General features: G+C 37.5%; 13 protein-coding genes, 1 long non-coding RNA gene and 2 pseudogenes across 20 annotated transcripts in view; 10 read left to right on the plus strand and 6 right to left on the minus strand.

Moving 5' to 3' along the window:
• The window catches only part of LOC136267911 (uncharacterized), a 103016-nt gene extending 59752 nt beyond the window's left edge, over positions 1-43264 (minus strand). For 2 of the 3 annotated variants that reach the window (XM_066063117.1, XM_066063097.1), the window contains exons 1-4: positions 43053-43264; positions 33978-34078; positions 14999-15295; positions 5129-5838 (exon numbers count right to left, since the gene is read on the minus strand). In XM_066063117.1, the coding sequence (XP_065919189.1) occupies positions 5129-5838; positions 14999-15295; positions 33978-34020 (1050 nt within the window). In that variant the 5' untranslated portion in view covers positions 34021-34078; positions 43053-43264. The remainder of the gene's footprint in view (positions 1-5128; positions 5839-14998; positions 15296-33977; positions 34079-43052) is intronic. The other variant, XM_066063107.1, reaches the window with a different exon arrangement.
• A 22247-nt stretch (positions 43265-65511) lies between these two features.
• On the plus strand, positions 65512-73038 carry LOC136267921 (neogenin-like). Its single transcript, XM_066063126.1, has 14 exons — positions 65512-65681; positions 65861-66148; positions 66275-66538; positions 67023-67304; positions 67460-67750; positions 68644-68949; positions 69001-69144; positions 69249-69407; positions 69464-69751; positions 69971-69976; positions 70280-70399; positions 71080-71137; positions 71852-72194; positions 72851-73038. Exons 1-14 carry the CDS (start codon positions 65612-65614, stop codon positions 72926-72928), a joined length of 2697 nt encoding a protein of 898 aa, XP_065919198.1. The 5' UTR covers positions 65512-65611; the 3' UTR covers positions 72929-73038.
• Positions 73039-88487: 15449 nt separating this feature from the next.
• On the minus strand, positions 88488-89718 carry LOC136268033 (large ribosomal subunit protein mL37-like). Its single transcript, XM_066063269.1, has one exon. The coding sequence runs from the start codon at positions 89659-89661 to the stop codon at positions 88630-88632; it is 1032 nt and encodes a 343-aa protein (XP_065919341.1). The 5' UTR covers positions 89662-89718; the 3' UTR covers positions 88488-88629.
• A 55-nt stretch (positions 89719-89773) lies between these two features.
• On the plus strand, positions 89774-128044 carry LOC136267932 (uncharacterized). Its single transcript, XM_066063138.1, has 29 exons — positions 89774-90624; positions 100183-100334; positions 101360-101466; positions 102967-103060; positions 103537-103737; positions 103861-103964; positions 104111-104196; positions 105855-105937; positions 106189-106254; positions 106318-106432; positions 106859-106918; positions 106995-107147; positions 107460-107513; positions 108496-108585; positions 109178-109505; positions 109994-111241; positions 112526-112679; positions 112784-112862; positions 112931-113005; positions 113637-114494; positions 115085-115235; positions 115436-115486; positions 116598-116693; positions 116784-116859; positions 116913-116991; positions 120352-121422; positions 123358-123429; positions 124070-124115; positions 127786-128044. The coding sequence occupies exons 1-29, from the start codon at positions 89935-89937 to the stop codon at positions 127854-127856; spliced, it is 6510 nt and encodes a 2169-aa protein (XP_065919210.1). The 5' UTR covers positions 89774-89934; the 3' UTR covers positions 127857-128044.
• Positions 128045-130990: 2946 nt separating this feature from the next.
• On the plus strand, positions 130991-140768 carry LOC136247300 (uncharacterized). Its single transcript, XM_066038913.1, has 6 exons — positions 130991-131559; positions 131667-131714; positions 131798-133835; positions 137387-137718; positions 137800-137853; positions 138577-140768. The coding sequence occupies exons 1-6, from the start codon at positions 131247-131249 to the stop codon at positions 140616-140618; spliced, it is 4827 nt and encodes a 1608-aa protein (XP_065894985.1). The 5' UTR covers positions 130991-131246; the 3' UTR covers positions 140619-140768.
• Positions 140769-155476: 14708 nt separating this feature from the next.
• LOC136267976 (tripartite motif-containing protein 2-like) lies at positions 155477-159980 on the plus strand. Of its 3 annotated transcripts, none has more exons than XM_066063215.1 (6): positions 155477-156019; positions 157352-157893; positions 158224-159251; positions 159299-159417; positions 159471-159545; positions 159596-159980. In XM_066063215.1, exons 1-3 carry the CDS (start codon positions 155507-155509, stop codon positions 159077-159079), a joined length of 1911 nt encoding a protein of 636 aa, XP_065919287.1. In that variant the 5' UTR covers positions 155477-155506; the 3' UTR covers positions 159080-159251; positions 159299-159417; positions 159471-159545; positions 159596-159980. The 3 variants fall into 3 exon arrangements, with proteins under 3 accessions (XP_065919287.1, XP_065919279.1, XP_065919275.1); XM_066063207.1 differs by having other exon boundaries at positions 159474-159545; positions 159596-159979; XM_066063203.1 differs by having other exon boundaries at positions 159299-159391; positions 159446-159545; positions 159596-159979.
• LOC136268019 (TNF receptor-associated factor 4-like) lies at positions 159847-171802 on the minus strand. Its single transcript, XM_066063250.1, has 3 exons — positions 171609-171802; positions 163035-164676; positions 159847-160373 (listed from the first exon to the last, which is right to left on the minus strand). The coding sequence occupies exons 2-3, from the start codon at positions 164667-164669 to the stop codon at positions 160290-160292; spliced, it is 1719 nt and encodes a 572-aa protein (XP_065919322.1). The 5' UTR covers positions 164670-164676; positions 171609-171802; the 3' UTR covers positions 159847-160289.
• A 240-nt stretch (positions 171803-172042) lies between these two features.
• Positions 172043-175593, plus strand: LOC136247303 (peroxidasin-like; annotated as a pseudogene).
• Positions 175594-176987: 1394 nt separating this feature from the next.
• Positions 176988-180548, minus strand: LOC136268026 (uncharacterized). The gene is made up of 4 exons (XM_066063258.1): positions 180441-180548; positions 178421-179177; positions 177855-177995; positions 176988-177439 (listed from the first exon to the last, which is right to left on the minus strand). Exons 1-4 carry the CDS (start codon positions 180443-180445, stop codon positions 177209-177211), a joined length of 1134 nt encoding a protein of 377 aa, XP_065919330.1. The 5' UTR covers positions 180446-180548; the 3' UTR covers positions 176988-177208.
• Positions 180549-184504: 3956 nt separating this feature from the next.
• On the plus strand, positions 184505-190973 carry LOC136267960 (peroxidasin-like). Of its 2 annotated transcripts, none has more exons than XM_066063183.1 (3): positions 184505-184662; positions 188638-188839; positions 188894-190973. In XM_066063183.1, the coding sequence occupies exons 2-3, from the start codon at positions 188692-188694 to the stop codon at positions 190729-190731; spliced, it is 1986 nt and encodes a 661-aa protein (XP_065919255.1). In that variant the 5' UTR covers positions 184505-184662; positions 188638-188691; the 3' UTR covers positions 190732-190973. The 2 variants fall into 2 exon arrangements, with proteins under 2 accessions (XP_065919255.1, XP_065919263.1); XM_066063191.1 differs by lacking the exon at positions 184505-184662 and adding an exon at positions 184734-185103.
• Positions 190974-197928: 6955 nt separating this feature from the next.
• Positions 197929-200189, plus strand: LOC136267954 (peroxidasin-like). The gene is made up of 2 exons (XM_066063171.1): positions 197929-198085; positions 198151-200189. Exons 1-2 carry the CDS (start codon positions 197944-197946, stop codon positions 200049-200051), a joined length of 2043 nt encoding a protein of 680 aa, XP_065919243.1. The 5' UTR covers positions 197929-197943; the 3' UTR covers positions 200052-200189.
• A 5518-nt stretch (positions 200190-205707) lies between these two features.
• On the minus strand, positions 205708-207777 carry LOC136268106 (peroxidasin-like; annotated as a pseudogene).
• Positions 207778-215042: 7265 nt separating this feature from the next.
• On the minus strand, positions 215043-218114 carry LOC136267936 (myeloperoxidase-like). Its single transcript, XM_066063149.1, has 3 exons — positions 217733-218114; positions 217348-217377; positions 215043-217187 (listed from the first exon to the last, which is right to left on the minus strand). The coding sequence occupies exons 1-3, from the start codon at positions 218097-218099 to the stop codon at positions 215209-215211; spliced, it is 2376 nt and encodes a 791-aa protein (XP_065919221.1). The 5' UTR covers positions 218100-218114; the 3' UTR covers positions 215043-215208.
• A 122-nt stretch (positions 218115-218236) lies between these two features.
• LOC136268131 (uncharacterized) lies at positions 218237-235770 on the plus strand. The gene is made up of 4 exons (XR_010706883.1): positions 218237-218299; positions 222527-222594; positions 233872-234004; positions 234082-235770. It is a non-coding gene; the product is annotated as an uncharacterized lncRNA (long non-coding RNA).
• Positions 235771-255727: 19957 nt separating this feature from the next.
• LOC136268009 (glutamate--cysteine ligase catalytic subunit-like) lies at positions 255728-262834 on the plus strand. Its single transcript, XM_066063238.1, has 17 exons — positions 255728-255940; positions 258169-258281; positions 258331-258380; positions 259457-259595; positions 260226-260339; positions 260399-260457; positions 260526-260662; positions 260711-260785; positions 260832-260948; positions 261003-261141; positions 261187-261299; positions 261574-261666; positions 261719-261823; positions 261879-261960; positions 262014-262117; positions 262303-262420; positions 262478-262834. Exons 1-17 carry the CDS (start codon positions 255791-255793, stop codon positions 262666-262668), a joined length of 1899 nt encoding a protein of 632 aa, XP_065919310.1. The 5' UTR covers positions 255728-255790; the 3' UTR covers positions 262669-262834.
• Positions 262835-266701: 3867 nt separating this feature from the next.
• On the plus strand, positions 266702-267917 carry LOC136268081 (uncharacterized). 2 transcript variants are annotated; one of them, XM_066063314.1, is made up of 4 exons: positions 266702-266888; positions 267369-267474; positions 267535-267608; positions 267665-267917. In XM_066063314.1, the coding sequence occupies exons 1-4, from the start codon at positions 266718-266720 to the stop codon at positions 267800-267802; spliced, it is 489 nt and encodes a 162-aa protein (XP_065919386.1). In that variant the 5' UTR covers positions 266702-266717; the 3' UTR covers positions 267803-267917. The 2 variants fall into 2 exon arrangements, with proteins under 2 accessions (XP_065919386.1, XP_065919392.1); XM_066063320.1 differs by having other exon boundaries at positions 267652-267683.
• The last annotated feature ends 3691 nt before the right edge of the window (positions 267918-271608 follow it).

Consider the following 271608-nt stretch of genomic DNA (forward strand, 5'->3'; position numbering starts at 1 on the left):
AATTTGGAGACATTTCCGCATAAAATGCATTTTCTGCCTGTAGTTATTTTATATACTGTTTTTAGATTATAGGTATGGCTCTCTGCAGCATGTACTAATGGAAAGGTTTGGGTGAGTACAGACAACCAAGTACATGATGCACCCCTCACAATTGCATGCATGATGAAATAATAATGTGTAAACTGGAAAATTTTGAAATTTGAATGATACGAATTAAATCTGAGAGCATTTTCAATGGAAATTGTGTACCTGAATTAAGTATACTGGTACAGTAATAACTACACAAGTAGATGAATCGAGCCTTTTAAGCAGACTAATGCACTTCATTGTATGTATAGGCGCTGGCAGATTTGGAAAAATTCCATAACAGAACCAACTTTTATGAATGTTCTATTAGGTGACTGTTCTATTAGAGTATCTCAATCTTGTATACCTCCAATGCTGATCCTGGTCCTTGTTGCATAACCTTTAGTATAAATCCACTGATAATGCCTTGGAAAGATGTTTATAAAGTGGGTACGTATTTGTATTATTAGTGATCATACAATTATGCTAAGACAAAATTTCATTACAATCCTCAGCATATTGATCAAGTAAAGCCTAAAAGTAAAGGGAGGGGGGACTTCAGCCCTTGAAGCTCCCCCCCCCCCCCCCCTACCCTGGATCCACTCCTACTGTAAGTGTTTTAAAACTAGGTATATGTGTCACTATACATCAGCAATGAAAGTGCATAGCATAGGAACCTTTGCTTGCAATTGTGTTGGCTATAAATTATGCCCAAGTTCATTTCTTTTTGTTGACAGTAAGGTAAACATCATTTAGAAACTGAAACTGCATGTGTACACTACCTTTAATGTAGGTATATTGTATATACAATTGCCTTAGCTTGTATGCAGTTTAACTAATTAGCCCTGTATGCTCATTGTTTCACTATATGTACCTTAAAATTGGCATAAGGATCATGTACAGTACTGCCCAAGCGCAACGTCGCACTCGCTCGCACACGCAATTTTGCTCGAGGTTTTATAAACTGATAAGTAAGGGGCGTGGCAACTGTTTTGCTCACGATCTTTGTGAACGAAACAGCTGCCATATTGTCTTGCAAGCGAAACAGTTGTCACGCCCCTCAATTAGCAATTTTTTAATCTCGAGCAAAGTTGCATGTGCAAGCAAGTACGACGCTGTGCTTGGGCGGTACTGTACTTTAAAACACTATCGACATACGTGCTACAGAGCAAATATAGGACACTGATATTTATGTTTGGTCTAATTGAACTACATTCCTGTCAAAACCAAACATTGGTGTTTTGCATCATTAATTTCAGCAAGATGGCATAAGGAAACCTCATGCTCTTTAAAAAAGTGACATCACCATGCACACTACATAGCTACTTGAGCAGTCCTGGTGTTTAATGCTTGGTCCCTGTTCCCGGCATTAGAATTTTTAATGTGGAGATGGTCCTGCATGTAGGGCAGGTACCAATGCTAGTACATCATAAATAAAAGCTTGGAAGCAATGAGTACTAATATTATCCAATACCAGCAAGCATTCTAGGTATTTATTTTTTAGCCAGGTTTTTACCACATATTTGTGTAGCTTTGTTGCTTAATGGTTAGTTGACAAACTAACAGTATGTACGTAAAATAATTATACAGAATCGTTAATTCATTATCTTACTTCTAGCCATTAGCTCCATGTCAAGTTCATAAACTGCCTTCACAATCACTCATTACATGTTTTACTGCTATTAATAAGAAATATAAGGAAAAATTAAGAATTTTAAATTCGATCAGGGATCATATAAATAAAAAGTAGGGAAACATTAGAGGAACCTACACCTCCATACACATACTAGTGGAAATTTAATCCCTGATTCAGTCTATACCCCTAATCAAACTTAAAATTCTTATTATTTCCTTAAACTTGTTTGTTTACTTTTGCAACATTATTATGACTGGTGAACCCATGCATACCGCATTACAAGAAAGGATGGCACCAGAAGTACTGTTTTTGACTGAACGCACACCCCACCTATCAATTACTGACTCGAATGTGAAGTGGACACTATGCTTCGCTTTCAGCTTTGCTTTCAACTATGTACTGTATGCTACGTAGCTATGTACGCTACGTATCACAGCGTTACAAATGAAGAACAGTAGGAGAAATGCATCTGCAATCAATCCAGTCACCACGAAAAATACAGATGATTCCTATTTACAAAAGCCATCATGCTACCGTGAATCAACACCTTAGCAGCCGTCAGTAAAAAGAAATGGGACACAAAGGAGGACAAAGGTAAGTCCACAATGCATGCATCAGATTGAAGCAATGTGGAACAGTGAAAAATTCAAGCCCATAGCATTAGCTGTTATAGAGATAGTGTGCACTTGTCTGAAGGCATCAATAAAAAATTCTATTAAACAACAAAAATTTTTGTAGCAATCTATTGGAAGCATTTAGGGTCATATTGAAGGCACTTTCAGGAGTTATACTTAACCAATTCTTTCAAGGTGCCAGGATGGTATTGTGAAGCCGGTTTATGGGTGATATTTTTGGCCAGAGAAACCCAAACCTCCATGATCCCTATATGGACGGTACTACCGTACTGTACGATGATTGCAATGTTTACATTTAAGCATGTCTGACCAAAATGGACCTTGTTCAGACATACTGTAATGCTATCAATACCAACATACCTGAAGGATATAGTTCACTTCTTTGCCTTATCATCTGTAATAGTAATTATAGCCACTACCAAAAGAGTTTGATTGCAATTGTATTATGTTGGGAATGACATCTAATGTGTACATGCTTGTATCAGTTTCTGTATTCTAAATGCTTGATGACAGAAAGGCTAATGTTAGATACCCGTTGAGCCATTATAATTAAATCCTTAATACAACAGTCATGTATGATAATATTATTCTAATAGAACAGTCACACATTTATAGCTGTAGGTAAAAACTAAACAAACTAGTGTATAAAAAAATTATTAATGAATGAAGTAGGGATCCGAGCAATAAAATTTGTGACTGGATTTTGGAAAAACGATCCAAATCGCACATTAGAAGTTTCAAGATAAACGGTTTTAAACAATTAAGCCAGCATAACTCCGCAAGGATAGCAAGCACGCATATGACATTTACACAAAAGATGCATCAATCTATTACCTTTCAGGCCGCTTCCAGTAATTGTAGCTGCTTGTAGAGTTTCCTGCCAAATAAGATAGAAACTCTGAGCAGTTGGACAAGCGAAGTAGTATCACGAGTGCTCTCAAAGGGGTGGAGGATGGGGGTGGCAGGGTGGGCAAGGGTTAGACCTCAAAATGGAGGCAGACCACAATTGGAGTCCAGAGACGAGATTACAGGGCTGTGCTGGCTCCTTAGTGGCTGATATGTAGCAAAATCCACAGGAAAATGTCTGGCCAACATTATCAGGCTGTCCACCAGTAAACCACTGGTTCTTGCCAAGCCAGGTCCTTCACAAGGCCTAAAACCGTCATTCGAGCTCTACACACCACCCAGAAAAGACGTCTGTTGAAACCAGCCTCGAGCAGTTTGAGTGGTACCGAGTGTCAAAACTACTAGTACAGTAGTGTAGGGCTAAAACGAATATACCGAATATTCGAATTCGTATTCGATTCGACTTCGTTCGAAGGAATTATTGAATTCGAAACATCGAAATTACAGTAAAGATGGCAGACACTAGTAATGAGGAATCTTTGTCAGTCTCTACAACTTCAACAACATCAGACACTGGACTAGAGATGTACCGATAATCGGATTGGTGATCGCGAGGGTGATCAGATTGGTTGCCGATATGCCTTCCATATTCAGTAATAATGGGCACAAACGCTCTATGAATCGATTAGTTTGCATGGCCAGCTATGAAAAGCCTTTTTTCTCACTACAAACAAACAGAAAGCCTCTCTACACTATTCTATAAAACGCTAAGTTACGAGAAGCCATATGACGACGTGTGTGAGTACTGCTATTAGTGTTAAAATATTCTTACCCAGAACAGTAGTTGTTAGCTGCACTTTAAGAATAAAAAACTGCACTACAGGAAAACTAAAGTGATCACCTGTGTATAACAGCCATCTTGGTAACTAATCAAAACACGGAGTAATCCGGACAAAGGAGCATGTATTAAAATATTTGCGGTGCCTAATTGTCTGGGTTGTGTAATAGAGGCCATACCACCATAGGTAGTTGTGCAATATAGTAAAGTTACATCACCTCTCTTTTCTTAATGCTACAAATCATTAGAATATACATCATGCAGTAGCTACACCTGTAGTTCTATTTGATTTACGAATATACAATAATTTAATCGGTATATAATCAGTATCAGCTCTTTTAGGTACAAATTAATCAGATATCAATACAACTGAAAAATCCTTATCGGTACACCTCTAGTAGCTACATCATCAGACACTTTCACTTCATTTCAAAAGCTGCCTACTGTATCAAATTTTAATGATGTTTTACAATTGAATACAAATAATAAGAAATAACACATGTACACTGCATGTATAAGAGCATTACACTATATATAGAATATTCTATTATTCGTTCTTAACTAAAAATATTCGTTCTCTTTCATTTAGAATATTCGTTTTAGCCCTACAGTAGTGTAGCTATCCACTGGAGGTATTAGTTTGATTTTGCCTGATGAGCGATTTGGATCAGTTTTGTAATATCTGGTCACATTTAGTGAAAAAGAGATGAATGATTTCATTATGTCATAGCTCAGTGGGAAATTCCCAACTTTGGCATTGAATAAACTAATAATCGTTATACATAACATGCCAAATGTAGGGATTTTCCCATCAAGCTATGCTGTAATACCATCATTTATTTCTTGTTTCACTACTTTTTATCACTGATTCCTACTTCATTTTTAACTTAATTTTTTAATATACTAGTCCTAATAATATAGTATGGGTTTCTAATATGGTTTAATTTTTCCAAGTGTGAGATTTTTCTATGTATATTCAATTAAGCTTTAACTCAAATATTAGACTTTTCTATAAATGCGCCTCATTCATGTAATTACATCCCTAGTATGATACCATTTATTAGGTTGATGATACTTTTAAAGTATAGCACATCATGCCATCCTTACCTCTTTGGTTTGTGCAGACATTGCTAGTTTGGTATCATCAACAATTATACACTTGATTTTATGGTTTGCAAATTCCAAAGCATCTTGAGGTGTTATGTGACATTTTAACAAATGACACTTCACTGCATTAGAAATTTGATACACAATAGCAACACAACCCTCTTGAGTACCACGAAATATGATTGTTCCTTTCTTGAGATTAAAACGTTCATATATGATTCTCTGTACATTTTCTTTAGTTGTCAGTGTACATTTTCCACCAACATATTTAATTAAAAGTTTGTGAGTTCCTGGCATGAAGTTTTTGGGAACATTCAGCTCTCCATCTTCAGACAACAAATTAAGGTGATTGAAGATAGAAGAATGTAACTCTTCAGAAAAATCATCCAGCAGTTTAATACTTTCTTTGCAGTCAGTGGACTCAACAAATGCAAGCAATAAGTGGTAATCATACATACTACAGTATCTATTAATATTGAAAAATAGGTCATTAGTATCAATTATTTCAGTAAAGGCTCTGTCAGTTGAAAAGACCGTTTCTTTATCTTCATCAGCAGCACATAATCTGACAATAAGTTTTTTGATGTCATATTTCTTTTCTTCAATCATACTTTGTACTTGTTGCAAAATTCTAACATATTTGCTACGTAAATCAACAATTATTCGAGCATTCAACTGCTTTTCAACCAATTCATCTTGTTTATCAGCACCTGAAACAAGAGAGACTAACAAGTGCACATTATACTGTAGTACAATACCACTAGTGTTTATATGTGACTGAATTTGACAAAACAAGGCTTCGACGCACAAAGCTTTATTAGGAGATATGGCGATTTTAAGGAATCATTGTGTAATAACTTCCCAGTGCCTACAGCTGTGCAAACAAAATTTGCACCAATTGTTCATCTGTTCACTAGCTATCACTGAGTGGGTGTATACATTTCTGATACCCAAAATTTGCCCTGTTTTGAGCAGCTTTTTTCGAGCGGGTAATAATATCACAGGCGGTACTAATAGGGTGGGAGGGTGGGGGTGAACGGTGGTCTTAATATACAGGTATAAAATGAAGTAAGAAGACGATTGGAATCCAGAGGCCAAGTTTGGGCTCTCCATGGCCCTCCATGGCACTCAGATTACTCCAAATTGACTGAGAACACTATTGGCAAGCTCTCTGTGAAGTCCCAGCTCACTACACACCATTATCACAGAGCCATGGCCATTTAATGGTGCCAATCTCACACTCGTGGCTTTGACAGGGTCGGAAGAAAGCTGCTACAGAAACCAGACTTGTCAGTGCTGAAGGAAGTACAGTGTGAAATATGATAGTGTATTAGACCAGCAATCCATTTCTGGTAAAATCGTAAGTTTGATTTTGTGTGTGTGGAAGCCTTGTTATGTGAAATCCGGTCACATATTACTGTTATTATATCAAAAGTAGCTAAAGCAACAGTTTTCAAATGAGGATTTACAAATATGTTGCACACAGTTCTAAGAATGGAGGACTAACAATTAAGTGCTACAATTTAATTTACGATTTATAATACTTTGACAATCCTATACTTGCCAATAATTGCACTTTTATTTAACACAACAAATTTGATTCTAGAATAAAATACTCTCCAGATCAAGGACACAATCAAAAACCTAATAGGGTAAGGTCCCAAAAGGTTAAACACTACAAAATTATGTAGCCAAATATGTAAGAATCCCACATGTTTGCACATATTTCGAATTTCTTCGTGTAAATAACCAAAGGAATAGTCAACCAAAGTTTCAGCCCCAGAAGCCAAAAGCTTTTGTAGCTACAGCACTAAAAAGTGGTAACAACAGAAATATCGATTTGTACTGTGACAACACGAAAAATCAGCTTCAGGATTTAAATGATCATAACTTACAAATGCAGTCATCTACAGAGGTGTAACTTACTCCATGAACAGGCAGATCCATTGCTGGATAAGTTATGTCTTCCAAATTCTTCCTATGACCAGGGTAAAGGCAAAAACTGGACAAAAAATGAGAGTACTATATAGTAAAAAACTTTGGCGGTAAAAAGTTTGGCGAAAACCCACTATTGCAAGACTGACGGAAAAACTTTGGTAAATAGGGCTACACCTGAAAATTTTTAGCTACCACATACTGTACCCTTCAAATGCAACATCACTACACATGAGTGTGAGTGATTAAACAATTAACCAATTAAGGGGCATAGAAGCCATTTCGATTGTGAGTCCTATCTTTCACATTTAGGGATAATGACTCACGATAGAAATGGCTGCAACACCCCTTAATTAGCAAGTCTTTTAATTGCTTGCACTTGCACATAGCAACGTTGCATTCAAGTTGTAGCTACCGTAGAAGTGGAAACATCATTTGCTGGGGTTCTAGAAATGTCGAGAGCAATGTTTGGATTTTTCTGAACTCTTAACCTCACAGATATCGAAGGGAACACTTGGAAATACCCACGATATCCGTCACGATACTTCAATACCCATCCTTTCAACATGGCTAATCTGCTCATGTGATTGCTAAAAATAATTGGCGGATAACCTTTGGCGATTGTAATGCTATTCTTTGGCTATTGTAATGCTATTCACCAAAGTTTTTTACTGCTAAAGTTTTTTACTATACAGTATACCACTCTTTTTAACTCGAGGCAGACAAACGCTCATATCTTTTGTCTCCTTGGGAGCACTGACAAGAAAAATAGATTCTCGAACTCCTCTTGCTTTAGTGAACACGATGCTACCACATTTTTGCAGTAAGCACATTCATTCTTTGTAAAACCTGTGCACAAAAATTCACTTCATTGCAAGACAAAATTAATGGGTTAAAATAAAAGTTAGGGTGCACAATCCAAAAAAATATTAATTTTACTTTCACGAAAGTACTCCTCAACTATTTCAACCACTAGGGTAAGCCAATGTCAATGGCGGATCCAGGATGGCATTAGGGGCAAATGCCTCCCCTCACCTTGTGGAGGAGCCAGCCATACTTCTGATTAAAATACTAGACTTTATGTTAGGCCAAGATCAGTTTAGCTATAAAACTCAAGAAAATATGTACATTTTACTACAAACAAGTACACAATCGAATTTTCAACTAGAGTTGGGACCATAGCACATCGATAAAAAGTACTGAAACAAGCTGGAATAGTGCATGATATTAAATCACCGTAAAACAATAAGAAGTATTATATCCCTACTGTGCTCAAGATACCATAATGGGAATGCACAGTAGAGATATAACACTTCTTATTGTTTTACTGTGATTTAATATCATGCACTACTCCAGCTTGTTTCAGTACTTTTTATCGATGTGCTATGGTGGTCGCTACTCTAGTTGAAAATTCCAAATTTTTTGTGTACTTGTTTGTTAACTTTTTTGTTAATTGGTGCCATGTGCCCCTGCTATATCAGTAATCGTCTGAACCATTACGCTTTGTTGTCACCTATGTTCAACCCATTACACAACATTTCGAATCTAGAACTGTTTGAAAAGTACCTCTGCAATCCATGCAGACCACATCAAAAGAAAATGCTGTATGCCCAACTATCAAGACACTCGGTAGTGTGTCATGTGGCCAAGAAAGCCGGCGCGCCACACCGTGAGTATATTTACAGGAAAAAACAAAACGCGGTATTCACACATACATAGCTCCATGCTCCCTTCTCAAATTGGTACCAGTTTTATACTGCAAATGCCCTCCACCTTCAGGACCCCACATACCAAATTTGAGCAAGATTGTTTAATGCAATCGTGAAATATAAGCCTTCAAAATTCAGCTTAATTTCTTTGTTTTGTTTTTTTCTTCGTTTAGGGGGCTCGGGGGACTTAGATTTTTCTTTTCGCACACTTTACAAAAACCATTAAAAAATGCAAACGTGTACCTCAATTGTCTTGAGCTTTGGTGCACTTTAAGAATGTATTGCGGCACAATCACGTACCAAGTTTGATGCAAATCTGATTAATATTCATAGAGCTACGGACAATTATTTACATTAAAACAGGACAACTTGTTGTCATGCCTATAGGATAAACCACTTATGGGAATAACTTAAAAATCAGTATGCATGTAGGTTAACCATCATAGCTCAAACCTTTTGTGGTTTAAAAGTAATCGCATTGACAGCTACAGAGTTACAAGGCAAAAACCAAACAACTGTAAGTCACGGGGTCAAAACACTCTAATAGAACAGTCACCACGGGGTAAAAAAGGTGCATTAAAACTGTCGAAAAAAAATTACTTACCAGCATTCGAACCAGAGACCTCCATACTGGACACCCAAACCCTTAACCACTGAGCTGCTGCTATCACAGTTGATCACCTCACTTTATTTCTACTACATAAAGGAAAATTCTAGTTAAATCTACTCAATAATCAATTTTCATAGATCTTTACCAATGGATAATCTAGATTGTTCTAGAACATTCTACAAAAATTTTGAAAGTGCCGTATCGTGCAGCCAAGTATAGCCAGTGTGGGCAGGCGCGACATACTCATTTTACGGAACCAGAAAACACCGTTTTCATGCATCCTTCACAGGGGAGACCAGGTCTTCGATATGCAACAGCTAATAATGGGGATGGAACTCATTTAGATGTTTATACTTCAGGATTCTGGGGAGGTAAGCAAACATCTGAAGGCATTCTTTAATGTCAAAGTTAAGGCTATTGCACCTTCATATCGTGGTACCCAAGTACCGTATTTCTATAATTATAAACTGTTAAAAATATTTCGTCAAAGCTAGCATCAGACGAAAATTAATTACGCGAAAAATTTTTGCCAACGTAATATTGGAGACGTTGAATGAATTCGGTTAACTGCTTTCTGGTCACCTGGATTGAAGCTTAGCCGTTGGAATTTCAATAGTATATCTTTGTTGCAGTATATTAATAAAACAAGAATGGCCTCGGAGAGAGCTGTCCTCATATATTTCGCCGCCAGTGATAGCGTTAGCAATGATGCCATGCCATGATAGACATCTACTAGTACAGGACACATTAAATAAAGTACATATACAAATATGATTATAGCTACAGCAATTCCACTCCAGTCCACTGCTTGAGTTCGTGACGGACAATTCTGGCTCGATCTGGGGTGCAGCCTCCATGGAACAGAGATGCCACACTTAAAGTTTCACTCAGCTTGTCATTCTACTTCTCCTATATACAAAAAGGACAGTACAATTTTAACGAATTAATATAATAAAGCTACATAATTCATTGTTAAAAAATTTTCGTCGCTTGAGGACACAGTTGAAAAGTTTTTAACACGAAAATTTAACTGGTGAAAATTTCTCGCAGCTTATATTTATAGAAATACGGTATCCTCACCATAGTTTATCAACGTTTTGCCGGAACGTGAAAAGCAACAGAAGTATGAACAATGAAATTGAGATGGGTTTTTACCCCACTTGTATTTTCAACATTAAGGGGTGGTATGGGTCGTGCTGCTCAGTGTTGTATTTTACAGAAGACTTGCTCTCCTTGTCTCTCTTCAGAAGGAGTAGTTTTATATAGTTCTGTGATGTCAGGATGGTGGCAAAAGGTGCTGGTAACCCTGGGAATAATAAAAAATCTAAATGATATGTATCCATAGCTCCAAAGTGCTAGAATGGTATAATTAACCAATTCTGCAGTGGAAGCTTTCTCAGGGTAGGGCATCTCCCATTCTTAGTTGAGTCAGACCTGCCCAGCCATCATTGGGGTATACGCACCTTCAAAATTCATCTTATTTCAGCCATGCAGTCTTTGATGATTCCTGTAGAAAAGGGAAAACAGTTTAAATAAATTATCAAGGTCAGCTATAGGCTGGCTTTGGAACTTGCAATTACAAAAAGAAGTGATATCCACACAAAAATAGCCAAGCTGTGAAAAAAGGTGCGACCTTAAAAAGCCTGGGTGAAAAAAGTGGTGAAATCAAAGGTGGCAGCCAGCAAATGGCTGCAATGATGTTAATACTAATAAATTTTAACAATGCACAGCCATTATTAAAATTTATTAGTGCTAACATCATCGCAGCCATTGTAGACCGCCACCTTTGATTTTACAACTTTTTTCACCCAGGCTTTTTAAGGCCGCACCTTTTTTCACAGCTTGGCTGTTTTTGTGTAGATATCAATAATCGTCTGAAAAGTAAAGTATCATTACACTCCGTTGTCAGCTATGTTCAACCCATTACACAGCAGTACGAATCAACAACTGTTGGAAAGCACCTCTGCAATCAAAGTAGCCACTATTAAAAAATACAGACGATTACCGTATGAAGGGAAGCCATCATGTGCTATCACCAAATTGACACTTTTCGCTGTCAGCAAAGATGAATGGAACACAAAGGAGGACACTGGTAAATTCATGAAGAGTGCATTGTACGTACTGCGGTATGTCAAAAGGCACCTCTCAGACCAAAACGACATCAAACAGTGAAAAATCAAGCCCATAGCCTTAGCCGTTATCGAGTTACGCTTGTCTGAAGGAATCATTCAGTCAGTCAGTTACTCATTCAGTAGAAAATTCCATTAAATAATTCTATTTAAATTCTGTAGCAACTTATTGAAAGCATTTCGGGTCGATCTGAAAGCTTGTTTGGGCTTAGTTTTACCTAACCAATACTGCCTCATCGTCATCAGCGAAAATTGAGCCTGGTTTTTGGGTGATTTTTTCGTGGGCCACGCCTACTCTTTTGTGGTCCCTACTATACAGTACTATTGTACTGTACGATTCACGTGAAACCAAAGCAAATCAATGTCAAACTAGCTGTGAAAAGTGGTAATTATTGAGCATCTTCGTACATACTAAGCGCCTCTAAAAATAATTCTCACATTGCTGTTGTTTAAGACATTCAGAGCCTTTTAACAGCTTTTAATACTTCACAACCATCTGCAAAGACCAAAATGGCAGAAATTAACAGTGGGACACTACTATATAAGAGGTTATTGTTAACTGCTTCAAAAATGCAGCAACTAACAAGAGAATCTGGATTTCCCCAACTACCTACAACTTAGCCTGTTTGTGCCCCTCCCCTTTCCAGTTCCTGGATTCATCCCTGAATGCAATACTTAGCATACATGTAATAGTTGTAACACACCCATGAGGTTTGTATCTGATTTGTAAACACAACACCCGAGGATCACAGGCCTGAGGGTGGAGTTGTTTACAAATCAGATACAAACCAAATGGGTGTGTTATAACTGATTTGTTGTATGGGGCGTGCACAGATCAAAGGCGCCCATTTATACCACAGAAGGAACAAGAAAGCAAGGCTAATTTTGGCTACCACCGCGTACAAGGACTCACTAATTACTGTCTTGATGGTTAGTGAATTCATTGTTAACTAGTTTATTCATTGGTAGTGCGTTTGTCATGCACGAGCACGAGGTGTCATCATTGATGCCAATCACTCCAGCCATTGTACCATAGATAGTATTTCAGTATAACTGCTATACAAATAATTTATTGATGCTCTCCCTACTGTCTAGTACTACAATTCCAAAACCAAGCATCACAATAGGCTGAAACTTTGTTGATGATTCCTTGCACACTGTAGATGACGATAATATAAAAAGGAATTCAAACATTGTGCAAACTGGGTAGGGTTTTGCTGAGACAGTCACATATGTATTCAGTCTTATTATTAATAGTCACACAAATTGTAATACTCTAATAATGTAGTCAGAATAACGGTAAAATGAAATACTTTAATATTACAAAATTTAATAGCATTGATTCTAGGGCTGTTGCAGTCCCCCAAAAATCTCAGTTGTTCCCCTAAAATTGTAAGTGACAACTACTGTACATATATATACTCTGTACTTGGGTTAAGCTTATACAATAGTACATAAAACTGTCAAAAATTCCCTAGACTCAATCTCAGACAATGTAACACTTCAAGTTAAATTTGCTTTAAAACTGCACACACAACCTTATAAAATTTCTGAGGGAATATATACAACCATCATGAAAACTGTATATTAGGGATCATGGAGATTTGGGTTTTCCTAGCCAAAAAATTCACCCAAAAACCAGCTTCACAACTCCATCCTGGCACCTTGGCAGTATTGGTTAGGTATAACCAAGCCCAAAAGTGACTTCAGTACGATCCTAAAAGCTTCCAATCAATTGTTGCAAAATAATTATTCAATGGAATTTTCTACTGCCTGCTTGCCCGCAACTCACCCACCTGCCCGCCTGTGCCCACTCGCTTACCCACCCACTTACCCGCCCGCTTACCCACCCGCCTACCTGCCTCAGGCAAGCGTAACCCGATAGCAGCTAAGGCTATGTGCCTGATTTTTTCACTGTTCGATGTTACTTCGTCCCGAGACATGTCTTTTGGCATACCGCAGTACGTACTATGGCCGCATCATAGACTTACCTTTGTCCTCCTTTGTGTCCCATTTCTTTTTGCTGACAGCCCAAGGTGTCCATTCATGGTAGTGCAATGCATGGCTTCCCTACAGTGCAGTACATTTGTAAACGGGAATCTCTCATATTTTCCATGGTGACTGGACTGATTGCAGAGAGGATTCGAACACTGTTTTTCATTTGTAATGCTGTGTAATGGGCTGAACATAGCTGAAAGCGAAGGGTAAAGGCCACAACACTTTCGAGGCAGTAATAGCTAGTCGGGGGCATGCAAATCGTTGTATTTTCGTGGTGACTGCATTGTTGCAGAGGCACTTCTTCTACTATTTTTCGTCAGTAGCGCTGTATAACAGGCTGAACATTTCTGAAAGCAAAGCATAATGGCCACTGTACTTTCGAAGCAGTTTTTGATAGCTGGGGTGTGCGTTTAAACGAAAACATTACTTCTGAGTTCTGGCGTCATTCTTTCTTTTGATGCGGTATGTGTGGGTTCACCAGTCATAATAATGTTACAAAAAAGTAAACAAACAAGTTAAAGGAAAAATTAGGAATTTTAAAGTTCAATTAGGAATCATAGAAAAAAAAGTGGGGAAACAAGGGAGGTCGCCTACACCTACAGATATACTAGTGAACATTTAATCCCTAATTCAGTCTTGTTCTTGTAATAATCTGAATATCAAGAAGTAAATTCACTGGCTTTTACTTGTACAACTTCACTGTAGTACAAACCATATACAGCATTATGATATCTTAACTTTAAATAAAGGCCATTTTGTCAGCACGCAGTTGGTCATGTGGTAGTCACATGATATTATTTCAGTTTATTGTTTATACTTGAACACATGATATAATGGCATTGTACTGTAGATTCTGTTGAGTCTATCTCTGGGGCTAATAATCCTGGTCTATAGCTCCTTAATGTGAGCTGGCTCACTGGAGCTGAGAAACTTCCAAGACCAGTTAACACTGAACTGTGACACCACTTTCACAAACAATGTGCATTATTAAGTATAGCACTTGTCTAGTTAGTCATTGTCAATATTTGTGAGTTCCGGTATCATTAGTAGACTATACATACAGCAGCCTTATGCTTAACTGTGTAGCTAGTAGACAAGTTAGATTACTTTAATTTATTATGGAAAAGCAATATATTAGAATAAATCATTACTTTAGTAATGCACTACTTTTATTGCCGTTACATGTCCCCTGGGCACAACCAGCTGGAGCTGTCTGCCCAGTATAATAATAAAATAAAATTACATATTACCCATTACTTTAAATGCAACACTTTATATACTTTTAAAAGTACAGTAACAGTATTGCAATAAGCATTACCTTTTTAACCCATTACCCCATCTTTGTTTACAATAGACTACATATGTCACTCGTGACTACATGAAATGTACGTTATGTGCATGAAATGTATGTTATGTTCATGAGACCAAAACGCACGAAGATGTTGTAGTAGCAATCACACAACTTAACATTGCATATAATATACCATACCATTTTCAATTCTAAGATTAGTTTTGATGTATTCTGCAGTAGTATTCAAATTATTATTCTTCAATGCTGTTATCAGTTGGTTCCAATTGGCCTTTCTTTGCTCAGCAATCCACTTTTCAAACATCTTAATACAGCATTCATTTACAGTGTGAAAGTCAGACTTTATCTCATTCAGTATGCGCACACTAGTAGAATCATTCAACAATTCAAAACCAATGTCCTGCCACTTTGTAACAAATTCTGTATTATCTTGTCTCATGACACATTTCAATTGAGGTAATGTCGGAGGTTCATCCACTAAATGTGAACAAAGAAAAAGAATTATAAACATTAAAAGGAGATTAAGGCTGAACAAGTAATGAATTCTTATGTAATCAAATGGTACAGTAGTACCGTTTAAGTAGAGATCGCCCCAAAACGTTCACACGCCACCCAACATTCTGCCTCTGAAAATCATCCTAGAGAAATCTTATGTGACAAAAATCACCTTTACAGAATAATACTAGTCCATATAATCTAAACCAAAACAGCCAAGCTGTAAAAAAAGAGTGCAGCCCCCAAGGTGAAAGAAGATGTGAAATCCAAGGTGGCGGCCAAGAAATGGCTGTGATGGTAGGTTAATGGCAAAAAAATTAATTACGACAATTCAGGTGAATTTGTGTAGCCTCCTCCACTAGGATTCGGCACCAAATTCACCTGAATTATTGTAATTAAAATTTTTGCCATTAACCTACCATCACAGCCATTTCTTGGCCGCCACCTTGGATTTCACATCTTTTTTCACCTTGGGGGCCGCACTCTTTTTTTACAGCTTCGCTGTTTTGGTTTAGATATAACATCTTTTTGCATTGCAAACCACAAAGCTGGCCATATGGCTTTGAATCTTCTTTTTAACTTGTAAGGAGTTGTAGAAGAAAGGAAGTAATTGTGTGTATAGTTTTTGTCTGATGAAATATTTGTATATTTAACATTGAATGATGATTATCACATACTGTAGTTAATAATGTGACTTCTTACATAACTGAACTGTAGCTGAAACTCTTATTGTTTGTAGCTGAACTCTTTTCAGGGTGATTTGTTTCTAGCTGAACTCTCTACAGGATGAATTGTTTCTAGCTGAACTCTCTACAGGGTGATTTGTTTGCAGCTGAACTCTCTACATGGTGATTTCTTTGTAGCTGAACTCTCTACAAGGTGACTTGTTCAAGCTGAACTCTCTACAGGGTGGCTGAATTCTCTACAGGGTGATTTGTTTGCAACTAAACTCTCTACAAGATGATTTGTTTCTAGCTGATCTCTCTATAGCGTAACTTGATTGTAGCTGAACTCGGTTTCTTTGTAGCTGATCTCTCTACAGGGTGACTTGTTTCTAGCTGATATCTCTACAGGATGACTTGTTTCTAGCTGATCTCTGGATGACTTGTTTCTAGCTGATCTCTCAACACAGTGACTTGTTTCTAGCTGAACTCTCTATAGGGTTTTCTGTTTGCAATTGAACTCTCTTCAGGATGGTTTCTTTGTAGCTGATCTCTCTACAGGATGACTTGTTTCTAGCTGATCTCTCTACACGGTGACTTGTTTCTAGCTGAACTCTCTATAGGGTTATCTGTTTGTAATTTAACTCTCTACAGGATGGTTTCGTTGTAGCTGCTCTTTCTACGGGGTGACTTGTTTCTAGCTGATCTCTCTACAGGGTGAACTTGTTTCTGGCTGAACTCTCTACAGATGATTTTTTTGCAGCTGAACTCTCTACATGGTGGTTTCTGTGTAGCTGAACTCTCTGCAAGGTGATTTCTTCTAGCTGATCTCTCTACAGGGTGATCCGTAGCTGAACTTTCTACAGAGTGATTTGTTTGCAGCTGAACTCTTTATATGATGGATTCTTTGTATGTACAAGGTTACTTCTTCTAGCTGATCTCTCTATAGGGTAACTTGTTTCTAGCTGAACTATCTACAGGGTGATTTATTTGTAGTTGAACTCTCTACAAGGTGATCCTTCTAGCTGATCTCTCTACAGGATGACTTTTTCTAGCTGAACTCTATACAGGGTGATCTGTTCATAGCTGCACTCTCTACAGGGTGATATGTTTGCAGCTGAACTCTCTACATGGTGGTTTCTTTGTAACTAAAATTTCTATAAGGTGATGTCTTGTACCTGATCTCTCTACTGGATGACTAATTGTTTCTAGCTGATCTCTCTATAGAGTTATAACTTTCTCTGTAGAGTTATAACATGTTTGTATAGCTGAACTCTTTACAGAGTGGTTTCTTTGATTGGTTGCTGAACTCTCCAGCTACACGGTGACTTGCTTGTACTACAGAGTGACTTGTTTGTAGCTAAAGTCTCTACAGAGTGACTTACTTGTAGCTGAACATTGCTTAAAGTAACTTGTTTATAGCTGATCTAGATGAACTCTCTACTGGGTAGCTTTTTTTGTAGCTGAACCCTTTACGCAGTGACTTGTTTGTAGCTGAATTCTCTACAGAGTGACTTGTTGTAGCTGAACTCTCTACAAGGTGACTTGTTTATAGCTGAATTCTCTTCAGTGTGACTTACAATGTTCTGAATCTCTACAGCAACATATTTGCAGCTGAACTCTCTACAGGGTGACTTGCTTGTAGCTGAATTGTCTATAAGATTAACTATTTGGAGCTGAACTCCCTACAGAATAACTTGCAAAAAATAGAATTCTATAAAGGAGTAAGTTATAAACGTAGCTGAATGCTCTATTAGGGTGACTGTTCTATTAGAGTATCTCGATCTCGCATATGCTACACGTAGTTTGCTTTGGAATCATAACTCAGTGGTTTGTAATCCGATTCTTGTGTACTACTACACAGACTTTCTATGATAATTATTCCAGCTACACACCAATTTTTCAGCTCACTGTTCTAAGCGGTTTGCCTGGTAGGCGTGAAAACTAATAGTTTTTTATTCATAAAAATCGATCACGTAATTGTGACACAGGTTGGATTTTGTGTTATATCTCGATGGCCTTTAACCAGATTCCTTACAAACCACAAAAAGGCACTCCTACGATAGTTACTCCATCTACATAGCACTTTTCAGCTCATTCCTTCAAGCGGTTTATCCTGTGGGCATGACAGATCTTCGATTTTATTTTACGCAAATAATCGGTCATAACTTCGTGAATATTCCTCAGATTCCTACCAAACTTGGTACTGAGATTCGCCTTAATGAGCCCTTTAAGTGTGCTAAATTTCAGCCCGATTGGAGCACGCATTCGTGTTTTATGGCGGATTTTGCAAAGTGTGCGAAAAGAAGAAGACAAAAATGAAGAAAAAAACCCTAACTTTGGCCGCTCGTATCTCGGAAATGGCTGGAGTGAGTTTCTTCAAATTTGGAATGTGGACTCCCCTACCTAGCCGGCACTTCTGTAGCAACTTTGGTTTCAATCGGATAAGGAATTACGGAGCTACAAAGGTATGAAAATTGTGTTTACTTTCTTCCTGTAAATATACTCACGGTGTGGCGCGCCGGCTTCTTGAGCCGCACGACACACTACCATGTGTCTTGATACAGCATTAAATGTAACAAAACACAGGCAGCTGGATATAGAATTTTTTTAAATCACCAAAACTCAAAGTTTAGTCTCACTGCCTGTCTGACCACAGTCGCAAGGCTAGAGGCCAAACAAAGCAGGCAAAGGCCACCATTTTAGTTTACGCCACAATAACAAACTCGCCAGTGGGATGTGCCTTTTGGGGTTCCAACAAGTGGAGGCCCTCTGCGCCTTGTCTTCTCTTGATCTTTAATCAGGCTGCTTGTCTTCTTCTTCATCGAATGAAACCATATCAAGGCATTAATTTTGCGTATCAACACTTTCTTTCAGCAGCATGACCGGATCTGCGAAAACCTGACACAATCGTGCAAACCTAAATTTACAGTATAGGTATAAAGCATTGAATACAATGGATGAAATTCTTGTGTATTATTGAAAAATTCCGTAAATTTTGTGAACACTTCTTTATTAGTGAAGAAAGGGCGTAACAATAAAACCTTGGATACTACCTTATTCGCCTGCTAAAGAGGAGTTGGATAATCTTTGTTTCATTGCAGTAGACCCAAGGATACGGAAGTTATGAGCGTTTGTTTACGTCACTTCAAAGCTATCGTACGCAATCAATTTTTCTTCACGAATTTCACCTTTGTCTGCAGTAAAGAAGAGTGACTAAAGGAAACACTGACCCAGTAAATGATTCCCATGTTCATGGTGAACATGATGGTGAAAAGTATAGCTCCGTACCTCAATTCATTGGTAAGTTACAACCGTTTTTGTAGGCGCCTGTAATTTATTTTCCCTATACTTGCTGTACAAATCGATTTTTCTGTTGTTGCTACTTTGTAGGGCTGTAACTCCTAAAGCTATTGGTATATGAGGCTGAAACTTTGCCAGAGGGTACACTTGGCTAAGTAGATTTTAAATATTTAAGGAACAGGAATTTGAAAAATATGCGATTGTGTCAGGCCAGTTTTCACAGATCCAGTCACTCAGTCTTAGATGCCACAAAATTATTTTAGAGCTGAATTTCAGAAGCACCTTAGTCCCAGTGCTACTATTAGACTTAGAGGTATGCTAGTTGTCTGCAGTAGATATCTGCAACTTCACGATTGGGATCCCGTTTGCAATAGGTTTGTGACCCCACCCATCAAATAAATATCTAGATGGACTAATAGCTCTAGAGTATGGATACCACACCTCTTGACATTCTAGCTATTTACTTAACAGTAAAAAAAATGACTTCACCCCTTATTGGTCTAGCTAGCTGCACACCTCTTGGTTGACTCAAGATACTCTATTACAACAGTCACTCTAATATAACAGCCACGTATGATATTCTAATAGAGCAGTCACAAGTTACACTGTAGCTAGCTGCACTACAACAAAACACTAAACAAATTTGTGCTTTTTAAAATTGTTAATTTAAAAATGAAATAGGGATCTATGCAATAAAAAGTAGTGAAACAAGAGATGAATGATGGTATTCAGTGGTGGATCTAGGATTTTTAAAAGAGGGTTTCTGAAAATTGGTATAGCTAAATAAGGCATCTGATGTCAATTCTCAGGAAAATTTTGAGATTTTAAAAGCTCTGAGATCAGATTTTTAGTTAGCAATTACAAATTCAATGCTATCAACTGTATATAGTAACTAAATACTATAGCTAACTATAGGGCAAATATGGTGACTACGAGCTGTAGCTTTGATTGCTCTATTAGAGTAGTTACTTGACTGCTCTATCAGAGTATCTCGATCGTTTTTAATGCAGTGGGAGATGAAAAGTGAAATGTTGCTGAGAGTTTAATAGCTATAAATGGTGTCAGTTAAGTGCAACTGTGTGCATGCTACTGGTATATAGTTGTTTGCTATGACAAATTGTTAGTACAACAATGTTTATGCATTGAAAATGCCACTAAGCAAAAATTTAAAAGGGGGTTTCTGTCGAAACCCCAGAAACCCCTTTGGATCCGCCACTGGTATTACAGTATAGCTATGTGAGAAAATCCCTACTTTTGCAATGCACAAAATAATTGTTATAGCCAATGTGCCAAAGCAGGGACTTTCCTACTGAGCTATGCTGTAATACCATCATCCATCTCTTGTTTCATGTACTGTTTTAGTAGGGATCACATCAAAAGTGACGGGCACCGCCAAAATTGCCGCCTTTAAAAGTCATCCTTGAAACATCTTATGTGACGAAAACCACCTTTATGGAATAATACTAATCCATTTAACTTGAAATACAGTATTAAAAACAAGAACACGCTTTCATGCAGCAGGATATAGAAGTTCTTAAAAATCACCAAAATTTGGTCTGCCTCACTCACCCACTCACTCACTCACTCACTCACTCACTCACTGACCATGGTCACAAGCCTAGAGACCAAACAAAGCAGCACACAGCCACCAAATAACAAACTCACTGGTGGAATGCGCCTTTGGGGGTTCCTCCGTCTGTGCCTTGTCTTTCCTTTTAGCTTCATCAGGTTGGTTGTCTTCTTCTTTAAGCATCGAAACCATATCGAAGCATTAATTTTCCACTTTCCCTGAGCAGCATAGTCTATTTAGATATCACAAAATTGTTGCAGAAGGCGCTTACGCTGCTGAAAGAGGTACTGGACACCCAGTCATAAAGCTAAACATGGTCTAGTGTTGCTGATACAGCAACTAAGTTGTCACTTCGACTTTTGCCAATGCCTGGACTGCGATTGACGAAGGATTTGTTATAGACGGACTAATACTCGACAATTTGTTCCTTCAAACACACTGACTCAGCCACTTGCCAGACGAGATCTGGCTACTAAATCCTTAAGTGGATAGTTTGGCTGACGAGAAGATTTTATTACTTCATCCTGGTACTCAAGACAAAAAGGGCCTGTTCATTTGAACAACTTCCAACCCAGGTGAATAGAACGACCATCCTTCAGACTGAAGGCCTACTCTGATACTATACTAACTACTCGTACTAAGACAGGTCATAGATCTGAGCGCCAATACTACTATGATCAGAAGCAAGTTATGCATGGTACTACAGGCCTATGTACTTCCAATTGTGGCACAGCACGTACTTTAATAAGCCATTCAGGAACTTGATAGCAATAATGTAGTATGTTCACGTTGAGCTGAATCCTCAAAAACATTTAATAACTCATGGATGCAATTACACGCGATCTTGAAATTTGGCTCATTTGTTGTACTGCTTGACCCGCTAAAAATATTTCAAAATATTTTTGTCCAAATGTTTGACATAATATTTACGGCCAACCAAAATTTTTGCAATACATTTCCTATGGGGAAGCCATATAAGTACAGTGTCCATTACAGCCCTTTCCCGAACTTGTAATGGAGCCAAACCGTACGTGTCCGCTGTTGACACCTTTGCTGTTACCAATAATCATCTGGTTGGCTGAAATGTTAATTCTGTTGAGAAAAAACCCACTTTTAATTTTTAGCTGTTTTTCAGGATTCAGCTCAACATGAACATACAGTGAAACCTCACTTAGTGGCCACCTCTTTAATAAGACCACCCCGTTATATTGGCCACCTATAGTAGATCCCAAACATAGCTAAGCAATACTTTATGACCTCATTAATAAAGCCACCTCGTTATTCAGGCCACATTTTTTGGTCCCAGAGCTGGCCCGATTAATGAGGTTTCACTGTACTACTATAGTTTAGGCCACTCCAAGAAAATTCATTGTTTCCCATTTAATTGATCTCAAAACTGCATGCAGGTGGGCGGTTCGTTATTCATTCTTTATTATACTGTAGCTGTGCTGCTAGAAATAGTGCTTGTGTACAAGTGCTACACATTCACGTGATCAATAATAAATAGTATATCAAAAATTTTTGAATTTAAAAATGAAGTAGGGATCTTTACTACAAAAGCCACTGAACCAAGGATTGCTAAGCTACAATTGTGACATTAAATCACAATTAAATAGTGCAACCACTGATCCCTACTGTGGTGAGGTGTCAACATCTACATCTTAGTTTCATTATGACACCTCACCACAGTAGGGATCAGTGGTTGTATTGTTTGATTGTGATTTGATGTCATGATTGTAACTTAACAATCCTTGGTTCAGTGGATTTTGCAGCATAGATCCCTACTTCATTTTTAAATTTCAAAATTTTTGATATACTAGTTTTCATTACACCACACAGCAATCAAGCATTGTTAGCAGTACTGTATAGGCTCTTAGCTATGAATCTTGGGGCAATGTTATTTTGTTGTGTGTTCACAGTATCACAACCAGGCGGACAAAGCGCTTCATCTCGAATCACACTTTCTACTATATTGTATCGCCTTTGTTGCAATGTTAGACAACCCAGGGGCTATTCTAAGCTAGCTCACCTGGCTTACAATCATCATATTAGGGAAGATATACAAAGACTGCCACTTTAATGGCACATAGGCTTTGAACTTTAAAATGCGCTCCAGTGTGGGAAATTTGATCAAGCACTGAAAAGCTCCAACTGTTGGCACCTGATAAAAAAAAACCAAAGCTCCATGTTAAATCCCTTCTTATACCCATGCTATGTGGTGGGATATATGTGGGGATATGATCCAGCAAGTTATCCCCACGGTGGGTAATTTGACTTTCTAGCAGGTCAAATCCCTACTATATCTCCACCCTCCCTGTACTGGGGTGGGAGGGGCTTAACAATGATAGGTGCATAAACCTGAACGACTTCATGTATAAACAATTTAAACAATTCACGACACATTGCCCTTTTAAGATAATAGCGATGGCATAAGGCAGCAGTTATTTCCATATGAATATAATTTGCAGTTGTATGGATTTAATTTGCTAGATAAGCCACTACTTGACCCATAATGATGTACACATCAATTAACTCTCAATACAATTAATTGTGATTTATGAGAAAACCGTTTTAAAACTTTTAATAGAGTAGTCATGCATTTTCAAGTAATTTGGTATTGATATATATATATCTAATCAAAAAAAGGTGCGGCCCCCAAAAAGGCCATGGTGAAAAAAGATGTGAAATCCAAGGTGGCGGCCAAGAAATGGCTGTGATGGTAGGTTAATGGAAAAAAGTTTAATTACGACAATTCAGGTGAATTTGCGTTGCCTCCTCCACTAGGATTCGGCACCAAATCCACCTGAATTGTCGTAATTAAATTTTTTGCCATTAACCTACCATCACAGCCATTTCTTGGCTGCCACCTTGGATTTCACATCTTTTTTCACCATGGCTTTTTTGGGGGCCGCACCTTTTTTTACAGTTTGGCTGTTTTTGATTAGATATCACTTCTTTTTGTATTTGTATATTGCAAAGCCGGCCTATGGCTAGCTTTGGGGCTTTTTTAACCCATCTGTTTTTTTATTTACCACAGGAAGAAGAAAAGAACTTAAAGATGATTTTTAATACTTCAACTATTTTTGATTCTATTACATAGTAATTATAAAAATTATATACATATATTTAATAAATGCCAATTATTCCCCACAGGATAATTTCTTTGCACCTGATCTCTCTACTGGGTGACTTGAAATGTACAGGATGGTTTCTTTGTAGCTGACCTCTCTACAAGGTGACTTGTTTCTAGTTCATCTCTCTATAAAGTGGTTTGTTTGTAGCTGAACTCTCTGCAAGGTAATTTGATTGTAGCCGAGTTTTCTACATGCTTCTTTGTAGCTAATCTCAATATAGGGTAACTTGTTTGTAGCTGAACTTTCTACAGAGTGGGTTCTTTGGAGCTGAACTCTCTACAAGGTGACTTGTTTTAGCTTATCTCTCTACAAGATGACTTCCTCTAGCTGATCTCTCTACAATGTGACTTGTATCTAGCTGAACTATCTACAGGATGATCTGTTTGTAACTGAAATCTCTACAGGGTGACTTGTTTCTAGCTGATCTCTCTATAGAGTAACATGTTTCTAGCTGAACTCTCTACAGAGTGTGTTCTTTGTAGCTGAACTCTCTACAAGGTGACTTCTTCTAGCTGATCTCTCTAGAGGGTGACCTGATCTCTCTGTACGGTGACTTTTATCTAGCTGAACACTCTACAGGGTGATTTGTTTGTAGCTGAACTCTCTACGATAGTTTCTTTGTAGCTGAACTCTCTACAAGGTGACTTGCTTCTAGCTGATCTCTCTAGACGGTGACTTCTTCTAGCTGATCTCTCTACAGGGTGACTTGTATAGCTGAACTATCTATAGGTGATCTGTTCATAGATGAACTCTCTACAGGGTGATTTGTTTGTAGCTGAACTCTCTACAGGATAGTTTCTTTGTAGCTGAACTCTCTACAAAGTGACTTGCTTCTAGCTGATCTCTCTAGACGGTGACTTCTTCTAGCTGATCTCTCTACAGGGTGACTTGTATAGCTGAACTATCTACAGGGTGATCTATTCATAGCTGAACTCTCTACAGGTGATTTGTTTGTAGCTGAACTCTCTACAGGATGGTATCTTTGTAGCTGGTCTCTACAAGGTGACTTCTGCTACTACAGGGTGACTTGTATCTATAGCTGAACTATCTACAGGATGATCTGTTTGTAGCTGAAATCAGCGTTGAAACTGGGTCAGGTCATCCGGGTCACATTTTCTCCGGGTCATCCGGGTCTGACCCGGATTGGATCACGTGAGAAACGAAATTGTTCGTTTGACGATGTGGAAACTTATAAACGCTATAGCGTAGCTCTTTCGTGAGCCACGCCCACATATCGCATTACCAACATACGTAAGGGTAGTTATTGTCAGTAGGTGAAGACCTTTTCTTTTTTTTTTGGTCTTCAACCTACAGCTAGGCTGAAGTTGCAATATTTACTCAACACGAATCGAACGCTCAAAATGTAGACTCGTTTGCTCGCTCGAGACTAGCCGAAACACATCTCGGCTTTAATTAATCCGGGTCAATCCGGGTCACATCGGGTCAAATCCGGGTAAGTGGGTCAAATCCGGGTAAGTGGGTCATCCGGGTCAGCAGTAGTGACCCGGTTTCAACGTTGGCTGAAATCTCTACAGAGTGATTTGTTTGTAGCTGAATTCTCTACAGGATGACTTGTTTCTAGCTGATCTGTCTATAGGGTCACTTGTTTCTAGCTGAACTCTCTGTTCTTTGTAGCTGAACTCTCTACAAGGTGACTTCTTCTAGCTGACCTCTCTATAGGGTGACCTGATCTCTCTGCAGGGTGACTTTTATCTTGCTGAGCTCTCTACAGGGTGATTTGTTTGTATCAAAACTATCTACAGGGTGATTTTTTTATACCTGAACTTTCCACAGGGTGATTTGGTTGTAGCTGGTGGTAAATTCATTAATAGGGGTGTCTCTTGTTGGAGGCCAAGAAATCCTTTGTAAAGTTGGTGGATCCAGAATTGAGTGAATTGCCTGCTGCTCAGTTTGACTCCTTGTTGCCATAGGAACAAAAGTGCTTTGAAAATGATCAGTGGAAGGATTGCCATCATGTTGCACAGGGTCCTGCTCTTGATTTGACGGTGCAGTTACAAAATGATTACTGATGTCGCTGTCATCTAATAACTGCAATAGTATGTGATGATCAATGGTGACATCGGAGTAATACATATTGTGCTCAATCAGCCAAAGCAGTGCCCTAAGGATAACTGATCGACAGATTTTGAAGTCCCTGTGAGAGGTAGCTGATCCCTCTCTCCTGACAATAACAAGATCTAGGGTAGCTGGACATCTTGGCAAGCTGTTGATAAAGGATGTGACCACTATAACCATATTGACCATAGGGAAGACGACACACTGACATGATTGGCAGAACCCGTGAAATCAGCATTTCTTCACCCTGAGATAGCTCCTACGTATGGAGTAAAACAAAATGTGCATATTATATATGACATACATGGACACCATTAAACTGCTGCTTATTGTGATTCTATAAAACAGTGATGTGTGCCATGTAAGGTATAATATGACTCCACACAATATATATGACTAAACAATTTTAAACTTACAGTGAGCTCAGGTGGGATTGGTCCAGGGTCCATATTGTTGGCAGCAGAGTACAGCTTGGGTAGGAAAAAAATCATTATGGCAGCAATTGCATGCACCTGCATAATCATTGGTGCTAAAATCATGACGCTCTAAACATATGGAATATAGTTGGCTCTGCAATGTGGCTAGCTTTCCATGAAATTCTTGCTGCATTCTCCTTATAACATCGTGGTCATCAATAGAAAGATTAATATTAGAGCTGTTACCATTTCGTGAAGTAGAAATGTAGCTTGTTGTCTTTCTCTACGAGTTTGATTCACAACATGTCTGTCTTCGGTGGTTAAGCTTGCACGCCTATTTCTGTCATATGCATTCCGTCTAGCCCGCCTGTCAGTGTGATAAGGTTCTATTAGTACTACAAGTACAGCTAGTTAGCTCAGTACCTGGTCTCTCTTTCTTCAGGCGTTTCTCGTAGTCTGTCGCGCTTTCTCCTTCTAGCCAACCTTTTTTCTCGTTCAGCCATCAAACCACGTACTAAGCCATGTGGAGTAAAAGTACACCGCTCATGAAATTTTCGTGAAGCAGCATGGAGCAACCCGTTTTCTTTCAGTATATTTTCGTGAACGCGGCGTACGTACCATTCACTAACAGTGTGGGGCAATCCGTTTTCGTTCGGTAAATTTTCGTGAACGTGACGTACGTACCATTCACTAACAGTGTGGGGCAGTCCGTTTTCGTTCGGTAAATTTCCATGAACGCGACGTACGTACCATTCCTTGACTATACTAAGGCTCACTCAAGCTCACCACAAACAGGATTTCAACAATACAGGTAAGTACTGTATCAAGACACACAATAGTGTGACATGCGGCCCAAGAAGCCGGCACGCCACACCATGGGTATATTGACAGGAAGAAAGAAAACGTCATTTTCACACCTTTGTATCTCGGTGCAACCTTATCCATTTGGAACCACATTTGCTGCAGACTTGCCCGCCAGCTAGGGGAGTCCACATTCCAAATTTGAAAGAAATCGCTCAATCCATTTCCGAGATACGAGCAGCCACAAGTTTTGGATTTTTTATTTTATTTTTTTTTTCTTATTCTCGTGTTTTCGCACACTTGCAAAAATTGCTATAAACGCGTTCTCCGATCGCCTTGAAATTTGGCACACAGAAAGGGAGTCCAAAGGTGAATCATAGTATCACATTTGGTGTAAATCGGATGAACGGTTAAGGATTTATAATCAATTATTCTCGTAAAACAAGATCGATTTGTTGTCACGCCTACAGGGTAAACCGCTCCATGAAATAAGTTGAAATTCGTTTTGTGGATATAGATAAACCATTGTAGGAGTGCCTTTTGGTGGTTTGAAAGCAATCGAAATAAAGATCATGGAGATAAGACACAAAACTGAAGGTGTGTAACAATTGCGCGTCGAGATTCCGTGAATAAAAATAACAATAATTTTCACGCCTACCAGGCAAACCGCTTAGAGCAGTGAGCTGAAAATGGGTATATAGCTGGAATAGTCATCGTAGACAGTACTTGCAGTAGTACAGAACAATCGGTTTACAAACCACTGACTTATAATTCCAAAGTCAACTCCGTGTAGCAAATGCGAGATCAAGATACTCTAATAGAACAGTCACCCTAATAGAGCATTCACCTAGTTCATGACTTACTCCATTATAGATTTCTATTACATTGCAAGTTATGCTGTAGGGAGTTCAGCAGCAACCAGTTAATATTGTAGACAGTTTAGCTACAAGCAAGTCACCCTGTAGAGAGTTCAGCAACAAATATATCACTGTATAATATTGCACACTGAAGAGAGTTCACTATCAACAAGTTATGCACCCTGTAGAGAGTTCAGCTACAAACAATTCACTCTGTAGAAATCCTGCTACAAACAAGTCTTCCTACAGAGAGTTTAACAACCAAAATCCACCATGTAAAGAGTTCAGCTTTACTAACAAGTTACTCTGTAGAGAGATGAAGTCACCTTGTAGAGAGTTCAGCTATAAAGAAACCACCATGTAGAGAGTTCACCTGCAAACAGATCACCTGTAGAAAGTTCAGCTAGAAACAAATCACCTTGTAGAGAGATCAGCTAGAAGAGATCACCTTGTAGAGAGTTCAACTATAAACAAGTCACCCTGTAGAGAGATCAGCTACAAAGAAACCATCCTGTAGAGAGTTCAGCTACGTACAAACAAGTTACCCTATAGAGAGATCAGCTAGAAACGAATGGTCTTATAGATACTGTAGTTCAGCTACAAACAAATCACCCTGTAGAGAGTTCAATTACAAACAGATAACCCTATAGAGAGTTCAGCTAGAAATAAGTCACCCTGTAGAGAGATCAGCCAGAAACAAGTCATCCAGAGATCAGCTAGAAACAAGCCACCCTGTAGAGAGATCAGCTAGAAGAAATTACCTTGTAGAGAGTTCAGCTACAAAGAAACCATCATGTAGAGAGTTCAGCTGCAAACAAATCACCCTGTAGAGAGTTCAGCTATGAACATATCACAATGTAGAGTTCAGCTACAAACAAGTCACCCTGCAGAGAGATCAGCTAGAAATAAGTCATCCTGTAGAGAGTTCAGCTACAAAGAAACTATCATATAGAGAGTTCAGCTGCAAACAAATCACCCTGTAGAGAATTCAGCTATGAACAGATCACCTTGTTGAGAGTTCAGCTACAAACAATTCACCCTGTAGAGAGATTAGCTAGAGTAAGTTACCTTGTAGAGAGTTCAGCTACAAAGAAACTATCATATAGAGAGTTCAGCTGCAAACAAATCACCCTGTAGATAGTTCAGCTACGAACAGATCACCTTGTTGAGAGTTCAGCTACAAACAATTCACCCTGTAGAGAGATTAGCTAGAATAAGTTACCTTGTAGAGATTTCATCTACAAAGAAACCATTATGTAGAGAGTTCAGCTGAAAACAAATCATCCTGTAGAGAATTCAGCTACGAAAAGATCACCGTGTAGAGATAAGCAGTCACCTTGTAGAGAGTTCAGCTACAAAGAAACCACCATGTAGAGAGTTCAGCTGCAAACAAATCACCCTGTAGAAAATTCAGCTACAAATAAATCATCCTGTAGAAAGATCAGCTAGAAGAAGTTACCTTGTAGAAAGATCAGCTACAAAGAAAACCATCATGTAGAAAGTTCGACTACAAACAAGTCACCCTGTAGAGAGATCAGCTAAAAGAAGTTACCTTGTAGAGAGTTCAGCTACAAAGAAACCACCATGTAGAGAGTTCAGCTACAAACAAATCACCCTGTAGAAAGATCAGCTAGAAGAAGTTACCTTGTAGAGAGTTCAGCTACAAAGAAACCATCATGTAGAAAGTTCAATTACAAACAAGTCACCCTGTAGAGAGATGAGCTAGAAGAAGTTACCTTGCAGAGAGTTCAGCTACAAAGAAACCATCATGTAGAGAGCTCAGCTGCAAACAAATCACCCTGTAGAGAGTTCAGCTACAAAAGATCGCCGTGTAAAGAGTTCAACTAGAAGAAGTCACCTTGTAGAGAGTTCAGTTGCAAACAAATCACCCTGTAGGGAATTCAGCTACAAACAAATCACCCTGTAGAGAGATCAGCTACAAACAAGTCACCCTGTAGAGATATCAGCTAGATACAAGTTACCCTATAGGGATCAGCTACAAACAAATCACCCTGTAGAAATATGTGTTGGAAACAAATCACCATGTAGAGAATTCAGCTAGAAACAAGTCACTCTGAAAAGAGTTCAGCTACAAACAATGGGAGTTTCAGCTACAGTTCAGTTATGTATAAGAAGTCACCTTATTACCTACAATATGTGACTATCTTTCATTGTTAAACATACAAATATTTTTAATCAGACAAAAAGCTGTACACAAAATTTCTTCCTTTGTTCAACAATTCCTGCAGAAAAGAAAGAAAAAAAAAAACAAGTTAGAAGGAAGCACCAAAGCCAGATAATGGCCGGCTTTGTGGCTTGCAATACAAAAAGAAGTGATATCTAAACCAAAACAGCCAAGCCGTAAAAAAAGAGTGCGGCCTCCAAAAAGGCCAGGATGAAAAAAGGTGTGAAATCCAAGGTGGCGGCCAAGAAATGGCTGTGATGGTAGGTTAATGGCAAAAATTTTAATTACGACAATTCAGATGAATTTGGTGCCAAATCCTAGTGGAGGAGGCAACGCAGATTCACCTGAATTGTCGTAATTAAATTTTTGTCATTAACCTACCATCACAGCCATTTCTTGGCCGCCACCTTGGATTTTATATCTTTTTTCATCCTGGCCTTTTTGGGGGCCGCACTCTTTTTTACAGCTTGGCTGTTTTGGTTTAGATTGTATATTGCCTTTAAAAATATTGCTGTATTGCAATATTTTGGATTAGGACTTTAAACTACTAAAGTGATGTTACACTTATGAAAATAACTCATGGCTATAAGCTGGGATACAACAGACAGCATCAGTACCATGAGGTGCACACCCACAAAGAGATATCAAATACAGTAGACTTTGTAACACAATACAAGTAGATAGAATTCTAGGGATACAGGAATAGGACAGGAATGAAAAGCAGGAATGAGGAAGAGCAATGGAAAATGTCTGATAAAGGTCACCGTGTCAATACAGGTTGGATTTTGCAGCACTGATGAATCCTTCCACTACAACATTCAAAATATCTAGCAATCACTTGTATTAAAATACTGTAATAGAGCAGTCAAGAATGTTTGGTTAACTATCTCCTGTACAATCTCACTAAGGACCTACACTGAAAGCCTGTGAATTGATAGACTATAGCTGGAATAGATTATGTATATAGACTAGCTCACTCATCAACACTGAAAGTTAGCTATTCGCTTGAACCAAGGATTCAACTATTATAACAAAACATGAAGAGGTTCAAATTTTTTTTTCCTTACTTTGGCCCCTTTTCTGTTACACCTTATCAGTCAGCAAGTCAAGTCACTAGGTCTAAGTCCTTGAAATTAGGTTAGGTAATCCTAAGGCTGCAGCACATGTTGCTGTCAGACCTTCAATGCTGGTCACTGTAGAGTAAGGCTGAAACGAATAGTACGAATATTCGTTATTCGTTTGTTAAGAAATATTCGTATTCGTTAAGAAATATTCGTTATTCGTTAAATATTCGTTAATCAGATAATGTACACATTTAACCTTGAAAACATGTTGACAACTGAAAACTGTCATTCAAAAATATAATTTTTCATCTTAATAATACATGTAAAGGACTTTTCTTTTTTAACATTTAAAGTTTTAGTAGTAATCAAAGTGATTTTGTCCCTTTCAAGCACCCAATTATACAGAAAATTCTTAAAGAATAATTTGTTAATTCGTTCGTTAATTTGAAGAATATTCGAATACCTAACATTTAATATTCATTTCACCCCTACTGTAAAGCACTAATAATAGTTAACTGACAGTGCTGATTACAAGCTTTGTAAACTGCTTCTGCTGCTTCCGGTTAAGACGTTATATGCAGCAATTGCTTCTCAATCCATGACTGTTTATATTGTCCTTAGTCTCCCCATTGAAGCCACCTCAGCTTGAAACATACTGCAGCTGTTACATACCCCATGATGTTTCCATCATGTGAATTATATCTTGAGGTCACAGGTACAAGTTCCCTCTACTATATGCAGGTACTGTCAGTTTATTAGACTGTTTTGTAAACCTCTTCATGTCCAATGGTAAAATCTTTCAATATGATTATGGTTTTAAGAAGTAGCTAGTTTTCAGTATTGATGATTTAGCTAGTCTATATACGTACCTAATCTATGACAGTTATAGCCCATCAATTCACAGACCTTCAATGTAGGTCCCTGGTGGCATAGTTAATAAAACATTCTTGACTGCTTTATTAGAATACTACAGGTGACTGCTCTATTAGAGTGTTTCAATTGTTTTACGACCATTTTAGTGGAGAAAGATTCAACAATGTGCAAAAATGCTGTAAAATCCAACCTGTATATTGGCACAATTACCTTTATCAGTCATTTTCCATTGGTCCTTACTATTACCACTTTCCTAGAATTCTTACCTATGATCCCACTTAAATTTAAAATTCGTAAATTTTCCTTGTACTTATTTGTTTACTTCTTGTAACATGTGTAGTTATAGCTACCAATTACGGAAAAGTGAAGTGGCGATTTTACTATATTTTCAGCCATGTTTTCCCCATCATACAGCAATATAATCAAAGAAAAGTACAATAAGTTCCTCTGCAATCGATCCTATCACTACTGAAAATCAGAATGATAATGGAATAGTCAGCACATGTCTAAAATCTGAGACACACTACCAGTGAATCAACACCTACATGGTAGTGAGGAAAGACATGGGACAAGGTAAGTCCATGATGCATGCATTACAGCTGCTGTTATAGGTGAAAAGATATGTCTCATAGTTAGTTGGTTAGTTAGTTAGTTAGTTAGTTAGTTAGTTAGTTATTTAGTTAGTTAGTTAGTTAGTTAGTTAGTTAGTTAGTTAGTTAGTTAGTTAGTTAGTTAGTAAAAAACTCTGTTAAATACATATGAATAATAAAAACTTGTGGAAGTGTTTAGAGTTGCTCTGAAGGAATTTTTGAGCTTCATTACGTCTGGTGAAATTTGTGGCAGAAAAGTGCAAATGTGACTGGATTTTGGAAAAATGATCCAAATTGCACATTAGGAGTTTCGAGATAAACGGTTTTAAAGAATTCAAGCCAGCATAACTCTCCAAGAATAGCAAGTACACGTATGAAGTTTACACTAAAGATGCATCGATCTGATACCTGTCAGACCACTTCCAGTACTTGTAGCTGCTCGTAGAGTTTCCTACCAAATAAGATAGAAACTCTGAGCAGTTGGACGAGCGAAGTAGTATCACAAGTGCTCACAAAGGGGTGGAGGGTGGGGGGTGGGCAAGGGTTAGACCTCAAAATGGAGGCAGACCACGATTGGAGTCCAGATACGAGATCACAGGGCTGTGCTGGCTCCTTAGTGGTTGATATGTAGCAAAATTCACAGAAACAACGTCTGCCCAACATTATCAGGCTGTCCACCAGTAAACCACTGATTCTTGCCAAGCCAGGTCCTTCACAAGGCCTAAAACCGCCATTCGAGTTCTACACACACCCCAGAAAAGATGTCTGTTGAAACCAGCCTCGAGTAGTTTGAGTGGTGCTGAGTTTCAAAACTACTAGTAGGATAGTGTAGCTATCCACTGGAGGTGTTAGTTTGATTTTGCCTCATGTGCAATTTGGATCGGTTCTGTAAAATCTGGTCACAAATCTTTATCATCCAGTACTACTATACTATATAATAATGAATTCAAGTTTGCTTAACTTGGTAAATAAGCAGACTGAGTATCTGGCTGTTCAAGACTATTACAGGCTTTTGCACATCTATACAGAAGTCTGATCTCAGAAAGCAAAAAAGTTTAATATGTTCAATGCATTTGCCACACACATACATTCATATGACTAGTACATAAAGTTACAAAATGTTATTTCCTCACAAATAAAGTTGTCTTCAGATGATACAGCCTCTGTTTTAGCCATCACATTGGAAAATAATGTTCCAATTCTGCACAGGATATACACAACTTTAGTGATGAATCTGAATTTTTAAAAAGTTTAAAACACCAGCATCAATGTAATATAATCATACAGTATATTATACATAAAGCTACATGTAGCAAAATAAGTTCCCTTTGATATCACACCTTTTTAAAACTAGATTGCTTTTTGATGGTCACACCTTTTTTTCATAGCATAACTGTTTTTGTTTGGAGTAGATATCACTTGTTTTTATTAAATACAGTGGAACCTGTCTATAATGGTCACCTTGGGACCAGATATATCTGGCCTTTATATACAGGTGGCTGTTATAGAGAAAACCTGTATAAGGTGGTCTGCAGCATTTTAGTGGCTATGACCGTAATTATTATTAAGAGGCTCGCGCCAACCGCAATACAGTAATAATTTTATCATAGATCCTTTACACAGAAAGGGCAAGGTGAGCTTGTTATGAATGTTGGTTATAGCTATTGAATACGTTTAAGCAATGAAGCCTGATAGTTTGTATAGCATTTAGTGAAAGCCAGGAAGTGTGATCATTCATTGAAACGGTGCCGTGGTGTCAGACTATTGGCTTAACAAGCCACCATAAAAGGAAGCGACCGCTATATGAAGGATGAAGTTATGTACACAGTGATTCATAGGCGAATTCTTGGTTGGCCGTTATACGCATTAGACAGGTGACCGCTTAATGCAGACCACAATACATACATTTGTATGGGAAAATATTGGGACCTCGTAACTGTGGCCGTTATAAAAAGGTGACCGCTTAATCCAGGGGACCGTAACACAGGTTCCACTGTATAACACATACATCGAAAATTTTAGGTATACATATATAATACAACCAGTGGCTGCACTCGTATTGGCTTGGGTGATTGATCGCCCTGTACAGGCTATCAGCCTAATAAGTGTTACGTATTACGTAGCTGCATTCGGGCTTTGCCTGATATGTATGCCCGACTGCCTGAGGGTATACATATCAGTCAAAGCCTTCATGCCCGTGTTACAACTATTACATGTAACATTTTCACACTTCAGATCAAAGGAGCTGCCAGAGCTACATTTCGTATGTAGCCCAGCTAGCTGGGCTACATACGAAATGTAGACCGTGCTACAACTGGGCAGTGATTATATAGACATTGACGCTGAAATCAATTGCGGGGATCGATTAATACTCACGTGATTTGGATGCACAACTTGAATTTCGCCATGAAAACCACACAGACGGAGAGCGTTTTGTTAACCTCGCCACCCTATAAGTTGTAAAACGTTGGTCTAAGGTGAGAACTAGTGCTATAGCCTACTCATTTGATCGTTTCCACACATTTTCGAATACGGACGCATCCCCATCACGAAGCTACCACTCTGCACGGAGTAACCACTCTACAAGCAAGCTCACCTGTCTAGGCCTTTAGCGAACTGCGTAGTTTTCCCATAAACGATTCAATAGCACTGATTAAAACATTAAACTCGTGTAACGGAAATTCTCCGTGATATCTCTAGGATATGTCCGTTTATCATAACCGAATGTAACCAGAACATACTAGCTGCTGACCCATAATCAAAAACTTTAGGTATGCATATATAATACATCCAGTGGCTGCACTCATATTGGCTTGGGTGATTGATTGCCCTGTACAGGCTATCAGCCTAATAAGTGTTACATATTAGCTGTAACATGGGCAGTCAGGCATACATATCAGGTAAAGCCCTCATGCCCATGTTACAACTATTACATGTATACTAGCCATCACATGCCCTGCATGTAGGGAAGGTGTAAGTGCTATACATGCCATGTAATACTGAGTGTGTGTAGTACACATAGATGTCACATGTACATTGGATATTCAGTTTTCACAATACATGTACTGTATGTAACAACAAAAATATGTTAATTGGAAACTAAATATCAAACATCTTGCTAAAATGTATCATATCTACTACTTGTACAAAATGCATCACTATAGTAATGAAACAATATGACAACACAATAGTATCCTACATGTCACTGGCGACCTTCCTAAATGTATTGTATCCATTCAGTATACTTAACAGGTTCACACTCCTTTTCCAATACTTATACCCTATTTCCCTCCGAAATACCAAACTTAAATCAGGAGTTTATTCAACATTATCGACTGTATGTAAAAAAATATGACATTGAGAAAAAGATTACATTGAGATTTTAAGAAGCAGCTATATAGCTGAGTCAATCTCACAAAAGAAAGAAAGGTTGTATATATTAAAAAGCACAGAGTCACAAAATATTGCATAAAAAGATGTCCTACATGTACAACCAGATCTGGAAAAACCCAACATACAATAATTGCACATTTGAAAACTTGGCATATGCCTGGTTTCCTAAAATTGGTTTAGTAAAAGCATGCATAAGTGAAAAAACAAGTTTTAAGCTTCTGAAAAAGCACTGATCAAACAGTACAGTAGTACTGTTCAAGTATAGTAGGTATTGCCCAAAAAAAGTGACATGCGCCACCTAAAATGCCTCCTTTATCACTCGTCCTAGAGACATCTTACGTGATGAAAATAATCTTTAAGGAAAAATATTAGTCCATCTACAGCATTAAAAACAAGAAAACGCTAACAGGTAACCGGATGTAGAATTCAAAAAAATTCCCACGGTCTAAGCCTGCCTGCCTTGTCTGCCTGTTAAGGCATGCGTTCAGATGAAAACATTAAGTCTGGCACCATTCTTTCTTTAGATGCATTATGTGCAGGTTTACCATTTGTGATTATGCTACAAACAAGGAAAATTTTTAAAGTTTGATTAGGGATCATAGAACTAAAAAGTAAAGAAACAAGGAAGGTCACCTACACCTGCAATTATACAGTCATGGGTTATAGCTAGGAATTAAAGGTCCACTAGTATATCTGCAGGTATAGGCAACTTTCCTTGTTTCTTTACTTTATTTCTAGATCCCCAATCAAACTTAAAATTCCTAATTTTTCCTTGTGCTTGTGTATGTATGTACGTACAGTATGCATGTCTGTTTTGAACCTTTGCTTTTATTGTGTGTTATTGTTGCTAGCGTAACTCATCAGTTATTGACCACCACCTACTATCAACCAGTAGACTACACCAATTATCGATCAGTAGTATCCACATAATCATGTGATTTTATGGTCACGCAAGCTAAGAGATTGTTAAATCTTCTCTCTTTTCTATATATTCAACGTTGAACCATATGGTTGAATGTTCTTACAATGTTATAAAGATCAACTGTGAAAAGGTATAATGTGTACTGGAGTAACAAGCAAATGGCCCATGCCAGTGGCCTGAAATGTGACAATCTTTATGAGATCAGCTGTTGAATGAGATGGGAAGAATGAAGTGGAAGGACATACAGTCCTATATTATACAGTATTTCTCAATGGTTGAAACACGGGCAAAACCTCATTCGAGATTAGCTACCTGATGCCTGAGGAAGATGAAATCTCAAGATAAAAGGATTGGCCAAGGCTTGCAAGATTGAAACAAGAAGTTAGAAAAGTATGACAACTATCAAAAGAGGGATAGTGAATGACCATGTTAGAAGTTATAGGTATGCATTTTGTATGAGTAGCTATTTATAACTAGCCAACTATCGGCTAAACTTCTGTACAAGCTCCCAATAATGATAGCTTTTCGAAAAGCTTGTTGGCCCCAAGAAGCAATATTTGATGGAAGTATAGCAGTTTCTTTGGCTGTACATGTTGACACTATCAATTTCAAGGGCTGTGGTCACAATGTTGGCATCATAGGTAATTACTTATAATTCCTGTTCTGCTCTTATGAAAATAGTTCTGCCAATGAAACTAAATCTTCTGGGATGTCAGTGTTTGCTGTTCTTGTAGTGTATGCAGAAATCATTCTGCATACATCATAATGTTTTATGTTTTGGAGACAACTATAGAAGAGGAAAGAGAGAAAAACAAGCAAGAAGAAAAGTGAAGAGATGATGAGAGAAAGAAGAGATGTCAAAAAAAGAGGAAGAGTAAAGCAGACAGCAAAGAAGAATTATACAGATCTGCAAACAAGCCACAAAAGATTCCACTGCAGTGGTAGCTACCTTGTAAGTGGTATCTGACGAAGGAGCTGACATTGATAATGAATATGATTGCTAAACAAGCAGACATGTAACAATGATTAATTTGCCGCCAGTGTCCGCCATATCCTTTGGACTGTACAGTAGCTACCAATGATGTCTCGAACGAAGGGAGCTAGAGGGCTCCATGAACTACTGAGAACTCATGAATACTCAACTAGCTACATAAATGCGTACAAGTTGATTATGGCCTACATGTACATGTATGAATATGAACATGACCAAGATCTGCGAGAGCCCAACTACTGTATGAGCATACATGCAAACCTAAGTTATACATACATAATTTGTACCATCCAAAGTAAGAGGAATTTGAAATCAATATTCATTTCAGTGCTTTAAGGAGATAAATGATTTGACATCTAGTTATGTTGTAGTTGACATACTCATTCTTTCCCAGTTTTCTCCTTATCATTAATGGATTAAATATTCATTTATGAAGGATATATTTTTAGTTGTGACCATATTAAGCATCTAGCTATAGTGTATATTCCTCTACAAATTCAATCTATCTATTGTTACCACTATGTACTACTATGGTTTCTGCTCTGCTAGGGTTAAAACATCAGTTGAAATTCCTTCAGCTTTCTACATAACTACATAGATGAAAGGAATATAAAAGGTGTTTGAAAAAGCATGTGAACATGCAAAGTAGTAACAACAGAATGATCAATTTGTACAGCAAATAATTATTGAGATATATATAGATGCTTTTACAACTTACCAATGTAATGCAGTGGCGGATCTAGGAGTTTATATAGAATGTATATGTGACTGGGTCTGGGAAAACCGCGGTCTTATCGCCCTTGTCAGCAGATTCGATTTTTCACCAAGAACACAAAGCTACATAATAGATTGCCTAATTTCACAAACAAAATCAGCTAGACTAGTACTTGAGTGGCCTGCTTTTGCTGGCTGCTTTACCCGAGCCCAGTGGTGATCCGTACGTGTGGTGTGGGGCCTTAATGGAGCTTTGTTCATGCTTGTATGTGGCTGTACAGCTCTGTGGTGTTGAATAAAGACCTCTGTTGTAAATTTCTTTACATTTTAACCAGTTTTGAGTCCTGGATGGCCCATAACGTGGCCTAATTCATCTCTATTCCTTCCTTTTCAATCTTTTAAAACAGCCTATTTCCATCCTTCCAGGCCCCCACCACCCATCCCTTTGGAGCTCACCTGATACAGTCAACCTCGGTTTAAAACTATCTAAGATGGTGGGAAACTCAGCTATTGGCTATTTGTACAGTAGATGCTCTGGAATTGGGTGAAATTTGGTTCATATAGCTTCAACCATTGGCGAGCTACAACACACTAAATACTTAAAACCGGCATTTATCGATACTTCCAAATAGATGATAAGCCCAGACCGGGTCACATAATTATACAGATGTTTTGTGAGTGTTTTTCTTTATTCTTACTTTTTTTTTAATCTACCATATGAAAATTTGCCCATTAATACACAAGTGGAGGTTCTTAACCACTGGGTGGATTTGTTATTCCTCTTGAAACCACAAGTGAGTGTGTATTCACATGTGTAACACAACTCACCAGTTATTGACCACCTAAGGTTTAACACGCCATAAATCAGGCATCCAACATCGTAGAACGGTGAAATTTTTGACAAAGTTATGTGTATTATCTCCCAGCACTCACAACAAAAACTGATCCCACAATCAAAAGTATATGATAATGGTGACGATTATAGTGAACAGCAACCATCTTTCTAATATTGACTTATGCCAATTGGCTATTATTGACCAATTCCAAGAAATGGGCATTACTTGCTATGAATTTGCACAAGTAATAAAACTATACAAACAACCTAACCACTAGCATGACAAGGGACTACACCTAAAAATGAATCAATTTAAACAAACTGTTCAAGAGATATGCACACATTTAATTTTTACACACATTCAAAAGGGGGTTTCCAGTTTAGAAGGATGACATATCCACTGCATAAAAGACGGAAGGATGCTACAGTTGGGGGTGCCCAAAATTTATGGTGGTAGTAGTAGGTGTGCAAAGCAAAGCACACCAAGCATGCATCCCCCAACTGTAGCATCCTTCCGTCTCCTATGCAGTGGATATGTCATCCTTCTAAACTGTTAATTCTAGGATAGTCTAGGGGCATGCCCCCTCCAGGAAAATTTTGAAAATTAGGAGTCAGGAGATTGAATTTTCGGTGGTTTTAGCTGTTAATCAAATACTATTACTTTTAATAATTTTTAATTTAATACAAGCTTGATTGTTGTATTAGAGTGACTGCTCTATTGGGGTGACTGCTCTATTAGAGTACTTCGATCGTGATTGACAAGTTTCAGAAGTACACGTGACGACTATTGTGCAATACAGCTTTGAGTTGGAGGTGCTCAGCACCAAATAGTTGGGGGTGCTCCACAGTACCCACTCTTCCACCGCCTATGTATTGAGTGTGCGAAGAAGCACATTCACTGTGTGCATGTGCTAGGGGGGGGGGGTCCCCCAGGAAAGTTTTGAAAATTAGATGCTCTGAGACTGCATTTGGCAACAATTTTAGTGTGAAAATTAAGTCTATTAACGGAGTGTTGAGCACACACATCGCTTATCATAGGCGCACGCCACAATAATTAGTTAAAATACTCAACTGTTGGATAATCATATTTCAAAGGGGGTTTCCGTGAAAATCTTGAAACTCCCCTAAATCTGCCACTGTAATGACATAAATGCTAAGTTGAAATTTATACCATTATACTTGCCATGAGCAGGTGAATTCATTGCTTAGTAAATTTAATTTTCCCTGTACGTATTTCATTTCATTAGACAAAATGGCATGCTAAATTTCCAATGTGATATAAGCGAACACCCATATATTACAATTCCTTTGGTGTACTGTAACAAAGGAGAGATTTTCAAACTCCTCTTGAGTAGCAAATAGGATGATATCTAAGTTTTTGCTGTTAGAACCTGTCACCACCAAGAATGAAACTTTTCAAAACATTTACAAAATATTATTCTTTACACTGTAACTAATTGGTATATCATATAGCTGCAGCTCCTGTCATGTTTGCTCTGGGAAAGCACATGTTAAACAATTTGAATTTTGGTCTTCTGTGCTCACTCCCCAGCGCCTAAGTAATATCATTCCATACTAGATCCCACTGATACACAGGATACGTATCTACGTGCAAGCTAGCAGTCAAACTATCCATTGTAAAGCTTACATAGTGCAAACTCACAATAGTCATCATACGTACATCTATTACTGACAAAATAGTTTTAAGGAATTACTACAACCGATTTTCCCCAGGTAACAATTTCACTGAAAATAGCATTTGTTTGAGCCAAAAAAGTTGCATTTTCTTTTACTTTACTTCCTTTAGATTGGATATAGCTGAACAGCCAAAGAATGGGCCACAATCGAGGGATCCAACACATTGTGTGTAAGATTCCAAATCTCACCAATTTTTTGCAAAGATTCCAGATTCCAAGCCAAGATTCCAGATTCAAAATTTCAAAATTTACATAGCTGGCTACACATATGTGACCCAGTCTGACAAAACTGGGCTTATCGCCTATTTAAAAGTATCGAGAAATGCCGGTTTTAAGTATTTAGTGTGTCGTAGCTCGCCAATGGTTGAAGCTATGTGTACCAAATTTTCACACGTTTTACACCAATTCCTTACCTTCCAGAGCATCCACTGTGCAAGTAGCCAACAACTAAGTTTCCTGCCATTTTAGATAGTTTTTAAACCAAGATTGACTGTATCAGGCGAGCTGCAAATTGGGTGGGAGGTGGGGGCCCTGGAAGGCGGGCAAGATGGTGTTCAAAAATTGAAAAGGAAGACCAAGGGATGAATTAGGCCAAGTTTTGAGCCATTGAGATCTCAAAACTGGCTAAAATGAAAGGAAATTCACAGCAGAGGTAGTTATTCAACACCACAGAGCTGTGCAGCCACATACAGTCATTCCCAGACTGACCACAGCTCCATTAAGGCCCCACACCACACATACGGATCGCCACTGGGCTCGGGAAAAGCAGCCAGCAAAACCAGACCACTCAAGTCTAGCTGATTTTAAATGTGGAATTAGACAGTTTATTCATGTAGCTGTGTGTCCTGGGTGAAAAATCGCATCTGCTGACATGGGCGATAAGACCGGTTTTCTCAGACTGGGTTACATATATTAACGCTTTTCATGTACTTGACTGGCTTCCAAGCTAATTGGATCACTGACGAAGCCAGAAATGAAAGTTAAGCTGTGTTATTGCCGGGTGCCTGTACAAACATGTCGAGACACGTGTTCACAAGACTACAATGACTGCAAGACAGCACACAAGATAAAATACAGTAACATTATAATTTACAAGAAATATACAGAAAAAATCGGACTTAAGAACATTCGTTGAGATTCCATTTTACCAGAGATTCCAGATTCTATTTTGGGATTCCAAGTGATTTGAGTTGGGCCAGTTCCAGTTGGTGTTGGACTCCCCGGCCATAATCTGAAAAGAAAGGCCCAGGCTTAGTTGAAAACTGAATGGAAAGAAAGTGTCAAACCACCATATTTTCCCAACCTTGCCAAAGGAAGGCTATAAATAGATTAAAGCTTAAAGCATCAGCATCAATTCCCCCTGACTCGTATCAACATAGAAAACCAAGTACATACACAGACCATATTAAATCACACATCACCTGGCCAAGATTCCTGTGCTTACTAGGAATCTCCTAGAGACCTGAAACTTCTAAGTTATCCCATAGATAATATATACGTCCGGGGGTATTATATTATTATCTACGGTTATCCCAAGTGAGTGGGGGTGATTAAACTAGCTACATATTTCGTGTAGTCTAGCCATTTAAATAGCTTAGTACGACCTATACACCTCAGCTGATTATCACACAACTTGTGACAAAGATAAAAACGTACCTTTATTGAATTGGCTACGCCCTTTAGCCAGTAGCTTCTAGCTTGTGTGGTTGAAAACACTAGAGGTACTCAACTGTGCGCGGATTCGAAATCTTACTTCAGTCTACAAATTCACTCTTGACACTCGAACATGAACAAAATAGTCGGCTACGTACGCCCACTTTTCATACTGATTGTGGGTTAATATAGCACTAGTCTGAGCTCGAGTCTGAGTGTCTAAGTATTTTAGAATTAACGGAGTAAAGAGTACAAGTGTAAATCTTACGAATTCTGGGTTGACAAAAGTCCGAGGAAAGATCGATAGACTCGACGATTCAAGCGAGGATTCAAGTTACGGTAATTTATTTGCTGAAAACAGATCCAGATGCATGGTGTTTTACTACCCTTGATGAGTTGGTGAGTAATACAACTGATCACATGAAGAGGGCCGGCCTGTAGCGGACCATAGCGGACCGAGTTGCATCATAGATAATATATCTAATCCAAAACAGCCAAGCTGTAAAAAAAGTGTGCGGCCCTGAGAAAGGCTATGGTGAAAAAAGATGTGAAATCCAAGGTGGCGGCCAAGAAATGGCTGTGATGGTAGGTTAATGGTAAAAATTTTAATAACGACAATTCAGGTGAATTTTGTGCCAAGACTAAGCGGCACCAAATTCACCTGAATTGTTGTTATTAAAATTTTTACCATTAACCTACCATCACAGCCATTTCTTGGCCGCCACCTTGGATTTCACATCTTTTTTCACCATAGCTTTTCTCAGGGCCGCACACTTTTTTTACAGCTTGGCTGTTTTGGATTAGATTTCACTTCTTTTTGTATTTGTATACCCCAAAGCAGGCCTATGACTGGCTTTAGGACTTTTTAACCTGTCATTTTTTCTTTACTACAGGAAGAAGAAAAGATGAAGCAGGGTGATTTCTTTGTAGCTGACCTCTCTGCAAGGTTATCCTTCTAGCTGATCTCTCTACCGGATGACTTGTTTGTAGCTGAACTCTCTACAGGGTGATTTGTTTGTAGCCGAACTCTCTACAAGGTAACTTCTTCTAGCTGATCTTTCTACAGGGTGATTTGTTTGTAGCCGAATTCTCTACAGGGCGATTTGTTTGCAGCTAAACTGCTGAACTCTCTACAATGTAACTTCTTCTAGTTGAACTCTCTACGGGTGGCTTGTTTCTAGCTGATCTCTCTACAGGGCGACCTGTTTCTAGCTGAACTCTCTACAAGGTAACTTCTTCTAGCTGATCTTTCTACAGGGTGATTTGTTTGTAGCTGAATTCTCTACAGGGCAATTTGTTTGCAGCTGAACTCTCTATACATGGTAGTTTCTTTGTAGCTGAACTCTCTACAATGTGACTTCTTCTAGCTGAACTCTCTACAGGGTGATTTGTTTGTAGGTGAATTCTCTACAGGGCAATTTTTTTGCAGCTGAACTCTCTACATGGTAGTTTCTTTGTAGCTGAACTCTCTACAATGTAACTTCTTCTAGCTGAACTCTCTACAGGGTGACTTGTTTCTAGCTGAACTCTCTACAGGGCAATTTGTTTGCAGCTGAACTCTCTACATGGTAGTTTCTTTGTAGCTGAACTCTCTACAATGTAACTTCTTCTAGCTGAACTCTCTACAGGGTGACTTGTTTCTATCTGATCTCTCTACAGTGTAACTTGTTTCTAGCTGAACTCTCTACAGGGTGATTTGTTTGTAGCTGAATGCTCTACAAGGTAACTTCTTCTAGCTGATCTTTCTACAGGGTGATTTGTTTGTAGCTGAATTCTCTACAGGGCAATTTGTTTGCAGCTGAACTCTCTACATGGTAGTTTCTTTGTAGCTGAACTCTCTACAATGTAACTTCTTCTAGCTGAACTTTCTACAGGGTGACTTGTTTGTAGCTGAACCCTCTACAGGGTGATTTGTTTGTAGCTGAACTCTCTACAAGGTAACTTCCCCTAGCTGATCTTTCTACAGGGTGATTTGTTAGTAGCTGAATTCTCTACAGGGCAATTTTTTTGCAGCTGAACTCACTACATGGTAGTTTCTTTGTAGCTGAACTCTCTACAATGTGACTTCTTCTAGCTGAACTCTCTACAGGGTGAATTGTTTCTAGCTGATCTCTCTACAGTGTAACTTGTTTCTAGCTGAACTCTCTACAGGGTGATTTGTTTGTAGCTGAATTCTCTACAAGGTAACTTCTTCTAGCTGATCTTTCTACAGGGTGATTTGTTTGTAGCTGAATTCTCTACAGGGCAATTTGTTTGCAGCTGAACTCTCTACATGGTAGTTTCTTTGTAGCTGAACTCTCTACAATGTAACTTCTTCTAGCTGAACTCTCTACAGGGTGACTTGTTTCTAGCTGAACTCTCTACAGGGCAATTTGTTTGCAGCTGAACTCTCTACATGGTAGTTTCTTTGTAGCTGAACTCTCTACAATGTAACTTCTTCTAGCTGAACTCTCTACAGGGTGACTTGTTTCTATCTGATCTCTCTACAGTGTAACTTGTTTCTAGCTGAACTCTCTACAGGGTGATTTGTTTGTAGCTGAATGCTCTACAAGGTAACTTCTTCTAGCTGATCTTTCTACAGGGTGATTTGTTTGTAGCTGAATTCTCTACAGGGCAATTTGTTTGCAGCTGAACTCTCTACATGGTAGTTTCTTTGTAGCTGAACTCTCTACAATGTAACTTCTTCTAGCTGAACTCTCTACAGGGTGACTTGTTTCTAGCTGAACTCTCTACAGGGCAATTTGTTTGCAGCTGAACTCTCTACATGGTAGTTTCTTTGTAGCTGAACTCTCTACAATGTAACTTCTTCTAGCTGAACTCTCTACAGGGTGACTTGTTTCTAGCTGAACTCTCTACAGGGCAATTTGTTTGCAGCTGAACTCTCTACATGGTAGTTTCTTTGTAGCTGAACTCTCTACAATGTAACTTCTTCTAGCTGAACTCTCTACAGGTGACTTGTTTCTAGCTGATCTCTCTACAGGGTGACTTGTTTCTAGCTGAGCTCTCTACAGGGTGATTTGTTTGTAGCTGAACTCTCTACATGGTAGTTTCTTTGTAGCTGAACTCTCTACTAAGTGACTTCTTCTAGCTGATCTATCTACAGGATGACTTGTTTCTCTCTACAGTGTGATCTGTTCATAGCGGAACTTTCTACTGGGTGATTTGTTTGCAGCTAAACTCTTTGCACGATTGTTTCTTTGTAACTGAACTCTCTACAAGGTAACTTCTTCTAGCTGATCTCTCTACAGGGAAATTTGTTTGTAGCTGAATTCTCTACAGGGTGATTTATTTGAGCTGAACTCTCTATTAGGTATCTTCTTCTAGCTGATCTGACTACAGGGTGACTTGTTTGTAGCTGAATTCCCTACAGAATAACTTGCAATGTAATATAACTGAGTAAATTATAAATGCAGCTGAATGCTTTATTAGGGTGACTGTTCTATTAGAGTATCTCGATCTCGCATTTGCTGCACGTAGTTGCCTTTCGAATCATAACTCAGTGATTTGTAATCCGATTCTTCTGTACTACTGCAAGAACTTTCTATGATGATTATTCCAGCTACATACTGATTTTTAGCTCGTTGCTCTAAGCGGTTTGCCTGGTAGACACGAAAACTAATAGTTTTTTTTATTCATAAAAATCGATCGCGTAATTTTGACACAGGTTGGGTTTTGTGTCATATCTCCATGGTCTTTATCCCGATTCCTTTCAAACCACAAAAAGGCACTCCTACGATGGTTGCTCCATCTACATATCAATTTTCAACTGATTCCTCCAAGGGGTTTACCCTGTAGGCGTGACAGACCTTCGACCTTACTTTACGCAAATAATCGGTCATAACTCCGTGGATGTTCATCGGATTCCTACCAAAGTTGGTACGGAGATCTGCCTTAATGAGCCCTTTAAATGTGCCAAATTTCAGCCCAATCCGAGCACGCATTCGTGTTTTATGGCGAATTTTGCGAAGTGTGCGAAATGAAGAAGATGAAGAAGAAGAAGAAAAAAACGAAGAAATTAAAACGAAACTTTGTTCGCTCGTATCTCGGAAATGGCTGGAACGATTTTCTTCAAATTTGGTATGTAGACTCCCCTAACTGGGCCGCACGTCTCTAGCAAATTTGGTTCCAATTGGATAAGGGATCACAGAGCTACATAGGTGTGAAAATTGCGTTTTCTTTCTTCCTGTTAATATACTCACGGTGTGGCGCGCCGGCTTCTTGGGCCGCACGACACACTATCGTGTGTCTTGATACCACGTACCTGGGTACGTAGTATATTTGTATTTTAAGGATAAAGGCTTGTGCTTGTATATCCATAAACAAATTATGTACTTAGCTATTCTAATTACTATACAAAATCAAATAAGCAATTACTGTAGTGTCTGTCCAGCAGTGTTTTAAAATCATTGACAGAGGGAGAATCAACAATAGATTGGGGTAATGAATTCCAGTCATTGATTACTCTGTTACTATAAAAATTAGATCTTGTATACGAATTAGTGTGATGTTTGAATAATTTCCTTGTGTGACCTCTTGTTACAGTAGAAGTGGATGGGGTAAATCAATGATTTTCTATATCATAACTGCCTTTGAGAATTTGGTACAAATAGATCAAATCACCCCTTCGTCTACGGTGTTGTAAAGATGGTATGTTTAGTTGTCTTCATCTGTCGTAGTATGATAAATGGTTGATAGATGGAATCATTCTGGATGCTTTACGCTCTATTCTTTCAAGTTTTTGAATGTACCTTTATAGGGACATCAAATTAGGGACATCGAACATTAGGGACATCGAAGGTGCGGGGACAATCCGTGATATAATATAATATAACTCAAAAACCTGCCACGATTTTTCCTCACAATGACATGACAGTATTGGTTGGGTAAAACCAAGCCCAAAAGTGTCTTCAGACCGACCCGAAACGTTTCCGTCAAGTTGCTACAGAATTTTTTTTTTTAATTTAGTCAATGGAATTTTCTACTGCCTGCCTGCCTGCCTGCCTGCCTGCCTGCCTGCCTGCCTGCCTGCCTGCCTGCCTGCCTGCCTGCCTGCCTGCCTGCCTGCCTGCCTGCCTGCCTGCCTGCCTGCCTGCCTGCCTGCCTGCCTGCCTGCCTGCCTGCCTGCCTGCCTGCCTGACGCCTTCACGTAGCGGAAAACTGACTACAGCTACAGCCCTAATTCTTTCACAGAAACGTTTCTAGATCGCTTAAGAAAAAACCCTTGGTATATTGATAAACATACAATGCTTGCGCTATTGTCTTACCTTTTATCCTTCTTTACCATGGCCATCAGTCAAGGTTCTACCGCTGAGTGTTAATAGACTACAGTACGGCTTCCATACCAGTGTATATTGCATAAAACTATTCGAATACACGTGGTCACCGGTTGTACCAAAAAACACACGTACGTCAGACTCGCTGTTGATGTCGGTCAGAGAGAGCAACTCACGGCGAACTATATAGCAATGTGTAAGTCAATAAATATAGTTTATTTAGTAACAATGTTAAACCAAGTCGGGTCATCCAGGTCCTGCTTTACAGATTATTCGGGTCTGACCCCACGTACTAAATTAAATGTGGACGTGTTACCACACGTCATAGCGTAGCTCTGCTTCTTTCGTGAGCCACGCCCACTTACGTAAATTACAGTCTGTAGACATATGGTAGCCACGTCCATTCATCAGTGTGTAGGTATGCACAAATCCACGCCCACTTACATAAATTACTGTCTGTAGACATGGTAGCCACGCCCATGTAGATATGCACGAATCCACCTCCATTATTGTCTGCAGGCTTATGTAGAGCCACACCCACTGATCAGTTGTTATTGTATGAGTCATAATCTAGTATAATAGTGCTGTGAGTAACTCAGCAGATATTTAGTGGTCATGAGCTTGCAAAAAAACTTCACAAACAAGTATGTGTAGCACAGTGGGGATATTCACTTCTTATTGTTTTACGGTATTTGGACATTACGTACTATTCTAATCCAGCTTGTTTCAGTACTTTTTATTGCAGCATTATACACTGTCCCTAATCTAATTTAAAATTCCAATTTTTTTCTTATACTTGTATATCATCTATGGTTGCATTCGAGGTTGCATTGCACCATCGGCACATTCAACTGTTTATTTGTAGTGTCTACTGTTTCCAGATTAAACTTGCTAGCCGACAGTTTGTTGTAAGAGAAGGCGAATGGAGTAACGCTTTTGTTCGGTATTCCATTCTCCCAAATACTATATGAACTCTTGATAGTGGTGTGAACTCTTGATAGTGGTGTGAACTCTTGATAGTGGTGTGAACTCTTGATAGTGGTGTGAACTCTTGATAGTGGTGTGAACTCTTGATAGTGGTGTGAACTCTTGATAGTGATGTGTAGCTTATGATCATGATTGTAATAATTGAAAGGCAGCAAAATGCTGATTACATCCAATGAAAAACAAAATATAAAAATGGTTGGGGGTATTTACAGATAACTAGCTCGAGTGTGTGCGTTTATTACAAAGTCTTTGTCATAGCATAAGGAGCTATGACAATGTGTGTGAGCATGAGAATATCTATATGCAAGGGGTTGGTACTCCAATATACTCTGTACTCCAACTTTCATCCTCGGTCAAAGTTGAAAAATAAGCCTTGACTTGTGCTAAAATCCATGCATGACTCCAATTCTTGTCGAGATTCTTGTGTATTTTTATGGATAATTTTAGTTGTAATTAGTATCTAATCCAAAACAGCCGAGCTGTAAAAAAAAACAGTGCGGCCCTCAAAATGGCTATGGTGAAAAAAGATGTGAAATCCAAGGTGGCGGCCAAGAAATGGCTGTGATGGTAGGTTAATGGTAAAAATTTTAATAACGACAATTCAGGTGAATTTTTGTGCCACTTGGTCTTGGCAAAAAATTCACCTAAATTGCCGTTATTAAAATTTTTACCATTAACCTACCATCACAGCCATTTCTTGGCCGCCACCTTGGATTTCACATCTTTTTTCACCATAGCCTTTTTGAGGGCCGCACTGTTTTTTTACAGCTTGGCTGTTTTGGATTAGATTTCATTTCTTTTTGTATTTGTATACATAGGCCGGCTTTGGGACTTTTTTAACCTGTTCTTTTTTTCTTTACTACAGGAAGAAGAAAAGATGAAGCAGATGTACTTTAAATATTTCTGATTTTATCAGTAAATGTACAAATTATATATATAATACATAATATTTATTACAGAAGTCTCCATGGTGGTTTCTTTGTAACTGAACACTCTACAAGGTGACTTCTTCTTGCTGCCCTCTCTACAGGGTGAATTGTTAGTAGCTGAACAATCTACAAGGTAACTTCTTCTAGCTGATCTCTCTACAGGGTGATTTGTTTGTAGCTGAACTACACTGTATCTACAAGGTAACTTCTTCTAGCTGATCTCTCTACAGGGTGATTTGTTTGTAGCTGAATTCTGTGCAGGTGATTTGTTTGCAGCTGAGCTCTTTACAGAATGGTTTCTTTGTAGCTGAACTCTCTACAAGGTAACTTCTTCTAACTGATCTTTCTACAGGGCAATTTGTTTGTGGCTGAATTTTCTACAGGGTGATTTCTTTGAAGCTGAACTCTCTACTTGGTGGTTTCTTTGTAACGAACTCTCTACAAGGTAATTTCTTCTAGCTAATCTCTCTACAGGGTGATCTGTTTGTAGCTGAACTCTCTACAGGTGATTTCTTTGTAGCTGAACTCTCTACATGATGGTTTCTTTGTAGCTGAACTCTCCACAAGGTAACTTCTTCTAGCTGATCTTTCTACAGGGAGATTTGTTTGTAGCTGAACTCTCTACAGGTGATTTGTTTGCAGCTGAACTCTCTACATGATGGTTCTTTGTAGCTGAACTCTCTACAAGGTGACTTCTTCTAGCTGATCTTTCTACAGGGTGATTTCTTTGTAGCTGAATTCTCTACAAGGAAACTTCTTCTAGCTGATTTCTCTACAGGGAGATTTGTTTGTAGCTGAACTCTCTACAGGTGATTTGTTTGCAGCTGAACTCTCTACATGATGGTTTCTTTGTAGCTGAACTCTCTACAAGGTAATTTCTTTTAGCTGATGTCTCTACAACGTCACTAGTTTGTAGCTGAACTCTCTACATGATGATTTCTTTGTAACTGAACTCTCTGCAAGGTGACTCCTTCTAGCTGATCTTTCTACAGGGTGATTTGTTTGTAGCTGAACCCTCTACAAGGAAACTTCTTCTAGCTGATCTCTCTAGGGAGATTTGTTTGTAGCTGAACTCTCTACAGGTGATTTGTTTGCAGCTGAACTCTCTACATGATGGTTTCTTTGTAACTGAACTCTCCACAAGGTAACTTCTTCTAGCTGATCTTTCTACAGTGTGATTTTTTTGTAGCTGAACTCTCTACAAGGAAACTTCTTCTAGCTGATCTCTCTACAGGGAGATTTATTTGTATCTGAACTCTCTACAGGTGTTTTGTTTGCAGCTGAACTCTCTACATGATGGTTTCTTTGTAGCTGAACTCTCTACAAGGTCATTTCTTCTAGCTGATCTCTCTACAGGGAGATTCCTTGCAGCTGAACTCTCTACATGATAGTTTCTCTGTAGCTGAACTCTCTATAAGGTAACTTCTTTTAGCTGATGTCTCTATAAAGTCATTAGTTTGTAGCTGAACTTTCTACATGATAGTTTCTTTGTAACTGAACTCTCTGCAAGGTGACTTCTTCTAGCTGATCTCTCTACAGGAAGATTTTGTTTGTAGCTGAACTCTCTACAGGTGATTTGTTTGCAGCTGAACTCTCTACATGATGGTTTCTTTGTAGCTGAACTCTCTACAAGGTAATTTCTTCTAGCTGATCTCTCTACAGGGAGATTTTCTTGCAGCTGAACTCTCTACATGATAGTTTCTCTGTAGCTGAACTTTCTATAAGGTAACTCTTTTAGCTGATGTCTCTATAAGGTCACTAGTTTGTAGCTGAACTTTCTACATGATACTTCCTTTGTAACTGAACTCTCTGCAAGGTGAATTCTTCTAGCTGATCTCTCTACAGGGAGATTTGTTTGTAGCTGAACTCTCTACAGGTGATTTGTTTGCAGCTGAACTCTCTACATGATGGTTTCTTTGTAACTGAACTCTCTACAATTTGACTCCTTCTAGCTGATCTTTCTACAGGGTGATTTGTTTGTAGCTGAACTCTCTACATGATGATTTCTTTGTAACTGAACTCTCTACAAGGTGACTCCTTCAAGCTGATCTTTCTACAGGGTGATTTGTTTGTAGCTGAACCCTCTACAAGGAAACTTCTTCTAGCTGATCTCTCTACAGGGAGATTTGTTTGTAGCTGAACTCTCTACAGGTGATTTGTTTGCAGCTGAACTCTCTACATGGTGGTTTCTTTGTAGCTGAACTCTCTACAAGGTAATTTCTTTTAGCTGATGTCTCTACAAGGTCACTAGTTTGTAGCTGAATTCTCTACATGATGGTTTCTTTGTAACTGAACTCTCTACAAGGTGACTCCTTCTAGCTGATCTTTCTACAGGGTGATTTGTTTGTAGCTGAACTCTCTACAAGGAAACTTCATCTAGCTGATCTCTCTACAGGGAGATTTGCTTGTAGCTGAACTCTCTACATGTGATTTGTTTGCAGCTGAACTCTCTACATGATAGTTTCTCTGTAGCTGAACTCTCTATAAGGTAACTTCTTTTAGCTGATGTCTCTACAACGTCACTAGTTTGTAGCTGAACTTTCTACATGATGGTTTCTTTGTAACTGAACTCTCTGCAAGGTGACTTCTTCTGGCTGATCTCTCTACAGGGAGATTTGTTTGTAGCTGAACTTTCTACAGGTGATTTGTTTGCAGCTAAACTCTCTACATGATGGTTTCTTTGTAGCTGAACTCTCTACAAGGTAACTTCTTCTATTAGGGCGATTTGTTTGTAGTTGAACTCTCTACATGGTAGTTTCTTTGTAGCTGAACTCTACAAGGTGATTTCTTCTAGCTGAACTATCCGTTTCCATAGTTGCATGAACTCCGTATAAGGTAAATTTTTCTAGCTGATCTCTCTACAGGGTGAATTGTTTGTAGCTGACTCTCTACAGGGTGATTTGTTTCTAGCTGATCTCTATACAGGTTACTTGTTTCTAGCTGATCTCTTGAATTCTCTTCAGGGTGACTGCTCTATTAGTATGACTGCTCTATTAGAGTATCTCGATCTCGCACTTGCTGCACCAAGTTGGATTTCGTGTTATAACTCCGTGGCTTTAAGTCTGATTCTTCTACACCATTGAAGAGCCTTTCTAAGATGTTACTCCTTCTATACAGCGATTTTCAAAGCATTCCCCCTAGCAGTTTATCTGGTAGGCGTGGCAAGTGGTCGTTTTTTAATCTCGATTGCGTAATTATTACACACTGTTGGTTTTTTCGTTGTATCTTCCTGATTTGTAGCTCAATTTCTTTCAAACCGCAAAAGGTTTGAGGTTCAATAGTTAACCTATTCACACACCTATTTTCAGCTTCTTCCCAAACGCTGTAGGCGTGACAACATATTGGTGTTATTTTTCGTGAATAATCGATCATAACTCTTTTCCTGTTTATCGTATCCTAGCCAAAGTTGGTACAAAGATGCGCCTTTATATCCCCCTTCTGTGTTCCAAATTTCAAGGCAATCGAATATAGCGTTCGCGTTTTATAGCAGTTTTTCTAAGTGTGCGAAAAGAGGAAGAAAAATAAGAAGAAAAAAAAATGAAGAAACTAAGCCAATTTGTGAAGTCGCATATCTCGGGAACGCTTGCAGCGATTTCGCTCTAATTTGGAATGTGGAGTACTGAAGGTGGAGGGAGTGTTCACAGCAAAAATCGTCCTGTTTCATCAAGGCAGCACAGAGCTACGGAGGTGCGAAAATTTCATTTTCTTTCTTCCTGTCAATATACTCACTGGTGTTACGCGTCGGCTTCTTGGGCCGCACGACACACTACCGTGTGTCTTGATCAATTGTGGTATACACTTCAGAAACAAAGCTTGCCTACTGCAAGTTTCTTGCTTGACTTTTGTTTTGATTGAGGATGAAGATCTGGGTACAGATAGGATTAGAGTACCACCCCTTTGCTATGGTTTGAGTAAACTACATATACTATTGAGCAAGACGTCCTGTGAGTTAAGTCCATCATGAGAGAAAAAAAATTCATCAAAATGCATAAGTGACCGTAATCAAAATATTCGAAACAGAATATTTGACTCGCATGATGTTAAGTAATTGATGAAATGATTATGCAGAGATTTTATCATATTATAGTATTTCAAATTTCGAAATCTCTACAAGCTGTACGAGATTTCAAGAGAGTTGTGAACCCTCGATGTGTCACTGAGGGTTCAGATTAAATATAACAATAATATTATTAATACCTACAATACCAACAATAGTTGCAGTTCCCTGCAGTTCCCTCTTTGTCTCTTGCTAATGAAGCTTTTTACGGACTTGGCGTTTGAGTGGCCACTGGCCACAGATTTTTGGGTGAATTTCTTGGCAGGACCGTTGAAATCCAGGACTATGTTCTCCAGAAGGTTCATCATTGGTGTGCTCACATTAGGGTCCTGGCTGCTGTATCTGTGTCTCAGCCTCAGGCTTCTTTTATCGCTCTGACACGATCTCTACAATCTGAATGGATGTTTCTTATGAGAGTAATTCCTGACTGTAGTCCTATTTTGGCTGAGCTTGAACACTGTCTCTTTTCCTGTTTTTTACCAGCATGATTTGGAGTTGAAGTATCTGTTGCTGAAAGGCAGTTATTTACTCTGCCGGTCCATATGGGTGGACTTGATCTTTCTAATCCGGTAGCTGTTTCCAATCATTATTTCGAGTCATCTGTAAGTTCATCCGCTCTTCTTGGTGAGTCTATACTGGGTGCTGCCACTTTTGAATTAGGAGCTTATTTTGATTCAGTTCAGTCCTCAAAGTCTATGTTTGGTAAATTAAAGTCAGACTATTTTTCTGGAGTTTTTAACAGTTTGATTGGGAACTTCACTGCAGCACAACAGCGTGTTATCTTGAGGGCTAGAGAATGTGCCTCTTCTTGGTTGTCAGTTCTTCCTTTACGGAGTCATCATTTTGGTTTGTCTGCACAGGAATTTAGGGATACACTTGCTTTGCGTTATAGAAAGCCGTTGGTAAATTTACCACCAGTTTGTGATGGTTGTGGCTCTCTTTTTAGTGTGGAACATGCCTTAGATTGTCGTGTAGGTGGCTCGGTTTGTCAGAGGCATAATGAGATGCGTGATGCAATTTGTGATCTAGCTTCATTGGCTTGGGGACAGATTCAAAAGGAGCCTGTGGTTTGCGAAGAAAAAATGGATGATCCATCTTCTGAGACCCTGATTGCTGATGTAAGAATTCGTGGTGTTTGGCAGTCTCACGTTGATGCTTTGTTTGATGTTCGGGTTGTTGACACAGATGCTCCTTCATATCAATCTAGTTCACCTCAGGCTGTCCTTCGTACTGCTGAAGTTGAGAAAAGGAGGAAGTATGGTGCTACTTGTCCGGCACGTCGTGCCAGTTTCACGCTTCTGTGCTTTTCTGTAAATGGTTTATTTGGCTCAGAGGCTGATTATGTTTTGCGCAGGCTTGCAGACTCTCTATCAGTTAAATGGGAAAAGAATTATAGTGTTGTGATGGGATATGTGAGGGCGCGATTATCATTTGCAATTTTTCGAGCAGCCTTATTATGTGTTCGTGGATCACGGACGAAATGGAGATCACTAAGTTTGGCAGATGGAGCGGCTATTGATGAGACATCTTATTGACAGTTGTGACAGATATATTCTTTTTGTTTAATTGTCATATTTACTGTTGTTTCATTGTGCGCATGCTTTAATGTGTTTTTATAATATAATGATTAATAACAACAATAATAGATTAGCCTCTGTTAACAAATAACCTTCATATTGGTTGTGGGCTTATATTTAATGCTCAAAAGATTGTACTTTGTCATGGTAACCACCCCATACAGTAGTGAAAGGTAAACACATTCATAATGTAGTATGCCAACTCAAAGTCTGGACCTGAAACGAGGCCATGCCTAAAGTGATGGGAATGATGTCACCGTTGTGAATCCTTATATGTAGTTACATATCCATTTCATGTCACCAAAAATAAAATCTGCAAATGCACTTATATCATACACTACGATAGTAGTGTATAGTAGGGACCACAAAAGAGTAGGCATGGCCCACGAAATAATATCACCCGAAAAACAGCCTCAATTTTCCCAGATGACAATGAGGCAGTATTGGTTAGGTAAAACTAAGCCCAAAATTGCTTTCAGATCGACCCGAAACGCTTTCAACAAGTTGCTACAGAATTTTAAAACAATTTTATTCAACAGAATTTTCAGCTGACTGACTGACTGCCTGATGCCTTCAGACAAGTGTAACTCAATAACGGCTAACGTTACGGGCTTGATTTTTTCACTGTTCAACGTCGCTTCGGCCTGACAGGTGCCTTTTGGCATACCGCAGTACGTACAATGCATTCTTTATGGACTACCAGTGTCCTCCTTTGTGTCCCATTCATCTTTGCTGACATCGAAAAGTGTCGATTTGGCATTAGCTCATGATGGCTTCTCTTCGTAACGGAAACAAGAGTGGAAATCGTCCGTATTTGTCATAGTGGTTATTTTGATAGCAGAGGTGCTTTTCAAACAGTTCTTGATTCGTACTGGTGTGTAACAGGTGGAATATAGCCGACAACGAAGCGTAATGGATACTTCACTTTTCAGACGATAATTGACATAACCGGGGCGTGCGTGGCACCATCTCTTTCAGTATGTGTGGATTGCAGAGGTGCTTTTCGAACAGTTCTTGATTCGAAATGCTGCGTAACAGGTTGAACAAAGCTGACAACGAAGCGTAATGGATACTTCACTTTTCAGATGATAATTGGGGCGCACGGTGGCATTTCAGATGCAGAACGCGTGGGTTCACCAGTCATAATAATTATTTACAAAAAAAGGTAACAAACAAGTACACAGAAAAATTTGGAATTTTCAACTAGAGTAGGTACCATAGCACATCGATAAAAAGTAATGAAACACAGCTGCAGTAGTCCATGATATAAATCACAGTAAAACAATAAGAAGTGTTATATCCCTACTGTGCTCAAGATACCATAATGGAAATGCACAGTAGGGATATAACATTTCTTATTGTTCTACTGTGATTTATATCATGGACTACTGCAACTTGTTTCAGTACTTTTTATCGATGTGCTATGGTCCTACTCTAGTTGAAAATTCCAAATTTTCTGTGTACTTGTATATATATATATAATTTGCTATAGAGTATATGAGCAACTGTACATGTATAAATATGTTGACGACATCTATCCATCCAAGTACATATGACACTTGTTTGTGTGATATCTGTAAAGTAAACAGATAACTTGTGTGTCATTGTTCCATACGTAGATGTGTAGAGCTTGACCACTGTGTTACTGACCATGTGCACGGTAGGTACATATGTTAAGTTTAATACGTATCACAGACATGTGTCTGAACTATACGAAAATATACTTTAAAACAAAAAAATATTAAAGACATTTTTTGCACAAAAATTAAGCAAATCATGTAATTTGGGACTGATGGTTTCAACAGCCCACCCATCAACAACACTTTATGCTATATTGGGAAGTAAATTCCAATGTGCGTACACGTGTGTGTGTGCATAATTATGTAAAAGTCTTGTAGTTAAATGGTTATAGCAATGACACGTATGTCACTGGTTTTGCAAAAATAAGGTCTCTAATTTTATGAATTTGGAATGCGATAACTTGAGTGTTCAAGCAAGTAACACATAGAGCTTAAATTTTCTATACCTGTTAAAATGTGGTGGTGCTTGCTACTGACCATTTCTAGGCTAAACCTTTTTCCATTCTGAAGTTATGAATCGTCACAATTAGTGAAATGGATATGTGTAACTTCCGAGAAAGTTTTCTTAGTGTAGCTAGCTAGCTCATTGGATATTGCTAGACACTTTAGACATGATTCAAACATTCTTTGGTGCAGTTTATGGTTGTGTATAGATTCAAATTTTTCCCTAATAAATTGCTAATGAAAATAGCTGACAAGGGAAGCATGAAAGACTGGATGGGTTCGAACCCCTCAACATTTAGAGAACAATATACTCTAACAGTGGCGTAGCTACCATTGAGGCAACTGAGGCAGCTGCCTCGGTAAAAAATGCTCAACGATTCAGGCTGAGCAGCCTGAGTTTTCAGTGGCATCCCCCTTGGGCATCCTTGATTTTCTGCTCAAACGTTTACTGCTACTAAGACAGCATTACTGTACCACACATAATAGAATCTATATGGCTGTAGTACTAAGCAGGGCCGGAGCCCATGGTGATAAAGTCCGGCATTGGCTGGATCACTTTTCAGCAACTTGATTTTGTATCAAAAAGATCGAAATACTCTAATAGAGCAGTCATTGTATTGTACTCTAATAGAGCATACAGTACAGATTATAGCCATTATTCTCATTACACTGGTTGGTCTAAATCATTTACATTTATGTTAATTGTCTTTAAATTACTTTTCAAAAGTTCCAAGAGTCGACTGCATGTCATTGCATTGAGCTACTGAATTGATCACATCATGCATTAACAGTTACAATCAAAAAATAGCTTCCACATGCCATTTCAAAGTATATATTTTCAAACTTTTCCTTGAGGGTTCATGCCCTTATACTCCTAGCTTGACATGCAGCTGAATATCAGATAATCTCCAACTTAAATATCACATCAGATCAATAAAAGTATAGTGTGCATGACTATGACCTCTGTTGCAGTCCATGGATGGCCTGACCTCTAAAAATATCTCCAGAGTAAGTAAGCTTTTTGTGCTGAGTGGAATTAAACTAGTCTAATAATTGAAGCATGGTATACTGTAGCATTAACTAAGCTGGAGCATTACGTATGACATGTAGAAAATGCTCAGAGCTGAAACAGTTTCTTCGATCCAACCAGTCAACCTGCAAATGCCAAACTTGAAAGTGTTCGTGAATCAGTTGAGTCAGACCCTCTTAATTAGGTCAATGTATAAACTTTGCCTCGGTAAAAATTTTTTTCCTGACTACGCCACTGCTCTAATAGAGCAGTTAGTCAAGAGTAGAATTATAAAACCTTGTTTTTAACTTTATCACTTTTAACAACTGAAATAGTAAAAATATGCATTCTAAAGAGAGTTACTGACTCTATTTCCACCCTAATAGCTAGAAATTACAGTGTGGAGATGAGAGATCACACACTTGCTCATCACATACCAGCAGTGCCCACAATGGATATTACATGTTTGCACTTTAGCAAAAATACAGTATAACAGTATTTGCACAGAAACTACTGTTTCTGTTTTCTGGCTAAATATACACTTTCAAAACTTTCAGTCTCGGAAGGTTAATATTTCATAATATTGACTGACTGACTGACTGACTGACTGACTGACTGACTGACTGACTGACTGACTGACTGACTGACTGACTGGCTGACTGACTACTGACTGACTGACTGACTGACTGATGCCTTCAGATAAGCATAACTCGATAATGGCTAAGGTTACAGGCTTGATTTTTTCACTGTTCGACATTGCTTCATCCCAAGACGTTTTTGGCTTACCACAGTGTGTACAATGCACACATCATGGACTTCCTTTGTCCTCCTTTGTGTCCCATTTCTTTTTGCTGACAGCCCAAAGTATCAATTCGCAGTAGCACTATGGCTTCCTTATGTTTGTAAATAGGAATCATCCGTATTTTCCATGTTGACTGTAGAGGTGTTTCTCCTGCTGTTCTTCATTTGTAATGCTATGAAATGGGCTGAACATAGCTAAAAGTGAAATGTAATGCATGGCCACTTCCTAGTCTGTAATTGATAATTGAGGCACACAAATCATCCATATTTTCGTGGTGACTGGATTGATTGCAGAGGAGCTGCTCCTTCGTCTGAACATAGCTGAAAGTGAAGCATAATGGCCACTTAATTCATTTTTGAGTCAGCTGGAGCACACATTCAGACGAAATCATTACTCTAGTGCTCTCCTTTCTTCTGATACAGTATGCGCTGGTCACCAGTCATAATTGTCTGACTCATTAATTAATGTTACAAAAACAGCAAACAAACAAGTATAAGGAAATATTAGGAATTTTAAATTTGATTAAGGATCAGAGAGAAAAAAAAGTAAGGAAACAAGGGATCCCTTGTTGCCTATACACCTAGGCCTGCAGATATACTAGTGAACATTTGATCCCTATTTACTCTCAGGGCACCGATGGTTACTGTGCAGCTATGCAAATTTTCAACTGCTGTGTACTTCATTCATAGATTATAAACAAGTGCCGTTAGGCTTCTTTTGATGAGGTTAACAAATGAAACGTGTGGATTGTTCTGCAAGCGCTTTATTTAAACGTTATGGCAATATTTATTGTTTGGCTTGGCCTTCCTTACTTCTTGATGAACTCACGATGTGCAAAAGTGATAGCAATAAATTCTTTTCAACCACAGTAGTGTATTACATGTGATACTCCACTGGTTCAGACAAAGGATCAACAGTATCAACAAAACCAGGGACGAGATTTCAAAATCTTAAAGATTTCAAGTGTGATTTCAAGATTTCCATAAGATATTATCTAGTGGAGATCAAGTTTCTAGCAATCTACAGGCCAGGCTTCTTACAAGTTCTTTGGATTTAGACTAGAAACTTCTTGGCTCTTTATAGTAACCAAAACCTGTATGACTAGTGTAACGATCCAGGCAAGCTCGTCCTGCTAGTTAACCCTGCTGTTTCAAGCATCAATGACATCAGTGGAGTAACCACCACTACTATAGAATCTGATACACCTGATAACACAGAAAGAATTATATATTGAACAACAGCTTATCCTCTATACAAACAACAAGCTTGGCTGTAAAAGAAGGTGCATTCAAGAATGTAAAAGTAACAAAGGTCTGATAGAGGGGCATGCACCACACCCCAAGGAAAATTTAACATTCTGAGATTGAATTTGGTGGAAATTTTGATAAATGTTTTATTGATTGTTCAACACAAAAGTATAAACTACAAGTAAAAGGAAAAATTAGGAATTTTAATAGGCATCATAGAAAAAAAGTAAGGAAACAAGGGATGGGAAGGTCGCCTATACCTGCAAATATACTAGCAGTCTATTCAGTCCAGACTGAAGGAAGCACTATTGTGCAAAACCCTCGGGGAAATTGAACAAACATATGGATGTACTATTTCCAGATCTGTACTGAGTGCCAGGTGACAACATATGGATCAGCTTTGCTGCTTTGCCCCTTTTTTTATAGCAGGCTGCTCCACAATTATCACCTTGATTAGCAGTTAGCACTGTACAGCAGTGAGCTAAACAACAACCAGGTATAAAAATGCAATTTGTACCTATCTATTGAACAACTTACAGTTACTGTACCATAATCAACCATATATTATATGCTTGGGTCATTAACAACATTATAAATCATGGAAATCATCACTATTTAACACATTTGTGACTAGGCCTGCAAGTGGGCACATGATGTTTGCCTACTTTTTCAAATTTCAATCACTCGTAACATTTTATACTATGATGCTATGGCAATGCACGTTTGAGCTTTCAGTGAACAGTTAATTGGCTTTATGATGCAATTTACAGAATGAGAATATTCTTTTCCAGTACTGAGATATGACCTGTAGTGTGTTGGGGTGTAGTTTGTGCCCACATGCCCTGTTTTCCCAGGCTGGGTCACATTTAATGAAGGCAACTCAAGCATCAGGACACACAATAATGTGTTGTGCGACCAGTTGGAAAGCCAATGCATCCAGGTGTGCCATAGACAGGTACACATTACAGGAACCAACTTAAATGTGACTTTTACACATATGTAGGTGAAATATAATTAGCCCATTTTTTCTGCATACATGTGGTACCTTCCTCAAGGTGGGAAATCTTTCATGCCAATATTACAGCGGTATAAAAGATGCGATAACTATCAATAAGTGGTAGCCAAGAAATGGTTGCAATAATATTACTGAAATGCTTCCAAAAAGTTGCTACGATATTTTAAATTAAAATTGTTTAATGGAATCTCTGCTGCCTGACTGACTGACTATAATGCCTTCAGGCAAGTGTAACTTGATAATGGCTAATGATACGAGCTTGATTTTTTGACATTGCTTCAGCCAGAAAGGTGCCTTTTGGCACACCGCAGTACGTACAATGCACGTACCATAGACATACCTTTGTCCTCCTTTGTGTCCCATTTCTTTTAAAGATGTTGATTTGCAGTAGTAAGTAGAAATTGTCTGTGGAGACTAGATTGATTTCATCATTTGTAACACTGTGTAACGGGCTGACCATAGTTGAAAGCGAAGTGTAATGGCTACTTCATGTTCAAGTCAGTAATTGATAGTTGGGGTGCATGTTCAAGTGAAACATTAACTCTGTTGCCATTCTTTCTTTTGATGCTGTATGCACCAGTTCACCAGTCATAATAATGTTACCAAAAAGTAAACAAACAAGTATAATAAGGAAGTAGGGAATTTTAAGTTTGATGCCATAGGAAAAAAAGTAGAGAAACAAGGGAGGTCGCCGACACCTGCAGATACATTTAATCTCTAATTCAGTCATGGATATACTTTTTCTACTGTATGATCCCTATAATCAAACGTAAAAATCCCTTTTTTTTTCCCTTATACTTGTACTAATGACCTGCAAGAGTGACACATTGATATATCCATTGTCAAATAGCATATTATGTAGAGGCATCACTGATGCTTAAATGACTTGTTATCTGATCAAACAAAGTCCCTTTGTTGGTATATATGATACTGTGTGCCAAGTACACTTTTCAATGATGCTATAGCATCAAACAAATGATCATCATACCATTTTGAAAACTAAACCTGCTTCGGATAAAGAGTATAGTTATTCTTTAATTTTTCTATCTAGCTAGCTGTATAAAATAACTATATGTATAGCTAAGTTCTTTCTGTGTAGTAACTGTAATTAATAAAATAATATAAGTACTACAAAATAACAAAGTTTATAAAGTTTGTAGAATTATACATATGTTATAATTCAGCATTTTCAGTAATTGTTTCACTTTTACAATTATCAAAAACAGTTATATAGGCAAACTTCGATTTCCTTCAGTAAGTCAAACTTTCCCTGTATGCACCCTATACTGGTGCACATGCTTGTAGCCAAAAAGTTATGCTAAAGTTGTGATACAATAAACAGGCAAGGTGAACATCTAGTATGCTGCCCCAATTTATTGTTTAGCTTTTGATGTTATATTCAAAATGTCTACACATGTTCAAGAGAGCCATCAACATGACATATTCATACCATGTTAAGAGGTAATAAACTACACCATTCCATGAATTTATGTTTACAGATCATGCATAAACCAGAATGATTCTGAGATAATATTTGTAATTGTGATATGGAATCACGTGTGGCTGAAATGACACGTGTACAGCAGGGCAGCAAGTAATAATAAGTACACATACATACAAGCTGTATATGAATGCACTCAACATACTGTATTTGTGCAGCAAAATTGTATGCATGAAGACTACACAGGTTTCTAATAATATTATGATGTGTATGATTTTCGGGTGATTTAATAGAAACTCTCTATGTGTATATACATATGCCACATGATCTGTATATAGGATATGTATGCTGTGGTTTACATAAATAAGTCCTACAGGGATATCACATTACAAGTGCTTATATGTAATAAATCTACCAATATGTAAGTGTTGGAGAAGATAATCAAAACCCGAGTGTCAGTAAGGCAGTGCTCATGCATCAGGTTGGGGTATGAATATAACATTTGCTAAGTTGTTATGTGATACAGGAACGAAGAAAACAACACTGTACACTGTTGCGTAGATTTTGCCATATTATGGTCTTCTCAAAATGCTCAAGAAATACTAGGAACTGATCGGAACTGCTATATATAGCCATATGCAGGTGTCAATTATTAAATACACATATAAAGGTATTGGCACAAAAATATGTATGCGTGTTGTTATGTTTGGTATAGGCTAAATGTTATGTAATAATTTTATGCGTGGTATTGATCAACTTGCAAGAAGTAAACTTTGTGTTTTGCGATGTAAAATACGTACAATATTGATAACGTACGTGTATATCAGGATCTTAGTTTATAGAGCCAATAGTGAGGTGGTCCCATTAATTCTTATTATGGAAGTACATGACTAAATGCTAGCTCAGTAGGGATCTACTGTATGAGAGGGCAATAGCTACATATAAGATCCAGTAGAGTAAGGTTCAGTAGAGTAAGGTTCAGTAGAGTAAATACATGCAAGGAATGAGAATCTTGACAAAAAGATAACTTTTGAATGAAGCAAATCCCAGATGAAGTGATTACTTGATTGTATATACACTTTACTATGTACTAGAGGTACCACCATAATAAAGTGATCAACCAGGTGCCAGTCTTCTAAATGAACTTACTGTTTTGACTAAAATACAATGTACATGGCTGTGGTGTCTTCAGCACTTTCATCAGCATAACTATCTATGCATTCTATGTTTGAACACTGATATAATTATCACAACTGCCAGTGAGGCTTTTGCTTTCCTAAAGTTCAGTACCCTTCCCTTGGTGTAGAGTCAAGAGTGTGTACTATCGCTCAGACTAAATGACATGCATTTATAGAAAATTATAGCTAATTTTGGAGTGCGTATAAAGCAGTGGCGGAGGAAGTAGTTGATATGAGGGGGGGGGGGGGGGGCTGACCAGGGGCGGAAATGAACTGAGGCACTACATTGTCTCTGGTTTGGTAAGGTGAGACCCAAAAAAAAAGAGAAAGGTCACAGCCAGCTGACAATAGCTGCCCACCTTACCAGCTACACATTTATAGCTGATAAACTACATAAAAATCCTTTCATAGCTCACTACGCACTGCTCTAATACTGTGACTGCTCTATTAGAGTATCTCGATCTTTATCATGGTTTTCAGCCCCACTCCAAGAAGGATAATTTCGGCGTGATATCTTCTGAGGGGGGGGGGGGGGGGGGGTCTCCCCCCTCTCCTTTCCGCCGACCATGGAAAGACGAATCTCACGTGATTGACCGAATGACGTCATTATGAGTGTGCATGTGAAAGCGATCGAAATCCGAATCGTTGTCACCTCGTCCATAGATTGTATAGCTATACAATCTATACCTCGTCACTCATCCTCTCTAATTTTTTTTTTTTTTAGAAGTTCTACGTATACCACTGGAACGTTGTTTTAGTGGCCTGTTTGAGGCAAAACAGTGTGGTGATGTCATCAGGTATTTCAGGTGGAGGTCGCCAAGTTTACCTAAACAGTTGCCACAGAAATGTATTAAAGGTGGAAAAACAAATTCACAGGTTATTGTTGAAGCCTTTGGAATGTAAGTATGCAAGCCATACAATGCCATTTATCACCGGCTTTATTCCTATACTCGCGTGTGCCCGTGGCTTGCCTTATTTTTCCAAGTCCCTTATCTAGGAGTTGTTGTGTCAGTACTGTGGACGATGTCTTCGCTTTATAGATTTTCTCTCATTGTAAGCGTCCTGTATCTACTGCAACCATCACTTCAATCCAGTAAGTGTTAGCTAATTAGCTACATACGTGTAGAAAAGCCGATGCCTTAATGAGCTAGGACTCGTAGTACTAATATTGACCCCAATAGTTTACTGACATACATTATTATAGCCAACACACTTTTAGTAACTAGCTATAGCCTATAGCTACTGTATAAAAAACCATTCATTGCTTTCCAGATATCACTATTGACCTAAGAATAGAGTCAGGACAAATCAATGTTGGAGGACTAGCCAAATTTACTTGTAATGTTACTGGAGCAGAAGTGGCCAGTTTCATGTGGAAGTATAATGGTGTTGTCATATCATCTGATGATACTACAATCATCTCACCTGCCAGAAATGGAAATGTTGGAGAACTCACCATTCATGATATACCTCTAGAGAAGGCTGGAAATTATACTTGTATTCCTACAATTGATGGAGCTGTCACTTCTGTTAAAAAATCAGTTGTGCTGACTTTAGTAGGTGAGAAAGACAATATGCATGATGATAAGAAACTACGTCTAAATACTTACTAAATACCTATTAATAAATTTTTCACGTATCTATATGGTAGCTATTATCTGCAATGACTGTATCTTATTCTTTTAGCCCCACCAACTATTTTAGCAGAACCTTCTCAATATGCAGTCCTTCAAAATAATGTCGAAATAAATTGTACATTCACTGGTAAAGGAGTGTCTATGCTCTGGATGAAAGATGGAATGTCAATCACATCTAACGAACGTTACGATACTTCAATTCTAGGATTCTTGAAATTTGAAAATGCTAATTTGAGTGATACTGGCAACTACACCTGTAGGGCCAGCAACAATGTCGGTTCTGACTCCAAGACTATATTGTTTACTGTTTTGAGTGAGTTGAAACAATAACTAACAAGTCTGTTTGTTATTCTTCCTTCAAACATGGTTAACTCTTGTAGTAGAAAATTTTATGATCTAACAGGCTTGTTTCAGTGATTACATTTATAACTATGCACATATAATTACTATTTAATAAGATTCTAAATAGTATCTACATATTGGTGACCAATACACTGTTAAGCATGCAGTAGGTATGAGGATGTTTTGGTCTCCTACATTCTGTTAAAGATATGAATTTTAAAATACATCATGTGGCTAATGCTTAATGATTTTCATTGAAGTACAAGAATATCTAATTCTTTCATGGTCTATTTATGGTCCTGTTACATGGCTAGTCTGATTGAGTAGTACCAGTCCTTGGTCTGCTAATTGGTAATGTGATAGTATCACTGTACCTATAATGATAGTTGAGAATTTCTCAATATCTCAGTTTAAAGCAATATTTACTTTGTTTATCCTTTTCTTCTTTTTGTTAGCCTTTCCCAAGTTCACAGTCCGTCCGGCTACTACGACAAATGTTAGATCACAGGGGCAAACCATTCTAACCTGTAAGGCAATGGGCATTAATACTCCTACTATATCCTGGAGAGTGGGGGGAGTAGATGTGGAGAGCTTGAACAGCTCACGACTGGCTTCTTATGAGAATGGTTCTCTAGTCATCAACGACACCAAGTTTGAGGATAATTCCAAGTCATACTCTTGTATGGCTACCAATCGGGCAGATAGTATGATCAGTACAACTAACCTTAACGTCACCGGTAAGTTATTAGTTGCTAAATTAAACACATACACATTCAAATGTGGTACATGGTACACATATTAATGATCATATTATATTCTGAATTCCAATCTAATTGCAATAGTATTACACTTTTAATGTGGCAGTTATGATATTCTTATCTCAATTTTGTAGGATTTCCTGAGTTTACAATGCCCCCACAAAACACAACGGTAGCTATTGGAAGGAGTGTAGAAATAGTTTGTGCCTATGAGGCCATTCCTCTTGGAGAACGCCAATGGACAAAGATCGACCACAACGGAATGCCAACAAAGATTGACTCAACCTATTCAGACAGATACCAAATAGCTGATAATGGTAGCTTGATGATCAGCATGACTTCTGATGAGGACAATGGACAATTCTCTTGCACTGTTTTAAACGCACTTGGAAATGTTTCTGAAGTCATCCAATTAACTGTTATCAGTAAGTACCATAACAAATCAACATGTATCTAAGCATTATGCATTGAACTTTACTTTGAATAACTTCAAATGGTAGAAGTGATGATTGCATGGTTCATTTATCACAGTGACCAATAATAAACAGAATGTTTAACTTCGCATTTGAACCTACTCATTGTTTTATTTGAGTCATTAAACATGTTTACCACCACATAGACCCACTGTCTAGCTACTTAGTGTCCCCAAAGTTGCAACAGGACTAAAACATGGTGGAGGGGTATGGACAAGTTGAGTGTGTGATTATTTGATCATCTCATTACTATCCATGATCTAAAACTATACCTGTTTATCCTAATGGTTACTATACATTACATCAGAATACTAGACCTAATGAGACCACATGCCCTTAATAGCCAATCTAATGGGAACTCTAGTCTGTGGTGAATTTTGGCATTTAACCATAATTGTTCAGCATATAGACAGTAAATTCTATACTGAGTGACTACTGATATACATGTACCTTCCTGCATATCAGTATAATGCTCTAGTTTTAAAGAAAATAATAATTCTTATGTGAAATACTGAAGATGGTGGTTTTTATGGCAGGCTAATAAATAAATAACTGTTTCAATTGTGTATAGTTTCTAACTTGTTTTATTGTACATGGTACTTGAACAAGATGTGTCTATATTACCTGTACACAAGATGACATTATTGGTACTAATGCATGCACAATTTCCTAGTAGATAAATAAAGTGTTTGCGGAAACTACTTACATGATATGGTCAGTTATGGAAGGGCTCTTCTTCATGTAAATAAAAGCAACACAATGCGGATATATAGAGAGTGTGTAATGTGCCACCCTTATGATAAGGGTATACCTCAACACTTAACTGATACTGTATGTGTTAACAGGTCCTCCAAATGCTCCTGAAGAATTTGAGGGTACAAGATCAGCGGGCCAGCGTACATTTACAGTAGTGTGGCAGAAACCAACCATAGCTGATGCTACACATCCAGTTGATAAATATATTATTACCATAGTACGTACTTCATCAGAGCCACAGGAAGAGCGGACAATAAATGTACCCAACAATCAGACAAGATTCTCATTTACAGACTTACTCCCTGGTAATGACTATACAGTTTCTGCAGCTGCCTATAATGAAGCTGGGTCCAGTAAATCTACTCAAAGTGTAAAATTCAGTACCATACCCACAGGTACAATAAACATAACGTGTCTTATATATTTCATGACATCTTTTACAATAGTTCCATCACTCAGTTCCCTTGTTGCCTCTGAGTCTGAGAACATTGCTGCTGTGGAATTTAAATGGAGCCTTGACTATGATGGGGGCCATGAGATCACTAGCTTTTCAATTGAGTACAGTGTAGTAAATAGTGATCCTCCTGAAAGTAAGACATTTCTTATTTGCATTAAATTAACTTCCCATGTTTGTGTAATGTATGTACATTTGCAATAAAATGTTGTTTTGATTGCTATGTATAATTGTTTGTAGTATGGACTAGTCTGAATGCTCCAGGATTAGATGTGACTGCAGGAAGATACACTCCCTTAATCCTACCACCAAAAGAAGAATATGAATTTCGAGTCATTGTTGAGAATATGCTAGGAAGAGGTGTTTTCAAATTTCCAGGAACTTTTACAGTACGAGAAGGTAGCTCTACTTTATTGTCCTGTAAAGACTGTTATTGTAACTTCTTGTTTCTGTAGCTGTTCCAGGCCAGCCAAGCAAGCCTGTATCATCTGAAATCACAACTGGCTCTATCACAGTGAGTCTCATGTTTGAGTTCTTAGGTACAGGAGGAATCAAACAATTCAGAGTTAACATTACTGGAGATGGTAAAGAGACGAGAACAATTACTGCCACAGCTTATTCAAGCACTGTTTTGTTAACAATTGATGGACTAGAAAGTGATTCAACATATTCATTTACTGTAGCCGCAGAGAACGACATTGGTGTGGGGCCATACAGCGAAATGTCAGATGCTATCACAACAGGTAAAACACCATTAGAGAAAAACTTTAATTTATTACTCCTACCTCACTAAGTATGCATGTCTGTGGTCATACAAGACATTATAGTAACTTTAGCCACCTGTAGTAACGCACCCTATAGCAATGTTTGCATTACAGGTTACAAGGATATGTATGTTTGTGATAACTTTGTCTTTTCCCTTTTTATCTGATATGCTGATCTCTTTGCGGATGTACCAACAGAAAAAAGTGAGCAATTGTCAATGTAGTACATAAACTATACCATCCTACTACTGACAAATGAAACACAATACAACTAGTTTGTAATATAACAGTTTAGTTAAATCATAAGCCAGCCAAGTCACCCAATACTGCACATGTGGAAAGACTAGTCTCAAACTGAAAACAAGTTGATACCATTGAGAACCACCAGCAAATAAATTCATTGTCAACTACATGTACTATAAGTGTTATTAGTCTGTTGCATACCTTATTAGGGCAAACACAGTGTGGTATATCTAGGGACAACTAATGTTAAAATGTTTTCTGCAGATCTGACTGTTTACTACATCATTGCTGGAGTAGTGGGAGGACTTGTCATCGTTGCTGTCATTGTTGTGGCTACCTTGTTCATCTGCTACTTGTGTAACAAGAAAAGAATGACAAAGCATCGTAAGTATATTATTGTGAAATTGTGAAACGTGACTTTGTTCTGCTATAATGGTGATAGTAGGAATTCATGAGACATTAATAGATCAGTGAAGGAAAGTGACCAATCAATTGAATAAACAATGAATTTATTAATGGCTTTACAAAAAAAGAACGTTCCCATCGATTGACCAACTTAACTTTCCCACAATAGATTAGGTACATGCCGTCAAGAGTTTGTCTTTGTCTATCAACCAAGTGTACTATTTAAATATGTGTGAGAGACCAGATTATATTTTTATCATTTGTCAACGACGCATACAGAAATTTAATTACCAAGCCATATTGGTAGTAACAACTATGTGCTTCCTGCTATCTTCTACAAGAGAGCTGGGTTTTAGTTAGCACAGTACATAAATAACTGTGATCAAATGACATTGCAATAGCCAATGCATATGTAAGAATAAAACATTTACCAGCTACACAGGCAGCAGAATCTATTTTGTATAGCCCATTTCATGTGCTAGTGCAAATTGTACGTAACTTTACATCCCGGCCCCTGTCCACAAAGACCACAAAGCCAGACCTGATCCTGTATTAAAGGTCAGATGTATTTCGTTACTCCAGAGGGTATTGAAGGTATTACTGTATAGTTTGTTTGGTCAAGCAACTGTGATATTAATGACAATGTCTTGTTCATGCAGAAATCAGCAACTCTGTGATTTCCATTGAAAGAAAAGAAATTCAAGTGATGGACACAGAGTAAGTTACAAATTTTTAACAAAGTGTTTATATTTGTGATCGCAATGGTTCACTTTTTCTCTGTATGTACAATGCATGCATCATGAACTTACCTGTGTCCTTTGTGTCCCATTTCTCTTCGCTGGCAGCTCAAGGTATTGATTTGCTGTAGCACATGATGGCTTCCCAACATTTGTAATGGAAATCATCCGAGTTTTCCATAGTGACCAGATTGATTGCAGAGGTGCTTCTAATTGTGCTTTTTGTTTGTAACCCTAAGTAAAGGGCTGGACATAGCTGAAAACGAAGCGTATTGGCTAGTTCGTTTTTTCAGTGATTGATAGTTGGAGCACACATTCAGATGAAAGCAATAAGCCTGGCACCATTCTTTCAATATACATTGATTCACCAGTCATAATAGTGTTGCAAAGAAAATAAACAAACAAGTACAAGAAACTTTAATTATGGATTTTAGAAAAGTAGGGAGGTCACCTACACGTGAAGATATACTAGTGAACATTTAATCCATAATTCAGTCTATATGAAGTAAAACTTATTAGGGATTAAATGTCCACTAGTGTACAGTATCTTCAGGTGTAGACGACCTCCCTTGTTTACTTCTACGACCTCCAGCTACATACAATTCCTCATTTTACCTTGTATTTGTACAACAGTATAAGTGTAGCTACTAAATCTAATGATGTATGCTTATAATATCATTGTTTATACTAACAGTGAAATGGACTTTGTCAGCCGTTATGAGAGACATTTGCCACATCATTTCAACAGTGGTTCAGATATCTTACCACCTAACAACCCAGTGGAGAGATCACTTAGTTTACAGGCCAAAAATACACATACTGCATCAACAATCAGCTATTCATCATCTAATCATCCAAACCGATCTGCTAGTCTATCACAACCCTGCAGGTCAAATGGATTTGTACCTATGCCAATGGCTCATAATCAAATGTTCAGTAGTGCAACAGTAATCAGCTACGGGTCAGGTAGTCATGTTGGCAGTTATACTAAACACTGGTCTCCCTCATCTGAGTCAATTCCAGCCTCTACATCAAGAGTAAGTTGATTGCAGTGACTTAGTGTAACTATATTTGGTGTTTGTGTGTCTGTAAGTACGTGTGCAAAGGTGTGGCATGTGTATGCTTTGTGTGAATATTTGTGTCTATGTGTGCATGTGAGCGTGTTTACATGTGTGCCTTCATGTGAGCTCTGTATCAAAAGGGTGTATTTCCATTAATGGATTACACAACTATAGCCTAATTTCTTTGTTGCACATACAGAGCTACATGCAGTTATTATTCATTTAAAAACCATTGAGTGTGAACACTGGGGGTTGTAGCAATATTAATGATCCCCATATCTGATTACATTTGATTACATAACTATATGTCGCATGATCACTTGAAAGTTTATACCTCTTCGCCTCATTAAAGCCATGTTTAAGCACTATACCCTCCAACCACATTATGTGTGTGCGTGTATCAGTTCCCCAATAAATGCACACTGCATCTGCTACTAATCAATACACTGTATACATTATCAATTAGATTATGTAGTAGTAAAGACACTGCATGTTTATACGTATATCACAACTGTACGATGTGCTACTCATCAATTAGATAGGTCATACTATACTGAGATAATCTTTATTATATTATTTGTGATTTGTGAAGAAATGCATTATATTAATAATCTTTCTTTTGTATCTTGTAGGAGAGACGGAGCCCCAGTAGTAACTACAATTCAGATACCTTAGGAAGCAGAATTACAAACTTGGCAACGGATGTCTAACATTTCTACAAAGCGTCTACATAACATATTACAATCATATTAATTCACTTATACATGTATTTGTATGTGTAACTTCTTTGGTGTACACATAATTTTTAATGGACTCAAAATCAATAGCCAACAGTTGTTGCACTTGTATGCATGAGTAGTAAATTGTGTACAATATGTGATTAAGACCAACGCCTCAGTGTAAACATATTGTACAGTTTTTTTATTGTACGTATGCATAGTTTATCAATCAATGGGTATTATGTTGTTGTTATTGTTGTAGAACTAGGCTTTTTCTGAAGTTCTAGTTAATGCCAGTTAGTGACATCAGTGCAGCAAAATATTTCAAGGTGTTAAATACGTGGTGGGAAGTTTGGTACTGTACAAAATTCTTCAATTAAAAAAGTATGGCCATTATAGTGATAAATGTATGAGAGCAGTAGTTGAGAATTCATTATACCATTAGCCCATAATGGTGTCATTATATCAATACATTTTCCTGGATAACTACCAGTAAATATTCATGGTGGTAGGTACATAATTCCACAGTGTGTTTGAATTGTGCGTGAGATCACTAGTGAGAATATATAATTAAATTTTATTCATTGTACCATTAACTTGTAATGGTGTCAATATGCATTTAGATCATTTTTCCTGGTTAACAGTAAATATTCATAGAGGTAGCTATATAGCAAGCATATAGATGGATTCATGCCTACCAAGTAAGGTTATCCAGCAAAGCTATCCTATAGAAATCACAAGAGATTGTTTCTACAGGTATGAGGCTAGTCAATGATTATCTCATGACAATATTACCATTTATATCACACAATATACATATACTGTCAGTACTTCACCATATCACATGTGTAAGTTACAACCATTTAAGTAAATACTTATAAGTACTGCAAATTATATGCAAGGGCAGCAGAGTATATAATTAATAGCTAAACTTTATGTCTATGAATGTAGTAATGTATCTGATGACAATTAAATGGTATGTTATAACTGTATATATAGTAACTACAGCTGTACATTAATTTTGGTTTAAATTACACATATGGCAAGCTATACAAGATAGCTGAGTAGAAGGGCATCCATCTACATAATAACTGACTGTAGTCTATAACTAGGGTATGGTCTCAGTGATTATATAGCTAAATGGGAAGTGGTCATGATGTGCTTTGTTTGCGATCTTATACTATACTGTCTTGAGATGGTCACTATAATGAGATGGTCTGAGTGTGCTTTAGCTGTATTGAGACCTATTTGACAAGATCACTTTAATGAGGTGGTCTTATATTAAGATTATAGAGTCCACCTTAGCTACATTTGGGAACTACTTGACATGATCATAAGGTGGTCTTATTAATGAGGACATGCATAAAGTCCACATTAGCTATGTTTGAGACCTACATACTTGGTCATTAAAATGAGGTGGCAGGGCCGCCCACAGGGGGGGACAACTGGGGCATTTTGCCCCGGGCCCCAGCCTGAAAGGGGCCCCAGGAGGCCCCATGAAGGGCCCCCTGAATACCTGTTTAAAAGATCGATATACTCTAATAGAGCAGTCAGATCTAAATACTCTAATAGAGCAGTCACAGTATTCTTCAGGGAGCAGTGTAGCAAGCTTATAGATAAGGAGATACGGTTGGTGATGGGTAGTTATTGTCATTTCCAGCAGGTTGTGACCTTTTTTTTTTTTTGGTCTTCACCTTACAACTTGGTCAAGGGCCCCACTTTAACTCTTTGCCCTGGGCCCCTTAATTTCTCTGGGCGGCCCTGTGAGGTGGTCTAATATTATGGTCATAAAGTCCACCTTAGCTATGTTTGGGAACTACTTGACATGATCATGAGTAGTCTTATTAATGAGGTGGTCTTATTAATAAGGTGGTCTGATTGATATGGTCATGGAGTCACGAGGTGTCTACTAAGTGAGGTTTCATGGTAGACATACTATTATACTCAAATGAAAGATGAAAGGTATATATATATCAGCCATTGATGGAAAATTTGTGCATCTGCTTTGTTTGACAGGCATCACTTTTTTTCACAGTGTATTGGGGGAAACTGATCATTTGGTCTCACTCAGACAAGTAAGTATGTGAAAAAAAAGTACTTTGAAAAAGTAATAATATGTTGGAGCTCGCAGTAGCAGAGGTAAATAAGTCTATACCTCCACTGTAAAAACAGATGTGCATCAACTGTGTGGCCAACTGTGAGTGCACACCTGGTTTAGTAACATTTGCTTGAGATATAATTATGGGTTGCTCTAACTCCAGACAGTGTAATTATAACTTTTACCACCTTAACTATAACACTTTAAGCTAATAGATGGAGGCTAGAATTAAATTCTCCTATTTATGATTGTAAATTAATCCTGGTGGAATTGATGACATGATGTGCACGTGGTTGTAGCCTCTAGAAACTGTATTTCCTGACCCATATATGCTCCCAGGGATTCTCAAGCCCTTCACAAATGCTTCATGTATATACAGTATACAACCACATTACTCTCGCATTCTGTATCCCGGCATTTAGACATTTGTTCAATAACTTATAGAATTTTGTGCTATATACTTCAATTCAAATCACGGACACACAAACATGATCAAGGTGATCATGTCCATCTGTGTAGTTCTTGAAGGTGCACTGTAGAAGTTTCTGTCACCCCTAATAGTTTATTATTACAGTTTTCCAAATTGCTCACCTTCATGGGTGTATATGTGATTTATTGTGTATGTGTGTGTGTGTGTGTGTGTGTGTGTGTGTGTGTGTGTGTGTGTGTGTGTGTGCATGTGCGTATATACATGCGTGCGTGTTTGCATGTGTGCATGCGTGTGTGCATGCGTGTATGTACAAGTGTGTACATGTGTGTGTGTGTGTGTGTGAGGTATATAGCATAGTCATTTACTAGAGCATCGGCCTAGTAAATCGAAAGGTTCCAGGTTCGATGCCTGCTTCTGTGTTGTTTACTTGGTTACGCACATTGTTCCAGTCTACCCAGCTGTTTAAATGCATGAGGACCAGGTGACATGGTATCAACTTGGAAAGCAGCCCACCCAGTTGTACGTCAATAGGAAAGCAAATCCCAACTGTTCATGTCTCACATAGTGGCCGGGTGATGGTCGCGGTGGTTCACCTGTGAGGCATAATACAGCCTCCTGTGGGTTATAGTCCTGCCCTAGGAGCACTGACTCATATTTATTATATGAGTTTCACATTGTAAAATAAATTATTGTTCGACTAGAATATTGAGCACGTATATATGAGTTCTTCCTCTGCATATAACATACCAAACAGCTCTATCCCACATACAGGTTTTCAATACTAGCTAAATAGTAAAAAGCTTGTAATGGTACATTTAACTGTGCTTTAAAGTATGCAAGAATTATAGTTAAAAACTTCGTTGCAACTTTAGCATCAAGCTGCAGCAAAATACTATAACATTATATTTAGACACATCATTGTGTAATGCTTTCATAAAAGCACCATGCAATGAGGAGTACGTACTAGTTGTATTTTATGTATTGGTGCAAAGAGTTTTCACCCTGATATAATGGGCTAGGGGTCACACATTCATGTTTGGCAGAGTATTGCATAAAAATAAAGACATTCACTTCCATACAGTTCACTCATGATCACTTCATGCACTTTATTACTAGAAGATTAAGCAGAGCCTGATAAAATCCTTTGGACAATCCAGTTTAGTTGGCTATTTTATTAAGAGTTTAAGATCTACAGATTGTAGCTACATACAGTACCTCTTATTACACTTCTACTTGCTCTTTGGCATTTTTGCTAATATGCTTATGGATACCATTACAACTGCTGAGAAAATCGAGGGAATGTCCTCTAAAAATCTGCATGCTGTTTTAGAGTTTGGCAATGTCAGGATGTTAAAGGGTTAATAACAGGGGCGGTGGAGGAGGCCAAAGAGTGAGGGGGCCCAGGGGCGGATCTAGGATTTATAAAAGGGGGGGGCTAACTCAAGGTACTAATCTCTTGGGTAAAGGTGTGTGAAGCACACTTCCCAGCATGCAAAGCATGCGGGGTCTGGGGGCATGCCCCCCCAGGAAAAATTTGAAAAATAGATGCTAAAATACTGCAATTTGGAGACATTTCCACATAAAATTCATACCTGTAGATACTTTATATACTGCCTTTAGATTATAAGTATGGCTCTCTGAAACATTTTGCTAATGGAAAAGTTTGGGTAGGTACAGACAACTAAGTACATGATGCACCCCTCTCACAATTGCACAACACTGAATAGGTGCATGTTAGAATAAGAATGTTGAAAGTGGAAAATTTTGAAATTTGAACAACACAAGATTGAATCTGAGAGCATTTTCAATGGATATTGTGTACCTGAATTAAGTATTGCCATACATATTAACTACACAAGTAGATGAATGAAGCCCTTTAAACAGACCAATACACTTCATTGTATGTATAGGTGCAGGCAGATTTGAAAAATTCCATAACAGAACCAACTACATGTTTCCAGTGAATGTTCTATTAATACAGTAGTTAGCTGACTGCTCTATTAGAGTATCTCGATCTTGTACACCTCCAATGCTGATCCGGGTCCTTGTTGCATAAACTTTAGCATAAATCCACTGATAATACCTTGGAAAGATGTTTATAAGGTGGTTTTATGAGTATTTGTATTATTAGTGATCATACAATTATGCTAAGACAAAATTTCATTATAATACTCAGCATATTGATCAAGTGAAGGGGGGGACTTCAGCCCCCAAAGTCCCCCCCCTGGATCCGCCCCTGGGGCCAGACCAGCTATAAGTTAAAGACCAAAAGAAAAAAAAAAGGTCACAACTTGCTGACAATAACTGCTCTCCACCAATTACATCTCCTTATTTATAACTACACATACGTAGCTAAGTAATTTGCTACACTGCTTCTCTGAATACTGGCACTGCTCTATTAGAGTATCCAGATCCTGACTGTTCTATTAGAGTATCTCGATCTTTCTTGCAAACAGTGTCCCAAAAAAATGGGGGGTCATGGCCCCCCTGGCCCCCCGTCACCACCGCCTATGGTTAATAATAATGTGGTCTTCAAAACTGCACATACTGTACAATGGCCATCTTACAGACTCTCACTGGTCTCAATGACTGCACTGAAATTACACATGATGACATTTAATACCACACCAGTAATAATCATTAATTGTAGATCTGCTATGCCACTACAGTAGCTACCAGTCTGTCTACAAATTAATTGGGGAGTAGCCGCTGTAAATGAATTTAAAATGCTGGTGTACAGACTTCACAGTAGCTAATTGTTTACATACTAAATTTTATTTACATGTGCGTAACGTAATGGATGACAGGTGCAAGCCCAGTTGTTGTTGTTTTTGTTGCTTCTGTAAGAAACTTGCTCTAGCCTACTAGTGGTAAATGGGGACCAGTTGACCTGGTGAAGCAGCCCACCCATAAATAGTCTCGCGTGGCCAGACCGCTTTTTTCCGTGTATTGGGTGGGGAAAAAACCCTAACCCTTTTTTCCCCACCCAATACACTGAAAATAGCGCCGGGTCTGGCCACGCGAGACTAACCCATCAATGGGTACCTTGTACTACTAACCAAGCAAATGCCAAATGTTCATGTCTCACATAATGCGTAAAAGTTGAAGTGATAAGATAAATATATCTAATCCAAAACAGCCAAGCTGTAAAAAAGTGTGCATGCGGCCCTCAAAAAGGCTATGGTGAAAAAAGATGTGAAATCCAAGGTGGCGGCCAAGAAATGGCTGTGATGGTAGGTTAATGGTAAAAATTTTAATAACAATTCAAGTGAATTACTGTGCCGCTTGGTCTTGACACAAAATTCACCTGAATTGTCGTTATTAAATTTTTTACCATTAACCTACCATCACAGCCATTTCTTGGCCGCCACCTTGGATTTCACATCATTTTTCACCATAGCCTTTTTGAGGGCCGCACACTTTTTTACAGCTTGGCTGTTTTGGATTAGATTTCACTTCTTTTTGTATTTGTATGCCCCAAAGCCGGCCTATGGCCAGCTTTGGGGCTTTTCAAACCTATTTTTTTCTTTTCTACAGGAAGAAGAAAAGATGAAGCAGATGCATACTTTAAATATTTCTGATTTTATCAATAAATGTACAAATTATATAATATAATACATATATTTATTACAGAAATCTACATGGTGATTTCTTTGTAACTGAACACTCTACAACGTGACTTCTTCTAGCTGCTCTCTCTACAAGGTGAATTGCTTGTAGCTGAACAATCTACAAGGTAACTTCTTCTAGCTGATCTCTCTACAGGATCACTTGTTTGTAGCTGAATTCTGTACAGGTGATTTGTTTGCAGCTGAACTCTCTACATGATGGTTTCTTTGTAGCTGAACTCTCTACAAAGTAAATTCTTCTAGGTGATCTCTCTACAGGGCGATTTGTTTGCATCTGAATTTTTTACATAGTGATTTGTTTGCAGCTGAACTCTCTACATGGTGGTTTCTTTGTAGCTGAACTCTCTACAAGGTGACTTCTTCTAGCTGATCTTTCTACAGGGTGATTTGTTTGTAGCTGAACTATCTACAAGGTAACTTCTTCTAGTTGATCTCTCTACAGGGTGATTTGTTTGTAGCTGAATTCTTTACAGGGTGATTTGTATGCAGCTGAACTCTCTACATGGTGTAGCTGAACTCTCTACAAGGTGACTTCTTCTCTCTACAGGTGATTTGTTTGTAGCTGAACTCTCCACAAGGTCATTTCTTCTAGTTGATCTCTGTACAGGGTGAATTGTTTGTAGCTGAACTCTCTACAGGTGATTTGTTCGTGGCTACACTCTCTACATGATGGTTTCTTTGTAGCTGAACTCTCTACAAAGTAAATTCTTCTAGGTGATCTCTCTACAGGGCGATTTGTTTGTATCTGAATTTTTTACATGGTGATTTGTTTGCAGCTGAACTCTCTACATGGTGGTTTCTTTGTAGCTGAACTCTCTACAAGGTAACTTCTTCTAGCTGATCTTTCTACAGGGTGATTTGTTTGTAGCTGAACTATCTACAAGGTAACTTCTTCTAGCTGATCTCTCTACAGGGTGATTTGTTTGTAGCTGAACTATCTACAAGGTAACTTCTTCTAGCTGATCTCTCTACAGGGTGATTAGTTTGTAGCTGAATTCTGTATGGGTGATTTGTTTGCAGCTGAGCGCTTTACAGAATGGTTTCTTTGTAGCTGAATTTTCTACAAGGTAACTGCTTCCAGCTGATGTCTCTACAGTGTCACTAGTTTGTAGCTGAATTCTCTACATGGTGATTTCTTTGTAACTGAACTCTCTACAAGTTAACTTCGTTTAGCTGATCTTTCTACAGGGTGATTTGTTTGTAGCTGAACTTTCTACAAGAAAACTTCTTCTAACTGACCTCTGAACAGGGTGAATTGTTTGTAGCTGAACTATCTACAAGGTAACTTCTACTAGCTGATGTCTCTACTGACAAGGTGTAGCTGAACTCTCTACATGGTGGTTTCTTTGTAACTGAACTCTCTACAAGGTAACTTCTTCTATCTGATCTTTCTACAGGGTGATTTGTTTGCAGCTGAACTCTCTACATGGCGATCTCTTTGTAGCTGAACTCTCTACAAGGTAACTTCTTCTAGCTGATCTTTCTACAGGGTGATTTGTTTGTAGCTGAACTACCTACAAGGTAGCTTCTTCTACCTGATCTTTCTACAGGGTGATTGTTTGTAGCTGAACTATCTACAAGGTAACTTCTTCTACCTGATCTTTCTACATGGTGATTTGTTTGTAGCTGAACTCTCTACAAGAAAACTTCTTCTAACTAATCTCTGAACAGGGTGAATTGTTTGTAGCTTAACTCTCTACAAGGTCAACAGTTTGTAGCTGAATTCTCCACATGGTGGTTTCTTTGTAACTGAACTCTCTACAAGGTAATTCTTCTAGCTGATCTCTCTACAGGGTGATTTGTTTGTAGCTGAATTCTGTACAGGTGATTTGTTTGCAGCTGAGCTCTTTACAGAATGGTTTCTTTGTAGCTGAATTCTCTACAAGGTGACTTCTTCTAACTTATTTTTCTACAGGGCAATTTGTCTGTGGCTGAATTTTCTACAGGGTGATTTCTTTGCAGCTGAACTCTCTACATGGTAGTTTTGTTGTAGCTGAACTCTCTACAAGGTAACTTCTTCTAGCTGATCTTTTTACAGGGCATATTTGTTTGGAGCTGAGTTCTCTACAGGGTGATTTGTTTGCAGCTGAACTGGGAGTTTCATTGTAACTGAACTCTCTATAATGTGACTTCTTCTAGCTGAACTCTCTACAGGGTGACTTGTTTCTAGCTGATCTCTCTACAAGGTGACTTGTTTCTAGCTGAACTCTCGATTTGTTTGCAGCTGAACTCTGGTTTCTTTGTAGCTGAACTCTCTACAAGGTAACTTCTTCTAGCTGATCTTTTTACAGGGCATATTTGTTTGTAGCTGAGTTCCCTACAGGGTGATTTGTTTGCAGCTGAACTCTCTACATGGGAGTTTCATTGTAACTGAACTCTCTACAATGTGACTTCTTCTAGCTGAACTCTCTACAGGGTGACTTGTTTCTAGCTGATCTCTCTACAGGGTGACTTGTTTCTAGCTGAACTCTCTACAGGTGATTTGTTTGCAGCTGAACTCTGGTTTCTTTGTAGCTGAACTCTCTACAAGGTAACTTCTTCTAGCTGATCTTTCTACAGGGTGATTTGTTTGTAGCTGAATTCTCTACAGGGTGATTTATTTGCAGCTGAACTCTCTACAAGGTGATTTCTTCTAGCTGAACTCTCTACAGAGTGATTGATTTTTTTTTTGCAGCTGAACTCTCTACATGGTGGTAGCTTTGTAGCTGAACTCTCTAAAAGGTGACTTATTCTAGCTGAACTCTCTACAGGGTGATCTTTTCATAGCTGAACTCTCTACAGGATGATTTGTTTGCAGCTGAACTCTCTACATGATGATTTCATTGTAGCTGAACTCTCTACAGGGTGATTTGTTTGTAGCTGAACTCCCTACAAGGTAACTTCTTCTAGCTGATCTATCTACAGGGCAATTTGTTTGTAGCTGAGTTCTCTACAGGGTGTTTGTTTGCAGCTGAACTCTCTACATGGTAGTTTCTTTGTAGCTGAACTCTCTACAATGTGACTTCTTCTAGCTGAACTCTCTACAGGGTGACTTTTTTCTAGCTGATCTCTCTACAGGGTGACTTGTTTCTAGCTGAACTCTCTACAGGTGATTTGTTTGCAGCTGAACTCTCTACATGGTGGTTTCTTTGTAGCTGAACTCTCTACAAGGTAACTTCTTCTAGCTGATCTTTCTACAGGGTGATTTGTTTGTAGCTGAATTCTCTACAGGGTGATTTATTTGCAGCTGAACTCTCTACAAGGTGACTTTTTCTAGCTGAACTCTCTACAGAGTGATTGATTTTTTTGCAGCTGAACTCTCTACATTGTGGTTTCTTTGTAATTGAACTCTCTACAGTGTGATTTGTTTGTAGCTGAACTCTCTACAGGGTGATCTGTTCGTAGCTGAACTCCCTACAAGGTAACTCCTTCTAGCTGATCTTTCTACAGGGCGATTTGTTTGTAGCTGAGTTCTCTACAGGGTGATTTGTTTGCAGCTGAACTCTCTACATGGTAGTTTCTTTGTAGCTGAACTCTCTACAATGTGACTTCTTCTAGCTGAACTCTCTACAGGGTGACTTGTTTCTAGCTGATCTCTCTACAGGGTGACTTGTTTCTAGCTGAACTCTCTACAGGGGATTTGTTTGCAGCTGAACTCTCTACAAGGTAACTTCTTCTACCTGATCTTTCTACAGGGTGATTTGTTTGTAGCTGAATTCTCTACAGGGTGACTTGTTTCTAGCTGATCTCTGTACAGGGTGACTTGTTCCTGCTGAACTCTCTACAGGTGATTTGTTTGCAGCTGAACTCTCGTACATGGTGGTTTCTTTGTAGCTGAACTCTCTACAAGGTTACTTGATCTCTCTACAACATGACTTGTTTCTAACTGAACTCTCTACAGTGTGATCTGTTCATAGCGGAACTTTCTACTGGGTGATTTGTTTGTAGCTGAACACTTTGGATGATTGTTTCTTTGTAACTGAACTCTCTACAAGGTAACTTCTTCTAGCTGATCTCTTTACAGGGCAATTTGTTTGAGCTGAACTCTCTACATAATGGTTTCTTTGTAGCTGAACTCTCTATTAGGTACCTTCTTCTGGCTGATCTGACTACAGGGTGACTTGTTTGTAACTGAATTCCCTACAGAATAATTTGCAATGTAATATATTTGAGTAAATTATAAATGCAGCTGAATGCTTTATTAGGGTGACTGTTCTATTAGAGTATCTCGATCTCGCATTTGCTACACGTAGTTTCCTTTCGAACCATAACTCAGTGGTTTGTAATCCAATTCTTCTGTACTACTGCAAGGACTTTCTATGATGATTATTCCAGCTACATACTGATTTTCAGCTCATTGCTCTAAGCGGTTTGCCTGATAGACACGAAAACTAATAGTTTTTTATCCATAAAAATCGATCGCGTAACGCGTAATTTTGACACAGGTCGGGTTTTGTGTCATATCTCCGTGGTCTTTATCCCGATTCCTTTCATACCACAAAAAGACACTCCTACAATGGTTGCTCCATCTACATAGCAATTTTCAACTGATTCCTCAAAGGCGTTTACCCTGTAGGCGTGACAGACCTTCGACCTTATTTTACGCAAATAATCGGTCATAACTCCGTGAATGTTCATCGGATTCCAACCAAAGTTGGTACACAGATCCACCTTAATGAGCCCTTTAAGTGTGCCAAATTTCAGCCCAATCCGAGCACGCATTCGTGTTTTATGGCGGATTTTGCGAAGTGTGCGAAATGAAGAAGTAGAAGAAAAAAACGAAGAAATTAAAATGAAATGTTGTTCACTCGTATCTCGGAAATGGCTGGAGCGATTTTCTTCAAATTTGGTGTGTAGACTCCCCTTACTGGCCGGCACCTCTCTAGCAAATTTGGTTCCAATCGGGTGAGGGATCACAGAGCTACATAGGTGTGAAAATTGCGTTTTCTTTCTTCCTGTTAATATACTCACGGGTGGCACGCCGGCTTCTTGGGCCGCACGACACACTACCGTGTGTCTTGATATCAGCAGATTCCATATTGGTATGGTACAATTAAATCATTACATTGTGGCTTTGTATTGGTCTAGCCAGATACAAAGTTTGCTAATACTGATACTCAAAAAATCTGTGACAAGAAATTTGCACAACTCTATAATCATCAGCCATCCACTCATAACACACAAAGTAGCTGTATCAGCACACTAGTAGCTGTTTGTAGCCATGTACATAGGTTAGGTATAATAGTCAATATGTATAATATATGCATGTCTGCATCAGTTCCAGTATATACAATGTACCATAGGCGGCGGAAAGGGGGGGGGGGGGGGGGGGGGCTAGGGGGCTAAAGCCCCCCCCCCCCCCCCCCCCCCCCTCGGTCTGCTGAGGGGGGGCCCCCTCAGAATGATATCACACCGAAATTATCTTTCTTGGAGTCGGGCTGAAAACCCGTGATAAAGATCGAGATACTCTAATAGAGCAGTCACTCTAATAAAGTAGTCAGTGTGTAGCGAGCTATGAAAGGATTTTTATGTAGTTTATCAGCTAGAAATGGTAGCTGGTGAGGTGGAAAGCTCTTGTCAGTTGGTTGCGACCAAACTATAGAAATAAGTCTGGGTGTCAGCCCAGCCCCCCCTCATATGAACTACTTCCTCCGCCACTGCAATGTACCATCAATATGATGTTCTTGTAATGCAGCTTAGTATAGAGAGTAGTAGCTGCACCTGGCTGAATACATGCATGTATTATTATTGTATCTGCATGACTGCTTTATTATAGTGTAATTCAATAACCTTTTTAAATTAGTTGTAATGTGACATACAGCTAATTACATATGCCTGTTGTTTGAAAGTTTCTAGAAAAAGAAGATTCTAAGTAGTGATCACATTAGATCTAAACTTGGTGACAGATTACTATTGTATTGTATCACATGCACACAAACATACAAACACATGTGCACACAAACACACACACACTCTCACACACACACTCACACACTCACACTCACACACAAACAACACGCACTACATCACCCACAGCACACACTAACATACATACCTAGCACATACAATACAGTATACACATAACACACAAATCGTAGTATTAAAATTATTATTACCATACAGAGATTGCATGATGTATGTTAAAAATATGTTCGCTGTAGATTTTGCCCAAAATTGTCCACTATACCTGTTAACTTGTGCAGCTTTGTTATTTAAAAGGCTTCACAAGCCTGCATAGTAGAAGCTTTGATATCTGTACAACCAACCATCTGGTGATTGGGAATTTGCAATGCTGAAATGGTCCATGGAAATGATGTAGAAAACCAATATCTCAATGTACTCTAATAGAACAATCATCTATCACCCTCAATTTAGACTAAAATGCTGGTTTCACTGCAAAAATTTAAACAAGTACTACATATTTCAGATGAAAGGACACTCACGAGAAATTGATAATTACACAAATTATAAATTTACTCATATGAAAGCCTAGTGATTTAGTGTACAGTGCATGTGTAGCCAATACCACTGTATTTGTATACAAGAGTCCCAGCCATTAATGTTGTCCTGTAAACCTACAGTACCAGTATTCTATAATTTTCAACAGGTACAGTATGCAAAATAGTCTTTCCCACTAGGGAGGGACCTGCGAGAATGTGAGACAGGGACTAGATCATGATGCTAAAAAACTAAGTGTGAAATCAGAATTATGGCATAATTCCTTTGAACTCTTGTTCAAACTTAGCACAGTTGATGGTAGGTCTTGTATTATCAACATCTAGCAGTATGATACAATGAGAAATGTTAATAAATGTGCTTCCTTAGATCTGAGGTTGTGGGATGCCTCCCCTCATCCATCCTTTCCTCTTCCTTGACAATATTCGCACCTCGCACTCAATGGGTAAAAAGGTTATATAGCATTTCACACTTTAAAAGCACAAATTGTACACTATGTATGAAGGAATCAGGGAAAATGTTTTTATGTCAAAATTAAGATACTCTAATAGAGCAGTCACTACTCTAATAGAACAGATATAACAATGCTGCCTTATTTTACCAAACAGGTAGTATCTCAGAAAGCAATTTTTCATGTTTTTCAATTACGCTTAGTTGAATAACTGTCAAAAAATACTCAGTTTCAAGTACAGAGGGTCTGATGAAAGCTATCCAAATAGCTATTGAGGTTTAGACTGTTCATTTATCAGCTATACCAACCAAAGTTATGAGAGAAATATAGTGAAATAAAACATATTTACCCTCCCTTAGGCCTCCTGTGCCTCTCAAACAATTAATGTCTCCTAGATCCACCGATGCATTCATTACAAGAAAGACAGAACAGAAGTTTGTGTTTAACAGAATGAGCGAGCTTCATGGTGTTTAAATAGCATATAGGTCAAATCCATCATAACAATGTGACATCTACATGCTCTGTTCAAATGTAGCATGCAGCATAATTTATGTCTATAATTATGATGCTTTTATCAAAATATTATATTTATGCTGCAGTTAAAAGCCTCTTATACTATGCATGTTGTAAGCTGCATGTGATCACTATTCCATGTACATTATAATAAGAATTGTGATGATTATGAGAATTAGTCTAGAAGTCTGTTATCAAATGAATTCCAACAATTGGCACTTTTAAATTATATTTTACAAACACTACTAACAACAGTACTTCTGCAGTTGTAACTACAAGTGCCGTGTCTGAATCTTCTTCTACAAGTGCAACTCCTCTCAGTGGAATAATGGAGATCTGTATCAACACATCAAATAGATCCTGTGAAGACATGTTCTCTGATTTACCAGTGTATGCCACTTATTTGAAGATTTTGTCATTAATGATAGTATCACCATTCATCATCATCCTCCTCAGTGATCATTCATGTTATATGGAAGAATGAACAACTGCATAAAAAGTATTACCTCTTTGTTGCCAACTTATTGCTCAGTGACATAGTTTCTACTGGGAGATATGGTCTTGAAATATTACTAATGGTGCTCTACTTGTTTGATATACCAGTAGATAGGAAGGCTTTTAGTGTCTTCTTTATTATCCTTACAATTCCAAGACAGGCAACATGTTCGATATTTGTTCTTCTGGCTATTGATCGCTTTATCAGTGTCAATTATCCGTATCGTTACAGAAACATCATGACAACTAGAGTAGCCTGCATGCTTCTTGTTGCTTTGTGGCTGATAACGGCTGCCTATGTTATCACTGTGGGATTCATGTCACCTCTGTCACTTGTAAGACCATTTGGAATTTTTGTCACAACCATTAACCCACTGTTATCTGCTGTATTCATATTCCCAATGGTTGCCTCAATATTAGTAGTGCTGTTAACTAATGCTTACCTATACTACACCACTGTACAGTCAAATAAGAAGTTGCAACAGAGGCTGAAGTTAGATGGTGATGCATATGAAATCAGCAGAATACGAAGACTGCTACACAACCTTAGAATGCAAGCCAAGCCCACTCTATCTCTTCTGATTCTGGGAGGCATCGATTGTGTTATAAACATCTTACGATCTGTTACCATAATTTTGATAACAGCGTATATTCCATCTGCTATAATAAGTACACGTGCGTACATTTTTCAGGTACTTTCTCCCTTAGAATGGTGTCGGCTGATATCTCATTCCTTTGTGTACGGTGTGTACATGAAGGACATTAGAATGCAGCTAAGAAAGTATCCATTTTATCAAAGATTACAAAGAATGTTTACATCAAAGCATGGCAAAGTCACTGTGCTACGTCCAGAGTAGACAGTGATGAAAATGAAACATTTGATTGTGGCGTAACAATTAACATACTTAATACCCTTGCACAATGTAATTTGTTGTATGTACTGTTTGCACACTATTTGCACAAAACACACATGCATTATAACTGTGGAGTGGTTGCTTTATTAGGGTACACAGATAGCCTGTCATGAATAATTAATTATGGGCTTTACTCAAACTACTGGAGACTTGGTATTTGGTTCATGCAAAGTACTAAATTGACGAAAACGTACATGCATAGCTATTGCCATGATCAGTTGTGAAAATCCAGTTCTTCTGTTTATCTGTAGAAATCTCCAGCTTAAACTTGCAGCTGCTAAAGGCCAGCTTTGGTGCTTGTATATACAAAATTAATACAAAAGGAAATTATATCTAATCCAAAAGGGACGTGGCCTTTAGAAATTGACTAGTGTGAAAAAATGATATCAAAGGTAGCAGCCAAGAAATGACTGCAATGACATTATGATTATCCTGTCAATTGATTTGTCACATCACAAATTAAATGACATGCCACCTTTGACATCACATCTTTTCATACCTGTCAATTTTGAAAGGCCATGCCTTTTTCACAGCTTAGCTGTTTTGGATTAGATAGACAGCTACCTGAAATCTGAAGTGTTCTGATGAAATACAGATCATTAAGATCATGAGATGTTAAGATGCATGATTTAACCTTCCCCATTGTACAACATAGTAGTTTTTATTAGAACGCACTATAATTGCTTACTAGTAAAATGTCTCCTATACAAACCAACTAATACATACATCATTCTGGTTTGGCAAACAATTGTGCCATAAATAGTTTTACAGGCTTTTCCTTCATATTAGTCAGAGACTTAGTATCTGTTTTTTTGTCACTCAAAATCTTTTTGTACATCCACCCAGGGCTGTCTATGTAGACAAGATTTTTGATGCCATCATCATTCTCTAGATCAAGGGTGTTCAACTGATACCAAATAAAATGGAATCGTTTGCCACAAGCGATTATCGCCTGTGCTGGTACCGGTGTTTCCAGGATATCACCAAATCTTTTACCCTGTCTCTCAGTTAAATCTGTGACTAGGTGAGTAAAGAGATACAGCAAAGCCTTTTGGATTATTTGTTCTGCAGGCCAGCTATACAGGTCCACTAAGACCATCGTGTGCAAGTGAGGAAACGGAGGTGACCCTGTAAAACCTGATAAGTAGGTTTGTGGCAATGCTTCTTCAGTTTCTGCCAAGTCAAAAAATGGTGGGTTAGGATGCATCGACTCCAGCTGAACTTTGGCACTCTCTTCTACTGTTGAGTGATCAAAAATTCTAGAAAGAGGCTTCTTCGACATTAGAAAACTGGCCTGCTTGCCATGAACAGTGACCTTAGAGCCATATCGCTCCCAGGTAGACGTTATGAATGGTTTATCACCAATAAAAAGCTCAGATAGATGAGGATACTGCTTAGAATAAGCACAACTAACTACCCTGAGAAAGTTCTGCATTAAGGCGAACCGATATTGGGGAGGCGTTTTGCGTTTCTTCCTTTTTCCAATCCTTGTTATAACAAACTCGCCTTGTGCTTCAAACCCTTTAGCTTCTAGTACGGCTTTTTCAAATGGTGCAACCATATCTTGTGCATCTATTGATTCTAGCAATCTTTCCACAGAAGGTGGTCTGTTTTCTACCCTCTGGGTCTTGGTCAAAAGGTACGCTTGTTTGTCTGCGTACAAAGTCTTTATATACCTATGGTAGACGTAGGATACTTCTTCCTGAACAGCGCAGTAGTTTCGCGCAAGCTTTAACGACTGCTCCATTCTTGTAAGCATCTTTATTACTGATCCTCACCACCTCGAGGATAACAACTTATGCGCGCGTGTTAGAAAAATGCGCTTCTGATTGAACTTAATTTATTTTTAATGTGCGTTTGCAATAGTTCAAATTACGAAATTTAATGTACAATCCGTATTTGTCCCGGAAGTGTATCCTCATTGTCAAAGAAGTGCTCTAGTTGGGCGAATATCACGCTATCTTTTCGTTTGGTGAATAAGCCTTCTCACCCAATAGATGTCTGGACACTTAGGAGTCCGAACGGCATAGCAATGGATGAGGGTGTTCCAAATAAAGCGCGTATGACACCGAGTATGCCTCCGCGAAATATCAGACGCGCTGGATGCGAGAACTACTTTCCTGCTGTCCCAGACGACGTAAGCCTAGATGAAATGTTGAGCTTGGCGTGCAGGCAAGGAAAGCAAGACATCGTTGAATTATTGCTAGAGAGTGGAGCGAATGTGAACCACCGTAACAAGGCGGGAAACACTCCACTACTTGAAGCATGTAGCCAGGGACATGTGAATGCCGCGCGAATGTTACTGGACCGCGGAGCAGACCTGGACACACCAACAGAAACAACCTTGGACAGTGCCCTGACATGGGCTTGTACCCTTGGTAACGAGAAAGTTGTAGAACTATTGTTGTCTTGGAATACAAATGTTGAACACAGAACTAAGGATGGTTGTACTGCACTGATGTTTGCGTCATTAGCAGGTCACATTGAAGTGGCCAGAATGCTGCTGGACCACAGAGCGGAAATTAATGTTGAATCGGATAGTAACAAGGATAGCCCATTGACGTTTGCATGTTGGAAGGGACACCAGGATGTTGTTGAATTGTTGTTAGAACGGAAGGCAAATATTGAACATCGTACAAAAGAAGGATTTACACCGCTGATGTTTGCTGCTTTAGGAGGACACAAGGAGGTAGCATTTTCTCTACTCAAACATGGAGCCTTGGTACGTGTATGTGTGAGTGTGTATTTGTGACTATAGTGATATCAATAAACCCTGCACTTGGTGATTTTAGTTCTAACGTATTATTTCCTGATCTGCATACAGCATGTTCCATCATCTTTTTCCTCACCCTGACTTAACATGTTGAGGTCAAACAGATGTTATGCACTGTGTACAGAGAAGCTGTTAGCTCCAATGAGATAACAAATATGTGTTGATACTGTTTATAGTACTTGTTACCACTATGTTTCTTGGAAGAAACATTGTTTTTGGAAGCTTGTACTTGGGAGGTGACCAGAACAGAAAGGACATAGGTTGCAAGCTACTATCATTATAGTGTTTCAGTGAGTCTCAATGCAAACCTGGCAAGCACTGGGGCTCAGTAGATATCTAGATCATGTTTCATGTACACTTTGAGGAAATGTACCTTATTTTATAAGAGCCCTTGTGAAGTACATAAAGCAGTGATTTCTCGAATTCACCAAGGGGCTCTTACAAAAGCAAAATACATATCCTTGAAGCATGCATGAAGTATTCACTGAGCTCCATTGACAACCATGCATTGAGACTCGTGTGAAATACAACTGTATGGAATGGAAATATCCAATTGCAGCATGTAATGCAGAATACATGGCCTACATAACTCTTCTAGGAGAGGACAGTGGTTAGTTTGACCTCTCAAGATGTCTTTATTATGTGGGTCCCACTTTATATAGCACCTGGTTAAGCAGTCACTGTGTAACATCAAGCCTTTGAGTTGGATGACCATGTCTCAGTAATTTTATGCTTTTGAAATTTATAGGATTGAGGGGCTAATTAATCTTTTATTACTGACTTGTGGCTGAGTTCTGTACTTATATAAAATTAACATTACTAAATACACAAAATATTGTAAATATCCTGTCAATGTTTTTATTAATTATACTGTTTCCTTGATTTTTTGCTGTCATTAAGATCATGGCTAGTTGATTTTTTGTTTCCTGTTTTTTTTTTTAAGTTAAAATTAATATGGTTAGAACCTGATTACGAAAGGATTCTATTGGTCAGAATGCTATTTGTGTAGTAATCATCTTTCAGTAATAAGATCACCTTGTCTGAGTAGCCACGTCAAGTAGCCTCAACACGTAGCTAATTTAAGGTGTACTCCATTGCCTCCTTAATAAGACCACCTTATTATAGCGACCATGTTAACCCAACTTACTTTACTGCCACATTAATAAGACCACCTCTTTTCTTAAGGCCATTTAAATTTTTTTAAATCCAAATTAACAGTGGCTGAGGTCTAGCAATACAATCACTTGGAAAGGTTCCACTATATATTACTGATGGCATGATGGTATACGTAATAGTTGTAACATGGGCATGAGGGCTTTGCCTGATATGTATGTCCAACTGCCCGAGGGCAGAGGGCATACATATCAGGCGAAGCCCGAATGCCCCATGTTACAGCTAATATGTAAAACATATCAGGCTGATAGCCTGTACAGGGTGATCAATCACCCAAGCCAATACGAGTGCAGCCACTGGATATATTATATATGCATACCTAAAATTTTCGATTATGGGTCAGCAGCTAGTATGTTCTGGTTACATTCAGTTACGATGAACGGACATACCCTAGAAATATCATGGAGAATTTCATTTACATGCGTTTAATGTTTTAATCAGTGCTATTGAATTGTTTATGGAAAAGTACGGAGTTCACTAAAGGCCTAGATAGGTAAGCTTGCTTGCATCGTAATTATCAATCCCCACAATCGATCTCGGCTTCAACGTCTATATAATCACTGCCCAGTTGTAGCCCGGCTACATGTATGTAGCCCGGGCGGCTCCTATGATCTGAGGTGTGAAAGCATTACTTGTATCCTTAGATATTACCTTGGAGTTTGAGTCGGTGTCTTATAGGGAGTGGAGCCATTTAAACTTAATTAGGAACCATGATGTATATAGCACAGTATAGGATAACAGATATTGTGTATTTTGTGTAACAGAATACTTCTAGAATTGCGTTATACTTTATTTGTTGACTAGCAGCCAGCCAGTGATCAAGACATTGAGTTTATGGACATTTGAAGTACCTATGTGTGCGTGCGTGTGTCCCTATGCATGTCTTTTCATTGGACATTATTGTTTCGTCCACTATCAGAGATAGAATGAAACCTCACTGATAGGGCCACATATGGTACCAAACAATATGGCCTCAGTCCTGATTAATGAGGTCATGAAGTACACTACAACTTAATTTTGTTACCTGCTTGACACTGACGGTCATCATGGTCTTGTTAACAGGGTATCCTAATATTGAGTGTTAACTGTATTACAATTTAATCCTTGTTTTTCCTATTTGATATTCTAGATGTTGTATTGGGTACATAATTATTACGGCCTCATTACACGAAGGATTTTTAGCCATGTGTACTATCATGATCATGACATGTGATATATTGCTATAGAAATTCCATGACATGGTTTGTCAGAACCCAGTTTATGTCATGACATAGAAATTGCTGCTAATTTGACTACACTTTCCTCTAACAAGGTATAATACAGTTAAATATTTGAAACAAAAGTCTCCCATAAATTTAGTTTGATACACCCCCTGTAAATGATTCACATTTGTACTGTTCATCTTATACTTTCATAAGGGCAATTGTGTTTCACTGTGGTTTTGTTGTGTAAACAATATCATGACACAAATGATATAAGTCCTTGTTTCCCGTCATAGTCAGACAAAAAATACCATACAGGCGGGCGGCTATTATTTATTTTATTGATTAAAATTATTATTTAATATATATCAAGGGAGCCCATTCATTCCAAATTGCCTTTTCTCTTAAATTCAGGAGAACTAGATTCAAGGTTAGTTGTAATTTGAAAGATTTTACTAGATTCAAACCTCTAGAAGGTTAGATTTAAGTGTCGCAGTGTTTCCTTAGTAGCTAAAAAGGCATTATTTTACGTATAGAGCTCAGTGCTGGGTTTGCCATGCTTGTGGTGACATGAGCTAGCCTAGTTAGTACTGTACTTACTAGCCTGACTCTGTACCATCAACTTCAACAGTACTAGTATGAATTTTCCGAATGTACATATTAAGAATTTCTAAATATTTGCAACACGTTTGTAAAGCACAAAGCATAAAACGTGATCCTCTACGTCACTTCCCAACTTTTACCAGCGTGACTGGTGTATGTCTCAACCAAATTGCCACACATTTTACATGCATTTGAAATTTCGCATGATTGATGTTCACATGTATGCATTGTGAGCTGATGTCACATCACACGTATGCATAAGCATTGCATGGATATCATAATTATAGCCAGCTGGTGTTCCATTAAATCCTATGGATTATACGTATACTGGATCAGATACGTATATTTTGTTATAGAATGTATACCCTTATAAAAAGTTGACTTTTGAGGTCACAATCTGCTCTTCTAAAGTTCTGGTAACAGAAATGCTACTGTTAATTTCCGTACATGACGTGGACTCAGATGTATACTCTTTCTTGGTTGACTCACGATCAGGTTTTGCCCTGCTGTTAAATTTTGGTTAAATGTTGGTAGTTGGTGACTCAATTCATTTAAATCCTCCTCACCAGTTGTAATATTGTATGTTTTACCAAGAGTTAATTAACTCTTTTAATTTTACATTCCTACTAAATGTCATATCATCCACTCCGTTATGTATAGTAAGAGTGCCTGGAGCCTATACATTATTGAAAAGGAAATAACACATTATTGTGCTATGATAGGCAATTATAATAGAACTTTAATGTGGTCCACTTTCATGTTCCAAAATAATACTATGTAGACCAAATGGTTTCAACTCTGTCCCCAGAAGCAGTTAGTTTTAGTTTTAATCCTTTTGTAGTTTATATAGCTAATTACCCTTTCCTGTTGGCTAATTTCATGTTTATTATGTGCTGTTGTGTTACAAGATGTAGTGGTCACTATGGCAACCAGTTAACTAGTAGTGTTTCATGTTATGTCTTGTAGAGTGGTGACCTAAGATTTGTAGTCATCTCACAGTTTAACCTTTAAAAGTGCATAAACCACTATAAAGGCAAAAAAAAAAAGGAAGAAAACTAGCACATATGGAAATACATGATGTTTACGTAATGACTGTATTGGCTACAAAAGGATTACACCCTGTATATACTCACAAGTATTAATAGTAAAGCAATTAGTACTGTTTCTCTACTTTTTTTCATGGTCTTCTCGCCTGAAAATCTCTCCTTGATCAATCCAGTAGCTTATTTGTAGGCCCCGCTTGTGAAGATGATAACAAGGTGACTGATCTTGATTGTTTAGTGAAAGCAAGAGTTCATAATATATATATATATTTAGGAGAGTATCCAACGACTGTATTACCCCTTCAAAACACACTGCATAATAATTGTGCAACATTGTGTAACATATCTGAATATTTTAGTATAATTTCAGTAAACTCTAACACATGGCTTCGCCATGAAAGACTTGTTGATAAGCGTTGATATACCAAAGGGAAGACCTGCAAGCACTTCAAGGCCCTTGTAGCTCTTGAAGCAAGTTAGCACCTTTGGTGATGATGACTATTGCGTAACATTATTACGCAGTGCATTTTGAAAGGGCAATACAGCGTTGGATACTCTCCTAAATATATATATTATTATGTACTCTTGGTGAAAGTGATGCTGTTTGAGCAGTGCCTAGATTGATAATAAACTTTCCACATGACTAAAATCTGCAGAGTTCTCACAAATCTCAAGGATTCCTTCCTTGAAGGAATGTCATAAGTGGTGAAACTTGTATACCAATTTGTTCTTTATGGTGTTAGCATTTGGAAAACCTGAATTGCAAGTCCGTGTGACCTTCAGTATACGATTTATCAATTGATGAATGTCAGTAACTACTATAGTGACTTACGTGGATACGGTGCAGGCATTTCGTAAAGGTTTAGGTTTAACTGGTTCAATAGGAATTTTAGGAATCGTGGAAGGTACTGATGGAAGGGAGGCCACCTGCACTTACAGCTAGTACTAGTGTACATTTAATTCCTGCTTCAGTCATATGTGTAGCTTTGCAGTTGTATAGCCATAAATGAAGTAGGAATTTAATATCCACTAGTATAGGTGACTCCCCTTGTTTCATTACTTTTTCATTTCTATAATCCCTATTCAAGTTTCAAATTTCTGTTTGATTTATATGTTTTACCTTCAGGCAATCGGCTTCTTCCTTGCCCAGAGGAACACCTCACAAATGCTTATACACATAACATAAGTATGTAACTGAAACAACACATTTATTACGACAACATTCACTAATAAGCCCTTGTAAAAGACAATCTGCATGTCTCAATTTGCCCAATCATCAAAAATTTACTTATTTCCATTCATGTTTCTGCCCATTCTACAGCATTGCAAACAAAGAGTAGTGAAAGAAGTACCTCTGCAATCGTTCCATTCTTTTGGGAGACATGGTGCAAATATTATAGTCAGCCATAAAGCATGAATTGACAGATTTTAGAAGGAAATGGAAGGACAAACCATAATGCACACATGTGGTGGGTGAAAAAGCACGTGTGGGGCTCAAGCAACTTCAAACGGTAGAAATCAAGCCCACATAGTGTTAACCATAGTCAAGCTGAATAATAATAGTCAATGTATTCTGCAGGTACTCATCCGAAGTACTTCATGCTGCTCTAAACATACTGTACATATAAAGTGAGACTTGTGTTTTTGGTTGATAGTTTTATGGCAGAAGACACAAACCCTATGTTATGTGTATGGAAAACATAGCACGAGGAAGATGTCGAGAGGCTAATACAGCACAAGGCCAAGCTGAGTACTGTATTTGCCTAAAGACATCCCCTCAAGTGCTACATTTTTTTGTATACACAAACATAGGTAGTACTTTAAGTGATAATTATATTGTACTCCCTGGTATTCTTTCTCAGAGCAGTCATCTCGTGTGCCCAAACTGCTTCAATTTTCGGTGATCGGACTGTCAGTAAGTGTTTATGTGATCTATTTCTAGTCATAGAACCAACTGGTAGGATTAGTCTGACTAGTATTAGTGATTTACAACCCCACGTACATGATCAATCATGCTGTCTGAGTGGGGTTGTATTCGTAACATTCCTTACGTAGCTGTTCTACAAAGCTGTACTGTATTTGCCTGAGGGTACAAGTGGACTGTATTTGCCCAATTATCCCATAACTGTACTGTATTTTCACAATTATGTTAGTAATACTTTATGACTCATACAGTACAGTTATTTAGCCATTTGGTACTGTATGGAAAATACAGTATGCGGTGGCACTTTGATCCTCCCATGCAACGTACTATATCAGTGCTACAGTACTGTATGATAAACAGCCTGTCAAATGCTGTAACTATAAGTAGTACTGTTTCTAGTTCTACTACACACAAGGACATAGCTTACTAGAATTCTGTACAGTATATTTCAAGGAGGTTTAGTCTCACTTATCAATAGTTTTTTTAATCTAGTTTACCAACTATGTAGGAGGTGATAATTATAGGAGACTAGGTCAAATACGTACCTTTAACATGTTTGATTTGGCCTTCTTTTCCCTTAGCCAATTTTAATCACTAAATTTCTGAGCTTTTCCTGACTTCTTATCAGTACTCTTGAACTAGTGAAACAGTAAGATGGTGTGTTGGAAAGGTCACCAACCATTTGTTATAAAGGTGGCACATACCATTTGCTTAATACACTTGTATATTTGTAGTCTATTGCTACATATCATGATAAGGTGGTTTTGTAGTTGTCAATAATTCCCTGCTTTATGTAACCACTACCTGTGTTAAAGAACAATTGTACTGTATTTCCTTGTATAAAGGCCCGGGCTTTTATTTCCTTACCAGCATTTTTGACTCGGCCTGTAAGTGAATTAGGGCCTTTGTTTGAGACCGGGGATTTATTTTGGATTGGTCTGACCGCCGCCCAGCATTTAATTGGTGGTAGAATGGGATTACTGTAATGGTAGGCGTAGAAAACAGTGATACAGCGTGTTGACCATGTAGTCAAGACTTTAAAAGGTTGGAAAATAGTTGTATCATACATATCTGCGTGCACGTGGACTTGCGCGGACTACTCACATGATTACTCGTAGTGCCTTCATTCCTCAAAAGGCTCTAAACTCAAGTATGAAGAAACAGCAGCAACAAGGGAAACAAATGAAGCCATTAACAGTAGACTCAAGTAATAGCCCGGGCCTCTATTTGAGACCAGGAAAACAGCGAACCTTTGTATTGAATCCTCAACAGGGTTGGTTCTCAATTATAAGAGTTTAATGTGTCTGATTTTTAATTGGTTCGTCTTCGGTAATCAATTAGTGATGTTGTTATGTGTGAAAATTTTTTTAAGTGAAACAAAGAAAAAGAGGAGAGCAATGGCAAACTGTAGAACCTCCAGTTTAGTGTGTCGGCATTATGTTAGTGTTCCCATCTGTACCAATACCAGTGAAGTCTGCCTTGTACCAGCCAGAAACTTTGTTTTGATTCCACAGATATAAATAAGGTAATGTGATATTAACTCCATCTGGAGGTTTTTATCTTAGGTTAGTAACCTCATTACACCTCCAGACTTCAAAGGAAATTATGTGTTTACTTTTTTATAAACTTTGTAGCTCAAAGCACTCTATAGTATCAAAGCAGCAAGTTACAACTCCAGGTAGCTACCTCTGTGTGGCAGTGTAATTTATTCCTGTACTTGTGTGGGTGGGTTATTGAACAATTAGAATTTCTTGGAATTTGTGGGAAATTCTTTGGTGTGTTGCATCCTGTGTTGTTACCATGACGATCATGTGACTGTCAAACCACCAGTTGTATCCTGTTATTACATGGTGTGTACCATTATGATTGTGTGTGCGTGCGTGCGTGCGTGCGTGCGTGCGTGCGTGCGTGCGTGCGTGCGTGCGTGTGTGTTTGTGTATGTGTGTGTCTGCGTGCATGTGTGTGATGCACACTGTGGCTATTGAAATTTCGCTGTTTGGTTACTGCACAAATGTAGTTGGACAGTGATATTCAAGGGCAGAAAGTATGGGGGGGCTTGTAGAGAAGTGGCATTGATGGCTGTTACATAGATGTGATCTCTGTGACTTTATTTATTGCACTTTGAAGGACGTTCATAACTGTATTGTTGGTCTGTCACCTTGTAGATACTTGCAGTACATGCATATGTACACACACACACACACACACACACACACACACACACACACACACACACACACACACACACGCACACACACACGCATAGTTGTTCCAAGCTTAAAACTGAAGTAATCATTTTCAGAATATCCATATTTGTGTATGTGAGTAGTACTGCATGCAGTTCAGCTAATATGTGTACTTAACAATCAGATATCTAAGGCTTCTTATCTTTTGGATCTCCTTTGAAAAGTAATTCTTCATCTTTTCTGGACACTCAGAACACTGGTATAAAATACACTTAACCTTAAGGCCACAACCTACATAAACCTTTTTTGATGTAGTCATTTGTAGTGCTGTGTGATAATCGTGAATAATCAATTATTGTGAAAAGTCATTATCGTTATTGCAAAAAAATTTCATTTTCTCATTATCGTGATAGTAGGACATTTCCAGATACTTCTGTAAATTACATGTGGCCAACCTGAAATGAGAAAATTTACAATTCCAGGTATAATTCTAACTAATACTTTTAATTTTTTTGTCAAGATACTGGTTTCCAGATATAGCTATAAAACAAACACAACATTACTGCGTAATGAGTGACACAGTGATAATTTAATGGAGACATTTACTGTATCTAATTATAGCATGTACAAGTTGAGCTGGTTCCTGAATAATTAAAAGTTGATAGGGTAAACATTTCGGCCAACCAGATGATAACATAGGTGGCTCCATTACAAGTTCAGGAAAGACACTGCATTTTATGGCTTCCTCATAGGAAATGTATGGTGAAAATTTTGATTGGCCATAATATTTATGTCAGACATTTGAACAGAAATATTTTAGTGGGTCAAGTAGTACTACAAGTGTGCCAAATTTCAAGATTGTGTGTAATTCCATCCGTGAGTTGTTGAGGATCCAGCTCAACGCTTACATACTACAGTATTTGTAGTTAAGTATCATGGTAATTGTGATAATAAGGTACATTATCGCAATATTATAATTTTCATTATCGCACACCCCTAGTCATTTGTACTGTGTATAGTACTGTGTAGCCAGACATTGTTTTTTTCCTTTTTGTGTTCAGGCAGGGTAAAGGGTTTGTTATTGACTGTTGTTTCAGTCTGAGTCATCGGTATCTGGGATGCTGAATTGGCTACAAGGCTAACATAACAAAGTGCATATAACACGAGGTCTCAGGCTTGCAGATCATAGCTTCATTTGTATGACATAAATAGCACCTGTTGTACTAGTGCCTATAACTAATCATGGTGGATGCTCTGAATGAAGCAGTTATCAAAGTTGACCAAAGGGGAGAGAAAAAAGAATGCTGGTCATGCTAGACTAACATGTATCATGTTGTGTTTATTATGCTATATGAGCTGTCACTACACTTGTACAGGTGAACACTCCCAGTGGTAGTAACAATGATATACCATTGACGTCAGCTTGTTGGAAGGGACACTGTAGTGTAGTGAAGTTGTTACTGGAACATCAGTCTAATATTGAGCATCGTACCAAGGATGGGTGTACACCATTGATGTTAGCAGCAAGGTATGTGTGTGTGTGTGTCTGTCTGTCTGTCTGTCTTACCTCAAGGGTAGTTTTGTGTTTGTAATAATGATGGATTGTCAGGAATATTGGACAACTGTACTTAGTGTTAAGAAATTTTGTACATTTTGCAAAGGGGTTGGTCACACATCATCAAAAATGTCGTGATCTCAAAACACATCATGTATTGTAACAGTAGATTCAGCCACCCAACACAATCCATGCCTTCTTACGTACCTTGTACAGGTGTATCTTAGTGGGGGTACCCCCCCCCCCCCCCCCCCCCCCCCCCCCTGCTGAAAACACAATCCAAAACAATTTAACACTGTTTGCAGCATCAATATACGTGAACACTATTTTGAAAATCTGGCATTATTTGGTGCCAGCGTCGGATCTTACCAGGTTTCAGTGTTTTTGGTTGTGAGATTTCACATGCCAAAACCATTGTAGTTTTGGCACGTGTAACCATCCTCCTGTGTAAAATGTAAGCTTGTTTGTTTGCCCACACATTGCGATAGAGCTTTACCCATAAAGTATAGGAGATCTGTGTTAGTTAAAACTCAATCCCACAATGTAATGTGTTGAATTACGGTATAAATACAAGTAGTTCTTAATGGTTAGGTTGGAATTTGTTCTAGACTTAAATCAATGGAATTTTACTAATTTTTGGACAATTTTTATCTTATTAATGATAAGAATTGCACAGTTGTGTGTGCATGAACAAGCACATATATGGGTAGGACATACATATGCATGCACGCGCTGTATGTATATGTCAGTATATACATATAAGTATGTGTACTAGTGTATGTATATGTCAAATTTCCATGTCTCACGTAACACATGAGGTTAATGTGTGCACGCACTTTTACTTGTGAGGTACAGTCTTATGTGGAGCACCAGAACTGCCCCCAGGAGGATTTTCCTATAGTATTTGAGTAGTGCATGGGTGTCCTAATGTTTCCACTGAGTAGGCACTATATAATGTATTTCACCCTGTGTTCATTACCTCATCATTGTTGTTATAGGGAAGGTCATTTGAGAGTGGCCAAACTAATACTGGAGAACAATGCTGAAGTCAACGTCCCCTCAGGCAGTGAAAGTAACATCCCTCTCACTCTGGCTTGTTGGAAAGGTATGTATGTATGTTGTATCAGTTGCCTTGTTGTGTGGGGCTAGGTACATACGCACTACTTTGGTCAAGAGATTTGATACAGTAATGAATACTGTGTGCTTTCTGTACATATGATGTGTATACGCTGATGACTAAATACTGGTGTTCCATAGCACTGTATGTAACACTCAGTGTTAATCTGTAGCTTGTAAGCTACTCGTGTTTATTCCAAATTGAGACCTGTTTCTGCACATACTTTGTGTGTGTTCCTGTCCAGTTGGTGCTTCCTATATTATAATATTACTATTACTTGCTTTTGTTTAAGGATCATATTTATGCTTCTGTGGAATTAGTTAGAAAGCCGGAGATCTACAGATTCTACATCGATCATCTAGTTTAACGATATATCATATGTTTAAGGATTTCTGTTACACAAACTGCTAGTCAGATTGTTGCTAGACATGACACAGAATTATGAGGCACCATTTAGACCAGTCCTATAAGGGCTTCATGTCTCATTTTTATGGCCCCAGTTGGCACTACACACATTGTGCTATGTGACTTGTGGTATGACTGTTCTGTGTGGGTTCAAGTGGTTTGTATTAGTGCTATTGATGTAGAGGGCTTCAGTTAGTGATTGCTTGTGTCTGCAATCTGTATAGTTCTGTGGAATTAGCCTGTGTAACATGAGCTACTATTTTTTTTAAATATTTCCTATACCATTGTCTGTAAGTAGAACTCTGTGTATGGCACCACTGCAGGCCCAACTAGACAGAGGTAAATTATTGGCCTACATTTGCCAAAAGTGATCAACTGAGGCCACTTTTTGCATGTTCCTCTTCTGTTACCCATACTGACAAAGGACTCTTTATGATGAATAGCCTTGGAGTAATAGCGCTAGCCAGCTGGAACAGCAAGGAAATTTATTTGTACAGCAACCATACCATATAGGAACTTAATTAACCAATCATAACTCATGAGTGAAGCAAGCTACCAAAATGAGACTGTTCACTATGAATATACAATCCATCAAGTAGTGCTTTCTCTAATACTCTTACATGTGCACAAAGGAGAAGGCCATTCCAGCTAAGAAATGACTTTATTTCTAAATAAGTGCGCCATAACTCACATGCCCTTTATTGCATTATACAAGAGTTTTCTTACTTTCCATAGTCTGATGAGTCTGATGATGTACAGATTGGAGCTTTGTTCCTCCGCTTACCAAGCTAAAACATACACCAAAATTTTATGTAGTGTTCAGGTATATTTTACTTTTATAGCAAAATAGAATTTTGTGAAAATGACGGGGGTTTGCTCAGCGGGTCACACATATCACCAGTTATTTTACTGATAAAATTCTGGAGCAATAGTCTACTCTGTGTGTGGTATTTATATAGTGAACGTAGTTCCCTGGAAATAACATCGGTGTAGTTACTGTATAAAATATGAAACAACTTTGAAGACTATTCTACTAGTATTTAATATTCATGTTATGTCAAGCTGATATGGTTGTCTTCACAGGTCACAAAGATGTTGTGGATCTCTTGTTACAACACAACTCTAACTTAGAGCACAGGAACAAGGCAGGCTGTACCCCACTGATGTTAGCTGCCAGGTATTTACTTCATCTGTCTGTCCATGTGTCTGTTGTCTGTATAGTTTTCATGTCATTACTTACAGTATACAGTTACAACACTGTATGTATTGTGACATCTCACTAGTAGGACCATGTATAGGACCACCTTGTCATTAAAATTACCTTATTACTGAGGCCATGATGTGTTTGGGACCGGTGGTCACTTATGAGGTGGTCTTATTGATGAGTTGGCCACTAAGTGAGGGTACAACTGTAGCTATGTTTGACAAGCTGCCTTGTAAACTTGTGCAAGACTTTGTATTAAGATCTAGTAGCACCCATTGGCCTTCCTGCTTAGCAGCTGTGGGACCTCCAACCTGTCCTCAATATGATTGCTCTGTTAGAGTAGTTGATTATCCTATTAGAGCACCTCAAAATTGTCAAACTGTATGTGTTATTGTTTAGTAGTGTATTTAATAGTGTTCAGTTGAGTATATATTCTATATCTCTCACAGAGAAGGCCACTATGATGCTACCAAACTCTTACTGGACCATGGTGCTCTAGTGAACATACCTTCAGGCAGTAACGATGACACGCCTCTAACATTAGCTTGCTGGAAGGGACATGAAGATATCGTTCTCTTGTTAATCGAACATAGCTCCGACCTCAACCATCAAACTAAAACTGGCTGTACTCCTTTAATGGAGGCCACCAGGTTAGGACACACGTATAGACGTTTGTGTGAGAGTGCGTGTGTGCATAACTGGCAGAGTGATTATGTATGTACTTGTGTACACATACACAGTTTGCAGGTTATATTATAACATTTTTGCTGCAGGGAAGGTTACATAGACGTGGTGAGAATATTACTGGAGGCAGGCAGTGATGTGGAGACACCTGACAACTATGGCCAAAGCCCTCTATTCATGGCCTGCTGGAAAGGTAATAAATAGCATTTAAATTGGCATGCAACTTATATTCCTAATACTCTACTTTACACTTGGTGTTTATTTGGGATTCAACACAACCTACAGGGAATAGTCCCACCTATCGATATGTCTTGTATGTTTCTCTGCTACTGTCCACAGGTCATGCTGAGGTGGCTGAACTATTGCTAGAGTCCAGTGCCAACAAGGACTCCAGGACTAAAACCGGCATCACTCCACTTTTCCAGGTACTTTTTTTGCTGTGTTTGGTAAAACTGCAATAGTCTGTGTACACGGGAGAGTATGTTTACAGCAATTTTGGACTTGATAAACAATTTCGTATACTACATACGTTATGTAATACTAAATTCTACTAGATGAATTAGTTTAGAAGTGCTATGGAGAACAGTTGTATACACTTTATGTTACATATAAGTAGGGCTGGGACGAAGCTTCGAATGTTTCGTGGATTTGAAGGTTACATACATTTTGAATTTTAAAAGTATCCTTCGAAGCTTCGTGATGCACTCATAGTCTACCAAAGAATAAACGTTGTTATCTTTATTGCAGCTGTTTGTCATCTTGCATGATTGATGTTCATCTCTTCGCGATTGATCTTCATGTGCCATGCCCACTTTTAAACCATCACAGTTTAGCTTTCTACTGTAGTTGCAGCCTTAAAACACCTTATACAGTGATAGATAATGCATGGAAATGTCCTTTTAGTGATTAGTTGGTGTTTACCTATGCATGATTGTAGTATAGCGGATACGCCCTTTTGCAATCGAGCAATCGCGTCATTCAGTACTGCTGCTATGCACTTTCCAAATACTTACAAACTTATTAAATAGAATTAGAAAGATAAAACTTAAGAAGGATGTGCATAAATACAAAAAAACCTGTAACTCATTATAGCTAACACCGAAGTTTCAAATGTTCGAACATTTTATTAGTGAGATAAATTTCAGTATTCATCACAGCCCTACATATAAGTATGTAGCTATAGTGATTTAAAAACTGTTTATGTAGGATTCCAACAATAGAAAGTAGTGTAACAAGATATATGAATGACAGTAGCTGAATTAGCTAATTGCACTAGGAAGTTGACCGTTTTGTTATATGGTACACAAGTGTGGCTGTGACTGTTTTATTAGAGTATCTTGATCTTGTTGCTGATCTTGAGGTACATGTACACAATAGATCAAGGAGCATGATTTTCGTGTCTTATTTTCTACAGCAAAACTACAACTACATCATTAACTGATGTGTTAGCCATCCTCTGATTGTTATGGGTGTGACGACTGTTCTGATCTTTTAAGGGAGTTGTCCACACGATCATTTTATAAGTGCAGTCTGTCTTACAGTACCTTTAGAATTTTGTGGCATATAAGTATGCTCTTTTATGGAAAGTGTTGATACAGAAAATTAACAGCTTGGCATGCCTTCCTTGCATGGAGAAGGAGATGTCCTTATGTAGGCAGACCCTTGTTTGTTTTTGTGACATGAAATTGTGGCTGTATGCTGCTTCATTTGGCCTCTAGCCTTGCAGTGGTCAGGCATACCAGTAAGCAGGCAGACAGGCAGACCAAAAATTGAATTTTGGTGATTTACAGTAAAAAATATCAATATTCAAGTGATTGTTTTTAAATAATGTTGTATTTGATGTTAGTTGCACTGAGACTATTTGTAACATTTCCATGATGGTTTTTATCGCCGCAGCATTATGGCAGGCAACATTCATTTTAAGGGATAATCCTACTGTACTGTTGAGTAATTTGCATACACGTGTTCTAGTATTTTACTCTATGTATGGTACATGTTTTGCATCACCAGTCAACCAATACTGTGTGTTATATTAGATTGTTTATTTATATGATGGTGTGTGATGGTGTCCCACATCTTACAGGCTTGTAGGGAGAATAACATTGATGTAGTCAGACTACTGATAGACTATGGCTGTAATGTCAATGTTCCCTTCCCTAACAGCAGGTATGTTAGTGAAAAATCTTCAGTTTGTACCTTGATCTTGTAGAATTCTGTTTGTGCAGTGTATGTATAGTATAGTATAGTATGTGTGTGTTTATGTACTGTACTGTATATTGTGAGGTTTTAGTAAAACTATATGTACAAGTAATCATACCCTCATATATTGCAGGGTTCTGTATGTACATATACTATATGTATGTACCTGTATGTCATGACACGTTGTGTATCATGACGCACTATATGTTATGATGTAGGGAATGCCCATTGACCCTGTGTGCGGAAAGAGGCTACTTTGATCTTATAGCTCTTCTGTTGGGAAGGTGAGTCACTCTAGGTGTGTGTTCACTTCAGTATAATGTGTGCAACTCTATTCTGTTACTCAGAGGCTGCAATGCTGACTGCAGGACTAAGAGAGGCTGTACACCATTTTTCTTAGCATGCAAGGAAGGACACCAGAAAGTGTCTCAACTGCTGTTGGAACATAGTGCAGATCCTGAGGTGTGTATACTTGTGATGGTCTGTGTACATTAAATATGCATGCTTATTTATGGAGAGTTCAAACTGTTAGCCAATTTTGGCCATACATGTAATTGCTTATTTTTAGAACAGAACATTGTTATAAAGGTGCACCTTACATGATGACTTACCTAGGTCATGGGTTAAGCTACAGTACACAGAACAAGTGTTATGTACAATGTAGCTGGCAAACAATAAAATTAATATTACTTGTGCAAACATTTGTTGTGGCAATGGTTGGCCCATCCTTCTTTATCCTATATGTATATTGTTGAGTGACCAAGCAATATTTGAATTTTACAAAACACTTTTGATAAGTATTGAACCATTTGTCTACCAGCTTTCTGTATATTATTTTGAACTCTGTTCATGTGTAGTATGATCCTAGTCATGTGCTTACTTCTACAGGCTGCTGAGGCCAAGAACATCACACCTTTAGTAGCCACTTTTAAAAATGGCCATTATGAAGTACGTAAGCTACACACATGTATATTATCTATTGTCGTATTTACGTGTTCCCCCACTTGTTTATTACACCCTATAGGTGGTAGAGTGGTTATTGCGGTACACAAATCATTTACCATCAGACAATGAGTGTCAAAAGTGTCTACTAGCTCCAGCCCCAGATGATGCTGATGAAGAATCACGTACCAACCTGTTACACAATCGTACCAAATGTCTTGAACTAATCATGAAGGTGTGTGTGCATGCATGGTGTGTGTGTTATGGAGGCTGTGCGCTGTTTTGTGCTTAGTAGACAACGAAGTCTAAAACATCTTTGCCATTGTTTGAACATTTTGTCACTTGTTGGTCTCAGGAAATACACTCTACATTATAATATTATACTATGCGATATACGTACATATGTGCACTGTATTTTATATGCATCGATACTGCCTATAGTGCCTAGCTTACCTGTGCAATGTATGTATTAATGCTTGTGTGTTGATCATGTACACTGTTGTTCTGTTGTTTTGTCATTGTTATAATGTCTTATCGGTTTCAACAGGCTAAGAAAGCCAAAGAGGAAGCAGCTCAGATGAACGCACAGATCTTGTTTGCGGTAAGTGCTATGTACCATCATCATTTCTTTGTGCCCATGCACAAATCTCCTGACCCTTTTTTATACACTATCTGTGCGTACTGTGTGTTCTGTTTGTATACACGTAAGTGACAATGTTCATGGATGCTCACACACTACAATATCTAAAACTAAATTTTAAATATTACTATTGTGATTATTGTAGCAAACAGTAATCACATGTCTCACTTGTTTACACTGTCAGTAAAGTGTTATCACTAAGCACCCTCTATGATAATTGGTTTTTCTCATTGTCACTTGTTTGCCTACCTGTGTTTATTGGCAAAGTAACTTAATTATCATCACATCCTGAAATAGTATTGTAGATTGATAAACATGGTGATTTCAGTGCTATACACATGTGGTGAAGTAAAAAAAACACATTTAAAAGGCACCATACAACTGTGCATCCTTGTGGGTGTCCTTCAGTGGAGCATAAAACATTATAAACCATTTCTTGTACTTTAAGCATGGATGACAAGAGTATGTGGCCGAACATGAAGCTTCGCAGCTATACATGTATATAGAAGAAAGAAGACATAGAAGTTTGTCAATGGTGTGGCATGAAATTTCACATGGTACACACGTGGAAAATAATAACATCTCCATTTATTATCGTACCAAGCACAATGGTCTGTGTAGTACAGTACGAACGTCTTGCTCTGAACTAAGGAAACTGAAGATGTTATAGTTATGGTGACTACAGTGAATCCCATAATACTAGTGTTTCTTTATTAGACATGTAGGCTTAGTTTACAAATGCACCTAACAACTAGGAGAGTCTTTTTACAATATCCACAAATACAGTAAGTACAGATTTAGTTAACTTCATTGAATTAACCATTTTATTTGTGTTAACTTCTACCCGTCATTGCAGTGAAAAGCATTGACCATTTCACTTGTGCCTCAATAACCAGCAGAGTGTCACTGTTATATTGTACTATGTAAACAATTCTACTTTTAGGAGTTGGATGCTGAGAAAGAGAAGAGAGAGAGCAAAAAGAATAAGAAGAAGGAGAAAAGAAAACGTAAACATGAAAAGAAGATGGCCCAAGTAAGCTGAATGAAAATAGTGTCAGATATTGTGTATAGCTAGAACTCTATATGGCAAAGTCATGTTTTTAATCTTTTTTATATAAATGATTTGTTAGTACAAATACAATTCATACATGATATGTACAGAGTGTGCCTGCATGGAATTTGTGTATATGCTATAGTAGAATATCAACTGGAAGCTGTTTTAGTGTCGTTTTCTGTTATCACAAATGGAAATGTGATTATAGATCCCTACACATGTGCACTGAATATTTAAATCTATTTGTAAGTATTTTGGTGGATAAAATATCAGCCAAGAGCTACCATTGCATGCAATATCACAGTGAGATTTTCACTTTAATAGCAACAGATTGGAAATTTACTGTATTTACTATATTTACTGACTAAACGTCGCACTATGACTAGTTGTCAGACTGAGCAGTACCACAATCAGTTTTAAAATTATGAGCTTAAACTTTGTTTGTAATTATCGAGTAGTAGTCAAGTCTGAATAGTTGGCACATCATACTACTAATAAGGTAATACTGTAGTGTAGTAAATACAGTGCATAACTCTGTTGGGCCCAGCAGTTTACTTAATGATTCATTTAGGCTATGTCAGGCAGTGGAGGTCATAAGGAAATAGACAACAATGAAGCTTTGTCATCTTCACTGAAATCAGCTGAGGCAACATACCCACAGCAAGATGAGGGAGTGGCATTAGTGTCTCTGTCCTCATCAGTAGAAAATGATGAAAGAGATGAATTGGACAAGAAGGAGCAACGAAGAGCTGCTGGAGGAGACTCCTGTAGCACTAGCAGTAGTGGATTGTCTTCAGCAGACTCTACGAGGTGTAGTACTAGAGGCAGTGATGTTGCTTCACAGCCTGATGATGATGAGGAAGAGATATTCGAGGATGCCAACAGCTTTCCTCTAGATGGTATAGTGTGTAGTGTGTGCATACATACATATGCACATACTAGTGCTGAAACAATTATTTGGTTATTTGACTATTCGGTCGGCATGACACTATTTGATTCGTTAACACACTGTTCAAATAATCGTTAGCACTTTGTACACTGTATTCAGATGGAAAAGCCAGCCTTGAAACTTAAGATTGTGAATAAACTGATGTATCTATGCTGTAAAATTCTATTTTATAAAGATAGAAATAGCTCTTAGGCTTTACCTTGCTTTCTAACAAAAGGTTCAGTACTTATTCAATAGAAGTATAAGCTTAAAGAATATTCGAATATTCGGTCGTTTTGTTCACAACTATTCGAATAGTAAAAATTGCTATTCGTTTCAGCACTAGCACATACGTATGTATGTATGAATTATATATGTACATAATAATATGTTGAGAGCCACATAGTATTGAATACACACACAGTGTTTTGATGATTGTGTTGTTTTTTCTCTCTTCAGATGTTGATGAATATCACTCCTGCCAAACCACCATGCCAATGTACGTAAAGACAGTTGCCAATTCTACATTGCCCGAGGAAGCACAAGTTTCCTCGGATAATACCTCCAAACGACATGACAAGCCAGCCATCAACTCCCAGGCATCATCACGAGCTAGCAGTATTTCTAGTGACATACTCAACAATGGTCCTCCCTGGCAGAGCTGCAGCAAGAACAGAGGCAGTCTGTCCTGTAAGCCAGATAAGAAGACATCACTCTCATCTCTTTCAAGCAGCAGTCAAAGAAGTGATAGCAGTTCCAGCAGAACTTCCTGTACGGATCGTGGTAGTTTACCCGAAGCTAGTTCACTTTCTTTAGAGCCATCCAGACTCACTTTAACATCCTCGGTTAAGACATCTGCTTCAGCTAGCAATAACTGCAAACACACCACAGCCTCGTGGAGCTCTCATAAGACTAATAGCACTTGTAATAGTTCAACATCACAAGACAGAAGACCAGGAGAGGCAGTAAGGAATGGTCACTATACTGCTGAAACTGGTGTGGCTAGCATAGTTTCACGTCATCCTCCAGCAGCCTTAGACACTGTAGACAGCAGTGGGGCAGATGACAATATAGTTAGCAAACAACGGGTATCAAGTGGTACCCTTCAAAGAAGAATTAGTGCTCCAGTATTATGTAGCAGAACTTTATCAGGTGCTGTGAACTACGCAGCATCAGTGAAGGCTAACCTTCCAACATCTCAACCACCAACTACACAGCAGCAACAACAGCAGCAACAACAACAGCAGCAACAACAGCAGCAGCAACAACAACAGCAGAAACAGTTAACATTGCATTTTTCACAGTCATTATCATCTCTTTCGCACACAAGTACAGTCTCATCCACAGCTACTTCTAATCCTGCCAGTACAAACAGTGTAACTGTTTGTAATACTTATGCTTCCAGGGCATCATCATCTGTGGCCAAGCCAATTCAAGACATGCCCACATCAACAGAATCACAGCAAAGTAATCTTGTCGCCGCAGCCGACAGTGTCAGACTAATTCTTCAAGATTTAGGCACTACTGCTTCAGAGAGACCAGTCACTGACGAACAAGAAAGCATTGAACATTTGACCACAATACCTGACCAAGAAAATGTGAAAGGAGATGAAGATATCAATGATAGCAGAGGATTTGATCAGGAATGGGAGAACATTGATATGTTGTCACTGTCAAAAGACTGCAGTACAGATGATGATAAAATCAGTAAGTGTTTCTGTCTATCTTTTGGTGAATAGATCAAGACGATATACAGAGGTGGTTTGACTTTTATGCCGTGAAACCCAGGTCACAATATTTAGAAAGTTGCTAGGTCACTTTGTATGTTATTAATGCAGTTTGGATTTCAAGTTTGCATGTAGATTTCAAAATCACACTACCACGTGATAGGAATTGTGATGGAAGGAAAAATCCTCATTTCATCAGTATTGACAAATTATATGTTGAAGAAAATCAAGAGTACACACACCACCCGTGTACTTTTAAAGGCATTAATGGACATTTGACAAATTAAAAGCTGGCAAATGTAACTGTTTTGTCCAATTCGTCAACTTTTTCTTTCGTCAAAATTTCCAGTTGTAGGTCACCAGTTGAAGTTAATTTCACACAATAACTTCAGGTTGTTTTGGCTTTTTCTCCAGTGAATGTGTTGAATATATACTTTCAGTGTAGATCTTTTGTGATAAACAAGAAAGCTTTAGCTACTATTTAACAGCTTAGGTGTTTATAGGGTCATTCTATAAACTTTATTTTACTAGGAGCCTTCTGTTTATCAAGCACCTCCTATGTAAGAACCTATCCACAACTAGGTGTCTATCAAAACTAAGCCCCCCTTTAAACCAGAGATATTTTAATTGCAGACTAGTTTTAAACCATAGATAGCACTTTTAGCCCTTATGTGTAGTAACTACTTGGCTATTGAATGCATGCAAAAGGCTATTTCATGTATTGTACCAGAGTCATGTGGCTATTCAAGCTAAAACTGTCCTGAAATATTCTTGCTATGCAAGCTTCTTCACATTACAAGGCTACACTAAAGCCCAAATAGTGCTTGTGTATGTCAAAAAATGCTTGAATGCGTGTGAAGCAATTTGCTTGTGTTTGTACCTCTAAGACTGCCAGTATTTCTTACGATTAACTAGGCTGCTAGGCCCATCTGTTATTGATGTTGGTGTTCTTACAGCTGTTGTGCACATTTGTTTAGCTTGTAACTACAGCTGGCAAGGATTTGTTCTACCCTGTAAGCGCTTGCTATACATCGTGGCTGTGGTCATTTTCCAATAATGATGCGCCCGCTATGAGAAAATTAAATCTGCAAAAACGTGAGAAAGTAATTAGCTAGCAAATGTGAGAAATTATCATAGTTAGTTGTAGCTAGCTAGCCAGAGAGTCTGTATCCAGTTGTAGTCCAGCTATAGTTTGTGTATCAGCTTGTTAGCTGTTGTAACATGGACAGGAAAAAGTATACACTGCGTCTTACCTTCTCCAAAGGGTCCCAGCAGCAGTTCTTGATGGAGGATGTTGGGGATGATGAAGCAAACCAGATAGCCAGCATTGTGTCTTCCATTGTTCCATTACCAACTACTGGTGCTGCAACTAGTACTGCAGCTATCGAAAATTCTGCCACCATTATACAAGGAGTCAAGTTAGTAGTAGTTTTTTTTTTTCCTGTATATGTTTCTTGTGCTTGCTGAAGAGCACACTGGAGTAATGGTTATTTAGTCATGTATTGTTTTCTTGTCACTGTAGAATGATGAACATGTCTGTTACTGATTCGTTGGTTGGTCGTGTCATTGGACTTGGCGGCAACAAGATCAATAGCATCACGGTGAGTCAATTCAATTGGTTAGGTTCACAGCAAGTGTGTTATTTGAAATTCTGTTTGTTTTCCTGTAGAGAGAGAGTGGGGCTCAGATAACTGTGTCCAGTAGACAGCCTAGACCTTCAGAGAACAGGATCATCACCATAAGGGTGAATGTAACCTATGTGTTGTGTCTAAACTGTTTGTTTACATTGAGGTAGTTGCTAGTTAACACATTTGCAGGCCTTACAGCAGTCCCTTCAGGCGTGTGCCGTTTTTCACACATGTACATGTAAAAGCCAGAGGATAGCCACCAAGCTTACAGTATCTTATCAGGCCTCTTTGATGGTTATAACACTTTGAGAAGTGTCACACATTCACTTATAGCAGTTCAGTGTAGACCTTATTCTATTGAGTTGTGTGTGTCACAGTTCAAGTAATAAGAATGACTGCTTATGAGTTATTCAGTGGCAAAAAGCTTGAGCTGACTAAGCATTTCATAGAGGCTTTCGTGTTTGGCCATGTGGTAAGTCAGTAGAAATTTCTAGAAAATTGTTGATAGCTAGGACTAGAGTAGTGATAACAATTTAGTAAGCTTTATAACATTTACGTAGGACTAGCTTTTTTTTTCTGCATGCTTTTAACTACATATGGCGTAATCATGGCTGCTTTATAAGGCTGTGTACAGAAAAAGGTCGTTCTCTAAGATAACTTTGTATGATTTGTTTACTGCATGTTGGTGTTAAATTATATTTTATTCGTGATAATTACTTGTATTTATCACTTCAATTTTGTGTACAGGGCACGCAGAAATCCATTGATAAAGCCAGGCAGCTGATTGAAGAGGTCCTTAGCCATCCTGACAAAGAATATGAAGCGTCAAAGCACCAACTGCATTCATCGGCGCATCAGAGAAAGTCGTCTTTAGATATGTCATCTGCCGGTGGACATGGCGGTAACTTTCAGCAAGGTGCAACATGGCCTTCTAGTGGGAAACGTCATTCGACTGTTGTTCCTGTGCCGAATGCTATGGGAGGAGTAATGCCTTGCCAGAGACCTGTTGAGGTTGTAAAAAGGACCTCACTACCAGCCATGATGAAGCCATCTGCTGCTAGCCTTGAAGTCCCATCTCACCATTATTTCAGTCGCTCACCGAGCCCCAGTGGAGGCAGTGGTATCATGAACCGACTGTCACCAGCATCCTTGTCTCCACACTGCTATTCTCCTGTCGACCCACGTACTTTGCAAGAGCAGCAGCCTCACCACGTCATGCTGAGCGTGAACAACTCTGAGTTTACTGGCAATGAAATGGGAACATTTGGTAGTATGAGGCCAGGCAGAGGGATGTACGGTAGCAGTGGATCACTCCACAAGACACCTAGTCCACACAGTCTGTCTCCTAGAGGATTGTCACCCAGTGCATACATGTCCGGGTCACCACAAGAGTTTGCTGGCTTTGCAGTGGCTGCCTCACAACATCAGCAGCTGGGACCACCATCGATGCCTGCAATATTTTCCCCAGATGATATGCTTGGTGGCGGCTCCGATGCATCAAGCAGTGTCACAATCACCAAGTCCAAGAGTGTCTCCCCACAGCTGGGAATTCCTGGGGAGATGATGAACGACCTTGGCCGAGCTGAGATGTTTCATTCACAATATGTAAGTGAAGTTGTTTTGGTAGTTTCACACTAGGCAGTGCTAATTGACTTAAGTAATTAGTGCTAATTATGATAATTTTCACTTTACTAGGTGAGAAGTAAAATGGAAGTACCTTGGAAGCCTGTCTTAGCTTAAAGATTAGCAAATGGTGCTACATCAATACCAATCTCTTTTATGGGTGTGACATTGATAGCTTAGCTTCTGTTATTGGCCATTGGTTGGCACATTTGATAGAATGCGTTTATCAAAAGTATCCATTTTTTGATCTTTCCTTTTTACTTTTGATGTTTTGCTTTGTCAGTAATGCATAGGTTTGCTTTTCTCCTTTGAAAGAAGTTGGGTTTGTTTAGATACTTTAGGTGTGTATTCAGTGGGAAAAATAGACAAATAGGTGATAATTTTGTTAACAATTTCATACATTTTCATTGCCACCATTTGAACGTGTAATCTTATCTAATAAAACAGTCACATCTCAATACATTCTGCGTTCTAAAGCTGTAATTTTTCTTGTGCGTAAATAAGCTAAGTTGTAGATACTATTATTTGCATATTAAATGCTATTCTTTTTTTCTCTTTGATGTGGTCTATAGCAGTCGGAGATGTCTGATCACGTCAGCCCAGGCTCGAGGGAGAACCAATTTGGTGCCATTGGAACAAAGAGAGACGTGAAACAAACCATGCCTTATTCTGTCAGTCCACAGTTTCCTATTGCTACCACAGCAGCTGCTATCAATTCTACAGGTACAAGTGTAAATGGTGTATGTTCTATTAGACTATAAATTTACTAGTGTGTCTCAGGGAAGAAAATTACAAACTCAGTGTTTGTTTTATTTTTAGCCTTTCTGTGTTGCACTGCTCATAAGTTTTCAAAGATGCACATAGTTTGTTTTAGTCAAATTGACAATCTGTTTATCATTGTCCTTGTGTTCTTTTCACCCCAGGGGCAGATGTGGCAACTACTGGTAACCAAGGCAGACGTAGGATGTCTTATGGTAATGATTTAGTGGCCTGTTACCAGTGAATGCCACCTTGTGTGATTGTGTAATAGTGTATAGAGAATGATAGACTCTTTAGCTCCCTTATATTATATGCTATACCCTACATATGTATGTGTTTGCAAGTAGTTCTACAGACCAGTTAAAGAGGATCAGAGTTTTAGCTGGTACTCAGGCTGCAGCAGGCACACACCAGAGCAGTAGAAACATAGTTGTTATACACATGTGTGCATGTACATGCGTGTATAAACCATATGTATTTTAAATCAATTGATCAACATGTCCTGAATTATGAATACAAATTATATTATGGTACACAGCGTGTTGTTTTCACTAGCTACTGAAAACGAGATTGGTTTTGTCATGTTACAAGTGTTAACAGACGGATTCGTGTCACATTATCCGTTGTGTACACAAGCACACCTTACCACTCTTCACACGTTTCACAAAGTACCTTACAGTATCTGAATATGTGTATGTGTTAATGTGCTCTTGGTTTTTCAAATTTTAGCTTCTTGGCTTTGACATGGAGTTTAATTTTGTTCCCAGCTAGCGACTGTTCAGATATTCATAGTGATGCTAAGTGCTATGAACCGATTAAGCAAACAGTTGACAAGTAATAAGTTCTTGTCTGTAAAAAAAAGCTTGTTAATACTAGGTTGCAAGATTTTTTTCAGTCAATTTGTTCGTACTTTTTGTAGGATAAGGAGATTTATAAGAGAGGGTTTCTATTCGTTCACTTGTATCTGAGTGAAAAGTATAGCAAGTCTTGTCAGCACTTTTTTATTAGAGTATCCTGTTCATGTCTCCTTGTTCATATGTATCTTATGTGAATAACGGTGTCGTGCAATACTTGTTTGTTTTCCTTATGTAAAACTAAAAGTCTTGGATATGCGCCTGTTCCTTTACAAATTTACATATGCAAAGCTCCATTCTAGCTATATCAGGACACAGTAGCAATGAAATAATCTAATAGAACAATCATTTTACTTTAAAGTATTTGGCTAATAGAAATAACCCACTATGATTAATATTCCTTTCATATAATAGTTTAATTTGTATATTAAATGTTTGCTTTGTTGTTACTACACTTGTATTGTGTGTGTAGCTGGGCTGAGTGTGAATCAACAGGACAATGGTAACACTAGTGTGAAGGCTACTGACTGTCAGCATGTAATACCAGAAGACTCTTCTAGTAATGGAGGTCTGTATATTGTGTGCATGCGTGCGTGTGTGTGTGTGTGTACACATGTCAACTATCTTATCAAATGGTGTTCTATTTCTCCTACTCCAGGGGACACTGTTGATCCTAATGGTGCTCAAGACTGGCCATCCAGGTTGCCAGACAACACCGCCTGGAAGCAACAGATGTGAGTCTTATTAGCATCTATGGTAATCCATTTTTTATCATCACGTCATTTAGGCCTAATGCAGTGCCAGCCCAGTGGCTTTCATCAATAACAGAAGACCCCAAGAGTCGAAGTTTTAGTTGGGCTGGCCAGGTATAAACACAAACACAATGACAATACATTAGTGACATGCTCATGCACAACATACATGTACAGTTGCACAACACATTGTAATACAACATACGTATGCTGAGCCACACATGCACACACATGTGCGTGCAGCCCACGCACACAGTGGGACAGACAGATACATATGTATGTAGACACAGAGTGTGTGCACACAGATACTAAATGAATGCATAAAAATCCAGACAAAACCATAATATTCCTACAATACAAATATTACAGGATTTTATTGTTGACATACGTATGTTATGGCAACACATTTCCTGTTGAAATGTTACCTTATTAGAACATGCTGTAATACTTCAAAGATTTTGTGGTTTATTGTGTAACAGCTTGAGTATTTCATTGTGTATGGTTTTATAGGTACTTTCCTTTGCTGCTATTGTAGTTCAAAGACTATGCAAGGATTTAGTACACAAACTAGTGATAGCCTTTCTAGGTTCTAAAGCCGTCATTTCTTGAGATCACCCAAGTCCCTTACCATCATTTTTAGAAAGCTTTGTTATTAAGATTTGCATGGATTTCGAGATAACTAGGAGTTTGGTGGTCAGTGGTATAGTGGTTGACTTATTGCTCATTGACTGTAATATTATAGTGTACTATATATTAGGAAGTCTGGGCTTTCTTGCCCAAAAAAAAAATCATCCAGAAACCAACCTCGCCTTTCCTTCATGACAGCTAAGCAGTATTGGTTAGGCATGATGCCCAAAAATGTCTTCAGACCAACCCTAAACTCTTCCAAGTACAGTTTATAAGACTGAAACAGGTGGCACATAGCTGAAAACAAAGCGTAATGGCCACTCCAGGCGTGCATTCAGATTCTAAATTAATTTTATGGTCATGCCTAAATATAAAGTGAAACAAGAGAGATTGTCTATACCTGCAGAGATACTAATGGACAGTCCATTACTACAGTATCTCTGTAGGTATAGACAACCTCTCTTGTTTCACGTTGTTTTTTTCTTTGATCCTTAAGCACACTATCATGTGATAAACCAGCCAATTAATCCTTATTATAATACAATAATTGTAAGGTTGGGTAACAAAGTACACGAGTTGGGTAGCAAAGTACACGGGTTGGGTAGCAAAGTTCATTTTATTATTGTTTATTTGATGTCAAGACAGACAATTCTGCAAGCTGTTTGTTGCATAACAGTATTGGATGCTTTGTACATGTTAATCTCTTTACAGTATGAGTAACGTATTGAAACTATGCTTGGTAGGATATATAGTGTATTGCTAGCATGACCTGTGACGTGTTGTATATGTTATAATGAGAGATGGCGTGATGTCTGATGTATCGAGTTAGATGGTGTTTTGTCACACCTTACTAATTCACTCCCCCTTAATTCATTTGTTCTTGCATTCTTTATCAGGCAGACACACTCATAGATGCACTCACACACAGACCCATGCATGCACAATGACACATATTGTCAGTACACATTTCTATACACAGTAAACACAAAATTAATGTGCTTGCACACATACACATCCAAATCAAATGCATACATACATACTTTTCCTATATTCCTTCTTTGTGATCACATGATCAATGCAATGCCGCTCCATTAGTAGCTAGAAAAGACAGCAACTTTTCTCCTGCTTCATTTAAATCACCATAGCCTCTCTCATACCATCACTGACATCCACACTTCTGGAACCAACACAAGCATTGACACAATGTAAACTTGTTTGCTGGAATCAAGGAGAGGGCATCTTGAAGAGAATTGAAGAAGCTCCTCCTCTCTGCTTGTAGGTGCATAACGATAAAACACAGCCTTTTTTTACCACAGTCCAGTGGAACAGAAATCCCCAGTATCCCCACACCTCCCAATGACTACCACCAGCTCTCCAGGCTTTCACTGCTGTTCTTGCAGAACTAGCACTACACTACACCTCCTCTCTGATGACTCCCTCCTGGTGTAGGGATTTCCTGAACACTGTCTCTCACCTTGCCCTAAACCATGTGGTGCGATATGAAAAAAATTTTATGCCCATCAATTCCCCTGATCATTTTAGGATATTTTGTTAGGATGGTTTGCATGCATTAGGTGCAGGTACGTGTCACTTTCGTGAAAGCAGTTTAATGATAAATGGTACAGCCATTGATTTACACCTCATTTCCTGTTTGCATTATGATCTATATTGTACTGTTGTGGAACTGATAGGCCACCACCTGATTTGTAGACACACTTGTGTGTGCTGTCTTTAATGATGTGTAGAGGTTGATATACGTAGTTATGTCCTTGCAAGAAAAATGTTTTTGGATTAAATTTTAAACAGTTACTTAGTAGTGACCTCTTTACTTAGACAACCTTGTTATAGTGACTTTTCTAAACAGATCCCAAACTTAACTAAAGTGTACTTTATTGCTTCGTTAATACTACCACCCCATAATAGTGGCCATGTAAAATAAGTACCAAACACAGCAACTTATAAGGTATACTTTGTGACCTCCATGCACCTTGTTAATGTTTCCAATTTTTTGGTCCCATGGTGGCCTTATTGATGAGGTATCACTGTTTATGGGCTCCAGCAATGATTCCTTCCTGTAGAACAAGTCTTTTCTCTGTTACATGTTTTTTTTTTTTTTCTGTTTGTTTGTTTTTTTAAGATAGAGAAGGAACAACAGTCCAGTTTATGTAGCTAACCAGGGTTTCAGTTTATTTTATCATGTTGGTATACTGATTTTTGCATCAATTTTATTTGCTGTGAGTGGGTAACAGAGCAAAAAAAAAAAACCATACAGATAAACCAGTAATCATTGTAATGTAATAATTGTAAGGTTGGGTACCAAAGTACACGGGTTGGGTAGCAAAGTTCATTTTATTATTGTTTATTTGATGTCAAAGACAGACAATGCTGCTAGCTGTTTGTTGCATAACAGTGTTGTATAATTGGAAGCCTTGTATATGTTAATCTCTTTACAATAAAAGTAACTTGCTTATTGAAATGTTGAAACTATGCTTGGTATATAGCTAGCATGATCAGTGACGTGTTGTATGTGTTATAATAAGAGACAGCGTGGTATCTGATGTATTGAGTTAGATGGTGGTGTTGATACATGTATATAACACAACGAATTTGTCACAGCTCACTAATTCACTCCCCTGTAATTCATTTTTTCTGAGTTTTTATGTATTCTTTCGCACACACCACACACATACAGACGCACTTTCACATAGACCCGTGAAAGACACTTAATGTCAGTATACATATTTATACACAGTGGACAGTATATGAAGTTGAATACACGCACACACACACACACACTTAACAATTTATGTGCAGTGCACATGTTAATACTTTATCTCTCCCCCACAGCCTGGAGCTCAGTACCCAATGTATGGTTCAATGATGCACCCACCACATCATCAGCCAATGAACCTGTCTAGGGCTCAATCTGAGGAGTTCATCACACCATTTCCACCCATGTGGCAAGATCCGCATACTCCGAGCAACTACGTTGTACCTGGTGGCCACAATCCCCCACCCCCATTTATGGCACACTCACCAGTGCCACCTCATTATGATACTATGCCTATACGCTGTGACCCCACTGGAATGTACATGCCACACATGCCCAATGCAATGTTCAGACCAATAGATGCGCAGATTAAAACTTCTAGTGGTAGCATTGGTGACAGTTTGGAAGCAGCAAGTGATGAGTTATCTGATGTGATGAGTATTGATCAGATGCAACAACAGCAACAGATGCAGCATCCTGTCCACCTGCCCATGCCACACAGTATGTACCAGGTACCAAGGGTGCGCCACAACAAGCCGTTTCAAGGTGGATATCCGGTTCTACAGCCGGCTAACTATCTGATGTTGCCTCATCCAAGAAACCAGTTTGGGGCATCCAGTGCACCCACTTCACCAAGACTGCGCCATCATCCACTGAACCTAGCTGGTAGTAATTTGTCGCTGAGTAGCTCTGAGAGTGACCAACAACCGCAATATGTGGGTACCCATCAACATCAACAGTCTGATGGTACAGCTAGTAAGAGGTGGTCTGTCCCGAGCATGACACCCAATAATCAGTCACCAGTACCACCTTTCAGTATGCAGCCTGGTGTGGTTAATAACACTAAACCATTGCGACATACTGCAAATAAGCAGGACAGCTCGAGCTTAGCCATGACAACCCACCATAGTGGATGGGTTAACAGTCAAGATACCACTGTTGCGTTCAGTAGCAATCCTTCCACTGGACAATCCCTTGCTGTTCCTATGTCCAGTTATCAGCCTAATCACCAGATGGGAGGTAATCCATGGGCTCTGACAGAGGAGACTGAAGATCAAGCTCTCACCCCAGATGGTTTTCCCAATGGCAGCCTATCCAACTTGATCCAGGGACTTGATATTGCTGACCACCACGTGAACAAATTACGTGTAAGTTTACTAACTGACATGTATATAGTGAAAACCTCTCTTAAAACAAACACCCGACTTACACATATGGATGGTTTTCTGTATGCAAGTAAACTTTTGTTGAAACCAACTGATTTTTAGGGTTGATTTTTTTTCTGATATGATAGTTTTTCTTCTGTGATCTTGTCATAGTTCTCCTTCTGTGATCTTGTCATAGTTTTTCTTCTGTGATCTTGTCATAGTTCTCCAGTATTTTCTTGTGTCTTTGCAGTAGGTAACATGATACAGTTAGTTCTATTACAGAGATTATTTTGCATGCATAGCTTGTAGGGTATCATAGGATAAGTAGTTCTGTTGTAACATGCAATATCAGTGTTGTGGTTCTGCTTGTATTGAAGGTGAAAGTGGCCTGATCTTGCATATAATGTAAATTATTACAATTCGACTGGCTTTATTGTTAGGCTGTGGCTGAATATTTAACTTTGTGTTCTAATCTTGTTTTTGTGGGTGACATGCAATTTGTAATGCGTATAAATAACATTAAAAAATACTTAGAAATTGATTACAGGTTATCCCATATATTTATGTTTTTCTGCAATGTATTATACAAAATGACCTTTTTGCTAAAGAATTTCTGCTGAATGAGTAATTCACAGTGGTGTGTGTTTGTCTTTTACAACCAGTTGTACCACTGGACTACATATAGCATACAGTTCTATGTGTAAGTACATAAGAGTATTTAAAGAGTTCACTAATTGTGTAGATGGGCAATGCTTGCTATTTGTCAGATTAGAACTTACCTCTTTCAGAAGTTAAATGTATGGAACCATACCTGCTCTGTATTTTGTGGTAGTTTTAGTCAAAGAAAGTGCTTGGCTATGGTGTATAGCTTTTATAGAATATACCACAACGGTACAAAGGGGCACCCAGTGAGCTAGGGGCAGGGCTCAACCCAGAATATTAAGCTGAGGTGTGGGGGGGATTAGTGATTCTATAAGATTCTGAGAGATTATCACGATAAGTATGGCGCACTCCAAAATGCAAAGCATGAAGTAACTAGGGAGTTCTGGGGACATCCCCCCAGGAAAATTATGTGTGAAGATACACAATTTGGGCAAAATTTTACTGTGATGCCAGTAGATATTGACTATTTGATTATATAACTTTGAAGATCATCAAATAACACTTAATCATTTGTAACTACATATCAAGGCTTTAGGTATAAACCTTAGTTCTCAATCCCTGAGGGGTATATGTATGGTTTTATAAAATTGTCTGTGTTGATGTGCCTGTCCACAGAAATAGCACATCAACCTAATGGAACCTGTTGACTTTTTCCTACATGGAAATGTTTCTATGTATTCAGATGCAAGCATGTTCAGTTTAGTACTGTTTTTTTATGAACAAATGAATAGTTTATTGGTTTATATTGGAACTAAAATTTCCAGGCTTGCTTGCTGTTATGGTGTGAAAGACTAAAGTGCTCCTTGTAGGATGGTAGCGCCAGCCACTAACAAATACAGCAACAACATCGGGGAACTCCAAGGGAATATTTTAGAATGATTCTATTATTGAATGTAGCCATTGCCTTTGATTATATGCTTTGTGTGGCTACTGTTTGTTATTGCTTACGTGTATAGATATAGTGATGCAATTTGCTGATCTTATAAATTTCCTTAACAAGTTTGTATGCATAGCAGTATCCACACCTCACCTAAGTGGATAATGTAGACAATTAAATGCTTCACATGTTTGGCTTATCCCATTATATTGTCTACGTACATACTTTAAAAGCGTACATGTGTTTTGAAATTACATATAATTACATGGAAATTTTTAATGATAACCTATCCTCAAATCAACTCACATACCTTTAAGACCATCTCCATTAACATGTTTCTACTATATAGTACATACTACATGTGTTAATGTGGTAATGTCCTCTTGTGAATATAGCGGCTTAATATGAGTATGCAGGAACTGCAGAATTTACAACCTGACGAGTGGAAAAGGCTGGACATTCCTTTGGTAAGTAAGGCACCTGGTGTAATAATAGACATGATGATGTGTGTAGCTGTTGTAATAGACAAGTGGCTCTAGAAATACATACGCTCCACTGGTTTCATACAAGTGTGTACTTATATAAGTGGTTTAGAATGAGGCCATTTATAACTTCATTTTTCAGTGGAATTGTAACTAATTGCTGTTACTAAATGTTTAGTAATGTATGGCATAAAACTTGTATTCTCACAGGGGAACTACATGCATTTTAACTTTAGTGTGTTACTAGGTGTATCACATATAAAAATGGCTGTCACTAAAACATTGTGTGTGTGCATCAACTGTCTGCAGTTGTAGGTGGAAACCCCATTAGAATTTGTTACTGTAAATATTTTCATTGTTTACGTATTACTAATGGCCATGGATGCTACATACACACAACCGTGTAGTTATAGCAACTTGTGTTTAAGCCTTACATACGTACTAGAAATGGATGGAAAATTGTGATTAAAATGATTTGGGATGCATCAATCATCTTTACTGTTACTGTATGTCTTGAAGCTCATCTCCCAAGCCTTTTCAAAGTGTAGTTTTATTCTGTGTGATAGCTTATATGTGTTTGTGTTGTTATGGTAACTGTTGCTCTATGTGTTTTTCGTGTCAACAGGGTCCCAGGCTCAAGATACAGAATGCTGTGAAACAAACTTCATCAGGTAATTTCATCATAAGATTTGCATCTATCATTATAGTCATCAGTTGTTGGGTTTCCGTCTCCTTATAAGAATCACCAATTAAATTGTTTAAATACGGATGAATGCAGGTGTAGATTTGACGATTATTAGGAACATATAAGAGTTTGACTGGCTTGAGACTACGTGATTACGACTGGCAGATTACAGGCTGCATACTTTACATTGTGTCTGGCCAACTAATTTACCAGGATACTCTTTCTCCTTCTATAGGTTTTAGTATACTTTCACTATGTCAGTATAATTTGCTGACATAGTGAAAGCTCAAACAAACTTATGAATGTAGAAAAACTCAGTGGCTATAAGGCTGCCATATATTTGTATGTTTATGTAACCAGACTCTATTCTATTTGCAAAGAGTAGGTGTGTTTCTATTTAGTGGGAAGTGGGCGGGTGCCTACTGGCATCACAACATTTTGAAACAGTCCTCCTATAAACATTGTTATTTCATAATTGATACAATTTTGTATAATACGTACAGAACTAACAGTATACCTATAGTATACCAACAATATATTGAGTACTTGTGTGACTATGTTTGGTTGAGTACAACAGATAACTAACATACATGTAATGGGTGAACTTCTTCATGGGAAGTTAGTCCTCATGAGTACAAGTGTTGTTGTAGAGTTTCTACTGAGAATAGCTTGTTTAAACAACAGAATAGGTATGCATGCATGCCTGCAGAGAGCCAGTTACTTCATGCTGTAGACATTTTGTGATTTGGTTATACACAGTAAAATCATTAATAATATTTATGTTTAATCGTTTGGTTTCTAAGTGTCAATAATAGCTAAATTAGGCTGTATTTGTGATATTCACCATGCACAGGTGGTAAGGAAATGTGGTTGCTGACAAATTTTAATATTAGGAATAGGAAACACTGTACACCACAGAGTTTTACTGTACTTATTCAGTACAGTATTGAACCACTTTATAATTGAATAGTGAACTGGTCTTGATCAAAGTGTTCATAAAGTATACCTCTCCTTTTGCTTGGTACCTGTTATGATATGCATGTTCATTGTGTGTAGTTATCAGCACAGTATAGTTTTCTGTATGTGTATAATATACTGTAGTTGAAACTGGGTATGGTCACTTTTTGTCTAGGTTGACTGGGTCTCATACACTTTATATAAATGTCCGGGTCTGACCTTGTGGATCATGTGTGTTGATTGTGAATGGTGACAATGACGTGTGTATTCTACAGAAGGTAAAGGAGGTAGAGTGTGGGGCCAGTTTCAGATTGAGTTTATAAACTACTTTAGTAGAACATTGACTGTTCAATTAGAAAGTTTCAATTATCTACACCTTGAAAGTATAGAGCATGCAAGATTTTCATTTTCTTATCTATATAGTACTGATTTTCAGTGATCACTGAAAAGCATTAATTCAGTCATACTCAGTTTTAGTGCATATGAGAGTACCTATGAATGAAGCTTGCCATTGTTTCTGTTAAAGTAGCTTGCATCCACTTATTGACCTTTTGCTTTGTAAAAAAAGTCTTATATTCTAAACTATCAATGCCTGAACTGTAGGTTTCGATCTGCACACACCTCCTATTTTATTAAACTGGGGTGACCCAGTTTCACCTTTGATGTACGTCAGATCAAGCACAAGTAGTAAATAACTCCATGTATAGTGACTACAGTGGAACCTCTCTTATCCGGGCAGTCTGGTACATACTATTGTCCGTATCTCAGAAATGTCCGTAACTAAGAATAACATGCTATCGTGCTAAAGTGACCAAGTAATGTTGTTATTGCTATCAGTTAGTGATAGATATGCAGTTTAGTGGGGTATTTGGAAATGGAAAATGGAAATGGTCAAATTGTCATATAAACGTACCCTAGAGTAAAACTCTTGTTTAGTGGCCACCTCTTAAAGACCACCTTCTTATAAAGACCACCTCTGTACAAAGGCCACCTCTGTACAAAGACCACATTGTAATTAGATCTCAAAGATAGCTAAGGATCACTTTGTGGTCACCTTTGATAAAGACCACCCTACTACATGGTAATATTTGGTAAGCTTCAAACATGTATTTCATGACTCATATCAATGTCATCTCTTTGTCTACACTTCACTCACCATCATTGCTTAGTTTGTACCAGCATAGATAATACTATGGTACCAGAATGTGTCATACAAAAATATTCCATGTAAGTGAAATGTAGTTAGTACTAGAAGTGTGCGATATCAGGATTTTTATTTCGATATGATATTGGGGTAAATATTGAAATTTCGATACGATTTTTGATAATTTTTAATTGTGTGGGTGGTATAATTGCGTAGGCGTCCGATATTTATAAATATGCTTGAAATATAATTTACACATAAACTATTGCATAAAACTAATAATAGGCCTAGAAAACTGGTAGACAAGTTTTTAAAGTGGCTAGATAGTACAGAACCAACCTTCATTTCTAGCGTGATTGCACAATCACATGTTAAATGCTGTAGATTTATCGAAATATTTTTGATATTTCAATAATTATTGCAAAATATTGCCTTTTCGATAAATATCAAAATCTACTAAAGCAGTACCGAAAATCGATACGATAATGATATCGACAAACTTATTGCAAAATCAATATTTTTTCGATATATCGCACATCACTAGCTACTACACTACAACCTACTGTATCAATGAAGAGCCTAGTCTTTTTAGCTGTTTTGCTAAAACGGTCTGACAGGATGTTGAGGTGATCTTTATAAAAGTTGACCATGAAGCGGTCAATATGCTTTAGCCATCTTTGAGATCTAATTATAATGTGGTCTTTGTAAAGAGGTGGTCTTTATAAGGAGGTGGTCTATAAGAGGTGGCCACTAAACAACGTTTTTTTTTTTTTACTCTAGGGTACATTTATATGATGATTTGTCCATTTCCACTGTTTCTAATTACCCAGTTTAGTGGGCAGAAGGGGAAGTCGCTACAGAACATTCATGGTCACTCCCCTGGGCTGTAAAAATCCATTATTACCTAGCAACCAAGTAATAGTAGTTATTATTAGTAGAATTAACAAGCCACAAAACAGGTAAACAGCAACCTTTAGGCTCTCTCCTCGTGTTTTCATTTAAACCAAACTTCAGTATGGCCAATAAACTACAAGCCACATGACCAATAATGGAGGTGCCCAGATAAGGGAGGTTCCACTGTATAATGTGTTTATCTAGAAAAAATTATTTTTCTATGCACACATCCACCTCCACATTTGTTGACTAGGTCTAGTTGCATATTTAGTGATGGATCCACGAGAAGTGTAATTGTCACTTATGGCCACACCAGTGCACGTAATAGTGATAGTTGTTTTCAGAATGCTCCGTGGCATGTATCTTTTTTGTAACTTAACTTTTCATAGAAGAAGCCTGGACTTCAAAAAATATTTTGGTTCTGCTGTTTTATCTCCTGGAGAGCTGATAGAATACACATCCGTATCAAACTGCCATAGTGCTTTAATATGTGTATACATACACCCATGCATGTGATTAACCTTGCATCAGCACATGAATTGTTAAAGTGCCAGATAAACATAATTGTGTCTAGGAACTTATAGAAGTCTCAACTTTAGCATGTATGTACCTAATTATATTCATTCCATTCTTTACACAACTACTGGTGTCTCCTCCGTAGGTCATGGACATAAAATTTCTCACTCATCAAGTGTACACTCCGAGACTGCTGCAACTGCTAAAGACATGTAAACGCTGCTTGAGACAGTCGAACTCGCATTTAAAATTATAACCTGCTCACAGACAAAATGATGCAGTCATAAAAATATGGAATTTAATGCACATGTATATAATGTTTATTGTGTTATTAAGTTATACCTATACAATAATTATTACCTTTGATGTGCACTAATTTTACTAAATGAAACACTTTGAGTTCATCTCCTGTGTGATATTAAGTTACAATGTGTATATACTGATGTTCTAGTAGTGCAGACATCTGCTTCACTAATTTCCCACTGTTATTCAACAAGTGAAGTAACTGATTGGATTGTACTAGTAAATATTGATGGTTGATCTCCATGGATGTGTGTGAAATGGGTGTGTAGTACCTTAGTGATGAAATGTGCTTGTGTAAAAGTTATCACTTGGCTGGCTAATCATTGTAATGTTTCATTCCCAGCCCTGATAATTTCTTGTTCTAAGAAACTGGGTTACTGGAGGAACTGTTTATTAATAACAATGATAAGAAATTTTATGAGGATTTTTTCTAAGATACACAGTGGGGTCACTAAATATTATAGTATCCACTCATGGCAATGAGAGGCACTACTCAGCTTGGGAGGATAATGCTAGCAGCATGCACTAAACTTTTTTTGTTAGTAACTTAAGTTTTTGCTTGTCGTTTCTTTGTGTCTTACTATCAACAGTGTTGGGAAAGTTACTTTTAAAAGTAACTAGTTACATATTACTTACAACTGAACTATTTAGTTACAGTTACATATTTCCCATAAAATGAAGTAACTATAATAATATTACATATTATATTACTGTGTCCACAGCCTTAAGTTGTCACGTGTGAAACTACCACCTTATCACGTGACATGATTGCGTTGTTAGACAGTGTGCAAATGTGGTTATAAGTAAGAAGCTGGTGAATAAGCTTCATTCAGTAGGCTTCATTATTTCGTTGTGGCTAGGCGTTACTCAGTGGATTACTAACGAGTTCAGTAACTTCGTTACTTGTAGTAATAATAGATTCGTTACAATAACTATATTACTGAGGTAACGGTTACATTTGTAATTACAGTAACTTTATTTTATAGCGTATTTCGTTATATTACTTAGTTACCACAAAAGTAATAATATTATGTAACGCGTTACTCCCAACACTAAGGATATAGTTTACTACTAGCTACATAAATTGGTGACTCCCAAGTTATATGCTACCCAGGTAGCCACATTGCCCCTAAATTTTGTTGTTGTTACAGTAGATTGTTTCTTCAAATATTTTCAGTATAGATGTGTCGGGCTTTGTAAGACAAGAATACTTGTATGTAATGTTCATGGTGGAAATTTTTTATACATATTGTAGTTTCATATTATAGTACTTCACATAGTTACAGGTGTTGTGCTAGCCAAAACACTTGATGACTCTAGCAGTCTTTGATGAGCAGAATACTGTATAATAACTGTTTTCCATCCTAATTTAATTACTCAATAAGAAAATATATGTAGTGCTTTAGCAGTCTGTATCATAATGCATGTGTGTGTATAGTGTTGTGTACCACTGTGTCGTGTGTGTGGGTGTCAATCACTAAAGAATCCCTAGTGCATAATGTGGCACAGTTGTGTAAAGATGCCATGTACTTGTAAAATGGCACCTCATAATTTGAAAGCAATGAAATGGCTGCTGTTTATAAAACAAAAGAATTGTCAGGCTTGCTATCTGGTTTACATCAAGCAATATTGCTGTTGCAGGTGTGAAGTGTTTATGATGTTGTGTACATGTAGTAATGTACAGGGTAGGGCAGATTTATTTTATTAAGAATTGCAGGTTAATGAAGTTACAGCTGTGAAATTTTTATAGAATACACTACACCTGTTAAATATCACAGAAATCTCTGTCAATGTGTAAAATTATTGCGACAAAATTCTACTGTACCATACAACAATGATTGTGAAATACATTTTATAGTTATAACACGGTTACGAGGGATATGACAAAATATATGCACAAGTGCAGATATTGTCATATCCCAAGTAATCGTGTTATAACTGTTATATTCTACACCCCAGTAGATAAAATGATTATAGATAACAATTTATAGTGAAACAGCACTTGTTGAAAATAGAAATCAGAAATTCTTGATGGATCAGATGTTTTAGACTCTTTAGCGGTGCCATGCCCATCTACTCATGATTAGTGAAGGAGACAAGAGTTCATCGAAAATCCTTCTTGCTTAATTGGTTGGTTTAGGTGCTTGTTATAGAGACTTGTTTACCGCTTAGATAAGGATTTCGCGGAATGTGTGAAGTTACACCATATTATGGTAAGTGTAGCCACAGAGGGTGATATATCAATTACATACCACAGCGCAGCACTTTTGATCTCAACCACAGGTGTGGTATATATACACCTAAATTAACTTCTTCAATATTTTAGGAAAGGGGAAAAAATTAATAAGGTTTTATGAGAGTAAGGGGAAGCAGTAGTGTATCTCAGACTTTCATTAAAATTTTTGCTAAGATTTAAGGTAAGTGTGAGTTTGTCAAAGGGGGCTTGACCCCCCAACCCAAATTAAACCCTGATATAGTTTTAAAAAGTACCTAATGTGATTAAACTACATGTCGTGACATAATTATCATGAGCAATAGTTTATAAAATGTTGTGAGTTGATCATTCATGACATTAATGGTGTAATAATTTTTATAGCATAAAAGATTCTATGCTATCTCTTAACTATGAAACAGTACAGGAAAATAACAACTTAATTGTGTTTGCTAAACTGGTACCTTGAGTCTGTTTCACTTAAGCTGTTACAGAAAGTAAGCTGATAAGATGTAAATAGGTAAACCATACAATACATACACCATTTCTTGTGTATGTATTTCTGTATGATCATTAATTTTGTGATGCTGTATATATTACAAGTAACATTGCTTAGCTATATAATAGATTTTATTAGTGAAGTAAGATGACAAGGTGCTCATTGAGGTTAGCCACATTTTGCACTCACTACACTATACTGCAGTTCTATTATATTGTCATGGGCTTGCAGGTACACAAGTAAAGCATGCAGACAGCACTTGAGTTCTGTGTATATAACTTAATATTATGTCATCCATAATGGGTAGTCGTTCCTAAGTGTTTCCTGTATAAAGAATAAACAATGCTAGCTGTATTATGGGTTTGTAATGTGTTGCATCAGTGGTTGTATTATACAACTGCTGAAATGTACATCAGTACATAAGATGGAAATCAGTTTAGCGTCTTCAATTAAGTTGTGTTTATGGGAAGTTTACCTAATATGCTGTAGGGTTTTCGACACAGGTGTTTTCATCATCTGCAAGGATTTATTCTAGTATAAAAGCTATGAGAGTTGTGAGTAAAACTCAGTCATCTTTTACTAGCTACTTAAAATGACGCTAGCTTATTTCTTTATACTTGTGACTATTAGCTCTGTAGTTGTAGGTAGCTATGGCATTGATTCAAGCTTGGTTAATACGGTAAATGGAAGATCCTGCTACTTGCGCTTTGACTACAATGGGCCAACCTCAAATGTGCGGTACTACTTTACCAAGGATAACAGACCTCTCCATGCAGACAGAAGAAGAGTGTTTTACCGTCTGGGAAGAATCTATTTTGCAAAAGTTACAGAATCAGATGCTGGTACATATCGTCTAGTAGTACGTGGTCGTGGAGTATACTACAACAAAGAGATAATACTGAATGGTAAGAGCTTGTATTTACGGAACATGTACTATATAGTACATAGGCTATAAACATGATGTATTGGTTGTTAGTTCATGTGTTATTATGTACTTGTCTATTGTTAACAGTTTTGGGTACTGTTTATGATGAGCCAGAAGTTGATAACTCTCCACCTGGTAAGCAGTGTTAGTAATACATTTAAGCATTTTAAAGACTTATATGGATATCAATCTCATATACACCACTAATTTTATTATAGGATACTTGTCACTGGAGGAAGCTGTAATTAAGGCAATCCAGTTGCTAAGCAAGAGCCCTGTATTTCCTTCAATTGATAAACATGATAATCCAGTAACTGCAAGCTCCTCTGCAATGATTAGGAAGCGGTTTCATCCATTGGGTCACCAGGCTTCCCTCCACAGTGTTGCTAGATCAAAGTTTGAGAAAATACTCATATATGTTCTTGGTTTGATAGATCCCAGATTTAAAGATCAGCTACTTAAAAAACTGCTTGACTTCAAGGATGAAGAAATGGACATGATGTTAGATTTTGCAGAGTGCATTGATTCCACTAGTATGTTTGACTGTTCAGTTTCTACTGTGGACCAGTTTCGTTCAGCTGATGGAACATGCAACAATCTTCTCAATTCACTCCAAGGTGCTTCCAACACAGCTTTTAGACGTCTATTACCAGCTGTATATGAAGATGGTATATTAGTACCAGTTGGTCACAATCAACAGGTAAATGGCAATCCTTTTGCTGGTCCATGGCCTAGTGCAAGAAGAGTCAGTAAACTAGTTGTCAGGGATATCCCTAAGGTCAGTATGGGACTCAGTCATATATTTATGCTCTGGGGTCAGTTTATTGATCATGACTTTGACTTAACTGCCGAATTTGAAACTTCCATTTGCGAGGAGACCTGTGAGTTTGAAGATACATGTCCATTTTGCTATCCCATCACTGTCTCACAAAATGATCAAGTGTTTGGTATAAGGGGACCAAACAAAGGGATGTGTTTACCTCTCACGAGATCTGTGGGTACTTGCATGCGTCCAAGTAATTCCACTTATGACATAGCAAGACAACAAATCAATCAACTCACACACTACCAGGATGCCTCAAATGTTTATGGGTCAACTCAAGAGGTAGCTGAATCACTGCGACTTTTCTCTGGTGGTCTGTTGAGAGAAGGAGGACGAACTAATACTTTGAAAGGCAATCTTCCTTTTGGAGATGAGCTGTCTGATGGTAATGTTCCCTTTTTTGTTGGTGGCGATGTTAGAGCAAATGAGCATGTTGCTTTGACTGTTATGCACACAATTTGGTTACGCGAACACAATCGCATTGTAAGAGAATTAGCTGAGCTTAATCCTTGCTGGGATGATGAGAGGTTGTACCAAGAAGGTCGTAAGATTGTTGGTGCTATGATGCAAGTTATCACTTATGATGAGTTTTTGCCTCTTTTGTTTGGTGAAGAGGCATTTAACACATTTATCGGTTCATATACTGGCTATGATCCTTATACAGATGTCTCAATACCAAACTCTTTTGCCGCTGCTGCATTCAGATTTGGTCACTCACTGGTTAACCCAATGTTTGCTAGGCTTGATGAACACTACAATGCATTGCCTATTGGACCACTCGGCTTACGAGAAGCCTTCTTCAATCCTATCCAGTATTTTGTTAGTGGAGGTACCGACCCATTGTTGCGTGGCCTTCTTCATGATAGGTCAAGAGAACTTGATGAATTTGTTAACAGGGTAATGACCACACAATTGTTTGCCCCCAATGATATGAATGTTGGACAAGATCTGGTGTCTCGTAATATTCAACGAGCTCGTGAACATGGAATCCCATCCTATCGAGCCTTTCAGCAATCTTGCTTCAGGAAATTTAGCATTCCTTCAAGGTTTGCTAATCGCAGAACTGAATCCCAGCTCAGGTATGTGTATGGCCGACAAGGTTTTAAGGACGGCATTGATCTTTTTGTTGGAGGACTGGCAGAAGATAAGGTAGAGGGATCTAACCTAGGTCCAACGTTTGCTTGTATAATTGGTCAGGCTTTTGCTAATATCCGTAATGGAGACAGATTCTATGTGGAAAACCCAGGTGTGTTTACTGACGATCAACTGAACTCACTGCATCATATCCGCCTCTCCAAAGTGATCTGTAATAATGCTGATAGCATTGATGCCATAATCCCCAGAGCATTTGAGACTGGTCAACAACGACAATATTGCAGTGACCTACCAAATGTAGACCTTAGTCTCTGGAAGGATGACTGCGATAATGACCATTGATAAAACTATTTGCACCAAAACTATTATGCAATAGGAACTCTGAAAATCAATTTTAATTCTTTTATACATTATAACCGTATGATATTTGAGCTTATTTTATATACAGAAGTCTGCACAGTTGTGCTTTTTTATAATTATAGTTTTTAATGTTGATTTAAAATTTAAATTAATCAACTGGTCCTTCTACAAACTAATTAGTTTGTGTCCCAAAGGTGACCACTTTGGTCAAGATGAATTCTGTGTAAAGTCGTGTTATTGTCTTGCATTAATGATGACGCATGGCAGTTGACTGAGATTGTTACTTACTGACCGAATTATTATGTTCATGTAGATTTGCCTATTCATGCTCACATGCACACATGCAGTCTTTTAGTAGTTCACAAAGGTGATTTACTGACTGCATGGGTTAAAATTAATGGTCTAGCTTTCACTTTACCAGCAATCCAGCCAATGGAGTTTATTTACTGTTAATGTTGCATTGGAATTAGTACTGAGTAATAAAATAAAGACAAATGGTCTGATGTGTAGAAATGCTCATCAAAGGACGTCGCTGGGCAGAACTAATGCTATCTTTACCCCAGATGTCTCAGAGTCTGTCACTGCATTGATGGCTTACATTTTTGGCCTGCAATCAAAATGCTATTAAGCTGTCATCAAAGCTGTCTTTTATATCATATCAGCTATCAAGGGCCTTGTAAAATTACCAAACCCTCCACAATGAACTGATTGTGAAACAGCAGTATATATTATGCATTATAAGAGAGCAGTTGAAATAGCAGCATAAAGATACATGTAGGAGGACAGTCACTGTGTTACTCAACATGTGAGTGATTGAATGAACTTAACATCAATACTGAAGACTGTGTAAAATATTGACTGGTGTAAATATAGGTGTGTTGCACACTATGTAACTGCCAACAATGATGCTCGAGACTAAACTCACTACATGGCTGCAGGCAAATTGGCTGGCTGTATGTAACAACATTTGTAGTGATTACTTCCTGCTGTGATGAACAGCAGTAGTCACTATATAGATTAAGTGCAGAATACTGGGTGTGGTTTCCTACTGTGTAAATCTCTTGCAATTGGATGCAAATTAATTATGTGTACGGAGGTATATGTCTGTTCCAGGCACCTTAGACCTTGCTGAAGTGTTTGTGTCTGATTGCAGGAGTCTGAAACTACATACATGCATGTACATACACAACTATGTACATATAGACAAGTGTCCTGATCTTATCCACATTTCAGGATGTTGTTTCTGTTGTACAACTGTCCTATCCTGTATAGTATGGAAAAAATTGTGTGTGTTTAGGTGGATTAGAGATGGTAGCTCTACTCTTATGCATATGGGTTGACAGAGAAGCATTATAGACTTTCGTAAGAGAATTTTCATCATAAAACCATTATTTGGCATTGAGAAGATAGTTCTGAACATCGTTTGTGGTTTACAGTGGTTCGTTTGATTACACTTCCTTGCTATAATAAGGAAACAAACCACTGTAAACCGCAAACGACGTTCAGAACTATCTTCTCAATGCCAAATAATGGTTTTATGGTGTTACTTTATGAAAATTCTCTTAACATACTCAAAAGTCTATAATGCTTCTCTGTCAACCCATGGCCATATGTATAAGAGTAGAGCTATGATTTCTAATCTATCTAAACACACACTCACAATTTTGATAATTAATAAATTACGAAAATATTTAATGAAACAGACTTGAATATACAGAATTATAAGCAATTGTGTGAAAAGTTCTGTATATCCTTTAGAGTAGAAACCATTAAACCTTCAGTTTCCCATTTGGGATATTCGTTATCAATATGTAGTACTCAGCCATTCTTCTTAATCTAAAGTGTAGTTTCAGTTGTATCATTAACTTTTAATAGCTTTAAATCTTTATTATAGCTATATAGCTACACACTATAGAGACTCTAAGCTTGGAACAAAAAATGGATATTGAATAAAGTTCATGATGTTACTAATATGAAGAATGCGACACAACTCTACTTCAGTAGTGTAAACATGCCATATTCAGGCAGTGGACACCCCACAATCTGGTAGCCTATTAGACTGTTGTTTATAAAATAAAATAAAATATTTATCATAAAGAAGATCTTTAATCCCGGTTTGTTAAGCATACATGGATACCTAAATTGGTGTAGCATGCCTTAATTTAAATTTGTAGATAGTGTGTGCGTGTGTGTGTGTGTGTGTGTACATGCATATGGTAACTTTGGTCTAGTGTACATATGCCTATCATTTAGGTGTGTGATATACCTTGCAATTACCGGCTTACATACATTGTACCAAATGTTAAAATGTACACTGTCATGAGCCGAGTGTAACCATCTGGTGTAGGCCTTTAATTTGCTACAAATGATGTAATGTGTTCATTCAGAGTCAATTGTAGTGAAGATTGGTAACTTATTGTTCTATTGTAGCAATGCAACTATCAGTTGAATGTAATCATTGTTTTATTGCAAATTTCCATACTGGGATAGTGAAAATGAAGATGTCATTAACAGCTACAACAAATCTTGTCAATGTACATCTACACCTGTGAATGTGTACCATTATAATTACACCATATAAACTAAATTATTACTTTATAATCCCCCACCCACATCGTCATTTTCCTTACCACATCAAGGGTTTGATTTTTTGTACCACTGGTGGCTGAATGCAGCCATCCAACACCTTTTAAAGTTACATAATTGGAGAGCAGTCTTAAGTTTTAGCTATATAGCTAATTGTATAATTCAGCTGTCCAGCTTATAAAGAATTTTAAATAATCCACCCTCCCACACTGCTATTTTGAGTAATGGCTTCAAAATTAAATTTTATGTTACCAAGTGTACACTTATGTAGTCTTGCATGTAAACTTGCAAATGTGAGAATGATGTCAGGAACACTTTATGAAATTATTTCATACATTTTCAACTACAACTATTTACATACACATCTTATGTATAGTATAGTAGGAAGCTACTATACCTCCCTCAGTATACTCTAGTTTAATACACTTTATGAATATGTACACATTCAGGATGTGATCTTGTTTACACATTTGGATAATCAAGATACCTACACATTAGCATGTACAATGCCAAAATACCTTGGGATTATTATGTCCAGCCTACATAGATAATGTGTGTATGTCTTACACTTGCTTGTTCCTGTATTGTTGTTAATCATCACATATCAAGTGTGGCAGATGTGGCTATGGTTTAGTGTTATTCATTTCCTGTGTATTATAGTATATCGTATAGTCGTCTCTATGGGTTAGCACTAGGTGTACAGTAGTGCAGTAGTGTTGAACTGCATGGCTGATCCCATGTTAGCACACAATAATATAGGAAGCTCTACATAGTGTCCCCACAATTGCATGTGTGAGGTAATTTGTGTTGATAAGAAGTTTGATTTATCTGGTATGTAGGGCTCTGTGTGTCCTCACCCTAGCCACTAACATTAAGGCTTGGCCTTGTTTTATTGGTGTATAAAAGCAATGACAACTGGAAACCAGCTTCAGTTTTGAAACAGTTCAGCTGACAATATGAGGCTTTCCTATTTCTTCACGCTAGTAGCTATAAGCTCACTAGCAGTTAGTAGTTATGGTATTAGTTTTGAGTCAATGATAGTTGCTGCTCAAAGTGGAAATTCTTGTTACTTACGTTTTGATTATAATGGACCAACTTCACATGTGAGATACCAATTCACCAAGGATGGCAGAACTCTCCGTGCAGACAAGGGTAGGCTGATCTACCGTCTGGGAAGAATCTATTTTGCAAAAGTTGCTGAATCAGATGCTGGTACATATCGTCTAGTAGTACGTGGTCGTGGAGTATACTACAACAAAGTGATAATACTCAAAGGTAAGTAATATAACAGGTGCTGTATCTGCATGCAATAGATGTAGCTGCATTATTATATTAAGTGTTGTCTGTCTCTCATAGTTTTCCCTTCTACTGTTCATGAAGAACCTGATGAAGATGTTAGTTCTGGATCTGGTGAGTAATCTTCATGTTTATTATGAATCACAATGTAAGCGTTACAAAGTATCTGGTTCCCATACTGAAACAAAACTTCACAAACACTTCATGTACATAGAAATATTATAACTAACCCACAACCATACAAGTAATACTGTCAGCTGTTTACTAATGTGGTTATTGAATGGTTTTAATCCAGGGGTCATTGTTTAATTTATTTTGTGTCTATGCAATGATACCACTATACAACAATAACTTCCTTATAGTCTTAATTGTGTTAGACAGATGGAGCACATGTATGGTATGGTTTCTAATTTCTTACAATCAAACTTGAAGAGATTAGTTCAGCCTTGGTGTTAACATTGTTTTGGCTGCATAAGTTTGTAAACATTTACCACTAGATGGCTTCTGGTAGGTATACCACCCTGATAGCTTCATATCAATCTACTCACACACCCTACACCATGTGGCTATATACACTGGGGTAACATCAGCTAGGGTGTGCAACAACTCTAATGAATTTTGATAAGATGCACAGTGGAATAAGCAGAAACCTAAAATTATTGACATAAATGTTATATAGCTAGCTAGTATATTTGCTACTGTAGTACAATTGTACATGCATATAACATACGCTCAAATGTGTGACTGACTTTATGAAGAGAGCTCCACAAAATGTACCCAATTTTTATTTTCTTATAATTGTTACAAATTATTGAAAATTATTTTCTTATTTCACAGACTACCTGCCCCTGGATGATGCAATAAGGAGAGCGATCCAATTGATAGGGAAAGAGTCCATGTTTCCTTCAGTTGATGAGCATGATACCTTGATGACTGCAAACTCTTCATCAATGATCAGAAGGCGATTTCATCCAATGGGTTACCTGGCTTCCCGTCACAGTGCTGCTCGATCGAAGTTTGAAAGAATACTCACCTATGCTCTTAGCTTGATAGATCCCAGCTTAAAAGATCAACTGATCAAAAGACTACTTAAGTTCAAGGATGAAGACATGCACACAATTTTAGATTTTGCAGAGTGCATTAATCCCACCAGTATGTTTGACTGTTCAGTTTCTACTGTGGGCCAGTTTCGTTCAGCTGATGGAACATGTAACAATCTTCTCAACCCACTCCAAGGTGCTTCCAACACAGCTTTTAGACGTCTATTACCAGCTGTATATGAAGATGGTATATTGGTACCAGTTGGTTATGATCAGCAAGTAAATGGTGACCCCTACGCTGGTCCATGGCCTAGTGCAAGAAGAGTAAGTAGCTTCATTTGCAGGGATATCCCACGTGTTAGTACAGGACTTAGTCACATGTTTATGCTCTGGGGTCAGTTTATTGATCACGATTTTGACTTGACTGCTGAATATGAAACTTCCCTTTGTGAGGAGACCTGTGAATTGGTAAAAACTTGTCCATTTTGCTATCCCATCAATGTATCTCCATACGATCCAGTTTTTGGTGTAAAGGGGCCTAACAAAGGAAAATGTTTGCCTATAACCAGGTCTGTAGGCACTTGTATGGATAATGCTAATTCCACTTATGATGTAGCCAGACAGCAAATCAATCAGCTTACACACTACCAGGATGCCTCAAATGTTTACGGGTCAACTCAAGAGGTAGCTGAATCACTACGATTGTTCTCTGGTGGTCTATTGCAGGAGGGAGGCAGAACTGATTCTTTGAAAGGTAATCTTCCTTTTGGAGATGAACTTTCCGACAAAAATGTGCCATTCTTTGTTGGTGGCGATGTTAGAGCAAATGAGCATGTTGCTTTGACTGTTATGCACACAATTTGGTTACGTGAACACAATCGTATTGTAAGAGAATTGGCTAAGCTTAATCCTTGCTGGGATGATGAGAGGTTGTATCAAGAAGGTCGTAAGATTGTTGGTGCTATGATGCAAGTTATCACTTATGATGAGTTTTTGCCACTTTTGTTTGGTGAAAAAGCATTTAAAACATTTATTGGCTCATATACTGGCTATGATCCTCATGCAGATGTCTCAATACCAAACTCTTTCGCTGCCGCTGCATTCAGATTTGGTCACTCACTGGTTAACCCAATGTTTGCTAGGCTTGATGAACACTACAATACATTGCCTATTGGACCACTTGACTTAAGGAAAGCCTTCTTCAATCCTATCCAGTATTTTGTTAGCGGAGGTACAGACCCGTTGTTGCGAGGCCTTCTTCATGACAAGTCAAGAGAGCTTGATGAATTCGTTAATAGGGTATTTACTACACAGCTTTTTGCCCACAATGATACAAGCCTTGGACATGATCTGGTGTCTCGTAGCATTCAACGAGGACGTGAACATGGAATTCCATCCTATCGTGCTTTTCAGCAATATTGTGACAGGAAATATGGTATTTCTTCTAAATATGCTAATGACAGAACTGATGATAAACTCAAATATATATATGGACCAAAAGGTTATAAGGATGGTATCGATCTTTTTGTTGGAGGAGTGGCTGAAGAGAAAATAGAGGGATCTAACCTAGGTGCAACGTTTGCTTGTATCCTTGGTGAATCTTTTGCTAATATCCGTAATGGAGACAGATTCTATGTAGAGAAACCAGGAGTGTTTACTGAAGATCAGCTGAACTCACTGCGCCATGTCCGTCTCTCCAAGGTGATATGTACCAATGCCGATAATATTAAAGTCATAATTCCCAAAGCATTTGAAACTGGTCAACAACAACGATACTGCAGTGACCTGCCAAGCTTAGACCTCAGCCTCTGGAAAGTTGATTGTGATAAGGACCATTGATAAGACTTTATGCCATTACATGCAAACTCTTTAAAGCATCAATTTATAACACTTTTTATCATGTAGTAGTGATTTTATTACATTTTATCAACTTTTATAAGGTATCATCATGATCACCAGCTTTATAATTCATACAATTTTACAATCAAAGCAATAGTTAACTTAGTTGATAAAGTGATGATTAATAGTTTAATGGCCCTCTATATAGTTTGGTTTAAAACATTCTGTGAAGGTTACAGCAATTTCATCCAAATGAGATATCACGATCAGATGAAGTTTGTTCCCACGTAAGTGCTTCTCCAGTTATTGCATATCTGCATGATATGGCCACAATGAGATGATTACAAGGGGTGTAAACACACACACCAGAGCATGCAGTCTGATCAAAAGTTGCATGTACATGAATTGTGCATGTACTTGTGCATGCACATGCATGTATTACTAAGTATAGTAGATGTACAAGTATATATGTGATGTGTTTAGTTGCAAGAATGTGTGGGCTTGATGTATATACTGTAGAAGAATAACAAGATGTTTTTCATGCATTTAGTCAACATAAACAGAGTAACTAACAAATTATTGGTGTAATGACCCTTAGAAATTAATGTATGTAGGCATTGAGATATCTGCTGATGTGATTTGACTCCTAAGGTGGCTCTCACCATCAAGATATTTGTAATACACATATGGTGCCCATACTGCTCATTCTGATGGATTGCACTATATATACAAGGTTGCTTGAGTATGTCTATTTGTTTTGATTTAGAAGAGATTGATCTCTTTTAACAGGATCATAAATAGATTTTGAATACTCTATTAGGGAACTTTGAAATCCATTCTTGGATAATTCATAATTAATACACTTGGCATTTGCAACCATGTAGATCAGCCAGTGGAAACAGGCCAGGCATCAGCTACAGCTTTTAGAAAATCAGATTGTTGGTTTTAAGAGAAATACATATAAAGATAATAAGCATGGAATAAAGTTTAACACAAAGAGAGTTGAGCAGCAAATAATCTGGTCCACCTCAGAAGCAAGAGAGAGCAACTCCATTTACAGAGTAAGTACTAAAAGTTACAATAATTAATGAGTGTATCAGTTAATGATGTCAGTTACAAAGTGAAAGTTCTAGAAACTAAATAGGATGAAGTCAGTACAAATTTATACTCCTAAAAAGGCTCCTATAAACGTCCTGCGTGGCTTAATAGAGTGGTTTCAAAGGCCATAAAGACAAAGCACAAAGCTTGGAACAGATACCACTTTACCCGCCAAACTGTTGACTAGCAAATCTACTCTAAAACAAGGAATTGCTGCACATCTTTTGTAAGGAAAGCCAAACTTTCATTTGAAGAAAATCTAGCCTGAAGTATTTCAACCAATCCCAAGAAATTTTGGAGCTATGTTAATCAAACTTTAAAAGGAATTCCTATGCTGCAACAGAGGGGATGGTAGTTTTACTGACAATGATAATGATGTTGTTAATTTGTTAAATGATTATTTTTGTAGTGTTTTTACTAGAGAGGATCTTAACACTATACCCATCTTACCCATAAGGAACTTTAATTCAACCCTCTCTGACATACAAATAACACCTGATGATGGTTTTACTACAACTACAAAGATTGCAACCTCATAAATCTGCTGGTCCAGACCAGTGTCATCCTTGCATTTTGTACAATGTTCGCCACAGTATCATCACCCCTCTAACCCTTATATTTGATCAATCTTTGAAGGAAGGAAATTTACCAGACTCGCCACTGTAGTTGCTATTCATAAAAAAGGACCCAAGACTGACGCCTGCAATTATAGACCAGTAAGCTTGACATCAGTAGTTTGCAAGATGCTAGAATCTATTATCAAAGACCATTATTATTATGCATCACCTTGCTTCTAATTTATTGCTTAATGACCACCAGTATGGCTTTTGTCCTGGCAGGTCATGTGAATTGCAGCTACTCAAAATTTTAAATGATTGGACTCGGTGCCTGGGCAATAAAATACCAGTTGACATTTTATATCTTGACTATCATAAAGCATTTAATACGGTACCACATCAAAGATTAATATCCAAGCTACAAGCATATTATGATATTGATGGTAATGTACTTTCATGGATTTATAACTTCCTTAGAAACAGGACACAAAGAGTCTGTGTTAGAGGAACGTATTCCAATGTATCTCCCGTTTTCAGTGGCGTACCACAAGGAAGTGTTCTGGGCCCAATTTTGCTTATTGTTTATATCAATGATTATATACAGAGTTCTTTGTGGACTTTTGCTGATGATACAAAAATTTACCATCCAATTTTAAGTGATGTTGACCATACTATGCTACAAAACGATTTAGTTTATTTTATGCAGTGGAATAAGACTTGGCAAGGATCTTCCAGATGCAAGTATCTGTCACTAGGTTCTTCAGATGGTTCTTCAAGTGGTGGTAGCTACACACTTACAGTTGACTCTGACGACATAGAATTCAGGAATATAGTGAAGAACAAGACTTAGGCATCACCTTTTCAAGTAATCTCAAATTTTCAAAGCATATCAACCTTTCCACCATGAAGGCAAACAGAATGGTTGGAATAATCAAGCGTACTTTTCTTCACCTCACCTCAACAGTATTTTGTATATTGTACATCAGCCTTGTTAGACCCCACTTGGATTATGCATCTATAATCTGGAATCCTTACCTATTGAAGGACATTAGAGTATTAGAAGCAGTGCAAATACATGCATGCTACCAAGATGGTTCCAGATTTGAGTATGTTGACTTATGAGAAAAGATTGCAAGTTTTAAACTTACCTTCTCTTTACTACAGGCGAAAACGAATGGACATGATAACTACCCATAAAATTATCAGGGGCTTAGTTGAGGTACCACAACAAGATCTTTTTGTCATAAGTTGTAACACCACAAGATCTAATGGTTTGAAGTTATATAAGGAAAGGGCCATCACCAACACTAGATTAAATTTTTTCAATAACAGAATAATCAATGACTGGAACACCCTTCCAACTGATGTGATAGTAAATGCTTTGGACACAAATTCTTTTAAGACATTATTAGACATGTATTGGAGAGACAGTAGGTTTATAATTATGTAATTTAATTTGTATGGTTATAGAAGACTTTGGTCTTTTTCAGAACCATTAAAATAAAAAAATAAAAATAAATAAAGCGTCTAAATATTTATTCCACTGAACTTTTAACAAGTTAATCCTTAACTGTTACTTCTGAGTTTAAATTCAAAAGATAATGATACAATGATGTCACAAAGCAAAGTGAAGATAGTTTTCTAGTGCCAGTGGATTAAGCACATGCATGTACTCCTCTTGAACAGAATGTGCAATCTTTAGACACATGATGTGTGTGATGTAAAGCTACAGTATGGTAGAGTGCATGGTAATGGTTTGTATGTTTGTTTAAGAACATGTTCTCTCAAATCTTACTATACACTGTATAATTTTAATATGTAATATGTAATATCAACCGATTATGTAATAAGACAAATAAGGATTGCAGTATAATATAGGGATTACATCCTTATAAGGGTCCCTAATAATGAAAGCTAGTTAAGCTACTATATACTTCTAGGTGTGGGGCTAAATTCCACCATGAGTACAATATCGATATCCTATGAGTGCAGGCATGGTTTAACTAGCTTCTATCCCACACTTTGACACACTTGATGTGACAATTGCTGAAATCAAGGTGATGATATCCTACAGGTTATGAGATGCCTTCTATCCCACACTTTGAAACATTTGACTTCATAAACAAAATGACAATGTGGCTACTGAGATAAACAAGGAAGCTGTGTATGGTTTCAATTTTCACTGTGTTTATAGTTTTAGGATATGATATGGCTTCAGTTTACCTTTGATCCAACTGAATGCATAAATCATGTTGTCTTTCACATTTGAGATTCTCACCTACTGGAGTTTTTAACTTCGGGCTTTAATAATATTCTCTTAGTTCTTTTACTTTGATGCAGGGCTTCATCAGTGGGATATACTGCAAAACGATAGAATATACCCAATACAACAGTCAGTGCACTTTCTGTTAATTGCATACATGAGTATGTAGTAAAACAATGTTGCTTAAGCTACCTGGTAACTCTTAGTCTGCAGTTTTACCTTATCACTGTACTGACTCATCATCAAGTGTCTATATGTGCTACATATACAGATTCCTTTAATTGTACTGTTTATATTAATGCAGCATGATTATACATTGCAACACTGCTTTTTACTGAAACAGTTTAGCAAACTCTGTTTAGAATAATATGTTTTTGGTAATTTATATACATAAGTCCATCATGTTTTATATACATGTACAGCACATGATAGAAATGCTTTTAATAATTATATCTATATACAACTTCTGGGAGACCCCCTGCTGGCTGAGAAAAATCTATACTTGGTCAGCCACTCCCTTCCTCCACAATGACAGCTTGTCAACTTCCTCTACCGCTGTTATAAAATAAATTATGTCATGTGCACAATAGACATATCTGCAATACATTGTATGTGTATGTAATGAAAATCTACTGCTGAAGTGCTGTTGTTTATAGCCTTTGATATAATTATAATTATTGCATTCACTATTAATCTAGAGCTACCAAAGGCTCTCGATACTCACGATAGTTAAACCTGACTTCTGGAACATTGTCAAGTTGAAAACTTTGCACTGTTGACTTGTGCCTGCTAGTAATCCATCCCATAATTGATTTTTCACCTTGTTCTATCTTGTTCTTGATCACTCCACCACACATGTAAGTGATTATGTGGTATGTCATGATAAGAGTACAGTGAACTACAGCCATAGCAATAACTATATTAATGGTGGCCAGACTGGAACTGTTCTGCACCAAAATATGCAACACTTGTAGGTTAAGGAGTAGTATTAGTTCATGATAGTTGAGAAGCTTAGTCTTGAATGGATGTGTTATTCCAGTTACTACACACATTATACCAATGATGATTGTACCAATCATAAGGTTTGTTTTCTTGTCTAATGTTGATATTCCAAGAAACACTGCACGCATCAAAAGCTGCACTCCAGTCCAGTAATAGTGGTCATCTTTGTATGGTCCTTGATAAGCATCTAATAATGGTTTGAAATTATTGATATAGCGATATCTTCTTAGAGGCCTGCTGAACAAAAGAATAATGGTAAAAGGCATTTGTATTAGGAATATGACAAGACATGTTATGAATAAGATGATAAATCTCACTCCAAGTAGTGGCACATTAGCATCTACTGACCACACTAATGTAGACTGTTCACTGGGTAATTGAGTGATGATGGAATAGGAGAACAAGACACTGGATACTGTGTGGAGTATTTTAGTATAGGACAATAGGAATAGTGTAGCAAGAACTGGTAGTGCTCTACGTGCAGTAAGCCTCTGTATTTTGGTGGAGTAACGGCTTGTTATGATGAGTGATGTAGCAATGAAGATGAGGTAGAAGGGAAATGCTAATTGTAACCACATCTTAGCATAGTCATCCATACCACTGTAGAAACATGTTTGAATACCCAAATCAAGATTAGCTAGTGATGTAAATGTATAAATTGGTGTAAAATTTTGAAATAATACAGAATCATTAATACCAGTAATATTAACATACAAAACAATAGCATTGATTGTTCCATCAGTTACTGTGAGGTTGAGGATAAACAACATTAAAACCAACAGAAGGCCTGCTATTGCAATTAGAGCAACAAGAAACATATAAATACTAGAGCAATGTTTACATTGAGAGGAAGCAAACATGACACTGAGACCTTGTTGACAGTGTCCACACAGGATACCAGATCTGTTAAACTGACACTGTGAGTTAGGAGTGGATAAGTTCAGGTATGATGGATGGGGTAAGCAGTAATGAAATGGACATTGCAGAGAAGTATGATAAGTGTGAGAATCATTATGAGATGTAGCTGATATCCAGCTGTTCGCAGGACGTAGTATCGTCTGGTCATTAATGTTGCAGTTGGTTATCCCTACTTTAACAAGTTGAGGATGGCACACACATACACCATTATTTTTCACAAAACCGAATGGACATGCAAATTGTTCAACATAAAACAACCTGATGTGGTCATTGGATTCTAAAATATCTTTTAGGAATAGTCCACACTTACCATTTGTAGAATATCCTAAAGTATAATTTACACTGGTACAAGCATTTTCTTCAACAGTTTGTAGGATTTCACCAGTAGTAACCACACATGGTGATATGTACAATTGGTCAATGTCAGATTCAAGTGTGATTTTAACTTTTATACTGTTTTGTCCACTGCTCTTATAGTAAATGTACAGCTCTAGTGTTTGTCCTGGATAGAAATAGCCCAATTTACTGATGCTACAATCAGGGCGAGTTCTTCCTTTGCAGAGACATAGGTCATATCTTTGTAACATAATTTCACTATGGTTTGTACTAAAATTATTGATATATGTTATGTATTGGCTGTTTACAACTACTGGAAGTATCTTTGTAAATAATGAATTTGGTAGCCAACGGCAATCAGCAATAGGCATGTATGTGTAGCATAGTTTACTGTTGAAGTAATGGTTACTAAAGAAAACAACTGAATAATTTCTTTGTTGCTGGTGGTGCAATTTGGTTGCACCATAGTATTGAAATATGCAAAATGGATAAGATAGGGGCGTGATTCCTAATATAGAGCATACGTAATTTCCGACAAACATTATACTACATTTTTCTGCTAATTGTATAAATTCACCACCAACATTGTAGCTGAAGGAAATTATATTAAGTGCTTTGTTTTCTGAAAATTCTATTATTCCACTGTTAAGGATCTTTAGAACACTGGAAGCTTTAAGTGCAATGATGCTGGTTGGCATTTTGTTGCTTTTGAATACTACTTTGTTCTCCAGTAATAGCACAGTGTTAGACAAGTCCAAAAAAGTCATTCTCTTTCTGTAATCGCGATTATAAGAAAACTCAACACTGTTTAATTTTATCAATCCAAATTTAATCTGTAGTGCTTTTGTGTTGCTATTGTTTAAGAAGACGCAGTGTGAAAAGCTTGCAACAGTGTTGTTCATAGTTATTAGTCCTTTCATTATTGTATTGTTTGAGAATTGACATTTCTTAAACCAAACTCTTGAATTCTTTAATTGCAGCAATGCCGCAGCTTTGTGGTTATAAACAAAATGGAAATTTTCGAAGAATATAGAAGTCAAATTGATGGCACTTGCGTCTACAGAAAAATAAAATTGGCAGTCTTCACATTCTTCCTTAACAACTTTGATGTCTGACAACTGAAGAACTACCATGTAGGATGTTAGGTGAACATACAGTATTAGTGACTGTAACAAAACATAATTGTGAATCTTCTGGTGATAATGGTCTATTAGCAGAAATGATTTGTTTACTTCTTCTCTTGAGTTATTGTAAAGTAAATATATCATTCCACTGCATGTGATATGACTGAAATATGAATTTCCTAATAAGTTTACCGTCATCAGTGAGGTTATAACTGGAAAATGATCTTTAAGTGAATAAATATGTAGCCATTGTAAGACAACATCAGTGCATTGCATGATCATAACTGTTCCTCCTGCATAGATTTCTGACATTGTATCATCACGATACTGACTCATGCAATCATTTATTTTCATATTGGTAACTTTTAAGTTGGAAACATTCACAAATACAATACCCCTGTTATGTGTACACCTAATAGATACATCTGGTGTTGCACCTGGTACATTAGTTGTACTATTTCCAATGAGTGAAATGTTGTGAACATTTTGTATGATGAGATCAGTGTGAAGGTGATGTAGTCCTGGTAGGAAGAGTAGTTGAGTGTTAGAGGCGAAGTATTTAATGGCATTGAGCAAATAGTGTTGTAGGTTATGACAATGATGACATGTAGTGTTAGGATAGTAGTGATCATCAGGTAACACAGTGTAAACTGTACCAGTTGTAGTAGGTAAGAATAGAAGAGCAGTTAAACAAATCACCAACATTTTGTATACTACATCAATATATGTAAGCATAATGCATAATACACTTAGCCCAAACATCACTCACTTCTCTTATGTTATCAATGTAGATGTACTATCGAAGTGGTTGGATAATAGACATGTGTGTAAGTATACACAGGGTAAGAACTCAGTAACATAACTGTGTTGTGCTTTGAGTTTGTGCATCGTTATTGCCTTCAATGAAAGGTCATAGGTACAAAGTTATTGCTTGGTAACAGTTTATGAAAATTTGGTTTCAGTATTCTTTTCATAGTGTGAAATTGATGAATATAAATTTATCTAACAACATGCTTACGTACCTTAAACAAGATTTGTAAGTAGTTATGGATACCATATATAGTACCATTAAGATGCTGAACTTTTAAAGGTGGAGGCTTTTGCTCTATATGGCTTTCACTGAAAATATCCCTGGCTTGTAACATAGTAGCATTAAAAGTTTCGAGTTATGAAAGTTTGAAAAGTAGGTAAACTTCTAGTACCCATATGTCCTGTTTTCGTCAGCTATCTGCCCAGTCACAAATGTTATTGTGGAAGCCATAATTTGAGTGTACAGCACCATAAAACAAAATTTAAACATCATCTTCAGAGAGAAAACAATGAATGCTATATATGATACACAAATTCTAGAACATTTTAATCTAGTTACATTATTCTCAAACACTATGGAAGGAAGAAAACTATTAAAAGCAAAGTTCAAGACTTAGCTACGTGCATGTTCAACACAAATAATTGTTGGACTTAAGAAAAGGTTTCATATTATTGCAAAATTCAAATGTACATAAATTCTCTTTCAATTGGAAGGTGGAGCTTTTCTTTTCTTTCTCGAGTGGACAATATTCTTCACTTCGTATTTGCCTCTTTGCAACATCATCATGCAGTTGTACCTAAGACTAACTGGTAAATAAAGATTTTAGGACAACAAAAAATGAATCACTTTCTGTAAAAGTGATATTGTTGTAAACATCATTGTGATGTACTGCAAATGAATGGCAAATCAGAACACGTGATTCTAGGTGTTGATGTTAAAAACTGTAGACCATCATTAATTTATTTTTTTGATTCATTCTTTAGCAGTGGTATTCCTGAGTTTGATGCTTATGCTATTCAAAGTGTTCCATTTAATTTTTTCAGTGCATGTTTTTATGGCTAGAGCCCCACTAGAGGTACGTATTATGCAGCTGACATAATTATCATCACTCTACTAATGGTGTATATACATGTGGTCTTAGAGTTAAAGGTACGTACAGTGTATGACGTAATTCCCATGTGTAACTAACTATGTTACAGTTCGCTAACTTAGAGGAAGATAAAATATATACATTTGTGTGAGAGAGTGCAAACCTCCATGACCAAATGTGTGACTAAATTTTGAAAATTATCAATCTACTACACACACTGTTGAGCTTGACATTTCACCATTAATGGAGAGCCTAAATGTACTACACATTTCAATGTACTACACACATTCACACAGCAGTTATGCCACTGATTTGCTTGGGCTGCTTTCATAAGTGGATTTCTAGAGAAATGTGCCAGCCTGTGGTACCTTGAACTGCCACTGGCCAGCTGAAACACAAGGCTAGAGGCATGGCACCCTTGGATAGTAGCTCAGATGATTTCTACATGCATATTTCTTACACTTAGAGTGGACTATAGAGCCCTTTATTTAGGCTGGTGACTCCATATGACCTGCTTGTAATTGGCCATTTTCTGTTGATATACCAATTGACCACTCACCATCCACTCATGGTGGTGTGTCTGTGTTACAGATACTATCACGAAAAAGTTGCTCAAAATCACAGTTATATCAGTAGCTAATTTGCTATGGGTTAAACACAATGGTTGGCTGCAGCATTCATTGTAAAAATTTCAAATTTGTAGCTTTTGACCTTCCCAAGCTATACTGGATTGAAATGCGTAAATTCAGCTAGTCTATATAGTTCTACTGTTTGGTGTGGCTTGCTCCTTCCAGTCACCATTGGGTGCACCACAAAGAAAAGCTGACAGGGACCTATTCTTGAAGTTGCAAATGCGTCAACAGAAACAACTATCCAGTCACGCACTGCTGTTTACATGCAACTAGACCAAAAAACCTTGAAAGTAATACTTGCAACTTAGAAGCAATTTATAGCAACATCAATTTAACAACAGCAACGATAGGCGTCATAAGTCGAGAGTTGACAAGCCTGGAATTTAGTTCACTAATTACACCTTTAAATAAAACAGAGTACTGTAAGTCAGTCCACTTGCAGGAATTAGCTGCTAAAACAAAAAGTAAACATATATTTATTGTTTTTTACAAACACGTGTTCATATTGCTTCTGTATAACAAACACACATGGTGTATTTAATTTTAGGTACGGTATAATATGGTGGTGGTACACAGCAGACAAAGAGACAGTTTACAGAAAGGAAGTAAACATTTTACACATGTTTGATATAGTGCTGAAACGAATAGCAATTTTTACTATTCGAATAGTTGTGAACAAAACAGCCTAATATTCGATTATCCTTTAATCTTATATTGAATAAGTACTGAAACCTTAGCAAGGTAAAGCCTATAAGCTATTCATTTTTACAGCATAGATATATCACTTCAGTCACAATCTTAAGTTTCAAGACAGGCTTTTCCATCTGATTACAATGTACAAAGTGCTAACGATTATTCAAATAGTGTGCTAACAAATTGATTAGTGCCATACCAACCGAATAGTCGAATAATCATTTCAGAACAAATCAATTTGGAAAAAATTATTTTGGAACAGAGTCAAGAGTTCATAATAATATATAATTTTGTTGGTACCTGTGAAAGTTTTCTAAGCCTAGGAGCCCTCTTGAGGTCTCAAATACACACTCACAAAATAAAAGAAATGGTTATCATTTTAAAGAAATCATAATTTATTAATATGTATTGTATAATAATTATAATATCCTAATAGAGAGTTGACTACTCTAATAGAACAGTCAAAATGTATATCTTTTCCATTGTTGCCCACCAGCAGGAAGGGAATTTAATTACTGCTTGTAACAAAACAATGATAATCTTAGGGCTTAGGGCATGCCTGCATATTGATGCATGTTGGTTGTATCAAGAGTTAATAATATAGAAAACTCTTGGTTGTATGTTACACATCAATGTACAGTGATCTCCCTTCATTAACCTATTCCACTACCCCGAATGCAGTTACAATACTGTAGTGTTGCATTACATGTACAATTGCACAGTTCTGGGAAAGCTAGTAGGTTACCTGATAGTCACACAGCCTTCCATAATTTAATTTGCACATAATTGCAACTATAATACTGATGTCTTATATAGCCTCAGAGTAGTCTTGTGGTAATGATGGAATCACCAGCAGCAGCTTGCTCAAATTCCAGCCTAATACACTGCCCATTACATGTGTTGTGTAAGTACTACGTGTCAGGTGTTATGGCAAAACATTACTGGCCTTGTTGACAGTCACATTGGAGTAATATCTGCTGTATGTTAAGATCTTGAAAGGGTGATCAGCCAAGACCTAATGTAATTTTTTGATATGCTAACCAGCTCCACTTTTTACTGTGTCACAACCAGTTATTACATGCACAGAATACTGGTAAATTTTATGATCTTGATTACAGTGTATATGTACCCATCAGCTAGTAGTTGAGATCTGTCATTCCTCTAATTCATCCAACATGTTAGCGAACCATTCTATACAGACTTATTGTCTTTTATCCTTGCTATATTAATCTGGTGTCTTCATCTTTATGATTGCAGTGTGAGATTATGTTTTTGTTTTCCCCACACATTAAACTAATCCATCTAGCATAAACAACATTATGTGGTTGGGGATGGTGGATATATGAGCTCAGAAAATGTTGCTAAAACTAATGAACCAGCTCCTTTATACTAACCTTACATCTTTGTCAATATTGACCTTCTGATAAGTATATGTTCTACTGTACATTTTGTGGTGTTCTACGACTGTGTATTCATCACCTTAGAAGAAACATATCCTGGTTTTCAGATTTGGTAGTGAGTTACACTGTATAGGTGCAAGGGTCTAGGGGTGCAGTCCCCAGCTGCTGAGATTTTGAACATTAAAATTTACTAGAATCATGCATGATTTCATGGATAGCATAAGATATTTTCAATACATACCTAAGTCACAAATGTCATGATCAATATTTTAGCTGGTCAGATATTGTAGTGACCAAAATAATATATAGTTACATATCAGTTTAAATAAAAACTGAATCTTTATAAGATAAGATTAATTTAGCTGCAATCGTATACAAGTTAGTTTCATTCCCATTTAAAATTGCATTTTCTAATGAAAAATGTACTGTACTGAGATATGACCAGAGTTGCGTGGTGGAGTGTAGTTTGTGCCCACATGCACTATTTTTTCTGGCCCAGTCACATACGTATATGCATGGTCAGCTTTATATGATATGGCTATCACTGAAAATTGTATCCTCAGCTTGCATAGCACAGTGACATAAAAAATTTTGAGTTAAGTTTGAAAAAGTACATACATTTTATGTGCTCACATGTCCTGTTTTCACCTGCCCATGTAGTCACAACTTGGAAGTCATAAATTGAGTGTATATACAGAACGACTTAATAGTCTATCATCTTCTGGAAGAAAACAATGAGTGCTATAATATACAAATTCCTTAATCTAGTTATAATATTCCCAAAAACCATGGAAGGAATAAAATCAATTATAAACTATTCTTTAAAGCAAATTTCTAGACCTACATGTTCAACACAAATAATTGCATGAAAGAAATGACATTAAGACTTTGTACAGCTACAGTATATTATTTATGATGTACCGGCATCATGCAAAATTCAAACGTACTTAAACTTTCTTTTTATTTGGAAGGTAGACCATTTCATTTCTTTCTTGGGTAGACAATATTCTTTACTTTGTAATTGCCTCTGTGCATCATCATCATCACCCAGTAAGACAAAAAAAGCTAGCTGGTAAATAAAGATTTTAGAACAACAAAAAAAAAATCACATTCTGTAAAAGTGATATCGTTGGAAACATCATTGTGATGTTTAAGGGAAAGACTACAAATAAATGGCAAATTAGAACACTTTGTTCTATAGGTGTTGTCAATGATATTAAAAACTGTAGGCCACCACTTTTATTCATTCTTTAGCAGTTAGGCAGTTTCAGTAGCATACTAATTTCTATATAATCTTCACCTTTGATTGTTCTTGTGGCTTTAATTATAAATTTGTTGTTGTCGTGGAGCCAGTGATGACTGGAAGGAGCAAAAAAAACTAGACTAAATGCTAACACAACATCCTTATTAGTATATTGTACTAGCTGTAATGAGATGCTCCGTGAATAACCATTGTAATCCTACTCGAAGTGGTACATTGCATCAGGACTTGAAATTTGCTAGCAGGAAGTGATTTAATTTGACTGAAATAGTAGTAGTAGCATGCAGCACAGCACAGCAATCTATATAGGGACATAAATCTTACAATTGTTCCTCAAGGAAGTATGACGTGCAAGGTGATTGTAATGCACAGGTGTGGTTATGATAATTATCTAAGAGGGTACAAAACTGATTGCATGTGCATGGGGGAGTTGACTGTAGCAATAAGAGGGGATTGAGTTCCATAGTTTAATTGTTAAAACTGTCAATTCTAGTGTCAACCAACTAGTAGCCTGTTCTCAAGAAGAGTGGGATAGGGATCAGACAATCATGTGGTACACTGATAAAATTATTATTAATTATTTTATACATCAAGCAGGGGCTTCCCTAAAGAGTGGTCCACTTTACTCAAAATTCTTTTGATGTGGTAAAAAGAATGTATATAATTAACAAATTGATTTTGATGTTGGTAGCAAATTGACAGTTAATGTTTACCGCTCTACTTTATTTTGCTGGGGAAAGCTCTGTGACAAGTAAACAGGTTAAACAAATTTGCCTGGTGTTGCAGCATTTAGCTATCTATGGTCGCAGCGACTGTTGTTGGTCACCAGGTCGTGTTTGATGGAATCATGACAGATTACAGGTCTTGATCCTTATTTATAGTGATGTGTACTGATTTCAGAGGTAATTAATGTACAGTATGTCCACATGTACAAATGGGACCATGATGTTGTATATTCTGGACATCAAGACTAAGTCTCAAGGTTTGACATTACGGTGGGATATAGGTAGAGCTGTGTAAAGAACAAGGCTGCAAGTGTACTGTAAACAAACAAACACAGAGTACAAATTAAAGGGGAAAAAAACATAAACACAAACGAAACAAGATTTAGCTACCACCCCAATAGAAAGTCTCTTTTAACTGCTCAAGGGAGTGGCACACAGGCACTCACTGTAGGTAGATCTGTGACTGCAGTCAAAGCCACCAAAATTGTGCCTAGTCAATGGTCAAGGGTTCCAACTCAGTCGAAAAGTACTGAAAATTAATTGTCTACCTACAATGTATACCTATGTGACACCCCCTTGCTGCCGTATCCGCACATCCAATATTATAGGCAGATACAGTAAGTGGCATACAGCTGCCACTGGGCAGGTAGGCCACCTTACATCATGCAGCACATGTACACATGCCCATCTTCATATGGGCATAGCTGTGGAGCATTGAACATGTTGTGCTTCACTATAAGCTACACACTGATTGTTAGATCTACACTAGTAGCTAGTTTTATTTTTACAAGCTAAAAATGGCCTTACTTGAACCCACTATAAAGTCTACGTATCTTGATCTTTTTAGAAACATCCTTCTGACAACTATAAGGTCTTGAAGACACTTCTCTAGACTTCGATTCTTTATCTTTTGTTTAAGTGCATTTCTGAAGCGCTTAGCTACTTCCTCAAAGGGGTTGTACCCTGTGTTTGGTCAAAATGGCTTCTGCTCTCCTTATTCCCGTGGCGAAGTGTCAAGTGTTGATGGAACATTTTAATAATCCAGACCAACTTCAAGATGCTATTAACTGTAGCGAAGAGTGCGCCGCTTTGTTGCAGTATCCCTCCACCACCCCCCTTTCTGAATATTGTCCTGATCATCCGCTAAGAAAACTTGACGTGTTCTGCAGACAATGTGGAACTGAGTTATGTAGAGATTGTGTCTCCCATGGTCACTCAACACACCAGTGTTCTCCTACTGCAAATGTGACTGATGAAGAAACCAGAAGACTGGGAGAAGCTGTGGATCACGTGATGGGTTTACTGGAAGAGATGAAACGAGCGGTGTCTGTAGTAAAGGAGATGAGACAACGTGTTAGGAGCAGAAAGGAGCACAACATGGAGAGGACGAGGGAGGTGTTTAATGCTCTTAGAAAAGTCATTGATGAACGAGAAGAACAAGTCATAGCAGATATTACTAAAGAAGCAGACAAGAGGGAGAACACACTAAAGGTATTATTTTTGTAGTTGTAACATGGACATGAGTGGTCTGTCTGATATGTCAACATGTTGCCATCGGACTTCAGGTTGACATATCAGATTGCACGCACAGTATTTCTCTGTTCAACTCTTCCTTTCCAACAATTATTTACTCAGCCTGTAAACAAATACAGTAGGTCCTTTATACCGGGACATACTGGTGTTTATTTTAGGTAGATCCAAGTGAAGAATAGCTTACAGGCTGGGACTCTCATAAACTATCTCAATTAAAACGCCATTGAATTCCTTTTATCTGGAATCACCTATAAAACACAAACGCTGTGTCTTGTACTTGATTATGAGAACCTCAAGTTTAGCAACTATTAATTATGATCATGACAACACAACAAAGATGTGGTGATGTATCAAACTATGACTAGATACGACAACTGTTTGGAATAATTATTGTTTTGTGAATTAATCTACTATATACAAAGTACAGTTTTGCTCCAGTTGAAGCCCCCGTAATCTGTTGTCCCATTTCCTGCACAGTTAGAACTGAAAACACGTGTATTGTATCAGAGTGCATTTATTCAGAGTTCACTATAATACTGTATAATGATTGTATGATACATGCATGCACACGGACTTGCACATACAGACTACACACATGATCACTCGTTTTACCTTCATTTCTCAGATAGCACTAATGGTAGCATGGGTAGAGCTACCAACGGTAGAGGGTTAGCTCCATTAATAGCTCGGTCCTCTATTTGAGACCAGGCATGTCTTCCTAATGTTCTAGATACCTTCCGGCTTATAATTAAGACAGGAATTTATTTGAGATATATGAGTAAATCAGCTGACTGTTCTGTTAAAGAATGTTTGAATTGCAGTTCCAGTACAGCTTGTAAGAAATGTCAGATTTGTGCATTGTTGTCGAGCATTTGTACAAATAATACTGAATGTATTCTTAATAGCTTTTGATGACACTGCATGTAGATATTCCACCCACACAAAGTATTACATATTTTATTACATCACAGTGTATCTGTTATTGTCTCAGTAACATGACACAGGTTTTATAAATTACATACCAAACTATATCACATGTTGTTGTGTAATAGATGAGCCCCTCCCACCTATCATTCTCCATTAGAGAAAATTTAAACCAATCCAATTATAATATTTACTCCTCTATTACTGACATCATACAGATTTAGAACTGGCTTAAGCTTGATATAGTAGAACTTAAAACTACGTACTAAACGTGATGCAGACTACACCTTTTCCCCAAGTAAGTAATTAATTTAGTGATGTGTCTCCAGTTTTTTTTTTGTTGTTTTGTTCCTGTTTTAATATTAGTTACAACTGGAGCGGTTGTTGTTACTATGGACACAGCTACAGAATTGTCTGGAACTGATGAAGAAGACAAGAGAGAACAAAGTGACTACCACTGAACTGGTTAGGAGGAGGAAGATACTGGAGCGACGACAAGATCACCTGATAATAATGAAGAGGAGATCAAGACTGGAACCAGTAATGAAGGAACAAAGAGAAGTTGAGTATAAAGAAGTGGAATGTCTTTGTGAGGAGGTGACTAAGTTGGGAGGATTTCCACTAGACCCCAGCAAGTGTGAAGTTACCTTCCCTACAACAATGGCAGTAATGAACAAAGAGACGTCACTAGTGATAACACTTAGAGATGTCAATGGTGACATTGTTGATGACGAGAGTAGTGAAGTAGAAGTGTCCTTGAGTCCCAAAGCTGGAGAATCAATAGTAGTGGGACCAGTCAAGGATGTTAGTGGTGGAAACTACACAGTATCCTTCACTCCCAGGACACTTGGAGATCACATGATATCAATTGTAGTTGATGGACAACACATCCCAGGCAGTCCTCACAAGTAAGGAATAGTGTGTGTTCTATTAGAGTGTTTTGTGGATAACATGTGAGGTGTGATTGTATTATACTTATTCAGTTAGTATATACTAATGTTACACAATGGCTATACATATTAACACTACTACACAGTCAGTCTATACAGTCACACTACTATACAATAGCTATACATGTATTATTTTCCCATACAATGTGTCATACATACAAAACATACAAGTGATTATCATTCAAACTATCCACTATAATGTTATCTCATTTCCTGTACATACAGGAAGTGATGTCACCAGTATTATTAATGTACAGTAGATCGTGTGATCCTGTCATGTTACTGTAGGATATCAGTTGTACTGAGAGACTACAGCAAGATGAGAGAAGAACACTGCCAAGTGATGACTCATTATGGAGGGAACAAGTTTGGTCAACTCCATGATGTTGCTATAGGAGTTAATAATGAAGTCATCATTGCTGATTATACTAACAAGTGTGTAATTGTGCTGGACTGTAACTTTGCTTTATTAGCAGTGATTGGACAAGGAAGTGGTGACAACAGATTGGTCAGTCCTAGTGGTGTAGCAGTCAGTAAGGATGACATCATAGCTATTAGCGACTTTAGTAGTGATCAAGTGAAGAAGTATTCCCTACAAGGAAAACTCTTATCAATAATTGGTAACAATAGAGGGAACAACAATGGCCAGTTTAATGGTCCTAGGGGACTAGTCTTCAGTAGTAATAAAATGTTGTATGTTGTAGATAGGTATAATCACAGGGTCCAGGTATTCCAACAAGATGATAAATTTGCATTTACATTTGGCAGTAAAGGATCCAACCCTGGACAATTTCAGTGTCCTGTTAGAATAGCAATTAATACTGACAATAGAGTGTTAGTTAGTGACCTTGATGGTAATCATATTAGTCTCTTCAGTCATACTGGCAGTTTTATTAGTAGGATAACATGTGACAGACCAGTGGCCATTACTGTTAGCCCTGATGGTCACATCATAGCTGGTTGTAGTGGTGATAACAACAAAATTAGAGTATGGAGCCCCACCCATCAGTTAATAGAACAGTTTGGAAAGAAGGGATCTCAACAAGGAGAATTTATGGGTATTACTGGTATAGCAATAAACTATTCTACTGGTAGTGTTTATGTTGTGGAGCATGGCAACAAGAGACTACAAGTTATCAGTTAAATTGTTATTGTGTTTGTATGATGTAATCCATTATTACCATGGTTACTACTTGTTTACACAATATGATAATATTCTAACTAGAGAGGTTGATTGGTACATATTAGTGTGGGAGGGGAGATGGTGTGGTTGTTACTATGTAGTCATGACAACCACTGTTACCAGGAAGTGACCAGTAAGTGTTGATAATGAAGAGTAGCCATACAAGTGTCTTCTATGCAGATGGAGAAAGTGGGTGTATACTATGAAGCTCATCTGAAATGATGTCATTGGGGACTTTTAGCCAATCAGATTGTACCATGTCTACAGAGCAAAGTAATCAAAATGTGTACCTTGACAATGTGAGAACTCTAAATGTATAATCACCAGTGTCCTGATCATGTGATCCACCTAGTAGAGTTACATCTACTGAAGTAAAAGATTTGTTGTGGTTTTCAAGTGATTGCATCAGGGAGTTTCCCTTAATAAGGTATGTGTACTATCCTATTTGGTTGTGTCATTTAAACATGTTTGATTTAGGAGGTGTTACAACATGTTCTCCTATTTACCCACAGACTATTCACACCCACACCACACCTCCACACTAGGGTATAGGGTCTGGTGATATTGGTTAGGATTTTTGGATCACCTGTCAATTTATTAGCTCTCCATTACCACATGTAGTAGATGATATAATCCTAAGACATTCTGATTGGCTTAATGTATTTTAAACACATCAGTGTCCAATACTGACTAATATCACCAGATCCTACTCTGCCGTAGAGGTGGATGTGGTCACTGCTGTACTGATTTTACAAATGTATTTCTGTATAAACTATTTATTAATAACGATATAACATTTAAAATATACATACCTTTAATGTTAAAACCTTTATGGCATCGTGATCCTTATTGAGGTCATTATAGTACGTACCCTTGTTATTCTACCTGATTGATGTGGTCTCTGGGGAAATTAGTAGTGGTGGAAATAAAAAGACTAAATCTACCTTGCTCTGCAAGCAAAACCTTGCTTCGTGACCATACGGAACAGGCAGATCTGTTACAGTAGATCCTGTATCAAGCTAATGACAGGTCTGTATTTGAAACTATCTGCTGCAGCGGAGTAATGTGATCTGTCACAGACCTGAGGCTAATTTATTTACCACAAATGTTATATAGAGTTACCACAGACTTTATTTAACCACAATTATGGCTTCTACAATGATATTATTTATCAGCCTGATTTCAGTGTTAGTCCCATAGAAGGAGCTCCTATGCTTGGCTCCATTTTTCGAAGTATCTGCAGAGGACAGCACATCTAAAGGTAATAGAGAAAAGAACAATGTAATTACCAAGTAGACAGTCATCCATGGTGACAGTGCTAACATAATCTCTCATGGTCTGAACACATTAACAAGATAATCAACAAAGTCAATTCAACTAGAGCCTTCTTGCAAAGAAACTTAAATCAGTGCCAACCGTCCGTCAAGTCAGCTTGCTACACAACTTACATCCACCCTACATTTGAGTATGCTTCAACTGTCTGTCTAGTCTCCACATCTAGTTGGAGATATAAACAGAATTCAAATGGTCCAACATCGCTCAACGAGGTTTGTGCATAACAACTTCAACCAAACAGCTAGTGTAACATCAATGCTAAACCATCTGAACTAGCCAACTTTAGAGCTCAGAAGAAATCAAGCCAAGTTACATATATATGGTTCACAAAATTACCATGTTTACATGTACCATATACTCAATTCTGAGTCCTGTACATTACAAATAAATAGATAAACCATTCAGTGGATTTACTCCAGTAGTTTAGAGTGCATCTATCAACAACTTCATTTAGTGCCATCTACACGATATGTAAAATATCTGATAATGGCTCGTTGACTACATGAGTATATACTACACTGTCTCAGAAAAATCCATCCATAAACTCTGGTTATGCACTTATCGTATAGAAACTTTGGTGGGGGAAAACTTTGGAGAATTTGGTAATTTGCTACAAATTCACCAAAGTTTAACCCACCAATTGCTTGTAGCACCTCAGATTAGCATCTTCATAGCTAAATATTGAGTTTCAATTTGCCAAGTTTATTTTGCCAAATGCAATATTTAGCTGGCCATTTGCCAAAGTTTATCCCCACCAAAGTGTTCCTTTATATGCTATAAATGATTGCAAGGAGTTTCTGCTAGGAGAACATATTTTTCATAACCCACTACAATTTGATTGGATACCAGTCATCATTCTAGTATCCATGTATGAGTTGGTTTTTATCAAAGAAACAGCAATCTTGAGGAGTAGGCCCAGTTGGGTGCAGTTATCCTTGTTACAGGCTCTATACATATACATGTGCCATGATGACTTAGTAGTGGAATAAGCTGACTGCTTTACTTAGATTGAACAGTAGTCTGACTTTCACCACTTTGTAGCAAAAAGTGTCCTGTTAAATAATTTTTAACAAAATAAAACCGTTCACAAATAAAACCATAATTAACCTTTTTACTACAGAGTGTAACTTGTATAATAATCTTCTAGAATATATACGAAAAATAATGTAATACCTTGTCTATACTCAATGTTGATTCAGTTAAAGAAATTCTAAGGATTAAATAAGCATACAGAACAGCTTAAGGGCAACTTGATGCCCGCACACGGGTACCTCAGCAACAAAGTTCTGTAGTCTTGTACCCAGCTGGGCCCGTGCTAATAGCACAAACACTGTCCAATGCATAACTATGTTACAGTTTGTTAACTTGGAGGAAGATATAAACACTCATCTGAGATATTTAGAATCACAGGCAGCTAGGTATCACACCTAGACTTTTTTTGTTTCTTAAAGTGAGTTTTTTGACATCGCTAACAGCATGCAGCACAACACAGCTATTGTAACAATATAATAGAAAGATGAAACCTACACTCTTCTTCAGGAGAGTATCTAGAGAAGAAGCATGAGTCCTGTTATAAAAAAAAGTTTTCAAGATTCTCTAACAGAGCGGTCAAGTGTCTAGTCAGCTGGTAGAAATCATGTAACAGTTGAATTTTACTGAGAAGGACGTACACAGATACATAGAATTTTCAAGCTTTCCATTTCCATTGGGGAAAGAAATTTACATATCAGATCTACGTACCACACAAAACTGAGTGTGAGCTACATAATAATTATAATCAACCTGCAGTATTTTGACCATGGAGATGAATAGACCTCCTGTCTAATAATGACTATTTATTGAGTGTACATGGTGTATCCCTGACTCCTGAGTATTGCAGAACATCAAAGTGCATGTTTTTGTAGGTACATACGTATCCCTAATTATATAACTAATTACTTTTGTAACTAAGTCACATAACATATTACTTTTAAAGAAACTATGCATGCATCCCTTGTAATTAAACCTCACACAAATGTCCAAAAAGTTACAATAGGTACATGGTTGCTAGTGACCATGCTGCAATTTTGTACGATACATGCTACAGCAAAATTAAATAGATACATTCTGCTTCTGTACTCCATGATTCATGCTGTGTAACAAACAGAATAATGGTTGAAACTGAGCTGATAAGGCCACTTTGCTTGTAAGCATTGGAGAAGTAAATTTTGCATAGTTCTATACTTCCCTTGGTAAGGTATAATATTTGAGTGGTACAAGCAAGTTAATAAACAAGCATATTATGAAAGTAACTAGTAACTTAGTTACGGAAGTAACTATAGCTGTAACTAATTTACATGGGAAGAAGAAAATGAGCAACTAGTTACTTTTTTTGAAGTAATTACCCAAATTCTGCACATGCTGTATAATGCAGTTTTCTCTTGCATCAGTATAATAACTCAGTATTGCATGGTCTTGGAAACTCCCTAAATATTTATTGATGGTATATACTATAGTAAACTAAACGTGGTTCCTAAGGCTGAGCTACACTGTATGTTGTACAATGTAGTTCCAAATGTAAGTATGCCTACAGTTTGCTTACTTGGAGAAAAATACAATCATCTTTGAGATATTGGCATAAGGGTGTGACTTTGTGGAGTTCTTTATGGGAAATGAACTGTGTATATCCCCAACCATTTTTAGCTCTGTCACTATCTGTGACTCTACCAGCGTACTGATCTGGGACTTTATCAAGGAGATAGTCCATAGTCTTGGAATGGTGCTCAGTGTCACTGATCTGGTTCAGCAGCTTCAAATTAAATTTTCCTCTCAGTGGCCATGTTAACTCATCATCATGTGGACTCTTCATAATGAACAGGAACACTGATAGGTTAGTATCGACATCACCAGCAGCATCAACACGTAGACACATCTTATATCCCTTTTCGTGGGAAAAGAAGGAGTCACTATACCATTGTATCTCATTATTCTTCTTTGTACTAAATTCAGTGACCTTTACAATTATTGGACAATTCTGATCACCTGACTTTATCCTTGAAGCAATAGCAGATAGCTTGACTGAACGTACTGCTACTGAAACAAATGCATCACTGCTGGTCATAGTGTGTTTCTGTGAAATAAGTGCCTGTGTTGTAATCATAAGTGTGTCAATCTGCTTCAAAGCAGTAGCAAGTTGAGACTTAGTACCAGATAATTCAGATTTGGTCATTGTCAAATGCTCTCTGATATTCTCCTCCTCATGTTTCTCCAGGTCCTTACGTGTCATCCTCTCCTCACATCCCACATTGTGATACTCACACTGGACCATCTCAAGAGGACACTCTGTCATGTGTGCTTCCATGTCTTCACGACAGACACTCCTTACCTCACACTCGTTGGGACAAAGTAGGGGAAGCTTGGGACACAATTCCTTGTGCTCTCCGTCAATATACTGGTGTTCTCCTGCAATGTGGCAGTAGTGACAGTCAACTTTACGACGTGGACACTTGGTCTGAACATGACTAGTCAGAAATTGACGTTGGAGACTCTTACTGCATCTAAGAGAACATTCAACACTCTCTAGAGGACACTCCTTCTTGTGTGATTCCATGTCTTCACGTGGGACATATTTGACCTCTGTACTGGGATATGGTTTTGCACGTCTTTTACGTCTCCGACTTGAAGAACAATTATCTATACAATTATTTGGACAAGGTAAGGGAAACTTGGGACATTGTTCCTTGTGTTCTCCCTCAATAAACCAGTGGTCACCTCTGATTTGGCAGTACTGACAGTCAACCTTATAACATGGACACTCAGTGTCAACATGAATGGCCAGATGTTGTCGTTGTAACATCTTCCCACATTCATTGGAACACTTCACATCTTCAAACTGACAACCATCACTGTTTCCAAGGTGATTGTTAATGTCATTCAGTTCACCCTGCCACTCACAACCTCTTTCTTTGTTAGTACACATCACGTGAAGACTCCTAATCTCTCGATCACTTAGCTTGTTGAGGAAAGTGGTGAACTCCTTATTTTGACAATATGGACAGTCGACAGAAGCTCTCCTGGCATTGTCCAAACAAGACTTGCAAAAGTTGTGCCCACAGCATCCACTCAAATATGGATTTCGACAGGGATGAATGCAGAGCTTACAGACCAGGGAATCTGGTAGAGTACTGACAAACTTATGCTCATATCCTCCAATTGGGCTGGGTATGACAAATGCCATATTGTCACTGAAAACAAAAACAAACAAAAGTATCATATGCCTGTTTGACATGATTATAATCCATACAAAACAGCCAAGCTGTACAAAAAGGCTGCATACTTTTATACAGCCTGGCTATGCTTGCATAAATTTCACTTCTATTGGTATTTTAAATATATACCCCCAAAGCCAACAATAAACTGGCTTTATATGAGGTTTGTTGGTTTGTTTTATGCAAATCATTGTTCATATGCAATTAAATTGAATTAATGTCAATGATATAAGATAAACCAATGCAGAAAAATACCTACTGACCTGATACCAAAGCCAAAGATCTTTGTTAGCTAATACTGATAATTTCTCTATAATGTGTGCTTGCTTGTTCATGGCTATGGCTATATAAAGTTGTATTATAGTGTTGTATTCATTTGTAATAGTGCTTTTGTAAATTCCTTCCAAGTTAGGCATGCATGATTGTACTACTGGTCTATTAGGATTTAGCAGTGACTTGTTCTACTAGAATATCTTGATTTTTCATGCAAAATTCGACAAGTTGCAGTTGCTCAATTTTTAACAAAGCAAATCCTTCACCTTTATGCTAGAATATATATGATTTTCAGCCTGTTGTCACAAGGTGTATTAGCAAAGCACTTATTATGATGACTGTTGATGCAATTAGTTCTTAATCGTAGTGTACTACCCCACTGGTCAGCACCAAAATGGCTATTAACATGCTATTATGACCAAATACAAGTACCACAGCACATTACGGCATGCTTTCCTACACAAACCACCCTTCCACCGCACCAAGCTCTATAGACAGTACCACACATGGTGACAATACATAAAGACGCTACACTTAAACTAACAGTGCAAGCATCACAGGTATACAGACTTTGACACAAATACAACTCTTTGGGGGGGGGGGGGGATGAGGACAACTAAGGCGGGATAGTTGGGCAAGATAGGTAGTGTGTATTACCATTGTCATTTGATAGCATAATACTCAATCACTACAGACAACACAACACTTGTCACTTGTTTGCAGGCACACACCATGTAATTCATATTTACCTGACAAATAAATCAGGGCTGGACATGACATAAATGCACAACACATTGATACCCACAGAAAAACATGGCCGCAACAATCACAACATTCATACGCAACAATATTGGTCGCAACAAATATTGGTTGCTACAAGTATCAGTCACCACACACATAACATACATACATCAAACATACAAACATTAAGCGCAACAGTCACAACAATCACTGTATTCATATACCACAATCAGTCACAACTAATATTGGTCACAACAAGTATCGGTCGCAATGAAATGAATGAATGCAACATACATATGGGACAAACATCGATACAAGACATTGGTTGCAACTCAACATCAGTGTCCACAAGCACCACATACATACGCATGAACAGTCGCAACAAGTATCGGTCACAACAAATGTAACATTTATACAGCACAAACATCCATACACAACAAACATTGATCACAATGAAACTTCGGCCATGACAAATATAGCAACTACTACATTTCTACAGGGCAAGCATATACCCACAATAGCACTTGTAACATAAACAGACACCACAACTTATGCCATGGCTATGCCTATGAACACCATGGCAAGTGAATGAACATGACAATGATAAAACACACACCTTTGTGTTAAACTGATTTTATCCTATTGGCATGGCAAGCAATTTTTGCGCCCAATTTCCCCAGAAGTTTTGGTATTATAGTATTATTTGGATTAACCGTTATGGTGTTGAGACAAAATATACAATCTATCGCATACAAATGCATGAGACTTTACAGGTTAGCTGATTTAAGTCACTAGGGTACATCATAGTTAAAGCATAACCTCCACATCATGTAACAATATTATGTTTTGCATGACTCTGTACGACATTATAAATGATCCAATTATAATACAACATAGTTGTGATACTAATGGAAGCACACACATGGCACAATATCCAAAAGTGATCCTGGAAAACCAGAGCAACCAGACTGCTTTCTGTGGACTTCGAACATGGCTCAATAGCTACCACTAAAAGTTGGGTAGGCAAATGCCTACCCTGCCTACCCAGTTCCGCCGCCCCTGATACAAGCACAGAAAAAATAGTAATAAATTGTATGATCTATAATACTCATTACCCTTGGTCTAGAATCCACTAATGTGACCAGAAAGACTATGATCGCAGTGGATGCACTGACATGGAACACAAACAATGATGAGAATGCATAAATATGTGGATAAGTTATTGTTTTGGATTACACACTAAGAAAAACTGTATTGTTTATTTAAAGTGAAATCGATACTACTGACAGTGATTAGAATTAAGATACATTATATATATATTTAGGTGTGAAAATGAGTGAGTAGACTGGTGCGTATGTTACGACAGTGTGTTACATTCATCAGTGACTGCATATGAATGTTGGTATGACAGCTAATGATCATCAGGGTTCCAGGTGGGATACTCGCCAGTGATATTTGATCTTGCGAGAATTAATGGTACTTGCCTCAGTGTTGTTGTTGGAACCTGGACATAACTCATGTAGGCATCACTGTTCCACCGACCCAGGGTCTTGACGAGCGATCGTGGGAAGCCTGCTGCTGCTGCTGCTGCAGTTGTGGCTGCTCCAATCCTAAAGCTATGTGTACAATAAAGGTTTGGATTGTAGCCAAATCTCGCAATAGGCATCTTAAAATAGAGGATAGTTGCGTTCTTGTCAAGGGAGAGAATTGTCAAGGGAGAGAATTGCCCAGCTGAGAATAGTGGGCCATTTTATGTCATCTGTTTCTGGTAATGATGTTTGAAGAGATATTGCAAGGCAGCAGCTCTGTTGAGCACCAAACGGTAGTGTAATAACAAAGAATAGTAATGATGCACAATACCTGATCTGAAGCTATATGATAGTGATTTAAATTAGATTATGACAGCCATCCATACTAGATGGCAATAATGAGTGTGTAGGCATGTGATATACATGCAACCAACAGATCTCCTCCCACAGAAACTAGCCTGTTAACTTGTGTTTGTTGTCAAGACAACAAACTACATTAATATCGGCTTTGATTCAATGGAATACTAGAGAAGTTAACAAAAGTAAAATTAAGCTGAATTTTGAAGGCTCGTATTTCACGATTGTGTTAGGTGATCTTGCTCAAATTTGCTATGTTGGGTACTGAAATTTGCAATATAAAAATGATTCCAATTTGAAAAGGGAGCATGGAGCTATACATATGCATGAAAATCGCATTTTGTATTTTCCTCATGGTGTGGCATGCCAGCTTTTTTGGCTACATGACACATAACTGTGTCTTGATCCAGCTTCCAGTCAGGGATTAGGTAGATAAAGGGATGTCACATATGTGTGGGTTGTAGGTACTGTAAATCTGCAACCATGGCCAAAGTCTTGACTACATAAAACATTACCATGACCTATACATTATGCTTTGCAGTATACCAGTGACCTAGCATTTTTTACCTTTGCTTTGACTCATTGTAATGTTGTGGATCTGCACTTTTAGATGGTGCCAAGTGCCAAACAACAAATGGTTCAACAGAACATGAATTTATACCACAAAATGTGGCAAGATCAGTACATCACTTAGCTCATATAACTGGTACAGTACAACTCAAGTACATGAACTTGCCTCCACTTCTAATATTCTAAAATAATTTATTGATGAGCTCGAGTACCAGACTGCTAGCTGTACCTTTAAAAGCTATCTTCAAAATCATTGTTGGAAAGAGAGGTTGCCTATAGCTACCTGCAGATACACTACATTTAATCCCTAAGTCATTCTACAACCATGACTGAATTAGGGATCAAATGTCCATTAGTATACTTGCAGGTACAGGCACCCTCTCTTGTTTCACTACTTTTTTTCTTTGATCCCTAATCCAACCTAAAATTCCATACTTGTTTGTTTACTTCTTTACTAACATAATAATGACTAATGAACCCACACATACTGCATCAAAAGAAAGAATGGCACCAGGCATGCAATAGAAACTGAATGTGTGCTCCAACAACCAGTTACTGAAAGTGTCTTTGCAATCAATCCAGTCAGTATGGGAATTGGGAAATACAAGTGATAAGCATGATAGCCAGCCACACAGAACCACAAATCAACATATGCATTATCAGCAAAAAGTACTAGGACACAAAGGAGGACATGTATTATTACTAATATTATACAGGTACTGTGATATGCCAATAGATGCCTGTCAGGTTGAAGCAATGCCTAGCATGAAAAATCAAGCTGTAGCCTCAGTCATTATCAAGTTACACTTGTCTGAAGCTATCAGTAAAGTCTGTCATTATTAGCAAAAAATTCCTTTAAAACAAGACAGATGCTAAAGCATGTTGGGGCCAACCTGATTTGAACATTAAATGTGACAGACTACCTTTTCTACAAACAAAAGTAAGAAGAAAAAAAAGGTCTGGTTATGCAAGACTAGGGACAAGTAGTCAATTTATCAGACACTAGTAGTTGCAACCTTTAGTATCAAACCATATTGAATTTATTTGGTTAATAATCAAAACATTAATAGTGAAAGGGACACGCCCAAAAATATGTAAAATGCTTAAAATGGTATAAAAACAATGACTTTTGTGTATTTTCAAAGCGTCCACAACATAATGTAGTGGTACTCACAAAAATGGTCTGCTAATTACTCACATACCTCTAAGGAATACTCCACCTTATTTTCAAGACTATAGCTACAGCAGATACGTGGGCCCAGCACAGTTTCTGACCCCGGTTTGTCATTTTTCCCAATGCGTAATGTATTGTGGGATTCACCCATTGCCAAGACTATGGGAATTCACCTTAAACTAATTAGTCTAAGCACAAAAAAACAGTCTGGAACATTGTGTACATGAATAATACTTCAGTAATTCGAGGGAATTGTATGAAGAGTTGTTGCCCTAGAGTGGGCCATTCAGTTTGAAGAAAAAAGTTAAGGAGACCCACTTTGAGAATAGTGCCGTATGAGTAACTTAGTTTAGAATGGCTTTGCTCTAGTTTCCGTAGGCCTATATAAACAGACACCATGTTTTCTAAGCCAATTTTTAGTGGGTTTCTCGCGCGTTTTGACCTTACCATGTTGGTAAAAATGCGGAATTCCACTAAAATCAGTAAATTTTTTTAGGCACGTAATCCCAATGGCTATTTTCAAAATGGCAGCAAGAGAATACAGTGGAACCTCCCTTATCCTGACCTCTATTATCCAGGCACCTCCATTGTCTGTACAGCCCAAATTAGTCACATGGCTTGTAGTTTATTGACCATAATGAAGTGTTTAGATAAAGCACAAGGAGGGAGCCTAAAGGTTGCTGTTTACCTGTTTGGTGGCTTGTTTATTCTACTAATAATAACTACAACTTGGTTGCTAGGTGATAATGCATTTTTACAGTCCAGGGGAGTGACCATGAATGCTCTGTTACAGTAGTGCCTTCCCTCTCTACCCACTAAACTGTTTAGCAATAACTGATAGCAACAACAACACTACTTGTATTTAAGTTAGTTACTTTAGCAAATAGCATGCAATTCTTAGTTACGGACATTTCTGAGATACGGACAGTAGTATGTACCAGACCGCCCAGATAAGAGAGGTTCCACTGTACCAATGAGTGATTGATTGATTATAACTTTACAGTACTGCATACAGGTATAGAATAACAGATGCACAATCAGTGAAATCTTTAGGGTACAGTACTGATGGTCCACTAGCTCAGGGCTAACGGCCATTAAAAAACAAAAATTTACAGGTGTACATGTACTATATTACTTATAAAAATTACATTACTTATACTTAAAGAGTTAGGGGAAGGGGTATGTTGGAACATCTACTACATGGGCATAAAAAAAATGAAACGTACAAGGTTGTCAAGGGGGTGACACACAGACACTCGCTGTAGGTGGATCTGCGACTGCGGTCAAAGTTCGAGTCAAAGGTCAAGGCCACCAAAATCGTGCCAAGTCAATGGTCAAGGGTATAAATTTCCAACCCATGCCACAATTGAAAAGCACTGAAATATCGTCACTAAGTCACTGGTCAAAAATTGAAAAAGGCTCTTAGTCACAGGTCAAAGCAAAATTTTGGCCGTAAAGACTTTGATCGTGGTTGCAGATCTACCTACAGTGAGTGCCTGTATGTCACCCCCTTGTTTGTCATGTCTATAAAGAATGCTTGAAAAAATGCGATCATAGAAACTTATATATTAAACTTATATATAAAATCCCTCCAGCCCCGATCATAGAATCCTGAGGTAGGAGGGATTTTTTTCCTTTCTTTGGCCCTTTTCTGTTTCGCCTTATTGTTAGCTAGGTTAAGTAATCATTTAAAGTCTTCCAGTTCTTGTTAGGTTAGGTAATCCAAAGGCTGCAGCACATGTTGCTGTCAGACCTTCAGTGTTGGTCACTGTAAAGTACTACTAATAATAAAATACTTAGGTTTAAAGGAAGAAAATACGTCCCTCCTGGAGGAGACTGAGTGTGGCGCTCGACTAGACATTGGGTGGCCTGCAATTCGAATCCTGGGGTAGGAGGGATTTTTTTCCTTTCTTTGGCCCTTTTCTGTTTCGCCTTATTGTTAGCTAGGTTAAGTAATCATTTAAAGTCTTCCCGGCAGTTCTTGTTAGGTTAGGTAATCCAAAGGCTGCAGCACATGTTGCTGTCAGACCTTCAGTGCTGGTCACTGTAAAGTACTACTAATAACTAATAATAATATTCTTGTCTTGTTAGTTTTAATAGATAAAGATAAGTCAATAGGGGGTAGGGTATCATAGTTCCACAATCGAGGGATAAGAAACCATTAATATCACACCGGCACACTCGGCGTCGAAAAATACGTACTGGCTAGCTAAGAGCAATGCACGTCCGAGTGCATCGAGTGAAGTAGTGTACTGCCGACGTACCTCAACTTGTGATGTATCACTCAGTCCAACGAAGCTATAGTCTATGATAGAACCACACCATCTAAATATCCGACTCGGATGTCGCAGAAGTGCCTCAACTTGTGATTTATCCGGCCAACGAAGCTAGAGTCTATATCTTTCCTGTACGGATAGTTTGTAATGATGTCACAGTTGGCAAGCTCAGCAGTGCACGTACGTGGTTTGGTATAAACCGTAATTAGGATTTTAGCGCAATGCGGCCCTTCCCCCCGATCCACGTGCTCTAAAAAAATGGGAACAGAAAGCGGGCATGAGAACGACCGACGTGAAATACAGATTCACACTACCATAGATACTACACCCACCCTATGACACTACAATGATACGTACTTTGCTGCATTGTTGGATCGAAAAGAACGTCACCTGCATTAAAATACTCTAATAGAGCAGTCAAAATGTTTACCAGGGAGTACATTGAAAGCCTGTGTATTGATGGAGCTATTGCCATCGACATTGAAAGTTATTTGAAACCATAGACAGCTATGGCACAGCATCTTTCTTGGCCAAGCTTTCAGCTGAGACATTAAATATCCAGATTACAAACACTTTACATCAAGATTATTCAGTCGATTCCTCCTTATTTCATTTCAATGACAAGATCCACCAGACTAGCTATATCACCCACATCGTTTTATTCTACCATACTCATCCACCTATTCACACCAACAGAGCTTTCACTCCAGATCAATTGGAACAACTTACCATCTACCATAATTGAGTGCAACAATAATGACTCTTAATTTTTCAGCAAACATTATAATGGAACTCGATAACTGTAATCTTTGTGTAACTACGTAGCCAAATTCATTTTGTGATTGCTTTTTTTCCTGAGCATATCAGCTGTGCTGTCTGCTCAGTAACAATTAATAATAATAATAATAGACATTTTATTTTAAACATTACTAAATAGCGCCCATTACAGAGTTCCCAATGTCTATAGCTGTACAGGGGCGTACCGAGGGGGGTTTCCAGAGGTTTCAGGAAACTCCTTTGGATTTTACACACTATTTGAAACATTAAGAAATTGAAACTTCAGGTTTCCAGAATCTGGAATCTATCATGGAACAGGACACATTACACAATAGCAACACTTATAGCTTATGATTTTGGTGAAACTCTAATATAGCAGTCAGGCAATATAAACTACTCTAATATAACAGTTACTTAGCTCTAGTGGAAATTCCTTTTCCAAATTCCTGTGTACGCTCCTGCTGTGACTAAATTTCTAGGCAAGACTATTGGCATTTCTCCCACTGCTACTAAACTGGCATCTGGCTCTGACAATATCAGACAGGAAATCTTAGTACAGCTATCTCCAACGTACACCCCATATAGACAACTGTTCTATTAGAGGGGAATACAAAGTGTGGATCCTTAAAAACTTTGTGACATCTGTACTTCACTTTCATATTGCTGTGGAGAGGTTTACAGTGATATCCATTCAATCCACCCAATCATCTGCACTAAAGTTTGTAAAACGGTGGTTAAATTTACCTCATAACTGCACTCCTGGAACTGTTTTTCATCCTGATGTTTTAGACCTTCCATATTTGCCTCATCCCCAGGAGTCTGCTAAGCTATCTTATATTCTGGCTATTGAATGCTATGTGACCTGATGATTGTTGAATTGTGTCAGTCTCTTTTATCTACTGATTTTCAGGATGCATCAGGTGTTGATTTCGATGCTCTTTCAGACTATGTGGTGAGGAACCATAATGTGACATGTAGTTCTTAGCTATACAATTCACCTATAGCTAAGCTCTCTTCATGGTAATATTAATATACACGTGAGAATATTATTTATAGTTAATGTTATATAGAGTTTGTTATTATGTCTTTCAAATTTATATGTATGTGTGACACTTCCTTAGTCACTACTTGTGTACTGTATCAGCCTGTATACTGATCAGTGAAATGTGTGAAACAATGGAAAGCATTTTCTGTACGCAGTATCTAATTGAGTTATGCACAATACATGCAGTAGATATGCTCCTGAGATTCTTTTATGATTATGCTGACACCAGGTTGAAGCTATGTGTTTAAATGCTGTAGAAAAATCTTTTTATTTCTGTTGCTGCTGCTGCTGCTTGCTAGCCATCTTAGATTTGGATTGCAATATTATGTTCTATAAAGTGTTACTGCTTATGCTGTAGAGTAATACTGCTGCAATTGTTTTCTAGAGTTTCATCCAGTAGAACTGGCAATATTAAAAGCAATTTCTTTGGAGACTTCAATGAAGAAAATAGGAGAAGTAAATTCTTCTATCACAAGTAACACTTCTTCTCCAACTAAAAAACATCAATACCACACAATTCAGAAGTTAGGAGATGAACATACTGTATATCAGCAAGAAAAGTTGTAGAGAAGGTTCTGGTAAGGCGCGTAGTCTAACGGAATCTGAAATACAATTTGAAAGTTGACCACCAGTAGTAGGCAGTGATGAAATCAACACATTATTAGACTTTGTAAATTGTGCTCATCAGCTAGATATGACCCATTCCGATCATTTGATGGAACATGTAATAATCTTCAACACCCATTGTGGGGTGCTTCCACCGATGTCTTCTCCCAGCTGAATATGAAGATGGCATCTCACTTCCAGTGGGCTATGACCAGCAAGTAAATGGTGATCCTTTCAACGGACCATGGCCCAGTAGTAAAAGATCTTCTATCACACAGTACAAGTATTAACCATCTTGCCATGGTGTGGGGCAAGTTTATCGGTCATGGCGGCATATTAAACCAAATCTTTGCATTTGATACAACTGAATGTGATGAGACATGTGATCTAGCCAACAATGGTTCATATTGTCATCCAATTAAAATTTCACAAAACAATCCAGATTTTGGTACTGCTGAATGTCTTTCCTTTACAAGATCTGTAGGAACCTGCACACATTCAAACACTAATAAACTACCTAGACCACAGATCAATGCAGTCACACACTATCTAGATGGTTCCAATATTTATGGATCTTCCCAACAAGAAGCTTACTCACTTTGATTACTCTCTGGTGGTCTGCTGCAACATGGAGGAACAGGAGGCTCCCTTAAAAGTCATCTTCCATCTCAAACTGACTATTCTAATAGCAGCACATCACTTTTTACTGCTGGTGATATTAGAGTCAATTTCATTACTCCTGTAATAGTAATGAACAATATATAGTTACAACAGCATAACCGCATTGTAACAGAATTAGCTCAACTGAATCCTTGCTGGGATGACGAAAAGCTTTACCATGAAGGCCGTAAGATTGTTGGTGCCATGATACAAGTTATCACTTATGAAGGAGTTCCTACCATTAATAATGGAAAAGGAAGCTTTTAATATGTTTATCAGGCCCAATGATTAATACTCTCCAGACACAGATGCCACCATTCCAAATTCATTTGCTACCGCAGCATATAGGTTTGGTCATTCTTTGGTAAGGTCACAGTTTTCTCGCCTTAAAAGTAATACCAATTCTACAGCTACTGGTCCACTTTCACTACATGATGTTTTCTTCAATCTCGAACAATATTTTACTAGTGGTGGAACTGATCCCATAATGCGTGGACTAATAAAAGATACATCACTAGAAGTAGATGAATTTTTGACCAGAGTCCTCACTACACAATTATTTGCACCTAAAGATTCAACTGTAGGTCTAGATCTAGCAGCTCTCATATCCAGCATGGTCGTGACCATGGCATCCCACCATATAAGAGTTTTCAGCAATGCTATCGTACTACTACCACGGCCAAGTTTCACAGCCAAACTACTAAACAGAAACTAGCTGAAATTTATGGAATTGATTTGTGGATTGGAGGATTGGCTGAGCAAAGAATGGAAGGATCCAATTTAGGGCCTACATTTGCTGACCTACGATATGGTGACAGATACTACTGGGAAAATGAAAATATGTTCACTAGCAACCAACAAAATTCACTTGGCTCTCCAAACTAATCTGTGATAATGCTGATGACATTTCTCAAATCATTCCAAATGTATTAGAAACTGGACAACCAGAGTATAGCTGTAATAAACTGCCATTTTTCTCACTTGAAAACTGGAAAGTAGAATGCTAATCACAATAACATAATATACATGCAGAGACTAGCTATACACAATGTATTTAATGTTTTAAACTTTGTAATTGTAGTGGCATTATTTAATCCAGCTAAATAAATATAGGTTGGTTTAGAAATCTGAAATAGTCTTATTTGTATTATTATTATTTATTTATCTAATTTGTCAAAATGACAGGGTGGCACCAAAAGGCATAGCCTGTACAAGGGTGCTTCCCTATATGATACAATAATACATCAGGATCATGAAGGGTGATAGCTATTATTGTGAAGCTGTCCTCCAGCAGTACTATAGCATTCTGAGTCATCCAAATACCAAGAGGGGATGTAGGGAGGGTGCGTGGGATGCTGTAGTATAATATTTTAGCTACCACGTATGTGCTACCTATAGGAAGCTAGTAGAAGCTATATAGTTTAGTATTGTTCCAGTACATTAAATAACAGTACTATAGTATTGAACATATATACGTATATATTTCCTTACTACACCACAACCTAATTTTTTGTATAAACACTTTCATGTTAGGAAATATAGCAAAACAGTGAGTTTTTGTAAAACTATTAGAACAGCACTTAGTCTAGTGCGATTACATACATATGGTTTGGGCAATGAAAAGATGAAAAGAGCAAGGGGAAAGGTTAAGAATCTATAAGAGGTATATCTTAGGAGTATATAAGACTTCAATTACAGCTGCTAAAAATATAAACACTCTAATAGAATAGTTATTTAATACCAGTAGACATTATGTGTACAAGGAACAAAGACCAGTGTGAGAACTGAAATTGAACCTTTTTCCTGTGCACTGTCATCTCATCATTGTGTGTCAAACATTCTGTTAAACTTTACACACCTTTTTATGTACTAAATGTATTGAATCTTGAAAACTATCAAAATAATTTTTTTGGCTAAGTATATGCATTAAAAGTTGATACTTAAACATGTGCAGTGTTGTGCACATAATCTTTATAGCTGAAGAAAAATGGTATTGGCTGAAGCACTGCAACCATACTAAATTTGAGCACATACAGTATAAGCATGACACTATTGTTGCTAGGTATTTAAGTGCTTAGTTTTAGTCAATATTCACTTGCAATACAATTAGCATTAGCAATATCATGACCAACTTAGTACCATTTCACAAAGAGAGTTTCCATGGTTGCCTTAATGGTTGACTATACCAATATTTTTATGACCCCCATACAAATGTTATGAATTCTCATTAATACGGCAGGTTCATTAAAAACTTTACTAATACAACACAAACTACAATAGTTTCAACTAAGTTTTGTATTGTTAAACTGCTATAAATTTTCATTCCATAAATATATGTATAATATACAATATATATAAAATGTAAATCAGAAGAAATTTTATAACATCTATATACAAGCATTTAATTACAGTACAAGTAATTTATGTTATTTGTTGCTCTGTTTGTATTAGATACAACATTACTACATTATGTTACTGCTCCAGGTTTGAGATTGCAGGACTACCAAAGTCGGCCAAAATCTATTCCAAATGAGCTTCCAAGCACACTTATCTCAACCTTTCTTCCCACAGTAAGACCAGTACCAAGTACCTTAAACTGTAAGGCATCATCTTTTATTCCGATTCCAGTGTCTACTCCTATACCCAATGTGAGATTAAATACTGCAGCTTGAGCAGAAATAAGGTTTATGTGTGCTCCCACTCCAGCTCCAAAACCAGCCCATGTATTAACCTGGATGAATGATAATAATAGTATTAATAGTAGCAATAAGTCACTGGCATTGAACACACTCATCCACATTAGTTTTAGTAGTCAGAAACAATTAAAAAACAAAACAACATAGTAGCATCTGCAGTGTTGTGTAGTTGCATGTGAATGCAATATGAATTGATGAGTTTATGTGGAAACTGTAGTCTAGTCTGGCTAGCCTAGACCGTAGTTTACTAGGGTATAGTCTAGGCATGTTAATACTGTAGCTACAAGCAACTACAGAATTATCACCCTATTGCTTCAGTTATAACTATAAAAATATAACATCTGGTTGCTTAACAATCATGAAAATGGCAATAATAAGTGCTTAGATGAGAATTCAATTTTTGCGATTCATCTCTACAGTGTAATTATGACAAAAATGACATATACTTGCCTTGGCCTGTAAAATATCCACATTAACTCTTTGTATTCCACCTTGGTCATTAGCAATGTGCATGATGGAAGCTTGAGCACCAGAACTCAACTGGAATATGATTCCTGCATCCTTACCAGCCTCAGCAGATACATAAAGGTACTACAATTCAGCAAAAGAGATTTAGCAACATATCTAACTTTTACAGTTGTTGGAATTGCCTAATGACAATAGGTTAAAAAGCTACAAAATTATACCTTGAACTTTAATAATACTGATATCTTGATCTTAAGAAGTCACAATTAATTTTACCATTAAAATTACTCAAGTGTGGAAATTACACTCCAAAATTATTGACTTTAAATTATTTGCTGCAAACTAGCTTGGCTGCACAAAACAGACAAACTGGTCTTTGAACCAAACATGTATAGCTACATAGCAATACTGCATGTGACTAGGTTTTCAAAAGTAGAATTATTAAACAAGCATGCAAGTAATAAATATACAAATTTTATTGTGGTTTGGCAGGGAAAACATTTAATGGCTTATATACTATACCTATAGCAAACATTTTTATAATGACTTACTTTGACTTCACCATTATCTGCAACTTGCGCACTGACTTTGCCTTTATTAGCTTCATAATACTTCTTCAATTCCTTAGCAACTTGTTCAACATTGTCTTCATCAACTTTTATTATCAGTCGATCTGTGTACATCTGCAGGACACCATTGGCATTTATTATGTGGTGGTCAAGGTTGATAGCAGCCCTGTAGTAAGTTCCTGATTCATCTTTGCATTCAGCCAATAAGAATGAAGAGCTGTCAAGACCAAAATTTTGACAATTTGCAGCGAACATGCCATTACGCCATTCTAGGCAGCCATCTACATTGGAGATGAAGTCATTGAGGTCTATTGAAGATTCTTGGTAATCTCCCTTGTCAGTCTTACAATCAGCTTTCAGTACAGTTCCTGCAAGACTAACATTTTTAGAGGTTGCAGAGTAATACCCTGGGGCATTTGATAATATGCATAGCAAGGAACCATTACGGTTAGAGATAGCATCATCTAAATCTATCTTGCTGGTAACCTTCTCACCATTATTCTTCATACAGGTTGCCTGTAATGTAGCAGCTCCAACACATTTCAGGTCGGTAGAGGAAGAAATAAAGTTCCCACCAGAAGACCATGTCAGTTGTCCATCAACATTGGCAATGTAGCTGTTGAGGTTAATTTTTGACAGCTGGTAGCGACCACTGCCATCTTTGCATTCAGCTTCAAGAAAGCCTGCATCCAAACGAAGTTTTCTAGATGTTGTTGAAAAAGCCATTTCAAGTGATCCACTAAATAACAAGATTTAAATAATGCTGATATATAACCAGTGTAAAAAAAGAGCTTTCCATAGCTCCCTTTATATGCAATAATTTCCTTGTTGCTCCATGCACATTTTGGCAATTTTTCCTCATGTGACATCATGCAGTGAGGACACACAGGAAAGCAATAGCCTGTCTCATTCGAATTCACACCACATAGATTAATGAAATCATGTGAGATATGTTTCCTTAATCAATCAGTTATACCTCAAACATTCAGTGAACACATCTGAGGTATTTCCCTTGAGCAATCAGACTAATGGGTTAAGCTTATTGATCAAGGGAAATACCTCATGATATGTTTGTGGGCACATCTGAAACTGAGGTATTCCCCTTCATCAATATCTCATGATGTGTTCATTAAATATTTGAGGTAAAGCTGATTGGTTCAGGAAAAGAAATTCAGAGTTGCTCATTTAATGTTTTCAGAAAAAATTGATTAAGGAAACATTACTAATACTAGTACATCAACCAAAATTAATGTTAGAGGTAAAACCCGTACATCAAGCACAAAGCTAAACACCTGAAATGTTTTCCTTATTCAATCAGCTTCAACATTAATGAACACACCTGAGATCAACGTGTGGTGTGCTGCCACAGCCATGTGGCTTCAGGAGCAGTCATGTCACATTGATATGAAGCAAATAATGCAGTTTTCGCACATAGCTATGTGTAGTTCTGTGATGCTTTTTGAAATGACACAATTTTACCTATGGAATTGAAACACCCTCCTCATTCAGTAGTTCATATACCAAATTTGAGGAAAAATTGTTATTATATATACTACTTTAAAAGAAATAATAATTATATTTTTTGCCTTTTTAGTTATGCTATACGTACATGTACAGTAGATATGTGTTGCTACCATGGTAATGTCTTGACTCTAAGGTATGGATGTCTGTTTGAGGATGAAATAATTGAGAGTGTAGTGATGATTGATTGATGATCTACACCTACACATCTAATTTGGTAACATTTAGTCTATAACTGCCACTATAATAATTACCCAGTTTGAAATTTGACCTATAGTCTTGCTGAAGGATGTCCTGATCTTCTGGTGTATTAACAATTCTATACAAATGCTGTTGTCAGCAAATTGCGAGATGAGTTTGTAATGGTAATGATGTCATTTTGAAACATAAGTGGCCAGGTCATTGCAAGTACTGTCCCATAGCAGACACTAGATGTTACAGATATAAGGCTAGATGTGTTGCACCATCAAAGAGCACTTACTGCATTAGGCCACTCCAAATAAATTCTCTGTTTCCCGTCTACCACCCGCATCTAGTTACTGTCAGCTCTAAATATTCCATTATTCCGTATTCTTCCATTATATTACGGTTATTCTTGCATACTGACAGGCTCAGTAAAAGTCATCTTGAAACAGGGTTGGCTCACATGTCAGCAGTGCTATCAAGTCGGCACAAACTTCACGTTTGTGCTAACAAGCTTAAGCATGCTTCTATGCAGCTTTTTATGGTTGTGCCAGGCAAATAATGGCTTGAAAAGCTGCCAATCGTATAATGAAATAATGGAAATAGACCGCCCGCCCGCATGCAAATATGCTTGAGTCCAGGACGGGAAACAGAGAATTTATTTGGAGTGGCCTTAGTATGACCATTGTGTACAGTATGCAGTGGCGGATCCAGGATGGGGCATTTGGGGCAAATGCCCCCCCCCCCCACTTCAAGAAATTGCATACAAGATCGAGATACTCTAATAGAGCAGTCAATTACTCTAATAAAGCAGTCACAATGTTCATGAGGCAGTGTAGCTTACCTATGAAGCTATAAATAGGATTTTATTTTACATAACAGACGTGATATAGTTGGTAAGGATAACTAGCTATTATTGTTGTGACCTTTTTTTTTTTTTTTTTTTTGGTCTTCAACTGGTTTTCAGCAAGTTTTCAGAAAGGTGTCCCCCCCTCTTTCCAAACTCTGGATCCGCCCCTGGTATGTATCATCTCGAATTTCAACGGCAGTGTTCAAGTTTAGTGAAGAATCACTGATGAGAACAATATGATTTAAGCCCATAGCAGAGCTGAGAAGTATCACATCAGCTTTTAAAAAAAAATATATAATTGAGGGCATGTAATATGTCTGCTGTTAGTGGTAGACTGGGTGACACAAGAATGATGAGCTCGGAACCCATGCATGTTGATTCTCTATAGGATATTATTAATGTTTAAATGGTTCATTGTGTTGTGATATAATTATAATGTGCTCCAAAACTTTTGAGCAAATAGTTAGAAGAATTGTCATGCCTTCCTTTTCAGTGAACTAGTAGACCTACATACTGTAATGTTGTAGCTGTTAATTAGCTATTATAGTGTACAGTATATACCTGTTGATACTGATCTAATCCAAAACAGTCAAGCTGTAAAAAAAGAGTGCGGCCCTCAAAAAGGCTATGGTGAAAAAAGATGTGAAATCCAAGGTGGTGGCCAAGAAATGGCTGTGATGGTAGGTTAATGGTAAAAATTTTAATAGCGACAATTCAGGTGAATTTTTGTGCTGCTTGGTCTTGGCACAAAATTCATCCAAATTGTCATTATTAAAATTTTACCATTAACCTACCATCACAGCCATTTCTTGGCCGCCACCTTGGATTTCACATCTTTTTTCACCATAGCCTTTTTGAGGGCCGCACACTTTTTTTACAGCTTGGCTGTTTTGGATTAGATTTCATTTCTTTTTGTATTTGTATACCCCAATATAGGCCAGCTTTGGGACTTTTTTAACCTATCTTTTTTTTACCACAGGAAGAAGAAAAGATGAAGTAGATGTACTTTAAATATTTTATCAATAAATGTACAAATTATATATATAATACATATATTGATTACAGAAATCTCCATGGTGGTTTCTTTGTAACTGAACACTCTACAAGGTGACTTATTCTAGATGCTGTCTCTACAGGGTGAATTGTTTGTAGCTAAATGATCTACAAGGTAACTTCTTCTAGCTGATCTCTCTACAGGGTGATTTGTTTGTAGCTGAATTCTGTAAAGGCGATTTGTTTGCAGCTGAGCTCTTTACAGAATGGTTTCTTTGTAACTGAACTCTCTACAAGGTAACTTCTTCTAACTGATTTTTCTACAGGGCAATTTGTTTGTGGCAGAATTTTCTACAGGGTGATTTCTTTGCTGCTGAACTCTCTACATGGTGGTTTCTTTGTAGCTGAACTCTCTACAAGGTAATTTCTTCTAGCTGATCTCTCTACAGGGAGATCTGTTTGTAGCTGAATTATCTACAAGGTAACTTCTTCTAGCTGATCTCTCTACAGGGTGATTTGTTCGTAGCTGACTTCTGTACAAGCGATTTGTTTGCAGCTGAGCTCTTTACAAAATGGTTTCTTTGTAGCTGAACTCTCTACAAGGTAACTTCTTCTAACTGATCTTTCTACAGGGTGATTTGTTTGTAGCTGAACTATCTACAATGTAATTTCTTCTAGCTGACCTCTCTACAGGGTGATTTGTTTGTAGCTGAATTCTGTACAGCTGATTTGTTTGCAGCTGAGCTCTTTACAGAATGGTTTCTTTGTAGCTGAACTCTCTACAAGGTTACTAGTTTGTAGCTGAACTCTCTACATGGTGGTTTCTTTGTAACTGAACTCTCTACAAGGTAACTTTTTCTAGCTGATCTTTCTACAGGGTGATTTGTTTGTAGCTGAATTCTGTACAGGTGATTTGTTTGCAGCTGAGCTCTTTAAAGAATGGTTTCTTTGTAGCTGAATTCTCTACAAGGTAACTTCTTCTAGCTGATGTCTCTACAAGGTCACTAGTTTGTAGCTGAGCTCTCTACATGGTGGTTTCTTTGTAACTGAACTTTCTACAAGGTGACCTCTTCTAGCTGATCTTTCTACAGGGTGATTTGTTTGAAGCTGAACTCTCTGCAAGGTAACTTCTTCTAGCTGATCTCTCTACAAGGAGATTTGTTTGTAGCTGAACTCTCTACATGATGGTTTCTTTGTAGCTGAACTCTCTGCAAGGTAACTTCTTCTATTGATCTCTCCACAGGGCGATTTGTTTGTAGCTGAACTCTCTACATGGTGGTTTCTTTGTAGCTGAACTCTACAAGCCTTAGGTGATTTCTTCTAGCTGAACTATCTCTTTCCATAGTTGCATGAACTCCCTACAAGGTAACTTCTTCTAGTACAGGATGACTTGTGTGTAGCTGATCTCTATACAGGTTTCTTGTTTCTAGCTGATCTCTTGAATTCTCTTCAGGGTGACTGCTCTATTAGAGTATCTCGATCTCGCACTTGCTGCACCAAGTTGGATGTCGTGTTATAACTCCGTGGCTTTAAGTCTGATTCTTCTACACCATTGATGACCTTCTGTGTGCCAAATTTCATGGCAATCGGATGTGGCGTTCGCGTTTTATAGCAGTTTTTGTAAGTGTGCGACAAGAGGAAGAAAAATAAGAAAAAAAACACGAAGAAACTGAGCCAATTTTTGAAGTCGCATATCTCGGGAACGCGTAAAGCGATTTCGCTCAAATTTGGAATGTGGAGTGCTGCAGTTGGATGGCATGTCCACAGCAAAAATCGTCTTGTTTCATAAAGGAAGCACAGATCTACGGAGGTGCGAAAATTGCATTTTCTTTCTTCCTGTCAATATATACTCATGGGTGTTACGCGCCGGCTTTTTGGGCCGCACGACACACTACCGTGTGTCTTGATTCATTAATAGTATGATAGAGATTTCTTAAGTACAGCTTTGTTAGATATAAGGAGGGATATGATCAGACAATTACCTGAAAATTACATAATTATTATATTCCACTTAAATTATTTTTGCCACTACCCTGAAATTTCCAACGAAGATTATAGCTACACAGTGTATTAGGGTATACTGAGAAATGGATTTCCAGCATCTCTGATCAGGTGGAAAGTTCTTGAAATAAGATTAGCTAGCTATTATTGTGGATAGAGAAAAACCATCATAATGGAATGATGAAAACGTTTATATACGTAGCTACAACTATAGATTAACAAATGTGGGTGAGTCCTCGCGACTACAAGCATGCATGATGTACAATTCAAAGGCCTGTGTGAGTGTTTTTATACAAAACTAATACTGAAGTTACAGATCAATAAAGTTGCTGGATCCAGCCACTTTTTAGATGTTCTTGCTAGAAATATCTTCTCTAGTTAGGCTAGGATACTATGGTGGGCAGCATGCACCATCTAAGTACTTTCTGAGAGATGACTTATTGAGTGTAATAGCAGGGTGTTAGCCGGAAAAATTCCCAGTAGAGGCCGCCGAGTTGAATTCCTTACTCCGTAAAATATCGTGAATATTCCATCGTTCTCGGATTTTCTGAAGAACTAACATCCGGTAGCTAGGTGTGGTCAGCTCGTTAGACTGCTGATGAGGCTAAATCATTGATCGGTTCGAAGACAATTGACGGAACATCCTCTGGTAAACAACCCTGCAATTAGCCTGGCGGTAAGGCAGTGAAGAGTACAGTAACGTAACTTATAGCTGTATACATTTGTTCACTGACCCTGCCAACTTGGCTGCCTTAAAAAAATTATTTTCCAAATCAAGTTGGCTGACTAGCAGGCTATGCGTGCAGCTTAAAATGTTATGTTGCCGGTGAAGACTGCTTCACAGAGGTCGTTCAGATATACAGGCTGGCCTGCATGTATGATGTGTGCTATATTAATTTAATGATGAAACCGTATATCGCGCACCGCAATAATGCATCAATTTTACCACATCCGAAATCATGAAAGCTAGATTAATTTGTTTTAGCTAGTGATAATTATTCACATCTCGCGGTGTAACTTCCATTCATGGTTTAGTATAAACACTAAGATGCTCAGTGCCTGATCGAGGAAACGGAGGAAGGGACGTGGGTGTTTGTGTTGATGTCATAGCTACTACGTAAGTCACCATATGTTATTTAACACTTTATATTGGTGGTGAATTAAGTGCATGAGTCTAGACTCTTAGTCTGTAATTGAACCTTAAGTAGTGCTGGTCACTAATGCTCTAGTAACAATAACAATCGATCTGACTAGGGCTAGCTAGCTACATGTAGCTATATGGAAAAGTACATTTTGCTTACATTCATGTGGGGCACATTATATAGTAGTTGATAGTTCACGTTTGTTATTCAATGTAGCAAGTCTAAACTATCATCTCTATTCTATACATTGTATGGCTGTAAAATGCAGAACAAGCTGTTATCGAATACACTTGTCTGGAGACATCAGTAAATATAAATTCGTCTAAATAGAAATTGTATCTATAACAACCTATTGGAAGCATTTCAGGCACTTTTAGGCTTGGTTATACTATATGAAGGTGCATTGTGAACTGGCTTTTTGGCCAATAATTTTATTTTGTGAGAAACCTCCATGCATGATCCCTAATAAACAGTTGCTACTGTGACAATTGTACAGTAAAATGTAGTCTCCATCTTTACTTGACAATTATGATCATACTGTTATGGGAGGTAACATGATAGCTAGATTTGTTTTTATAAATGTACAAGTACAGAGGCATCATGAAAATTCTGTTTTGAGTGTTTTAAGCCTGTTGTGTCTTTAACAGATTATTGACAGTGTTTGCTAAAGACCTAGATTCCTTATAGAATGGTTATTGTGCGTTATCTGTGATGTGGGGATGGTCTATATCAACATAATGTTTCTTGGCGTTTGTCTCACTGGAGTTTCAGACTGTATCTGGCTTCAATGTATTAGTATTGTTTTTAGTACCTTATCCCATTTGTTTTTATGAGCTTACTTTGAACTCAACATCTGCCAGGCAATGAGATAGTTATTGCTGATGCAATATCTACTTGTACGTTCTTTCAAGCATGAGGTATCATACAGTATGATACTATAGGGATCATGGAGGCTTGTACCTTTCATAAAGGATATTGATCTGAAACCAGCCTCACAATCCTTTGAAGCTTCACAGCAGGTGTATGATCAAACCACAATGTGCCTTCAGTGCAACCTGAATTACAGTAATTGTCAAGCACCTTAGCACAAGGTTGTACATGTAGCTAGCTTTGAACTTTCTGTATAGTTACTTCCAATTTGTTCATCTGTAATAGTTGTGCATGATGTAAGGTGAGTTGGATGATGTAATTAATGTTGCAAAAGTTGTTGGACAATTCCCTACATGAGTTGAGTCTGTTTGTCTGGTCACTTTTGTGTGTTCAACAAACTTATAACAGCCTTACAAGGAAAGAGGATTTAAGCAATTTGTAGATGGTTTGTGGTGACTATGCAAACAAACTTTGAAGTTTGATCACCAACCTGCTTGTACTGTATAGCCGTAAATTATTGAGGGACAAAACTTTCACAGTTTTTGCGGGTAATGATAGCTTCGTGAAAATATAATTGTGACATGTTTTAGGTTTACGGTATACATAATATATAATTATACTGATTATACGATACTTGTCAGTTACAAAAGTGCAAAATGTATTTTTACAATGTTACCTTTGACTTGTGTGATGTATGAAGCTTTGTTTCATTTCAATAGCTTAAATTGAGTGTAAGCTGTTTTCTGACCTTACTATAGAGACATGCAGATTACATACACATGATGTTATGACATTGTTACACTACTTTTGCTCCATGCATTACCCTGGTATATGGGTCAAACTTATATACTATAAGATTCTAATCAGATTGAGTATATACAGTTGATAAGTGTAGTGAAGCATCTGAATACACAATACAATGTGAACTTTATATGCCATTGCATGCAGTAGCTGGTCTGAAGATGTGTTTTGCAAAAAGTATTCAGTGGTTCTGTGCAAGCTGCAACGAGGTGGTTTTTGGTTAAATCAGCAAGTCCTTTGGTAGTTCGGTAAATGAGATCACGGAATTCACTATTCACAAGGCACTGGATATGATAGTGCCATGGATCTGACACAACAAGCTATTTTCAACAATTGCTCATCATGATCATATCACCAGATCTACGATGATTGTACATTTTTAGAATTCTTGATTATTAAGTATTTATAATCTACTTAGCCAAGTGTATGCTCTGGGCAAAGTTTCAGCTTCATATGTCTATAACTTTTAGAGTTATATCCATACACCCATTTGCGTGCAATAATAAAAACTTGCTAAAAAGTGGGTGTGGCAGCCGTTTCGGTAGCGAGTCTTCATTTGTCGATTCCAGGGATGAAGACATACAAGTGAAATGACTGCTATGCCCCTTTTTAGTGAGTTGTTTTAATTGCGTACATTCGAGTACTCGTGATTTTACGTACAGGTGGTCCGTACTATAATACAATTGCAACTTACAAAGTTAGCAACATATGGAGTTGAAACTTTCACCGTCCTGTTAGCTGTGAGTAGGGAAATCGATTGCTTGGTAAATTTTTTCAAATTCAATGAAAAAATCAATCACATGCTATTGCTTTGACCAGATGTAAACAAACTCCCACAACTTATGTATCCAACTCCTCTTGAGTAGGCAAATAAGATGATATCGACGTTTTCATTGTGAGGCCCTTTCTTCACTAAGAACAAGGAAATTTTAAATAATAAATATGCAAGTAATTTATTCATTGTTATCATTGCTTTATACAGTACTGTAAAAGTTAGGCTTGCGCGATTATGTCAGGAGTTCGCAGATCCAGTCACATGTAGATATGTGTATCCCATTCAACCATATTAAATTCACATGTAGAAATAAGCACATGCAATCTGCATTATTCTCAAAACAATATATGCATACACATGAGGCACACCATGCGCATCCTAGCTTTACGTATACAATACATGCATACTATAAAGTTGCACACATTCAGCATAATTATATATTAAGTTAACACATGCATACACCACATTGCCAGTATACATGTGCATTTTACCACTGTACATAATACTGGTCTATGTTTCCAAATCTTTATTGGTCTGTAGACCAGTGGACTCAAAAGAAACATGAAGAAGGCTAGTTGTATTGTAGCTACTATGGAATCACACTGACTATGTTGGAACTATTATATTATTTATGCTTCTGTTGTTAATTTGGCTGTATGGGATACAGCCATTTTGTCTAGTAGTTCACTGTAGAAGATGATTTGTTGATATTGATTCTTCACTGCTAGTCAAAATAGCAATACAGTACAAGGCATACACAATATAACCATGGTGCCAATTGCCTTGTACTACGTACGAACATAATGTTGTTTACAGCACCTTCGTTCTTTTATGTTGGTTCATTGCTACAGATAGAAATTTGGTAGATTCAGATTGTTCACTGTGTATAGGTTTAGTTACATATAAATCATTGAGATCTCTGTGCAAATGAAGCCATACTTAGTATATATGTATCCACCCAGTGATATTAGTTAAATGAACATTTTCTATTGATTATCTTGTTATGGAACTATCTCTATATGTGTATATACAGTTGTAATTGTTATGCCTTTGTGTTGACCAGGACTATATAAGCAACACCAAGAAACAGGTGTTTCTAAAGTGATAACTGTGCTCAATGAATATGGTTGGAACCCAGGCATTCACTATCTGTGTTCTGGCAATAAGCTGTGGCTTTAGTGTCTTTGCTGTTACAACAAAGGAAACTGAGGCTATTGAAAATGGGAGTGATCTTGTGCCAGACTTTGATCGTACTGTAAATGAAAGTAAGTAACTATCTATGCATGGGAAGTGTGTTATTGTTTGATATTGGTGTATAGATGAGGCGTCTACTGGGAAAGCAACAAGAGATATAAGCATTACCAAAAGGACATCTTTAGACAATCCACATAATATCACTGAATGCGCAGAACCAAGGAAATCATTTAACTGTAATACTCCAACCATTGACAAATATCGAACCATTGATGGCACCTGTAATAACCTCCGAAGTCCAATGATTGGAGCTTCTTTTACACAATTTCAACGACTACTGCCTGCACAGTATGAAGACGGGGTTTCAAAACCAATTGGCGGACATCAACAATTGCTTGGTGATTTTTTTGATCCTCCTTGGCCCAGTGCTAGGCACATCAGTGAGCAGATGGCATCTGTTAAAGCAAACAGTAGTAAACAACTAACTCACATGCACATGCAGTGGGGACAATTCCTAGATCATGACATAGACTTGTTGGGGATGTTTGAAGTGAACTGCACTAAGGTGAATAATAACATTCAGTACTGTTTTCCTATCAAGGTCAAGGATACAGACAGAGCATTTGGCATCACATCAGAAAATAAGGCTAGAGATCTTCCATTAACCAGATCATTGCCAACTTGTCAAACCCAAACTCACTATTACAATAACCACCATGATAACCACCGCCGCAGTAATTACAGAACCAAACCCAGGGAACATATTAACAAGATAACTCATTTCGTTGATGCGTCAATGATTTATGGCTCTGATGAAGAAACTGCAACAAAGTTACGTACATTTAGAGGGGGACTATTGAAGACTTCAGGTACTGGAAAAGGTGACTTGCCATTTAGTAATAAGACGGATGCAAGAGGAGACTTTTTATTCATGGCTGGGGATACAAGAGTTAATGAACATACTGGACTAGTTGTCATTCATACATTGTTTCTCCGTGAACACAACAGACTTGCAAAGCAATTGTCACTGATAAATCCATGCTGGAATGATGAAAAACTCTACCAAGAAGCTAGAAAAATTATGGGTGCTATAATACAGATAATCACCTACAAAGAATATTTGCCGGCATTGTATGGTGACAAATGGTTTAGGTATTATATTGGAGACTACAGACACTATTCCAGCAACAAGACTCCAGTTATTTCTAATGTGTTTGCAACAGCAGCTTTCAGATTTGGGCATAGCCAAATTAGAGAAAATTTTTCTCGTCTTGGAAGAAAGTACAAACAACTCAAAATTGGTCCTCTTGAACTAGCTGATGGCTTCTTCAATCCCAGTGAGTACTATAAGAGTAAACGAACTGATCCTATTCTCAAAGGCCTAATCGTAGACAAAGCTGAAGAAGTTGATGAATTTTTTACTGAAGGTATTACTTCTTTTTTGCTGACAGGCCCTAAATTAGTACTTGCAAATGATTTGGCTTGCCTTAATATCCAAAGAGGTCGTGATCATGCTATGCCTCCTTATAGAGCCTGGGTGAAATTTTGTGTTGACAGGTTCAAAATTCAGCCATCATTTGCACATTCATCAACTGTTAGTCAGCTTAAAAGACTGTATGGTGCTAATAGCTATTTGAACAAAATGGACTTGTGGCTTGCTGGACTTGCAGAAAAACATCTTAATGGGTCAAGTATTGGTCCCACATTTGCCTGTTTGCTGGCTGAATCATTCAAGGTTATCCGTGATGGTGATCGGTTTTGGTGGGAAAATCCAAACGTATTTACATCCAAGCAACGCAATACCCTGTCTAAGGTGACCTTGTCTAAGGTCATCTGTGAGAGCTCTGATAAAATAAGGAGCATACAGCCAAATGCTTTCAAACTGTCACAACCTCGTGTGAAATGTAGATCGTTGCCAAAACTAAACCTTTCAAAATGGAAGGATTTTTGTTACAATTATTAAACTGCCAATTTTGCTGCATATTTTATGACTGTACTTGAAGTTTTGTTTGGAGTTTCATGATTATCCATTATGTAATCGTCAAAAATGCATTTCAGTGACATTGTTGGTTTCATAATAATTGTATAATATAGTTTGTATGTATGAGTGTTGTCACTTTAATGAACACCTGTAATAAAGTTATGGAATAGAAGCCATTGTATTAATTGAGATTCTTTGTTCCATAAAGAGTAGCTTAAACATGTCACTGGTCTCTATAACAATAATTAGTTTCTACCATAACAATATTAAGCATTGTACCAATGCAATGTACAAACTATTGTGTGTTGCCTGTCTGTGCAGTGTCTATAAGATGAAACCATGAGTTACACACATGCTTTTCACTAGACTAAGTACTAATGTGTTATATGTAAGCATGTGGCAGGGACAGATCCAGGGGGATTAATGTGGTTTCAAGAAACTGATCAAGTGTATTCAGACAATTAAAGTTGATCTTGCATTGATTTGCAAAGGTGTCAAAAATTTAAATGATACACCAGTAGAGTAGTCAACTACCCTAATAGAACAGTCAAATTTTGCATTCTTTAAAAAGTTACTTAAGTTTATCTGTATACCAGCACAGTAAAAACATATCTCAGGTTATATAAGACCTGAAATTTTCCTGGAGGCATACCCCCAGCTCCCTAGAATGGCATCCGAGACTGGCATCCATGTCTGTTGCATGCTCCAAATGTCACATTGTAGCTCCACCTCTAAACTCTTTAACCTGCTTCTGATGATATTTCAGCAGAAGCAAGCACACACAGCCTATTCCTAACATATACGTGTTTAAAATGTCAGCTTTAAAGATTTTTTGGTGAAAATTGGTATCACATTCAATCTCAGAATACATGCTTTCCTGGGGAGCAATAGCATGCCCCAGGCCTCCCTAAGTTTAAGTGGCATACAGCAGAAAATTTGGAAACCTATCCCAGGAATTCCTGGAGCTGTCTTTAATGTGGAGTTCCATGGAAGTATACAATTAACCCCTCTAAGTTAATTATGGAGGTGTATTTATTTAAAATGATGGCTGAATATGTCTGGCATATTGTATAAGACATTATGTAATCGGCTCTGCGAAAACCAGTTTTATAGCCTTATTAACCAGATAAATGCTGCATGTCTTAGTGTTAGGATAATTATCTCTAGCAAGTTATAAAAAATATTGGTTTGGTGCATTGCTGTACTAATCAAAGGTGCATGTCCTATAGCATATACACATTCAGTTATAATTGGATAGTTTTATAATTGTGAAGGATAAAAATAGCAGTGGAAAACTACCATTTAATGATTATAGCCCACTGTATGTGTGATTCATTAGTGGTTTTTGTTAAGTATGTATGATGTGCTGCATAGTACGTCTACAATATTTCCAGCCAACTACAGAAGTGGGGTATAGCAATTTCAATAAAATCTTTAGCTGGTGAGAAGTCAGGTTGAATACAGAAGAAATTTCAGGCCCTGGCTTGGCATGTTGTCTAGGTATTGAGTCACCTCTGGCCTTGGGATTTTACATAACAGTACCACAATGTTTTAGTGTCAAGATCTTGACTCTTATCATTTACAACTCATGTGTCCCTATTGCGATGGAAATTCCAATAAAGAAAATACGGAATGAAAGCACAGCAATATGTACAGTAAGAATCCTTTTGCATGGACCCAAATGAACTGTTTGAACTGCAGTTTAAGGATCTTTTATCATTCTTCTAGTGATGTAAGCTATGTAGTGTTTACTGTTGTGAATGCTCTTAGTGACTGTTCTATTAGGGAATCATCCATATCATAAACCAAGATAGTGGTTCAAAATAGAGATTGCCTATGTTTTTTGCCGAAATCTTAATAGAGCACTCATGTAACACCACCTTAGGAAGCTCCCCAACCACAAAAGAAACCTTAGAAGTTAATTTGGAAGAAGCATAGGCTCACTGGAAAATATGAACCAATAAAGGTACTTCTTTAGAAACTGAAATATGGTATCTACAGGAAATTTGCTCACTCTTTGGCAATAAAAACTAACCAAATTTGCTTGAGAATTAATGTTGTCATTGCAATGTGCGGTCATGGATGTGAAGAATGATATATAGGAAGGAAAGTTATGTAGTTGTAGGTTCACTTTACCATTGATCTTTTGACTTAGTCTCTGCAAGGATAGCCAACTTGTTAATTGTGTTAATAAGTAGCTATCCAATATTCTGTGGAGCCATAGGCAGATCTGAGGGGGGGGGGGGGGCACTTGCCTCCCTTGGACTCACAGTACAATATTGATAGCAGAAATTGGAATCATGCATTCACACTGTATTCAGAAGCATAGAAAGCCAATGGGCAAATAGAAGACAACAGTTATAAATGTACTACTGTACACTGTAAAGAAAGTGAGACAAATAAGTTTTAATTTTTGTACCAAGATCGAGATACTCTAATAGAACAGTCACGATTCTAATGTCATTATAACAATACTAGCTATAGCTACACCTTATTTTGATTTAGCACACTTTACCATTAAACAGGTTTAATCTCAAATAGGTTAACTAATCTTTATATGCATTGCAAGCATACACTTCGTTAACTAAATGCTATCAAAATGCTCCCAAATTTAAACCTAGGAGGTCTAATTTTTAAAACTTTTCTCCAACTACAGTCTTAAAACTGTATGTTTATAATTCATCCAGCTATACTGAATAAAGTTATGCAACTGAATATAACTTGTGTACTAGAATTCCTCTTAGTGGAATAAACACTGAAACTTCTTCCCCCCCCCCCCCCCCCCTTGCCCCCCCCCCTGACAATGCCTCCTAGATCCACCCAGCGGCGGAGGAAGTAGTTGATATGAGGGGGGGCTGGGCTGACCCAGACTTATTTCTATAGTTTGGTAAGGTGAGAACAAAAAAAAAAAAAAAAAAAGGTCACAACCAACTGACAAGAGCTTTCCACCTCACCAGCTACTATTTCTAGCTGATAAACTACATAAAAATCCTTACATAGCTCGCTACACACTGACTACTTTATTAGAGTGACTGCTCTATTAGAGTATTTCGATCTTTATCACGGTTTTCAGCCCCACTCCAAGAAAGATAATTTAGGTGTGATATCATTCTGAGGGGGGCTAAGCCCCCCCTCAGCAGACCGACGGGGGGCTTACGGGGGCCTTTAGCCCCCTAGCCCCTCCCCTTTCCGCCGCCTATGGATCCACCTATGTGTGGAACCCTATATAATTACCTATTATTTAACCACAGTTAATATTAGTTGAACACTTACAGTAACAGGTTACTGTACATGAATAACTTGATATGCATGTTTAGTATTGTGCAATATCAAGCACCATCATTGCAGCACCTCTTATTATCATGTTATTAACTATCCATAAAAAAGTAAAAAACTAGTACCGTAATTCGCTTTATTTTTATGCAAAAATATTTTCGTATGATTTACGCGAATGACTGCTCTATTAGAGTAGTTCGATCTTATGTAAAAGTTTTCGTGTCAGAAATTTTCGTACAAGTAGCAAATTACGGTACATATAAGAAATAATTAAAAAAATCTCTCTCAGCACTTATCTACTCCTGATTTGTGGAAACTACTGTTATTTCCTTAGCTTAGTCTCTACCATATCCATTGAGTCCATGCAGATAGAGATCTCTGTGTGTTTAATGTGCTGACTTGTTTAACTCTTGTTTGTTTTGTTTTTCAGTGATCTCTATTTCCCATACTTAATTAAAAAATACTAGTAGTAATTACATGTATTATGTATAGATATATTCTTGATACTTGTTTCTTAATTTGGAAAGATAACTAATTATATAATGTGCCATTGTATGGGTATCAAAGTGGACAAAATCCAAATACTATATGAAGACAAAATGGTTTAAAATCAAGACTGTGCAAAAATATGACAGTTATCTGGCTTCCTGTCTCTATTTTGCCAATGGCTGCTCTCAGTTTGTCTCTCAATTTGGAGTTTTGTATATTATGTTATCTCTCAATGTAGAGATTTGTACATATTGTCTCTCAGTTTGAAGTTTTGTACATGTTGTCTATCAATTTGGAGATTTGTACATGTTGAATGTCTCTCACTTTGAAGTTATGTATGTGTTGTCTCTCAATTTGGAGATTTGTGCATGTTGTCTCTCAATTTGAAGTTTCATACATGTTATCTCTCAATTTGAAGTTATATATGTGTTTTCTCTCAATTTGGAGATTTGTAGATGTTGTCTCTCAGTTTGAAGTTTTGTACATGTGTCTCTCAATTTGGAGATTTGTACATGTTTGAAGGTTTGTACATGTTGTCTCTCTGTGTACATATAACTGTGAATTGAGAGATGATATGTACACAGCTCAACATTGAAAGACAACATGTACAAAATTAGCTATAGCCATCAGTAAAATAGAAACAAGAAGCCACAATAGTAACATTTTGAGAGAGAACACAATCATAAAACAGCCTTGATTTAAAATGTTTTGTCTTCATAGTATTTGGCTTTTTGTCCACTTTGGCACCCAATACTGTGAGAGACTGAGAGCTACCGTACTCTAAGACACAGTGAGACTGAATAAACATCACCAACAGCTACAAGTATATGTATAAAATCATGCTTTTTGATAGAAGGTAATCCAGTTATTATACTAAAGACCTTCAGCACTTGTGTACTAAAGACCTACAGTACTTGTGCTGTAACACCTAAAATTAACGAATAACCAAAATATGCATGTTACAAACCAGATAATTCACAAATGCAGGTCTGATCGATTCTTAAAGTAATAGCTCTTGTTATATTATTGTGGTGCAAGCCAGTACAGTAGTGCTGTATACGTAGTAGGGATCATGGAGGTTTGGGTTTCTCACCCAAAAATATCATTCAAAATCCAGCCTCATTTTCCCTTCATAACAGCTTGACAGTACTGGCTAAGCAATACCAAGTCCAGAGGGATACCAAAACCATTCTGTTAAAAAAAGACGTTGAACTGAATTTTTGTATTGACTGACTGACTGACTGACTGACTGACAGACTAACTAACTAGCTAACTAACTAACCGATGCATTTAACCAAGCATACTGTAACTCAACTATGAGCTTGATTTCGTCATTGTCTGACATCACTTCTGTCCAAGACGTGCCTTTTACCAACTGCAGCTGTTACAGTGTATGCATCATGGACTTACACCCATTGCGTCCCTCCACTATATCACATTGATTCATGGTAATGCATGGCGGCTTCAGTATAATACAACTACGTATAGCTGTCATGAGAATTGTCCGTAATTTCTGTAGTGACTGAATTGATTGCAGCCGAATTTCTTGGCTGTTTTTTGATTGTAATGCTGTTGTCAATAATGTGCAGAGCATACATACCTGAAAACAAAGTGGAATGTATGGCCATTCACTTCCCAGTACTTGCTAGTAATTGATGGTTGAAGCACATGTTTAATAGCAAACTTCTGTAGTGACTGGATTGATTGCATAGGTGTTTCTTGTACTGTTTTTGTAGTATGGGTGGATCAAAGCTGAAGATGAAACAGAATGCTTTCCATAGTCAGGACGTGTGTTAAGTAGCTAAATCAATGTTTAGCCAGTGCTGTTTCCTTTGATGCGACATTGGTTCACCAGTCATAAATTATGTTACAAATGACAAGAAACAAACAAGGAGTAAGAAATAATTATATGAAATTTTATTTTTAAGGGAGGACATCTACATCTGCAGCTGTACTAGTGAACATTAATTTTAATCCTATAGTCTCCTGTCTCACATAGCCAGACCTCTTTTTCTCTTTGTGATTTGGTAGGGAGAAAAAGGCTCCTGATCCAGTTAGAATACCCATGCATACTTGTTCTACGTTCCCTACCCAATTAAAGGTCTGGCTGCAGTCGCCGTGTGAAACTAATTAAATCCTTACTTCATTCATAACTCATTTATCCACTAGCACAGCTGCAGGTGGTGTACATGACCTCCCTTGTTTCATTATTTTTTTATTTCTATGATCCTAGTCACTACACTTGTAGAAACTGATATTTATCATAGCTGTAGTCAAAATACTGCTGATGTGTATGCACAAATAATGTTAACCATGACATTCAGTTATAAAACATGAGTTTGTACTACACATATAATGTACATACACTGTTAATATGATAGTGGTCATGCATAACACACTAACTCAATTGTGATGATGCTGGTGTACATGTGCTTAGAGCAGTACCAGCTACACTAGCATGAGAAATATGAGCAGCTGATTAAAAGCACTTGTATTTGAGGAGCAGATGTGATAACTTCATAAAAGGCAACAACTTGGAATACTGTATTATATCAGCTAGCTTTGCAAAACATTCCTGGAATGTCAATATTCCAGGCCACAAGTAGCACACTAATCATACACATGCACGTGAATCTATATACTGCCTCCATTGATTATCGGTGCAGTGGTGCCCAATAATTTCATTTCTTTACTGTCTTTCTGCTTTCTGAAGATATTGTCAAATGGGTATTACGTATGAGCTAGCCAGCTTGTTGTATCAATGTGAATTGTCTGCATAATGTCTTTGAATTCTTTATTACATTTATTAATGCATAAAATTAAAAAAATATTGTGTGTTGTTATTCACTTAAGTACGTATAGTATGTAGCTTACACCACCAAAAGACAAAAGGTGCCATATAATGCATAAAACTTTATAACCCAAAAATCATCAGCCATAATGAATGGCTTTCCATTTATGAATTGGGTATGATTGGGTGTTATGCACAAAAGTATACAGTCATATCCTAAAGGTGTATTTCCATCCCTAGAATGTGCTGCTTGTTAAGTGTGCTATGAGCAGTTGACCACCTGTGTTTTGAATGTGTTACACATATGTCATTATCAATGGTCTTTGTCATTTGCTGATCCTATGTACACTTTTAAATAGAAAATACATAGATTCAATTAAAAATTCATAGGGATCTTTTTATGTGAAGCCATGTGTGTAATGTATTTGTACCCACCCAGAGATATAATGCAATAACATACACCCATTGTTGTAACTTTAATAATAAATGTTATTTTGTTGCTCAACTTGATATGGAGCTACAATTGTGCAACATCATATCTATATAAGTACAATTATTATTGTTACACCTTTGTGTTGACCAGCACTCTATAAAAGCAGAGACTAGGCACAGCTGTTTCAGTGTAAGTGTATCTGAGAATGAATATGTTTGGAGCTCAGGCACTTGCTTTCTGCCTTCTTGCATTAACCTGCAGTTTCCAGTTCCTTGCTTCTGCAACAAAGGAGATGGTGACTACCACAAATGATGATCTAGGTTTTGACAAGCCATCTACTGATAGTAGTAAGTAGCTTTCTTCATAGTATACAAGAAACATATACACGTGTACGTGTGTTGTGTGTGGATAGGTGAGGGATTCACAAGGAGAACAGTATGGCATGAAGGCATTACTAAAAGGACCTCATGGAATAATCTGCATAACATCACCAAATGTAGAGAACCAAAGAAGATCTTCAATTGTAACACTCCAACCATCAACAAGTATCGCACCATTGATGGCACCTGTAATAACCTTCGCAGACCACTGATAGGAGCTTCCCTTACACAATTTCGACGGCTACTATCAGCACAGTATGAAGATGGTGTTTCAAAACCAATAGGAGCACGTCAACAGTTGCGTGATGATTTTTTTGGTCCTCCCTGGCCCAGTGCTAGACACCTCAGTGAGCAGATAGTATCATCTGCTGAAGCAGACAGCAAAGAATTAACTCACATGCACATGCAGTGGGGTCAATTCCTAGATCATGACATAGACTTGTTGGGGATGTTTGAAGTGAACTGCACTAAGGTGAATAATGATATTCGATTCTGTTTTCCCATCAAGGTCAAGGATACAGACAGAGAATTTGGAATCACATCAGAAAATAAAGCTAGAGACCTCCCATTTAAAAGATCATTGCCCATCTGTCAAACTCAAAATAACTACTACAATCGCCATCGCTACTATTACCATAATCGTCACCGACGCACTAGCTACTACTACAACAACCAATATCACAATTACTACTACTATTATAATCGTCCCAAACCCAGGGAGCATATTAATAGGATAACTCATTATGTTGATGGCTCAATGATTTATGGTTCTGACAAAGAAACTGAAACAGCATTAAGGGCATTTAGAGGGGGACTTTTGAAAACTTCAGGGACTGGAAAAGGTGACTTGCCATTTAGTGATATGAGAGATGCAAGAGGAGACTTTTTATTCATGGCTGGGGATACAAGAGTCAATGAACATACTGGACTAGTTGTTATTCAGACATTGTTCCACCGTGAGCATAACAGGATTGCAAAGCAATTGTCACTGATAAATCGATGCTGGAATGATGAAAAACTCTACCAAGAAGCCAGAAAGATTATGGGTGCTATAATACAAATAATCACCTACAAAGAGTATTTGCCAGCATTTTATGGTGACAAATGGTTCAAGTTTTATATCGGAGACTACAGATACTATTCCAGCTACAAAACGCCAACTGTTTCTAATGTATTTGCAACAGCACCTTTCAGATTTGGGCATAGTCAAATTAGAAATGATTTTTCTCGCCTTGGAAAACTGTATACACCACTTGGTATTGGCCCTCTTGAACTAGCTGATGGTTTCTTCAACCCTAGTGAGTACTATAATAGTGGAGGAACTGATCCTATTCTCAGGGGCCTGGTAGTAGATGAAGCAACAGAAAATGATGAATTTATAAGTGAGGGTGTTGCCTCTCTTTTGCTGACCGGAGCAACTGTGGTATTAGCAAATGACTTGGCTGCTCTTAACATTCAAAGAGGTCGAGACCACGGTATACCTCCTTATAGAACTTGGGAAAAATTTTGCTTCAATAAATTCAGAATTTGGCCATCATTTGCACGATCATCAACTGTAACACAGTTTAAGAGATTGTATGGGTATTATGGCTTTTTGAGCGGAATGGACTTGTGGCTTGCTGGACTTGCAGAAAAGCACTTGGATGGCTCAAGTACTGGTCCTACTTTTGCCTGTTTGCTGGCCGAAACTTTTAAGGCTATCCGTGATGGTGATCGGTTCTGGTGGGAAAATCCAAAAGTATTCACAAAAGAGCAACGCAATACCCTATCTAAGGTGACCTTGTCTAAGGTAATCTGTGAGAGCTCTGATGGAATAGACAGCATACAGCAGAATTCCTTCAAGCTGTCACAACATCGTGTCAAATGTAGTTCATTGCCAAAGTTAGACCTTTCAAGATGGAAGGATTATTATTGTTCATATAATAATTATTAAACTGACTTTCACTTTACTATTTTATGGCTGTGTGCAGTAACTACATATGTCATCATTACTCAGTTTGTACTTTTTACACATACATATGTACATTTCATTCTTGACTTCAATGTTTTATCACATAAGTATATTTCATAATCTCCGTTATCAAACAGAAGCCATTGTTTTAGATGTTCTATAATGTGGGCAGCTTAAACATGACACTTGTCCCTGCAACAAACAATACTATATAGTTTCTGCACTAATAGCATCAAGCATAGCCATGCATGCAATGTACAAACTGTATAAACCAATATACTGCGACATGTATATGTGTATATGTATAGCCTCTAATCATTTTAAGGTGAAATCATACATAATGGACATTCCTTACTCATGTGATCACAGGTAACAGTACGTCTCTCGAGCCATTACAAACACATGTACAGAGAGCTAGCTACAGTACATATGCACGTAAACATCTGTATGTATGTATGTATGTATGTCTGTATGTGTGTTAATGTATGTGTGTGTGTGTGTGTGTGTGTGTGTGTGCGTGTGTGCGTGTGTGTGTGTGTGCGTGCGTGGGTGCGTGGGTGCGTGCGTGCGTGCGTGCGTGTGTGTGTGCTGAGGATTGGTATGTGGTATGTCAAGATCATGAAAGGTGGTCTAACTTGTGTGCAATAGCTGTTGATGAGGTAGCACGGTGTAGGGAAGGAAATACTTGTGCTGCCAACAGAGCATCCCAGGAACGAAATTTTCCTTGCATTTGTGGAAGACGTTTCAAACGCCAAGGAGATCTGACAAGACATCGTCATTTCTGTAATGTATACAGTTCGTCACTAGCCCAGGATTCGTCCTGAGGCTCCGCTAATCATGGTACTTGTTGCTGTGGGCGGCTTCCAAGGTTCCAAGGTGTGTGTGCGTGCGTGCGTGCGTGCGTGCGTGCGTGCGTGCGTGCGTGCGTGCGTGCGTGCGTGCGTGCGTGCGTGCGTGCGTGCGTGCGTGCGTGCGTGCGTGCGTGTGTATGGATGCATGCATGCATGTATGTATGTATGTATGCATGTATGTATACACTTGCAATATGTGCAGGAGTATGCATGTATGTGTAGTAGGTTATACTGGTATATCATGAAGCCCATACAGTGTGTATACATACACAGTATCACTGACATGGATAATAAAATTGCACCAAGACTCTGATACGATCTTACCACAGTCAAATGGGATGCACAATCAATGACATAAACATATGCATTTCATTGCATTTAGCTATATGTTTAACCTCCAGGCAATCCCAGAGGAACGCATCACAAATACATACAGTAAACAAAGTATTGTAACTAATACAAAACAACCAAAACCGTTACTAGCTACCTACAAAAAACGCACTCACATACAATCAATAAAGTGAGTCACAGTGCTGCTTATGGGCACATTAATTGTAAATTAATACAGTTTCTTGTTGTTGTTGTTGTAGAATTGTTCTTATTCTTGTAGCAGCTAGTGTGTTTAATTTCTCATTCTTGTAAGGAAGAAGACTGGTTGTAGCCAATTTCTAGGAGTTAAATGCATTGGTGCTGTATGCTAAATGTAACCTTTGCAGCTGCAAATCACACTGCTAGGTATGCAGTCAAATACCTATACTCTAAATGTAAACAAAAAGGTGATGCAGTGGCTAGCAATATTCAATTAGAATTGTTACTGTAATAATGCTAGGGTTTTAATGGAGAAACTGGAACCAAGATACACAGAGCGGTTTAGCGGAGAAGCAGCATTACTTTTGGTCATATCTACTGTAGTTTAGACCAGCTGACCTTGTGCAGTGTTTGATTGTAGCAACTAGTGTGTACATCATGCATTATTGGCTGCCATGTGTGCTGGCTGTAAGAGGCATAAAAACACGTTATGAATAAAAAACCTGCTGCCATATTATATCTGTGGGGCATGGAATGCAGCTGTCCAATGTTGGCCTGTTATCAGCTATTGAAAAATCTCATATAACTTATATTGGTGCAACACTACTTTAGTTAGTTTAAACAGACTTATCTAATTCTATCAATTGGAACTGGTTCATTGGAATTCTAAATAATAACCCACCTGATGGCATCACTTTTGAAACTTATGGAAGATGAGTATTGATTAAGTATATGTAGTCTGAAAGCTACATACAGTACCAAGACTTTCCCATAAAGGCACTTGTAGCAGTGGACTGGATGTGAATAAAATTCTTCAATAGTATAATCCAACCTTTACAAAACTCTCAAACAGAACATGCAGTCATCATTATGTATATACAGCTCATTCATGTGCTGATTCAGCCAATAAAGTGAAATGTGTAGCTACAATGGAGGAAGTAATGGGAAAATTAAAAGCAGACAAAACAATCCACTAAATTACTTCTCCACCTTTTCTTTAGAATAGACGGACATACTAGGTGATTGATGTGATTAGTGATATGAGGGGCTCCGTTACATTAATTTGATAAACACATTTTAACCTACTTGAGCCTTGAGTCTTTCTTTACAAATTCATGATGTACAACTCAGTTTGGTGTACTACATCAATTCTGGAACTTTGGCATATACCATTAAACACTTTTGGCAGTTCACTTCCTTTGTAATACAGTGGTACACTTCTGAGTAGTGTGTGGATAATACTAGACTCTTACTAGTTAGAAGTATTGTTCATACTGTTGATCCACTCTTACAGTATATGCATACCGTGTGTGTTATATATACACAGCACGTTATATACTGTAGTTGCTAGTACAAAAATTATGTGTCAGCGAAATATGGAAAAAAATAAGAAGAACAGTTGCAATTGGTATGTAGGTTCATGTATGACTCATCCAATTAAAATGAGTAACAGTAGTGTCAGTGGCAAGGCCAATTTCTGGTCAAGGCTTGTATAATTGTATTGTAGCATAATCATCCACATGCTGAAGGGTCTAGGGAATCTAGTCATATTAAGTACTGGTTAAATATAGAGCAATTCTGGAATCCTGGGCTGTGTGGCTCTTTTGCCAATATAGACTGCAAGTTGTCTGTGGATCAAGTCACTGCCTGGTCTGGAATTTTTCTGTATTTGACATGGGTTTTAGTGTCATGTATCTGATTCCCTACTTCACAGGCTTTAGTCTTCCTGTACATCCCTAGTGGGATAGTCAAGAATAATAATCAAATGTGCTAATTGATTATAAAGCTTGCTAGCTCACTAACACAGTTTTAAAAACATTTTCAGCAGGATAGCAATGGGTTCTTGCTCAACCAGACAAATGTACACTGGCTTACTACTCTACTAGACAAATCTTATAAACTAGTCTACTATGATCACTCTATTAGAGTATTTGACAGCTCTGGTGTATGATGTAAGCTTTTATTGACTGTAATTTGACCAGATTTCATTCTGAGGGAAGAGAGAAAGGCCTTTTAGCTACTATGGTAGGTTTTTCCCCCTTTCCTATCTATGCTACTCACTATTTTGCCTAGTAGTTAGAAGACTGCTTTATTAGAGCATTTCAAATTTGCTATTAATGGAGTCAAGGGGTTTAATCATCAAGATGCTGCTGATAAATTTGGGATTTAAAACTTGAATATGGGCTAAACTTAAAGTTATTGATACCAAATGAAAACATTTTCAATGTTAGGGTGGCTATAATGTTGTTACTCAAATACTTTATAGAGACAGTCAAGTACTTACTTCAACTATATGAGAGGGTCATCAACACAATAAAAAATCAGTATATATATAAATGATTAATATAGTGGCTTATACAAAGTATACATAAACGACACTGAAAGTGGTGTTTTATCCTCTAATCTCTGTATTTAACAGATGGGCTTCTGTGCATAAGGAAATTACACAGAATATGCCATGTGATATAGGCATCCCAGCTGTGTAGTTACATGTTACTGTTCAGTTTTCTCATTGCATTAATTTAAGCCATAGTCCAGGAAACTAAAAAGAATATTAAACCTGCTCATAATTGAATCAAATCGGTTGGTTTACTTAACTATGCAGGTACATCTTTATAAGCTATTAAAACTTTCTACAATGCATATGGTACTGCTACCCCATTTATCGGAGCACTGGGACATAAGGTTTCCAGAGCATGTTTACCATCTGGAGAACCAACCAAGGAACTTAAATAGCTAGCATGGTGGCTTAAATACTGTAGATTTAATTATGCAGCTATTAATGGTGAATGTACGTAATGTATTGATTGCTTTATTAGATTGTTCTGGTTATTTTTAGAGCTCAAATGCTTCGTCTTGTTTGCTGCAAACATTAACCTTCTTTATTTACTTAATGATGATCATAAATCCATCCACAGTTTCTCAGCCCCTAGACCACTTGTTCCATGCACAATACCTACTTATACCGATAGTTGGATTGGTAATCGGTAGAAGCTGATAATTAGCTGTTTTGCCATAATCAGAAATTAGTTGTAATGTCATTATGGGTTGTGACCAACAGATTATTAGTCTATTTAGCTTCAGCAGCTGCAATACCACTGGAGGGCTGGTGTCAAAGGTTCTGGTATGTATTTAGATAATATATTTATTTATGTTTTGTGGTAACCACAAAGATAAATAGTGATGGTTCAGGCCCTAGCCCATTTGTTTGACTAGCAACCTTTGAGTTGAGATACTGTAAGTGTACAATTTCACAGCATTGGCTTTACTAGCTGTATTTTTAGCGGAGTATGCACAAGTGTAACATATACAGACCTACTGTACAATCAGGTATTGGTTAACTATCAGTAAAACAGGGTAATAATATATTGGATATTGGTTTTCCCTACAAAATGGGAATCGGTACAACTCTACTCAAAATCATTTGTAAAGATCTTATACTATGGTGCTCTCCACTGTACCTCACTGTGCATGTCCTTCCCTCAGATGTAATGGATAGCATCCTGTAACTAACTACCATACAATTAGCTCATCAACTTCATCACGCAAAACAATCTACAGACTGGTAAACTGGTAGAAGTTGGACAGTCAAGGATTGAGGGCATAGATAGCTTAAAATCTAGACCATCATTTGTTTGTTTGTTTGTTTGTTTGTTTGTTTGATGGTATAGAAAATCTAGACCATTATTTGTTTGTTGTTTGTTTCCTGTTCTGCATATACTCTCTTATTCTGGATATATACAGTACCTACATTATGTATATACTAAGTTAAATGCTGCATGTAGATAATTCATCTTCTGTTAACATACCTGCAATTATATAATATAAGCACAGCCGATGCATTCACATCAAATGGCAAATTCCTTTCATTACTCCCTTCAGTCTAAAATTGTGAATTTATGTGTGTAATAAAAATCTAATCGGACAGCTTAAGCCAAAGAATTATGGAATGATAGCCTAAATTAAGTTTATAAATTGTGCAAATTAATATTTCTGGGATACATTAGACAATGTACAGTACACTGGACAGGTACTAGACAATTAAATACAGTACCATATTTGGCCTAGATGCATCCACGCTACTGTAGCATGCTCTTCCCACACATTGCTTAATATCATTAGTGCAATAAGTGTAGTTGTGTGTAATGTTTAAATTTATGTATTACACACTGTGTGGAATTTCCATTCACAGTTAAGACAACACCTTCTGCCTAATAATATTTATTTTATGCCAGGAGAAGAGATTTACTGTAGCTGCATAATATTGTTTGTGATGACACATTAAAGTTCAAAATTATATGGTACAGCACTGAAATGCATGCACAGTATAAACAGGTACAATGAATGATTAATATACAAAGTCATGTCAGCCAGTTCAGTAATAGTAACAAACATCCTTCCATTTTGAAAGGTCTAACTTTGGCAATGAACTACATTTGACACGACGTTTTGACAGCTTGAAAGCATTCTGCTGTATGCTGTCTATCCCATCAGAGCTCTCACAGATTACCTTAGACAAGGTCACCTTAGATAGAGTTTTGCGTTGCTCTTTTGTGAATACTTTTGGATTTTCCCACCAAAACCGATCGCCATCACGAATAGCCTTAAAAGTTTCAGCCAGCAAACAGGCAAAAGTAGGGCCAATGCTCGACCCATACAAATGCTTCTCTGCAAGTCCAGCAAACCACAAGTCCATTCCCCTTGAAAAGCCATTGGAGCCATACAATCTCTTAAACTCTCTTACAGTTGATGACCGTGCAAATGATGGCCGAATTCTGAATTTATTGATACAAAATTTTTCCCAGGTTCTATAAGGAGGTATAGCATGATCTCGACCTCTTTGAATATTGAGAGCAGCCAAGTCATTTGCTATTACTGAAGATGGTCCTGTTAACAGTAGAGAAGCAACTCCCTCACTTATAAATTCGTCAACTTCTGTAGCTTTATCTGTTACCAAACCTCTCAGAATAGGATCAGTTCGACCACTATTAAAATACTCACTGGGATTGAAGAAACCGTCAGCTAGTTCAAGAGGACCAATTCTAAGTCGTTTGTACTTTCTTCCAAGACGAGAAAAATCATTTCTAATTTAGCTATGCCCAAATCTGAAAGGTGCTGTTGCAAACACATTAGAAATAGCTGGGGTCTTGTTGCTGGAATAGTATCTGTAGTCTCCGATATAAAACTTGAACCATTTGTCACCATACAATGCTGGCAAATATTCTTTGTAGGTGATTATTTGTATTATAGCACCCATAATTTTTCTGGCTTCTTGGTAGAGTTTTTCATCATTCCAGCATCGATTTATCAGAGACAATTGCTTTGCAATCTTGTTATGCTCACGGTGGAACAATGTCTGAATAATAGCTAGTCCAGTATGTTCATTGACTCTTGTGTCCCCAGCCATGAATAAAAAGTCTCCTCTTGCATCTCTCATATCACTAAATGGCAAGTCACCTTTTCCAGACCCTGAAGTTTTCAAAAGTCCCCCTCTAAATGCCCTTAATGCTGTTTCAGTTTTTTTGTTAGAACCATAAATCATTGAGCCATCAACATAATGAGTAATGCGATTAATATGCTCTCTCCTAGTTTGAATCTGGCAAATTGGTAATGATCTTGTAAATGGGAGGTCTCTAGCTTTATTGTCTGAATTGATTCCAAAATCTCTGTCTGTATCCTTGACCTTGATAGGAAAACAGAATCGAATATCATTATTCACCTTGGCACAGTTCACTTCAAACATCCCCAACAAGTCTATGTCATGATCTAGGAACTGACCCCACTGCATGTGCATATGAGTTAGCTGTTTGCTGTCTGCTTTAGCAGATGATACTATCTGTTCACTGAGGTGTCTAGCACTGGGCCAGGGAGGACCAAAAAAATCACCACGTAACTGTTGACTTGCTCCTATTGGTTTTGAAATACCATCTTCATACTGTGCAGGTAGTAGCCGTCGAAATTGTGTGAGGGAAGCTCCTATCAGTGGTCTTTGGAGGTTATTACAGGTGCCATCAATGGTGCGATACTTGTTGATGGTTGGAGTTTTGCAATTGAAGGTTTTCCTTGGTTCTCTACAGTCAGTGACATCACGTGTAGCCCTCTCCATATTTCCCTCATCTACCAAAACGCAAAAAACCAAATGTATAAATTTTCCATGCACAGACTAGAAATACATATTGCAGGTACTTACTGTCACTTGTAGTGCTGTCAAAATCCTTTACAGGGTCCTTGTCATTATCAATAGTCAAGATTTCCTTTGCTGTTATAACAACGATGCAGCTTAAGGCAAGAACACAAATAGTAAGTGCTTGAGCCCCGATCATGTTCACTCAGCACAGCTATACTGTATTCTGAGAGAGGTCTGTATGTCTGCTGCTTATATAACACAGACCAACACAAACATGTAGGTATTGTTGGACAATTATACAGTACAGTGTAGTTAATATCAAATTGTATGAGGTAATAAAATAAGTTTATTAAGACTAAGAATAGCCAACTCATCACATCTAGTCTTGTTATATCACTAGGTGGGTTCATATACACATACACATTACACTTATGGCTTCACTTGTAAAGTTCCCTCTTGTTCCAGTCAACATTACATACCATAAATGTATAATATTCATATATGTGCACAGGTCAATCAAGCATATATATAATAGCACAACAGGAAGGAACAATATCCCATATTGATACCACATTAAATATACAGTATCTAATCTTAAGATTACAGTAGTAGAGTTGTGTACAATTTAATGTATATAGGTACTTACCAACAAACTTAGTGTTTTAAAAAAAACCCAGATTGAATAAAATGTGTATTATGTACATACCCAGATATACATACACCAGTAGACATATACAGTACATACAAGTTATAGTAAAACACGAAGTACACAAATACTATTATATGTTCATATACAACGCATTAAAGCCATGCAACTATTGTTCTTACTTACTGTAAATATGCATGTTAGATCTATAGATACCTGTGATTGCACATCTACACAAGTGACTTGTGACAGAATTTAAACAAAACATTACACACTGTAGATCCATAAATTCCTATAGCATATGTGACCGGGCCTGCGAAAACAGGGCATGTGGGCACAAACTACACCCCATCACAATAAAGGTCATATCTCAGTATTGGAACAGAATATTTGCATTCTGTAACTTGCATGATAACGCCAATTAAATGCTTATTGAGTGGTAAAAATATTATTGCCATAGTATTTTGACATAAAAAGTTATGAGTCAAGGAAGTTTGAAAAAGTAGGCAAAAATCATGTGCCCACATGCCCTGTATTCGCAGGCCCAGTCACATATTCAGGTTGAGCTGATATCTGAGATAGTTTTAAAAAAAAAGAATGAGTTTTTCAGTCAATGGGATGATTAGCGATCATAATGAGAGTAAAGGTGTGAAGAGTGCATGCAGAGTTTTTGTCAGTCCAAGATCAGTTTATATATGCACATTTTAATAACATTTATTACAAATCCACTTGAAACCAAAGCGAACCAAAGCCAAAATAGCTTTGAAATTATCACCCAGCACCTTCGTGCCACTAAAAATAATTATCGTGTTGCTGTTGTTTAAGACATTCAGAGCCTAGCTTTAAACAGCTTTTAAGACTTCACAACCACCTGAAAAGATCAAAATGGCAAAATCAACAGTGAGATACTACTAAGGGGTAATTATTTACTGCTTCAAAAATGCAGCAACTAACAAGAGAATCTGGCTCTCTCCAACCATCTACAACTTGACCTATTTGTGCCCCTCCCCTTGACAACTCCTGGATCCGCCCCTGATATACTTCAGTATACTACAACTACACATGCAGTGGAAATACAGTAGCAGTAAAATGTGACATACAGTTCTGGTGATAATTATTAATATACATTCAAAGGGAATGCCTACTATTATACATTGGCACTTATCTACCTTCAGGCCAAGATTTTTTGGACTTAATAGGCAGGTAGGTTGGTGAATCAGTGTATAAATAGCTCACCTGGGGAATTTACAAGTGGTCTTTTTAGAGAGGTGGCCTTTCCATATAGGTGACCATTAGGACAGGCTCCACTGTACAAGAGGGTAACTTGTCTATACCAACACAAACACACAGTTTCATAATAGTATAATGTGGGTGTATACATACATACCAGCAGCTGTAGGAGGTTACACATGAAATACTACTATTATTTTTAAACATCAATATGATCACATGCGTTACAACTAAATCATGATCACTTTTATTATGGATTTTGTTATTACAACTACACTTCACAATTACAATGATGCAAACACAGTTGTTACATCATAACTATGTGTACTTATGTTGTACTGTGTACACTACATGTACAGTAGGTGTTATAATGGTCAAGCTATTGCTTTCCTTTGTGTATGGCAGAGAATACCTATGCACACACAAAAGAGAACTTAGTGGTCTGGCCATGCAAGACTGTAATCATGGCTATATGGTATGAGTAGAATTTCAAGGGTGCAAGCCTCTGGAGATGTAGGATTTAAAGGCTTTAAAATGGCTTAAAATTGATGTTAAAAACATGAAAAGTGCTGAAACTAATAATGTAAATCTACTGTATACGAGTTTCCCCCCCAAAATTTTCAAAACTTAATTTTCAATAGGAGTCCCCAGGCCCCACTTTAAATTGAATATGGCAACCTATTGGATTATAATTAGGGTTCCACCAATATAAAAATGTCCCTCAATGCACAGTCATTGGCCCTATCCTTTTCTCCATCTATATCAATGATCTACCAGAATCCATTTTACATAGTTCTATTAAACTTTTCGCTGATGACTGTATAATATATAAGGCTATCCGTACCCCTGAAGATGCTGAGAGGTTACAAGAAGATTTATGTGCATTACAAGAATGGCAGCAGAGATGGCTGATGAGACTAAATGTATCAAAGTGCTTTACCATGACTGTTTTACATCCTAGAAGAAATAAAATCATTACTCCCTACAGACTACACAATCATCTCCTCTCACCTGTTAAACATTACAAATATTTAGGCATCATTATTCAGAGTGATCTGAAGTGGCACTTACATATTCAATCTATCACCTCCAAAGCAAACCAGATGCTTGGTCTGCTAAAGCGTAACTTGCACACCTCTCAAGTTAACTATGTGTGACTGCTCTATTAAACTAATTTTAACATGCAGTGACTGTTCTATTAGAGTATTTCGATCTTTTCATGCAAACATAATTCCTGGCTTTCCTGCACCTTTGTGCTAGAATAATGTTCAACACAATTGATGACGATTGGCGATTGTGGCTGTTAATCGGTATCGAAATACCTAAATATCCGATACCGATCCATACCAAAAGCCCAATATCGGCTACGATTATCGGTGGAACACTAATTATAATGTCCTCAATAATAATTATTATGGCTTTGATAGTTATAAATGAAGTATGGAGAACGTAGTTGGGACATACTAAAGTAGTCTGGCCGGCGCCGCTCGCCCCTTCACAAAAAGTAAGGCCGGGTCTGGTGAAATACAAATACCAAATCATTTCAGAACGGATTCAATTAGATAGCGCACGTAATGCTTGTTACGTCAGATGATTCTCTTCAAATCGAACAAAAGCATTGCGTTGCCAAGGCGATTTCTGTGTGAACGTCATTGGAACGCATTAATTGGCTACCGCCGAATCTGGGCGGTAGAAATGATTAAGTATCTGTATTTCACCAGACCCTTACTTTATGCGAAGGGGCGGGTGGCGCCAGACTAATACTAAAGGTGGTCACTTTAAGGCCACTCCAAGAAAATTCATTGCTTCCCAGGGGCGGAGGAAGTAGCTAGTTGATATGATAGGGGCTGGGCTGATCCAGAATTATGGAAATGATCTGCATTGTCTCTGGTTGGTAAGGTGAGACCACAAAAAAAAGGGTCACAGCCATGCAGCTGAAAATAGCTGCCCACCTCACCAGCTACGCATTTATAGCTGATAAACTACATAAAATCCTTACCGCATAGCTCGCTACACTCTGCTCTAATACCGTGACTGCTTTATTAGAGTGACTGCTTTATTAGAGTATCTCGATCTTTATCGCGGCTTTCAGCCCCTACTCCAAGAAGGATAATTTCGGCGTGATATCATTTTGAGGAGGGGAGCTTAGACCAACCTCAGCAGACCGAGGGGGATCCCCCAGTGCACTTTCCGCCGCCTATGGCTATGTTGCTTCCCATTTCCCGAACTCATGCAGATTCTCTTCCCACATGGTCATTCATAATATTGCTGTCAACTGAACATTTTATTCATTATTAATTTTATCCTGTGATTGCATATGCAGTAACTAGTTTAGCATTCAGAAAGCCCATTTACCTATAGCTTTTCACTGTTCAGGTTCTATAGCTTTTGCCTTTCACTGTTCAGGTTCTTAGTTTAAATATTTCTACTGTATTCTTACCTGTAAGTTAGTTATGAATTTTGAAATAGTGGAAATATCTATAATGAATAATGCATGGTAAAGCTACTGGTATCGACAAAATTAGTCCCAAGGTCCTCAAAAACTGTGCTTTCTCACTAACCCGTCCATTATGCCATCTTTTTAATCTCAGTCTGTCAACTGGGTCAATTCCTGAGGAGTGGAAGATCCATTTAATTGTACCTGTATACAAATCAGAAGATAGATCTTCAGTAAAGAACTATCGTCCGATCTCCCTCCTCAGCAACACGTCTAAAGTCCTTGAAACTCTAGTTTATAACAACATAATCAATCACACACTCAGCCATATCACAAATTGTCAATTTGGGTTCCTTCCTGGTAGATCAACTACCCAACAACTGTTGCTATACTTGAACAGCATTCATCAAGTCACCACTCAAGGCCATCAAATAGACTCTATTTATTTGGATTTTCACAAGGCCTTCGACAGTGTTCCACATATGAAACTGCTAAATAAATTGAAGTCTTGTGGAAGCTCCGGTAATCTCCATAAGTGGTTCAGCAGTTATCTACATAATCGTTTACAATGTGTAAGAATCTGTAATTCCATTTCCAACTTACTTCCCGTCCTGTCTGGGGTGCCTCAAGGTAGCACCCTTGGCCCACTGCTCTTCCTGCTATACATCAATGACCTACCATCTGTCATAAAATTCTCAAGTATATTCCAGTTTGCTGATGATACCAAACTATCTAAAAGTATTGCTGTTTCTTCTGACCAACTGTGCTTACAAGAAGATCTCAACCATTTATTCACCTGGAGTGTTAACAATGATTTTAGATTCAGTGTACCCAAATGCATCCACCTGAGTTTCAACAGTAAATTCACTACCACATATTCTATTGATGGCTGCCCACTCCCACAGCTTCTTTCTCATCGTGACTTAGGTTTGCAGCTTTCATCAGATATGTCCTGGTTCAAGCACTATCAAATCATAACTGCTAAAGCCTATAAATATTTAGGACTGCTGAGGCGTGTCTTCCATAGCTGCCATTCTATCAGAGCCAGAAAACTTCTCTATTTAACTCTAGTGAGATCTCAGTTAACTTATTGCTCACAATTGTGGAATCCTTATATGATCAAAGATACCACTATTCTTGAAAAAGTACAAAGACGAGCCACCAAGTTCATTCTAGCTGATTATGTCAGTGACTATAAAACACGCCTACTCCGGTTAGGTATCTTACCTCTAATGTATATGCTCGATCTCTATGATATTATGTTCCTTGTCAAAGCTTTACAACAGCCATCTTCTCAATTTAACATATACAACTACATATCATTTAGCTCTTCCAACACCAGGTCTTCGTCTACCAACAAACTAAATCATGTCCGCACTAATAGTAACTATGCCAGAAACTTTTACTTTAATAGAATTCCCAGGATATGGAACCAATTACCTTGCATTGACATCAACCAGTCCCTACCAGTCATCAAAGCTACTATTCAGAACTATTTATGGCAACACTTCACCACAAATTTCTCTCCTGACAATCCCTGCACCTATCATTACTGCTGTAGATGCAGCAAGTGCTATGATTCTGGACTGACAATTAACTTTACTACATAAGTTTAATTAACTCCCGGCTGCCAGCACAGGTTGCTGGCAGACCATCAATGCAACTTTTTCTTCATCTATACCCACCTACACATGTATAATTGTAATTGTATGCTGCATTGTAAAGCATTAATAATAATAATAATAAAAATCAACCCCCCCCCCATATATTTTTGAAGTCAGTGCATGAAATGGAAAACAAGGAATTTTCTTGGAGTGGCCAAACGTAAGGGAGGTTGCTGCTAAATGAATTTCCACTGTACTGAATATGCAATGAATTCCTCTAAAGTAGAACTGATGAAGTTGTTTGGCTCATATATGGAGTTGCTTTGCTTTGAGCCAATTAGCTAGAAGTCCTTACCATTAACTCGACCATTAAGGATATTTAAACATTTCTCATAAAGATGACATCAAGCATATATTCTGTAAATGCTATCCTTGTATATATGTTATCAGCTTACACTGGTTTACTGGGTGGTAATGGTACTACTGTAGCTACATAGCTATTTCGCACAGCTTCAGAAAACTTTATTTGCCTTGCTGTTCAATGAGTTTGATAATTACATAAACAAAACACAAATATAGTAGTCCAACATTTCACAATATTCACAAGTTCATTATACTAAAGAATGCTAAAATGAAAGCTCTCCAAACGTTACATTGCATTTTATCATGCTTAGGGTGCGGCGATTATGCCGGCATAATTTCGGGCATAATATAATGTACATGCAGCGGCGGAGGAAGTAGTTGATATGAGGGGGGGCTGGGCTGATCCAGACTTATTTCTATAGTTTGGTAAGGTGAGGCCAAAAAAAAAAAAAAAAGGTCACAACCAACTGACAAGAGCTTTCCACCTCACCAGCTACCATTTCTAGCTGATAAACTACATAAAAATCCTTACATAGCTCGCTACACACTGACTACTTTATTAGAGTGACTGCTCTATTAGAGTATCTCGATCTTTATCACGGTTTTCAGCCCCACTCCAAGAAAGATAATTTAGGTGTGATATCATTCTGAGGGGGCTAAGCCGCAGACCGAGGGGGGCTTCAGCCCCCTAGCCCCCCCCCCCCCCCCCCCCCCTTTCCGCCGCCTATGAATAGGTATATGTGGGAATCAAGAATTATGCTGGCGTTTTGAGGTGATTATAAAGCTTTAACAGTATAGGAAAATCTGCAGGTCTCACAATCCCGTTAAAAAATTCGAGATACTCTAATAGAGCAGTCAGAAACTCTAATAGAACAGCCGCTGAATATTATTTACTCTAATAAAGCAGTCACATTGAAATGAAATACTCTAATACAGCAACCAGATTAAGAATTCAAGACTATCTGAAGCTTATAAAAGTAATGAAAATGGTCTGATACAGCAATAAACTGGAATTATTAGCCAATTATATGGTGGCATAATTTTGGGAATAATGGGCAATTTTCAAAAGCATAATAGGTGATTTTTTGAGCGCTGCTCAAAAGCATAATGCTCAACTTTTGAAGCATAATAGTCTCATGTCTAATCATGCTATCTTTAAGTATGCTGTGCTGAAGTTGATACACATGTGATTGTAAGCACTGTATGATTTCAAACATGAGATACAATTACAATATGCAATGAGAATGCATAAAAAAGTTGTGAAATAAAATAAAAATGCATGTAATACTGTCCACATATTTTACAGTATCATGCATTACATGTTCAGTGTTACTTGTACAACAAAAATTCTGACTAGCATGTATCCTTCCAGAACTGAAGTTGTAAGGCAGGCAAGCTGTTGCAGCTTTGTTCTGCTTGACCAGTTTCTAGTGCTTTTGGGATAATTTTAGTTATACCATCACTGTTGTGACAGATCACTTTGGATAACTTAACACTGCCTAAAGAAGAACGTTGATTGTCTGTAAATACATCTGGATTCTCCCAGTAGAAATGATCTCCTTTGCGTAAGTCAGCAAATGTCTTGCCAATGATGCAAGCAAAGGTAGGACCAAAGTTGGATCCTGGCATCTTTTGTTCAGCCATTCCTCCAACAAACAAGTCAATTCCCTTTTTGAACCCTTTCTTTCCATAAACTTTTCTTAGTTTATCTGAATTATTAAAGCTAGAAGAAATTCCAAACATTTCTTTACAGTATTGCTGAAATTTTCTGTAGGGAGGAATACCATGCTCACGACCACGCTGGATATTGCGAGCTGCCAGGTCATGTCCAATTTTTGAGTTCATACGAGCAAATAGCTGAGTGGTCAGCACTGTATTCATGAATTGATTAATTTCTTTGGTTGTGTCTTGCATAAGACCACGCAATATGGGATCAGTACCAACACTGAGAAAGTATTGTGTAGGATTAAAGAATGCATCTCGTAAGGAAAGTGGTCCAATGTTTAAAGGGTTGTTATTTTCATCAAGGCGTGTAAATTGTGGTCTTACCAAAGAATGTCCAAACCTATAGGCTGCCGAGGCAAATGAATTAGGAATAATAGCATCGGTTTCTGCATAGTAACCAGGATAAGATCCAATTATTTTGTTGAAGGCCTCTTCTCCAAAAAGTAATGGTAAGAACTCCTTATATGTGATCACCTGCATGATGGAACCAACAATCTTACGACCTTCTTGATATAGCTTCTCATCATTCCAACAAGGATTAATGTCTGTTAACTCTTTCACAATTCGATTGTGTTCTCTCACCCAAATAGTGTGCATAATTGTTAAAGCAACATTTTCATTAACTCTAACATCACCAGCAACAAATTGTGTTACAGGACTGTGAGGGTCAAATGGAAGATCCCGTTGTAGTGTGCCACTCTGTTTCAATAAGCCACCAGAAAAGGTTCGAAGTGAATCAGCGACATCCTGAGTAGATCCATAGACATTGGAGCCATCTAGGTAATGTGTTATCTGGTTGATTTGCTGTCTGGCCTTCTGAAATGGTTCAGTACATGTTCCCACAGACCTTGTAAGAGGCATACATTTTCCTTTGTTGGGTCCACCCATTCCAAACACTTTATCATCTGCTTCAACTTTGATGGGATAACAGAATGGAAATGTCTGCTCTAAATCACAGGACTCTTCACAAAGTGAAGTGTCAAATTCACCGAATAGGTCCAAATCGTGATCCACAAACTGGCCCCATGTCATGGTGAGGTGGTTCATCTGTGTACTAACTACGGGACTATCTGAGAATACTTCTTTGCTGACTTTCCGTGCACTAGGCCATGGTCCTACGAAAGGATCACCATTTACTTGCTGGTCATAGCCCACTGGAAGCGAGATACCATCTTCATATTCAGCTGGAAGAAGACGTCGGAAGGCAGTATTAGAGGCACCCTGTAGTGGATTCTTTAAATTATTACATGTAGAATCGATCATACGAAACTTGCAATCACCAAGCATTGCAGAGCAATGAGCTTTACGAGGTGAGCATTGTGCATATTCTAACATCAAGTTGCCTTCAGTGTGAGATATTTGACTATTTGTGCTGGAATCTATGCTACGAGCTGTTATAAGAATCTTTTCCATCTTTGTTCTTGCTGTGCTGTGAACAGCAGCCATCTTGCCCAGTGGGTGGTACCGTTTTCTTATAGTGGAAGATATGCTAGCAGCATGTGTGGAACTCTTATTAGGGTCATCGCTCATATCTTCTGCTCTCCTTTTCCGTAGTAAATTATCAGTAGAAATCACATCAGATATTGCTGCTTTAGTGGAGTGGGATACTGTAGAAATAAAATAAAAATTATTAATGTTGTATACCTACATCATGATGTACACATGTATGTATCATCTACAGCAGATGGAAGTGTGTGGTGAAATGTGCTGTATATCGCCATAGCTATGTACATAATGTATGGGTTTACATGTATGCTGTGGACTTACTTTGATCAGATGGTACAATGGAAGATTCAACTGCAAGGAAACAAAAACAAGAAGCATTTCAATAATGATTAAACAAGAAGCATTTTTCCACAATGATTAAACAAGTGCATGAATAAAGGTGCATGTATTATCAAACTAAGCTACGTACAGTGCATATGTACGTATATACATTTCTGTAATTTACATTACCAACATGCAGTGCATGTATCTGTAAACAACATTCATACTACTGCTTGATGAGTGCTTGCATACATTGCATGTAGGTAGGACATAAATTGTATAAAGTATAAGCAATACGTTAATGGAACAACAGATATATAGCTACATCTGTACATGAAGCTAAAGCTGTTAGCTATATATTACACTGTGTGTTAAGCTTGCTCACCACATAGTATGATGGTTTCATTGTAAAGAAATTCACCGCTATGTAGTTCTAAGGTATATGTTCCTGCATCCAATTCAGTGACTTCTGTAAAGTATATCCGGTCCATGTCTGGAAAGATCCTGGTGTTGTCACCATTCAAGACCACACCATCCTTGTTGAATGAGTAGTCAACAATCTCTTTGGGACCATCATAGTTGAAGGTCAAGAAGTAGGGGTGTCCTAAAGCAGCAGTGACAGAGTGTTTCCCAATACAGTCATTGTATGGTACTGCACTACAGCCAATTGTAGCTAGCAGCACACAGTAGAGCACTCTCATCATTTGAATATGATTAAGCAACTGGCAAGTGACAATCTGCAAACCTGGCATTGTTTTTATACAACAAGCGCACTCAGCTGTTGTGATGTAACAGGAATTTGGTGTATTTACGATAAATGATTTCACACATAAGCGTTAAAAGCCCCAAGATTAGCTGACGTCACAAATTTGTGACATCACTAGACTATTGTGGTTTTAATTGTTATTGTTTGAAGGAAGTTCTGGCTGGTATAATCAAAGGAAAGCATACTGTACGTAATTTAAGAACTTGTATTGGTATGTTTATACATTCTGTACGTGTGGTGTCTAGCGCGGCTTGTCTGATCTACTGTACATACATACAGTAGCTACATGTTTAGTTAAATGCGAGGCTATATGCGAGCTCGCGCCTCATATGTACAAACTCGGGCGGCAGAGATGAAAGACAAAGGAGACGCCGGGCGCTACATAAAACGTGCGTTTACTACCGTACGCAAGGAAATTTTGACGAATTCAGACTTCAGCAGATTTGACGAATACTGTTGACGAAAATCAAGAAATTGTAGGCAAAACCTGTACTTTTAAGGGCGCTTATAAACATTTGACGAATTTATCAAATTCGTTAAATTTTATTGACGTCAAAATTTCCTTGCGTACGGTAGTAGCTAGCTAAAGCCATGCACCTGTGTTATTTATGTTTTGTTTGCTTTGTTTTAGAAACGGTGGGAGATGCATGGCCTGTAAAGTCAAGCAAAGTTTTGAAGTCAAATGCCCCACTACTGGGGTGATTTTTCAAGTTAAGATCAAATCCCCCACTATTCCCCCATGTAGCTATGCCTGGAAGAGGGTATTGATAGGTGCATTACAGCCAACTAGCTGGCTAGTGTGCACAGTCTGTTACATATCAGTGTAGCTATAGATAAGGCCACATAAACTTAATTATTAGTCTCTCATCCTCCTGTACTCAAAACTGATAGCAGTGCGGGAGAGCGGATTTTTATTATATTTTTACTAACTATAGATAGATGAATTAGCTATCTAAAGTGACTCAAAATGCAATTTTCTCAGACTGCTCTATCTGAAGGCGTCAACTATAAAAGGTGACAATTGACCTCCCTTAGCCACCAGTGGTATAAAGAATCCTTGACCGGATGAGGTAAGAAAAACGATGATGTGGGCAGGGATAAAAAACTAACAATTAAGTTCATGTGGTCTTAAGGAAAGTCGAATCCATCATCAGCTTTGACAAAGTAGCTAGAAAAATGATAGATCTTGACAAATTAAAACTGAGTTGAAACCTCAACTTGATCAGAGTGAAGTGATTAGCTACAGTAATATACAAATTACACAGAACTCCCTGGTCACATTTAATTAGCTATGCAGCCGAAGTCATTAATGTAGGCATGGAAAGGAAAATACAATTACTAACAAGTTAAATTGCTACTACTGTGCATACAAGGACACTGTCTTCTTCAGGTGTATATGGTTTTATGACATCATATGTGGATCCTCCAAATATTATGTCATATGTAGATCTACTTTCATTTGCATATATCAAACTTCATTCTCCAGGAATCTCTGTAATATGACGTTGAGTTTACAAATTTTCACTACCTCTCTAATGTGACATATTAAGTTTACTGTACCAAGCACACATGCAATTTTTTTCATTGGTTTTTCACAATTAATTATAATGTATATATCAGTGTTGGGATCATAGCTGCACATATTTTATATGTAGTTAAGTTGTTGTCACAAAATAATGGTTAGTTGCATATCACGTTGATCCAGAAACATTTAGCTAAGGCACATAGCCATTAACTGTGCATTGTATTCTATACCTTCAGGATTGTGAACTTACACATAATAGTAATGTAGATACGTGCAAGCACAGCTATGATGAAACTATCAATAATTCAGTATACATGTTTCTTAGGTTTTATCTGCTTTTGGTGCTTTCGTATGCACCGAGTATTTTGTGATTTTTTGCTTCATAGTTATAATTATACGCATAACGTGTGATGCATGTGTGTGTGTGTGTGTGTGTGCGCGCGTGTGCGTGTGTGTGAATGAAGAGGAAATATCGATCCTTATTGAATTTGTGTTAACACCTCAAATAGGATGGCTATCTGTACAGCTAATTTCTGACTGCCAAATGCATTGGCATTCAGAAATTAAATGCTATTAGCCAGGCATTATATGTATTCAATACTTTGATTTCAATATCATCACAATTATCCATTATAAACAATTATCTTCAAGCCCGAAATTGTGCTTGAATAATGGTATTACCTTCATGCACCTTTTAGCAATGTGTTTTGCACATGATCTTAGTATAGGTAAGACATGCAGTGCTAGAATTTAGAGGAGGTACAACACACTTTAAGTGCTATCAAAAAGAATCCATGTTAATTGCATATTTTGACTTCTAAACTGTTGGTTTTATGGGGTTATGGAGACCGTGAATACAATTTCATGCTATTCTCTACCATTGTTGCCGTTTTCCCTTTATTTTGTGCGGTGAGCTCTTTATCACATGATGACTTCTCCAATCTTCCTGTATATTAATATCAAACTGGTGGGGTTTAGCAGGGTTCACCGTACCACTAAATTACACATAAGAAAAACTTTCAATTGGCATCAAGTTTTCAATGAAACCCTCCAAAAGTTGATTTTTATTTTGCTCTCTACAAATCCTATGCACTCACGTGAGTGTGTCGTACCTAGAATTCTTCAGCAGATATACAACCCGAAGGAGTGATGTAAGAGCCAAGGTGATTATTACCTCATTCCTGAGGGGTGTTTATCCACTGAAGAATTCAAGCAATGCATGTCTTAATAATTGTTTAGACAATGGCTGGAATTTTGTTAGTAGCTCACAAAGTATGCAATTTGTTTGTCAAAATTTGTGGCTAGGTCACCTGTGTACAGGTCTCTTACCAAAATACAAACCCTGTATGTTTTGTAAATATCAATATCAAAGCATTCTCTGAATGCCATTGTCTAATCATATATAAACAAAATTCAAGTGTGGATCTGGAAGAGGCCTCAAGGTTCGGATGTCACAAAAGGTTTCTACACTTTAAACAATGGTATACAGAGAATGCTTTGATATTTGTAAGATCTACACAGAGTTTTTATTCTAGTAAGACATGCACCTGTACACAGGTTTCTTATTGGTTAAGACACTGTGCAACAACCTTTTACAAATAGTTTGTGGGTTGCTTCATGTGCCAGTCACATGGGCCTTTGTCTAAACAACTAAATTTTGCTAAGATTCTTCAGTAGATCAATAATTCTCAGTAATGATGTAATAATCAGCCTCAGTGATTATGACTTCAGGTTGTTTATCTACCTAACAGTGCATATCTTATACTAAGGTGTTGAATGCCTTGAACCATATTTTGGGATAGGCATAGTTAGTGTACATGCTGAAACTGTCTAGCTCAATTAGCTTATTTGTGAGGCTTTCCATCAACCAGCATGCTAGGGTAATTGTACTTTGGAGTCTCTGGATATGAGATGCACTACTAGCTTATATGGTATTGTCCATTGCTATAGACTAGGTAAACAGAATGACCTCACTTCTGTTAACCACCTTTTCTGTTAGCCAGTTATGTGGTCAGGTGTGCTGTACAACTCTTATCCCAATGGTGGATGACATCCTGTGTAGAATCCTACATTGAAAGGAGTTGTAGTATCACTGTGTAGTTGTTCTAATTGTGTTGTTGTTTACCTAATCACATTGTAGTCAATATTTTAACAACATTTATGAGCTGTACACTTGAAAGCAATGTGTTTTCCCAATGAGCCAGAAAATTCAGCCCTGGAAACCTTTAAAAAACATGAGGTAGTTAGTTGGTACACTTAAGTTATGGTATTTTTGGCTGATCAACAGATTCTCAAGAAATCCTGTTGGAAACTTTCAGTATTTTCTAATCTTGAAAACCACTGCATACAGTATAAATACTAAGTAATAATATCATTATCCATTATCAATGTATTTTAGTTGAACAATGTACGGAAAACCCAATACAACCACAGTTTATTTCAAGCGCCAACTTTCCAAGAAACATAGAGATAATTATTATAATGCTTTTGTTTAATTTCAACTGATTAATTGCACCCTTTATAGAAAAATGATTATGTGCACAGGCATACCATTAGCATGTCATATGTATGAGAACACAATACATAACTTGTATAATGTTATTATGCAGATAATGAATAGTATTAGGCAACAGTTATAAGATTATGCAAGACAAATTGTTTGCCTGGTTGTGTTTGGATTTATATAGTAAGTGACATCAAAAGCCACAAAATTTATGTATTCATAACTAGCTAAATGGGAATATTAATGTTTTGAAATGATGCTTTTATTATCTACACTTGAGTGAATGTTGGTTATTTTAATAACTGTGTGGCTACTTATGATTTATTTGTGATGTAATTGTGTGTTCCACTCCCTTAAACATCAATAATAATATTATATGTACTAGGAGATGAGTTTCTTTTGAACAAGAGTGAATGGCATTCATGAATATATCAGGACTATTCATGTGATAAAGTGAGTAACTACTTGGAAAATGTAAACTTGCTTAGTTAGATTTTCAGGTACATAGTTATAGTGTAATATGCAATGCATGCGTAATAGCCTATGCCAGCCATTAGGTAACCTTGACAATGTAAGGTCCACAATACATTGACCAGCCCATATTAGGCCTACAAGGGAGCATACTGTACACAGACTATCGGCTAGTGTAGGACACTACACTCATAGCCCACACTACAAAAATTATTTGAAGTGGCTTCAATTATTGTGGAACAGACAGGAAGGAATACAGCCTACATCAAACCTCTGTTTTCAACCTTATATGGTATAATCAAATGAGTTGTCATGCCACCACAAATGTGTGACTACATATTGAGGAAGCATTTCATTATTATTAATAGCCATGTTTATATACTCATATGTTATCATGATTCTCAGTAAAATAAGACCTGTTGAGGTAGCTATCGTAATGAATTTTGTAAAGAATTTACCACCTTGAGACTTCCGTACAAAGACAAAACTTGAGGTACCACAATAGTAGTTTAAAAACCATAAAGCTAGCTGACATGCACTTTGAAGACTTGAAATATATATCCTTAACACTGTTACTTTACAATACTTTTGCACCATATTGCTATAGCAATGCTGAATGATTATTTAGAATAATGTATGTATGTACATAAATTATGTAGCTGATTAAGTTGATTATCAGACAAACACCAATCATTGTTAATAGCTATCTATAGTATACAATAAAGTGTTGCAAAGCTATAATCAATTATGTACTGCATGCATAAGGAATGGCAACATATTTGCAAAATGTGCAAAATGCATAAAAAATAATTTTTGCATAATGTAATTATTATTCATGATTTCCACAGAAACAATTAAAAGTGATATACAAGTGACCTATTTTCATGAAGATGTAACCAATTGCAAAATTTGTTAAACTTCTGCCTATACAGTAGATTTGTTGTCACAACTGTGTGAACTGTTATAATGGTTTCATAATAATGTACTCAATAGAAAGCACAATATCCCATTAAGATATGTTGACACTTAAGAGTGTATATGGACGCATGTACAGTGCATCTATACCAACTAACTTGGTGAATTGTTTTAAAAATTCTTTATGCAGGTGATGTAAAATACAACATTGAAGCCTATGTTAAAATTTGTATGTAGGTGTTTGGTTCCTTACACATCAGTCGCACTATAAAAATAATTCAAGGTTTTGATTCTGTTTGACTTCTCAGTCAGTAGTGTATGACTTCCTGGTATAGACAAACTAAGAGTTACTAAAAGTATTGCAGACATGTATTTTTGTACTATTATTACAAGAAAATCTTTTAACCATGTAATTACTGTACTAATCTCTATATAAGGATGTGTAGCTAAGCAATATGTATGTGTATGTGTACATGTACATTTCTTAGAGAGATTTATGTTTCTGCTGGCAATAACAACACTTTAATTTCATGTTAAAACCACAGGAAGAAATCATCTCTCATTGTATAGTTACCATATATGGTTACTAACTAAAGATCACATGAATGTATCATTATTTCAGCAACTGAAATAATTATTTTGTTATGCAGCATGGCTTGTACTGTATTAATCATGTCAGTCATATTATCAACATGCATACAATTTACTTTGTCAAATACCTCGTCAAATATACATGTGGCAATCTCCAGTTGAAGTATGTAACTAGAAATTGATGGCAATGTATAATTATAATTTGCTAAGCAATACTTTCAAATAATGCGTGTGCATAACCACAATCCAATTCTAGCTTTTAGTTAGTCATCCTGGTCATGCCATGTTTGTTCAGCACTGTACAGTGTATGTCATACAACATGCTGGTTAGGGCATTTCATCTAGTCCATTTCTCTTCACATATAAATAAATATATAGTCAGTTGCAAAGAGCTTATCAAGTGATAATGACAGAGTGAATAGATGTTGTGGATAAACAATTCTGGCTGCTAAAATGTTCTTAGTTACTTGACTATTGACAATACCATTATCAGGTTCTACCAGAATTCTAAATGTCTTTACAGATTTTAGTTCCTCTTTGTCTTCAATTTATGCTGTACCCTCTGTAACAACACACTATAATATAGTATAAACAAGTTGACTTACATTTAAACTAACTTTTGATGTTTTTCCGTAAGTAGAAACTACGAGGACATGTGTATGCCTCCAGTCTCATGGATGAGTTTACTGATGTGATCACAGTGACACCATCCAAGCTGACAGTTTGATGGTCATTCTCCAAGGACAATAAATACACCTTGCACGGGCCAGTAACCATTTAATCAGGTAGCTGTCCGACCATATTATTCAAATACTATTGTGCTTCATACTTTGCTTCCTAGAAGCATACAAACAAAAACTTTAATATAGACATCTTGATTAGTATGACATCATGATAGCTACATGACAAGGTGTGTATAATTTACTGGAAATGTAGCACTACATGATCATCAGTAGTTGTACTTAATTGTTGGACTTGAAGTATGGCCAACATGAGGATATCAAATGTCAGCTGCAGCTCATGAATTGCATTTGGTCTAGCTATATACACATGTTTGTAAGCTGCTTTTAAAATTCGCAGTCATGTGAGCTTATGACACATTTCTATACATGATCACATCCAGGAGTAAAGTAATACCAGTAGTAGATAGTTCATCACATTAATTAAACTGGTAGTCTCATCTGCTTTTTACTTCATCTGTTGCTACTTTGCCAATAAAGATATTTTTGGTTGCAATACAATTGCTTATATCATACGGAATGGTTAAGCTAGTAGAGTACCTCAGAAGTATTACAATTATGCTACTGGATGGAATTACACAATATCTTTCATTTGTATATAGTACTACCAAGAGTTCATAGTATAGGAGAATGAACTTCTTTTGGTACTACTTGATCCACTAAAACTGTTTGAAAATTATTTCATTCAATTGTAAATCTATGACCCATCAAAAGACATTTCAAAAGATTGGCATTAACATCATTGCAGCCATTTCCTGGCTGCCACCTTTGATTTCAGTTATAATTTCACAAGTTGTTCACCCAGGCCTTTTTTTGGAGAGTTGCAATTATGTATTTACATCAGCCAGCTATGGCCGGCTTTGAGACTTCCCTTTTACCTTATCTTTGCTACAGGAAACATTGAACTAGAAAAAGACTACTATTTTCTGAATCTACGTATGTGTGTCCATTATAAAGTTGAAGCTGAATAAAATGATTGCCATTTAGCTAGCTATTAGGGTGACTTGTTATGAAGCTGAACCCTGTACAGGGTAGTTGATCTCTTTACAGGGTGACTTGTCCATAGCTGAAATTTTTACAAGGTGACTTGAGGCTGAACTTTCTACAGGCAGCGTACAGGGTGACTTGTTTGTAACTGAATTCTCTACAGGTGACTTAATTGCATCTGATCTCTCTACAGGGAGCAGGGGCATACTGAGGGGGGTTTCCAGGGGTTTCAGGAAATCCGGCCCTTTGTACTTTGCACACTACTTGAAACATTAAGAAATTGAAATTTCAGGTTTCCAGAATCTGGAATCTATCATGGAACGGGACACCTTTTAAACTTTTATCTTTAAATAATAATTTCTCACATGACAGCAACACTTATAGCATTGTTCTGAATTATGAAATGATTAATAAAGCAGTCAGTTAATATAAACTACTCTAATATAACAGTCACTTAACTATAGTGGAAATTCCTTTTCAAAATTCCTGCATACCCCCCCCCCCCGGGGTGACTTATTCATAGTTCTACATAGTGAATTTTCTAATGCGGCTGAACTTTTTGCTTGATTGTATAACTGATCTCACTACAAGTACAGGGCAAGTTGTTTGTAGCTGAAATTTCTACAGGGTGACTTGTTTGTGGTTGAACTCTCTACACATACAGTTCTGTACAGGGTCTGACTGTTTGTAGTAGAATTTACTATGCACATGGTGACTTAATTGGAGCTTATCTCTCTATGAGGTGACCTGTAACAAAGCTGAATTCTACAGGGTGAATCTTTATAGCTGAACTCTCTACAAGGTGATTTGCTGTGGCTGAACTCTCTGAGCATATGAGATATGACGTCTGTAGACACGTAGACATGTGTAGACACCTAGAGACACTTAACAGTGGTAAGACATCAATTACCAACATAAGAGGTTGGCGGTTTGATTCCCACTGTAGGAAATCTTGCCGATTTTATTACTTTTAGGAGCACATTTTTATGAAGCACTTTGACTGCTCTATTAGGGTATTTGAGCATTCTGTTACATTAAAGTGTATCAATAATTTTCACAGTTTTCAGCCCCACTCCAAGAAGACGAGATATCATTTTAGCCCCCCCTCCTCAGCAGACCGAGGGGGGAGTGGCTTCATCCCCCTAGCCCCCTACTCTCTGCTGCCTATGAATTGTAAAGTGTCTATGTAATGTGTTAGTGCCACTTGACTCAGCCAATTATTGATCCCTTGGCACTTTGACTTACGTACGTAACTCAACCACTTGTGTAGGTGATGTACCATTGAAGTTTGATGGGACCAATTATATAGATTTTAGGCTAATGCCAGGGCCATAACCAGGACTACTTTGACACAGTAGGTGATCACAGCAGTAGGGATCTGACAATACAATTCATGCGTGTGCATGTTTGTGTATTTTTCTGGCTCTCATAAGTTATCACTTAATTGAAATCTGACATATTAGTATTGATTTAATTCACTCTTATAGCTATAAGAGGAGTGCCAATACACATTTTGTATACTAACATAATCATCAGTTGTGCTAGCAGGTCTCTAATAAACTGGACAGAAACCTGCTAGCAGAAAGACCTCCTGATTGATTTGCTATGCTCTTCCAAGCATATTGACTAATAGCCCACAGCAGACAACCAGTCGCCCAAACCAATATGAGTTCAACCAGTGACTGCATTCCTTTTATATGTACACCTAAAAGAATCCGATTAAAGGAGGTAGAGTTTAATGTTTGTAGCTACATTTGTTATGACATACAGACAACTCTAGTGGTTGCTAGAAATAATAGAATCTAATCCAAAACAGCCAAGCTGTAAAAAAAGAGTGCGGCCCTGAGAAAGGCTATGGTGAAAAAAGATGTGAAATCCAAGGTGGCGGCCAAGAAATGGCTGTGATGGTAGGTTAATGGTAAAAATTTTAATAATGACAATTCAGGTGAATTTTGTGAAGCGGCACAAAAATTCACCTGAATTGTCGTTATTAAAATTTTTACCATTAACCTACCATCACAGCCATTTCTTGGCCGCCACCTTGGATTTCACATCTTTTTTCACCATAGCCTTTCTGAGGGCCGCACACTTTTTTTACAGCTTGGCTGTTTTGGATTAGATTTCATTTCTTTTTGTATTTGTATACCCCAAAGCCAGCCTATGGCCAGCTTTGGGACTTTTTAAACGTATGTTTTTTTTTCTTTACTACAGGACGAAGAATAGATGAAGTAGATGTACGTACTTTAAATATTTTATCAGTAGATGTACAATTATATATATAATACATATGTGACCGGATTTGCAAAAAGGGGCCTTCCACACATCCAATTTGCCAACTTTGACAATTGATAACTTCAGATTGGAAAGAGCTATTGCCTTGAAATTTGGGCAGTGATGATTTCTTTGCAGCTGAACTCTCTACATGATGGTTTCTTTGTAGCTGAACTCTCTACAAGGTAGCTGATCTCTTTACAAGGAGATTTGTTTGTAGCTGAACTCTCTACAGGTGATTTGTTTGAAGCTGAACTTTCTAAATGATGGTTTCTTTGTAGCTGAACTCTCTACAAGGTAATTTCTTCTAGCTGATCTCTCTACAGGGAGATTTGTTTGTAGCTGAACTATCTACAAGGCAACTTCTTCTAGCTGATCTCTCTACAGGATGATTTGTTCGTAGCTGAATTCTGTATAGGTGATTTGTTTGCAGCTGAGCTCTTTACAGAATGGTTTCTTTGTAGCTGAACTCTCTAAAAGGTAACTTCTTATAACTGATCTTTCTACAGGGCAATTTGTTTCTGGCAGAATTTTCTACAGGGTGATTTCTTTGCAGCTGAACTTTCTACATGGTGGTTTCTTTGTAGCTGAACTCTCTACAAAGTAATTTCTTCTAGCTGATCTCTCTACAGGGTGATTTGTTTGTAGCTGAATTCTGTACAGGTGATTTGTTTGCAGCTGAGCTCTTTACAGAATGGTTTCTTTGTAGCTGAACTCTCTACAAGGTAACTTCTTCTAACTGATCTTTCTACAGGGCACTTTGTTCGTGGCAGAATTTTATACATGGTGATTTCTTTGCAGCTGAACTCTCTACATGGTGGTTTCTTTATAGCTGAACTCTCTACAAGGTAACTTCTTCTAGCTGATCTCTCTACAGGGTGATTTGTTTGTAGCTGAATTCTGTACAGGTAATTTGTTTGCAGCTGAGCTCTTTACAAAATGGTTTCTTTGTAGCTGAACTCTCTACAAGGTAACTTCTTCTAGCTGATGTCTCTACAAGGTGACTAGTTTGTAGCTGAACTCTCTACATGGTGGTTTCTTTGTAACTGAACTTTCTACAAGGTGACTTCTTCTAGCTGATCTTTCTACAGGGTGATTTGTTTGTAGCTGAACTCTCTACAAGGTAACTTCTTCTAGCTGATCTCTCTACAGGGAGATTTGTTTGTAGCTAAACTCTCTACAGGTGATTTGTTTGAAGCTGAACTCTCTAAATGATGGTTTCTTTGTAGCTGAACTCTCTACAAGTAAACTTCTTCTAGCTGATCTCTCTACAGGGTGATTTGCTTGTAGCTGAACTATCTACAAGATAACTTCGTCTAGCTGATCTCTCTACATGGTGATTTGTTTGTAGCTGAATTCTGTATAGGTGATTTGTTTGCAGCTGAGCTCTTTAAATAATGGTTTCTTTGTAGCTGAACTCTCTCAAGGTAACTTCTTCTAGCTGATGTCTTTACAGGGTCACTAGTTTGTAGCTGAATTCTCTACATGGTGGTTTCTTTGTAACTGAACTCTCTACAAGGTAACTTTTTCTAGCTCATCTTTCTACAGGGTGATTTATTTGTAGCTGAATTCTGTACAGGTGATTTGTTTGCAGCTGAGCTCTTTAAAGAATGGTTTCTTTGTAGCTGAACTCTCTACAAGGTAACTTCTTCTAGCTGATCTCTCTATACAGGGAGATTTGTTTGTAGCTGAACTCTCTACATGATGGTTTCTTTGTAGCTGAACTCTCTACAAGGTAACTTCTTCTAGCTAATCTCTCTACAGGGAGATTTGTTTGTAGCTAAACTCTCTACATGATGGTTTCTTTGTAGCTGAACTCTCTGCAAGGTAACTTCTTCTATTGATCTCTCCACAGGGCGATTTGTTTGTAGCTGAACTCTCTACATGGTGGTTTCTTTGTAGCTGAATTCTACAAGGTGATCCCTTTCCATAGTTGCATCATAGATATTAGAGTGTACTCTAATATCTATGGTTGCATGAACTCCCTACAAGGTAACTTCTTCTAGCTGATCTCTCTACAGGGTGACTTGTGTGTAGCTGATCTCTATACAGGTTTCTTGTTTCTAGCTGATCTCTTGAATTCTTTTCAGGGTGACTGCTCTATTAGGATGACTGCTCTATTAGAGTATCTCGATCTCGCACTTGCTGCACCAAGTTGGATTTCGTGTTATAACTCCGTGGCTTTAAGTCTGATTCTTCTACACCATTGATGAGCCTTTCTAAGATGATTATTCCATCTGTACAACGATTTTCAAAGCATTACCCCAAGCGGTTTATCTGGTAGGCGTGGCAAGTAGTCGTTTTTTTATTAGCTAATCTCGATTGCGTAATTGTTACACACTGTTGGTTTTTTCGTTGTATCTTCCTGTTTTTTAGCTCGATTTCTTTCAAACCACAAAAGGTTTGAGGTTCAATAGTTAACCGATTCACCCACCGATTTTCAGCTTCTTCCCATACGCGGTTTACCCTGTAGACGTGACAACATATTGGTGTTATTTTTCGTGAATAATCGCTCATAACTCTTTGCCTGTTTATCGTATTCCAGCCAAAGTTGGTACCGAGATGCGCCTTTATATCCCCCTTCTGTGTGCCAAATTTCAAGGCAATCGGATATGGCGTTCGCGTTTTATAGCAGTTTTTGTAAGTGTGCGATAAGAAAAAAAAAAATAAGAAAAAAAAAAAAAAAAACGAAGAAACTGAGCCAATTTTTGAAGTCGCATATCTCGGGAACGCGCGAAGCGATTTTGCTCAAATTTGGAATGTGGAGTGCTGCAGTTGGAGGGAATGTCCACAGCAAAAATCGTCTTGTTTCATCAAGGAAGCACAGAGCTACGGAGGTGCGAAAATTGCGTTTTCTTTCTTCCTGTCAATATACTCACGGGTGTTACGCGCCGGCTTCTTGGGCCGCACGACATGTGTCTTGATAACAGCAAAAACAAAGATAAGAGGTACAGTATGTACTTCACTGTAAAGCTAACAAAAAGCCCTGCCAGTATTATTGTTGTAGTAAAGTTTTCTCTTACAAATATATCGCCGCAGTTAGAAAGCCATATTCTTTCATAAGGTTTAACATTTCTTCTGAATCTGATAGCCCCCAACAGTAGTCCCAAAATCAAAACTACTATCCTGATCAATGTTAGTGTGCAGAAAAAAATACTGATGGCATAGCTATTAAATTAATCATCAATGCAAATTTTCAAAGCAATCTTGATCTTGACTTACTGTGGAGTATCGTACTGGTCAAGATTGCTTTGGGTATCATGTGGATGGTTCCAGATATCTCCAATGAATCCTTTTTCAAACTTCCTTGTAGAATGATTATTTTGTGTTATCACTTCCTTGTTTTATCTATGTAGTCAACATCTTTATTATGTGACTGGAATTATGAAAAGTTACCCCTTTTCACACACAAAATTGGACCCATTTTTTGAACTTTCATAACTTTTTAATCATCGCATGTAATTGCCTGAAATTTTCCATGAGTGCAGCTATAGTATCTGGCTACATTTTGACACTAAGAGCAAGTTAATCAGTAAGGAGTTAAGTGTTACATCATTTTGTTTGCTGGGAATCTTGTCACAAACAATGCTCTTTCAGCTTTCAGAAGATCATCCAGGTGTACACGTACCTAAGGAACAGCGAGTTTCATTATTATGATGATGGGCTACAGTATGTCCTGGTGATGTTTATCACCCTGACTTCCAGGATGGTCATTAAGCTTATTTTGATATATCTCCATACGCAGCACTACTCAGCCTGTTGTGTCAATTTTAACAGTGTACTCAATGTATATACCCAACATCTGTATTTAACTGGGTATTTTACTGTTTACATGCTCCCTCTAGTCCAAGTTGACAGCTTTTAATGAGACTACTTTATAGCTTTTTAGCTATCACTATTCAATTTTAGTTGTTAATTGGATGGGATAAGGTTGTGCTCTGTATCATATACATACATGTATGAATGTACTGTATGTTATTAATGCTACCATACAAGGTGGAATACCTCTTAAAAAGGTCACCACTGAATAGGGGACAGGCTCTATATAATTGTAAAGGAAATCTGTCTAGGCTCCAAATTAAATAACAGTTTGTATGCCCATTGACTAATATATGATGGAAGAAACACATTCTCCAACCCACTATAATATATATACCTAAAGTTGAACCGGCTGCTGAGACCTGCCACTATTAAGGGTGAGGATCCAGTGTTGCCGCTACACTGTCAGTTGTCAATGTTTCCAGTAGGTTGACAGCACATCCTGGAGATATATGCTGGGTGTCTTACGTACACTATTCCTAAGAATAAGGTGTTGCTGTTACACTTATTGATATCAACCAACTATGGTAATAGAACACAGACATAGCACTCTAACATAAATACCGCTGTTTCTTTTCTGTAGGTTTTGTCATAACACGATAGACTCCAGAATGGAGTGCCAAGTATTGTCAGTTTATAGAGGTGTTGATCATTGCAAAGTGTTTGTAGCAATACTTGTATATAATCAACGCTATGGCCACCAAAAAGATCATAGCAGCACACCATTAATGCAATTTAAGATGCTTTGAGTACAAGCAGCAACTTATCCTATAAGAGGTGGAATCCTTACAAACAGTGCTACAGAGTTAAAAGTGGTTCATTGGAAAAGATGCAATCATAGACCCTTGAGATACATGGTGCTACAGAAATAAAGGGGTGGTGCAACACATCATTTTGGAGTGCTATAGAATAGGTAGCATCAATGGATACAGTTTTAACCCTTTTTTGCTTTCAAGAAGTGCAGTCACAACACCTCCTTTGCTTTTCCAGTTAAGCAGAGGCATAACAGACATCCAAATTTTATCAGTGTAGTGGTGGAATGTTTGGAATCTGGACCTCTTTTGCTTTAGAGACTTTACACACACTGTACCAAATCCAGTAGCTATGTTCTTTCTAAACTTTCAATGAAGAGCCTGTATACTCCAGCAACTTTCTGTTGCATTATCATAGACAAGTGCATGCGCTTATAATTTTTGGAGGAATTGTTTGTGTTTAGCACAAGAAATCCATATGTGCTTAACAAGCAATGTGCACTTAATAACCGTATGTGCCTAATAACCGGAGTTTACACAATGTCAGTCTGATTATTACAGTGTATTTATTACTGTGCAGCAATCAAAAGATTATAATGCACAGGCATGATCATAAAAATTACTTAAGTTATTACAAAACTCATTAGGGGTAGAGGCATTATTTACATCAGCAGGGAGTTGGTTCCATAATTTGATGTTTGATGTGAAAAAGGAAAATCCTGAGGTGTATTGTAGCAGTAGTAATATGTAGTTGTAGTAGTAAAAAATCCTGATGAGAAAAAAATCCCACAATGACTCCATCTGTAGCTATACTGATCTCGTTATAAGTCAGTTAGGATCCATTTCCTTGGTTTCTTCATGGTTTAGAATCTTCACTTCGTTTGGTTTGTAAATCCATGAAGAACCTCAGTCTGGATTCATAACCTATAGCTACTTAGATTTATACTACATTATATTGATCACTCTGTAGCTAATACATATACTTTTGCAACTTAGAGGCTCACTATAATGTTAGCTTCAATTTGTTTCACACAACAAATTACATTAAAATTAATGCTCATACAGTATACAATATCATTGTGATTGATGTTTTCTACCAGCTATACATAGCTACCGTATATATATTCACATGTATAATATGGTGGTAGATTATTTACTTTGTGTCTTTTGCATGTTTATTGCAGTTTGCAATACTTTAAGAGGGTTACAATGGAAAGTATAAGTAAGGAAGTGATAGAAAATTATCACAAAAAGTTGAATAAGAGATAAGCTGATCATGACATTTGTGATAGTAAAGAATACTTTACTACTACCTTGGTAAGATACTATGTATATAATGGCAAGATTTAGTAATAATATGAGTTCTTGGATATTTACCAGCTTGTTTCTGTTAGGATGGATAGATCCAAATAACAGACCAATGCTCATCATGATTACAGCTGACATAATTAACTTTGTTTGTGGTTGGAATGCATTCAACACAAAAAACAGACTTCGAAATAAAATAGTTCCTCCAATCCAATAATGGTATTTTTCTTTAAAAGACCCTTGAAATGCATCATTTAAAAGTTTCAAGCAGCTTATCACTACAAATTTTGATGATAAGAGCCTTGTGAATAACAATATTATGTTGAAGATCAGAAGAAACAAAAAGATCACCAGACATGTGATGAACAGCATGATAAACTTTACACCAAACAGTGGAACACTGGCATCAATAGACCACACTAACTGTTGATGACCACTTGGTAGTTCAGTTATGGTAGAATAAGTGAACAAAGCTGTTATTACAGTTCTAAAAACACTAGTGTAAGATAGTAGAAACACAGTAGCTAAAACAGGAAAGGATTTTGAATATGTCCATCGCAGAATTTTAGATGAAAAGCGGCTTGATATTATAATCAGGATAGCAGTGATTATGACATATAAAGGAAAGAATAATTTCAAAAAAAATTTTGCATATCCATCCATTCCATCATAGAAGCAGGTTTCAATACCGAAGTCCAAGTTTACCCATGAAACAAATAGTCGCAATGGTTTGAACACATTATCATTTACAAGGAAAACTGAATCATTAATGTTGATGATGTTGGCATAAAATATTATTCCATTAATAGTTCCAGTGGTTACTGTGAGATTAAGAATGTACAGTAATGTCACTAATACAATTCCTGCAACTAAAACTATTACACTTACTAGAAGATGTACATTAGTGCAATGAACACATCTTGATGATCCAAATACCATACTGAGTGAGTGTTGACACTGTGAGCACAGGATACCGGTCCTGTTAAACTGACACTGCATATCAGGATTTTCTAAATTAACATTTGAAGATTGTGGCAAGCAATAATCCATAGGACAATTTTTACAGAGAAGATATTTCATTTTGTTTGACTGAATGTGAATGATCCATGAGTTATCAGGTCGTCTGATGGTTGACTGATCAATGTAGCACGTGTCTATATGTATGTGTCTGTTTTTAAGGGTAGGGTCACAATCACATGTTCCATTCTTTAGTACAAACCCAATTGGACAAGGTAGCAATTTCACATAAAATATTTCATATATTTTGTAAAGGTTTGGTGATGCTGTCAAGAAGAGTTCACATACATCATTAGCATCTGAAACAATAGTAAAGTTCACAATTTGGAAGTGAGATGTAATAAATGTGATCAATTGATATTGATGAGCTATCCTACAAGCTGAAGGTGGCAAAAGTGCATTATGTGTGTCAGTATACAAAGTAGCATCATCACCACTACATGGTAGGCAAAGGGCTACTTGTAGTGTTTGACCTGGATAGACTGGGCCTAGAATATCTGAAGTACAATTACTGGTGAAGTTATTTGGACAATGACATATAGTGGTGTGTTCACTTATTTGTTGATCATTTGATTGAATTATCATTTGATTGATTACTCCAGGATCATATCCCTGGAAAACAGACATGGACGTCCATTTACAGTGAGATGTAAAATGATGAAATGTCTTTTTACACTTTTTTGAAGTAGCTAGAGCATTAATATTTTCATCAAAAATGATATTGTAATTCACTGATGAAATTGTTCCATTTACATTTATTCTGTTTTGTGTGGCATACTGAAAAACACAGTAAGGGACAGGAACATTGTAATTGTCACTTACAATTACTATTATATCATTGAAAAAGTGATTGTTAGCAAAAAGAAGTATACTGTTTTGCATTACATTTACATATGCTGTTCCTGATGTAAGAGTAATTATCTGGGTGCAAGTATTGGAGTGAAATGTGATTGCGTTAGCAAATGTGATGTTGCATTCTTCAAATACCATTATATTCTCTACATTATTTCTTGACACAATGATTGTACCATTTATCACAATTGCAGCACACCTAATGTTGACTACATCAATGATATTAAGGCCATCATTTTTACAAAATGTCTCACTAATATTAATAGACCCTAAAAGAAATACAACTAGTTTGTACCTTGCTAAATCTTGTTCACCACGAATCATCAGGATGGGATTTTTATTCTTAATAAAGTTACAAGCTTTGATGTATATTGTGTTAGGAAATAAAAATTTGCTATTAATGATAGGCAGTGAGCACTGATCAAGTTCTCCTATTACAATAAGATGTGAATATCGTCTATTATCATTGAACGAGCAGTTTGAAATTCTCACTAGTGTGTTGAATTTTGATAAGGTTAAACCAATCATTGAATTATAAAAAGTTTTAAAATGGAATGTATTGAAATCAAACACACAATTAATAATTAATATCACAGTATCAGTATGAGAACACACATTAATAACAGCAATGGCTTTTTGACGAATGCCATGAAAATGTGAATTGCTTACTACCACACTTAAATCATAATCAATATATTGATATGAGACAATCAATGTAGCAGTTGTTGTATCAGCATATCCCTCATCTTGTAGATATTGGTTACAGATTCCATTTACATAAGCTCCATTTATTGTTATAGAATGATGATCACGATTGTTTCTGTATAAGCTTTCATACTGTAAGTAAATTCCACGACAGGTTAAATACGATATTGGATTTGAAATTGTTAGGTTAATAACCAACTGATTCAAGGATGAATTTCCTATCATATTAAAGCCTAACAATCCATACTCTGAAAAGGTAGCATTATGTATTGTACAAGTCATACAAAATGCCATTATTAAGTTGGTTTCATTTCCATAGCTATACTTATACTTCAGAGGAATATCACATTGCTTAAAGACAACATTTGAAATTGTAACTAGCTGAGAATGAAAAATTTGAATGAATGACTGCAAACAGTTAATCAATACAACAGGTGATAAATTTTCACCATTAATTCCAATTAATGTAAAATTATACAAATTGATCAGTATCATATTGGCTGGGACATAGTGTTCTCCTGGTAACAAGTGATATTGAACATTGGAAACAATGGGTAATGTACCATCATTCTGTTGATACTGGCTGAGTGTAGCACAAGGATGAGATGGACAACTGGCACTGGATGAATTATTAGGTAGAACGTACAAAACATTATGATTAATAGAAATCACAATCTTTGCCCAAGTCAGAATAACTGCAATAATCGTGTGTAGCTGCATATTCCAGAATTAATACTGACACAGTACAGAACACATTGTATACATCTGAAAATTAATCGTTCTAGTGTTAGCAAGATTACAACATTATGGATTATGACGCATCTGCTAACAGCTACTGTATATATCAAAGTATTGTTTACTGGTGGTGCACATTTGGCTTCAGTTTCATGGACTTCTAATATCAACCATTAAACTGTATCTATATATACGTAATAAATGTAAATAAACAAACAGGCAGGAAAGTGAATGTGGCAACTATCCAAAATGGTTAGGTTAAAATTGTAGTAAATGACTACTGAATTCTAGCAGCAGTTACCAAGTGAGACTATAGCCTGCCATCCATCATTCTGTGTTCCCTATTAAACAGTATGGTAGTATACTGTTTAGAAAGTATTGCTAAAAAGTTGGGGCACCCACCAAAACACTGCTGTTTACAACTATATTAGAAGAAGTAGAACACATGAACAGTACAATCCATTTACTCCACTATTGGTGTGTTCCACTACCAGAGGAATGGGTTATAAAACTACCATTTTTTAAGCTAGCCTGTTGTCCCAAGACAAATCATATGCTTCAATACTTGGATGGGTCAGGTGTTGATTATATTTACTTTGAACTGCCATATAATGTATCAGAGGAGAGTATATAGTACTCACAAGGCCACTACATGGAGTGCATATGCTGCATTTGATCTGATCCAATCAGAAACTCAGTTGTTATTGTGGTTTAGTTTGTTTGTGGTGTTTGAATGCTGCTAATTTGAAAGTTATTACTGTAATTGTTGCAAAAATGAAAAAAACAACAACAATATTGAGCTTTCTCAGTACAGCAACACTTTTTTGTTATTCTCACTATCGAAATTTAATATAAAAACACCCTGATACATACATACTGTATGCACAAGTCCAAGGGCTCATGGGTATATATCAGGTAAAATACTTATGTCCATAACTACAATATTTACATGCAGTTTTGAGCTTTCAATCATTGCATTCCAAGAATGAGTGTATTCTTATCTCTGTCACCGTGTATTTGAAAATAAAATTGAACTATGAAAATAATAATTGTTAATGTTTTTTAATACTGTTAGATAGTACTGGTTGTAATAATAACATTTGTTAATGAGATAGAAAATAGGAGTGGTAGTAAACAATAAAACTGAAGACTTATTAACATGCAGGAATACAAACTAGATGATGTGTTTATTTATTTATTCAAATCTCTCTTTAAAATGCAGCTATATGCTAGGTAAAACATTGAAATGTTCAATTAAAACCTGCAGCTGAGTAAAATCAGTACCAACTGAGGTGAAGATGAAGCTGCTAAGATATTTTGTGATCATCATAACTTGGATTAGAACCACAAAATCTACTGATGTATTGTATATTTTATCAGACAACTCACCCAAAAGCAGCTGTCCATCACAACCTTGTGCTACATTCAGTCAATACTTGCTGGACAGTGGAACATTGCCCGTTGTGTCAAATGCTAAATATTACCTGCTACCAGGAGAACACCATGTCCCACCCAACATGGTACTAATTGGTCTAAGTAATTTTACATTAGTTGGAACAAACAATGAGGATTCATTGTATGCTGTGCTCATTGGCTGTTTAGAAGCAATTTTATATGTCGTTGATTCCAAGTATGTTACCATTGCAAATGTGGTTTTTAAACAATGTCGTATACCTGATTATGGTAAGCGACAGCATAGAAATGAAACCAACTTGATGCTTGTGTCATGCTTGTCATTCATAATAGAAAACGTTACGTTTTTTGAATATGGCTTACTCTCCTATAATTTAATTGGAAATTCATATTTAAAAAATGTTGTGGTTAACTTAACAATTGTGAATCCCACTTCGTATGTACACCACCATGGAATAACACTGGAATATGACAGCATATCAAATAACAGTAATAATAATTACTCTATTACAATCATTGCAGTTTCCATCACCGGTTGTGGTAATAAGTATTTGTATGATGATCATCATCATATGGAGCCAGTGATATACGCTCTGTTCATATTATTGTATCAGGAAAATTTTAATTTGGCCATAACAGTAAAAGATTCCCAATTTTACAGTATGGACCAAGCTTCAGTGCTCATCAGCAGTCAAGAATCCATTAATTTTAATACAATATCAATAACTAATTGCATTTTCAAACACATAAAATACCATTTTTCCTTTTCTTATAAACCAATGATCTCAATTGTGCCATTAAGCTATAATACACTTGTGACATTCTCAAACTGCACTTTTATGCATAATGAACGATGGCATTACCTTGTTATGATAATATGTAATAATAATTTGAGTTCCTTTTTGCATAACAAAACTAGCCAATTTCCAAGTACAATAAATATCAAAGCTTGCAGATTTATAAGCAATGGATGTCCTACATTGTTTATAGCTAATACTGGCAAACGTTTGGCACATCATACACCCAGCATATTTTTAATTGGCCCTATTACAATTGTAGAAACACAATATACAGAAAAGTGGTTTAGATATATGATTTTTTTTGGTAATACAATTGTAACCATTCATGGACCATTTATAATTTCAAGAAATGTTGTAGGAGAACTAATGGTATTTGATACTTGTCAAATTACGGTTAGCAATGTAATTGTATTTGCAGAAAATAACTGTACTCAGATTATTAGACTTTCATTAGGAACTGTTTACATAACTATTGTCCAACACAGCAATATTTCATTCATAAAGAACTATGTCTCCAATGAACTTATAGCGATTGAAAATGATGAATATAATGCAATCTACCCTTACTGCATTTTCCAATATACTGGACCAAAGAAGTACGCAAAAGTAACAATAACACCTGCAACCTACAAAATCAATTTCCACCACAATATTAACATTAATGATAGTACCAAAACAAAACAATGTAAACAGACATTTCATCATTTTACATCTCACTGTAAATGGACGTCCATGTCTGTTTTCCAGGGATATGATCCTGGAGTAATCAATCAAATGATAATTCAATCAAATGATCAACAAATAAGTGAACACACCACTATATGTCATTGTCCAAATAACTTCACCAGTAATTGTACTTCAGATATTCTAGGCCCAGTCTATCCAGGTCAAACACTACAAGTAGCTCTTTGTCTACCATGTAGTGGTGATGATGCTACTTTGTATACTGACACACATAATGCACTTTTGCCACCTTCAGCTTGTAGGATAGCTCATCAATATCAGTTAATCACATTTATTACATCTCGCTTCCAAACTGTGAACTTTACTATTGTTTCAGATGCTAATGATGTATGTGAACTCTTCTTGACAGCATCGCCAAACCTTTACAAAATATATGAAATATTTTATGTGAAATTGTTACCTTGTCCAATTGGGTTTGTACTAAAGAATGGAACATGTGATTGTGACCCTACCCTTAAGGACAAACGCATACATATAGACACGTGCTACATTGATCAGTCAACCATCAGACGACCTGATAACTCATGGATCTCTCACATTCAGTCAAACTATCTTCTCTGTAAAAACTGTCCTATGGATTATTGCTTACCACAATCTTCAAATGTTAATTTAGAAAATCCTGATATGCAGTGTCAGTTTAACAGGACCGGTATCCTGTGCTCACAGTGTCAACACTCACTCAGTATGGTATTTGGATCATCAAGGTGTGTTCATTGCACTAATGTACATCTTCTAGTAAGTGTAATAGTTTTAGTTGCAGGAATTGTATTAGTGACATTACTGTACATTCTTAATCTCACAGTAACCACTGGAACTATTAATGGAATAATATTTTATGCCAACATCATCAACATTAATGATTCAGTTTTCCTTGTAAATGATAATGTGTTCAAACCATTGCGACTATTTGTTTCATGGGTAAACTTGGACTTAGGTATTGAAACCTGCTTCTATGATGGAATGGATGGATATGCTAAAATTATTTTACAGGTATTTTTCCCCTTGTATCTTATGGTTATTGCTACTATAATAATTGTACTAAGCCGTTATTCCTCTTTAATATTAAGATTAACATATTCAAGATCTCTTCCTGTCCTCGCAACCCTGTTTCTGCTATCCTACACCAGCATTCTTAGAACTGTATTAACAGTGTTGTTCTCTTATTCTACCATAACTGAACTACCAAGTGGTCATCAACAGTTAGTGTGGTCTATTGATGCCAGTGTTCCATTGTTTGGTGCAAAGTTTATGATACTGTTCATCACATGTCTTGTGTTGTTCTTACTGCTTATTCCCTTCAATGTTATTGTAGGTTTTGCACGGTGCTTGTCACGATTTGCAACAATCAACCGCTTTAAACCATTATTGGATGCATTTCAAGGACCATTCAAAGACAAGTGCTACTACTGGATTGGTCTTGGAATAGTTTTAAGGAGTGTTTTCTTTTCATTGTATGCATTTTCGTCAAACACAAAGTTGATAATCTCAACTATGGTACTCATGATTTTCAACATATCATTTGGATTTATTCATCCTAACAAAAACAAGCTTGTCAACATTCAAGAGCTTTCATTGTTACTGAATCTTGCCATCATGTATGCTGTATCCTACCAAGAGAATAGTAGAATTTTCTCTACCATTTCAAATGTCATGATTAGTTTAGCCTTTGTTCAGTTTTGTGTGATAGTTTCATATCATTTCCTAGCCTTTACTTGTCACTGCAACCTTTTTAATATATCACAAATTGTAAAATTTAAGTTTATTCATGCAAAACAATCACATGGCTTAGCCGATGATATAGCTTTACTAAACATACCTGAGCGAGCGTACAATTACAGTGAATATCAAGATGGACTTATCAGTGATGACTTTACTAAGAATAACACCTTATAGAATAATTTACTATGCATGCACACACTTATAACTGCATTACCATGATCATTCATGACATGTAAATGTAATTATTGCAAAAATTTGATTTTAATTGTTTGAAAAGGACCAAAAACTCACTGTCATATAGGAATTCCTGAGTCCAATTGTTCAGGGGTATCACCAAGACTATTGAAGCAGAGTTTTCAATGACATTAGGGAAGCACTTTAAAATTAAAAGTGTTATATGGTAACACCATTATAGTGACTGCACAGGTGTAATGACACCTACTGTAAGGTATTACTATAACACTTCTGTATTAACAGTGATACAGGCTACTGTATATCTTTTGGCACCACCCTATCTTTTGCCAATTAATAATTAAGTTAATAGTTATACCATGGTCACAGGGATTTGCCTGATATATATGCCCAAGCCCAAGGGCCACAGGCCCAAGGGCGAGGAATATATATCAGGCAGATCCCGAGTGGACATGTAATATATACCACTCTGGTCTGCTTACCTAATAAGTCAAGGAAGACAAACCTGCACCCACCACATTACTTTATACAGAGATTTGTAAAGGCACAAAAAAGAAATGATTGTGGATTTCGTTGGTTGTAGTGATACCATTCCGATGCCTAAAGTAACCTAAGTGGCTAAAATAAGTACTAATAGGAGTATAGGTTGAGAATATCTGAGCCATCTTGTCATGTGGTTGAAATGTGCTGTATAAAAATGATCCCCACATTGTGAAATGATTATTAAGTGATGCCACTATGTAATGCTGACTCCCTCAATTATTTTTCTTTCAAAAGAGTGCTTAGCCTAACTAAACCAACATGCTAAACTCAACCCACAATGTAACACTTACAGCAGCTCTATAATTATAAAGAATCAAAGGAAACTGATGTTTTGCAACTACTTCAGCATCAAAGGCAGTTGTGCTCATGCAGGACTATAATTTACTATGATGTCACCCTAATCACATCACCCTGTGGTCAGGAAATACATGAAATACAGTCTTGTGGTTCTATGATCTGAGGTGTCATAGTGGTATATAATAGTATAAATCATGAATTTATTAGCTCACACTTTTATGTTGATACGTATGTAAGCTAGCTAGCTATAGCTAAAAGTTAATGACCAATGACTATTATAGAACCTCAACTTAACACTACTGCATGAAATTCTGTAGTTTATCTATTAGAATGACTGGTCATTGTATTTTGGGGCTTCTCTGAGATTTTTTGCTAGGCTATCCAAACACCAGGTGATTGCTAGGAACTAGAATAACTGCATAAAATGAGGTTATACTGTGATTCAATATTGGCCCTATTATACATATGTACAGTGTCTAGGTAATGTGGTTGTGCCACTTGACTCAGCCATGGCCAATTGGTCCCTGATCCATTGGCACAATGACCTGCCTATAGTCAGTTTGCATTCACCTGAGCCCCTGCCAAAAACAGTAGGTGAACATGTGTTCACTCCCAATGGCTTATTTGTACTGGAACAAGCATGTTTTCACGTTGTAAACATGTTTGCGCACCTGAACCGTCCATACTAAATGTATGGGATATTTCTAAAGCCTCATAACTCACTTGTTCTTGTCTGTATCAAAGTGCTTTTTTGATAAACAGTTCCAGTGTTTAAATGGCTTCACAGTGCTACTAAATGTTTGGGCAGCTGCATGGCTCATGTAATGTTATTACCAAAAAAGAGGGCTCAGGTGAATGCGAAGCGACTGTAATTCAGCCACTTAAAGCAAGTGATGAAGCACTTGATAGGTCCAACTGTGTTATGTGTATAGACTGTACCTGACATGTTTGTTATAGCTAATAGATTTAGACTAAATGCAATCTCTGTGTTTTAACATTTTACAAGCTGGGTAACAGGGTTACTATGAATATACTTATTTACTCATTCAACCCTGACATAATAAGCCATAATGATAATTATGTCTCTTATCCATGCAATGCCATACATCTTTAATTCGGGTAGTGCTAAAAGCCGGAACGAACGGGGCGCGCGCCAAGTTAATGAATCGTTTTTGCAGATTGTACACCTTTTCTTACCATTAAGTAGTGACTAGAATTGTGCTAAAGTTAGTTTTCTTCTGCTTGTAGGCATGCTAGAAATCGCTCGCTCGAAGTTTCTATTTAATGCCCACTGCACGAAAGCGTTTTGCAATTACCTACGCTGAAAAACTATCATTTAACCTGCTAAACTATTATTTTGTAAGCACTATAAGCATATGATTCATAGCCACTAACATACACTGTGGTTAACTCTCGTAAATTATTGCCCATGCTGGCAGACTTCAGAAAACCATCCTCGTTGTTACTAAAGAGTTGGACACGACTATAACATGAAAATACTACAGTAGTTTACCTTTTACAATGATAAGGAAGCAATTCTACATCAGGATTAAACAGAATTTGATGGATTGGTAAAAGCACAACATGCCGAGCATTAAATAGAAACTTCGAAAGCGCGATTTCTAGCTTGCATATAAGTAGAAGTAAATGAACTCTAGCACAATTCTAGTCACTGTGTGGCAGTTGGAAACGATGAAAAATCCGTCTCAAACGATTTTCTACTTGGCGCGCGCCCTAATTTGTTCCGTTCCGGCTTTTAGCACTACCCCTTTAATTCCTGATCTGATAAATCTAGTTTGTAATCCCTTATAGGGTAGTGCTGAAAGCCGGAATGGAATGGAACGGGGCGCGCGCCAAGTTAATAAATCGTTTTTGCAGATTGTACACCGTTTCTTACCATTACATAGTGACTAGAATAGTGCTGAAGTTAGTTTTCTTCTACTTGTAGGCATGCTAGAAATCACTTGCTCGAGGTTTCTATTTAATGCCCACTGCACGAAAGCGTTTTGTAATTTCATACGCGGAAAAACTATCATTTAACCTGCTACACTATTTTGTAAGCACTGTAAGCATATGATTCGCAGCCACTAACATGCACCGTGGTTAACTCTCGTAAATTATTGCCCATGCTGGCAGACTTCAGAAAACCATCCTCGCTGTTACTAAAGAGTTGGACACGACTATAACATGAAAATACTACAGTAGTTTACCTTTTACAATGATAAGGAAGCAATTCTACATCAAGATTAAATAGAATTTGAAGGATTGGTAAGAGCACAACATGCCACGTGGCGGGCATTAAATAGAAACTTCGAGATCGCGATTTCTACCTTGCATATAAGTAGAAGGAAATGAACTCTAGCACAATTCTAGTCACTGTGTGGCAGTTGGAAACGATGCAAAATTCGTCTCAAACGATTTTTCTATTTGGCGCGCGCCCTAATTGGTTCCGTTCCATTCCGTTCCGGCTTTTAGCACTACCCTCCATTATATTATAAGCCATAAAATTGACTATTGAAATGTGTACTGGTATGTCCATATTTGGCAGGATGTATTAGATATCTAGATCATTTATTGTTACATCTATGTTATGTACACTGTATGTATGTCATTGTGTAGGGATAATCCAGGATTTGGAAGGGGAGGTACACCAAAGGAGTAGATTTAACATAATTATGCCATAGCCATTATAAATATTAATAAGACCATGCATGGTGTCTGTATAGCTATAATTATTATGACAATTTCTGTACTGTCTATAAGCTAAATGGGAATTATATTGTAATGCTGACAGGGGTGTAGCTAGAAATTTTAAATAGGTGAGGCAGATCTTGCAATGCTATAATGATGCATGCACTCTAGTGTGTTAGTACACTCAGCATGCATAGCATGCTCCAGCTAGGGGGTCTGTGGGCATGCCCCCCAGGAACTTTTTGAAAAGTAGTTACAAGATTGAATCTGGAGGTAATTGTAGTCCTACTATTTGCAAAGAATGCAGTATGTAGCTAGTTCAGACCTTGTCTTCATAAGTATAAGCACTGGTATATGGTAGTATAGCATGCAAAACATGTCACACCAGAGGGTTTGGAGGTATGCTCCCCTGGGAAAGTTAGACTATCTGAGCTTGATTGTGAGAGCATTTCAAGCAGTTTGTCAAAACTATTATTTTAAAAATTTGTTTGACTGTTGTATTAGGGTGAGTGCTCTATTAGGGTGACTGCTCTATCAGAGCATATCGATCTTGCTTGGTCAGTCTCTCTCAGTAACCCCGCTGGAGCTGCCCCGGATGGACTCTTACTATACAATAAGTTGAACTAAATAGCATTACTAGCATATAATCTTTGACTCTTTGTTAATGCAAGCTTTCATGATCAATGCATCTCAAAGGTCCTATGTAGCTCTCAGTTCAGTCACTAATATTTGGCGAGGCAACTGCCTCACCTGATTAAATTGTAGCTATGCCTCTGATTGAAAGTTATGGCGTACGGTAGTTTACGTACAAATACCTAAGCTGCATGTAGCAATAAATTATACTTTTGAGGGAACAGTCCTCATTAAACAAGGGTTAGGCTTTACAGCACAAGTGCTGAAGGTCTGTAGGACTCCTGGTCCTACAAGAGGTCCTACAGTTTGTGGGTAAGTGACAGTGATGATTTCTATGAACAATTTTTGACCCTGAATTGCAGTAATTTGTGTTGTATACTTGTGGTATACAAAGAACAGTAACTGCTCAGTATAAAAATTTAATAGTGGCTTAAAGTCATAGCTATAATTATAGATGTAGCATAAAAAATTAATTATGAAGTATACTTTTAGTACATGTGATGTGCTGTAAGTGAAATATATAGAGTGAAACAAAAAACGTTACAGGAATGTGCCTCTAAATATTATTGATACACATGCTTACATTGATGCAACAAAAGATTATCATAATCCACTCTATGCATCCATTGTGCCATAGAAAAGATTCAACGTAGTGCTGCAAGGTATGCAATGAACAATTACTCCTGGAGAAGTAGTGTTACTAACATGCTCACATCACTTAATTGGCCCTCTCTAGAATCATGACGTACATTTTGCAAACTAGTTATGTTTTATAAGATAATCAATTGTCAAATGGAAGTTCCATCTATCTCACTAACATCAATGTCATCAGTTACCAGAGGTCATTCACAACGTTTCAGAATCCCACAAGCAAGAATCAACTCATACTTATTTTCCTTTTTACCATCCACTATTAAATTATGGAACGCTTTGCCAGAAGATGTGGTCAATCAGCCATCTATAAACTGTTTTAAGGACGTTTTTTTAAACCATCTGAATTTACTTTGATTTTGTTTTGTATCTGTTTGTTATACTCCTTGATGGAGTCCTACACAGTAATACAAAAACAGTAGCGTAGCCAGGAGAAAAAATTTACCGAGGCAAAGTTTACACATTGACCTAATTGAGAGGGTCTGAGTCAACTGATTCACAAGTTCGGCATTTGCAGGTTGACTGGATGGATGGAAGAAACTGTTTCAGAAGATAAACTCTGAACATTTTTCTACATATCTAAGTAATGCTCCAGCTTAGTTAATGCTATGCTTCAATTATTAGACTCAATCAGCACAAAAAACTGACTTACTCTGGAGATATTTTTTGAGGTCAGGCCATCCATGGACTGCAACAGAGGTCATAGTCATGCACACTATACTTTTTATTGATCTGATGTGATGTTTAAGTCAGAGATTATCTCTTTCATGTGATATTCAGCTACATGTCAAGTTAGGAGTGTGAGGGAAGCATGCTCCCTCAAGGAAAATTTTGAAAATATATGCTTTGAAATGGCATGTGGAAGCTATTTTTTGATTGTAACTGCTAATGCATGATGTGATCAATTCAGCAGCTCAATGCAATGACATGCAGTTGACTCATTGGAACATTTTGAAAAGTAATTTAAAGACAATTAACATAAATGTAAATGATTTAGACCAAGCAGTGTAATGAGAATAAGGTATATGTGGGTATTATGAGTCACTTAAGTTAAAAACATTCTTATCACCTAATAATGTGACCCCAATTTTTCATACTACTTGTAGGCAAAGGTGTACCCATAAACTACACTATCCTAAAATTTCAAAAATTATCCTACCATGTGGTGGGCTGTATGATTTTTTCTCTAAAGTACTTTATGTGCTCCTGTTATGAGTCATATGGGGGTATTATGGGTCACAATATTCATTACTTGATAAGTTAATTATTTTATATTCAATTATGGTAAATGTTGTAGAAATATTTACAGGCACTCTAATGGCATTCAAAACACCATAGTTGACTTGGTTTTGCACTTTATATCTTCATGCTCCTTACTACATGGTAAGAGGTACATGTAGCTAATCCAGAGCAGTATTCCTGCTTAATGAACTAAGTTATCTCTTAATTGGATTTGCAGTTAGCTTATGATCACTGTCTATGTTGATCTGAATTAGCATCATTCATTTCTTTCTAAATCCACAGGATTTAACCCTGTGAGCATATTTTAAGCTATGCGACCCTTAATGCAACCTGACTCAAAATATCAGCATATACCTTAGTGGCTATAATCTTTACTGAATGCTCTATCATAGAGTACATTACGATGACTGCTCTATTAGAGTATCTCGATCTTTTTGATATAAATTCAAGTAGCTGAAAAGTGGTCCATGCAGCCAATGCCGGACGTTGTCACCATGGGCTCCGGCCCTGCTTAATACTACAGCCATATAGATTCTACTATGTGTGGTACAGTAATGCTGTCTTAGTAGTTTAAACGTTTGAGTAGAAAATTAGGTGTGCCACAGAAAACTCAGGCTGCTCAGCCTGATTGTTGAGCATTTTTTTTTACCGAGGCAGCTGCTTCGGTTGTCTCAATGGTAGCTACGCCACTGCATAAATAAATAAATCAAGACACACGGTAGTGTGTCGTGCGGCCCAAGAAGCCGGCGCGTAACACCCGTGAGTATATTGACAGGAAGAAAGAAAACGCAATTTTCGCACCTCCGTAGCTCTGTGCTTCCTTGATGAAACAAGACGATTTTTGCTGTGGACATGCCCCCCAACTGCAGCACTCTACATTCCAAATTTGAGCGAAATCGCTTCGCGCGTTCCCGAGATATGCGACTTCAAAAATTGGCTGAGTTTCTTCGTTTTTTTTTTCTTCTTCTTCTTCTTCTTCTTCTTCTTCTTATTTTTCTTTTTCTTGTCGCACACTTACAAAAACTGCTATAAAACTCGAACGCGTTATCCGATTGCCTTGAAATTTGGCACACAGAAGGGGGGTATAAAGGCGCATCTCGGTACCAACTTTGGCTGGAATACCATAAACAGACAAAGAGTTATGAGCGATTATGCACGAAAAATAACACCAATATGTTGTCACGCCTACAGGGTAAACCGCGTATGGGAAGAAGCTGAAAATCGGTGGGTGAATAGGTTAACTATTGAACCTCAAACCTTTTGTGGTTTGAAAGAAATCGAGCTAAAAACCAGGAAGATACAGCGAAAAAATCAACAGTGTGTAACAATTACGCAATCGAGATTAGCTAATTTTTAATATTTTTATTTTATTATTATTATTATTATTATGCTTGCCACGCCTACCAGGTAAACCGCTTGGGGTAATGCTTTCAAAATCGCTGTACAGATGGAGTTATCATCTTAGAAAGGCTCTTCAATGGTGTAGAAGAATCAGACTTAAATCCACGGAGTTATAACACGAAATCCAACTTGGTGTAGCAAGTGCGAGATCGAGATACTCTAATAGAGCAGTCATCCTAATAGAGCAGTCACCCTGAACAGAATTAAAGAGATCAGTTAGAAATAAGTAACCTGTATAGAGATCAGCTACAAACAAATCACCCTGTAGAGAGTTCAGCTACAAACAATTCACCCTGTTAAAACATCAGTTAGAAGAAGATTTCTTGTAGAGAGTTCAAATACAAACAAATCACCCTGTTGAAAGATCAGCTAGAAGATGTCACCTTGTAGATAGTTCAGTTACAAAGAAACCACCATGTAGAGAATTCAGCTACAAACTAGTGACCCTGTAGATACATCAGCTAGAAGAAGTTACCTTGTAGAGAGTTCAGCTACAAAGAAACCATTCTGTAAAGAGCTCAGCTGCAAACAAATCACCTATACAGAATTCAGCTACAAACAAATCACCCTGTAGAGAGATCAGCTAGAAGAAGTTACCTTGTAGATAGTTCAGCTACAAACAAATCATCCTGTAGAGAGATCAGCTAGAAGAAGTTACCTTGTAGATAGTTCAGCTACAAACAATTCACCCTGTACAGAGCTCAGTTAAAAGAGGTTTCCTTGTAAAAAGTTCAGCTACAAACAAATCACCCTGTAGAGAGATAAGTAAGAAGAAGTTACCTTGTAGATCGTTCTGCTACAAACAATTCACCCTGTAAAGAGATCAGCTAGAAGAAGTTACCTTGTAGAGAGTTCAGCTACAAAGAAACCATCATGTAGAGAATTCAGCCGCAAACAAATCATGTATAGAGAGTTCAGCTACAAACAAATCTCCCTGTAGAGAGATCAGCTAGAAGAAGTTTCCTTGTAGAGAGTTCTGCTACAAACAAATCACCCCGTAGAAAGATCAGCTATAGAAGAAATCACCTCATAGAGAGTTCAGCTTCAAAGAAACACTCATGTGAGAGTTCAGGTACAAACAAATTGTCCTGTAGAGAGATCAGCTAGAAGAAGTTACCTTGTAGAGAGTTCAGCTACAAAGAAACCATCATGTAGATAGTTCAGGTACAAACAAATCACCCTGTAGAAAGATCAGCTATAGAAGAAATCACCTTGTAGAGAGTTCAGCTACAAAGAATCTATCGTGTAGAGAGTTTAACTACAAACAAATCACCTGTAGAGAGTTCAGCTAGAAACAAGTCACCCTGTAGAGAGATCAGCTAGAAACAAGTCACCTTGTAGAGAGTTCAGCTAGAAGAAGTAACATTGTAGAGCTACAAAGAAGCTACCATGTAGAGTTCAGCTGCAAACAAATCACCCTGTAGAGAACTCAGCTACAAACAAATCGCCCTGTAGAAAGATTAGCTAGAAGAAGTTACTTTATAGGGAGTTCAGCTATGAACAGATCACCCTGTAGAGAGTTCAGCTACAAACAAATCACCCTGTAGAGAGTTAAGTTACAAAGAAACCACCATGTAGAGAGTTCAGCTGCAAAAAAAATCAATCACTCTGTAGAGAGTTCAGCTAGAAGAAGTCACCTTGTAGAGAGTTAAGCTGCAAATAAATCACCCTGTAGAGAATTCAGCTACAAACAAATCACCCTGTAGAAAGATCAGCTAGAAGAAGTTACCTTGTAGAGAGTTCAGCTACAAAGAAACCACCATGTAGAGAGTTCAGCTGCAAACAAATCACCTGTAGAGAATTCAGCTAGAAACAAGTCACCCTGTAGAGAGATCAGCTAGAAACAAGTCACCCTGTAGAGAGTTCAGCTAGAAGAAGTCACATTGTAGAGAGTTCAGCTACAAAGAAACTACCACGTAGAGAATCCAGCTGCAAACAAATCATCCTGTAGAGAGTTCAGCTAGAAGAAGTCACCTTTTAGAGAGTTCAGCTACAAAGCAACCACCATGTAAAGAGTTCAGCTGCAAAAAACTCAATCACCTTGTAGAAAGATCGGCTAGAAGAAGTTACCTTGTAGAGAGTTCAGCTACAAAGAAACCACCATGTAGAGAGTTCAGCTGCAAACAAATCACCTGTAGAGAGTTCAGCTAGAAACAAGTCACCCTGTAGAGAGTTCAGCTAGAAGAAGTCACATTGTAGAGAGTTCAGCTACAATGAAACTCCCATGTAGAGAGTTCAGCTGCAAACAAATCACCCTGTAGAGAACTCAGCTACAAACAAATATGCAGTGAAAAAGATCAGCTAGAAGAAGTTACCTTGTAGAGAGTTCAGCTACAACGAAACCACCATGTAGAGAGTTCAGCTACAAACAAATCACCTGTAGAGAGTTCAGCTAGAAACAAGTCACCCTGTAGAGAGATCAGCTAGAAACAAGTCACCTTGTAGAGAGTTCAGCTAGAAGAAGTCACATTGTAGAGAGTTCAGCTACAAAGAAACCACCATTTAGAGAGTTCAGCTGCAAACAAATCACCCAGTAGAAAGTTCAGCTATGAACAGATCACCCTGTTGAGAGTTCAGTTAGAAACAAGGAATCCTGTAGAGAAATCACCTAGAAGTATCGCCTTGTAGAGTTCAGCTACAAACAAATCACCTGTAGAGAGTTCAGCTACAAACAAATCACCCTGTAGAGAGATCAGCTAGAAGAAGTTACCTTGTAGGGATTTCAGCTACAAACAAATCACCCTGTAGAGAGTTCAGCTACAAAGAAACTATTCTGTAAAGAGCTCAGCTGCAAACAAATCACTTGTACAGAATTCAGCTACAAACAAATCGCCCTGTAGAGAGATCAGCTAGAAGAAATTACCTTGTAGATAGTTCAGCTACAAACAAATCACCCTGTAGAAAGATCAGTTAGAAGAACTTACCTTGGAGAAAGTTCAGCTACAAAGAAACCATTTTGTAAAGAGCTCAGCTGCAAACAAATCACCTGTACAGAATTCAACTACGAACAAATCACCCTGTAGAGATCAGCTATAAGAAGTTACCTTGTAGATAGTTCAGCTACAAACAAATCTCCCTGTAGAGAGATCAGCTAGAAGAAATTACCTTGTAGAGAGTTCAGCTACAAAGAAACCACCATGTAGAGAGTTCAGCTGCAAAGAAATCACCCTGTAGAAAATTCTGCCAGAAACAAATTGCCCTGTAGAAAGATCAGTTAGAAGAAGTTACCTTTTAGAGAGTTCAGCTACAAAGAAACCATTCTGTAAAGAGCTCAGCTGCAAACAAATCACCTATACAAAATTCAGCTACAAACACATCACCTGTAGAGAGATCAGCTAGAAGAAGTTACCTTGTAGATCGTTCAGCTACAAACAATTCACCCTGTAGAGAGAGCAATTAGAAGAAGTCACCTTGTAGACTGTTCAGTTACAAAGAAACCACCATGGAGATTTCTGTAATCAATATATGTGACCGGATTTGCGAAAAGGGGTCTTCCACACACATCCAATTCCGTAAATGTTGGAGACCATAACTCAGTGTTCAAGTAACATAATTATTAACCTGAACATTTCACCATGTATTCAGCTATAGTGGTGCTCACCACTGCCCAAATATCAAGGCAATAGCTCTTTCCAATCTGAAGTTATCAATTGTCAAAGTTGGCAAATTGGACCCCTTTTCGCAAATCCGGTCACATATGTATTATACAGTATATATAATTTGTACATTTACTGATAAAATATTTAAAGTACATCTACTTCATCTTTTCTTCTTCCTGTAGTAAAGAAAAAAACATAGGTTAAAAAAGTCCCAAAGCTGGCCATAGGCCGGCTTTGGGGTATACAAATACAAAAAGAAATGAAATCTAATCCAAAACAGCCAAGCTGTAAAAAAAGTGTGCGGCCCTCAGAAAGGCTATGGTGAAAAAAGATGTGAAATCCAAGGTGGCGGCCAAGAAATGGCTGTGATGGTAGGTTAGTGGTAAAAATTTTAATAATGACAATTCAGGTGAATTTTTGTGCCGCTTCACAAAAATTCACCTGAATTGTCGTTATTAAAATTTTTACCACTAACCTACCATCACAGCCATTTCTTGGCCGCCACCTTGGATTTCACATCTTTTTTCACCATAGCCTTTCTGAGGGCCGCACACTTTTTTTACAGCTTGGCTGTTTTGGATTAGATATGCATTATGCGTAATAACACTAAACTTTCCAGAGTCTTAAGTGGTAAGAGTAAAACATCAGGGGATACATCCACATGGTTATTAAATTTGCTTTTACAAACTGCAGTTTACACAAGTAGACTGTAGCTACGTACAATTACAGGGATGGTTCCTTTGGAACACCCTCCCTTATTTTTTGAAGAACTTTAATATTACTTGACGAGCCGCTGCCAAGTTTTTCTCTACTTCAGTGCACCAAAATCAGTTTATCAGTCAAATAAGTACTTACTGCAAATACTACTAGTGACAAAACACTCACTTTACAAAATCACTTGAAACTGCTACCCCAATATCTTCATACACAATAGTCATGTCTGTTATTTACAGCTATATACATGTATTGCAGTTATACTTAAAGACTTCAGTTGCATTTCTAAAGTCCAAAATGATTGCTAAAGAGTAATTATTTGTTATGAAATATTATTGCCAGGTGCAGTAGCTAGATCAAAGTTGCAATTATCATGTTCCAGAGTGGAACCAAGTCCTTTTATAAGTTTGGATCTGCCCCTGAATTACATGCCTCAGACTGGAACTTTCCAATTTAAAAGTATATAGTTAAAATACTTCAATGAGTTCACACAGTTAAACTGCATTATAACAAGTCAAGAGCTGGAGAGCTAGCTGTTACAGACAGTATCAACAGTTGTGCAGATATTTGTGAAGGAGCAATTTGATAGAGAACTGGTACCATATTATACTGTGAGGTTGTGTGAAAGCGTAATAATATTGTATACATATACAAATAAAACTTCTGAAGTAGATTCCATGCAAAGAGGACCACTTCTCTAATGAAAAGTATACCCAAGTTCTCGATTCATTACTGATAGCTACATGGTTTACTGAGGGATATAAATTATGGCACCCACTGTCATGTGATGGCCACACTTTCATTTACTTACACAGAATATAACTGATCATGAATGACTCAATGGCCATAACAATATCTCTTTGTATTGTTTCTCTCTCTCTCTCTCTTTCTTTCTCTCTCAGTTCTACAGTCACACATGCACGAAGTTGATGAGTGTCATTATAATTATGTTGTTCTTCCCTATATATTGTACATTAACACCATTGATACCTTTGAGTCAGCTGACAGCTCTACAACTTAGTCAGCACTGTTGATCCATATAGCTACTGTAGCTAAGAACTAAGCAGAACATGTAACAGTAGCTAGTAATACCATATTAGGGATAGACAGGATATAAATCCAGATCAGCAATTACTGATTCATGATACGTTGTTACATCATGTGTTGAGTAATAAAAATCCTATGGTAGTAGTTTAAGTCAAAATGACCTTTTCCTAACATTCATTCCTCATGATCAGATCAATAGGATTCTATCCACATCATGTTGTGTTTGAAGTTTCACACCTTCACGCTTTAGCTACACATGTTCCATGATTTGCATGCATCCTCATTTTAGAGGTTATAACATAGCTATACCCACGTACTTTTGACCTTTAAATTCTGAAACTTTAAATTCTGAAACTTTCAACAGTTAGTGTAAAGATTCTGATTCTCTGTATCATAGCCTTCTAGCGGGAGTGTGATAGATTACCCTATGGCAATTCCATGATAAACCAGCAGATCACGTGATTTTTTTAGCGAAACACGCAGGACCTCATATAGCAGGGCTAGCTTTTTCCTTGCCCTTTTCACACAACACAATTTTCTTGATTGCTGATGCATAGAGTCTATATCATGTGCACCTACCTCGGCACCCACGTATTTACACACTGTAACACTTATTACATAGCTAGCTGCGTAGTTAGCTACACGTGCCTGAATTACCACAAATGTGAAATCAGCAAAAACAGTGGCTTTAAATACAGGTGGCTAGCTATGTAGCTAATTCTTCTGAGTAGCTAGCTACTTAAAGTAGTTAAAAAGTTCAATTAGCTATAAGCCTATATTAGAATATCAGTGCAACTGAGATGGGACTTTTGTCACAAGGGAAACCTTTGTCTTGGGAGGACACAAAGAAGTACGCGGACCTAGTTCGAAAGGTTGGAATTCAACAGCTAGTTGCAATTTACCATCGAATGAGGGATCGAACCAATGATCCACTGAAGTTTGGAGATGAGGTCAGTATCCAGCACAGCTGGGTACGTATAGATATACGTACTGTATATAGCTACGTAGCTGGCTAGGTACGTAGCTAGTTGTATGAAATTATGAATGCATGAGCTCCGGCAGTGGTACTATGATATCCCTCATGCAGGCTATATTCGGGAATTTTACAAACGTTTGAGTCTAGCTATCAGGTTTATTAATTGTTTACTAAATCACTGCCTTACTTTCTAGAGCCACACCAAAGGATTAAAGTATTTGTTAGCTAACGCAGTAGATATACAGTATAGGATAGGTAGCTAATTGTGAAACTATTGTTATTAAAGTGCTGGAATATAGTGTCTGAGTGTTATCATTGTGATAGCTACTGTAACTAATGCCTACACAATGAAGTTACAAAGTCTATCATGCACTGTAAAATTAATGTTGGGTCATTTTTTTTGTAGGAGACCATCTAAGATTTGAATCATGATTGATGCATGTTTACAGGGCTGCCCAGAGAAATTAGGGGGCCCAGGGCAAAGAGTTAAAGAGGGGCCCCAGGGGCAAGGAGGGTTCCACTCTGAATCACAACTTCAGCCTATTAGTAACTGTAAGTCGAAGACAAAAAAAAAGGTCATTACATGCTGACAATAACAATAGCTGCCCCTCACCAACCATATTTTCTTATTTAGGCCCCTATTTGGTGATTATTAGTTTCTCATCCACCGCCCGCATCCTTCTTAAGCTACCGCATGGTAAGCCATTGTTTACTCTGCGCATGCTCAGAAGAACACGTGATACCAAACTGTTTTAATTTTTGTTGATGAACGCTACAATGCGCTATATATCACCAGGAGAACTGTTAGCAAATTGCTGCAGTGCCAGTTGCAATCGTGCTCTATCGACTTCATCAAAGCAGGCTTTCAGTTGACTGTCGAAAAACAGTTGGCGATCACGAAAAGTAGAATCAGCTGGTAAAGGAAATATTTGTAGTAAGAAAGAAAGACAATTTGGACAAGGTCTGTACATCAGTGTGTTAATATTATAAAATAATGGCATAATGGTAATACCCTCCCGCCCGCATCATAATAATTAGAAAGGCTGGATGAGAAACTAATAATCACCGAATAGGGGCCTTATAACCACATGAATAGCTAGCTACACTGCTCCTCTGAAGAATACTGTGACTGCTCTCTAGATCCAGACTGCTCTATTAGAGTATATCGATCTTTTTAAAACAGGTATTCAAGGAGCCCTTGGTAGGGCCCTTTCAGGCTGGGTCCCGAGTAAAAATGTCCCAGTTGCCCCCCTGTGGGCAGCCCTGCATGTTTATTTATGATTACTGAGCAGTCAGTACTGCTGGTATGCCAAGGAATAAAAAGAATTAGTGTAGGTATAGCTAATTGCAGTGTGGTGGTGAGAAGTGACTGATTTCATCGTAGTTGTCATTTCTATAATAACTCATTCCATTCTTTTGAGTAATGTGATTGTTGATAATGAAGCTATGATGTTGTTGGTAGTGTGGGTAGAATATAATGCAAGGCATGATATCTTGTTTTTGTTTGTTTCTGTACAGATTGATAATATGGAGGCATGTAGTTGATTCAAAATATGCATGGATTTTGTCTCTCTATATAATTGTACATATCATTCAAAGTTCTTAACTATAAGCAGCAATTAACTTACAGTGCATGATATTAATAGTCAATATCGTGCATGTCAATATTAGCTACAGTAGTAATCGTATCTAGTTAATATGTAGGCACTCCCCACACAATAGTAGCTATTGCTGCAACAGTATATTAGTCAAAGTACAGTACCAAAACACACTATACCAATAGATATGTATACGTAATAATTAACGTCATACGTAATAAGTCAACGTAATAACAACGTAATAACGTAATAACATTAATATCAAACGTAATAACGTATAAACGTAACAAACAACGTAATAACGTAATAACATCAACGTAATAACATTTTGAAGGTGGTGGATTCCAGTAGATGCTATGATGTTTAATATAGCTAATGTATTCTAATAGCTAATTATTATGCTAATTTTACACATAAAATGTGTACTGCACACTGTACGTAGTATGCTAAGCTGTATTGTGTCTTCATTTCCCATTTAAACCATCTGAAGTTGGTTATAATATCGGCTGTATAGCTTTTACTATGCCATACAAGAGCACTTTTACCCATACATGACCCATACAGTACATGTGTAGTTCTTGCTCAACCACTATCATGATTTCAGATAGAGTATACAATTGTACGACTGGACCATGAGAAGAAAGTGGCTCAGTTGGCCTTAATAGGACCAGAAACACTGGACAAAATCACCTCCAAAGAAGAGAAGATTCCCATAGGGTACAATTTCCCAAATAAGTGTGGTTGTTGTATGCATACAATTTTACAGACAGCAACAGACCGCTTGGTCACCAGAATATGCTGCTTACCAGATAGAAGGTTAGTGAAGGTTTTATGCATAAATATTGGAGTCTCACAATGACATACATACGTATGTATGTGTGCCATACAATGTACTTAATATAATAATGTCCATGTCTGAAATGTACTATATAGTTGTGGCTGTAATAAGTTACAATTTTATCCCTAGTAGATGCATTATGTCATTTTACAGTCAAGTATTCAAAGCGTATTATTGACTTGAGTACTTGCATGTCAGTACAGTATGTAACTCAAACTACTAATACATTGCAATAATGTACATATTGTACATGTTCTAGCCAAACTTATGCATTATTGGTTAGACTTCAGACCACAGGGGTCTATGTTAATTTAGTAATCTGATGGTGATGGCCCTGTGTCATGGCACGGCGCTACTACAAGGCCTGAGGGTTCAGGCACCATGACACAGGGCCATTGGGTAACTATGTAGACCCCTGTAGTCTGAAGTCTAACTATTTAGATCTTTACCTTTAATGCTGTTGATAGCTGCTTGTAACAGAAACAAACCCATTACTCCACTGATAATTGTTGATACAAGTAAAATCAATTTTCAGGTGGTGATGCATTGCCAGCACTAGGTGCATAATAAACATGAAAATAACATGAAAACTGTCTACGTAAAGATGAAAAGGGTCTAACACTAACAGTCTTTAGACCTTTTTGTGGTGGGTCTAAGTTACTTAGAACTTTTTCATGTTTATTACGTGCACCACTAACACTGGTAGTGCTGGCAATGCATCATCGCCTGAAAATTAATTTTAAACCTGTAGCAACAATAATTAGAGTAATGGTTTGTTTTTAATAATTAACACTACATTTCTCTGTTTCAACCAGCTGTCAAGAGTGTTAAGGTACAACAACTACATAGAGGGTCTAAATAAAGTAGAATTCACGCCACAGGGGTAGTAATCCTCAGGCCCTGTAGTAGTGCCTTCACTTTGCTCAGGTGCCGCAACACAAAGCCTGAGGATTGCTAAATTATGTTGACTCCAGCAGTCTGAAGTCTATAATTATTACGTACATAGTTAATGTAATGTATGCTGACTTTGTTATTGGTTTTCATGTACACACAGGCATTCCTGGTACACCATATGGTGATAGCATCACAAGCTACTGTATGGTTGAGTCCAACATGAAAATGCGACGCCACCAATTACTCAAAGCTTTGGAGAGTAGTGGTTCCACTGTTATCTCCATAACAGGATTCCCCAGGTGAGTGGTTCATTGATACTGATGGAGAGTTTGGTTTAAATGTTCAGGACTTGGCATTTTAGAATTATAATGGCGTTCGAGTACTTTACGCTAAAGTACCTTTGTAGATTTCTTCCATGAGAGAAGACCAAGTAAGCCAGGTTCCACCCCCGGCATGTTGGCAAGCTTGATACTTGCCAGTACAACAGACTCATTATCCAAATATATGCAAACTGTGACATATAGCACATGTGCTAAGTAACAATTTGCTATAATAATAACCAAGTGATTCAGAATGAGACTTCAAATCTACAGAGCTATGTACATGTATTACAATAGTGAAAATTGTTGTATGAACACTATGAAGCTACAAAGAAAAATGAAATTGTCATACTATGTGGGATTTGAACTACTACACGTATTTGTTACACAACCACCAATTTGCCTTATGTAGCTATATGTGATAATTGGCTGGAGTGCTAATAGAGACTGCATTTTTAGTACATTCTGCAAAATTAAATATAAGAATTTTTATAGCAAAACTGAAAATACATGCAAAGGTGGCCTCAAGCAAACAAAAAAAATTAAAGAATGTCGTCTAATAATATATGGTCATATACAAGTAGGACATTATTTGTTTTGTACTTTTAGGTTGGGCTGTCCAGGTTTTACACATCCACAATATGAACCTACACCATCGAATGGAGTGTCAAACTCTCTTTTCTTTCCTGATGAGGCAATCTGGTATAGTCATCCCCGCTTCAAGTAAGCAACTTATATATTTTACATGTCTACTATAATATGTTACTGTTGGCTACATACAGAGTTTTGACAGAAAATATTCGACTGAGGAGGGGTGAAAATCAAGTTGTCAATACTCCTGGTAATGTTTCTAAAATACACATTATAATGTACAAAGCTATATATATATATATGTACTGCAATTAACAGTTTACAAGGACAAAAACACTCCCAATCCATTTGTGGATCAAATACTATCTACAGACAAGGCACACTTGGAAAACACCATGGTGGATCATTTGTACTTTGACTGTGCGGGATTTGGAGCAGGGATGTGTTGCCTACAGGTTAATTATGCATTTATGATGATTCAGCATGCTAATATGATACTTTAGGTGACAATTCAAGCAGCAAATATTGATGAGGCACGGCTCCTATATGATCAACTGGCAGTTATCTCACCTATCTTGGTAAAAAATGCTGAGGCAATGTCAATGTGTTCCATTTGCCTAACAGCTAGCAATCTCTGCTGCCACCCCAGCTTGTAAAGGTTACCTCTGTGACAGTGACTGCAGATGGAATTTTGTTTCTGGTGCTATGGATGATAGAACTAAGGAAGAGAGAGGGCTTGAGGTTAGGATGCATTGCTTTCATCTACTGTAGTTTACATGATAGTATATTTTACAGCCTCTAAAGAAGGACAGCTTTGTAATTCCTAGACCACGTTGGGATAGTATTCCTTGCTATATTCATCCAACTTCTAGCAATCACAATGATGAACAACTTCCTTTTGATGAAGAGATAATGAAGACGCTGCAGGAGCAAGGTAACTGCTGTACGCTTGAATAATTATTTTAAGGTTACTTCATAGGTTTTGATGAACACCTGGCTCACCATTTTGCTTATTTGTTTATCCGAGATCCTTTGCAGTTGTTTGAGGAAAAATTACACCAAGACCCTGAAAAAGAAAATGATCATTTTGAGGTCTGTTAAGCAAGTATTTAAAATACCATCTTATCAGTTAAACTGATTTGGTTATGGCATATTACGGTGGCCCCTATGCTTGAACATCAAGCCCATTTAAATATAAGAAAGTGAATATTATAGCATTAACTAGTGTGTGTGTGTGTGTGTGTTTGTGTGTGTGTGTGTGTGTGTGTGTGTGTGCGTGTGTGTGTGTGAGTATGCGCGTGTGTGTGTGTGTGTGTGCGTGTGTGTGTGTGGACTAGTGGACTATTACAAACTGATGACTCCCTAGAACATCTACTCTACCAATTGGAACACAATGAGATTTAAACCACCTCCACCAGAATCAACAATGGGTTGGCGGGTAGAATTCAGACCACTTGAGGTACATAAAAGTGATAATAATGTTCCTATTCTGTCTACAATTTTGTGTGCAGGTTCAGTTGACAGATTTTGAGAATGCTGCTTTTGTAGTGTTTGTCGTTATTCTCACACGTTCCATTCTCTCCTATGGATTGGACTTTAGAATACCAATTTCTAAGGTGAGAGGAGCTTCCACAGGCACATCACTTGATTTTGTGCTTTGTATCAAATCAGCTAGATGAAAACATGAAAAGAGCAGTTAAACGTGATACAGTAAATAAAGAACTGTTTCATTTTCGGAAGGTGATCATTCCAGGTTAGCAGATCAAGGACTTGCAATGTTGGTCACAACTCACAATTGCATTTCAGAAGGAGATGATAATAATGATGGTGACAATGTTAAAAGTGATGGGCCATTTTCCACCTCTCCAGAATACAAAGAGATGGATATCAACACCATCATTAATGGGAATGTATGTAGCTACATAGCTTAATAACTGTATGTGGAAAACTTCGTATGGCTATATTTGCCAAATTGTTTCAAACTGTAAAAAATTCATATCAAATTTTACACGTTTGTGTGCTACCCTGCAGTAACTGCATACTAATTTTAGCTTTGTCATTAAAAATAAGCTAAAGTTACCAATAATTTCTGCAGGGTAATTTTCTAGGTTTGATTCCTATGGTGCAAAAATATGTAAACAGCCTAGATGTTGATGCGGACACACATTATAGTATTCAGCAGTACCTGAAACTCATCCAAAAGAAAGCTGCAGGTCAGACACATAAATATTTTGAATAGATGCTAATAGTTTAGGTGTGTATTTGTATAGGTGAGCTGTTAACTACAGCAAAGTGGATAAGAAACTTCATCACTCAACATTGTGACTACAAAGAGGATTCCATCATAACTGAAAAGATCACTTATGACCTCATGGTTGCTTGTGATAAAATCAGCAGAGGAGACGCCATGTGTGCTGAGCTTACCGGTACACTGAATTTTCCTGCACCATCACAAGTGTAAAGAGTTGTCCAAAATGCTAAAGTAGAAGGAATAGTATACATGCATCTTAAACCTTTAGCAATATAAAGTTTTATAAATGACACAAGTAAAAAGGTGTAAGTATATACATCCATGAATGTACTGTTTTATGTATAGCTCTTGTATAACATGGCATACGATATTTTATTCATTTATTCATTCAGTTCTAATCATTCTATTCCTAAACAGAGCAGCAATGCATTGCACAACTTATTATGTATAGCCACCGACAGAATGCATAATTATGACTGTAATTATTCAAGTTGACCATTTCTGTTAAATTCTGTATGAATTATCATGAATCTTATTCAATTGAAAATGAAGAACTGTAGGTGTGAACCTATTGACCCTACAATATTTATGTATTTTTTATTATTGTAAATGTTTTCTCAACTAGATAAATATTTAAAACATAAAATGCAGGCCATTTCCACTACCTGATTTGATAGAGTATACAACAACCAAAGGGCAATTCAACCTACTTTGTTAGGTGGTCTAGGAACTTGGCTTTGCTTCACACATTTTTGGCTGTTACTCATACAATTATTCTCTATTTTTTGTGCTCAAATGGGTGCGATTTCAGTGTACCTGTGGTTTGCAATGTTATGGTAGAGATAGCAGTGGAAGTTTGCATCAACTTTTCTTAATTCTTATGTTGAGGGAGAGAGTTTGTTTACGGGACTAAAAGATATTGCTGGGAGTGCTTGTACCTCAGCATTGTTGGAGCCATCTTATGTGCTGTAAGCTATTGGATCAGACGAAGATCTAGCTGGCCCACTCCTCCATCAGGTTTGCTATTGGACAATTTACTATAGTGAAAGAAGTAGACTACACTATTGAGAAATGTGTCAGATTAATGAGTCCCCTGTGGGAGATGGTAAAAGAAGGAGTTGATATCAAGTCTAAATAATGAGCCAACATTATTATAGTAGGGTGTTTTCCCTTAATACACAAGTTCAATTGATATTATCACAATAACTTTTTATCAATCTGAAGCTGTTATTTGCCACTTGGGAGCCAATCATTGTGTAACGTCATATAGAAATTCTCAATGTTGCTGTGAATTTTGGCATTACAACTAACCACCACATGCAGGTCATTCATTATTTGCATTAGTGCATGTGGGGGAGTAATAATTAATTTTATAGTGGGTTTGTGGTCTAAGTAATGTATTTCAAACTGTTCCAGGATAATGTATCATAGATGCTTGAATTTGTGGCTGATTTAAATACCACTTTAATAATTTTTTCTTAGAATGCAGCCACTGTGTTCAGCGTGTTGCACATTGAACTTGATAAGACTATACCTGTACTGATACTAACTTCTGGTAGCTCAAATTTGTATAGCTGTTACATATATACTCATCATATTGTATATGGTCTTGTATATACACATAATATTAAAATTCATACGTTTCAGTCAATATACTGAAACAATCGTTAGCCATAGTTGTTGATGTATGACCTACCTGGGACTTTTGTTGTTGTGCATGATGAGTACATTGTATCTCTTTTTTTGTTGTTGTGAACTGGACTTGACTTACCACCATTGGTTGAATACTGAGTGCAATTCTTTAACATTAAATCACTATAAATTAGTGAGTATAAAATTAGAGTAGTTCCTAGATAATCTATTATATCAATAGACACTAATTTGTATTTAGTGGCTGATCAAATGTAACATTAACCTTTCTTAGAATGAGACATTAACCTTGTGTCAGTGAAAGATGGTAAATGGAAACCAGCCAAGGTACCACCAGCATAAATGAAAATGGCCCTTGCTCTTACAACATCATAACACCTCAGGGACTACACTACCGAAGGAACAGGAAAGATTTGAGAAACTTGGCATCCCCTGTTAATATTGACACAAGTGTTGATGATTTCTTAGATGACAAAGTATGAGTGTGATACAAGTGAACCCACAGGAGTCAGGAATGTGATTCTGATTCCTAATACAAAATAGTATAGGGGGTCATTACGATAATATTCACATAGTGATTTAGTTTGCTGTACAATAGTCCCAATAATAGGAGTGCAATTTATCCCAACTCAATATGGTTTGTTTGTGTAGTTGTGCTCTAAAGCAGCCAATGAAATAACAAAATAACAGAAGCCATTTAAGTAAAATCATATCCAATTAAATAGGCTGACAACTGAAGGTCTTTAAATGCAACAAGTATTAAGCATTTTGAGTAGTTGTTTAGTAGCCATTCTCATCAAGGAGCCTTAGATGTGATGCATACTATACAAAACATGAAGGATGATTAGCTATTATAGTACAGTAGACATCACAGATTTTTGTGTAATTAAGACTCATAACAACAAAAATTGCACTCAGCTTTGCCTCATACAAATCTAACTGTTACTTATACAATTATTCCCTATAATGGTGCTCAAATCCAGTGGCTTGCTATGTTATGGTAATTGCACACAGATAGCTATAAAAATTCTGTGAATTTTGCTAGTATAACTCATAAGTCATTATTGACTTATATTTAGTAAACCATTCAACCACATGTAAATTACGAGCATATAACAACAGTGGCTATGTATGTGTATATACTGACATAATAAATTGAAATATCAACTTCTGACTTGTTCAGTTCAAATCAAGTTGTTAATAGGTGTTTGAATTTGTGACACATTTAAACATCACTTTAATAGTTTTTATCTTAGAATACAGCCAATGTTGCACATAAAACTACTCTGGTTGATAAAACTGTACCTTTAATAGCTGATACACTATCAATACACACGGTAGTGTGTCGTGCGGCCCAAGAAGCCGGCGCGTACTAACACCTGTGAGTATATTGACAGGAAGAAAGAAAACGCAATTTTCGAACCTCCGTAGCTCTGTGCTTCCTTGATGAAACAAGACGATTTTTGCTGTGGACTGTAACGCCAAAATCGGTCCGGGGAAAAAATCGGTCCGGCCGGACCAATTTTGGTTGACGTAATTTGGTCCGGCCGGACCAGTTTTGGCATCCAAAATTGGTCCGTCCTGACCAAAACTGCATGGTCCGGGCTGGGTTAAATGCAAATTCGCTGGCCAAATGTAGCTATAACAGTTGGCACACACTTGACTCGATGTCCATAGCTTTGATGCTTGTTTTGATGCTCACTTTGATGCCTTTTGAGGAATGATAGTTAGCTACATATCAAAACTCGTGTCAAATTAACCCATACATTACAATTTTCCGTAAAATATTATTATGCGTAAAATCAATGTACAGCAGCCTATGGAGATAAGTTAGTTTTAAGTTACATTATTCATCATAACTCTGGTTCTGAAGGCGGTATCAAAATTGTTCGGCCGCCATTACACACGCATAACACTCCTCTATCCGATGATAACAAAATTTATTCGAAGCTAAAGTGTTTACAGCTTGCAAATTTACAACAAATGATGGTAAGTAGCAACTTACGCAATACAAAATCCATTGGAGAGCAAATCACGAATTTCGCGTTCTAATTAAATAGCGGCATAACGCCGTCACCATGGCGATTACGAATTTTGTTCGGCCGGAATCGGATAGAGCAATTCATAAGGAAATGAATGATATCAAGTTTTATGGTATTCGATCGTGTCTAGTGCTTGCAATTATTGAATATACAAAATGATGTAAAATGTATGGAGTTTGTATTGGAGAAATTGAAAAAGTGATCCATCCATCCTGAGACCTTTGAAAAAATCAGTGTTTAATCAGTCCATTTCATGATCTAAGGGCAGAAAACAAACAAAGGACACTGTTAATGTACAATATTGCTGATAAAATGATTATTGGCTGTAAATTTGATTTAGTCATTTTTGCCATTCTGACTTTACAAATCCCAATAGCATGTTTTGATATGTATTTCTCGAGATAAAAAAAGTGCACTACGGTGCAGTATGTGCGCACGTGTTCAGCGAAATTCTAGCGAAGTGGCCGACATTTCCTTTTAGCTGCAACGTATACTCAGCGAAGAGAGCGGACTCTATATAGCTAGCTAATATTCTATCTCGCGAGCTGGCTCTAAGGTGATGACATAATGGCGGATACTGGCGAAGAAGAGCTCTTGGATAAAGTTTACCTCTACGTCACAGAGAAATGTTATGCGGACGGAACTTCTGAGAATTGTAAAAGAATCATCAGGAAGAAAGCCTCAAAATTTACTATCATTGATGGAGAGATGTACTTAAATAAGAAAAGGAAAGGAAAGGTTAGTTAATTCAGGGGCGGACCTATAGGATTTATAAAGGAGGGGGGCTAACTTGAAGCATTTGTCTGATGACACTCGCATGCTGGAGCTAGGGGGGGCTGGGGGCATGCCCCCCCCCCCCCCCCAGGAAAATTTGAAAAATAGATGCCATAATACTGCAATTTGGTAACATTGCATAAAATCCTTTCTGCATGCATGTTTGTAACTATTTCAGTGTCCTTTTAATTATATCATTATCCTATACCTTTTGTTAAAATTTGGATATTGTAAGAGGGTGCATCATCTGGAGGTATGCCTCCCACAGGAAAAGTTTGAAAAATAGATGAAAGGTAGGGGTTGTATTATTATAGCCGATTATAGGTATTTGTAATTTTAAAGATTTTATAATGATTAGCTATAGCACAGACTATCAGAAGAGTCTTGTAGCATGCCCAGCCCTACAAGCTAGTGTCATTTCCACCTTGTACTGTACATGTTTAGATGGCTGAACAGCTAAATTCAGGGAAAATCAATGAAACGCAGTTAAGATGTGTAAATGTTGACAAAGCCCGTGAGAATATTGGAATCACTTTGCTGTCATATTCAAGTAAATACAACTACATGCATCTATATACATGTAGTTGTATACTATAATTCCATTCTGTAGCAGATATGCGTGAAAGATGTATGATGTGTGGAGCAGGTGATACCAGTGTAAGCCATCCAGATTATAATGATTGGGTGAGTGAGTTCTTTGGCCATGCACACTCTATGTTATATATAGCTATCCACCACAGGTAAAATGTGATAAATGCAAATCCTGGGGCCACACAAAGTGTGCTGGTGTTAAACTAGATGATATTAAGAGCAAAGCATTCCATTGCTTAGAATGCTTCTCTAGCATAAATAAAACTAGTCATTTTATAGATGTGTAAGACGTGGTTTGTTTTGTGTACCTGAGGGTTACAGCTGTACTATTATTATTGTCTGCTGCATATGATCTTAAAACTTTATCACAGTCAAACTGTTCATTGATTTTACACATGCTATTGATGGTATAAAAGTAATCCATGCATGCATGCACCCCTCCCCCAAAAAACACTGCTGAAGTGATAGCTCAAGTCACAATTATGCAAGAACATGCATATAGAACTATATAGTTTGTAATAGTAAAACATCTAAACAGTAGCAACATAGCTATGCATGTGGCACAACTTTAAAAAATTGGTATGCTGAACTCTCTATATGGTGGTTTTTTTGTAACTTAACTCTCTACAAGGTGACTTCTTCTAGCTGATCTTTCTACATGGTGATTTGTTTGTAGCTGAACCCTCTACAAGGAAACTTCTTCTAGCTGATCTCTCTACAGGGAGATTTGTTTGTAACTGAACTCTCTACAGGTCATTTGTTTGCAGCTGAACTCTCTACATGATGGTTTCTTTGAAGCTGAACTCTCTACAAGGAAACTTCTTCTAGCTGATCTCTCTACAGGGAGTTTTGTTTGTAGCTGAACTCTCTACAGGTGATTTGTTTGCAGCTGAACTCTCTACATGATGGTTTATTTATAGCTGAACTCTCCACAAGGTAACTTCTTTTAGCTGATTTTCTAGCTGATCTCTCTACAGGGAGATTTGTTTGTAGCCAAACTCTCTATAGGTGATTTCCTTGCAGCTGAACTCTCTACATGGTGGTTTCTTTGTAGCTGAACTCTTTACAAGGTAATTTCTTCTAGGTGATCTCTCTACAGGGAGTTTTGTTTGTAGCTGAACTGTCTACATGATGGTTTCTTTGTAGCTGAACTCTCCACAAGGTAACTTCTTCTAGCTGATCTTTCTACTGCGTGATTTGTTTGTAGCTGAACTCTCTACAAGGAAACTTCTTCTAGCTGATCTTTCTACAGGGAGATTTGTTTGTAGCTGAACTCTCTACAGGTGACTGTTTGCAGCTGAACTCTCTACATGATGGTTTCTTTGTAGCTGAACTCTCTACAAGGTGACTTCTTCTAGCTGATCTTTCTACAGGGAGATTTGTTTGTAGCTGAACTCTCTACAGGTGATTTGTTTGCAGCTGAACTCTCTACATGATGGTTTCTTTGTAGCTGAACTCTCCACAAGGTAACTTCTTCTAGCTGATCTTTCTACATGGTGATTTGTTTGTAGCTGAACTCTCTACAAGGAAACTTCTTCTAGCTGATCTCTCTACAAAGAGATTTGTTTGTAGCCAAACTCTCTACAGGTGATTTCTTTGCAGCTGAACTCTCTACATGATGGTTTCTATGTAGCTGAACTCTCTAAAAGGTAATTTCTTCTAGCTGATCTCTCTACAGGGAATTTTGTTTGTAGCTGAACTCTCTACAGGTGATTTGTTTGCAGCTGAACTCTCTACATGATGGTTTCTTTGTAGCTGAACTCTCCACAAGGTAACTTCTTCTAACTGATCTTTCTACTATAGGTGATTTGTTTGTAGCTGAACTCTCTACAAGGAAACTTCTTCTATATAGCTGGTATCTCTACAGGGAGATTTTTTTTGCAGCTGAACTCTCTACATGATGGTTTCTCTGTAGCTGATCTCTCTATAAGGTAACTTCTTTTAGCTGATGTCTCTACAAGGTCACTAGTTTGTAGCTGAACTTTCTACATGATGGTTTCTTTGTAACTGAAGTCTCTACAAGGTGACTTCTTCTAGCTTATTTTTCTAGAGGGTAATTTGTTTGTAGCTGACCTCTCTACAAGGAAACTTCTTCTAGCTGATCTCTCTACAGGGAGATTTGTTTGTAGCTGAACTCTCTACATGATGGTTTCTTTGTAGCTGAACTATCTACAAGGTAATTTCTTTTATTGATCTCTCTACAGGGCGATTTGTTTGTAACTGAACTCTCTGCATGGTAGTTTCTTTGTAGCTGAACTCTACAAGGTGATTTCTTCTAGCTGAACTATCTCTTTCATGAACTCCCTACAAGGTAACTTCTTTTAGCTGATCTCTCTACAGGGTGAATTGTTTGTAGCTGATCTCTCTACAGGGTAACTTGTTTGTAGCTGATCTCTATACAGGTTACTTGTTTCTTGCTGATCTCTTGAATTCTCTTCAGGATGACTGCTCTATTAGGGTGACTGCTCTATTAGAGTATCTCGATCTCGCACTTGCTGCACCAAGTTGGATTTCGTGTTATAACTCCGTGGCTTTAAGTCTGATTCTTCTACGCCATTGAAGAGCCTTTCTAAGATGATTGCTCCATCTATACAGCGGTTTTCAAAGCAATACCCCAAGCGGTTTATCTGGTAGGCGTGGCAAGTAGTAGTTTTTTATTAGCTAATCTCAATTGCGTAATTGTTACACACTGTTGGTTTTTTCGTGGTATCTTCCTGGTTTTTAGCTCGATTTCTTTCAAACCACAAAGGTTTGAGGTTCAATAGTTAACCTATTCACCCACCGATTTTCAGCTTCGTCCCATACGCGGTTTACCCTGTAGACGTGACAACATATTGGTGTTATTTTTCGTGAATAATCGCTCATAACTCTTTTGCTGTTTATCGTATTCCAGCCAAAGTTGGTACAGAGATGCGCCTTTATACCCCCCTTCTGTGTGCCAAATGTCAAGGCAATCGGATATTGCGTTCGCATTTTATAGCAGTTTTTGTAAGTGTGCGAAAAGAGGAAGAAAAATAAGAAGAAAAAACGAAGAAACTAAGCCAATTTTTGAAGTCGCATATCTCGGGAACGCTTGAAGCGATTTTGCTCAAATTTGGAATGTGGAGTACTGAAGGTGGAGGGAATGTCCACAGCAAAAATTGTCTTGTTTCATCAAGGCATCACAGAGCTACGGAGGTGCGAAAATTGTGTTTTCTTCCTGTCAATATACTCACGGGTGTTGCGCGCCGGCTTCTTGGGCCGCACGACACACTACCGTGTGTCTTGATTTACAAAGTAACCTTCCCAACACTGAGTCATAAAGTACAATAGTACTGTTATCGTACAGTATAGTAGCAGGCCTGTAACCAGGGGGGGTTCGAATGTTTCGGATGAATCCCCCTCCAGGATTACCAATTTTGGGTTCCCGAAAGGTAGGGAGGAGTTATATGTAGGGCACTGAAGGCTGTTCTGAGGTGTTAACTAAAGTGGAGCTAAGCCCCACTTCTACACAGCTAAGATCTGGGTGGGGATGAAAATTCAGTAAAAAGATCAATATACTCTAATAGAACAGCCACTAAAATACTCTAATACAACAGTCACTCAAGCTCTAACAATATAGTCACTCAAATACTCCATGCCCAATCATGCATGGTTAAAGCTTTCAAACAAGACCAAGCTGAACCTTTCCTATAATGTGCTTATATGAACACCGTGCTATACCTGATATAGTCATGGCTAAAATCACTCATTTAAAGTGTAGACAACCCTAATTATTAATTTGTGGCTCCTTGTACTGATGTAGCTGAAGAGGTCTGTGTTTTATATAGCTGCTAGACAACAAATAGTAGTTACTGCTTAATATACCTGTGCATGTAATGCTCTTGATGTTTAGTTGAATGTTTAGAAATTTAGTTATTGGGATAGTGCTGGCCTGCTAAACTATATAGCAAGGAAGTTCTCAATAAAAAATATCTGCATGGGTATATTTGCAAAGTCTTAGCTCTTTCGCTGATGTGCACGGGTGTATATGTATTGTATTGTATTAATGCTTTACAGTGACCAGCACTGATATGGGCAGGCGTGGGGTTCTGGAAACTCCCCTCTGAAAATT

The sequence above is a fragment of the Dysidea avara genome, chromosome 1 (assembly GCF_963678975.1).
Source record: "Dysidea avara chromosome 1, odDysAvar1.4, whole genome shotgun sequence".
Lineage (NCBI taxonomy): Eukaryota > Metazoa > Porifera > Demospongiae > Dictyoceratida > Dysideidae > Dysidea > Dysidea avara.

Bases quoted from the DNA above. Each gene is read 5' to 3' on its own strand.
- LOC136267921 (XM_066063126.1), top strand. From the start codon at position 65,612: ATGTCTTCGCTTTATAGATTTTCTCTCATTGTAAGCGTCCTGTATCTA. The intron at 66,149-66,274 runs GTGAGAAAGACA...TTATTCTTTTAG, and splicing joins AGTTGTGCTGACTTTAGTAG to CCCCACCAACTATTTTAGCA. The intron at 67,751-68,643 runs GTAAGTACCATA...ATGTGTTAACAG, and splicing joins CATCCAATTAACTGTTATCA to GTCCTCCAAATGCTCCTGAA.
- LOC136268033 (XM_066063269.1), bottom strand. From the start codon at position 89,661: ATGCTTACAAGAATGGAGCAGTCGTTAAAGCTTGCGCGAAACTACTGC.
- LOC136267932 (XM_066063138.1), top strand. From the start codon at position 89,935: ATGGATGAGGGTGTTCCAAATAAAGCGCGTATGACACCGAGTATGCCT. The intron at 107,148-107,459 runs GTGTGTGTGCAT...CGGTTTCAACAG, and splicing joins GTCTTGAACTAATCATGAAG to GCTAAGAAAGCCAAAGAGGA. The intron at 121,423-123,357 runs GTAAGTTTACTA...TTGTGAATATAG, and splicing joins ACCACGTGAACAAATTACGT to CGGCTTAATATGAGTATGCA.
- LOC136247300 (XM_066038913.1), top strand. From the start codon at position 131,247: ATGACGCTAGCTTATTTCTTTATACTTGTGACTATTAGCTCTGTAGTT. The intron at 131,560-131,666 runs GTAAGAGCTTGT...TATTGTTAACAG, and splicing joins CAAAGAGATAATACTGAATG to TTTTGGGTACTGTTTATGAT. The intron at 131,715-131,797 runs GTAAGCAGTGTT...ATTTTATTATAG, and splicing joins AGTTGATAACTCTCCACCTG to GATACTTGTCACTGGAGGAA.
- LOC136267976 (XM_066063215.1), top strand. From the start codon at position 155,507: ATGGCTTCTGCTCTCCTTATTCCCGTGGCGAAGTGTCAAGTGTTGATG. The intron at 156,020-157,351 runs GTATTATTTTTG...TTTTAATATTAG, and splicing joins AGAGGGAGAACACACTAAAG to TTACAACTGGAGCGGTTGTT. The intron at 157,894-158,223 runs GTAAGGAATAGT...ATGTTACTGTAG, and splicing joins ATCCCAGGCAGTCCTCACAA to GATATCAGTTGTACTGAGAG.
- LOC136268019 (XM_066063250.1), bottom strand. From the start codon at position 164,669: ATGGCATTTGTCATACCCAGCCCAATTGGAGGATATGAGCATAAGTTT. The intron at 160,374-163,034 runs GTAAGCAAACTG...TATTACCTTTAG, and splicing joins ATGATTGTATTTTTCTCCAA to ATGTGCTGTCCTCTGCAGAT.
- LOC136268026 (XM_066063258.1), bottom strand. The intron at 177,996-178,420 runs GTAAGTCATTAT...GCTGAATTGTAG, and splicing joins CAGATAATGGTGAAGTCAAA to TACCTTTATGTATCTGCTGA. The intron at 177,440-177,854 runs GCAAGTATATGT...TCATTCATCCAG, and splicing joins TGGATATTTTACAGGCCAAG to GTTAATACATGGGCTGGTTT.
- LOC136267960 (XM_066063183.1), top strand. From the start codon at position 188,692: ATGAATATGGTTGGAACCCAGGCATTCACTATCTGTGTTCTGGCAATA. The intron at 188,840-188,893 runs GTAAGTAACTAT...ATTGGTGTATAG, and splicing joins TGATCGTACTGTAAATGAAA to ATGAGGCGTCTACTGGGAAA.
- LOC136267954 (XM_066063171.1), top strand. From the start codon at position 197,944: ATGAATATGTTTGGAGCTCAGGCACTTGCTTTCTGCCTTCTTGCATTA. The intron at 198,086-198,150 runs GTAAGTAGCTTT...GTGTGTGGATAG, and splicing joins CAAGCCATCTACTGATAGTA to GTGAGGGATTCACAAGGAGA.
- LOC136267936 (XM_066063149.1), bottom strand. From the start codon at position 218,099: ATGCCAGGTTTGCAGATTGTCACTTGCCAGTTGCTTAATCATATTCAA. The intron at 217,378-217,732 runs GTGAGCAAGCTT...GTTTCCTTGCAG, and splicing joins TGAAACCATCATACTATGTG to TTGAATCTTCCATTGTACCA. The intron at 217,188-217,347 runs GTAAGTCCACAG...TTATTTCTACAG, and splicing joins CATTGTACCATCTGATCAAA to TATCCCACTCCACTAAAGCA.
- LOC136268009 (XM_066063238.1), top strand. From the start codon at position 255,791: ATGGGACTTTTGTCACAAGGGAAACCTTTGTCTTGGGAGGACACAAAG. The intron at 260,340-260,398 runs GTAAGCAACTTA...GGCTACATACAG, and splicing joins TATAGTCATCCCCGCTTCAA to AGTTTTGACAGAAAATATTC. The intron at 260,949-261,002 runs GTTAGGATGCAT...TATATTTTACAG, and splicing joins AGGAAGAGAGAGGGCTTGAG to CCTCTAAAGAAGGACAGCTT.
- LOC136268081 (XM_066063314.1), top strand. From the start codon at position 266,718: ATGGCGGATACTGGCGAAGAAGAGCTCTTGGATAAAGTTTACCTCTAC. The intron at 266,889-267,368 runs GTTAGTTAATTC...GTACATGTTTAG, and splicing joins ATAAGAAAAGGAAAGGAAAG to ATGGCTGAACAGCTAAATTC. The intron at 267,609-267,664 runs GTGAGTGAGTTC...TATCCACCACAG, and splicing joins ATCCAGATTATAATGATTGG to GTAAAATGTGATAAATGCAA.